The sequence below is a fragment of the Athene noctua genome, chromosome Z, assembly GCF_965140245.1.
Source record: "Athene noctua chromosome Z, bAthNoc1.hap1.1, whole genome shotgun sequence".
Classification (NCBI taxonomy): domain Eukaryota; kingdom Metazoa; phylum Chordata; class Aves; order Strigiformes; family Strigidae; genus Athene; species Athene noctua.
The window spans coordinates 47984316-48272673 of NC_134077.1; the positions used below are offsets into that span (position 1 = coordinate 47984316).

Here is a 288358-nt window from a genome sequence, read left to right on the forward strand (position 1 = left end):
TCAGTTCTGCAGAACACAACCTCTGTGACTAGAGAAAGTCTTAAACCACAACACTCCACAACTCAGCTTCCCCATTTATATAGGGAGGATTTATAAATGAGGCACTTAAAAACCATATACCCACTTTAATAACTGTTCATAACATCATTCTGTTACCAAATACCATCCATTTTCTCAGGCTCATCCACACTATGCAGGATCCTGCCTGCCTATGGGTTGACATCACTTTTAGGGTTACTTTTGTGGGTTTTTTTCTGCTGTTCCCTTTTTTGGAAAGGGACTCAGATTTGCATTTATAAATCGACATCTCTCCTTGAGAAGACAACATGGTTTCTTCTGGGTTTTTTAATCACATTTCAATGGCTGGTGTCCTACATTTGGTTCCTGGCTGAAAAGCGTGGGTTTAATTTTCCCCAGTGGAACCTTTGCAGCATCTGGCAAGTAGCACAACCTATGTTCAAGTGAAAGCTTCTTGCATTTGTGTTGTGATGCCTTAAATTCATTAATCACTGTCTGATGATGGCCAAAATACTTCTGGCTATGTTCTAATGACATTATGTGCAAGAGAGAGGAACTGAGTTCATCTTCTGATTTTTCTTTTAGGAAAATCCCAATGATCTACAGTTCTGGATGGGGGATATTTATACTCCTGGGTATGATACCTTGTTAAAAAAGAAAGAGAGAGAAAAAAAGCATTCCAAATATTGCCGAATCATCCTGCTCATGGTACTAGCTGTTTGCATCCTGATTACCATAGTCACTCTCAGCGTTTTACTTACATAGTACAGCCAAATGATGTTGATGGAATTTTTTCAATAAATACTTTTATTAAGCAATCCCCTTCCCTTGTTTTATTTGAATTCTTTTTTTTTTTTTTTTTTGTCACAGATACAATTTGTTTGACATCATTATTTTACAATGTTCCTGTGCAGCATGATGAATGGATCCTGAAAAGAGACAACTGCTCCGTTGCTACACAATGTCTCCATATGCGTATAATTAAAACAGAAAACTATTAATATGCTACTTTTCTTAGTCCAGCCTTCTTTGGACTAGTGATTTGGGTCAACATGTGTGGTATCATACATATAGTATGTACAGACAACCAGCTGACTAGTTTTTCCAATAAACATCTACCACTCTCTTCATTTTTTTATGATAGCTATTATGGGAATATAGAAAAGTATGAGAGTGGCATTCAAGATATCCCAAAGAATTCTAAAACAAAAATGTACGCATTACTTAGTGACTGAATGCATTGCTGCAGTGATACAGCACTTAGTAAAAAGCTAGCCTAAATGTATAAATGTTTTCTTCTGTTTTTCCAGACAAAAAAAAAGAAAAAAAAAAAAAAAAAAGATTGCTGAGTTTCTATCAAAAGAATTCCCTGAGACAGGGATTCTTCATCCCTGTGTCATGTTCTTTGAACATGTAGCATCTCTGTCACCCCAAAAGATGGAGTGCCAATGATTTTTTAACCTGACATGTCAAAAACTGGTGCAAAATTGGTAGAGTACTAGAGTCTAAACTAGAATTAGAATACACCTTAAAAAGTTTAAAGTTATACAGCCATGCTGTGAAAACAGGTCTTTGTAAATGAAAGGACCAAAATTCAATATTAAAAGCACTCAGGCAATTAAGTTCATACACCTCAGAATAATTCAGGAGAATTAAAACAGGAGATGAAATGACAAAAAGTGAGTGAACAACTGCAAACCCTTTATACCTCTATATTAGGGTAAGGGACTATGACTACTATTGAGATGGGGATCTCCCTCACTCATACAAGAAAACCTCACAGATGCATGAAAGCTGGAAAGTTGGGGTTATACTAGATATACCTCTCTTCACACAAAAAAATGCTTCGGAATAGGTCAGGAATTGGATCAAGGTAGAGCGTGTGTATTGCCCCTTCTGAATTCTAGCAAATGCCCTACTTACAGCAGCTTTGCAGTACTTCAACACAGGTCAATATGAATTCAATTTCAAGTACAGTGTAACAGTAAAAGAAGAGCATTTAATTCCTTCCTTCCTTCCCCATCTGCCCCCTCACCTGTTTGAATCTCATTTGTGCCGTGAACTACTTGGACCCTACTCTAGTTTGTACCTTAGCTGGCTCAGAGACCCAAGCTAAAAGGCCTTATTTTTTTAATCTGGTTTGCCAACAGCAAAAGTGTAGCAGCATTTTAATGCATTGGTATAAAATTAGTAACCCTGTCACAAAATTGAACACTACTGTGAATATACAGTGGAATTTGGTCTTCTGGCTGGCTGCAGTTTCAATACAGATGAGTGTTCTTGTCCGAAAGATCAAGTCCATTCAGCTTATGAAAGTAAGAACTTGGGATCATTTTACAGGACTAATAGCTGACATTATGACATAATTATTCACATTAAAACAACAATACTTAACTGTTTTTTCCAGCCTGAGTACATTTGCTTTAAGTGCATTGCATTCAAAGTAGAGACGTATTTTTCTAAATTATTGAAGCCTGCAGGCGGGAAGCCTAAAAGCAAACGGCTCTGTAATTTCCAGGAAAACAGCCAATAATGTGAGTTTCTTAACTGCATTGCTCTCTTAAGGGTTTAGTAGTAAGGACAAAATCGTTTTGCCCGCAGGTCCATTAAGCCCATGAATCCGGCTGTTTCAATCTGGTCGCGCTGCTGACATCCAGCGGGGAGTCGGAGGACCAAAACGTTACAGGCACGGAGGTGCCGGGTGGGAGTAACTTGCTTCCCCGCCACACACACTTCTTTTTTTTTCGTTTTTTTTTGGGGGTGGGGTGTGATTTTTTTTTCCTTCTTTCTGCTCGCGCCGTTGCGATGCGGGCTCCTTTGCTGACATCTCGTGGCGGAGAGCGGCGGGCGGGCGGGGAGATGTCGCGGCGCACTGCGGCCGTTAGAGGTGCGGTGAGTAGCGGCTGCGTAGTCCCGCTGGGAAACGGGGGGAGGAAAAGGCCGGCTGGTGCCCGGTGGGAGCCTCTGCCTGGCTTTGGGGGGCTGGGGTTCCCACCGCCGCCGCCGCGCACTTGGGAGAACGTTCACGGGACATCCCGCTGTCTGCCGAAGTGCGAGCGGTGTTCTACGGTTTGAGAAAATTAACAGTCGGATACTTTGAGGCAGAGGAAAAAACCCCACCATCCACAACAAACAAACAAAACAAAACCAAGCAAAAAGCCCCAAACAAACAAAAAGAAAAACCACAACAAACCCAAACCAGCAGATTGACAGACGAACACCTCTCTTCAAGGGGGAATGGTGGAGCCTCGGGAACCTTTGTGCGATGTTCTCAGTCTAAGAACAGTTCAGGAGACACCCCTCCTTTAACGACTTGATGCCACATTAGGTTACGTGTGTTGTACAAGAACTGCTCTAAATTTTGGTTGGTAATATTGCTTTAATTTGCCCTTTCTACCGTTTTTTGTTTTTTTTATTTGTTTGTTTGTTTGTTGTGGTTTTTTTGTTGTTTTGTTTTTTTTTTTTTTTTTGGTTTGGTTTGGCTTTTTTTGTAACTCATAAGTGACAGGAACTGAAGAAAGGTCATCGTGTAACGTTTATAAACTAGGATCAGTGTTGGAGTTTGGAGAACTGTATGTTCAGTGTATTCCAAAAGTGCTTTTAAAACTGGAGGAATGAAACTACTGGGTAATAACATTAAAACGGGACATAGGGCATTTTTTATTGGTAAGTAAGCTCTGAGATCTACATTCATTGTTCTCTTCCTGGCCTGAGAGAGTGCTTATGCACACACTTCCTTTGACTTCAGTAGGATTTAAGCAGGTGCTTAAAGATAAGAAAGTCAAATCTGGATCAGAACAGAAACAAATCTTAGCATGGGATTAAATTTTTTATTCCAGTGGTATCAGCTCAAATAGCAGCAAAGTGTCTTACTTAATAGTCAGTAAAAAGCTTAACATACAACACCAAGTTGATAAACCAACCTTTTACCAGCACCTACTCATAGTACAGGGATGTAACTACGGTAGAATATTACCTTTGAGTGGGAAGAGTGGCATTTGCAATGAGATGTAGCAGGAATTAGCTCTTAGAAACTGTACAGCTGCAACCTGGAAGCAAGTAAGAGCACTTTTTCACACAGATTCTGCCAATTTGTAATTGCGTTGACAGTTACTGTATTTCACAAGTGATTTGAGGAAAATTAACTGCCTTCTTTCCAGCAAATCAGGATTAACTTTCAAAACTACCTGAACAACCGTACATTATTTTTTTATTGGCTTTTAGTACAACTGCTTTCCCAAATCACTAGAGCATCTTGGAAAATTCTGATGAGGAAATTCCAAACCTTCCTCCTCCTTTTCCTTTGCTACATTCTTCTCTTCCCAGAAGTGTCCATAAACGTGCAGCTGAGTTCTCACGTTATTTGTCTTCAGCCTGTGAAGCTCCTGCTTGGCTCTGGCGCTTCCACAGGCACTATTCAGGGAAGTTAGGGCTACCACTACAGTAAAGTTCAAGACTGGGGCCTGTGGAGAGGATCTTCCAGGGTTTGTTGCTTTAACAGGGTACATGTTTTCACAGCTTCCAGCCTGATTTTTTTTTTTTTTTTTCTGCCAATGTGCTATTAAACAAGTTCTGAGAGAGGAAAAGGAGATGGAAAGAGGCATTTTTGAGTTTGCCAGGGGTAAAGTTACCTTGGTTACACCAGGGTTTGAGAAATGAAGATGCAGTGTGAGTTGTGAGATATTGTATATTACTAATTTATCTGGACAGGGCAGAAAATACTCCTTCAGTTATGATGTTCTGGTGTATGAGTGCTGAATTAATATTTATTTGAACAATAAAAAACCATAACAGCAGAACCTATGTGGATCCTAAACATCTCTGCTGTCTATCGCTGAAAGATCCAGATGGTCCCTTCAAATTCCCCTACCCAAGAAAAATGTCCCACTGGTTAGTTCAGAGATGTTTTGAAACAGATCAGACTACAGAATCCACCCTAAGGACCTAGCTCTGCATGGTTATGTTCTTGGAATAATTCACTGAAATACAAATTTTTGGGGATACTAGTCACATGAACTAAGCATCAGACAACTTTCCAGTACAACAAATGTGACTATTTTCAACTATTTTCTTATGTGATTTTACTGGCTAAAAAATGCTTCTAGATTTAAAAACCTAGAGCAGCGGTTAGACAAGCAACAGGTGTAACATAAGGCATACATTCATTTTGTTCCACAAAATTTTAAAAGTTTTTAGCACTCAGTGTTTTAGGTGTATTACACTTTTTGGTTTAACAACAGTGCTTTCCTCTTATATAGTATCCTTTATATAGACTGCTTTTTACACTGCTTTTTTTTTGTTTGTTTGTTTTGGGATTTTTTTAGGATTTCCTAGAAAGCTTAACCATGTGGACAAAGAAGGATTCAAAGCCAGAGCACTTCCATGGATTCACTGTTCTGCTGTGACCTTACCTGTACAGCCATAACCTGATTATTTCATTGCGTAGGAATGCATTCATAAATACAGGAGAAAATCTTGTCTGTAAGCTCCTGTTTATATTGAAAGGTTTTCTCAGTTGCAACTCTTACCTCCCATGACATTGGTTCAGATTCAAGCCACTGCTACATGCAGATTCGGGGTACTTGAATTCATGGTTAAGAACATGTGTCATGGTTCAACTCATTTCTCAGCAGCCTGGCAGCACTGCAAAGCCAAGAATTGTAAGTCAAGTTTGACAGGCCTGTGGGCATTTCTAGTCTGTTGGCTGGAAGGACAACAACAGAAAAATGGCTTAGAGAAAAATAAATCTCTTAATGATAAACTTGTCTGTAAGTCTATGAATCTAATTCTACAAAAGGTCTAGCTTTCATGATGCAGGGTTTTGGGGCATTCTTTTCTCTTTTCTTTCTCTTTTCTCTTGCTCTTTCTCTTTCCTCTCCTCTCCTTTCCTCTCCTTTACCAATGAGTTTTATTTGCAATCTTTCATTTAAGTTCCCTAGAACTGGGATTTGTGTTTCTGACAGGAACATGGCCTATGTCATTGAACTAGGCTTAAACCATAATCTTACTAAGCTAAATCTTGAAACTAGTCAGCTGCCTAGGTTTGCAGGTGCTCAGCTCCTCTGGACATATCCAGCTGCGAAGAGCAATAGGTGATGGCTGCAGCTATCCACATAAAATCATTGCAGGACTGCCCCTAGATGGATACTTCCCAAACACAATCCAGGCAGATTTCTAGTGGAGTACAGATGTAGTTCAAGTCTGAACTGAGGTGGAGTCTGAATGCATATGTGGTTCAGGTAAAGAGCTTTTAACCAGATCCCTCAGACTTTGTGACACTGATTTCTCTCTTTTGCATCTGCTTTTCAGTGGACTTCTCCCTGGGAGCAACCACTCTGGTCAGTGGTGGTGGTGCATCGTGACAGGCAGCCCTCTTCCTGGAAGAGTGACTTGTTGGGATTTTCTTCTTGTGGAGACTGACTTTGTGAATCTCTGCAGCTAGACACACTTTGCAACTATCCCAATACAGCTCTAATGCCTATCATAACACACTGAATCCAGGTGTCAGAATATTCAGTTATGAATTACATATTGTTAAAGGGTTTTTTCCCTCACCAGACCCAATATAAGTCACCTGGTTGTGGAAAATAAACACTGGACATTCTGTCCTCTGATATATTACATTCTATTAAGGCAACCTGGCAGCAAGATTCCTGTACACAGTTATATTTTCAATGCTTTACTGAAACAAGCCAGCAGACAGTGTTTGGGTTACACTGAGATCAGGGAGTAGTTAATTCGCAGCAGTATGACATGCTGTATTTTCAGGAGAACATGCAAATCCCGAGTTGGTGTGTGTTATTTTTTCCACCCACATATTTAGCTTCACAGACAACCCCACATACCAACCAGCCTTCCCAAAGAGGGCTTATTTCCCTTTGGGATTTCCTCTGTGCCGTTTGTGCTCTTCTTGGAAATTATCCAAAAGGCCACTTTCAACTCAGAAATCAATTTGCTGCAGCTGCTGCAGTAAATTGAAACACTTGTAGCTGTTAAGTGGGTTCATCTGTGGGGATTTTTGTGTGTGGTAAGATTAGTCTACTTGGAGAAAGTGCTGTGTAGGCAAGGTGGAAGGCAGAGTTTTCTGACAGCACACAGTTGTTGTACTACATAGCACAAACCTGCTGTATATCAGGCCTATTTCATTCACATTTGGTGGACTTCTGTTTTTAAATACCTGTGGGTGTATGGTATATAAAGTAAATGTTCAGCCTTTAAAGCTTCTCTCTAGACACAACTAAGTATTGAAAACAGACATAAAAATGTGCAGGCTGAAGAAGTATTTTGTGTTCAGCTGTTTGGGTCTCTCTCCTAAATAACTTAGTGCTTCCTCAGAAAGAGTAGTGATAAAGATGATCCATAGTGACGATGACAAGGGATGGTTTTGTTGTGAAAATGCTTGCTTTTGTTCCAAGTCTGATTTCTCTTTTTCACAGCATTACCTGCTTTTTTGTTTTCGGAACTGCAAGCTTTTTCGTAACCTTTTGAAAGTGTTTCGAAGACAATCTACAGTTACAGATACGGAAGCTGTAAGTGAATAAGGGCCTGTGTGTGGCTAGCACTGTTAGTTAGTAAATTGCTAAGGAAAAGACTGTGTGCCATATAAAGTAGCTGTTAGGGTAAAATAAGCACAGGGTCTTGAATCTTAAAATTTGCATTAGTTCTCTTTCTCTTTAATGAGCAATTACATAAATGCTGCCTCAGCTCAGTGAGAAATGAGCTGAACCAAGTGCTAGAAAATTGGCATGTGGGTAATCTACATAGTCAGGAGCTAAAAGGGCTGGGCTTTGGTGTTTTTTTTTTTTTTCAGGCTGTTTCTTAAAATTAACTCCACTGAACTTCAGAACCATTTGTGCTGGGTTTGTGGGAAAAATCAAATCAGGAATCTGAAAGCTCTATTTTGTTATGAAATGGTCTGTATTGCTCTGAAGGCCTGACTAGTTATTCACCCCATATTCACCCCATTGCACCTTCACTGCATCCCATAAAAACTTCTGAGATACCTGCAATATCAAGTTACCATATAGCACAGTTTTCAGAACAATATAATGAGAGAGTCCTAATTTGTTAAGATTAAGCTGAGGATAAAGAGACAGCCATGACATTAAATCAGGCTTTGTCCCTGATTGAAATGTGACACAGAAAGTGATCTATACTTAGAACAAGAATAAATCTTGAGCAAGGCATTTAGAATTGAAAGAACTGATACAACAAGCAGCTCTGGCTTTGTACATATGGGTAAAAAACGTTAGAAGTAATTAGGTCTGAAGTACAATATTATGCAAAGCTCAAAGCCACAGAAGAGTGGGCTCTTCTAGAAAAAGGAGTAAAGATACTGTTTGCAGCCTGGATGCCAGTGCATTAAATTGTAAAGCTGTCAAATCCCCAGGCAGTAGAAAATAAATGAGTAAAACCTAGGGTTTATAGCAATAATGTTGTGTGGAAATTAATGTTGCAATGCATAACACACTGCTGAGGTAGAGAAGAATTCGCTAAGGAGCTAAATGCATGTTTGACCCTGAAGTGAGAAATCAACTTCCTTGAGGTTTTCTTGACAAAGAAAAATAAAGTTATGTGATGGTAGGATCTATACATGTGATGCCCATTAAATTTTACCTTACTGACTACATTTAATTGTGTGTGCCTTGGTCAGCTACTTTCCCCTGTTCTGTGTCCGTACCCCTGTGACAAACAAGGGAGAAATCAGTGGCGTTGTTTTCCCAAGGTAACTCTACCACCAAAAAACCTGCTTCCATTCTGAGTGAGATCTCCTTCCATCAGGGTGAATAGTTCCCCTCTCCCCTCAGTTTATACATAGCGATTGTTAGAAGCTGTGAATGTGCCTGGCCTTCCCCTGCATCCTGGCAGTCGGGAGCCACCAGCAACCTTTCCCTTTTTTTAATGCCTGTAACATTTCTCAAAGTCCCAGTCATGTATACCTCTGGCTTAAGGCATGCTGTCCAGTGCATCTCAGCTGCTTTTCTGTTTGGTTTGGTTTTTTTTCCTTTAGGAGTGATCCCACGGACTATTCAGACACATAACCAGTTTGTCCAGCCATGGACGTAGGGACAAGCTTCGTGTTCACTAATACCCAGAACAAGTGTCTGGACTTCCCAGATTACAGTGCATTTTCCAATGAAGTTTGGTGATATATATGTACACATGTATATATACATATAGGTATGTGTATGTATACATATGTATATATGATAGATACTTGTGTGTGTGTGTGTGTATACATGCTTGAAGAAAACTGCAGCTCTGTGAAGCTGTTACCTCCTAAAAGGAACAGGTGATGTGTTTTTCCCAGTATCCAAAGCAGAAAATCTCCAGTGTCAAGACGAATTTATTTAAGAAGATCTGAAGCAATAATTAGGGTATACTAAGATAGACAAGACCCAGAGCATAATACTTGTGAAATAGATAGCAATAGTTCCTTGTTATGCATTGCTAACAACTGCTACTGCTCCTTCTTTGACGAAGGTTGGTGATCAAGCAGCAAGGGAAGGCATTAGGGTACCAGCTGGAGACCATCACATGACTTCAATTTGCTTGTTATGGATCTGTGGTGAACATCCCTTTCCACTGGTAAGCCCATGTGGGAAAGAAGCTGTGAGAAAGTGGCCTTTTGAGATGTTGCGTATTATAACTCATTGGCAGCTGCAAACGAATCTGTGAATTACACAGGGGTCTGTGAAGCTGCATTTCCCACGCAGCTGCGAGTTGGGGCTGTCCAGGGCACATGGGGGTGCAGGCACCCTGCCTGTCAGACAGGCAGCTTGGAGAAGGAGCTGGGCAGCTGGACGCTGCAGCATCTTGGCAGGCTCTACCAGCTGCCTGGGGAGTGGGGCAGCCCCTCAACTGGCAGCCAGGGACTGCTTGATGGGGGGGAACCGGGCAGGCAGCATTGGCCATCTCTGCCTGCTCCCACTTAAACATCCAGTGGGATCAGCTCACTTCAGACAGATGGCATCCTGTCTCTTAAACAATGAAAAAGCCCCCTCAATTTCTCACCTGCAAACGTTTTTACAAGTTATGACTAGATGCTGCATGCCTGCTGAAAAAACAACTTCCTTTTGCTGTTGTTTTCTTTTGCCTTCATTATTTAGCACAGTGATGTGGATGATAAGGGTGAGAGATGGTGTAAACTCACCAAAACGGTATGTAGTTCTGTGAATTATCAGGAGTTATTTAGTGTTCAAAATCAATTTCATATCTCACAATGATAATTCAACATGATATTCATAAACAAGGATTTTGCTCTGCTTTAATTAGATTGGCAGAATATGCCAAAAACCTAGATACTCCATTTTTTTCAGCAAGTGGCAGCAGACTGTTCTGTGTGGTTCTGCCTTCTAAGGCCTCTGGCTTTGGAGTTCAAAGAGAAAAGAAAGGGAAAAATTATCTGAAGAATATAAACGTTCATTTTTTAAAGTAATTGACTGTAACTGCCATGCACTATAATTGCAGGACTGGGTTCTAATTTACATCTGTATTTTTCTTCCAGAAGAATATTAACACACCAAACAAGGCAATAAGATCTGTTATATTGGAAAAGGATTTGTCTGATGATGTAACATAAATATGCTTTCCACTTAGTATAATCTCTCCATCTACAGCTAAAATTCTCAGATGATAGTTTATGTTAAAATGAAAAGTGAAGTCTTAAGTAAACGGCTATTCCCTTGATAAAAATATTGGCAGCAAACCAGGGAACTAGTGTGATTACTATTATATTGTATAGTTTCTTAAAGTTTCTTAAATTCTTAAGCTTTCCTACAAAGCTTAATTTGATGCCTTTTTTGGAGGTAGAAATAAAAGAAGAACAAGGAAGAAGAATGTTAATCTCTAATTTTAGAAGGCTGATCTTTGATTTTATCTTTCCGTTCTTTAGATGAAAAAAGAAAAACTAAACAACCCTTAACAAGATAATTTAACTTTGTTATTGTAAATTAAACTCTTTTTTTGGTATGAAATGCACCCTGACAAAACTTACTGCTAATAAAACCTGGCTATATAAAACCAGTCCTTTTCTCCTAAGACATCATGACATTGCACAACTCAAATAAAAATTTCAAGACCCCAGAACTTATTAATGGCTTTACTTTTGGAGACTGCTGTTAAAATGTATTATTGCGAGCACTGTGTTTGTGATCTAGATAGAGAAATGGCAGGCAAGAAAGATAGCTTTTTGGAAAGAATTCATTACTGTCAATGAAGCAGCAAATGCTTACCACAAAAGAGCACAAGCACGTTTTACTGCACAGGCTCAGAGAGTGGCATGTACAGCATTGACATGGCAGCAAGTCACTTGCTCTGGCAGGGCATTAGGCCCTTCATATAGAAACCTCAACAGAAATCATTGGAATAATTCATCCAAGTTCAGGAGAGTGTATAAGTACCACAGAGGTGCCCAGTGGAACTAGAAGGGGAAACTGAGGTTCCTTGAGCTTAGACAGAGAGCAGATGGAAGCTCCTGAGCAGAACTAAGGTGGAGGGTTTTTAAAGTAAAAACATCAGTGCGAACTCTTAGTTTTCAATGTCAGCCTCAGTAACGGACCTGAAAAATCTGAATGGAGTCACAGAATTGGTGCTAAGTATAATATCTTGAATTCCCCCTGCTCTAATAGGATTTTTGAGTGATTGAACCAGAGACATCTTTGAGAAATGCTAATTTGATTATGTGAAGCACCTCAATGTTCCAGGACATGTTTTTGTTGTTGTCAAGAACAGAGATGGGGCAAGCACAGCCTCCTGTGCTCAGGAAAGCCCCCCGACCAGAAAAGCTTTCCATTCTTAGCTCTTGTTACGTTTTTACATAATAAGAAATTTGTGGGTTTGCTTCAGGTTATTATCTCTAGAAGCCATAGTTAGGCAAATTGATCAGTTTTTAAACACCAAAGTTATATTGGTCCTGTTCCGTTCTCTTTGTGTCCCACCAAACTCACTATTCTGAGATAAATTCTGGCTTTAGAGCTGCTTCCAGTTCTCCAAGCATCCTAAGATGAAGCTTTGCAGTTTCAGTTGACCTTATCAACATCTGACCTCTGTAAGGAGGTAGAACCTCTGGTTCTTCCTTCCCTGTTCTAAACTGAATTCTTATGTCTTTGGTGCTGATAAATTCTGTGTTATCAACCAGTTCACAAATAGCCTCTTCAGTGAAAATTATCAAAAAAGATAAATACAATGGTATTTTAAAGGAAAGAAAGATATAATGAGTGGTCACATGCATGCCCTCTGGCCTGCCCAGCATCATTGCTTTCCTGATACATACTTTTTGTGTGCCTACAGGATAAGTTCTTGTTACCTCTGATACCTTCTGTAATTTTGCATCCTGGATGTTTGCTGACATTTTAATCCTTCTGGTTAGTAATTTTTCACTTTCTGCATGCTCCCATCTTCTATTTGGGGCAATAAAGGATGCACAATTAAGTCAGGCTGGTCTGTTATTGCATGTAACCAGAAATGTACATATCAGGAATTTATTTCTCTAGCTCTGGCACTGTTTCTTCAAGGAACTGCTTCTTAAATCCCTTTGCCTCCCAAGGGATTTTTGCCTGGCAGTGCTCTGAGCTTATTCAAGCCTGCCAATTCTGTAATGTGTCACTCTGCTGAAAACAGGTGTCAGCAGTGGGCTCTCTTCTAATTCAGAAAAAAAATGAACACTCCCCATGCACTGGAAAGGAAGCTCTTTTCCTATGTTGAATCTGTCAGTTAGTGTTTAAGCATAAATTAGCACACTAAGCACTCTTCAGTGTGAAGAGGCTTTCAAATATAACTCTGAAAACAGAAGAGATGAATCACCGAGTGCATTGACAATTATGAGATGACTCTTCCCCCTATCCCTAAGAGTGAAGCTAAATAAATGAAAGAGAATGGTAAATCTTGAATCTTCAACAGAATCTATAATTCCCTGTCTGACATTGCAAGAGAGAGATAAGGAATGCTTTGCCTCCCCTCTGCTTAGGAAATCACACTTCAGGAAAGAAATGGAGTACGCAAAGAGTTGAGGTCAGTACCTTTACATCAGAATAGGGAGGTCAACCGCTAGAAGGTGATCTTCTCCAGCAAATAAACTGTGCAGCCATATGTTGTTTAGGGAATGCTACTCTCAAGGTAGTAGCAGTGATCTTGATGTGTGCTCGACTGGTCTAAAGAAAAATATTTATGAGCTATACTTAATGATTTACGTACCAATTGTTTTCACATGTTAATCACCTTTCTTATTGTGGCAGCAGCTAAATGCTGCAAATGACAGGAAAAGGTTTATTTGATGTGGACTTAGATTGCACTAGCTGCTGAATAGCTGAAATCTGTTTAAAATATTGGTAAGAGGAAAAAGTTGTAGGCTGACAAATATAAACTCTAGCCTTGAAATTCCTAGTAGCGATTGCCTAAATGAAAGAAGCCAGAAATAAGGATTAATGATATAGACACAACAAGGGCAAAGGAATCCTAATTCCTTGTTTTCTTATTTACTATTACTAATGAAATAAAGACAAATATAACTAGTAATAGACTTGAACCAGTAACTTCAGTATAAAAATATCTTTAGGAGATGATATCAAGTGCTGTTTACTGTCCATGTCCCAGGAGTAGGGAGGAAAGTGTTGTCTCCCCTCCTTGAAGATAAACAATTTATCATTGTACTGCACAGCTGTGCCTTCAGGTGTATCTCCAGTCTTACAAAGTTTGGTTTGGATGGTTGTTGGTTTATTTTTATTCTCTCTTACTTTTTAAAAGGTCTGACTGAGGAAAATAACAGAGGGTTAGCCATTGCAGTCAGTCCTATCAGTCCAGCAAAAGTGAGCAGTGCATTTCCTCCCACAGGACTCTGCGTGGCTGTTTCGTTTGGGTGGCCAATGGTACCCCTCCGTATCACTCCCAAAGTGTCCTGGTCCCAGCTATCTGGAAAGAACTCTACATAATGAAAGTCATGGAATAGATTATTTGACAAATGATTTCTAGGTCACTGGTGTGTTAATCAAGGGGAACCAGCAGTTTATCCTTCTTGACCCCAGGAACTTTCCTGTCCTTGTCCACAGAGTACTTAGCAGATCTTCATAGCTCCCTTCTGCCATGGCTGCTGTGTACACTATAGCAGCTCAGATGCTCAAGATACCACATGGCATATGAAGTTGTTTGGGGGGTTTGTTTTTAATAATGGTACAGCGTGGTAAGTAATTCATCACATCAGCGAAAGGCTACAGTTTTGCTTAGGAACAAACAGGAGCCATTTGAATTTTATAGCCTACATAGCTCACAGGAAACACCAGAAAGTATGCTCGCTGTCCTCTTTGTGGACCCTGAATGCTGTCTATTTTGCCTAAAATAATACCCCAGCATTCTGCCTTGAAGCAGGGCAGTTCAAACAGACTGGTTTATGCTGAGCCAAGTTAGTGTCTTGGTTGGAACTGCATGAAGAAATGCTATTTAATGCTGTTTAGCTGGAGCTCTGAAGGATCTGTCACCAAGCAGGACAGAGCAAACCCAAATTCTCTAATGGGGAACAATTCCTTAGAGAACAGTAGACTTCCTAGTAGAAATGAAGTGAAAATTCATCAGGATCAGCCTATTGTCATCAATGTTGCATCCTGCAGCCTGGAAGGAGGGGTTCCCATGCAGGACAGGAGCCTGACTACTACCTGTGAAGTTGAAAGCCTTTTTGCTTTAACCCATTTTGCAAAGCCACCATTCTTGGAGACAGCCATTGTAAAGATAACCCAAAAGAAAATAAGGCACATAGGCTTATTTTATCATCACATGAATTTATTTGTTTGTCTTAGGATCACCTGAAACTTTAAAACCTCGCCCATGTAGAGATACCTTTTGTGGCAGGAGACTGTAAATCTGTACATTTTCTGTGCTTACCCCAAGGCCACAAGTTAAACTGATGAACTATTCTGAGTCCCAGATACTCTCTGCAGTTTGTTATGTGATGATGTTTCAGTGGTGTAAATGGCAGTTTCCCAATAAGCAAACTTTTTCCTCACAAATTTTGCATAAAATATAAGTAGCTATGTAAGCAGTGAGATTTTGCAAAGCAAATTTGCCAGACATCACACTTGAGGACATTGCTCTGAAAATGTTTGTTGCTAAATGCATATGAGTCACAGACTGTGAATTTCATAATTTCTTTCTTCACCATAGCCACTTTGTCCCTCTTAAGTGTAAAGATTCATTCAATTGGTAAACTATAGTTTTGCAGAAGGCAAAGCAGGGACTGGGAGTATAAAGAACTGGCCACTGGAGGAGAAGATCAGGTTTGAGACCATTTAAGGAAGTTAAAGGGGCACATGTCCATGGAACCTGATCAAATACATCCACGGGTCCTGAGGGAACTGGTGGATGAGGTGGCTAAGCCACTATCCTTCAAATTTAAGAAGTTGTATCAGCCTGGCAAAGTTTCCACTGACTGGAAAAAGGGAAACACAACCCCAATTTTTAAAAAGGGAAACAAAGAGGACCTGGGGAACAACAAGCCAATCAGATTCATCTCTGTGCCCACCAAGATCATGGAGTAGATCCTCCTGGGAACTATGCTAGGGCACATGGAAAATCAGGAAATGATGGGTGACAGCCAACATGGCTTCAGTAAGGGCAAATTGTGCCTGACAAATTTGGTGTCCTTCTATGACAGAGTTACATTGTTGGTGGATAAAGGAAGAGCAACTGATGTCATCTACCTCGATTAGTGCAAAACATTTGACACTGTCTCACCCGACATCCTTTTCTGTAAATTGAAGAGACGTGGATTTGACACATGGACCACTTGGTGGATAAGAAATTGGCTATATGGTCACACTCAAAGAGTTGTGGCCAACAGCTCAATGTCCAAGTGGAGATCAGTGATGAGTGGTGTTCTTCAGGTGTCGGTGTTGGGACCGGCACTGTTTAACATTTTTGCTGGTGACATGGACAGTGGGGTTGAGTGCACCCTCAGCGAGTTCACTGATGACACCAAGCTGTGTGGTGCAGTCAACATGCTGGAGGGAAGGGATGTGCCATCCAGAGGGACCCTGACAGGCTTGAGAAGTGGGCCTGTGAAAACCTCATGGAGTTCAACAAGGCCAAGTGCAAGTCCCACACGTGGGTTGAGGCAATACCAAGCACAAATACAGGTTGAGCCATGAGTGGATTGAGAGCAGCACTGCAGAGGACTTGAGGATATTAGGGGGTGGAAAACTGACCATAAGCTAGCAATGTGCACTTGCAGCCCAGAAAGCCAACCGTATCCTGGGGTCCATCAAGATGAGTGTGGCCAGCAGGTCAAGGGAGGTGATTCTCCTCCTCTACTCCACTCTCATGAGACCCCAGGTGGAGTACTGTGTCTGGCTCTGGGGCTCACAGCATAAGAAGGACATGGACCTGCTCAACCCGTTCCAGAGGAGGCCATGAAGATGATCAGGGGGCTGGAGCACCTACCTTACGACGACAGGCAGAAAGAGTTGGGGTTTTTCAGCCTGGAGAAGAGAAGGCTTCCAGCAGACCTTATAGCAGCCTACCAGTACTTAAAGGGGCCTATGGGAAAGGTGGGAAGGGACTCTTTATTGGAGAAGGTAGTGATAGGATAAAGGGTAGAGGTTTTAAACTGAAAGAGGGTAGATTTGTATTAGACGTAAGGAAGAAATTCTTTATTGTGAGGGTGGTGAGACACCGGAACAGCTTGCCCAGAGAAGCTGTGGCTGCCCCCTCCCTGGCAGTGTTCAAGGCCAGGTTGGACGGGGCTTTGAGCAACCTGGTCTAGTGGAAGGTGTCCTTACCCGTGGCAGAGGGATGGGCCTAGATAATCTTTAAAGTCCCTTCCAACCTAAACCATTCTGTGATTCATTCTATGATACTATGATTTTGAGCTACGTTTAAATATGTTTAGGCTTAAGAAAATTTTATTAAAAAAAAAAAAAATTAAAAAGGGACATAATTTCAAACACATGCTTTCCATAATCATGACAAGCTTAATACCCATATTAGTGATTTGAAACTGGTGCTGCTAAATGTAAACTAGTACTTTGTAGCACCTCTAACATTTTCAAATGATAGCCATTATAAGGCAAAATTTTGTGGCATCTTCTGAATTTTATGTACAAAGTGAACTTTCTACATTTTTAGATCTCTAGAATCTAATGTTCTATTAGGATTGCTTGTATGCTAAAAAGAATACATTCTCCTGAATTTGGGCCACTGTGTGCTGGGTAACTGAGTAGCCAAAATATGCCCCAAATTACCTCAGTAATCAAATTAAGGGAGGAAAGGAAATATGGAATAATTCTTTCTTTAACTGTTGTGTTCTCTTCAGCCAAAAGCAGGTTTCAAACATTACTCATCTAATCTCCTATTCCTATTATAGGTAAATGATAGTAAAAGTCATGATGTATTTATTTCATATGATGTACTTTTAAGGTAGAGCAACTTCCCTTGTAGAAGTTTGCTGAACTGATTTAAGGGTTGATATTTCATGCACATACAAAAGTCACACAAACATCATATCTTTTCAACCAAAAAAATTTTTTTCAAGTTGCTTTGAATTTTTTTTTCTTCTTGATTGCAATTATAAAATGAGAAAACACACAATTTAACTTTTCCCTTACAAAATTCTTTATGCCTCTACAATATTTGGTTGGTTGGCTGGCTGGCTGGTTGCTTGGTTTTTCCTCCCAAAATTCTAGACACTTTACATAAATTCGTTTATATTTTGCCAAAGATACAATAATTTTGAAAAAAAAAAAAAAAATCTGCTATCAAAAACTATCTTCTCTTTGCATAACTTATTCCAGCTACGTATGGCAGGAAATCAGCAGGTAAAAGATAATGTTTTCAAAACTTTCTAAATTTTCAGCAGATAATTCAGAAAGCAAGTAGAGAACCAGCTTCTTCTAAAGTATTTTCTAATAAAAGTATAAAATAAAATAAAATAAAATGGGATAATAATAACTTGGTCCTGAAGATATTGCTTGATGGTTTGAATTACAATGAAATGCAGCCAGAAGCCATCAGATTGCAACCACAGTATTGTTTCACAAGGTGGCACAATTACTCTTCAGATTGTGCATGTATATTTTTCCTGAACCACCAATGAGGTGGTTAATATCTAATCAGCCTTCCAGCGTAGCTGTAAAAGAGCTTACCTGTACTCAAAGGCAGAAGCTGTAAGCAAGGTCTTAAGCATAAGCAAGTCTTCAGGCCCAGTCTAAGGCTTGTTGAAATCAGTAAGCAGCTTTCCAGTGTCTTCAATGGGAATGAATAGTTTATTTACAGCGTGTTTAAACTCTCCTGCCAGGCTTTCTAATCCTGTGTGTGATTATCTACAGCAGACAATTTATTAAACTTCTCAGAAAAAATAAGCTCATAATGCTTAGCTCTCGTCTGGCTTTTTAAGAAATCTTAGTGCGATTACTAATAAATTCAGTTAGTATTAAGAACTAGAAGCTGAATTGACACATCATAATCCTATCAAATCCAATGAGACTGCTTCTACATGCTGCAAAAGCGGGTTCTATTTAGAATTCTTGATATTTTGGTCTCTTAATATTTCAGTAAAATTCTTAATATTCTCAATTCAAACTTTCAAAATTCACTTCTAGGATGAGGAGGGAAAAGTGACGTAATATACAAATTAAATTTATTTATGTCTAGATTTAGATAACAACTGCAAAACAATGTTGTTGCAGTATTTAAGGCAAAGAGTGAGTCTTTTAAGTATCATTATTTGTCCTTCATCCAGACATTTCAAGTTGCAGACTAGAAGGACATTACATTAGGTGACTTTTATGCCAAGTTTGAGGAAAAGTGATACTTGAGTAAAATTCTTAGCAAACTTGGGGAAAAAAGTTCACGTTAATATCATCTTGTTAATATCACCTTCAACAATTCTTAAAAAAGGACTGCATAAAAGAAAACACTGTGGGAAACTCACCAAACCAACATACCTAGGATTGAAGAAACATGTTTAAAAGACTTCTGGGCTCACAGTTCTCTCCTAACTAATGCTGAAGGGGTGTGTGTGTATGTGTTTATTGTCACTTTTGTTTTGGCTGATTTATAGTGGAATATACCAAGTTCTTCCTCTGGGAGTACTAGCTGCTCGCCTCTGTATGCATTGTGCTCTTTCCTGGCTGGAGTTTTCTTCTAAGCTGTTGGTTGTGGGGTTTTTTGTTTTTGTTTGGGTTTTGTTTGTTTGTTTGTTTGTGTGTGTGTGTTTGTTTGTTTAATTTAGTTTAAATTTTAATTTCCTCTGCCAGATTTTTCTTTTTAAATGGCTTGAACAACCTTAAGAGTTTTTGGCATCCACTTCTCAAGCAATGCCCTCTGCCTTCACAAAACATCACCACAAAGTATATGCCACACAGCTTCCTCACGTGTGTTGCATCAACCTTCAGATTAACCAGAAAGGTATTTGTGTACAGAAAAAAATATGGCTATTGCTATTAGATTTAATCTTGTATTTTACCTTCTTTCGTTTCCAAGAAAAGAAAAAAAGACTTATTGTGGCCAGGTTGATCAAATGGCAGTGTTACCTTTGATATTACAACAATTAGTAAAAGCTATTACAACAAGAACTTATTTTGCCTTATGAACACATTTTAAAATTTTGGAAGAAAGCACTACACAGGTTCTTTTCCTACTGTAAGTATTGTAGGAAAGTTATGTTAAGAAAAAACTTTTTTTACTTTCAATATTAATCTTTCTCCTTATAGTCTGTTCTCAGAGTACATTGAGAACCAAATGTTTCTGCTGAGGTCTTGAGAGAATTTCTGTTGTGCTCCTTACGACTGTAGCTACTTCTTTACCAGGACTGATGTACATGGCCTTCTGTCTATCCTAGGTGCATATGGATGTGCAGCACATTGCTGACTTTCTTTCAAAGGGCAGAAATTACTCTGCTTATTCCTTGTATCTGCCACTAGAGTACTAGGCAATAATGTGTGACAAAAGTGTTAGTATAGGAAACAACACTGCATTATCTAGTATCAGAAATGTGCAAGAACCTATGAAGAACAGATTTCTTCTGCCAACAATTTCCCCGGGACGAACAGGTCCTCAGTTTCTCTAGAACCTTCTCAGGACTCCCCTGGCTGGAATTCTTTTAGGAACATTATCCCAAGCCACTCATGTAAGGCCAAAGCACACTTCTTGGGACAACAGTTGCAGAACATGGTCCAAATTTAGAAACTTCCAGGCTTTGCAGGATTTTGGAAGAATCTTTCTGCCTACAGTCTCTACCAGTGCATGCTTACTGTAGCTCCAGAGAGTGCTTCCCTGCTTCCAGGTGAGAGTGTCTCTCTTGGCACAGGATTTGCCCATGTACCATCTCATCCTGTGGCTTCAAACAAGAAGATGCTGTGCCTGTGGTCTGGAAGGATGCCACAGTGCTCTCCAGCCATGTGCCTGATCTGGTGTCAGGATCAAAGACTGCGGTGTGTTAAAACATGCCTGCATTATAGGTTAGGTGGCATGACAGTGCAATGAACGTGAAATGTCTGGAAAGATGTACCTTTCCTAACTTACCTGAGTATTTCCTATGTAGGTCAACCCCTGTGGGGAGAAATTATATACAATCTCCCAAACACATTAAAACCACTAGGGACTATACCTTCCCTACGAGTGCAAGGCTACTGCAGCACCTCAGTAGGAAGAGAGTAAACACTGCTGTCCACCACATAGGACTGTTTAATGTATTCTACACAGAGGTGGGAGCTATGTATGGATGTCTTCTGTACATGTGACAGGGTGATTTAGTCTCATTTATTTGTGTTCTAAGATGAAAGAAAAAGTACTACAAAATACAGAAAAAATAAGTAATTTGTAAGAGAAGCAAAATAAACCAGGTTAAATAAAATTTACATATGAATTGCCAATGTCAGATTAAGTGTCATAATAATTCTTTATAAATAAATGTCACAAACGTTAAATCTGAAAGGATTTTCATAAATATGGATTTCACAGCCTAGCCTATCATGCGTATTATTTCAATATAATTTCAATCAAAAAAAAAATGATAGGAGTATGGACGTCATATTAAGGACCTTCAGTGCAATGCTGTTGATGAACAGATGATGGCAGGAGGATCATGCTTTTCAAATGAGTCTATCATGATCTGTTTCAGCTGATCAACCTACACTGTTAAAGCATCCTTTCTTGAGATGACTGACATAGGATATGGGACCAGCAGGATCAAAGTCTGTGCCCAAAGATAGTTTCTCAGCTTACCCTCAGCATCATTTAAAGTGCAGCTATCTTTAGTCAGTGTTTTTCACCTACAGCTGCTGAGAATAGATTGTGAATGGTGTGATCACTATCTTGTTTTAGATGCCCTTTACATGATAGGTACAATCCATGAACTGCAGCTCAAGGGCCAGCATCATATTCAGGTATCTCGGCAAGCTAGTTGAGCGAAAACATCCAAGAATGCGCTTGAGATTTATCTTCTTTTATTTTCTGTCCCGTATGGATTTTGAACACTACCAGTAATTGCTAGGAATTTTTTCACTGATGGCTTTGGACTTGCACCTGAGAAAAAAAGTAGTAAGACTCCTACTAGGGCATAGGAGAAAAAGTTGGGGAAAAAACATCTCTGTTCCTCTCTGACACTGTAGAAGTGTTGACCACCCCTTCAGTCTGGGGCTTTCTGCTTGTTGTAGACAGAATGAGTGGGCTCTGTGTGGCCAGAATGACTTTCAAAAAAGTAAAGTAAGAGTGGGAAGGTGATACCCACACATTTGAACTCTAGCTTCTGCTGTCATCATTGTGTAAGAAAGATTGGCCACTTCTTCGAGAGCTAAAAAATATTATTTTAGTTTAAAAATATTACTAAGGGCAAGGATACACCTATGGTTCCGCCGTTCCTTCATTAAAAGACGTGTGTAAAATTCTATTAGAGATTGCGAAACTATGGAAATGAAATGGGAGATTGAATTTTTCACCTTTTTTTGCAAAAGAAAAATGAAGAGTCTCCACTGAGATTATAAATAGAAACACAGGGTACAGTGGACAGAAGGCAGATTTTCTAATTTCTAATCAAATTTTTTTTACTAAATTACCTTACAAATTTTTGAAGCTTGCCCTTGTCTCTCCCATTCCCTCCAAACACATTCAGTGTGACATTGATGTAATATTCTTGTCAAATGAATTATAACATGTAACAAGCCATGTAGACATGAACTGACAGTACCAAGCTTGACAAGTTATTATAGCAAGTATTTAATTGGAAAGACATTCTGGGTTTCACTCCTTTACTGAATGCAGGTATTAACCACTAGATGCTACCGTTGCTCCTATAAAATAGGTCCAGTCTGTGTCTTGGTCGGTCCATGAAAACCCACAAACCTTCAACAGATTTCCCCATGGTGTATGGAAATATTGATATCGTGTTGAACAAAAAGTATAAATGCAGACAAATCCTTGTACTCAAATCCTTTATAAACTATCTTGATCACACACAACACCTTAAGGTCCATTTCCATCTTGGAAGTACATAAAAGGCTTTACGGTCACCTCTCATGGGTCCACCTGCTCTTTTTGTGACAAAAATAAGTCCTGTCAGACCTGAAGAGCTGGCATAGCTGACACTGACTGGAGGTGTTTCAGTGTATGCATAAGCAATGGAAGGAGCTTAGTGTTGCACATTGTACCTCTGCAACACCAGCAAAAATTTTTCTGAAAATTTAGGGCATGGTGATGGTGGGGTTGCATACGTGTAAATGAGCCCTCACTGCTTGACGTTGTACTGTCCATGACTTTCTGGGACCCAGCAACCCCCAACTGTTTGCAAGGAGCTGGGGGAGAAGGAGTGGGCGATAGCATTCCATGACTCATATGGAAAACTGAGGCACTCATAATACTAATTTTTAGCACCATGGCAAAGGCTTTCTCACAGCCTTCCTGCTTGGCTTGTTGCCTGCTAGTAGCTTGGTGAATACAGACCCATGATCTGCCACCTTGTTTCTCACAGAACATCTCAGGCGGTGTTTATGTGCCTGGACACATTGCCAGGGCTGTTGTTTTTAGTGGTGACAGCTGGAGTGAATACATATGTGTGCCTGGTACCTAGTGCCTTACTGCTTGGCCATTATAAATGCTCCAGCCTGTGTGTGCATAGGGAGGAAATTAACGATGGGCTGCTTTGGAAAGAATGCTCAGCCCTGGGGAAGCTAGAGGGTGTGTTTCCTGAGCCTGATGCTCACACATCTCAAAAACACAAAGAGCAGTCAGCCTGCCTGCTGCATGTGGTGGAGGCACAAGGAAAAACTGAAATTTACGTCAGTAAGTGACCTCTTCATAGCTAAAGACCATACAGAGCAAGCTTTTTCTTTGCATGGGCAAAGTAATTTCTGGGGTTTTTTTTGAAAAAGGCTTGAATTTTATGTCTCACTGTTCCCTTACTTTTGCTAGCATCACACAATACCAGCTTCCACACTCCTCCTGCCTTGACATATATGTCTGACAAGTCATGTAAAGTGATAGACAGTCCCACAGACCTAGCTACAAAATGGGTGGTTTTGCTGCCAAACAATTAAACGTATGCTACTGGATCTTCAGTGACTTGGATGTATTTCAGTGAAATGACAAACGGATGTGAGGAACTATTTATGGCTTTCTCTGGAGATGTGCATCTTGCACAATTAAATTAGGAATGCACGTAAGTGTGGAGGGTATGAGGGAGATCTTAAACTTCAGAATTAAAGCTGTTCCTATAGGCACAGTGTCCTGGACGTTTAAATTCCTCGTCGGTCATCCTTGGCTGTGAACAGTGCACTTACCCTGAGGTCGGTAGGGGAAGGACGCAATGGCCCAGCATCTTGGAGCTCGTGATAGTAGTAATACACTCAAGCTGTGGGAATCCACGCCACAGGAAAAGACATGGTCAGGGAGGGCTACAGGTCTTGGCTGCGAAGTTGTTAGCTGTGCGGGGCCGGGAAGCAGGGTAGAGCAGGGGCCGAGCAGACGGCTTCTCTCCTCCTAGAACTGCACCCCTGACCTGCCTTTCCATGACCACCCTTCGGATGAGAAACCGGGGCAGGATGGTCCCACACGGCGTCCCCTGGCCGCCCTCGGGCGATGTGAGGCTTGCGGCCGCAGTTGAGCCTCCGGTTTCTCCCGACGAGGCGGCGGCAGCGGGGCGCACCGGGGCCAAGCGGCGCGACCAGGGCACCCCCGCCCCACCGCCCGGCGGGCAGGCGGCCCCGGCCCCGGCCCCGGCGGTGGAGCGGGGCGCCGGAGCGTGGCGGGGCCGCGGCGCGGGGGATCCGCGAGCGGCTCCGAAAAAAATCGTTTCCTTCCGGAGCGGCGGCGGCGGCCGCCACTTCCCCGGCGCGGCTCGGGCACCGGCGGCGGCGCCCTCCGGGGTGAGGCGCTCGGAAGCCACGGAGGGAACCGGCTCAGCGGCGAGAGCGGAGCGGGGGCCGCCGCTGCCGTGTGGAGGAGGCAGAGCGGTGGGAGGGGCGGGGAGGGACCAGCCGCCGCGGTGACAAGGTGCCAGCGGAGCGGAGGGGCCGCTGCTAGTGCTCCGCCGCCCTCCCGCCCGGAGAAGTTTGGCTCGGGGGCAGCGCAGCCGCCCGGGCCGCCGCGGCGGGGCACGGAGGCGCGCCGGCAGTCGCCGCTCCCGGGGCCGCCGCGGGACGGGGGTCGCCGCCGGCGGGAGGCCGCGGTGGACGCCGGTGGCGGCGGCGGCAGCAGCGGCGCTCCGGCGGCCGCCCCGCCCGCGCCATGGCAGCGCGGCCCCGAAGACCTTGGCTGAGCGTGGTGCTGGGGCTGGTGTTGGGCTTCACCGCCGCCTCCTGGCTTATCGCCCCCAGAGTGGCCGAGCTGAGCGAGAAGAAGAGGCGCGGCGCGAGCCTCTGTTCCTACTACGGCCGTTCGGCAGGGCCGGGGGCGGCCGGGGACGCGGCGGCTCTGGGCGAGCAGCACGCGGAGGCAGCGGCGGTGCTGGGCGGCACGAGTTTCAGGAGCAACCCCTGGGAGCTGCCGGCGGCGGCGGCGGAGGGCACGGTTTCCAACCCCGCCGCCGGTGGGGACGGGGAGCCGGAGGAAGAGGAGGAAGGCGGCGAGAAGCGGAGCGGCCGGCCCGGCAGCAGCCACAACGGGAGCGGGGACTGGGGGGGGGGCCCGGGCTGCGCCAAGCCCCGCAACTTCCTCTACGTGGGGGTGATGACGGCCCAGAAGTACCTGGGCAGCCGGGCGGTGGCGGCGCAGCGGACGTGGGCGCCCTCGGTGCCGGGCCGCGTGGAGTTCTTTTCCAGCCAGGGCTCCGCCGCGCCCCCCGGGCTGCCCCCGCTGCCCGTCGTCGCCCTGCCCGGCGTGGACGACTCCTACCCGCCGCAGAAGAAGTCCTTCATGATGATCAAGTACATGCATGACCACTACCTGGACAAGTACGAGTGGTTCATGCGGGCGGACGACGACGTCTACATTAAAGGTGACTGGGGAGCTCCCAGCCGCTGGCGGGAGGGAGGGGGGCGGTGGCCGAGGGGCCCGGCGGGCTCCCCCGGAGGTGGGAAGAGTCGGTTCCCGCCCGGGGCGGGGGGCGCGCAGAGGCTGCCTCGATCCATCCCCCGCCCGGACGGCGTTTGCTGCCAGCCCCCGGCGCTGCGGCCCCGGTGAGAGCGCCGATGTGCCCCAGCGGGGCCGGGACGCCTCTGGGCAGGCCGAGGCCCCTTGAGGGACTGGGGCGGCGGGTCGGACCAGGGCGGGAAAGGTGAGCGGCCGCTGCGTGGGCTCCCGGTGCTGCGGCCCTGCGGGGCGGGTTCAGCTGTGCGCTGGCGGAGAGAGCCCGGCCCGGCCCGGCCCGGGGGGCGGTGAGGCTGGGCGTGGGCAGGGGAGCGGCGCGGGGTGCCGGCCCCACGGCCCGCCGCCATCGGCTGCGCAGCGTGAGGGTCTCGGTATCGCCTTGTCCCGCCGCCCGTACGCAGGCGGCCGGCGGCGGCTCGGCCCGGCGGCTTCGGTTCGGTGCTCCTCGGAAATGGTGTTTCCAGCACTAGCGGTTCTGCGCTGGCTCGCCGACGCTCGCGACGCGACGCTGAGGAGACGCGGCCTCCGAAGGCCACTTGGAAGGCTGTTTGTTCTCCTTTGCAGCGTGTGTCCCTGGAAACTCCTCGCCCTATTCCCGTGCGAGTTGTATAGCAATTAGGAAATGATGTTCTGCAGCCCTCTTTCCTTTGGTCCGCGCTTGTTGCAGCCGTCACCCGTGCAGTGTCCTGTTCTTAGGGAAGAAAGAGGCTGAAGATGTAAGGCTGTGAGCGTGGTTGCTCACACTGTTGCTGGCACTTTAAGTGGAGGTAATCCTGGACATCCCTATTTGTCAGTTGATTTTGCTTGAGTTGTTTAATGGGCTGCTTGCTTGTCAGCTGTCTGTGAAATACTCGCACACGCACACACGTATATATATTTATATATATATGTATGTATTCGGCTGCAGACATAAAAGTTGTCAGTGTTTTCTTTGGGCACATTTTCGAGTTGTAATGAACCTGTCTTTGAGTGGCTCCAAGGTTCTGAGCTAAACCTACCCAGAAACTTTTAATTTCAAGTAGAACTGAAATCACAATTTCTTAAATAGGTAGGAAGTTTGAAGAAGTGTGTAGACATTGTAGCACTGGAAGTACTTTGGAAGGAGCCCAAATTTTACCTTGTTCCTACAATGGCTCTGTAATAAAACACATTTGTCTTGATTAATTTAGATTTGCTCAGGTCTTTTCAAAAATTAATCCTGTTAAAATAATATCCCTCCCCTTCCTCCCCAGCCTGGAACTATATTGTCAGATTGTCCTAGCAAGGGAGTGCTTTCCATCACTAAGGGCTGAACAGAACGGGATTCAATGGTAAAATGAAGTTGTTACCATATTCTGGCTTTTGGCTGAATGAAAACGTCCTTGTAATATTAATTAATAAAAAAAAAAAAATCTGATGAAGGTAAACTTGTCTAAGATTATTCTCAATTAGGTATAGGATACTGCTTTGGAAATTATTTCCTGTGATAGTCTCAGCTGCCTGTGTTATATTTAAAAAAAACCCTCGAGGTACAGGAAGAGAGATGTCTGGCAAACTAGCCAGAGAAATAACAGTAATCTTTTCTCTTTTTCAGGTGAAAAATTGGAGGAGTTTCTTCGCTCACTGAACAGCAGTAAACCTCTGTATTTGGGACAAACTGGTCTGGGTAATATTGAAGAACTTGGAAAACTTGGGCTGGAGCCTGGAGAAAATTTCTGCATGGGAGGACCAGGAATGATCTTCAGCCGGGAGGTTCTCAGGAGAATGGTGCCACATATAGGTGAATGCCTTCAAGAAATGTACACCACTCATGAAGACGTGGAGGTGGGTAGGTGTGTCCGGAGGTTTGGAGGAACTCAGTGTGTTTGGTCTTATGAGGTAAGTGACAGTGTAAATTGCAATGTGCTGTTTGTTTACAGAGTTTTACATCTTGCAACCTAAGTAGCTGTATCTGCAGTCTCTTTCCACCATAGTTATGTATTATTGCATGCATCAGAATGTAAACTGCAGAGTGTAAGGAAGGAGAGATGAAAACATTCATGGTGTGTTGCTGCAAGCATATTTATTTCTACTTGTGTCTTTTAATTTTCAACTATGACAGTTACTGCAGCCATGTTGTCAGTACTGCTATGCTAGAAGTTGCTAAAGCATTGCCTTGAGTGTTTCTACATAAAGGATGCTGCTGTGTTTTACATATGCTGTTCAGGCTGGATCTTTTTAAGAACTTGTTTTTGGCTAAGGATGTGGCATATCTGTTTGTTCTGCCTTTCAGGTTCTTAAAATATGTTGTGGTACTTGAAGAAGAATTGCTTGTATTTTCTTAATTACTCACATGTAATATTTTAGTGGAGATCATCACTGACAAAATCAGAAATAGGGGTGGATTATTTTTTCTTGTACAGAAATGAGATTTGCTACACTGCCTGTGTCTATGATACACTTTTAACAGTGGTTTTCTTAGTGTATAACATACAATGTACACATGCAGTCTAACAAATCTTCCTACGCTGAAGTCATTTTAGGAGCAAAGGATTTGCTCATTCAGTGGTAGCATTTTCTAAAGTAATGAAGAAGTTTTGCAATACCCAAAAAGTCTGCTTGCAATGCCATAACTAAAATTCAGGCCTATTTCTCTGGAAGTATTGTGGTTAGTGGCAAAACTATCTTTGTAGATAAAAATAGACTGAGCATGCAACTGCCAGGAAGGGTAAAGGGTGATAGCTAATATGATGAATATAATTTTAGCTATTTTCACTGGTTCTTTAATACTAATATACTCTTGCCCTTGTGGCACTCCCTCATTAAGCAGGAAAAAAACATTTAAATGGGCCACTGAAAGAGGTTATGTGCTATTAACGACAAAAAACCGGGAAAAATAATTAACTTTGTGGATTAGTGTTTTTTCTGAATGGCTTGGGGAAAGGTATCCATTTTAAAAATGGGTTTGGTAGGCTACAGTGCATGTAAACACATGAATGAAAGCAAATACTGAATAGTTGATACTAACTAGAAAACTTAGAGGTGAAAATCTTACCCTTTTCTTCACAATAGAAAGGTACTTTTAGAGACTGTAGAATAATACACCCATTTTAGTGGTAGAGCAGGGAAGGCTTTTATCATGCTGTAATAGGACACTATTTATTAGCGTAGGACTAGTTGTTCTTAATCAGACTTCCAAACTGCACACTACATTAGCAGCTTAATTTTACACTCTGATGGGTTTGGGCTGTGTCTGTACAAGGTCGTTTTCAAATCCTTATGGGTGTGTGATGCCAGCTGAACTGTATCAGGTAGCAGAATTTTGATTCTGCCTTGATGGTCCTATCTTGGAAGGGGTTTTGATTTTGTTTTTCTGGTTTGTCTTCTTGGGAAGAATTCTGGGTAAGGGAAGAAAACTGATAACATTATCGGTATGGTTGTAATTTATTTTGATGTTGAATGTCAGGAAATCCTGGCTCCAGGCACTGAGCATAAGTGGTATAGAGGAAAAAAAAAAAATCTGTTTGCTTTCTTCAGTTTTGGAGAATGAGTTATGTGACTGCCCAGAAGCTCATCTTTTCATGGTAGAATTGGGGCCTGAAAACAAAATTTTTGGAAAAAATGTATGTTTTTATGGGATCTGGAATAAAGTGGCACCAGTCTTGACTGTCAGTTCCTCTTGAAGTCCCTAGGTCTATATAATAAAGAATGGAAAAAAAGAGAAAAATGGTTTAGGCACTGCAAAAGCAGCTGCTGATTTCTGACCAGTATTTCTGTCTGTTAGAAGAATCTTTGACTCTGTTGCCAGTACAGGAGATGCTTCAGAAGATGCAGATGACTGCTAAGATGACAGCTTAGGATGCTACCCCAGCGTTAAATCTGTGTGGAAGGTAAGGAGCAAAATAGGGTGTCCAGATAGAGAAGTTGCATTTGTGCTTTGGCATAGTTTGTGCAGTGTAGCTGGTTGTTTCAAGCAGCCTGATATTGTATCTGAACAGATTGGTATGTTACAGGTTGGTAAATTAGTTGGTGGCAAGAGGGCATTGAAACTGTTACTGTGTGCTTTTTCATTCCTGCCTTAGATCAGCAACGCTCTCTGTGTGCTAGAAGGGGAATCGCTCCCTCGGATAGATGTGTGCAAAACCTAAGACTGGGGCCAGGACCCTATGCATAGCCAGTTTAACTTTTGTCCTGAAGTTCTCTTGTTGTATGTAAGTATTAAACTGAGTCCTGCTGTGCTACAAGGTTTTTATGAACTTTGTCGCTTTGGGGAGGATGCATTACTTGTATTTAATATCTGTTGCTGAAGACTAATACAAACTGGGAACAATTCCATTAAAATTCATGGAAGCAGAAAAGCTCTAGAAGAGTTGAATTACTGCTGTATCATTTTTTACTGGATTTATTTTCTAAGAAGTGTAGCAGAAGGTCTCTTTTTTTTTGGTGAGGATGAAAGAAATCAAAGAACAGAAAACCTGAAATGCTTGATCTTTCAAGCTCATCTTGCGTAGGTGAGACTGGATGCTTGACAGGATTTATTCTGCTGCCATTTAGAGTTAGCTAGTAAGCTGCTCTAGCTTATATGCATAGTATGCTTGCTGGCAAGGAGAAGGTTACAGCTTTGACTTTTTTTGGGGGGGAGGGGGGCAATATTTTGGTGGGGTTTTTGTCAGAATGAATGAGAAAAGAAGAGGTGTACCAGCCTGCAATGAGCCACTCTTATTCTTAGGGCTTTCTAGAGTTTAATTCTGCCAGATTTGAAACCAGGGATAAAGGCTGAGTCTCCCACATACCAAATGACTTAAGACTGAGGTGATGAGTCTCTCTCTGTCTCTGCTGATGGAGCTCCTCCACTTTAAATAAAGAATTAGTTATTGGGTCGCTGAGAGGGTGAATCTAATAACAGTTTTTAGGGCACTTCTGGAGGAGACATGGAGAGAATGGAGGAGACAAAAACCTGTCCTTGGACTGTGATTTGGCAGTTGCCCTAAGCTAACCTAAATAGTGGCTTTCACTGAAGGGTGGTTGCTCCTTTCCGTTGCTGTCCTGTTCTGCAGGACTTGTGCAGCCCGGTGGTGAGCTGGAGCAGGGGTGGAATCCACTTGAAACCTGAACCTGACCAAAAGTGTTTTCTTCAGCTGAATCAGTACTCAACAGCAAAGCTTTGCTGAGCAGGAACATCATAAGGGAGGAGTGATAACATTCAGCCAGGAATGAAGGGGCCGGAAAGTGTCAAACTACCCTTCTTGGCAGCAGCTTACATTCAAATTGTCTGGAAGCAACAGTTGAACCACAGCCTAAATCTAGTCTATTTCTATGTGCTATGTGAAGAAGTATCTGCTAGAAGCATCATATTTTGCTTGGATCATTTTCTTTCTATGGAAGATCCATCCTTGTTCTGATATATTTTTCAACTGTATCTTGATTTATGCTTCAGTTTCAATGGTGCTGTAATGATTAAGGTGTAATAAACCTGATAAATTTGTCTAAAATATCTCTACAAAGCCTTCTTGTTTTTGTTAGGTGTTAGCAACTTCTGTCTCCCCAAATCAATAACAGTAGAGGTTAAAAAGAGCCTTTTGCTTTCAGAAGCCATATTTCAAGCTAGCATTCTATCTTCCACTAATTTTTAAACCTTGAAATGTTTTTCTTTAAATGAATGAAGATATTAGCTTGATTTTAGTGACTCATACTTGTTTTATTCTTTGCAAACAGAAATATAGTTAAACTGAGATGCTATCTTGTTCCTTGCTTTGCTGTTTAGGAGGGACTTGACTATAGAGGACCATTTGAAAAGAAAGACCAATTGTTTTATTCCCTCCCGCTTCCTTTTTTAATTATGTTTCTGGTTTCAGAAGACCATTTTGTAATTTATAACCTGTTTATAACAGCTCAAATAATGTAGTTCCATTTAGACAAAATGCAGTGCATGAATTAAGTGACTATAACAATTCAAGCAGAAATCAGTGTGGGGTTATAAATACTATCAGAGGAGGTTTTTCTTCAGAAAGTGAAAAGTGACAAATGCAGCATAAAAAGATTTAAAGACCATTTATCAGTGTATTTGAGACATTTATTCTAATGTTAAGTTTGTAAAGGTTTTCTTTTGTAGCCTTTTTTTCCCTTTGTGTGGGAGAAAATATTGTAGAATCAGAATATCTCAAGTTAGAAGCGACACATAAGAATCAAGTCCAAAAGCTGCTACATTGATTTTAAACATAGAAACTACATTTAAACGAAAAACTGCATTCATACAAAACACCCCATATACTTTTGATCTTTTGGAAATGCATATGTTGATATTGAGAGAAGATATTGTACCTTGAACATGCAAGCAGTCCACAGTAATGTCTATATCTGTTTTCCCTTGTTTTGTTGTTTGTTTTTTTTTTTTTAATTTTACAAAATTCTGTGACAACCATAGAATACAGTCTCATTACTATAACTTTTAAAAATAATACAGCTCCCTAATAACCTATTTGTTGTTGATTCCCAGTAGTTACAGTAAATATTACAGGAAATATCCTGGGAAAATGTCTGGATCAAACTTCATGCTCAAAGAGGTTTTCTTTGCAGTGCACTGGTATTGTGATTATCTCTGGAGGTGCTGGAACCATGTTCTGTCTTTCTACAAAATTACTTTTCCTTTTTTATGTCAGTTTTCCTTCCTGATGTATTTTAATTTTTCATTTGAGGCTTTGTCTCTCTTTGGTGAAGGTGTTGGTGGATCACAACTGAACTTTGGGCTGAACACTACAGCAAACAAGCATTAGAGGTATATTTGCCTTTGGTGATGCTAAGATGGTAGTTTGTGCATTTAGGTACTGGAATGATCAGTCTTGAAGCAGCGGTATCCACCCCCACTTCAGCTGTTGGTTTTTGGCAGCTTCATTAATTAGTTACATAAATGCAGACATCGTTTTTAAAGAGCATAGAGCAAGCTATCAGTGACTCTAGAATAGAAACACATGGAAGAGTGGATAATTATGTCTGTAGCAGGCATCTCTGAGAGTATAGGGAGAGGAACCAGATGATCACAGAGGTCTCAGAACTGTTTGCATAAATGACCAGTTACTGATACAGGAGTGTATGTGCTCTCTTAACTATTTGTTATTAATAGCTATCTGATTACAGCAATGTTAAAGGTAATTATCAAACTTTTTTGCTTTAATGTGATCTCACCTGGTTAGAAAAGTGAGTTACATTACCATACTATTATAATACAGTGGTCTCTGTATACACGATACCAAATAAAGTGCAAATCTGGAAATGCATATTCTATTGCAGTAACTGTGGTACTAAAATTTGGTCATTACTCTTGCCCTGTGTGGCTCTGTTTGGTCCTTATCTGAGCTGCCTGCCCTGCTGTGCTGTGCAGACTAACTGCTCCCTCTCCGGTTTTTTAAGTAACTTCCTGCCATTCATTTGCTCTTTTACCTGGGGAGTTTGTGCTGACGGCCCAGGGGTGTTGCCTCCCTTGGGATCATCTATCCTGGGAACACATTGTCTTCTTGCTGCTTCTTGATCCAGTTTGACTGGGACTTGAGGAAGTTCATGGTGAGAAAACAGAGTCATCCCTGCTACTTGCATGTTAATGAGGGTTTTAAGCATTTCCCATGTGGCTCAACAGGACTGCAAGAGTTGGATATCTTTCTTGGGGGTCTTTATTGTGAAGGATTGTCCTGGTTTCAACTCGGATAGAGTTGATTTTCTTCATAGTAGCTGGTATACAGTTGTGGCTTGGATTTAGTATGAGAATAATTTTGACAACACACTGATGTTTTTAGCTGTTGCTAAGTAGTTTTTATACTAAGTCAAGGACTTTTCAGCTTCTCATGCTCTGCCAGCAAGAAGGCTGGAGGGGCATCAGAAGTTAGGGGGAGGGCACAGCCAGGACAGCCGACCCAAACTGGTCAAAGGCATGTTCCATACCATATGATGTCATGCTCAGTATATAAACTGGGGCAGAGCTGGCCAGGGACCGCTGCTTGGGAACTGACTGGGCATTGGTCATCAAGTGGCAAGCAATTGCATTGTGCATCACTTGTTTTGTATATTCTTATTCTATTATTATTATTATTATCATCATCATTATTATTTTCTCCTTTTTTCTGTCCTTTAAACTGTCTTTATCTCAACCCACAAGTTTTACTGTTTTTTTCTGATTCTCTGCACCATCCCACTGGGTGGGGGGAGTGAGCTATCCCTATCGGCTGTGTCATGCTTAGTTGCCAGGTGGGGTTATACTACAACAGAAAATTATCCCAGCCGAAACAGGGACAAGAACTCAGATGATAGTACCGTAGCTATCATGAAGGTCTGTGCCAGTTCACACAAGCCCATGGCAGTGGTCTACTCTGTGATATGTTACATTAGCTGTGGAGCCAAGACCTAAGGGGGCTGTTTCTCAGCCTGGTTAAGAATTAGTTTATCTTAGGTTTCTGGCTTGTTTGCCAATTGGGTGTCCTCTCTTTCCTGCTGTGCTCCAAGAGGAAATACTACTGCTTGTGCCTCTTTCGAGTTTGACAGCTGTGTAGTTCTGAGTCCTGGTGCTGAGTTATCAAGGTGCTGGAAGACTCTGGGAGTGTATTTTCATGTCCATGATGTGAAAAAAGCATGTACATACCTTCTTAATGTATTTTATTCAAAGATGCCAGCAGATACTTATGTGCAGGATTATGTGGGCTAGCTAGCAGCTTTCTAGTCTTGTTTTGAATGTTTGTACATTCTTAAAGGAAATATTCCCAAGGTTTTCCTCTAAGAACAAGCTCTTGTTTGAATTACCAAAGCATCCCACAGACAAGCAAAACAAAAACATTAGGCAAAATTCTTAAATGATTAAAAATGTCTTTAGTTCTGCATATCATCTTTCAATCCATATGAAAATCTAACTCTAAACATGTTCAACTTTCTTCTGATGTTTGCTCTCATTTTACTGGAAGCATTTTCTCAAGATTTGTGCAATTGGTATATTGTAGGTGGTATTTTCACAGAAGTCTAGTGCAGAAGCCTTTGCAAGTGTGTTTAAAAGTAACTTTCAACTTAAGATGATGCAGTTGTGGCACAACTCTTGTTAGGAAACCTCTTATTTAAACCCATCACATCATCACTCTTGACAGTGCCTATCACATTATACAAGGAATAAGCTTGATTTTTAAAGAGACTTACAGATGAAGACCTTGTCCGTTTTAGGGTCATCAGTGGATTCGGTGCTTTAAGTAAGTCCATGAAACAAAGCACAATGAAATCCTGATGGTTTTACTAATGAAATCCTGATGGTTTTACTTTTTACACGTTTATCACAACTTTCTGTATCTTACTTTAAAGTTGAGTAAACCAAACCACATGGGAAGCATTAGTTTCTATAGATATTCCCAGAATTATTTTTATTTTTAAAATTTTGTCTTCCCTAGGTGTTCTGAAATAAATTTCCCTTTCACGTGTACAGATTTGATTGTGGTTATTGGACTCACTTTGACAAAGAGTTTTGTTAAACTGTCCTGCTTGAGCCTTTTTGAAGTGTTCATTGCAGATTGCCAGGTAAATCCAGTATCTAGGGTTTCTCAGAGTGTGTAGTCTTCTCAAAGACACTGATATTTCATAGGTTGTCTCCTCCTGCTCCCTCCCAAACACCACAGTTGATGAGTTTTGTTACTTTTCCTGGACTGTTCTTTGTATCTCTTGCCCCGACTTAGAAAATCTCCCAGAGGTAACTTTTTCCTGACTTTCACTTTACAATTTCCCATCTTTTGATGAGATCAAAAGACGTGCTTCTACTGAAATAGAAAATGTTCACAAAGAGGGAAAATGGATGCTGTAAACAAAGAGCATTACAGAACTTATTTGAAATAAGTGCTACTGAGGTATTTCATTAGGTATCAAAACCAGAATACATTTCTATTTTTAGAATAATCGTTCAGGCTACTCTTCCAGTTCTGTATGTTTCTTGGGAGTTTTTTGCAAGTAGATAAATAGGTATAAAGTGTAGCTGGATCATTTTAGGTCTTCAGAGTATTTATTCTGTGGTTCTCATTAGAGAACTGTTTTCCACCTACTTTCAGTTCTTATGTGAGAAGGTAGGTATTAAGTCATTGTCAGTATATGCTGCTGTAACATATTCTCTAAAAAGTGTTTTATTTAGTTATTTGATTTCATTATATAACATGAAATATTCAAAGAATACATACATTATTTCAAATGTGGCAAGAACTGCTACACTTTGAGGAGTTTATTCCATCTGACCAGTGCTGGCTAATGATTTAAGCTCAAGATGAGTGCACAGGTTGATTACTCTTTAGTATGTGTTTGAAACTGGGCAGCAATAAATGTGTTGTTCCACCCTGGCTTCATTTCCACCATCTGCAGTATTTTTGGCTTTCTGGGTATCACACTAAGAAAAGATTTTTTTACCTGCTTTTAATAATTCTTTTAAAACATATATATAGAGAGAGACTTTAGGAAACAACATCTTAAATTAGAGGTATAATTTTAGGAAATTCTCAGGAGGTTAAGCAGCCTGGTAATGATACAGACTTCTTGAATGCTATTTTATGTATCATTTAGTCTTGAAATGAACCTAGGGAAGGGACAGTTACCTTTTCATTTATTTTTTATTTAGAGCTTTCAAGACACGTTTTCCACAGTTATTTTCCACATTGGTTGAAGTGTTACCTTTAGTAAACTAACCTTTGTGGGGAAAAAAAAAAAAAAATAAATAAAAAGCAAGCCTAAAATGACAGTTCTGGGATGTGCTGGTTTAACCAGGTAGTTAAAATACTGAAGATTAAAACCAGAGGTACTGACTGGACAGATTGTTTGTTTGGTTTTGGTTTTGGTTTGTTTGTTTGTTGTTTGTTTGGTTTTTTAATTTTTAGTTTGTGATAAAATGTTTGATTTAGAAACTTGAAAGTATTCCTTTTAATAATTTTCAAATAGGATTGTCATTTTGTGCCTTGTTTGTTTGTGCACTTAATAGTTCGAAGGATTTTATATTTTCAGGATTGCTTTAAAGTGCATTTGAGTACCTAAACTTTTATGCTTTTTTGTTTCTTTATTATTACTCTTTTAATAACCATTCAAGGACAGATTAACATTTGAAGGACAATAATTTCATCACCAGGGACCATGCTCCTTTTGACAGTGTTTGCTTGGTATCAAGGAGGTGTTTGTCCGTGGGGACCTTCCTGGGTGCAGCATTTGTGAACAAGCTCCTTATACGTGGAAGCAGACGCACCAAAGAAATGCAGCATTTGTTTAGTTGTATACATGGCCACAATGCAGTGGAAGTATATGTGACCGTAACTACTACATGAGGCATACACTGTAAGTCTGCGTGCATGGAAATGGGCATTTGTACGTACATATGGATATATTTAAAGCTTGTGCCTGGTTGGTAACCAGGCTCCTAGGGGCATAAGTGAAGGTCCTTCAGAGCACTTAAACTTTTCTTGTAGGTATTTATTGCAGTTTCTCTACTGTAAAGCTTAAGAATTCAGCTTTCAGCTTGTTTTTCATTTCTCTTCATAGCTGTATCTGTGTCTTTCTGTTCTGTATATATGAGTATTTTGATTTCAAGCTTCAATTTAACATAGCTTTTTGGCTTTCCATTTTCCTTGAAAGCTTTTTCTTTCCAGCTACAAACTGTAACACACCTGTTAACATAATAATTTTTCATCACCAAAGGAGACTATGTTACGGACCAGCTCCTATCCTGCCAGAATTGCACAGCTTCCTATTACTGATCATGATAAAACACAGTGACTTTTTCTGTCACTTTCTATCAGTTTTGGGTAAAATTTTCTGAAGTGCATGAGTCTCAGTTCCGTAAGTCAGGGAATTTAACTAGAACAGATGTAGCTGATAATAAAGATTTTAGGAAAGTGCTCAACTCAGCAAATGAAACACTTCTGTTATAAGCTGTTGATATTTTTAATTGTTGTTTAAAATAATTTGTGAGGTATAAATCTGTCCTGCTAGAATGAATGAAAGCAGGTGCTAGTGTTTTGGATTCTCCTTTTCTGCTACTCAAAACTTTTGTGATTGAAGATATTTTTCTTGATGGGGTAGGGGGAAATAATTGCACCTAACTGAGGGTAGTTGACTGTAATAGAAAATACTGTCGACTAGTAGAAAGTATTTTTTCTTAATATGTGGCTGTAGTAAATTTGGGAAATGTAGTATTAGTGTACCTAAGAGGATCCTGTAAGTCTATATACATTACTTTTGTGGCATTTGATGCTTGAGGTTTGCTTAGAGTTGTAGAGTGTGTTACATCTTTGCAAAAATTGATTATTGTTTGTACCTTTAAGAAAGAATTCTGTACCAAAACTGTGTATTGGGCATTCCTCTATCCTGGCTGTGGTAAGTTGGTGCTCACTTCCCTTTTCCAAATCTGTTAGCCTTAGTTCTTACTCTAGTAAATTCCTATCCACACTGTGCTGTGGGCATGTATACTTGAAGGTGAGTCATGGGAGAGAGATGTAAAGAGAGGTATGGTCTTTATGGGGCAGAGAGCCTGGAATGAGTAAGGGCTCATCTCCTTTCTTCAGTATGCTTATCAGCTGTCCCAACCCAGCCTGAGCTTCCTAAGTCATCACTGGAAAAATGTTTTGAACAGCAGTGGCTTTATTATTTTAGCTGCACATAATGCTAGAAACAGGAGAGGGAAATGCTGGAAGAGGGTAGGCTGGAATAACAGACTGACATGCCTTTGTTGAGTTTGGCATGTTAGAACACAGCTACTGCAAATCAGCTGGTCATGACTGGGGGTTGCATCTTCGCAAGTAAGACTTCTTTCGTGAGTTTTTGTCTTGAAGTATAATGTGGTTCTGATGTTCCCTGTGTATGTGTGTGTAGATGTGTATATATGTGTGTGTGTGAAGGGTATATGAATTAATATTTTTGGGATTAATGCAGTTTATTGCCATTTGCCTTTTTGCTCCACTTTGAGCACTGAATATTCATAAAGATCATTAAAAGTATGTCATTTAACTTGTTACCAGCTCTTTCTGGAGAGCGATGATTTTTGTAACAATTCTTGTGCCTAGACCTATCTGGGACTGTAGGAACCTCACCCCCATGTGGGAATCTGGTATCACAGTGTTGTTTTGTGTCTATTAAACATGTCAGTTACCTTCTATAGTGTTCACCTACTGACTGTTTTGCTAGTTCATTGAGGGATATGAAAGCACTTATGCTCCCACACTGATCTGAAGAGAATTTTCATTAGCTGTGTATGCTGTTGGAAAAATGCTGTTAATTCAGAAGGGGAAAAAATCTAACTGAGGGCCTCAGGAAAAAACATGTTAAAATATGTTCCTGAGTATGGGTTAGTTCTTGATTAAATAGGACCTCTTGAATGTTTTATACTTCTGGACATTGTGATATCTACCTCACTACTAGCATCCCTTCAGATAAGTCCAGAGCTGGAGGAGCTTCCCATTCATCTCAGATTGAAAGAACTTTGCTGTTGCTAATTGGAATGTTTAGTTTAGTACTAAACTCATAATTTTAGTAAATTACTTCATTGTTAATTTTCCATGGCTAAATATTATTTGGAGAGCTACTGTTTTCCTTTGAAATGGCCTTTAAAAAGATTTATTTGGAGGTTCGGCTGTAAATCTGTGGAGTGGCCAACAAAGACAAACTAGCTGATGGTTTTACTAGTTTTCATAGCCATATTACCTTCAATGTAGGTATACTGTGTTCTTTCAAACTTGAAAGAAAATAAAATTCAATGCCCTGGGTTAGGGAAGGAAGAGATTTGTGGTTTTCTTGTTGATTTTTATTATAATTGTTTCTCTTTAGCCATAATTACATTAATCAGCTTGATTGAAATAAGGCTGTCTCTGCAGACTATATACTGTTCTGTAAAAATAAAGTAACTTCATTTTTATCACTTCCATTATGATCATGAAGGTAGGTAACAAAATCAGTTGCTGGATTAAGTATTTCAGTTATATGGGAACAGAAGCTTTAATGACTAGTACGAGGATAAAATCATACATTGTTGCTCTGTTGTTTTTTAAACAGTTTCAAATTTATTATGTCTTTTATAGTATAATTATTCTTTATTCACTGGGGATAAATAGTAGTGAGAAATGATCAGTAGAGTTTTTGGCATCTGTTCATCATTACAGATAATAAAACAGCAACAGTATTGTATTTAGCAGGTTGATAATTTCCATTCATTCACACGCTTGAAGGAGATATTTAAGGTACCTTTCACACTTCCCATCATTCTTTTTTCTAAACTTATTGAGCTCCATCTAAAACAATGTTTTCCACTTTACAGTTCTGTGCCACTGGAATACTGTTACAAAGTATAAGTAGCTGCTTTACTTGTGCTTTAAACTTGAGACAAATGTACAGCCATTTGTTCTTTTCTGAGCTGTTAATATTTACTTTAGAAAGCTCCTGTTTTGTTCCTTGTACTTGCATCCATATGGATAAATGCTACAGAGCTTTTATTTGGGGAGGTACAAGAATCCATGCTTTCTGTTCCTCTTGTTCTCTTAATCACCCTTCTTTTTGACTCTTTTTTTTTTTTTTTTTAATGGGTGATTGGGATTAAGTATGGCACCATGTATGGGAACTCATATGTCAATTCTTCAGGCCCTCAAAGTTCAGCTTCACTACTGCAGCTCAGGATTACATTTACCATTTTTAAGGCTTCATCACACTGTAAATTCATCACTGTTTTGCATTTGGTTAGTGCTACTAGGTCAGCGTCATCTTTAGCCATTTTCACTTATTGAGCTTCTGGCTAGAAGAATATTTCACTTGTGTTAAAATTTACTAATACAGTAGTTGTGTGTTTAATCCTGTGGCTATTGGAAAACTGTTGCAATATCAGATAAAAATTGCCTTTTCCTGTGTGAAGGCAATATTCCTTGTAAGCACAGTGACCTCCACAGCAAGGGCAGATGCTGTGGTAGTAGGAAAGGGAATGTGCTGTATTGCATGATCACATCCAATGTGGAATACTAACTGTTGTTCCAAGTCTGTTACCTGTTAGCATGGAAATGATTAGTGAATAAGAAAGATTTCATCTTGCATAAAACTTAATTACACATAATGTTAATTGTTGAGGGCTTTAATTCCAAATAAAGGAAACAATTCAGTGCATCTTAGAGGAGAGCTGTCTTTTGGTCTTTCAATTTTATAGTCTGTGATTTGCCATTTTATTTTTTGATATTCATTATGAAAGTACTGCAAATAAAAATGTAGATTATCAGAAACCCCCAAAAGAGCTCAAAGGACTATCCTTGAGCATGGGACTTTCTTTTTCAAGTCAGTTACTTGAATCCAAAGCTGAACATCTGTGGAAGACAAACTTGCAGTAGTTTCAAGTTTTGCACTACCACCTTTGTAGCCGAGACAAATACTGAATGAATACTGGAGTCTGCTGGTAGAGTTGATGTTTCTGGTTGAAGTATGTTGATCTTGTGGTGCAGCTCTCTTCATGCTATGACTTCATACCTAAGTTGGAAAACAATAAAAATCCTGTGTGTACTGTTTATGAATGCTTTAATTCATGAAGAATTAAAATGGAAGTCTCCCATTAATTGTTTAAGGAACTAAATCTTGAAGAAGCTTGTGTGTATATGTGTACGTACACACACATGTATGTGTATATATGTGTGTGTGTATATACATACAAGAAACTTCTAGGAGAGCATGCACGTGCTTTTTAATGTGACAGCTTGAGCAATTCCCTTGAAATATCTACAATGAAATACAGACTTTTAAAAGAGGTTTTTGGATAGGTTGGAAAATATGTTCCCATGAAAACAAAGTTTGCATAAATGCAAGGATTATTTCCAGCATTAATGCTTCTTCAGAGCTTTTAAACTTCAGCAATAAGAAGTAAATTTATGTGTATTAAATCTTAAGTATATCTTTATTCCTTAGGCAGTTTAGATCACGTCTGTGTCTTGAGGTTGGCACCAGTCCTGCAACTAATATGAAACAAACAGCTCAGTCTTTGCATCATACAAGCAGTCTGCTCCTGGCAGCTCTGGGAGCTTTCTTGGAAGAGAGATGTCAACTCTTACAGAACTCAAGTAAAATTCCTAGGTAAATAAATTAATGCAAGTTGTAGACCTAAAACTGCCTCAGGAGGCTAATTGTAGTGACCTGTGTTACATGCTGCTACATCTTTAGGTATGAAAAAATCTGGGTTTGGTGTCCTTTTGGCATTTAAATGATGAGAAGAGCCATAAAACTTTTTGAGGAAGCTCTGGGGGAACATAGCACACAGGCGTTAAAGCTATTGTCTTTGACAATTGGTGTGAGCTGAGGTGGAATCAGTCTACCTTCTCTATTTGCTTTGATCAGAATCCCTATTTTTTTATATCCTTTTCTTATAGCTGTAACAGGAAACCTGTGGCTTGTAGGAGAGATGCCACCCTTGAGTATAGCATAGTCTGTAGCCGCTTTTTTGTGTTTTCCTTTTGGCAAACACAAAGCCATGTGGTAGCAGGAAACTTCACCAAAGTGTGTGGTTAAGGGCAGTCAGTCTTCACTCAGGGAAAGTTTGTCTCCTCTGTTGTATTAGTCCATTTGCTGTCTTTATACAGGGAGAGAACAATGAGAGAGAGAGAGAACATTCCCACACCTGGTCTCTTTAGCCTGCTTTGTGGGAAGTCTCTTCAATTTCAAGTTCAATTAAATGTATGTCACATACTGAATATAGTGACTTATTTTCTGCCATAAAATTGCCTCCTTGCTCAGTGCTGACTCTCTCCATCCTCTATCCTTTTCTGTGGCTTTGCCCTTCCTGTTCTGTTGCCACCATGTCTCGTTTGCAGTAAAATTTTTTCTTAGGCTCTTGCTTCTGCTTTTGAAGTGACATGAAAGCCTATAGAACCATAAAGAATTGCTCCATGTTACTGTGGGATTGAAACTGTTTCAATAACAGTTACAATTTGTCTATAAAAAGAAAAAAATCTTGTTAATGAAATAGATGTGCAAGGCAAACATTAAAGGAGTGATGTGGGCTGTTAAAGTTTCACTCAGTGGTTTGAACATAACCTGGAAAGGGGAGATGTCATTTTCAGTGCATGAAACATTAATAACTTTTGGAGGTTACTGAGGAGGGAGTACATATTTTCTAATTATTTTTGAACTTTTTTTTTTCCTGAATTCTCAGAAAACTAGCTCTACTTTCTTTTGCTTGATTAAATCAAGAAATACATGCATAGACACTTCTCAACTACATGCTCTTCATCAAATCTTCAGTTGAAAAAGCTTTTCTTTTAATCAATATGCACATTTTCCTAAGATATAGTTTCTATAGTCTTATGCTTCCAGAGAATGTCTTACAATTCCTTTACAGTGTTTTTAGTTTTGCTGTTGTAAGTGGTGGCAACTGGGATGTCATTCTCTGAGGTTGGATGGGGAATATGTTACTGCTGTGTTGATCCGTAGTGCAGTCTATTCTGGAGTGGAAGAGTGTGAATCACCAGCTTTGTGTTCCTCCAACAGTGATGAAGGCATTGAAGATAGTGCTTGTCCTTCTTCCTTCTGTGTTACCCTGTAGTGCTGAGCAGTTGCCTGAAGTGTTGATTTGATACCAGACATATTTTGAGATAAACTCAGTTTTCTTGGGGCTGCCTGTACACCTCTATGTCTTGAGTATTTTTTAATTATTAGTTTATTATTATTTTTAGTACTGGTTTTTATTATTATTATTATTTTACTGTTAGTTTCAGTTCTGTTGCACAAAGTCATATAAACTGCTGGTGAACTCATGAGGCCACATTGTTTATATGCACCCTTTCTGTTCATTCATTATCAAAAGTTCTTCAGCTATTAAATACTTATGATACATAGCATTCTTTGTCACAGATTTTGAAAAACTAAAAAAATGTGATCATCAGAGGGCACGTCTTCGAGGTTTTGCCTAAACTGAGAGAAGGAATAGCTTTTAGAAAGCATTTTTAGTGTTCAATAGCTTCATATGCATTTATACTGTAATGTTCTATAGATTATGAAATCGCCCAGCAATAAAAATACTTTCAACATGGTAATGCGTGTTTTCTTAGAATTTCTCCTTGAATGCCTGCAGCCATGTTCTATGTTCTAAATCTTTCAGATTTAATGAGTTAAATGTAGTTAGTTCTCAACATTATTTGGATGGGAGACTTACAGAAGATTTTAGGTGTTTGGAAGAAATAATTGTGGCAATACTCAGTACAGTTCTTACTTTCCTGAAGCCACACTCAGTGAATGCCTCCAGACTGTAGCGAAGAGTAGAACACTTGGGCTAGTGCTTGTTGAGATTCTGTCTTGATAAAAGATACGAAGTTGTGGTCCTAGCAACTAATGACTCAAAGAGATCCCATGTTAATCTGCTCCACAGCCTCTGTCTAACTTCTGTTGGTTTATGGTCAGAGTATATAAATCTCTTTGCGAAATGTTACAGTATTGCCACATGTTATTAGACAGCTCATTAATGTCAGGTTTTTTTAGCTAGATGAATTCTTGCCCTGTAGAGGAGCTGAAGTCCTTGGACTTCTATCCAATACAATTAATTACAAAATCTTTATTTTTTCATATGGTTTACAACCTTCATGCAGGTGACTTTTCTTTCACTACATGTGTTTTCAGCGAGCGAGTTAAGCAATCAGTGGTATGCAGAGCTGAACAGGTTAGTTGGATTGTCAATTGCTAGGGCATGCCATTGGGTTGTCTGCAGAGTTTCTGTAACAGTATTGTAAAGGAGTCCTGAAATGTAGTTACAGAAGAAAATACATTAAAATGATTATTTTAAAGTTTTAAGAGGATGTACACTCTCAAAAGATGAAGAAAACCAATTAATTGCCTTTGAGTAAACATCATATAAGTAAATATATGTATGTATATTTATATACATACACCATTGTATGTATATCTACATAATAAACTTGTCCTGAGAAAATTAATATTTAAAGTTTTCTGCTAAAACCTATGCAATATGTAATTAAATAACAATCTACTTTACCGAAGTGATGGGTTTAGAAATAGTCACTAAACTGACAGGCACTTGGATGTTTTAGAAGCTTGTAGAGGAATCACAGTCTTCAGAACAAAAACTGTCTTTGCATGTGTAATTTACCAATAGTAGAGGTTATTCTCTATGCTACTGAAATATTGCAGGCAAGGTACAAGGAATGGTGTTGTTCCCACAGAGTTCACAAGACAAGGCTGTGACCCAGCAGGTCACTTAGTGCTAGCAAAGCCCTGTAGCAGTGAAGAGCTGGGAGGGGTGGGAGCATCACATGCTTGATCGGCACCGAAGACAGAAGTCAAGAAGATGGAAGACAAGATTGTGAGATGCTGTTCGTAGGCAGAATGAGGATACCGGTGCAGATGTTCACTTGAAAAGTTTTCTACACGCTCTTGAGAGACAAAAAGGAGAACCCCATGCAAAAGTCTCATCATCTTTTGTGCAGGGGGTGAAGGATGTGAGACCTTGAAAGAGGAAAGTAGAATAAGCAAAAAACTGTAGTTAGTCATCTAGGAAGGGATAAAAGCAAGTATGTCTAGTCTAGGGCAACATATGTATAGCTTTGGGGCAAGAGTTGGAAACAGAGGGAGGCTTTCTGTGACCGTGCAACTCTTGTTTCTAGCAAAGGAGATCCATTTATGGCTCTTGTAAGTAGGTAAAGAAAGGATAAATTGGAAGAACTACTAAATGCTAGTAACATCAAAAGGCAGTCAGTTTAAAACAGTGGTAAAGGGGACAGGATGTTCTGAGTGAAATTAAAATTTCACTAGTTAAGACGGTACATGGTTTGACAGAAGCAGCTAATGTGCTGTCTTGCATTCTTGAAAAGAGACAGTTTATTAAGGATTTATACCTAACATAAATAAAACTTGAATGAAAGGCGTAGTCAATTGTATTTTTAATAACAAAAAACCTCTCCCTGAGTAGCTTTAACAAATTGGAAATTTTTTTACAGCTCTCCAGATTACTATAATTTCTTTTGTTTTTTTCTTTTTACAGCAGAGATGGTAGGCACCCTGTCCTGGTTCAGCTAGGATAGGGTTAAGTTTCCCCAGCAGAGAAGGGGGAAGGGATCTCCAGCGGGGTTATTCATACCATGCTGGCATCAGGTCTGGGCGCGGGAACACGGGAATGTTTTCCTTTGTGGCTTTGGTGACGGGAAGCACACGGCAGGTTTGTTCCATAACCATTGCGGTATTTCTCTGTATATCTTTTGTCTTGTTTACTGTTATTGCTGTTTATTGTTGCTATCATTGCTACTGTTGTTGTTCAGATTGTTTGTTACACTGTTGTATTAAACTTCTTCTTATTTTAACCCGGGGTTTGTGCCTCACTGCCAGCCTGACCGGCTGAGGGGGGGGAGGGGCAACGGCAACGTGGTCTCTGATCCCAGCAGGGCTTAAACCAACACACACCCCAATCAAAGCAAAATGAATAAAGCTCTACAAAAAAAGCAACGATTAGCAAATGAAAGTAAAGTGTGGGAGCAAGTTTAAATATATGAAGGTATGTTTTATAGTGCTTTGCCACAATTGCCATTTTCTTTCTATAGTTCTTTTTCTTTTTTTCCAGTTCAGTGAATTAGTGTTGTCACTCAGGTGTTCTTGGGACTATAAATCCCCAGCCTTTCATTACTACCATCAACAACAAGAAGTCATATCAGAGTCTGTGCAGTAGGCTGATGATGTTGTTCATTTTCTTGCCTTTCGCAATACACATGTGTATCTTGTGTACTTGTCGAGTGCTGGATTGAAACACCCTCTTGTAGCACCTGGTTGCTTCACCAGTTAGGACAGACAGGACTGAGGGTGTACATCCTACTAGGGTTGTCTACAGTTAGGGACCTGATTTTTAGTTCTATAAAATTTCATGCTGTGGGTCCAGTCTAAATAGGAAGCAGGGCAAAAAAACCCAAGTATTATATTGCAGCTTTAGGGATTCCTAAACAATTTATAGCAGCCATTTCTAGTTAGAAGTTCTACTGTGTAGCTCCAATTTAATACCTGATAGGCTCGTGCTTTCCTTCAGTTGTTGCTTTTCAGGCAACAGCAGACCTCTTTTTCCATAGTGCAAATGTACAGTCCAAGTCAAGAGCATCTCTCAGTCCAGAGACTCCAGTTCCTGCCGTTTCAAAAAGGCTTCCCAGGGAACAATATGGGGTTCGAGCCCAGGATTTTGAAATTCATGGGTTTTTTTCTCTCTACTCATTGGATGTTTCACATCTTGTGTGCAGTAATTTTGAGTTTTCAGCCAATTTATTCTGTTCCTGTGAAAAATTACAATAGAAAAAGAACTGGAAAATGTGTTCCTGTGTTTTCTGTCAATTTTACTGTTTTGCCTCATTGGCAGTCTCATTATGAAAATTTCAGTAAATTTTTGACTCGGTGATTTTTTGGGACACTGTTATTTTTAACCCAGTATATATCTTACACTGCATACTGCCCTTTTATTCATATTTTCAGTGGAAAATGTATACTTTGACTTTGCTTCTATCAACAGAAAAGCAGCTCACGTTTTAATATGCTTCAGTGCAGAGCAACTTCTCTAAGTGAGAGCTGATGGTAGAATTCTGTCATCTTGGCAAGTTGTCAGTTTTTGCAGACTGTGACCTGTGTGGTACAGAAGTAGAAAAGCAGACTAACTTTAGAACAGCTTTTATGTAGAAATAAGAACATAGTTGATCCCTATCCTAGCACAGTTTACAGACCTGCAGGATTTTTAGTAGGTTGTCTAAAGACAGTAGCTTTAAACAATATGTAAATTGTGTAGAGGCTTAACCAATTTTTGCAATTCTTCTTTGCTTACAGGTAACAAAATCTGATTTCTTTCATATGTGTGCTAGCCAGATGGTGTTAATTTTCTGTTTTCCCTCCCAGCACATTTCAAGGGAGTTATGCTGAAGGTAGGAATCCAGAATGAAAGCAGATGATCATCTCATCCAAAATGAAAGCAGATGTCCATCAAATGGCCTATAAGCCAAGGGAAGGCAAATGGATTCTGAACATACTGATTTTTCTCTTTTGCTGTAGTCCACAACACTCCATTACTGCTGTAATCTGTCAAAAAAAATCTCTTTGCAAGGAAACGCTGTTAGAAAATTCTCCAACAGTGCATTTGTTACAGTGAGGGAGTGGTGGGAGACAAAGAGAGGGGATGGTGAAATACTGCCATCAGTACTTCTGCTGGCTGAGCAATGCAAAAGAAAAAGCATGAGCCTTCCTTCATTTTGGCAGACAGAGAAGGGCAGGAACGTGTTTTGCCTTTCTGGGTGCAACAAGCTAGGAAGTAGTATATGGGAGGTATGGTTCAAGTAGTCTTTATTCTCTTCAACCCGCTTACCAGCATCCTCTGAGACCCTCTGTATGCATGGGAGGGTCCTCACATTCTGGGTGGCCCTTCACTTGTCATGACATAGGAGGAAAATGATGTGTCTCTGTATGAAAGGAATGGGAAGAATCAGAAATTTGGGCTTTTCTGAAAGCATTTTTTTTAACTTTCTGACATTTGCCACTCCCAAGATTTGTCCCATAAAGGTAAGGCAGGTTTGAGATTATGTGATTTGCCATGTGCAATGCCACCTCTGTAAGAATTAGATTTTTTTTTTTAACTCTAAATTTTAATCTCTGAATATTTCAAAGTAGCTAGGATGTATATGACTCAACATGGCCTTGCTGTCCCTGACTGACTTTCAAGCAAATATTTTTATGGACATTCATTGGGCCTTTTTGTCCCAATGAATTTTAACAAAGTTAAAAAGATGGAGGCTTTTCTTAAATTGCAGAACATGCATATTTCCCTTTCCTGGACTTTTCTTCTGTGCAGATCTGCCTGAGAAATACAGAAGGAAAAAAAAAAAAAAAAAAGGCAATTATTTGATCAATTGTAAATTGTGATGGCACATTTCATACTTTGAGCATTTTTCTGCTTCTTGATTAAATTATCAAGAGTGTTTCATTCAAGGTTTTATTTGCACTTTTTATTTAAAGTTCATACTAATTGTAACCATGTCAGCATCATACGTAGGAGTTCCTCTGACAAGTGAGCCAATGCCATTTACAAGATGCAGGATTTCTATACCAAAGAATGGGAGCTATTTTATTTTGCACAGGTGCAGGAGGGATATATATATATATATATATGTGTGTGTGTGTGTGTATTTACTGTTTATGGAAAAGTGCTGCTGTAACTGCATGTATGAATGCCTATTCTGTAATTTCTTCATCCAACTTTTTGCACCAAAATTCCTTTCCCCATGTTTTGTCTCGAGCAAGTGTCATGAGATTTCAGATTGTTCTTCATAAAAATTTGTAGTCCAGCACTGTCCCTTAGCTAGTGAGATGCATTTAAAAAATAATCTATATGGTTGACAGGCTATATTGAAGAGTTTGTTACCACGTGAGTAGTGTCTTAATTCCAGCAGCATTATTGATAGATGAAACTTTACTATGTAGTTATCTGCTATTTTAGAAAGAGGAATTGTTAAGCCTTTTATTAAAAACTAAACCAATATACTTTGTTCAAAGACAAGTGACATGTGTTAACTGCTGTAACTCATAGCCATAGCATTCATGAGTTGTACTACAGTGATAGGACATTGCTCCTGCTTCATATTTTTTGTTTATTACCTCTAATTGTAATTTTTTTATTACTTTATTATTACCTGATCCTTGGGATAAAGTGTTGCAACTTTCCCTGTCTGCTGTGGTTAGGTGTTCCTTTTAGTTCTTAAATTCTAAATGTTCTCCCACTAAGCTTAATGGTGTTCTTAGTTATCCAACAGCCTCCTAAGACTTTAAAATGTTTGACTTAGAATCTATCAGTATAACAAATTTTTCCAGATGTTGATTTTTTTAACTTGGTCAAAAATGAGGGATAAAATTTATTATTAAAATAAAAATAGAGATTGGTTGACTAAAAGCAATATTTAGGCAATATAGTAATTGAAATATGCATTAATTCACTTTTTTAGCTTTGCTGGAGAGAGAACACATAGTCTTAAGTGTTCACCTTGTTGGTGAATAAACCTAAGCGTTTGGCTAGTATGTAGGGGATGAAGAGATGGATAGACTTTTTCTGTGATAATACATCTTCAGTGATAGTATATCCTGATTTCTAACAGACTTCGTAAATGATCAGATTAATTCACTGGCAGTGTTTTAGCTGTCTAATTAGATAGTTTGTTTCTGGTGCACTCAGTTCATAATTAGTAAGTACCATCTGCCTTTTTTTTCCTCTGCCTTCTCTGAAAAAGTTGATGTTATGATGATCTCTAAAAAGGTTGATAAACAAAAGTATTCTCTTACTATTTCAAATTACACAATCAAATACAGTGGAATAAAAAAAGACCGATTAAAAGTAAAAATCTATTTAAGAAACTTGTATATCATTCTACTCTCAGCTTCTCACCTTCTTGATACTTCACTGTACTCAACGTGTTTCAAGACATGCTGTAGATGCTTCTGTTCTGTTTGCAAGCACTTGTGTTGTATGAGCTCTGCTTCCTCTTATTAGTTATGCTGCAGCTGTGCAAAGAAACTAGCCTTTTAATGAATATTTTTAAAGGAATACTTAAATATATGCACTACTGAAAAAGATGGAAATACTCCATGAGAATTTCAAAAGTGTTGAAAAAATCTGGCAAGATCTCCAATACAGACTGAAAGTGTCCCTTATGTCAGTATTCTCTGTGTTCAGAAAGTAATTACAAGTGCAAATAACTTGCTTTCTCTACATCAGGGAAGGAAAAACAAAAAAAGACCAAATCTGGGGAGATGCCCTCTTTCTTCCCAAAAGTCAATTAATGTTTGAATCGGTACCAAAGCATGTTATTTATAATGCTTTCTTACCTCTCGGCTGTGTCTTTGTTGCATTCATTTGCTTATACAAAGTGAGTCTTATTTTAGTCCATTAGTATAGCACAACAGCAGGATGTACCAGAAAAAACTCCACTTTAAACATTTGGTTTCAGGTGAGACAATTCTGACTTGTTGAAGGAAATACAGTAAAAACACAGGACAAAATCAATAGCAAGGACAATCTGTGTATTGTAAGTTTTCTTCCAGTGGTAAAATAGTTTCAGGCAATCCTAATATAGACTGCAAAAATTGCTCTTCTGCTTTGAGTTCTGTGAAAAAGGCATTTTTAACAAAAAATGGTTCCATGATTCTATTAATTTGTCCATGTTGCAAATTTAGTTTTGTTGACATTTTGGTTTTCTTGATTTCTTTCTTTTTTAATTGCTCATGCCACATTTAAATGGCATCAGTAGCTCAGGTATATGCTAATGAAAATGCCATTGTAATGAGCACACACTCAGAAGTCACCACCATTCTAGTAATAATTTTTAATTTTTGTACTCTGTATCTTATGTGGAAATCATTACTTTTTTGAAAGTGAGACTGAAATATTTTCCCTGGAGGAGTTCTTTTTCCTTTCCCTTTGTCTTAAGTAGTTTTTTGTGGCTTTGGGTATTCTCTTTACTTACATAATAGGTTTAAATGTGCTAAATATAAAAAATACAATAAAAGGGAGATGACTGAATTTACCAAGGTGTGCAGAGCAGGAAGGAGTTCTCCAGTTGTGTTGGGATAAGCAGGTGTTGCACGCTACTCAGACAGCTCAAATCATCACGGATGACTGCAGTATTTTCCATACAACAGGCATATAGCAAGGAAAACATGCAAAGGGAAAGAAGGTAATCAAGAAGAGTTAATGTTACTAAGGCAAGCAGTGCTTGACCAGCCTTATTGCCTCTATGATGAAATGACAGGCTTTGTGGGTAAGGGGAGAGTGGTTGACTGAGTATACTTTGATTTTAGAAGACTTGGATGCTCCCTTGTTATTCTCATTTGTAAGCTGAAGAAATAAAAATTGAACAAACAGGGCACTAGGTAGGCTGAAAAATGCCCAGACTGCTGGACCTAAGGGTGTAAGTGATGGTTCAGTGTCCAGTTAATGACTCATGAAAAGTGGTGTACCCTCAGTGTCGAGTTCTGGGTGCAGTATTGTTCAGAATTTCTATCAAGAGCCTGGTCACTGAGATGGAAAGGAAGACTCTACCCTCAACATTAAACTGGAGGAGTGACACAGGTAGAAGAGGTGAGGTACAGTACAGAGGGACCTTGAGAAATCTGAGGATTTGGCCTTCAGAAGCCTCATCAGTTAAACAAGAAATATTGCAGAGTTCTACAGATGGGGTGAAATAGCCCCATGCTCTCTGCAGTCTGGGAGGGGACTGACTGAGGAGCAAATACGCTGAAGAGGACTTGAGGTTTCCAGTGGATGCCAGGTTCAGTCAAGAGTATGCTCACATTGCAAATAAAGCAAGCCACATATTGGTCTGCATGGTCTGTAGTCTGAGGGAAGATTTGTTACACTCTATTTGTTGCTGGAAGGAATATGTTCAGTTCTAAGGGAAATGGAATAGTGGCCTTTTAAAATACTAGGACAGTTACAAAGATGATAGACCTGAGCTCTTTGCAATAGATCTAGACAGTATAAGAAGGGGAGAGTTGTCACAAGCTGTGGCTTGGGAGGTTCATGTTGCACATTAGGAAGTTTTCCACAAAGAGGGCAGGGTAGTAGTAGAAGAGGTTACCCAGGGGGTTGTGCAGTCTAGATGGAAGAAGGTTTGAAAGCTGCACTTCAAGCCAGAGGCTGGTCTGGGTGATCCCCTAGACCCCTGCAAATCAACATGTCTGTGAAGACAGGGTGCTCTGAAGAATGGGAAAGAGATAGGGTATGTTGGATGTTGGTGAGATCTCAGCAAAGCTCATTTGGGTTACAAGTCTCTAATGCAGCACACTCTTAAGGTAGCTCTGCAGCAGAACATAGTAGTCTTTGAGCCAGTTCTGCTTGTGTAGTATCTAAAGAAGTCAGCCTCTGAGGAGTGACTATGAGATGCATTGAAAATTGCAGTCTTGGTTTTGTATTTGCTGCTTCTAACATAAAAGAATAACAAATTAATTATACATCTGCAAAATCCGAGTAGAACCTAATTCCAATGTATACTAGTCTCAGTACATCAGTACAATGAGATGGTGTCTTTTTCTCTGGAACTGTGTGTATGAGGAAAATGCTAACCTAATTTTTGAATAAAACTGTATCTTAATACTGTGTTTTTCTTGGTATGAAAATACTGTTAAGGTCAGTTTGAAATTAATCTTAACGCTGGAAACTGAAACAGGTTATGATAACTTATCTTTTAGTTTATAAGAAATTTTTGTTTTATTTTTCAAGCTTCTATCAAAGGATACTTTTTTGTCAGTGTATGACAAAATTTACATGCTTGAAGTTTTGAACTGCACAATTAATTGCAAGTATTTTTAGAATATGTGTTTGTGTTAATATGTTGGGCTTGTGCTTCATGAGCTCTCAAGCTACAACAGAGTATATAGTTCACATGATAAATTACAGTTTTCATTCTTTGAATTAGAATTGTAATGCTATATTTGATAAGGATAATGTAATAAAGTTTCTCTGCATTCCCAGGAAAGCAATTTCTTTCTAAAATCTCTGCTAAAAATGGTTTCGATATTATAACAGCAATTTCCAGTCTCTGAGAAATATCTAAAAGAGGATGGATTTATTAGGCCAGTGGATTTCAACATGGTAGTTTAGGTCTGTATGTAGAAGGCAACTTAATACAATACATTGTCCATTAGTTTCCTTGACCACAATATTGCAGTAAAATAATGCTCTGGTTGGTTAAGGGATTGAGACTTCGTGAAGGCTGTGCAGGTCTGGTTGTCTACAGAGGCAAGATGTTGAAAATGGAAAAAAATGTGTTATCGTTATCAGCTTGATTCCTGAGTAATGATATGGCTGCAGGAAGTAAATTAATCTGGTAAGCAGTGATTTTGGCTATATGTGAAAGTAGGCTTGCTGCATGTGCTTGAGGTAAATGGATAGGGAGAACAACAAAATACTATGAAAAAAACTGGAGGATGCTTGTATGGAATACTCTGGGTTAAAGAATATGTAGAAAAAGTGAGCAAAAATATGTTCTTTTTTTTTTCCCGTAATAGAAAATACTGAGTAGATGGAAAAGATCTGTATCTGCTTTGTTACCTCTGCAGTGTGTTCATTTCTTCCCCATTAAATGCTCAATAATACTGTTTTTTAATTTGATGTCATGTCAATCTCCAGTTTTAGAATTTGTAGGATTGTGCTGACTAGACAACAGATTGTGTGTAGGAACTAATTTGATTTGTACCAAAAGGACACTTAAGATGATGACCCTTGACAGTAATTAATCCATGATGCTGTCAGGTGCTAGGGACGTTTGTCCGGGTTATGAATTGTTGGAGGGAACTGTCATCACACCAATTTTATCTTTTGCAAGTTTGGATAACTCTGCTTTACAAACACAGCATACTATACAAATATCTGTGCAGTAACAGGCATGTTTTGTAAAGTACGTTTACCCTTACAAAATTAACTATGGACCAAGACAGGAATTTACTTGAAGAGAAAACTATTGGAAAAATGGATTGTTTTCATAATTTCAAGCACTTTATAACAGTAAAGTTATGGCACTGGAATTTCCCAAGGCATTTAGAAAAAGTTTTTAGCATTCATATGACAAAAGTAGAGAGAAAAAAAATAAATGCGATGTAAGTTTGAAAAAGGCAAAATTATGTAAGTTAATAGTTTAAGTATTGTTTTTAGTCAGAGTGGAACCTTATAGAAAACACAAATGACATAGTTTTGTGGTTGCATTGATTGGCCATTTCATTTTAATTTTCATAAATGGGTCAGGCATAAAGGAGGTTTCTAGTACCTTTCCAATGCTCCTATAGCCCGCTGAGCCTCCTTGTTTCATATTTTCATCTCAAATTTGCTAATTTTCACTAAGGAAAAAGTAGTGGTAGTTGTATAAACTCTTTGGCTTGCACATTTTGATAATACCAAATTGCAGCAATATTCTGTCTTTAATGACAGTCCTTTAACAAGGACTTTCCTTTGTCAGATTGACCTTAAGGCATAGAGACTTGCATTCACTTTTCTGCCCCTTGTCTAGCCTTTTTTTCCTCATAGCGTAGAGAAGAAGCTTATTTAATTTATGAGATTATTAAGGTGGAACATGTTGTGAGATAATGTACATTTAGCAAAACCAATTGTCAATATATGCGGTGAACCCAAATTTATTAAAATATGAAAATGCATTTGTCATCAGAATAAAATTCTTTCTCTAATGACAATTGGTATTAACATGTACTGACAGTTAAGGTTTGTGGACTTGCAGAATCGATGATCACAAATTAGACTAACAGCTGTTGTTTCTTTTTTTAAAGACATGCGAGTTTTCTTTTCTGCAGATTGCAACAGAGTGTTGAGGGTAGTCAGAGAAAGTGGGCCAGAAACTTTTCTTCATTTAAAACAAGAAATTAAACCCAAACTCACCATTTTATAATAGAAATAGTTATCCTGCCTTTCTTTCTTTCCTTTCCTATTATAAGAAGAATAATTCTTAACAGTTCTGTTAAGTATGAAAAGCCCATGGCAAATGTTGCATTACTTTATGATAGAATTTTAATCCATTTCTAAAGCTCATTTCTGCAAGTTTTTCGGTGGTCTGTGTCTGCATCCTCTGTCCCATCCTCATTCTGTCACCTCTCTTCAGCTACATTCTTAAATCCTGTTGACATGATGCCAACTGCACGATTTCCTTAGCTCCTGTCACAAGGGACGTGTGTATACCATGTACCTTTATTAAAATTTTGCACAGTAATACTCAGAGAGAAATAGTAATGTTGGTAATATATATGAAAAATTCAAGAAAGATGCCTGCATATTTGGAATTGTTTCTAGTGCATAATAAGAACAACCAAAAATGTGTGAACCGGACAGTTCAATAGAAAAATAATTTTCTTGTTATAGGAGCAAAATCTCCAAACATTAAATAATGTGTATACTTTGTTTCATATGTATGCAGAAAAACCTCACCTGCCTATTTTGCTTCTCCAAAGGTAGTGGGTTTTCCTCTCTGAAGAGAGGGGAAAAAAACCCTAAACAACCAGAAAACCAATTTTCAGGCATAATTTATAGCAGCAATGTGTAAGTTGAAATCTGTTACAGCTTGATTCCAGACACTTATAAGCCTTGTGAGGGGTGAGTGAGCAAGAAAGCTGACTTTGTGGATGAGTCAGATCACCTCTTTATGGAAATTTCTGTGTTACTTAAGTTTATTTATGCATTTTACAAATTAGTCTGAGGAAGCAAAGATTAAGAAGGGCTTTAAATACAGAAAATAGCAATTTTGCTGAAAATGTGAGTTACGTATATTTAGTATGTTGCTAGAAAATATTAATTAGTTGGAATCAGATTACTGCAGAAGCTTATGCTTGAAGCTCTTTCAAGGAGCACATCAAATCAGGTTTATCTTTTTTAGAACTGAAGTCCTCTTAAACTGTTTGAATCTGCTTATCTGTTACAGACATAAGTACATGCCCCGGGTGGATATTGTAAATTCCAGCTGTTGATTTTTTAAGTATAGATGGCTGATACAGCCTCTTCACCATAGGAAATTTTTCAAAGTTACTGAACGTTCGAGTAATACATTCTCTGTCATAAAATCCTCTGGTTTTTTATAAACCTTCATGTTGTCCTCCTTTATCCTTTGGTGACTGTTTGGCTGTCTGGTACTTGTATGAAAAAAGCTGCTAACCTGTTTGGCCACCATGCAGTGAGATGTTGGTCATCATCAGCTGGTGCCAAGGTCCTGAAGCTCCCTGGGATGGGCCTGATTCAGTGGTCTGGACAGGTTCTACGCAGTGTTAGCACACCATCTTTGTCTTACGTCTTTGTAGAAATTTTGGTCTGGCAAAGCAAGAACAGAACTGAATGCCCTCAGAACAAAAAAGCATGGGAATACTGGCCTGTATTTTAAAAATGAAATAAATGTACATGTATGTATATCTATTATTGATTATAAATTCCTGTATGTATGAAATTTACAGTAAGTAACCTTAAGTGCAAATACACACAGAAGCAGAGATGTGTTTCTTGCACTTAGTGCTGCTATGTATTTAATACTTCAAGAGAAACTTAATGTATTTTTTTAAGCTTCTTGCAAATTGGAAGTTATTTGGAAGTTACTGAAAGTTGTTCTATCCATTCTGATCACTTTCTGATCAGAAATGCAAAAATATGTTAAAATAAAATAGTATTTTAAGTTGTTTCATAAAGAATGTTACAACCACCCTGTTGACTAAATATAGTCTGGTTACTGAGGCTAACTCTCGTTAATACCATTTTTGTTAGATCTGCTATGTGACGGGCATATATGTAATCTCTTGAATTAAGCAGACAGTACAATATCTGTACAAACTACTGTAGCTGTAGTAGTAACCTCTCTCTAGAGAGTGGTGACAGAGGAATGAAATGGAGACTCTGCTGTGAAGCAGCACACTTCTGAGGACAGTAAAAATGTTAATAGATTTTCTCCTTTATTATGGATTGCCTCTCCTGTATATAGATCAATTAAAATAATCCCTCACCATAAATTACATTAAGAAAAAAGACCATTTAATGAAACGTGATCAAGTAATATGACAATAATAAAAGTTGCTTGATATGAAAACATAAAAAGAATGTAAAAATGTTTCAAAACTCTATGTAGTTTATTTTTGCATTTGTATATTAAATTATAAAATCTGGAATCTTTTTAGGAAAGATATATCCTCAAGTATGCTGTTTAAAAAACCTGCCATTTGCCATTAAGCAAGCCAATTATATGTCACTTTATGGGTCTAAAAGAGCAATAGGATGATATGACTTGAAGAGTCATTCATAAGAGGAATTCATAATTAAATTTGTGATAGATCTTACTACCATGATCCAGCTCAGAGCTATATAGTTCTGTCACCTGCTGATAAAAGTCTGTAAAAGATGACTTCCACAATGATGTTTTGCTCTTGAGACAAATCTGTGTGACAAGGCTTGTGTTGTGCTTTGTTGTGTTGTGGGGTTTTTGTGCTGGTTTTTTTTTTTTTTTTTTTAAGCTTTGCACTAGATTCAGTTATCATGGTATAGTTTTTAATTACTGTCAGTAAAATGAAAGGAAACAACTAAGTGTACTTAATTGGACATCCTTCTGAAATTGTTCTGCGAACTTTGATTCTGGAAGCTGCTGAATTGGTTTTCTTTTTAAAATTATTTTCCATTTGGCAGTGAAATAAAAGCCTATCTACAAAGCAAATAAAATCCATCTATTTAAAAGCATTAAGGTTGCTTTGTCAAGCACTTAAAACTTGAATCACCAGGATGCAATTTAAATACATCTTACTTGTGTTAAAATAGAATTTCTAGTTATAGACATGCATGTAGGTGTTCTTTCAGTGGATAAATGTAAAATTTTGCTTTAAAGGATAAATCATAGACAGGTGGAACTGCATTGCTGTGCAGTGGAATATACTGAACTTGGTAAGGTGTCAGATTATGATTTCTCTTGTCTCTAATACATATCTCATCACAAATTATGACAAGCCTGCAAATGGGGTAGTATGATGAATAATGAAATCTTTCTGCTGCATATTCCTAATCCTTACAAATGTGTTTTGTAGCCTATAAAAACAGGCTTTAATAATATAGCTGCATACTGTAGCTTGCATTTTATACACAAGAGAGCAAATAATTGGTAAGGTAGCTTGTACTTTGTTTCAGCATGTGTGTAAAGTCAGAAGTATATCCTGATTTGACAGCACGCTAGACAGTTTCATAGCTTTCTAGTTAAATGATTGGGTGCATTTCTTCCAGCTCCCTGCCATGTTGTGACATTTCTAATAAGATTTATTTTGAAGGTCCTTAAATTATTTCACTGAAACTTTAATAAATGGAATAAAGGAATAGAATGAGAGGCAGAGTGTGGCATGGGGCATTTTAATGAGACTATTAAAAAAAAGTTATGAGTGCAGCATGTGGAGGTGTGTCTGTGCTAACATCACCTAGTTCCCTGTGTAGCTGGCAGTGCGGATGCCAACAGGCATGGAGCCCCATGCTTTTTGTGTGATCTGATATGTTAGATGGCCATGCATGATCTTGTACAAAACAGACCTTGCTCTGATTGATATTAGCGACACACTAATGAATCTGTAGTGAGCTCCTGGGTGTGTTTGAGCAGCTCAGGTTGCCTCTGACTTAATTATCCAGAGGAGAACATTGAGGTAGGTATAGAAAAGCTGTCTGAGGAGTGCTTCTGATCTAGTGTAAACACAATCGAAATTTTGGATGATTATTAGTAGGTAGTGTCTGACAGTACTTCATGCTTGAGGCCTTCTGAATAGGTTTTAGTAACTTAAGAGTCCTTTTGTATAGGAAAATGTGCCTACTTCCCATCTATTTATGATATTTATCCTTTAATGGCATTTAAAATAGGAGAAATTTAGACCTATCAGCCCTGTTTTGTGGACTAGGCAACTGCATCTTTGAGTAAAATAGAGAATTTGTGTAGTATTTCCTAAATATGTCCTGTTAACTGCTTGTTCATTTCATTTGTTGTGTGATGAATCTGCACATTCTGTATTTCTTGACTTTGAGCTTTCAAAAACTTTATAGCTTTGACAGGCTGATATATGCAAAATTACATCTGTAGAAGTAAAACAGGCAATCCTTGCTGACATTGTAAAACTGAAGTGCTGTAGGTCTCTACATCTTAAATATGTCTGACTACACTCTGCTTTGTCATTCCTGTTTACATTCAGTTCTACTGGGCTGCTCTTAAGATAATGCTTTAAAAGTTAGAGGAAAATAAGTATTGATTGTGACAGTGGAATATTCTCAAGTGGCTTGAATCATCACTTCAAAAAACAATACTTTCAGACATGTACAAGTTTATTTCATTTCAGAGTTCTGTCTGTGTCCAGCTTGGAACTATAAAATGATAAACTTTTTGATTGAGGTTATAAGACAAGCATTATTTAGAAGAGTTCAACAAGTTGAAAAAACATTCTACCGTTTCCTTGCACATGAGGTAAATTTAAAGATAATTGGCAAGGCTGGTTTTAATTTTGTCCTACTTTTAGGAGGTACTCTCAGCAGCCTTATAAGCACGCCGTACTAAAGGAGAAGATTGTTGTTATTAACACTCTTCTATGGGAGGACTGTACAATGACTCTTCCAGCCGGCTGATGTGACATGCGTTGCAGTGTTAAAACATGTCAGAACAGATAGCCAGCCATAAGGTACTTTTGAGGAATTAACAATTTCTGTGTTACTGGATGGTAGTTTAAGTATGAATCTTCCATTTAAGTAGGTGTCATCTTCAGTACAGCTGAATCACTTGCGTTGGTTGTCTTTGGGACTGCATTAGTAAAAAGAATTAAGATAGTAGTACAAGCTAACACTACTGCCTTTCAGTGAAAAGGTTTGTGTATTTTTTTCAGCTGTGGTTTTATTGGTTTGAATAGTATTGAATATATAATTTATACTTTTTAAAAAAATATATATCTTTACCCTGAACTGAAATCAATACATTTTAAAGCTGTGCCTTTTAGCAGTACCATATTTAAGACACTCCTGTTTGTGTCTAAGCATGCATGTTTAAGTATTACAGTCCCCTATTTTTTGTTTACTAAACCACTAAGCGGTAATCATCCTGGGAATATTTTCATGTTCTTGTGAGATGGTAGTATATCTATTTTATTACTTGAGATGTTCTTTTAACCTTCATGCCCTCACAGTGATGCAGCTTTTTAAAGGATTATTTTGGCTACAGATAAGAATTGAAATTTTTTTAAGGCTGATGGCACAAAAGCAAGCTACTTGATCATAGAATTGTAGAATAGTTTGAGTTGGAAGGCACCTTCGAAGGTCATCTAGTCGAACACCCCTGCAATGAGGAGGGACATCTTCAACTAGATCAAGTTGCTCAGAGACCTGTCCAACCTGACCTTGAGTGTTTCCAGGGATGGGGCATCTACCACTTGTGTGGGCAACCTGTTCCAGTGTGTCCCCACCCTCATGGTAAAAAATTTATTCCTTACATTTAGTCTAAACGTACACTCTTCTAGTTTAAAACTAATACCCCTTATCCTGTCGCAGCAGACCCCGCTAAAAAGTTTTTCCCCATCTTTCTTATAAGCCCCCTTTAAGTACTGAAAAGCCACAGTAACTTCTCCCCAGAGCCTTCTTTTCTCCAGGCTGAACAACCCCAACTCTCTCAGCATTTCCTCATAAGGGAGGTGCTCCGGCCCCCTGATTGTTTTTGTGGCTCTCATCTGGACCCACTCTTAACAGGTCCATGTCTTTCATGTGCTGAGGACCCCAGAATTGGATACAGTATTCCAGGTGGGGTCTCACCAGTGTAGAACAGGGGGACAGAATCACCTCCCTCAACATGCTGGCCGCACTTCTCTTGATGCAGCCCAGGATATGGTTGGTTTTCTGGGCTGCAAGTGCACATTGCTATCTCATGTCCAGGTTTTCATCCACCACTACCCCTAAGTCCTTTTCTGCAGGGCTGCTCTCAATCTGCTCATTGCCCAGTCTGTATCTGTGCATAGGATTGCCTCGACCCATGTACAGGACCTTGCACTTGGCCTTGTTGAACCTGATGACGTTCACATGGGCCCACTTCTCAAGCTTGTCCAGGTCCCTCTGTATGGCAATCCATCCCTCAGGCTTGTCAACTGTACCACTGAGCTTGGTGTTATCTGCAAACTTGCCTGATTGTGCGCTTGATCCTGCTGTCTATATCACTGATGGAAGATACTAAACAGTACTGGTCCCAGTATGGACACCCATTTGTCACCAATCTCCATCTGGATGTTGAGATGTTGACCACTACCTTCTGGATGCAACCATCCAACCAATTTCTCATCCACCAAACAATCCACTCATCAGATCCTTATCTCTCCAATTTAGAGAGAAGGATGTTATGGGGGGCAATGTCAAAGGCCTTACAGAAGTCCATATAGACAACATCCATAGGTCCATTGTTCACTGGTGTAGTCACTCCATCACAGAAGGCGTCTATGTTGCTCAGGCAGGACTTGCCCTTGATGAAGCCATGCTGGCTGTCTCAAATCACCTCCCTGCCCTCCATGTGCCTTAGCATAGCTTTTAGGAGAATCTGTTCCATGACCTTCCCAGGCACAGAGGTGAAGCTGACAGGTCAGTAGTTCCCTGGGTCCTTTCCTTTCTACCCTTTTTAAAAATGGTGCAGTGTTTCACTTTTTCCAGTCACCAGGGGCTTCACTTGACTGCCATGACTTTTCAAATATCATGGAGAGTGACTTAGAAACTACATCAGCCAATTCCCTCAGGATGCTGGGATGCATCTTGTCAGGCTTCTTAGACTTATGTATGTTGAGGTTCCTCAGGTGGTCACAAACCTGATCTTTTCTTGCTCCCCCAGTCCCTGTCTTGGGGTCCATCCATTCAAGAGGTGTGGGAAGAGAGGTTGCGAGTGAAGACTGAGGCAAAAATGTGAGTACCTCAGCCACCTTCTCATATGTTGTTACCAGTTTGTCAGTCTTGTTCTCATCAGTTTTCTTTCTTTCTTTTTTTTTTTTTTTTTACAGTGACACCTTACTTGCAGCCCAAGTCCTGTGAAACAGTAAAATTTCAGGCATGTCCCTCTCTTAGGTATTTCATTTGGCTGACTTAATCAGCACACTGAGGCAGGTAGAGAGCAGGGATATTTTAGATGTTATAGTTTTTAATTCTTTTTTTTTCTTAAGCTCTATGCCCTTTTGATGAAGGGAACTTCACAGGGTAATTTGATAAAACTTGTACTTTAAGATGGCAGAATCCCAGGAGTTAGGCACTTCTATGCTGAATATCATCATGTGTTAATATTCTGTTTTCTGCATCTGATTCTGAAAAAGTGTATTTCTGGAAACCTTGTGGCTAAAGCCTGATGTGAAAACAATTCCTCCAAGTACATCCCTCGTCCTTCCTGTGTACTTTATTCACTGGCACAGACTGCTGTACAGCTATGGTGACCAAGGGTAAGGAATCACCAAGATCAAAGGTGACAACTTCTGGCATTGGAATGCAAGTCCTAAAGCCCAGAAAAGAGCAGTTAAAAGAGCCAGGAAACGCTGCAACAGCCTTCTGCAAGGTATGAAGCAGAAGACTCCTGGGTAGTTTTTCCAGTAGAGTAAGATGCGGAAGAAGATATTCAAAACGACAAGATGACTAGACAGGTTAAGCATGACATGGACTTTTGAACTTGGCCCTTGGTGCTGCTCGTCAAGTATTGCAGAAGTCACATTTGTTTTGTAACATACTTGGTTTTCCTCCAAAACTTTTATTTTGTTGCTTTTCTAGCAGTGTGTTTTAGTCTGTTGTTTGTTATCTAGATTGTAGTTACTGTTAAACACTTTTTTAATGTGAAACTTTTCTGAAGATTGTGAAACATAGGCTTTTGGTTTTCCACATTTACAGCTACTCCTGTTGGTGCTTCCGCAGTTAGTCTTGCATTTTGTTGGGAAGACTTACATTTCTCATTTGAACCTCTTCCATGATGCATTTTGCGAAGTTCTTAATACCTAGGTGTGTCAACCAGACACAGTCTTTTAGACAAGCAGGCTCTAAAGCATTGACTTTTTAAGTTGCAGTCTTACAGCTATGTCTTGTGACCATTGCAATTACTGATTGCTTGTGTGATGTTAAAAAGTGCTATGTGTATATCAGAAGTATAGGAAGAACTGGCAAAAACCGTTGAAAGACAGAACATTAAAGTTGGTTCATGATACTTGAAGGCAACTATTGAGTAACAGTGAATGATAAGTGTCAAATTTTAGCTGTTCCTAAATTGTTAGTGTAGAAATGCTAACACAGGGGAAAGGAGGATAAATTGAAATGAGTTTCTTCTGTTGGTGGCTACCTCCTGGATGTGATTTTGCCCAGAAATACTAAGAGTTTTTTTATTAAATGAAAAAGTTTTTACTCGAGTTTTGTACTGCTGTGTGATTTTTTTTTTTTCCATTGAAGTCTTGTGCTTGCACAGGATTAATTTCTTGTAACATATGTTTGTGCTCTCACTCTTGGGATGACATTGGATACCCATAAATAGTGCAGGGCTTCTGCCAGAAGGCCATGAAGCTTGGCCAGAAAACATAGATCGAAAGCAGACTATATTTCAAAAATCCATTACATCCTTGGATAAAGGATAGAGGAAATTTGCATAGGTCAAAATTATTTTAATCTCGAAAACTGGAGACTCTTTGAACTAGAAGAGACACTTTAAATTGGAAAAATAAAATATTTTGTCTTTTACTAAGTACCATTTGCCTTGATGTTATAATAGAGTTATTTCCAGTGTGATTTTGAAATCACAGTAGTACAACAGAGTGCATAGCTGGTACTGTTAATTCCATTTATATTTTTTAAAATAAAATTTCATCATGGAAGGAGCTTTAGAAATGTGGATTTTTTGGTGACATTTAATTTTAGTCCATGCTAAATAGTGGGGTATTAGAGCACACAGATTTTAAGTCTAGCTGAAGACTTCGGCAAATTAGATTAGTATACAGTTATGGTAGATGAAAAATGAGTTTTTCATTTAGCTCAAGAAAATAAAAATTCAAACCTTAAATTCTGCTCTGGGTGTATTAACTTAATATTTTTTTTTTTTTAATAAGAGTTACTAAATTAACTTCTGTTTAATTAAAGATAAATATATTTAATGGACGTTGATGATCTCTCTGAGTTTTTGTGTAGGGATGGGATTTTTTATTTTAACAGGAGTAACAGATCACTTTTCTGCTTGGATTATGGTAAATCATATCTGTTGACATAAAGGGACTGCAATTGTGAAGCTCCTGTATCCTTTTTCACAGCATATGATGTAATTTTAATTCAACATGTTGTTCCATCTTGTGATACAGTAACAAATTAGTAATAATTGTCAATTTTTCAGAAAACCGCATGACTTTTAAAATCAAGATTTCATTTCCAAAATACAACTTTTTTCAAGGCTTGACACTTCAAGTGTAGGAAGTAAAACTTACTGACGTCAGTTGGGGTTGGGGTGAGTTGGGATGAAGGCATAGGTCGATGATAGCTTCTGCATCCTTTATTTAGTGCGTTTATCCATGTAAGAAGCACTGCAGTGTCGCTGTTGAGAATATAGAAGAACTTAAAATGATGGGGGTTTTGTTCAAGCATTAAGGCAGAAATTTATGTAATGCTATATTAGAAATATAGTTTATAGATCAGAATATAGATGTGAATTGATTTGCAAAATATGTTTTCTTATTTTAGCTCTCTTGCTAGTTTTCAGCATTTGTAGAGATATGAGTTAACTGTCCCAGATGAAAGGATAGAAGCATGAATAGAAGATCTCTGAATATTTTCTGACAGCAAATTCACACAGAAAGCACGTACTAGGTCTGTCTACCTTTCCTCGATTTGTTAAGCCATTTTCCTTGTCTGTCCCTGAAATACAGGTTTTCTAATTCCCACTTGGTTAAATAGAAAGTTTTGTTTAGATATTAAGAGTAATAATGACTAATACAGGAATTGCTGTTTGGTCTGTTTCAAAATTTTATTGTTTGCTTTCCCTTGAACTTTATTTTGCAATTATAATCTTGCCTGCTTGCTGTTGATGTATAAACAATTATGCTACAGCTATGCCTATGGCATTTCTCTGAGAAGTCTGTCAGTGTCATCTAAGACCAATTGTCCTTACTTCAGTCTTAAAAATACTTCCATAGAAATAAAGAGGTTAATTGTTATTATGCATTTCCTTGCTTGAAATAATTTCCCTTTTATTGTAATTAGTCATTACATTCATTAAGGGATTCCTTTGAATTTTAACAAGCATTAGTAGCATTTGTAGCAAAATTTATTACTAAAACTTGTGTGAATGACTGCAGCATTAATTATGAATGTGAAAAATAACATCATTTTTCAAAAGCATGTTAGTAACAGATTCTGTTATTTGATGTAACTGTTTATTTGACATAAATGTTCATATTAATATCTTTGCAGTGCTGATTTTTTTTTTTTTCTTGTTTTGTTATTACTAGATATAAGACAGTTAGCATTTCTGCATTTGGAGATGAAAAATGGAAGTGTTGTCCAAAAAGCAGATTCATCACCTGATGTGCAGTAGGTCAATAATCACACACTCAGGAGAGACATTGCTTATTTATTTTAGGGTTGCACAAGCCTAGGTGTTCAGTGGTTTCCCACAAATCAAGCACACCAACAGGACATTTTGCACTCTGTTCATACACAAAACTAGCAGAGTTAGTTATTTTCCAAGTCCATCCTCTTTATGATGATTAGTTAGTAATTTACATGCAATTATAATACTGCTGACACCATGCTTCTGCTACTATGCATGCTCAGGGGAAGGGCCTTCATGTGGGCGAGGGTCTTCTTGACCTATAGGTGTGATTTTTAGTAAAATAATGAGGGTAGTTCAGCTAAGGATACCTGGACCTTGAGTTTGTTTGCCAAGTTGGCAATGTACCCTCTTCAAGGTCTAATTGCTCTGGGATGTCTTTGCTCAAAGAAGGCTGTCAGCTTGTTCTTCTGATCAGGGGTGCCTTTGGCTTTAGCATATACAAAGAATATATTTTTTGATCTAAGCATAATATTGCTACATTGTTCTAAAAATTTAACCTTCAACAGTTCTCCCCTTTGAGACTCTACATGAGAATTTATATTAGTCTCATTTTAGAGGTTCCCACATCTAATATCTTCATACAACACTTGAAAACACATTGGATAGCTATGTATATACATACAAAGGCTAATAATACTGCTCCTAAAACTGCTACAGATTTCTTAAGCCATGAGCTCAAATCAGGGAACCAGGAACATTTCCATGTTTCTTCAGACCCAAGAGAGGCATCTTCCTTCTGAACCTTATCTAATATTTTGGTTTTTTTCCAGATTTATTTTCTGTCACCCCCAAGTGACGATTATGATCCTAAGAATCAGATGTGTTTCCTGGTTCCCTTTAATTTTTTCATTCATGTAAATGAGAAATACATACCACCATATTCCTTGCATTATTGGGTTTTAAAAAAGGAGTATACTTATGTAAATAGCATAGAAAGAATACTAATACTATCTCTACTAACCTTTACAAGAGAATTTCTCCTTGTGTACAATTTAAATGTAAGACTGATTCAAAGTTAGTCCAAGTACAGTTCATTTATCTCTGCATATTATTATATTTAAAGGTTGCATTTGTTCAGCTTTCCACCTTTACTCAGGTGTAGTGGATCCAGGAATCAATTCCCTGAAGTTTCACAGCAGTGCTTCTTGTCAGTAGCACAAAGTAAGGTCCCTTCCACTTTTTGGTCAGCATCTCCTCTTTCCAAGTCCATAAGTACAGCTGATCTCCTAGATTAAGTTAATGTACAGGTGAATCCAAAGGCACAGGAGCTCTCAGTTGGACGTACCTGTGGAAAGAAGTGAGAACTCTTTCCAAAGACAAGAGGCAATCATTCAAAAATCTCATCACCCTTAAGATGCATTTGGATTTCCTTCCCTGTTAAATGTGCAGTGTGAGGTTTCCCATACAAAATTTCAAATGGACTCTTAAATCTAGAGATTATTCTCTTTCTTAATAATGCTAGAGTCAGAACTTCTGTCCACTTCATCTGTGTTTTCTGATGCAATTTTCCTCTTTATTTTCTGATTCATCCTCTACTTTTCCACTAGACTGCAGCCTCCATGGGTTATGCAAGTCCCACCTAATTTGTAAAAACTTTGACACTCCCTGAACTATTTCTCCAATATGAGGTCCAGATTATCTGAAGATAATCCTTCTGGTACCCCAAACCTCGGTAGAATTTCTTCTAACATAATTTTTTATCACCTCTCTTGCTTATTGATGCAGTATGGGAAAGCTTCAGGACATTCTGAAAAAGTGTCAACAATTACCAACAAATCTCTGTATCCATGACAGTTAGGTAATTTGGAAAAAATCAATTTGCTAGTATTCCCCAGATGTAAAACCTCTTTTCACTTCTCCAGGAGGGTACCTCCTTTGGATTTTAGGCTTATTTTTGACACGAATTTCACATTGCTGTGTAACACTTTTGGCAGTCAGCATCATATTGATTCCTACAGCATATCTCTTTGCTGTTTCAATTAAAGCTTCAGTTCCCATATGTGTACTTTTATGAGTTTGCTCCATTCACTCATTCATATTTGTGGAGTTAGCACACATTGTCCAGTGGGGGTTACCCACCATCCTTTGGTAGTCTTTATGCATTTTAATAGCTTGGCCAACTTCTTTTCTTTTTCTGTATATTTAAGGGTGTTGATTTTTAAGGACTAAACTACTACAGTTACTGATAAAGCAATTCTTTTTGCAGCCTCGCCTGATTTTCTGTTTCCTATAATCACATCAGTTTGTCCATGTTGATGTGCTCTGCAGTGCATCACTGTGTTGTGGTTTGAACTCGGCTGGCAGCCGAGGGTGGGTGACAGAAGATTCCGGTTACAGTGGCTGAGAGACAGAGTTGGATGTATAGGGAGAGGGAGATTACCACTGGTTCTGCCTCCTTCTCCTGTTCTTGTGATAGTCCTGGTTCATAGTCATCCTTTACAATGAGAGGTGATTTCTTCTTAGGTACAGGAGCAACTGACACTGTCACAGGTTGGCCCTCTGGTTCAGCTGAAGTGCCTGTTGTTGGGGTTGGATTAACTACAGCACCTGTTGCGGGGGTTGGAGTGTCTGCAGTGCTTGTTGTGGGACTGGAGTAGCTTCAGTGTCTGTTGTGGGTGTTAGAGTGGCTTCATTGTCTGTGGTGGACATTGGAGCAGCTGCAGTGCCTGTCATGGGAGTCAGAGTGGCTGCAGTGTCTGTCATTTTGTTACCAGATCCAGAGACCTTCTCTTCCCCTTGAGGGTACTGAATATATTGAACAGGACTTGGTAGGAATGGGCCAGGCCCCAGCACATTGCAGTGATCTTGTGTCTCTGAAATTACCAGGGTGGCAACATACTTTTTCCAAATATTTTACTAGTATTTTGGGATTCTGCATCTGTTCAGGAGTGAAGTTCCAATACACCGGAGGTGCCCACTGTTCTAGGCACTTGCCCATGCTATCCCACAGCCCAGCCACTCATAATTCTCCAACCTTGGGGTAAATCTCCAGGTGATACTCTTAAATAGTTGCTTAACCTTGAAAAAAGCCTGAACCACATGCAGGAACACACTTGCTCATAGCAGTAAGACAACCACATTAGTCTCAACATTCCAAAGGTATTAAGAATTCCTGAAATTCTCAAACCAGATTGTAAGTAGCCTGGAGGAGAAGGGCAAGATGAAGAAAGGTGTCTCCCCTGTGGATTGGCTCTCCAAGGAAAAAAGGTGAAGGGTGTAATGGTTAATCCATTTCACTAGATGACCGCCAAAGTACAGAGGGGATGACCATGCTGAGTACAAATACTGGTCTAATATCAGGACTGACAACTTCATTGTGCCATAAATCAGTGTTACATAGTCCAGCAAAGCACAAATTTTAATCCAGCTCCCATGGGGTATAAGAAGCAGCATGGGGACTATATATTGTAAGTGAGGTGATGCATAGTACAATGGTAAGAATGAAAGCTGTGATTCTAGGAGCCCAGCAATTGACATATTACCAGCAACTGATAAGCCAGTATAACCAATTAGTTATAACACACTGATCAGATCTGTCATTATCTCAACCCTTCGTGTCCCACATTGGGTGCCAAAAAAGGACTGTCATAGTTTGAACTTGGCCATCAGCCAAACACCATGCAGCCACTCACTCACCCTCTCCCTGCCTTGGGAATGGGTGAGAAAATTGTAGGAATAAAGGAAGACTCATGGGTTGAGGTAAAAAAAGTTTAGTAATTGTAATAAAATAAAACAATAACAATAATGGAAGGTACAAACAGGTAATGCAAAATGTGATTGCTGTCTGCCTGATGAATGATATCCGGTCTGTTCCCTGGTAGCAGTCCTGAAATCCCAAGGTCCCACAGTCGTAATCCCAGAAACAAGAGAGAACCCCCATCCTTCCTGCCACCCCTTCTTTATATACTGAGCATGACGTTACATAATATGGAATATTCCATTGGCTAATTTCTATCCGGTGCTCTGACTGTGCCCCCTCCCAGCTTCTTGTACACCTGTGCATGGACAGGACATACGGAGTTGGAGAGTCCATGGTGTCTTAGCAACAACCGTAAACATCAGCGTATTATCAGCATTCTTCTCATACCAAATCCCATACTGAATCCAAACCACAGCACTATTCTACCTACTAAGAAGAAAAATTAGCTCTATCCCAGCCAAAACCAGGACACACTGCTATTTCTTTAGGTTTATTAATGGCATTAAGCAATATCATAAATACTTAATTGTGTTTTATAGGATTCCTCTGTGAAGATAACAGCTGTCTTTCTTTCCAAAGATGCATGCATCGTGAGCATGTATTACTCCAAAAGCACATTTTGAATCAGTATAGACATTAGCCCACTTTTCTTCTGATAATTCCAGAGCTTGAGTTAAAGCAATTAATTCAGCTTTCAGAATGATTGTGTGTACTGGCAGCAGTTGTGACTCTGTTTCTTCTTTTAGGGTGACAATGGTGTATCCAGCCTTCCATTCTCCCTTCACAACAAAGCTGCTTCCATCAGTAAACAGGTCCCAGTCAGGGTTCTGTAAAGGTGTATCCTTCAGTTCTGAATGACTGGAGTATACCTGTTCGATAGTCTGTAACCGATCATGTGCCACTTCTTCTTTCTTGTGCAGAGGTAACAGTGATGATGGATTCAGGCCACTGGACGCTCTCATTGCTATATTCTCTTGTTCAAGCAGTACTGCTTGGCATTGCACCATCTTGCTTGGGGATAACCAATGGTGTCCTTTCTGTTCCAGTACTGCTGCATCAGCATGTGGCACATAAACAGTAATTTTCTGTCCCAAAGTCAATTTTTGTGCCTTTTGTATTAATAGTGCAGCAGCTGCCACTACTCTTAGACATCCTGGTGATCCAGAGCTAACCTTGTCCTGTGGTTTGGAAAAGTAAGCTACTGTTCTCCAATCTCCCAAAATTTGTACAAGCACTCACAGTGCCTGATGTCCTCTCTCATGCATGTAAAGCTTAAAAGGTTTTTGTTAAATTCAGGACACCTAAGGCAGGAGCGCTCATGAGAGCAGTTTTTATTTCCTCAAATCCTTTTCAGCATTCTGGAGTCCATTCCAGTCATACAGAGGGTTGGTCATCAATCCAAAATTAGGTATCCACAGACATCATTCAGCCATCCCTAGAAATGCCAAATTCCTTTTTTGATTTGAGGGGGTGTGTGTGTGTGATTTGACAAATTGTTTCCTTTCTTTCAACTCCCAGTTTTCTTTCTCTTCCTTTGAAATGCTGGGGTTTCAACCCCAAGCCCCAAATTAAGGCTGACATATGGGTGATTCCCACAGCCCTTCACAAAGGGGGGGTGAGTTTGCCTTTAGGCTTCCCTCCAGGGTGGTGCCGGCCTTGCAGACAGAGCCATTGGGTAAATGAGCCCCAGGTGTCTGCATTAAGGAAACAAGGGTCAGGTGTCCCACTTGGGGATAAAAGCTGGAACCACTTGCAGGAAGGGGCAGTGTCTGTCTGTGAGGTGGATGCATTTTGCAGAGTTCCCTGTTGGGGAAAGACCTCCTGTCACCCTGGAACTGGGCTCCAGTCAGGTCTGGCTTTTGTAAACATGGGCTGTGTAGAGGTTCAGTATGTGGCTTCCTTGGTCTTATGTATTTGGTTTGTTGACTTGGTTGTCTCCTGTCCCTTCTATAGGAGATTGTATTTCACCATTTATTCCACCCATTGTTGGTTGTGTGGTGTTGTTGTTGGGGTCAGTGGGATTGATGTCAATTATGTATAATATGACTGACTTGTTTGTACCCCTGGGGCTCACCCATGTACTGACCCTTTTGTATCAGATACAATTTGGTTATTGGTTCATCTTTATGCTGGCTGTGTCCTTTATGCTAGGCCTAATAATTGGCAAAACATCCTTTTTTTTCCTATCTGCTTGGATATTTCAAATCCAAAATGCAGAAAAATATGATTTATAACTTGTGCTTGCATTTGTGACACGCTGTATCCTACTAATCCTAGAAAGTTCAATAGACTGTTGTCTCTTTACATTCTTGTAAATATCTCCCCCAACAAGGTATCATCTACATATTGTAACAAGGTAGTGGTAGTCTTCTTTCAAATATCTGCTTTCTGCTTACAGCTTTGCCGGAACAGTTCTCAAAAATTTTGATATGATCAAACAATGTTTTGTTTAGTTGGCATGACCCTTCTCTTGTCTGGTCTCCCTCCTTCCCCAAAAAACATTTATTCTGAGGTAGGCATTGACGATTTCCATGCTGAAACTTGGTGGTGAAGAGTTTGATAAAGTTATAGTCTAAGGGACGAAGGAGTAGGCAAAACCCCTAATTGCTTATTAGTATTTTATGGTCATACACATCACTGGGAGAGTGGAGTGACAACAGCCAGGTGGATATACTGGGTTTTTATCCACAGCAAAACAGTATCATTCCCTATATGCAATTCACAAATAGATTTCTAAAGTAGCCTTATCCAGGCAAGAGCCACAACATGTATCTTTGTACACTGTTTTTTCCTGCTTTTTCTTTCCAATTAATAGGGTGTTTGAAGCGAAAGTGTTCAGTGTACTGAATGAAATCATATTGATTTGTGTAATTTTTTGATCAGAATTACTTAGTTTTTTAATAACTAAAGAGCAAAGGAAGACAGTATTTCAGCATAAATATTAAAGATGGTAAAAACTAATTGTATCTACAGTGGCTAGTTTATATTTGCTTCTAACCAATGGAGGCAAGTGATGTAATTAGTAATTGCTAAACTGAAATATTCTGCTTCTCACTTAACTTTGGTTTCCTGCACATTGTTATTAATGTGACACTTCTTTACATTTTGGAGAAAGTTTATGTTGAAAAAAATTACAGTAAGAATCTAGCCTCTTTAATAGTTTTGCAATCAAATACTGTGAACATTTAAATGATTATGCTTCCTAATAATCCTATTTTAAAATTTGTATAATTAGCAGCTCTTTTGTCTGGGATTTGAGTGTGTTTGACCTGCCTCTTTCACTGCAGTTCTAAGTTGGGTTGCTTACATGTCTAGGATTGAAACAACCACCATATTAATGGCAAACAGTGTAAAAGCATTTAAGATGCATAACAAAGCCTGCTGTAAGAGGCCTGGCCATTCAGCCTGTTCTCCACCTCACTGTCTGCTTGTGCAGCCCATACTGCCATCACCTTTTCTCCGGGATTCTTATATGATGCAGTGTTGAAAGCCTTACTGATGTCAAGGTAGACAATACCCACTGCTCCTTCTTGCTAAAGCCTGTAACATAACTTCTTTTGGTGTATTTGGAAAATAATCCAAAGTGAAAAATGATAGAGCGTGACAGTCACTGTTGAGAGGACTGGTACGTTATGAGAGAAGGTTTTTTCCTGGGAGATAAAGATTGTAATGTGCAAAGCTCAGGCTGGTGAAAAGGTATACGCAAGAAAAACTTGAAGAATTACTCCTGAGATTATTCATGTGCTCTGTAAGCGACATTTGTTCCACAAGCAGCAACAGAAGAATGAGTAGAACTCAGAATGCCAGAATGATTAAGGTTGGGAGGCCCCTCTGGAGATCTTCTGGTCCAACCACCCTGCTTGAACAGGGTGACCTGGAGCTAGTTGCCCAGGACCATGTTGAGATGACTTTGAAGATCTACAAGAATGCCACCTCCCTGGGCACCCTGTTCAAGTGCTCAGTCACCCTCACAGCGAAGAAGTGTTGGCCAATGTTCATACAGAACCTCTTGTGTTTCAGTTTGTACCCACTGCCTCTGGTCCTGTCACAGCACACCAGTGAAAAGAGCCTGCCTGTTTTATTTCACCTTCCCTTTGGGTAGAGCTTCAAACCCTCTTTTCAGGTAGACGTGTTGATGAGGTCCCACCTGAGCCTTCTTCAGGCTGAACAGTCCCAGCTTGCTCAGTTTTTTTCTCAGAGGAGAGATGCTCCAGTCTCAATCATCTTCATGGCCCTTCACTGGACTCTCTCCAGTAGCTCCATCTTGCTCTTGTACTGAGGAGTCCAAAACTGGGCACAGTACTCCAGTAGTGGTGCATTAACAGTGATGAGGAGGGAAAGGATCACCTCCCTCGATTTACTGACAACACTCATGTTAATGCATCCCTGAACACCACTGGCCTTCTTTGACACAAGGACACAGTGCTGGCCTATGTTCGCTGCTTCCTGGATGGACAGCCCCCAGCATGTACTGGTGGCCTCTAGTTAGCAGCCTCCAATTAGGCTATGTGCTGTGGATCACGACTCTCTGAGCTCTGCTGTGCAGCCAGTTTTCAGTCCACCTCACTGTCTGCTCACTGAGCCCATACTTCCATAAGGTCCTCACAGAGGATCTGTTGGAGACAGTGTCAGAAGCCTTAATGAAGACAAGATAGACCATATCCACTTCTTTACCCTCGCCTACCAAGACAGTCATGGTAGAATGACTTCCCCTTCATGAATACATGCTGAGTACTCCTGATTCCTCTCTTGTCCTTCATGTGCTGGGAAAACAGTTTCCTGCATTAGTTGTTTGAGCACCTTCTCAGGGATCCAGAAGCACCTCTCCCAATTACCATGATTATTCAGAGACTATCAAAATGGGCTTCACAATGATATCAGCAACTCCTGAGTTGGTTTAGGGTCATCCTTAAATGTATGATAAAGTTATTTCTTTAAGTTAAAGAGATTAGGATAATTTTTCCTTAAAAATGCAGGAAAACTGTGTTTCTATTTTTCCACTCGAATTAGATGGAAGCCATTAAAAACAGTCTGTGTTTTATACCATTACAGACATAAGTATGTAGTTGCACATTTGCACAGCTTGAGTTGAATGGTCAACTCCCTGTCACTGTAACAGGAAAGCAGTGCCATCGCCTCCTGATCCAGTTCATGGTCCTCTGAGTCAGAAGCTGCATCTGCTTACTAAAGCAGTGAAGTAATGACCCCAGAAACATAAATATTTTGAAATGGCTTAGTGGAGTTCAGTTGGCTTACCTTCTGCTTGGAAGGATGTCAGAATTAAGCCAAAGTAAATGGTGGGTACAACAGTCAAGAGGTGAGACTGAGTTGTGGAGGGGAAAGGAAAGAAAGAGCCTTTATGTTTGATGGCAGAAAACTGTTAGTTCAGTAGTATGAGTGACAGGATCAAAACAGTTGAGTTTAGGAAGGAAGAAGAATGTGTAATGATTCAGAGAAGACAAGAAAATTTTAAAATCAGTAAGTTAATTACCTTGACAGGTCTTTGAATATCTTTTAAGTTATTTGTGTCTTAATAAAATATAAGGCAAGTATGTGAGTATTTGAGCATAGTAACAGTTTCAGGTACATTTCTGTTAGTTTTGCTCATAAGTCTATATTTAATTTTATTTTGACAGTGTTTAAGCATTGCTAAGATATGTTACAAGCATATAATTTACTATTTAATGAAGATTAAATAAGTTTTTTTGTTTAATATTAAGCCAGTTTTCAGGGTTACTGCTTTAAAAGTAGCTTGTTGTTCACTGTCTACACAGTGCATCATAAATTATTGGCACATTCTGGATATGCAAATCTTTATGGCTGTGCTTGAATTCTCATCAGAATTTGAAGTAGCAGCTCTCACAAGTATTCTGGTTTTGTAATGACATATTGGTTCACTTTGTTGTTCATTTTTACAGAGCATTGCTTTGTTCATTCAGCAGTTTAGTCTCTTGTCTGCCAAGAAGATCCTGATGAGTTCTAGTTTTCCTTTTGAAGAACAAAAACCCTTGAACACTGCAAAACAAACATGCTTTCGAAGTGATTTCCACTGACTGCTGTCAGGGAGTTTGTCTTCCTTTGTTTCACTGCAAAAAAGTGTTTATACAGAAGGTTTTTTATGGTAACTGTGTTAATACCAAAAATGCAGGTAATGTTTAGTAAACGGCTTCTCAATTTTGCAACACCTGTGAACCTCTGTTTTGAAGAGAGGAGTGCTTAGATCTCAGAGCACTGTCACCTCAGATGGTATTTCGGGCAAATTCTACAGCTCATGGAGCACATATATAGTACTAAAGATACTCACTTCTAACAATACAGAATCATTGTACTGGTTGTGAAGTCATGAAGATTTCATACTTTTTGTGTTGTAGTGCTGCTGGAGAGGGTTTTGTACAAACAAGATAAACCTACTGTGAAACTCGAGACTTTGGCAATTGTAAAGTAATGTAGCATTTGTGTTATTGCTTTACCATATAGTGAGCTTAAATGAACCTCTAGGTTATTTGTGCAAGCACATTTACTTCCTTACTTCTGTATTATGCAATAGTATTTGATTTATGAAGGTTTTTAAGGTTTTGATTATATTAGGTACATTGGAATTCTTTGGTGTGTATACTGTCAAAAGGAGCTGGCACTAGATAATAAAATAGAACCAACTAAAATTATAGAAACAATGTTGTTGGGTTTTTTTTCTATTTTTCCAAACTAAAAAACTGTAGGGAGGCCTATAACACCAGGTTATGGTGACTTTCTTGACCAGTGCTTCCAACTGTTACTTTAGGAAAGAGTTCGTGACCACAGTAATCACAAACACAGGGAGCTCATTCTCCATGATATCACAAACAGAAACATGGCTCTGTGCCCAGAGGCAAGACTGTATTTTGAAAACAACAAGATATTTGTGCATTTCCGTGGAGGAGAATGCAGTTGTGTATGAAATAATTATGACGATTATATTGCAGTTCGTTTTCAGCATTGAGTTGCTTGGTAATGCTGTTTCCCATATAATCTGTAGCAGCATATTATTCCTTTAATTTCATCACCATGGGATGTCATGTGCCACAAGAAAAATAAAAAAGGTAAACTTTAGTTTAAGTAATTTCTATTGTGTTTTATTCTTACAAATGGTATTTAAAAATAGACATAGATACAGAATTGTGGTAGTTTTGCAGTTTTATAATTCTGTGATTATAAGTGCCTGCTATGTATTTGAAGTGATAGGCCATTGGATTTAATTGGTAATGCTTTCTCTTTTGAAGCTATGCTTGTATTCTTTTTTGTGTTATGTTTATTTCAGTCTGCTCATTTATTAACATTTCTGTCTGATGGAGGCCAACACTTTTATTTCTATAGCATATGTTCTTTCTTCATCCATTCTGTCGCGTAAACTAAGTGTTTCTCTTACCTAATACTATTTTCTAACCCTTCTATTTTTTGTTTGTGTTCAGCTGTGGTATAATAACTGTCCATGCTGACTTCTGACACTATTCGTCTCTGTTTTAACATATTTGGAGGTCTCTTTAGGTCCTCTATGTATCCTCCTTTACATTCTAGTTCTGCAGGTTGCTTTGGGGCTTTATACCCCTCTTCGTTTTCACTATCACATCAAGTCATACTTCCTGTCCATCTCTAAATGATCCTTATTGTTTACATCATTGTTTTACAATGATGGATTGGTTTTGTCCATTATTGTTTTCTTCTATCTAAAAACATAACTTTATTTTATTTGGAGAAAACAATCCTTTTCCCGGACCTTTTTTTTTTTTGGAAGGTGATTTGTTACTGCAATCACAAGTGCATTTGGTATTGCATTTGTCACACTATACTGTTTTTTTCAGAGACTGATGTCTGGGAAGAGCTGTTCAAAATAATTTTGCAGGTGTTCTTTCTCCAGCCACTTTTGTATTTGTATTAGGCATTACTTTCCCTATTATTCTGTGTTTATTCTTTCACTATTATTTTTTCTATAATTTTGCTTTTCTTATTCTGTCATATTCTGTCAGCCTTTGTTAAAACGCTGTCAGTATACAGTGTCTCCTAATTTCTTCTCTCATCTTTCTTTATGTTGTGTTTTGGTATTTTTTATTTATTTTGAGTTTAAAAAATTGCCATTTCATGTTACAGCACTGTTTCTGGTGGTCTCCATTAGCATACATCCTGTTCAGTTCACATTCTAGAAGGTGTCAGTCTTCTCTGATGGTGTCTATATATACACCTCTAATTCTGAGCTGGGGAAAAAAAATAAGAGCTGTTCCATCTATGATTTTTTTCCTTTTTTTTCCCGTTTCATAAAAGATTTTATGTAACTATTTAATACAATTTTAATTCAGTATACTGATGAGACTACATACATTCTTAGGCTGTTATTCCTTCTGTGTTTTCCTAAATCCTGTGTACTCTCAACAGTCTTCTTTCAGTTCCTTTAATATTATTTGTTAAGATCTATTCTAATTGTGATTATTTTATCCTTCTATCAAGGGTCCTTATTTCTGTCTATGATTCCTGTTATTGATGAAGTCAAAGTCCCTTCTGGAGTCAGGGGCTATCTTGTCTTCCACCTGTTATGTCCTGTGAAGTGTATGCTTCTTTTGACAACTGTTTTTTATTATGTGCTTTTTTGAGTTACTATCTCTACGAAGACATTTTTCTTTTTATTCTTTTTCTTTTTTCCTTTGAGAGAATAACCTTGTCCACTCTAATAATATTCCTTCTGTAAAGTTAATGGGATAGGGAAGTGATTGTAGGTTTTTCACACCTCTCTTGCAAACCTTTAATAATGTATTTATTGTGTAACAATGATTGAATTTAATAACATGTTTAAAACAAATTCTAATCTCTATTTGTTTATTCACGTGCTTTTTCCAACAGGAACTGGAATTTTAGTTAAGGCTCTGTAGTAGGTTGTTGCAGAGCTGCTTCTTTTGGGGGGGGGGTTGTTTTTGTTTTTGTTTTAAGCTGTGCTTCGTACATAATAGTAATTCCCATTGTTGAATGTTTTTAGTTTTGCTGCCTCCTTTGTGGTGCTTATCACTGTTGGTCACAGACACTCTTATCTCTAAAATGTTTTTGCAAAAGTGTAAATTACAATGAAATGGTATTTTTACCCAAAATATAGTTTGATTATTCTTTTAAAAAATCCCTAGAGTTCACACTGTAGCTATTCAGGTGTTTTGGGTTGGTGGGTTGATTTTTTTTTTTTTTTTAATCTTGGCTCTGACTCATTAGAAAAATATCATCTGTCTGGCTGTTTCTTTTAAAATGTAGCTATGAGCCTATTCATGGTGCTGGTCATATGTGAGAGACAGAAAGAGTGATTTAGTTTTTAGGCAGTCCCATTAAGCATTCCATTCCACCCCCTTCTTGAGTTGTCCCTTTAATCAGTTCTGGCAAACTGCTACTTAAGGGAACTGAATCACAAAAATGTTGGCAGTTTTCATTCCAGGGGCTTAATCAGGGTCATGTTCTTCCCAACTAGCTCATGTCAGAGGAACCAGACAAGAAATTTAATAAAGATCAGGCTCAAAGTCGGTTGCACAGATGCTTATCGAACAGGACCAGTCCCGAGAATTTTAAAGGAGCTCTGAAGAAGCTTGTCAGTCTGAACAACACACAACAGGAAAGTCATGGAGTTTTAAGAGTAGTTTCTAAATATTCAAATAAGTTGTAAACAGTCATTCTACAGATTCTTAACAGTCTTCTATCATACATGATCTAGTTTATTACCCTGTGCAAGATAATGTAATTATACAAAAATTCTGGCACTAGACTAGGAAAAATATAAATATGTACATATAAAAATTAAACCCATCGCTAACAATATGTGGTTTATTGAGAACTGTAGGAAATCAAAACTGCTTAAAACTTTGTGGATATGAGCAAAAAGCAAAGTTTCCTACTGTTTCCTATTCTCTCCAAGTTTGGATTGATGAAATATTTTTAGACAATGCACAATATAGTATGATATTGCTCAGGTATTGTTTAAGTAGAAAAAAACCCCAAAATTATAAAGATATACTTGAAATCTCTTTAATTAGAAATGTTTTAAAAATTTGAATGTTCTGAAATGTTTTGAATTTGATTTCATATAATTTAGTGAAAGCTATATTCTAAAAGGCTTTTTAAAGTTTTTTTCTAACTTTTTTCTAATTGCCAGTAGCCTTGAGTTTTAGTAGCAAAGTGCTTTTATACTGAGGCTTTTATTGAATGGGAAAAGAGTCCCACAGATGTATTTCAGGGAGGAAGTTTTTTTTAAAGTTTACTTTGTACATGTGTTTTACACAAATGTAATTTTGAGTGCTCTGTCTAGTGGAAGTCAGATTTTTACTTGATTTTCTTTGCTGGATATTAAGATACAGCTAGATTTGTGTTTTTCTTCCCTTTTTCTTGTATGATTATTATAGAGTAATTTAGTTGGCAGCTGTGAGATGGCAGGCATGAGGGTCAGTGCTAAAACAAGCACCACATTGTTCAGGTAGGTAAACACCATCAAGGGAGACGCCTGCTCAGAATTCTCCTTAAACAGTGTGTAGTTCATTTCATGGAGTTGTGAGAGCAAGCCTCTAAGCTGGGTTGAGGTGCTCCTGAATAGCTGCAGTTAGTCATCTAATATGGTTTTAAATCTTAAGAAATGTTAAGCTTAAGGTAAAATTAAAGAACTCTTAAATTTACCTGAAGAGTCTTCTGAACAGTACATGTCAACGTTTGTATTTGTACCTATTCTAAAATTTGCGGTGACTGAAGATTCTGTGCTTCTATTTTCAGCTATCGGAGCAGAGCAGAAACTGCAGTTACTGTTAGATCATGGCAAACATCTAGTCTTTTGACTTCAATTTTAAGATAGGCTTATACGTGGAACAAATAAATGGTGAGAATATACTAGTCCTGCTTTTTATTTTTATTTTTCCTAAATTTTCGTGGTATCTTTTAAATCATGGGGCAGGAAGAAGAAAGAGAGAAGTAGAAAATGTTTTAGAACAAATGGAGTATCTGTTTGAATCCAGAAGAAATAGTTTTGAATGTTAAGAATGTTCTGCTTAAAAGTGAGAAATTTCTCAAAAGATCTCACTAATTTGTTGGAAATGTTGAAACAGAGGTGGTTATGTTGTTTTGATAGTGTGACAAAATCCTGATGAACTCAAAAATGGATTTGCTGTAAGTTTTCTTATTTTTAATTCCTGAAATATTTTAGTGGGAAATTTTATGGAATTCTACTGAAGGTCAAAGGCTATTCCTTGGTTTAGTTTTCTTGATTTGAAGCTTTGTTGAAAGCACATTTACATCTTTCATAAATGTATTGAAATGTCTTCTAATACTTGTCTTGCTCGTGTGGACTCCAGTATTACTTATCAAATAGTTCTGTTTCGTGAAGATTTTTTTATTTCTCACACTATATTTGACTAATTATTGCAGGATTTTTGAAGGGGCTTTTTTTCAAGGTACTTGTTACTAAAGATTAATTGAATCTTCCCATTTAGCCTGATACGTTCTGAGAACCAGCTTGGCTCTTTACATGGGTTTCAAAATCATGAGGTTGAGGTCTGGGCTCTGTTCTGTACCTCCTTCTGTCTAGTATATTGCTTTAGTCAGATCATGTCATTTCTTCTAATTAAGGCACTTCCTCTCTAGAGAAGTATGTTTCATTGTAAAGGGTTTCACATTGAAGTATGACTAAATTAATTTTTATGGTATTTAATAGTTTGAATTTCCTTTGCATCTTCAGTCAGTATTTTAGTTCCAAAACAGACAGGGCTTGAAAGTGTAGCTTGTCAGAAAGTGTCTATTTTTGGTTCACAGTTCCTGGAATATGTGTGATGTTACCAATAAGAAAATACCAAAACTTGAAACTTAATATGCTATTGCTAATACTTGGTTTTACATACTTACCCCAGTTCTGGACAGAAAATACCAGTTGGGGTAAGTGAGACTTAATCATATGGTTAAATAATAAGCTTTGAATAAGAATATGGTTGTGCAGTTGTGCAGCTGATGTCTTTGATAACAGAGCTATGAAGCCAGAGCCTACAGAGACTATTGTTGCCAGCAGTCAACAATAAGTAGAAGCATTCACTGCACTGTATGCTGGAAAACTGAGTGTGGACTTCATTATTTGGGATAATTACCAATCAGCAAAATGTTTCTAATACTAATAGCACTACTGATATCAATCAGTCGGTATCTAATACTGGACCTTGTTCTGTGCAGTCTTACAAAACTAAAACCAACCAATGCCTAGTTTATATCGATCTATGAAAACAGTGACAAAATCTTGAAATCAAACATGTGATGTAATAAAAGTTATCTCCACAGAGGTTATAGAAGAAGATGCATTTTGCCAAATAATTTATTTCACTGTTCTATGCCAATGTATCCTGCATCGATTTGCCAACAATTTGCATTTCATAGCCTTTCATTGCATGACTTTATTGGTTCATGGTTAGCTACAGAACAAAATTACATACATTTCATTATTTAGAATTAGTTTGGAGAAATTAACTCCTCTTCAGGAAATCAAAAGTTTCATAACAGTTGTATGACTGTGAATGCTATTAAAAAACTGTCTTGTCCTGTATCTGTATTCATTTAATGTATAATAAGCACCTGGTGCTATCATTGTCATTCTCGTGTTCTCTTTAGGGATGCAATGTTAAGTGCATGGGCTCTGGTTAGTTATGACAGGCTGCACAGATATTTAGGATTTCTGCTATTTGACATTTCTATACAGCAAGTATAGATGAGCACATATGCACAGAATCAATTTAAGGACAAAATATTCAGAGGCAGATCCAAAATCTAATAAAGAGTATAAAACACATTCACCTCCTTCTGGTGAGATCCAAATTAAATTAGCAATATTAGAAAAAAAAAACCAAAATACCTTCACAGTACTTTTTTTCATATCATCTATTAGTTTAGCTGGTATGTTAAATAAAAAGCTATGTATAAAGCTTTCAAATCTATGTTATTACTTGGTTCTGGTCTGTTAAAGAATAATAGGCAGAGGTACATGAATTTGATTCAGGACAATTGAAGTCTGTTAAGGGTTGGTTAATGCTTTGAAGAAGTTCTGAAACTTCAGTTTAAATAGACATTTTAGAAAAAAATGAGAAGTTATTTCCTTTTTAAATAATTACTACAATGTTTTTTCAAGGTAATAACTATCCAGATAAAATATTTTCCTATTCTTTCTCCTATAGTTTATTCTTGTTAGTCAATTTCCCTCCACTTTCCACTGTCACTTCTGTTAATTTTAGCATGTGGTGAAATCTGAAACCCTTTCACAGAATCATCTAGGTTGAAAAGGACCCTGGAGATCATCTAGTCCAACCATTTGCCTAGCACAGTTCCCACCTACAACATATCCTTAAGCAATAAATCGACCCTACTCTTGAACGCCTCCAGGGATGGGGACTCGACCACCTCCCTGGGCAGCCCATTCCAACGCCTAACAACCCCTTCTGGAAAGAAATGCTTCCTAATAGCTAGTCTGAACTTTTCCTGCAGCAGCTTGAGGCCATTCCCTCTTGTCCTGTCGCTTTCTACCAGGCTAAAGAGGCTCAAACCCAGCTCTCTGCAGCTTCCTTCCAGGTAGCTGTACAGGGTGATAAGGTCTCCCCTCATTCTCCTCTTCTCCAGACTAAATACCCCCAGTTCCCTCAGATACTCCTCATAGAACATGTGTTCCAGACCCTGCACCAGCTTCGTTGCCCTTCTCTGGACACACTGGAGACATTCAATGTCCTTTTTGTAGTGAGGGGCCCAAAACTGAACACAGGAATCGAGGTGCGGCCTCACCAGTGCCGAGTCCAGGGGTCAGATCCCTTCCCTGTCCCTGCTGGCCACGCTATTGCTGACACAAGCCAGGATGCCATTGGCTGTCTTGGCCACCTGGGCACACTGCTGGCTCCTGTTCAGCCGGCTGTCAATCAGCACCCCCAGGTCCCTCTCTGACTGGCAGCTCTCCAGCCACTCCTCCCCAAGCCTGTAGAGCTGCTGGGGGTTGTTGTGGCCCAAGGGCAGCCCCCGGCATTTGGCCTTATGGAAACTCCTCCAGTTGGCCTCAGCCCATGGCTCCAGCCTGTCCAGGTCTCTCTGCAGAGCCTCCCTACCCTCGAGCACATCAACACTCCCACCCAACCTGGTGTCATCTGCAAACTGACTGAGGGTGCACTCGATCCCCTCATCTAGATCATCAATAAAGATGTTAAACAGGAGTGGCCCCAAAACCCAGCCCTGGGGGACACCACTCATGACTGGCTGCCAACTGGATTTAACTCCGTTCACCACAACTCTTTGGACCCGGTCGTCCAGTTTTTAACCCAGTGAAGTGTGCGATTGTCCAAACCTCAAGCAGCCATTTTTGCCGGGAGAATGCTGTGGGAAATGGTGTCATAAGCCTTGCTAAAGTCAAGGTAAATTACATCTACAGCCTTTCCCTCATTCAGTAAGCAGGGTCACCCTGTCGTAGAAGGAGATCAGGTTTGTCAGGCAGGACCTGCCGTTCATAAACCCATGCTGACTGGGCCTGAGCATCTGGTTGTCCCGCATGTGCTGTGTGATGGTACTCAGGATGAGCTGCTCCATCGGCTTCCCGGGCACCGAAGTCAAGCTGACAGACCTCTAATTTCCCAGATCATCCTTCTGACCCTTCTTATAGATGGGTGTCACATTGGGCAATTTCCAATCTCTCGGGACCTCCCTGGTCAGCCAGGACTGCTGGTAAATGATGGAAAGCGGCTTGGCGAGCACCCAGCCAGCTCCTTCAGCACCCTCAGGTGTATCCCATCTGGTCCCATAGGCTTGTATATGTCTATGTGATGCAGCAGGTACCTGACTGTCTTCTGGATTGCAAGGGGGTCGTTCTCCCAGTCTCTGTCTTCTGGCTGAGGAGGCTGGTTTCCTTCAGTGCAACTAGTCTTGTTATTAAAGGCTGAGGCAAAGAAGTCATTAAGCACCTCAGTCTTCTCCTCATCACTTGTTACCATATTTCCTCCTCCATCTAGCAGGGGATGGAGACTCTCCCTGGAGTTTCTTTTGCTACTGACATACTTATAGAAGCTTTTCTTGTTATCTTTGATTGCAGAGGCCAAATTAATTTCCAGTTGGGCTTTAGCCCTCCTGATTTCCGCCATGCATAGCCTCACAGCCTCTTTCTAATCACTGTGTGTGGCTAGCCCCTTCTTCCAAAGGCTCTAAAAAAGTTCCCTGTTCAGCCATGGTGGTCTTTTCTGCCACTGGCTTCTCTTACAGCACCTGGGCACTGCCTGCTCCTGAGCCATTAACACTTCCTTCTTGAAGAGCGCCCAGCCTTCCTGGACACCTATACCCTTCAGTAGAGTCTTCCAGGGGATCCTTTGAAGCAGGTGTCTAAACAAGACAAAGTCAGCCCTTCTGAAGTTCAGGATGTCAGTCCTGCTTAGCTCTCTCCTGACCTGTCTGAAAATAAGGAACTCTATTATTTCATGATTGCTGTGCCCTAGTCGACCTCCAACCTCCACATCCTCCACCAGCCCTTCTCTGCTCACAAAGAGGAGATCTAGCAGGGCACCTTCTCTGGTCGGTTCACTCACCAGCTGCGTCAGGAAGTTATCTCCCACACATTCTAGGAATCTCCAGGACTAGTCTCGTTCTGCCGTGTTTTATTTCCGGCAGATGTCTGGGAAGTTAAAGTCGCCCACAAGAGCAAGGGCAAGTGATCATGAGATTTCACCTAAGTGCCTATAAAATATCTCATCCATTTCTCTGTCCTGGTTGGGTGGCCTGTAGTAGACTTCTACTACAACATCTGCCCTGTTGGCCTTCCCCCTGATTCTAATGCAAAGACACTCAACCCTGTCTTCACTACACCTGTGCTCGAAGCAATCATAACAGTCCCTAACATACAGCACCACCCCACCACCTCTCCTTCCTTGTCTGTCCCTCCTAAAGAGCTTGTACCCATCAATTGGCACACTCCAGTCATGGGAGACATCCCACCATGTTTCTGTAATAGCAACAATATCGTAATTTTCCTGTTTCATCACAGCTACAAGCTCCTCCTGTTTGTTACCCATGCTGTGTGCATTGGTATACATGCACTGCAGATGGGCTGATGTTTTGCCCCCTTCCCACTTCAAATCTAGTTTAAAGCTCTGTCAATGAACCCAGATAATTCCTGCCCCAAAATCCCCTTCCCTCTATGGGACAGGTGCATCCCATCTAATGTCAAAAGATCAGGTGCCCTGTATACCAACCCATGATTGAAGAATCCAAAGCCCTGATGGTAACACCAGTCTTGGAGCCACCCGTTCATCTGCTGAATTCTCCTGTAATCTTCCTCATCCATCCCCCCAGCCAAAGGGATGGAGGAGAATGCAATTCGTGCCCCCGACCCCTTAAGCAGTTTTCCCAAGGACCAGAAGTCTCTCTTCATTGCTTTAGTCCTTCTCCTGGTGATGTCATCACTACCTACCTGTAAACCCATGGGAGGGTAGTAATCCTTCGGTCTCACTAGGGTAGGGAGTGTTGCTGTGAGGTCCTTGATGCGGGCCCCAGGGAGGCAGCAGACTTCCCTATGAAGCGGGTCTGGTCTGCATATGGGGCCTTCGATACCCCTTAGGGTGGAGTTACCCACTACAGTGACTCTTCTGGGGTTCTTTTCAGAGCTGGTTTTAATGCCTGGTCTGAAGTGACCTGGCCTTGGTCTTCCTTGTTTGTCTCATTTTCTTCCTCCTTCTCTTCTTTGTTCAAAAGCCATTATGTGAAATTAATTTTAAAATTTGTATTTGTATTAGGATTTTTCTCTTCTTCAAATGCAGCCTGTAAGTTTGGTCAAACAATTATTTAAAGCTTGCAAACAGATTCATTGTGACACTGGAAAAACCTTAATGAATAGCAAGTCAGTGATCCTGAGAAGCTTAATGTTAAAACAGGTTAAGCAGGTGTTCTTTCTGTCTTTAATACCCTATTTTTAAGTTATTAAGTTAAAAATAAATGCTTGATTTTGCAGGGGCAAAACATTGAATTTACTGAACAATTCTGTTTAAAAGTCTGGGATGGAGCGAAAAACTGTTAAATTTACACGTCCTCTCTGTCAGTATGGCTGTACTGTTAATGAGAAATGAACTTTATCTTGGAAAAATCCACGTATCATGGATGTCAACAAATAGGAAGTTTCTTTGTGTGAAGCTCTCTAATTATTGTCTTACTCTCCATTAAAAAGTAGTATACATAAAAACCTTTTGACTGTATCTCTTACAACACCAAGTTCCTATTCAGTGATACTTGTAGCTTAATTTTGGTTTGGGTTGTGGTAGCTTAGTCCTTCATGTTAACTGTATGGAAAATACAGTAAAGTAAGAATTTGTATTTTAATTTTCTCAAAAGATAATGTGTAAATTACACAGATCAAAGTTGTAACTCTGGACGCTTGGTGGAAATGGGAAGGGGCATCTGCTAGCTACTATTTGAGCAGGGTGTGTAGCCTCAGGCTTTAGAAGCTGCTTTATCCTGATTGTCTACAAATAATGTGTCAGGAAATGTACACCAGAAGTTTTTAAAGATGTTATAATTCATTTACTTGCCTGGATTTATTTTTTTCCTCTGAAAACTGTAGTTAGCCTCCTGAGCTCTTACCCTGCAGATCATTCCATATCAACTTGGCAGACTTTATACTGGCAGAGCTGCATAAGCTGCACCGTTGAATTTATTGAATTAGATTGTACCTTCCAAATGTTTCTAGGGTTTTTTGGGGAGTGTTTTTGAATTGTTTTGTTTGTTGGGTTTGTTGTTTTTTTTTTTAGTGTGGATAGAATTTCAGAACATTATCTTTGAAATAGTTTCTTTAAGTACCATTAGGAGTTGGACTGCACATTTTACATTTGAATTATGCTTAAACTCTATTCTGCAGAATATTGAGCATGAATTTAAACAGTTCCTATGCATAATACTCTTTGACATTTTGCCAGTTTAATTTGGAAACAAAGATATGATTCCTAGCTGACAGCATTTGTAAAAACCTTAAAGATTATGGAAGATACTGCATCTGCTAATGAAATCTTAGAAAAGCAATGCAGTAAGAAATGAGCATAATCAGAATAAGATGATAAGGACTATACTAGTAGTAGGGTAGGTATATGGAAATATATTTTATATTAGCCCACCTTGAATCACACTAGCTGTTCATACTCTTATCTGCTTCTAGTTGTGGAAAACAATACTGTCTCGTTAAAAAATTAGTTCTGGTTGTTTTAGAATTGGGCATGGCCACACTAATGGAATTATTTTCTACTGAACTTTATATAAATGAAAAGATAAGAAGGAAACTCTGAACAATTATTTTAAATTTACCTTTTATATTTTAGCTTTTCCTTGATACAGTACTAGTTTAGAAGATTAACTGATGTGTATTTAGTGATCCCTCAGGCCAACAGTTAATAAACTTTAAACTTTATAATTCTGACTTGGATTTGGCAGAGTTTCAGATAAATGCAAATCCACAGTTACACTTTTAACAGAAGCAAAGAAGCTCCCCTTCTCTGACTCATACTTCTGAAAATAAACACCAGGTTTTCTCACCTATTTGTGACCTTGTTTGGACTTTCGAACCGTGAGTTAGGTAGTGCTGATTATATCAAGCTGTCTTTGGAAGAAGAATACGGATGTACATTATCCATGTATATGACAACTGTACAGGGTTGCCCTGAAGAGAGGGGGATTTGATGGTGGCGGAAGGTATGTTTGCCCTCTATTGCCCTGACAAGCTCTGTACACCAACCTTTTCTTTTTTTTCTTTTTTTCTTTTTTTTTTTTTTTTTTCCCCTTTTCTTGGTGTGCATGGAGCAACACATTATCACTGAAACTGTTTAAACCTCCTGTACACACCACACCCTCTTGCTGTGGCAAGGGCAAGCACCAGCACAGTGAGCAGAAGGATAGGTCAACGAACCATCAGGAGATGTCTGGACTCCGCTGGGCCCTGGTTTCCTCCCTTGGCCACCTTACAGAAGAGCACAGGGTGTGAGCAGTCCACCACTGTTCTTGAAATCTTAAGGGAGTGTAACTCGTTTTTGGCAAAGAAAAAGTCCAGCAAAAAATCGGCTCTTGCAGTAAGATAACAGAAAGAAATGGGTGAGTCCTTTTAAAGTACACAGTTTCATTTATATGGTCAAGGCTTCCCTCCCAGCATATACACAGCGTCAGACCTGTACATAAAATAACATTAAATTCTTTCTCCCATAGGCCAAATGAGAGTGAAAAAAATGTTCTTTATGTTAAATACTGTCTAGGTGCCCTTGTAGTTGCACAGGGGCCATACAGGTATATTGATTCACAGTTCTTGCTGTGTCTATATTGTGTACTGTGTAAGGGATAAACTGTTTCTTTAACATTGTCATTTTCAGCAGTGAAACTGTCCTCATGTTCCCAACAGGAAACAAAACATTTCCATTCCTACTTGTATTTTAATTAAGGGTGTTTTAATATTAATGCCAGTAATTTTTATTCAAGCCATGGTTTATTTTTAAGAATGGCCTGCATTTTTTTCAGTAATCTGGTCTTGTCACACTTTTCTTTCCCACAGAATGAGAAGTGAATGTGGAGACTGAATGGGATCCTTTTAAAAAATAAAAATTAAAAGAGTTAAAAAATCAAAAAAGAGTTAAAGAATTAAAAAATCAAAAAGAAAGTTTCTAGAAAAGAAAAAGAAAAGGAACCAAAACATTAAGATATTAGAGAAAAAAGGAAAATAAACAACAACAACAAAAAGTCACAAAGCTATACCCAAACCCAGTGTTCAACTGAGGCGAATTAAATTACTTCTTATGATTCATTTAGATGGTAAAAACCAAAATAGTGCTAATGAAAAAAAGAGGAATTTGCAGTATTTTATTCCAAAAGGGGGTAACTATCAGTTTGGATCTTCATAGCAGTTGTCTTATTCAAATGAATAGTAAATAATTTTTTTATAATTACACATATGTAAGCTACAAATATTAAAATCAGACAATTTGTTCATAATAACTTTGATAGTATAGTTTTTCTTAGCTTATTTTAGGAAAAAAATGCTTTTCTTAAATTTTTTTTTTTGTTTCACTTTGACTTGAATAATTTAGCTACTTCGGGATAACTGAAAAAAGTTTGTTCTGTGAAACAACATTCTTTAGGAATAAGCAGGAAGCTGAAGCAAGGCTTTGATTCTGTCAAAAAATCTGGAGGATGTTGTTCAGAACTACTTTGGGGAACAAGTTGGGATCCAGTGTTTGACAGAAAAAAAATTAAAAACTTGACAGCAACCTTCAAATGCTAGTCACCCAGAGAGAGAAATTTTTTGTATTGGATCATGAACTTTCATCTTTTTCAGGAAGTGTGTTTTGCAGTTTCTGCTTCTTAAGTTCTTGGCCAATGTGCACAGAGTCAAACGTTACAGCAGGTTCTTTCTGGTTCCTTCTGTCACTGTACTGTCACAAAGTTCTCACTTCTACAGAACAACAGAGACTTTTAAATATCTGTGTAGGAGTATTTCATAAATAGGATGTTTAAATAGTTTTTACAAATGTGATGGAATAAATTGTTTCAAAAAAAGAGCTTAATTTTCTTGAGTCTTAGCATTGTTGTTTTGTAAAGAGGCTCAGCTATAACAGAATGTATGAAAAAAGAGAGATTCAAAACCTTCATCTTTAGATAGAGAAATCACATTTAGAAAAGCCTTACTTGTTTTACCTCTCCAAGTGCTGATATTCATTACTAGTCCCTGTGTTGAGACCTGCTAGAAAAATGGATTTTTATTTTGAAAACACTTCATTAATGTTTTGTTCTGCCATTTTTAATTGGAAGAACCTTAAAAAACTGAATTATAATATTCAGAAGGGTTTTTCCTAACCATTCCTAACCATTGATTTTTAGACACTTAGCAGCTATTTCTGATTTAGTTCTGGAATGAAAAATCAGATTCTGAGTTTTATTATTGCCAATGACAATTTATCCTGCATAAAAGGTATCATAATATGAAGCAGAGTCATGACAGTAAAAGTATATGCATATTGTTCTGATCAGTGATACCTTGAAACTTTATCTCTCTTCAGAACTTAGATTTGGGCGTTCAGCTAGCATTTGCAGCTTTGACAGATCCCTTCTTTTATTTTGCATCTCAGAAACATTAAAATTTTACTTCCAACTTTATACATATTTGTATTTGAAATGCTTGAAGATGCCAGCTTCTAGGGTTTGTTCAGTTTCTAGGTTACCTTATTCTGTAATACTGTGAATTATTTGGAAGCAAGTTTGTGAAGATTATCAAAATGTACTTAATTTTCATCTGATGACCTGATTACAATAATTAAAAGGTACAAGATTAAATACTGTCTTGTTTTTACATCTACATGATTTTTACTTTTTTTTCCTGGTTTTGAGGAATCCAGATGAATATTTGTCAATAACGGTGTATTTTATTGAAAAGACTTAACAATAACTGTGAAAAAAAGTCATAACTTTAATTGTGTTTGAACAGTGCACAGTTCAGTGGAGTTCCAATCCTGAAGAAGATCTCTATGTGTTACCAAAAATTATGCAGTCACAGGTCTAGTTTCAGAGTGTATGGGGATGCTTCATAGAACTGCTGTCTGCTGCTGAGTTTCAGTGTGGGTGGTAATAAACAGGGAGGAGGGCGGCATCTGTCAGCCTACATACCTTTTTAAAAGTTCAGTGCCTCACTGTAGGGATAAGAAAAAGATACTTTGTAACCTTACACTGGAAATCCTGGTTAGCTGCAAAATTAACTTAACTGCTTAGCAGTCTTAACTGTCAACAGCTAGGCTAAGAAATAGAGCTTTTGATGGCACTCTTTGTTGCCAGATTGCTAAAAGTAAGACAGTAAGGATTTTGGTATGAGGAGAATTATTAGTCAGATGTGGAAGAAATCAAGGGTCTTCTTAAAGTTCAAGAAAAGAAGCCTGTCAGACAATCAGAATAATACAGTTACAGAAACTAACAGTCAGACGTGAAGGTTTTGATTGTGCCATGTCGTGTTCTTAGTGTTCATTCAGTAGACTAGCAATTTCAGTTTTCCAGCATATTGAATCATAAATTGTTTACCATCCTAACTTATTTTCTTGACTGTTCAAACATGTATTATACTGACCTCAGCCATTCATATTATTAGTATGCAAGACAATCTAATTTTTATTATGCTTTTAATTTCTCTAATTTATCCCCAGAAGTTAATATTTTTTCTTTTTATTTTCAGGAATGCTATTGTTAGTTAACATTTTAAAATCTGTATTTTCTGATTTATTATAAAAGTTTTAATTTTATTTTTGGCTCCAAAATGATTCAGTGAACAAATTGTAAGGAATGTATTCATATACATGTTGTGCATATACATATAGGTATATATATGTGTATAAGTGCACTAGTTTACCAGCTTCTAGAATGAGATTGGTCATTAGTGTACCGCACAGATAATTAGGACTGGAAATGGAAAAAACAACTTTCCATTTTAAAAGGAAGGCTGTCTGATACTACAGCGTGTCTTGTTACGACTTGGAGTTGGAACTAGGGTGCTGAGTTAGTTAGATTTAAAAGAGGGATGGTGTGAAAGGAGAGAATCTGCCTTTTTGTTGAATCTTCTGTGTAGTTGAGCTAGACACACTGTAGATATACAGACATACACAATGTAGAAATGGAATATTAGAATTCACCTTGAATGATGCTTACTATTGATACAATTTAGTCAGGCTTTAGTGGCATACTTGAGCCTTAATTCCTGACTTTGACATCTGTTCATAGAAGCTATGTGATTTCATTATTTTTCTGTTGTAGCCAGTTTTTGCTTCACAAGTATTAACTGAAGAAGGCTTGATGGTGAGAAGGAATCCTTACATTGTAGATATATGTATGTCCTTATCCTCTTACTAAAAAATGCTTTGGAGCTTCCTCCAGAAAAAGGGAGATTTTTAGGATTCAGATTCAGGTTCACAGTTAGTAATGCAGTAAGAGAAGCAGCAAAATGGGGTTCTCTTATAGAACTTAATAATATTATGTGTACATCTGTGCATATATATATATATACACACACATTAAAATTAATTAACAATTTTTATAATACATCGAAGCCAATTCCTGCATCTTAAAACTGATTCTTTCATTCCTTGTTGCATACATCCTTATTGTTTAAAAAAAAAAAAATATCAAGTATTCAGTTTTTACCTTTTAATATAATTTATGACTGAAGATGCTTGGGTATGAAATATTTAGCACAGAAATGACAAGCATTTGCTGGTGTGGAAGGAGCATAGGGAACAACTTGATAATAAGCAAGAACCTATATTCAATTAAGCTATTTTTAGCTTCATTTTTAAATTTTCAATTTTTAAAAACTTTCAATTTTTAAAAGAAAAACCTGAAGTAATTCTTTCTCTTTCAAACAAGTACCCGATGTATGTAGATGAGAAAGGATCATTAGCACAGACAATTCGATAGTTAAACTGTTGTTTGTAAGGGTAGATTGAAGATTCTTCCGGGCGTACCTGTTACACAGCCCCACAGAGCTGACTGGGAAACTCACCTTGGAAGTCGGTGAGCAGGATGCCGAGCAATTTCTGTGAAGCTCAAATGCCTCAAGCAACACAATAGTAGCATTCCTTTCCATAGCTTCTGTTGAGCCATTCTGTAGAGATTCATGCAAAGTAGACAGTTTTATGAAATTTGATGAGTGTTTACAGAAATGTATGGAAACGTTTCAGTCTCCTATTAAATTGAATATGAATAGTCTGTAAGGAAAAGCAGTTTGCATAAAATATAGGCTGGAGTTAACTGTGCATTTTAGAGACTCATCTGCAAGATCTTTCCTCTGAGGGCCAGTACACAGGGCTGTGTCTCTGTGAAATCAGCACTGGTTATACGTTAGCTCATGACAAAAATATCTGGCAGTCTGTTTGTAAGATACTAAAGCTTTTGGTGCTTTTCTGGCCTTGGGGTTAGTCTCTGCTGTTTTTCCAGAAAAGCAAGTGCCTGCCTGTGCCCCTTGCTGTAGTTAATGCCCTGTGAGTTGCTCCCTTCGAGATGAAGAGCTGTGTCAGTGCTCATGGTCCTTCAGCAGTGCGAGGGAGTTACAGAAACCCTCTACCACATCAAGTGAGGCTTGCAGACCTAGCAGAAGCCTTCTCTGCCTCTAGCTTCAAGAAGTGATACCCAAGTAAGCACAAAACTACCTCCTTCAGATAAGGGGTAGCATTTGTTCTATGTATCAGTTGGGTCCCATGTTTTTTATTACATAGGACCCATTTCAGCAACCCTGCTGCATAAGTCTGATGATTTGTTGTCTCAGGGTGAGTGCATTGCCCCAGAGATGACTGAGAAAACTGTCTGCTATCCCACGCATCATATAGAAATAGCTGACACAGGAGTACTGCTCATTCTCCAGGTTGTCCTTGAAATGCTGATATTTGGTGTGTCCATGTTTCTAACACAGTGACTGAGGAATTTCAGAGGGAAGTGATAGAAAACTCCTGGGTATTTTCTGTGTAGAGAAGTGTGAAATGGTAGGGTGTGTCTGTGTTTTAAGTCTGAAAAAAACATTACTGAAATCTACGCCAATTTTGGTCAAGAATTGGTTCCGGAGTCTGTGTTAAGCCTGTAAATTGGGATTGAGCTAAAATGAATTGTTAATTTCAGTTGTTCGTTAGTTTTTCAGAATCACTTTTTATGAATGCACTTCATGAGATTGCATGGCTGTAGTTTATGACTTAGGTTTATTTTTATCCTTGGTGTGTCTTGCTTATTCTCAAGCGAGATTAATGTATTTGATGGCATTCCAGGAGAATTAGAATTCATTTCATGGTGACTGTCAAGCATCTGAAGTTCGATTTTGTTCTGCAAATAGAGGTAAATACCTAAAAATGTTTCAGAAAAACAGAATTGTTTGGAAGTTTAACTCTATCTATATTACCTTAAGTAAGCAGTGACTGTTTTGCTGCCCAGTACCTGGCAACTTTTTCCAATAGTGTCTGTAAATGTCTATAGTGTCTAAACTTTCATAGGGGGCATCCCCATCCATGGGCATGTACACAACAGTGTAAGAGAGGAAATATAAGATCCCTGTCAACTGTGGACATTGATTTGAACTAGGCACCACATGAGTTTGTGGTGTTAATTTTGTCTTTGGATTCCTTAGAGAGGCATCTGTCCAATCGTATTGTTAGAGTACCATTATGTTTTAAATATCTGTGGTTAATACATTGTGTGAAATTTGACTGTAGATTGACCAGTAAATTGCCAGTATCTCAGATGTTGGAGTTTTAGTAAATATGTGAATCATAGGATCGTAGAATCACAGAATAGTTTGGGTTGGAAAGGACCTTTAAAGGTCATCTAGTCCAAACCCCTGCAGTGAGCAGGGACATCTTCAACTAGATCAGGTTGGTCAGAAACCTGTCCAACCTGACCTTGAGTGTTTCCAGGGACGGGGCATCTACCACCTCTGTGGGCAACCTGTTCCAGTGTTTCACCACCCTCATGGTAAAAAATTTATTCCTTAAATCTAGTCTAAATGTACCCTCTTCTAGTTTAAAACTATTACCCCTTGTCTTATGCAATAGACCCTGCTAAAAAGTTTTTCCCCATCTTTCTTATAAGCCCCCTTTAAGTACTGAAATTCCACAATAAGGTCTCCCCAGAGCCTTCTCTTCTCCAGGCTGAACAACCCCAACTCTCTTGGCCTTCCTTCAGAGAGGAGGTGTATCTTTTATATAAGTTGCTTTCTAGCTAGCTACCTTGTATAGCTAGTGCGATGCTTCAAACTGGGTCAGGACTGTCTACCCTTCACTAGATTTAGCACCTGGTCTGAACTTTATTTGCAGAAATCTAAGTAACACTTGCTATGGTAAGCTTGTAATAGTTTGTTGTTTTTTAATTTTTTTTTTATTTGTGTAATCATGACATGTTATTTTGTGAAAATTGCCAAGAGAATTCTGAAAATGCCTCCTTCTCCTGTACTTGGTGTCCTGCAGAATCCTACTTAATGCAGGAGATGGCCTGGGTAGTGGAGAGGCACATCTTCATAGCTGAAAATATTTATATTAAAGGGAAGCTGAGCATGGGGAGGTCCTTCCTCATTTCCTGCTTAACGTTATATTAAGACAAGAGGATAGCTTTTGGCTACATTTGAAAAGCATCATATCCATATTTTTCTTTTGACTGCTTTATCAATTTCCAGTTTTTATGAAATTCCTACATGTCCTGGCGAAACTGTCTGCTCATGGTTTGGATGGGCACACGCTTTGCTGGATAAAAAACTGTCTGGACGGCCGGGCCCAAAGAGTTGTGGTGAACGGAGTTAAATCCAGCTGGTGGCCGGTCACGAGTGGTGTCCCCCAGGGCTGGGTTTTGGGGCCACTCCTGTTTAACATCTTTATTGATGATCTGGAAGAGGGGATCGAGTGCACCCTCAGTCAGTTTACAGATGACACCAGGTTGGGTGGGAGTGTTGATGTGCTCGAGGGTAGGGAGGCTCTGCAGAGAGACCTGGACAGGCTGGAGTCATGGGCTGAGGCCGACTGGAGGAGTTTCCATAAGGCCAAATCAAGTTCCAAGTGAAGTCGATTTAAAGAATGAGAGTATCCAGGGGTTTGCTAAATGTTCTTATTTCTCTAGTTTTCTACAAAAATGTTCTTAATGTAAAAGGAATATGGAAATGCTACCTTGCATAAAGCATGGCCAGTAATTGTAAAACTATAAATGAGTTGGTTCATATTCTATTCATTTATTCAGGCTTCTAGAATTCTGAAAGACACAGGCTGAACTGAGAATAAATAAAAGTGATACACTTCTTATATTATTTTTACTTTTCTAATCTGTATCTGAGTTAGTGATATCTGCTCTGCTCAGTTAAAATGCTGCTCTCTAGAATGAATTTTGATGATGCGTAACAGGGTCTTTTTTGGTAACAAACAGAAGAGTTTTTCCTGAAGTATGACTGAAATTCATGCAGAGTGTCTACTATGTTTCATCATCATTTCATTCTCTATTAAAATGATTTGTGAGCTCCATATTCATTCACCTGCTACATTAAAATTATATTTTGAAATCTGGAACTGCAGAACTCTGTAAAACTCTCTAAAGGCTCCATGAGTAGGTGTCTTAATTCAGCACATTTCTGCATGCTATTATAGAACAGATGTAAAAAATTATTGTGAATGTGTGTTTTCTCAAGCCCAATAACATTCCTTCTGAGTTTATTACAAAGACTTGCAATAAATTTAATAGATTTCAGGTTGATTGCTTTTGCAGTTTTCTTTAAATTGCATAGGCTTTTGGTTTCTAAATTTGTAAATGCCAAAAACCAGTCTCACAGATTGTGTTCAGTTTGATTTTTAAGGATCAGATATGAGAAGATGCTTCCTGTAATAATTCTAATTTTCTAAGTTACATTTTCACAATTCTAGGAAAGCAGTAACAGGACATGCATTTTATACTATATACACTTAATTCTGTTTTTAGTGAACTGATTTATGTGGCATTTTAGATTTGTTACCATTTTTTTTTCTTAGGAAAAGCAAGTAATTTATTTTTAATTTTATTTTAACTTTAAAAGACCTAATAGACAATTTTTTGTTTCTCAGAAGTATTCTTTTTACATCTGTAGAATGAAAATTTTCAAAAGTAATTAGGATAAGATAAAGGTAATTTTGCTTGAAGCACATTAGATGAAATGCAAAAATGAATATTGAGACATCCATTTACAAAGCCATTAACTGCACCCACTTAGTATATTGCTGAGTAATGTATGTTTTTATTCGCAATCTAAGTCTATAATCAGGTTTAAATTTTAAATGGTGCTCCTTCTGATGGAGATTACAAGGAACAATACAAGTACAGAAGCTGCTAACAGGATACTTGCAACACTATAATACTTAATGTATTTTGCGAATCTTTTGTAGTATTACAGCAATTATGTAATATTTATTTATTTCTGAGGGAATGTTAGTCTTTTTCAGTAGTTTCCTGTACCAGCATTTAATGATAGATCAAAACTAATCAACTAGTGTTTCTGTGTTTCTCCCTACAGTGATGATTGCAAAGATTTCTCTGATGTTTTCTTGTTGTTGGGTTTGGGGTTTTTTTTGTATTACGTATTGTCCATTAAAAATTTTGTATGCAAAATTGCCCCTAGAATAAGAAAACATGAAACACTGCAATGAGCTTTTGAATGTTTATAACACTTATCCATTTTACTTGTGGAATCTGTCACACCATCTTTATATACGTTACCTAAATAATCTTTATCACAATTCTGTGCAATCCATGGGAGAAAGGGAAGATGAGTTTGGAAACTTTGTGTAAGAAGTATGTTCACAAACATTCAGTATTCATGTAGGAATATTTGCTATTTGAAGCTTTTCTTTTCTAGTTAACTAATAGAGCTCAACATCCTGTATTTCACAGTGGCAAATGCACATCAGCACGAAAAGTTTGAATAACCAGCTTCATGTCATGCTTAAAACTCTGCATTTTTTTAATGTAGAGTGTAAGTTTTTTTTCAATGTAATCAACACATATGCCTAAAATCCTTATCTGGAATTGTAGGAGTGGAATTCTGGTCCAGCTGTGGAGCTGAGAGCAAAACTTCCACTCACTCCCAGGCAGAATTTAATTGTAAATGCCAAAGACGTGCACCCAGCAGGCTTTTTAAATACTCTTATGCATGTCTGCATGAACACTGGTGGCAGGTCTGTTCACATGCTTGAAGTCAGACATTTTAATTATTTAAAGGCTTTGAGGTTTTTAAGAAGGACAGAAAGAAACATTATGGAGCATTAATGTTTTAAATATATTTTGGTGTTAACCACTATTGTGTGTCCAATAATAATCAGTGATATTAAGTAGAATGATATAGATTGCAATTTTCTGTTTTTTTAAGTGTCTGTGAAATTTTTCTTCACTGAAATACACCAAATTATTTTCCAAAAAAACTCAACCATAGTCATATATTTGTGAGACACTATCCCTGTGGTCAGACTAATAATGAAGAGAAACAGGTCTCTTGGCAGGACTTATTGTAAAGCTGGTCTTGCCATATGACTCCATTTCCCACCTCTTCTTATGTGAGAATGAGTCTAAGTGTCAAATATTGCTGAATTAAGCTAAAATTTCTCATAATTAATCTTTACTATTTTATCCAGAAACAAAATATGATCTGATTTATGCTAAGAAATTTTAAGCAGCATGGAAATGCACAAGGCAATGAAATAGAATCAGTGTAATGTAGCTTACACTACACCTTGAATTTGAGTGATGCAGTATAAAACTGTTCCATTTCATTTGTTCACTTGTTCCTTTTCAGCCTAATTAATCAACCTCTGATTAATAGAGGGCACGTGATATTCCATATTCTTCAGTATACTACCTATTATTTAAGTATTTTATTCATGTGTTAATCGATGCATGAAAGGAACTTTGTGCAAGTAGCTTCACATTTTGCATTCCAGAGTATTAGCACCCTGATTTATCCAATCAAAAGCACACTTGGTTTTTCAAGGTTAAGACTGCAACAAGGGGCATTTTATGATGAAGAGGCTATGCTATTTAGATAACTGCCATAGGGAAGCTGTTCCTTTTTTTTATGAGCATCTGCCTATGTCAGCACTGCATCTGAAATGAAGCTACTTTGTTCTCAATGTCTAGAAGAGCCAAACAGTAATTAAGTTCATGGTTATTTTAGGTCAAATGTTGCCATTTGAAAACTTTTCTTCATGCTTTTCAAGAGCTTACTGGACTGTTATCTTTTTCCTGAAAAGTTTTGCTATCTTGAAAATCCTGTGCTTTTGTTTCTTTTCTGGTCACATCCTAGCTTCACTGCATTGAATGCTGTTCATTGACCCAGAAAGCCTTTGGTGGCAGCTACTGGGCACTTGAAACAAACTGCCTGGCTCCACTCCTTAAAGCTGTGCGCCATCAAAGATGAGAGAGGAAAGTCTGACTGGTGTTCCTGAAAAGATAAAGGATAAAAGACTGTGTTGCTTTCTGTGTTAATGGCTTCTTTCCTGCCTCTTTTTTTTTTTTTTTTTTTCCCCACAGCTGTTTTAACTAATGTGCTTGGATTGGGCTAGTAACATGGTAAAAACAGGCACCCTTTAGTATAAGGAATTATTTGGTGCGTGCGGATGTTTCAGTGACAGTCAACGCTGGTGCTTTTAAACCACATGGGCTGAGAGGTATTCATGCTTAATAGCTTACTAGAGTATTTAAATGACTACATAACAGCAAAATAGTAGTATTAATAATCACAGAAAAGCATTTCTGTTGTGTTTTTGCTTGTGGAAATTAATCTTAGCATATCAGTATTAGGAACCTGAGCTCTCCTTTCTTGGAAACACTCTCAGACACCCAGAGCCACATTTTTCTGATTATTTTATTGTATCTTAATTGTGAACTGCTAAATGCTTGATTCCTTTACTCTGTGGAAAAGCATACTCGTCAATAATTTCGGCTGAACCAAGGACAGGTCTGTGGGATACACTTCCACTTTGCACCTTGATTTCAGCTTCTCAGTTTCTACTTCCCTTATTTATAGTACTTCATTTTAAAATAATGAATTAAGTACCCATAATTGTTAAAAGTATAAATAAAAGCTATAGCAGAAACTTTATGCTGCCATACCACAGCTTCAGCCCTTGACTGCATGACAGTGAAGCTTTTGGGGTCCTTGTCCGTGTTTCCTCTGTGCAGCTTCTTTGAGACTGGAATATAGTGGTTTTAAAAGGAAAGTTGAGTGGTTTATAAATATATAGGCTGAAGGCCATTGCTTCCTATTGCCTCTTTCATTCCAGAGAAGGTCACTACTCTCTACAACTGTTGTCCCTGGAATTGCACCCTAACCTGTTTTAATGAAAATAAACTGGCTTAATTTAAACATGAATTTAAGTTAGGTAGCATGAATGGTAAATCAAGGGTCCAGAAGTCTCTGGCAGTGATAAGCATATAGAAATAGTATTACTGTCATGTTAGCTGGAATAGCAACCTCTGAAAGGAATCTGTGGTCCAATCCTAAGCAGGCCATTAGCTTGGTCAGTCACCAAATACTGGACATAAAAAGCACAAGAAATGGATACATTTAATTACACAGTCTTACAGGGTGAAACTGTTTACAACATACTGATTTTCCTTTTGCTAGTGGATAAACTTTAAAAGTTTGTGCTTCCTAGAAGCCAGTGATATTGTAGCTGCTAATTTTTTCAGGTTAGAGCAGATGAGAAGATTTTGACACTCACTTAAAGCACATTTAGCCTATAAACACTTTTGTGGACTGTACCGTTGAAAAATTTTTGTGGAGAGATGTTACATGTAACTTGAGGTCTCTCACTGAGAAACAGGTCTGTAGGAAAGCTGGCCTTTTGGGGCTAACCAGATAAACATCTTAAATGTAAAAGCAACTGTAGTCGTCTTCTTTAGCCAGGAGGTGTAAGACAACTTGAAAAACAAACATGGAAATTTAAAAATAGCAAGCAGAATTCTTAATAAGTTAAGTTCTGACTTGCAGTGAAGCCAGTTTTCTGTGAGTAGTAGGTAGACACATGGTTCTTTTTGCCATGGGTATAGATTAGTATTTATTTGCTAATATTACAAAGGCACTTAAGCATGTCTTTATTTATTTTTCAAATAATTTATTTAAAATCCCATGTAATTTAATCATTAACAACTCTCAGCTTGAATGTAGTCTAATACATTACTTATGACAAAAAATATTGTTGGGAATTACACAATCTCTGTATTTAACAGTTAGTTTGAATGGTAATTCTGATTATGAATGTCTGTGGATTCTGATATATGGATGTAAAATACGCTTCAAGAGCTTGTCTGTAGGGGGGAAATCCTTTAATTAACTCCTGCTGTTTATGTGTGTCTGTATTTATTTTGCACTGGTTTAATCTACTTCCAAAGTATTTCAGTTGGAATTAGGGTATTATTCGTGTGTGTGTGTGTAATTATAGAAAAGTTAAGTTAGAACAACTCTTAGTTTTTCATTTCTATTTGATTCAATAGACTTGTATAGGCAGGCTTCAATATATGACACATTGTTCTGAACCGGGAATTATTTCTTCATTGAAGACGATCTGGTCAGTATCAGCAATGTCCCATTTTTATTAATTATTTGGCTTTATAGTGTGATGTTTGTAAGAAATGCAAAAATATTTTTGCATTTAATGTTATTCCTCTTCTGCTTTGTTTGGAATAACATACATTGCTTTTATCTCCAAAGAGCAGAAACTCTGGAGCAAGTTTTGAATGTGGTTTATAAATTTACAATTATGGAAAAGATAGATCTTAAAAAGACAGTGGTTTCTGTTACTGCCTTCTTCTGTTCTTTTGCAAACAGTGTGCAGATCTTCTCAAGTACATTTTATTTCTGCATTTTAGGTTTTAACAGCAAGCTAATTCAGTAAAAATCCGTGTCTGCTTCAGTACAGACCTCTAGTTTTTCTGGAAGACAGTGCTCTGATGAGATGGTTCTCTTTTAGGAAATGGCTTCACAAGTTGCATTCTTTCCATAAATGTTTTCATAGTTGCCATCAATGCTAAGAGAATTTGAAGAAGCTGAGTTAATTTTAATAAAAGCAATTAGAAAAAGGCTGTGTATGTTTAGCAGTGTTATTATAAAGGCTCTAGAGTTTAAATACAGAAGTTACATAATGAAACAACTTTTAAATTCAAAATGATAAAGCATTTAAAGAAATGACAAAACTAAATTACAACCAGTGTCTTTATGAACCACTCAGTTACTACTGTCTTCTTCAGTATGGTGTCATATATATCCTTGCTGTTTTATTAAACTTGGAATATAACATAATTAACCACAATGCTGGCAGAAATCAGTGTTTGTTATCATCTCTACTGTAACAGATGGTTAGTCATCTTGATTTATAAACTGGACATTTGGAACATAAAGAGGAACAGCTGAGTAGATTGACCTCTCTGGACAAATGAAGAGTGTGATTAATCTTAAAATATTCTTACAACTTCCTAACATAATTAATTTATAGTTTTGATACACAGTTCATCATCATGGTCCTAATAATCTTATAGCATTAAATTAAGGTTGTATTTTTATACTCTTTTGAGAAGAGTAGCTGGATTCAACTACCTTTCCCACAAGGATATATATGCAAATTTGGGATTTTTTTTTTCTACCTAGGACTTCTTGCTCAAAAACTTATAAAATAGTTAACAACAAAGAAAATAAAAATCTGATTTTAATGGTAAAATCTGTATATTTTTTAATTTATTTTTTATTAGGATGTATTAAAAACTAGCACCCTTGCTTCAGTAAGACCTGTCATTTTTTTCCTCAGTTGTTATGAAAATATTCATGATGATGATAAGCTATTGTAAAGATAATACACCTCGTTCTTCCAGCATTATGGAAGGTTCTGAGTTGTTTTTACAATAGAGAGAAAAGGAGAGGGGAAAAGCTGAAGATCAGACACACTGTAGCTTTATTATTTTTTTTTTCTTCTGTAATGTTAGTGTGAGAGAGTGAGAGTACCAGAGCTGCAACTGTTTGCCTCTTTGTTTTAAGATTCTTAAGAGTTAAGTTGAAAAATACCAGTTAAACACTTAGAAAAAATCTTGACTGTCATTCAGAGGGTTTTGATTTTAATTTCATGGTGACTGTTGTATAATGGAAATATACTGAAAATGTGTTTAAGGATGAAATGAATATAAATGCCTGTGCTCTTACCATGTAGACTGGCAAAAGGTTTTGCAACAATAATGGTCGTCTTTTAAGTTTTGCTTTTTTACAGACCTGACAGTCTAAACAACTGTAGGCAGCAGAAGATACTTTATTAGGTGCTGGTATAAACAGGGATGCATATACCTTCCATTTCTCATAAACCAGGGAACATTAGACAGACGTGCTATGCGAGGTTTTTCTTTTATGGATTGATTTTCTTATGACATGTTGTAAATATGACGTGTAACTTTTTTTGGTTAGCACAAATTCAGTATTTGGCTGAAAGCCATATATACACATTCCTCAGGAGAAATGTGTTCTTCCTTGTATAGGTTTTTTGATATTAAACATATTAAAATTAATATTACTTGTTTGTAAACCACAAGCTATTCTGTTATTGGTAAATAACCTAAGAAATGTGTTCAGACTATATCTGCTATCATCTTTATAAAATTATTTTATTTGCAGTCTTGGAATTCTACTTGCAAAGATGAATTGCTAATAGTAAGTGATGCACAAATTGTTCAGGAGGACACCATAATAAATGAAATAAATCATGAAAACAGTGTCAAAATTGGGCAGTGAAAGATGTTGCATGCATCCCTTTTTTTCTCTCACCTTGATATGGATGTAGTTGAAGTTAGTGGAAAAATATTTATTTAAATCCAAAGTGGATTAAGCTTTCCACCTGTTTTCTATGCTGGTCTATATAAAGAAGACTAATTATATCTGTCAGTTGCAGAGACATTCATTCCAATCATTGTTTCCTGAACCATTTAGTCATTAGTCTTAAAACATGATGTATGTGCCTAAACTTTACATCCCAGCCATGCCACATCCCCACACGGGTAATTTTACTTCAGATGTCTTTGATGTCTTTGATCTCTTCAGATGTCTTGATCTACCCTTCACATCACAATTCTTTATTGCTTAGTTACTTTACTTCTTGTTGCAGATTTCATTTTTGTAAGATATGCTTATTTATAAAATGACTAGAAAATAATATCTTATTTACATCACTGTTTAATAAGGGACACTAATATTACTGATGTTGCTATAACTTTCATTGTATTCTTATTTGACTTCTGGAACTGAATGTTGTAAAGTTTTCCCCAAATTTATATGGCAGTATTGTATCAGCTTTGTTTCAATACATATTACTTAATTTTAGCTGGATGATATTTAGGTAATTACAATATTAAAGAAAACACATGAACTTAGGAGAGGGGTTTCAAAAGCTAAGAAACAGCACAGTACACAGAATAAAAGAAATAATTCTGGAATTGCATTCTGACTTGGGTAATGTACTCTCTCTGTTGGATGGTACCTTTAAACTTTAGGGTGCTGTAAAGTACACTTTTTAACATTATGCAGAAACAGATCATTGCACAGAAAAGCTTCCAGCAAGTGTAGCATAAAATGGCCACGTTTTACAGGTAACTTGCCTCTGTGATACACCTTCAGATGAGCTTAATCTTCTCACCCTATATTTAGAGCCGTCCAGTTAATATGTGCCATTATTAAGACATCAGCATACTTTAATTTGGAAAGGGAAACAGCTAACTTAAACAAAAGATAAGATTTAATTAATGGACAACTAGAATAGTCTTGTAAGAACTTGCTTCATTGATTTTTGAGCTAGTTGTTCTTCAGCTGTCTTATACATCTAGGTTATCTGATCTCGTTATATAACCCGACAGAGCAGTTTGGTGTTGCATAAAAGATATTTGCATGTTTTCTGATATATTTTTGTCTGCTTCTTGATGATGTTTTGTATGAGGGGGGGGACTTTTTTGTGATTTCCTCTCTTTCCGCCTTCTCATCAGTCTTAAAGGTCATGAATTATTTACGTTACAGCAGCAGTTCTCAGTTGAGACCTGCAGAGTACTTGTGTTGCTGTGACAGCACTGCTTTTTTTCCTTATAATTTGTGAGCATTGCTACAAGCAACCATATCTTTTATGAAGAATCATGTAGGCTAAGGCAAAACAACATATGGCTAGTAACTTTATCTAAAGTCAAAACAGTGACAGGAGGAGACAGCTGGAAAGAGTAAGGATAAGGTACTACCAAAGCCAACAGCAGATTAGAAACTTCAGAGCCATAAAGCTTCCAATGGTATGATGCAACTAATCCTAGGAAAAAAAGGCCTGCAAGAGAAATTGCAAATATTTGATTTTATTGTTAATGGTGTGTTACAAGTCTGCCAAGTCTTACAGCCCTGTAGAAGTCTTCAGTGGGTGGTGGGAACTGTGAGAAGCATAGGGTCTGGGGTGTTAGAGGGGAAATTTACACAGCAGTCTTTTTCAGAGATTATGAAAGTGGTAAAAAAATATTCAGAACCGTTTTTGCAATTTATATTTAAGAAAGATGGCTTTCAGTTCTTTTGGACTAGTTATTTCTACGGAAATAATTGCCTGCTTTATGGTCAGATTTCTCTGTAGAGGCAAAGCACACCAGCAGCCGTCCCATTTTAGCAGCAAATACAGCCCCTCGTGTCTGTTCTCTTTGCATCTTTGAATGATAACTGTTTCTTGTGGGAAGGGTCTGGGAGCTTCTTGTTCTTAAGAAAGAGATAAAAATAATGACATTGAAAATATCACACAAAGAATACATCAAATTACTGAATAGAAATTTTTCGAGGTTTACTGATACATAGCATAAACTTGTAGCATTTAACACACTACAAATGATCCTTAATGTATTTACATTTGAGAAAAGCATACTTTCTCTAAAGAAAATTATTTTTCTGGTTGGTTTCTGAAATGGAAGCATAGGAAGAATTATTACATAGGTTCTTACTTAGAAGTAATGAAAAATAATGAACAATAGTAACTACTACAAGAAATAAGCTGCATCTTGGTTTAGCAAAACAAGTGTGACATCTTATTGCACATCTGTTACAAGGCAGTGTGATTAAGAGTACAGGGACAGCATATTTGCACATGCACATGCTCTACTTTCAGCTTGGTGGTGATTCAGTGGCTAGAGTGGTAGCCACACACTCAGGAGGTCCAGGTGTTGGGCTCTTAAACACTTCTGTAGAATAGAGAATGGCAGCAAGTCCTGTTGCTGCTTCTTCCATCAATAAGCATCAATTAATCCCTTTTCACTGATGTTTGTTCAATGAGCAAATACAGACATTGAATTAGGAAGATGACTTGAAAATAAATATTTTTATTTAAAAAATAGTCTTTTCCCTAAATATTTTTTTAAGCAGTTTAACACTCTTACTTTGACCAGGAGAAGTTGTTGATTTGAAAATGTAAAAGGGATACCTTTGCCTACCTGGTTCTGCTTAACAATGGACATATGCATGTATAAAGCTTGTTGCTAGCCCTGTGAACTCACCCATAAGCCCTTAAAGAAGTGCATTTGTGAACCCAGCTGCTCTGTGTTAATTTAAAAGAATCCCTTCATTCAAGTCAAGTCATACACCACATATCTTGCCAGCTTTCGCTATCTGCTGTGTTGGGGAAAAAAAATAATTTCATAAAATCACATGCAAGGTTGTACTGCATCAGTTGTTACTTTAAGGATTTATCCATAACTTTTCAGACTTAATGGCAAGAAAATACATGAAATACTGACCATTCCCAATCTTGCCTAGAGAATATTGCCACTTTGCTTTTCTGTGCAAGTTTTTCAACATTTGGTCTTAAAACCACTTGTAGAAGGAAATCAGAGAAGCATGATTCTTTCTATTTTTTGGTGTTATTCATGTCAAATAAAAAGAAAAATGTATCTATAGAATAGTTATTTTGTCTCATTTTGTACTGATTTGAATCGATATGCTTGAAGACATAGAGGGAGATAGTTTCATCCGCATGTGGGCCATTCATGAAAATGTTTAATGCCTAGATTTGTTAACTTTAGAAGTACATTGTGGAAAAAGGATGGCATTTCTTTGCTTTTCATCTTATTATGGGTTAAGAAACCTGAAATGCTCATTTAAAAAGTTCTGTATTGTCTTCTTGGCTGGGTGAAGAGAAAGGACGTAATAGCGTAAGTTCATTTCAGTTTTCACTTGTGAGAAATACCACGTCCATCTTTATTTATCAGTAATTTCAGGGAAACTCTGAAAGTATTAAAATGTTAGGTAATATGTTCAGTGTACCTTTGGTAGCTGGGTTTGAGAGGATTTTTTTAAAGGTTTTTCTGAAAACAACTAGATGAAATTATCCTCAATGCTTTTATATTCCAGATGATTCTGTATTTTTATTGTAAAATGCAAATACACCTAACAGAAGAAAGTTCTTCAGTATATTTCAGAGGACTGTTACAGATCTCAAATAGCTTTCCTTCTCTGCTACACCTGTAAATGAAACACTTGGGATGAGATTGGTTTGGTGTTGGACTATATTGGCAGGATTTTTCATCTATAAGCAATGCAAATGTATAATGTTTTAGAAAGTATAATTGCTTTTCATCCACCTTGGAGCTTTTTGTTTATAAAATCGAGAAATTTATTAACACTCTTTCTGAATGCTGAGCTGTTGTATTGTATTTCTATAATTTTCTTGGCAGTTTCTGAATATTTTTGAGGGGGTTTTAAATTAAAAAAATTTCTATCTGAAAAAAAAAATACTCTGTAAAACACCTATGGGAAGAAATTTTCTGGTTTTAAGGTGGTTATATGTTTCATATTCTGTTAGCAGTCTTGTTTCCTTATTTAAGGAGAATTATTTATTTTGGTGTTACAGGTTTGTATTGAATGAAATCCACCTATAATGAACTGACATCTAAAAAGATGCTGAATAGATGTTAATTCTTATACAGCAATTGACTATCAGGAATTCTAATAGTTAATGTTATTCCTTCTGAATGTGATTGTCCCTATTTGATAGAATTCATCAATGTTTCCAGTCTAATGTCTATATTACATCAGTTCCCAAGCAGTTAAATGTGATTTCCTAAATGTAATACTGTATTAGTGCCAACAGTATATTCTGATCTGTTCTCAAAGTCATCCATTTGTATGCTTTCAGCATTACTGTAGAGACCTCTGCAGTGCATGTTTTAATTGGACCAGATTAGAAGACTGTGGGAATTTTGACAGTGAGAGTTGGGTAGAATAAGAACATAATTCAGGAGAGAAATTCAATAAAATTCTGTGAAATATGTAATACACCTCAATGTGTTGCTGGAATGTTTCAAAAGTTTTTACACTTGTTAGTGTCACCGAAATCCGGGATAAAATAACTTATCGACACCAATTTGATGCAGATAAGCAGACACTTCTTTATTGACGGCCGGACGTGTAGGGGAGTGCTCTCACCAGCAACACGTGCCAGGCACCAGAATCATACACCTTATATAGAACTTACTCATACATATTCATTAAGTATTCATACGTATGCATACAACTTCCAATAAATTATTAACATATTCTCCTCCCATTTCCGATTCTGCACAGTAGAGATTAGAAATGTCTAGAAATGGGTCTGGGGTGTAATGTGAGTAGGTGGTCCATGAGTCGGTGGTCGCGATCTCCCCCTGCCGGCATTACCTTCTGCTTAAGGACACAGTTTTCTTGGCAGGTACCTGCAAGCTGTTACGGTGACTTCCCTCAGTTCCCTTTAATCCTGGAACTTGACAACTACTTGCATTTTTCTAGTCCTATACATGTATTATAAATCAGTTTACAAATCACCTCGTGTTTTGTTACCTAGGTTCTAACCGTTCCTACTAAACAATTATGACCAATCCCTTCAGCCTTGGTACAGGGCTGTACAGGGGAATTTAGAGTAGCAGTCTGTTGCTAGATTCAAAATACAATAAATGTAAAATGATTTTTACTAAAATATCCCTTAATTCTATACTTATATTATAATCAAACACAATTTAATTTCAGTTGATAATAAAATCAATAACATTAGGAGTCCTACTGTGTCTTTGCTAACATGTATTCATAAGATGCATCTCACCTAAAGCTGCTTGAGATGCAGAAATTCGTTTTATGTAAATAGAACAGAGAAAATACTCGTCTTGTTGCAGTCAGAGCTGAAGGGGCTTTCAGGCTTGCCTTTACAGGGACACTGAATTTTAAACTGCCCTATGTGCTTAAGCCCATATGACAGATGGTTTTTGGTAAATCCCTTTTTTGGGTGTTGGGCTTGGCATGCCATTGACTGGACTGTTGGCTTTTCTAAAGTCTCATCTAGCATGTATCTCTGTCCCATCTGATGTTCAAGGAACCACAGCTGTGTAACATTACTTACGTCATGGATCCTACTTCTGGAATCAGTCTTGTAGGTGTCTCCATGTGTCTGGTGTCTTAAGTTCAACTAGAGAGCTTGCTTCAGCATGAAGAATAAATATAAATGTGTTGATAATTTTGGGCGCTTTTATCTGAAATCCTGGGATTTTTGACCACTGAAGTTGAAAAACCATACAACTGGAGACCTGTATATTTACATACACTATGAGAGTCTTTCCTAATCCTTCCAGTGTTATGTGAAAATTGGTTGAAAAGGGGAGATAGAAATGCAGATAAGGAACAAGTTTGCCAAAACATTAAACACAACCAATTATGATAATTAGGATTAGATAACCACCTTTCATGACTTCAGCTGGAGACTATTCACCAGATTTTTTTCAGTGCTACCTCCTAAAATGTTTTATATAGGCTGTTAAGTTACATGTTTGTGGAAACCATGTGTGAAACAGTATGCCTTCTTCTTCTCCTTCAGGGAGAGTCTGTAGCTTCATTTGCCCAAGAAATTTCTTTTGTCTACCAGTTGCCTACAGAAATAGTGAAAGAACTTTATATCAAACATACTGCACCAGAGCAATGTAAGTTCCTGCTTCACAGAATACTTTTCTGTCTTCACGTTGTAAGGAACTAAAGGAAGTAATGCCTCAAACATTCATCGACACAGAAAACCTCAAGGACAAATTGTGGCCTTTGTGATTAGTCTAAGGAATTAATTACCTGCCTAGGGAAGCACAGGCTGTATTGAAGGGTGCATGGCTCTGTTTCCTTGCAGTTGTATACCCAAATTCCTTAGGTAAGTCTTGAAGGGAGGATACATGGACTGTGTAAACCATATGTTTGGGTTAAGGCCTATGCTTTAATTTACCAGTATAGCCTCGAAGAAGAGCTAAAAGAGTGGTAAGAAAGATAAACAACTGACACCAGATGGAGCTAATGACTGGATAACTGCCCAAGAAACAAAAACTGAGGAAAAGGTAAAGGTGGTAGGCGGAGATTGCAACCACCAACTCAATTCGGCAAAAGGGTTAACGTACCCCATTTCCCGCTGCCAGTGCATGCACAGAACCCATGCTCCACCTTTTGTCCATTTCTCATGGAAATGAGTTCATGGAATACTTGCCTCTCTTTGTCTAGTATGCTAATCAGCTGATAAGATGAACTTAAAAGACAATAGAAACCTTTGCTGTGGGTGCAACCACCACCCAAGATTACTGGACCTGAGATAGCCAGGGCTGTTGATCCAGATTGCTTTGACTCTCTCTCTTTTTATTTTCTTTCCTTTCTTTTGTTTTTTTTTTATAGATTTATTATAAGAGACCATACTGCTTATTATCCTTTTCCAAGCTTAAATTGTACCACAAGTAAAACATTTTAACCACTTGTTTGGTGGTGTTTCACCTTCATTTAACCCGAGGGGATCACAGAACTGTAGCGACTCTCTGGGCTTCCAGTCTGGGTCATGACACACGATAAAACTCACCAGACATTGTTTAGTTGTTCCATCATTTGCTGGTTTTATTCTGATACATTTTATTTAACTTTCAAATTGGATAAAGCAAACATTGAGACCTCTACAAAACAGTAGTCTATGAGGTTGAATAAAACTTCGTGGTTTTCCTACTGAAATGGTGGGCTTTTATCAATGTGGAGTTAAGCTTGTCATCCACAGAGAATAAATGTAGTTGGGAAGGTAAGGAAGCCATAATTTCAGTTTTGAAATTGTGATGTTAACCTAGTGATTAATTTCATAAAGTATTAGTTTCTTTAGAATACTATATTCCTTTGAATAAATCTTCTCTTACGTATAACTGCATATCGTCTTTATCAATTTCAGCAAGCTTAATTCTGTATTGTTGACAAATTGAAAATAAAACTTTTCAGTAGATCTTAAGATTGAATGGATGGCTGGGAAAAGCCCACTGTTTTGAGTGTATTCTGTCAGCCTTAAAAAAAACCAAAACCATCTCAGCTTTCATCTGCAAATTGACTGCACAGCCAAGTGATGTTTGTAGTTGCAAATGGACCCTTAGCAAATGTGAAAGGAATCTCAGTTCTAGTGTCCTTGCCATTGCTAGAATAACATTTTAAATTTTCTCCTTCCCTCCATTTCAAATGAATTATTCATAACCAGCCAGTATTATCACCTCAGGAGAACGTGATCTTATGATGCTGCTACTATAGGCTAAAGAATATGCAGAAAAAATAAAAAAGCTGGAGAAGCTGCCCATTCCAAACTTTGCCATTTATCATTGAATATTGTTGTAACTCCTATAATCTTTTATATGAATCCCTCATGCTTTGTAGAAAAGCAGACAAACAAACATATCACTGTGTAAAGCTGCAGAAGCTTTTTCTGCTGAATTCAACAGTAATCATCAGGGTTCAAGTGGAACATGCTTTAGCAAAAAAATTGTTCCCTGTTCTATTTATTTTTTCCTCTTTGAAATATAAAATGGCAAGAAGAGAGGACATTCAGCGGTATTTACCGTATAGTGACATTTTCTTTTCACTGTTGTTCATCCAACATTTTTGCTACAAGCATATCCTACTTCAGATCATGCCAAGAAGTAATATAGAGATACAGTACTATAGATAGACTTGGATATAGAAAGAGTACTGTTTTCTAATGGAAAATATTGGTGCCTTTTTACTTTAAATCTGCACTTAATAGAATGTTTCATTCTCATGAAGAGAGTGAAAAATTAGCAGGAAAATATGAAGGCAACTAGGTTTGTCTTCACTACATTCAATGTTCTGTGGCTTCAAGTGGCAAATACACTTTTATATATGTGCAAGTAATATATATTTATCTACCAATAATAAAGGTAAAATATTGTAAATATGAAGCAGGTAAGAACTGTGAGATCCAGCTAGTAAAGAAAATGAGATTTAGTAGAACTAACTGAAAGAGCAGTTTCCTGGTCCTTAGGTTATTAAACGTAAGTGAAGATGATCTTTTCTAACACATACTGCAAATCAGAAATCTCTGTTAAATTTTTAGTTGCTTATTGGTAGTTGTTCCTGTTGATGCCACAAGGAAAAGGCGTATTGTTTTAGAGGCATGTTCAGATCTTCTTCCAATTCTGTTTGTTGCCAACACAGCAAAGTAAAAATTATTTTGTCCATCAGAAAATATGTTGCTAAGGAAAAACACTGTAGATTGTTCTGAATCTTACTATGTAATAAACCTATTGGAAACAGGATAGCTGGAAGAGAATTGGACTTGCAGAAGTTGGTTATCCAGTAGCTAGAGTATATTGCTACTTTTTAAGCTGGTTAAATCCAGTGTATTTTGTGTGTTACTGAGTATACAGATATATTCTGGATTCTGTATTACTTGTAGTTTTCTTGTTTGTGATTAAGTTGCCATGTGGATAGTGCAGCTGCTCTGCATTTGTGGTAGCAGGCCTGGCTATTAGTCCAGACACTGGAGCAGTGAGGATTACAAGAAATGCAGACTGTGTTTATCAGTGATGACTACCTTCTGCTGAAAGGATGGTGATGAATTCCCATATTCATATGCTCTCTGAATTTGATAATGGGACTAGAGGAATAAAAATTGCTTTTTAATTTTCGACTTCTGCAGCAATATCTATTTTTGCCAGTGGAATGGAGGGGGAGGGGGCAGTTTCTGTGTGTATGTATGTGTATGCTTCAGTCCTACTAATGTGGTATTGCATTGCCAAGTAAATTTCTGAGATATTGGAGAATATATTCTTTGGGTTGTGCAAGAAAAAAATACTTACTGTGTAACAGGCTGACAATCTTCCAGGTAATCTGAGGCTGTCTTGGTGCACATGAGCACACACACGCACCGATGGGCTGACCGTGGCTGGTTGTCAGATCTCACCCAGCTGCTCTTTCACTGCCCCTCCTCAACAGGACAGAGGGAGAAGATAAGACAGAAAAGCTTGTAGGTTGAAATAGACTGGGAGATCACTTACCTGTTAGGGTCATGGGCAAAAGAGACTGAATTTGGGGAAGATTAATTTTGTTTATTGCCCCTTAAAAACACAATAGGATGGGGAGAAGCAAAGACAAAACTAAAACCACCTTCTCCCCAGTCTGCTTTCTTCCCAGGCTTAACTTCATTCCTTTGTTCAAGATTCTTCTGCCTTCCCCCCCACCCCCCACCCCCTCCCACACCCAATAGCAGAAATGTTTGTGTTTTGACTATTGGGGTTATGATGGCTCCAAATTTTCTTTAGATTTCAAAGTAGACTATGTAGCTTCTTTTTGATATTTTATTACTGTGCTGGTCACTATCAGCCTCTACCATCTGCAACAAGTATAGTCACATAGCGTGTAGAATAAATGATACGTATTTTCTCTTCTATTTCCAGTGGGTGTGCTTTGTTATTTTTAAATAACCCTTGCTATTTCTCATCCTGGGAGATTTTCCAGTGGCTGTGAAGTGAGTGATTTATTAAACTTTTGAGGTGTTTATTGATGAACAAATTGTTATATATATTTAATTACTTCTACTGCCAAGTTTTCAACATAATTGTTTCTATGAAATTGTCAAATAACCATCTAAAAATCTATTATGTTTTATTTACTGCCCAAAGCATCAACATAAAACTAAAATCATTCTATCAATCATCTCTGTAATAGAGCTAGTTACGTGGGGCCTAGATTTATTCTAACTGATAATAAAACTTAGATTTGTCTACTAGTTTAAAGAAAATGGCAATGTAATATTTAAATATTTTTCATTCATGTAGTATAAAGCATTCAGGCCATTTGTTTCTTCAGCTGTTTAACGTGTACATCAAATGTCAAAGATGTTTTTTTTTTTTTGTTTGATGGGCAATGCTTCTTTTATGGCTCTAAATTGTGCTTTGATGTTAATTTAGAATTGGTTAGTCCAGGATAGCAATCTTTTCTCAACCAGTATTAGCACATGTAAAAACCACTAAATTGATAAAGTAAAATCTCACAAGTGTATATATATAACTGTGTCTTGCTGCTTTGGTAAAATAAGATTAGTATTGTCCTTTAAAATATTCATACCTGGTTCTTGAGAAGTTGATCATGAGTTTTACTGAGTTGGAAATTTATACTTCAGACTTTAACTGCTGCAAGCAGAATTTTTTTTTAAATGAAATAATTAATTTGACTGTGTAGATACTATATTCAAAACTATGTTGCAGTCACATTTTAAAATGTGACAAAGTGAAGACTGACCATACCAGTTTAATTTGTTCCCTCCATTCATGTGCATTATGATGCAATTTCTAGTTTCATATCCATATACTTTTTTTACCTGGATATGGGAAAAATAATGTTTAGGAAATAAATATGGAGCTCTTGCCAGTGGAACGAAAAATAGTGCATAATGAGTGACATAAGTGATTACAAGCACAGAATAGTTTTATACCCAAAGTTAATATAAACCTTGTAATTAAATATTCTGCCATAGTTCTTCCTTTTTAAAAGAGAAAATTATCAACTTATTCTCAAAAGGCGTATTGAAAAATTGCAGATTTCCCCATTGTACTTGCTGAGAATAATGTGGTGTTGGTTAATAAATGTGGCTTGAAAAAAATAATTTTAATGGTGTACCAAATTAATATATATTATTATAAATATCAAGAGTCCATTTCCATGTTGATAAACAGTAAGAGTTTCTATCTCGTGACTCATCACTTACATCTCAGTCAGCCTGAATCCCCTCAACAGTGGTTTTGCCTTGTCAAGAACCAGATTCCTTACGTATCTTCAGATTTCTCCTTTGTACATAAACAGGCCTATCATCCCCTCTTCTTTCTCCAGCAGCTTCCTTCCCTGTTTTACTAATAGAAAATTACTTGGTAATTCAAGCCATGAGTGGATAGGGTAGGGGGGAAATTTGAGGGCTTGTGCAGGTGGTGAAGGAAGGGAAGGATGCTCCACATAGGAGCTTCAGGGACAGGACAGGGAATAGATTTGGAAGGTAGAGCTGTTGTTGCATGCCCTCAGCCACTTAGGGGAAGAGGAAAATATTTGTCATAGATTTGCTTGCAGGTGAACTGTGGCTTGGGAGTGTCTTTAGAGATACTTTATAACCTACATTGGGACAATAACCTCCACTGTTGTGTTTTTTTTTTTTTTTCTCTGATCTCATTGTTTACTTTTTCTTCAAAAGCTAGCTATCCATTCGTATGTGTGAAACGTGATAAAATGGTCATTTCTGTTGTGTGTACAGTAGCGTAAGTATACCCTGAATGTAGCTGTGTGTACTCCAGCAGTAAGCATGTTCTTCTGTAAGATACCCCTCAGCACATAAAATGCACAAACATTCCTGATGCATTTTAAAGCATGACCACCCTACTTTCCAGATGATCAACATTTGAGTGCAGTTGGCAGTCTTACAATGAAATATTCATAATTGATGTTTTAATGGAAGATAAATTTTAATGAGTTTAGAACATGGCCAAGAAGAGAGTGGTGGGGTTTTAATTTGAGGTTTGGGGATGGGGGGGGCGGGGGAAGGTTTGGGGGGTGTGTGTGTGTGTTGGTTTTGGGGGTTGGGTTTTGTGGTTTTTTCCATGAAAAATTTCTTGTTCTGTTTAATTACATAGTCATTATTTATTTTATCTCACTTTCTCTGATTCCAACTTCTTTTGATAAATAATTATTTTAAGGTTTCTTTTTTGTAGAAATTGTGATAGTTTATTAAAAGAGAAAAATCAGCTGATAGTGCTGCAAAGAGAGAGTTTCAGAAGAACATGTGACTTAATTTTACTTTAGCTGTCCTGTAAGGGTGTCTTGATCATGAGATATTTGTATCAGTAGTTGAAACTGTGAAAATATTTCTTTAAGGTCTGCCTCTTTGTACTAGATGAGAATATTGTTTAAGTCCTCTCCTGTTGTTTGAAGAGGAAAAAATTAATTATATTCCTGAGAAGTTGTATAATTTTGTTCTTCACAAAAGTATTTGAGTTCTGCATTCCAGAAGTCATTCCTACAGAGTTGACATTTATGTGCCTCTAAATGTGGGTTTTAACAGAAAGACAAATTTTGTACATACTGTTCCTAAAGTCTTACAAGCCCTCTTTATTAAGGTATTTTTAGTCTTGGAAATGAGCATAATGCAAATAGTCTCTGATAACTCAAACCTGTCTTTTTTCTCCATCCTTTCCTATCTGGAAATAGTTTTCTTGGGTTTCACTTTTTGATGGCTAGGCTGGAATGTTGTGCTAACATGTTATGTTAGGCTTACACTTTACTGAATTTTCCATAAGATTTTTAAAAGTTGAGGTACAATAGGGAAGGACACAAAGTGGGAAGAAGAAATACAACATGTAGTAGGCATCAGAATTTATGGAGTTCCCAAGTGGTTTGGGGCAAATAATTTTTTTTTATGACATATAAATTACATGAGGAAAATAATAGCTGGTTTCTTCCCAAGAACATTGTTAGACTAAAAAATAATGTGTTTTAAGTGGTTTAAGATCCTCAGATAGAATTAGCATGTTACATGCAAGTAATTAAAAGAGATGTCTGATTTAGTTCTAATGTAATTAACCTAGTAAGATTGTTGGTCAGTGCTGTCTCTGGTGTCAGTAATGGTCAGTGTCTGTCTAAAGTAATGTGTATTTCTCCTAATCATGTAATGAGAATACTCAAGTGCAGATTGAACTGCATTTTGGAAGCTCTGGGTATGTGTTTTCTTTACATTTGGAGCTAGATCATAGAGAACAAGAAGAGAGCTATGCTTTGTTGAAGAGAAGGTGCGTTCTTGGTCTAGAAATTACAGAAATGTGCTCTTCCTTCTTTTATCAAGAAAAAGCAATATTTGCCATTTTCACTCACAGTTGCTAACACCTTTATTTGAAAGGAAGTAGAGTTCATCCCAAGTTAAAAAGAAGTTGAGTTCATGCCAAGCCCTAGCTTGAGTTATAAGTATCTTACAAAAGTAAACCTTCTTATAGTGCAGTTCTGTTAACATACTCAGGTTTTCATTGACAGTGTTTTGTTGCCATTTTGAAATAGTTGTCTAACTATTTTTAAACCCCATTAAATAAAGCCTGTAAATTATTTCTAGAAAACAGCCTTTGGTTTTGGGTGATTTCTTATTTCTGTTTTATGAAGTGCAGGGGTATAATGTAATGTAATAAAAATAGTGTGATATATCCTATTTTGTTACCTTGCAAATGAAACCATCCTATGAGGTGCAGAGCACTGTTTGAGTGCGTATTATCATATATATCATGGTTATGTATGTACTGAGAATAGTGAAAGATCTTGCATGATGAGACCATAATGACATTGCTTTATAGTTTTAAGATATTTATATAAATGAGTGAAATTGACTCGAATGTTAAGTGAAATGAGAAATTCACATACGTAAGCAATTGAAGCCTTATCAAATTCATATTATAGCCAGATATGAGATCTTGCTAACTTGACCAAATAATTCTCTAGGAACAGGCGACCTTCACAATTCTCCCTTCAAGGTTATGTAACTTTCTCAGGATTTTGTGTCACTTTCAGTCTCAGTAATAACTTTGGAAGAAGTCCATCTTTCTGTTTTCATTTCTCTCTCCCTTCACTGTTTCTGTTCCATTTGTTTCCTCTGTTACTGATTTGCTTTTTCTCACTGCCATCTCAACCTCTGTAAATACACTCTTCATAACAGCAGATACTGGTCTTGACCAGCTAACATTTTTTGACACTTATCCAAACTGTTTATCTGTAAACTTACTTTCCCAGCATTCCAGGTGATCAGATTAGCCTCATTCTCCTTCTGCTTTCTATTGATGTTGTGGAATTAATCAAGGAGATTGTTTTATATGGTATTCTGTGTTTCTTAATTACCATAATTTGTAACCTCTCTTGAGTTACTTCCCTTGGGATTCTTTCCTTCACTTTCCTGTCTTCTGATACTGGAGTTGATCTCACATTTTACTACTTATTTTATTAATTACAGTGATTATGTTATTAATTCTGCTATATTCTGTGGGCTATGTTGTCTTGAACATTACATCAGTAAGCATCAGCTGGAGACAGGGAATGATTACAGCTGGGGCTGAAAATTCAGTATTTATCCAGTACCTGATATCTTATCCTACTTTTTTTACAAGTAAGCAGTCTCCCATAAAACTTTCAAATTTACAATACACTTTCAAATTATATATTAATAAATGTCAAATTAAATTAAATGTATACTATTATTGATACATGTTATTCAAATGTTATTTTAATTAAATGGTATATATATGAAATGTCTCCAGTCGAGACTATTTTCTCTGGAGGGGAGTTAGAGGCCACTATGCTGTGCAGATCCTTGCTGACAGATATGAAGGAAGAAACGTGTCATCAAGGATATCCATTAGCTTTTATGTTGACCACACAACTACCAAAGACTCTAGATTTCATTTAATGCATACATTTTTGTGTTCCAATTTTATTGCATAAATTTCATTTCATGTTGTATTTCCCAAATTATTTGAATGCAAGAATGAAGATTTATTGCCATGGCCTCTCCTGAAAGAGGTTTAATTGCTATCAAAGCAGTGTATATTTATGTTTGAACACATGTATTCTGATGGAATTTTTAACATTTATTATGCTAAGTATGTTATTAAAATGAATAAACATGACCAATTTGGTGGGTCAGTCACCACTTGGCAGAATTGTATCACAGGTCCAGTCATAAATGTAAGGAGTGAATATTCAGCTGCACTTATTTAGCTTCACAAGATTTGATTCTTGAGTTTCTCATGACAGCTAATTGTATCACTAATTTAAAATACTACTTGAATTCACCAATATTAAAAAAAGATACTAGCAGTTCTCACTTTTGTTGAAGAACTTTGTGAAAGTCATTTGCTGTCACATGTATATGTGAACATGCCTGAAGAACTGTAGTGTAATAGGAAACTTCTACCATTATAATGCAAACTGATTGCACCTGGTAACAAGTCTTTTTCCAAAGGGTGTAGTAATACCACATCATACTCTTCTAGTGTAGTACATATACATATTTTACAGATTTTTGAACACTTTTAGAAAGCTGTAAGCACTTTTTTGATATGAATTTGTCTTCGTCTCATCTATCCATTCTGAAGAGTTCATTTGGGAACAAATGTCCCTAAACACATGCTTTAAAGTCAAATCTTACTGAAATAGATATTCTCTCTGAATAAAAATTCTTCAGTTTTCAAGATGTGACTTCCTTTTTTTTTTTTTTTTCACTGTGACTGCTTTAAAAAAAGAAACGAGGATTGAAAAAAAAAAAGGTATGCTCTTTCTGTCAACAGGTGTTTCCAGTTAACCTCATCTGGATAATTGGAAAAGTGAAATATATATAATCATAGTGTAAGGTTATTATTTTTATATCAAATTATATGTAAACATGGCATGATTTACTGCAGGCAAATTCCATTAATTCAGTTGTAGGGATAGTGATGCTTCTGCATTCTGCAACCCAAAACTGCACCTGCAAATATGCTTTATGCAATTATATGCATATATAACTTTCTCCTGCTGCAGTCCTATGATATTCCCTTTTTTATTTAATTTTTAGTATAGAGTAATGCTTTCATCAGTTGATAAATTTACTTGAAAAGCTGTCATGCTAGCTGAAATAAAATGGTGGAATTCAGTGAATTTGAAACATAGTGCTATAAGTTCTTGAAGATTTGGTGTATCTATCTACAGCTGCCACATGGATTTAAAAGTCTAATGTAACTAGGATCTCGTTCTACAAGAATTGAACTAAATTGTGTGACCATGGATATTTGAGATTTACAGTAATTTATGATAGCAGAAATATAATTATATCAGAATTCTATACTACACCTTATTTCTGTGGTGTTCAAAATCAGTTATTATAAATTCAAAGTTGCTTTGTTTTCGTTATAACCAAATGTTTAGTTTCTCCCTAATACCTACCTCACCAGCTGATTGCTTGAAATGCTTGTTTTGTTTAAAGCCATGATTGTGCCATTACAGACACTTCTGGCATCTTAATTGTAGTGCAGTGTTGTCTTGCAGTTGTTATATTTCTCAGAATTTTGCTGGAGTAGTCTTTGGAAACCTTGCCTTTATATAATTCAGCATACTAAAGTCATTGAAGTAGACTGAAATAGCTTCTCCAGTTTTACATTAATTTTTAAGGTTTCCAAAACCTTTTCAGAGAATACATTCGCAAGAATATTTTAGATGCTACAATGTAGTGTACAGTAGTAGTATATGGATTGTACAGTCACTATTGAATAAATACAGGCTTTGAAATACCAAGACGAAAAATATTTATTACTGGAGTTGTACCCAGTATCTGTATATATGGGCAGACAGTACACTGAAGGCTTGCTTACTACAGCTCTTAAGGCTGGATTTTTCTGTCTGTTATTGACAAAGGCTTTTATCATTCGCTAGAGATTGAACCTTGTGTATTAGGCCTTCTAAACATAAATGCTTAAAATTAAATAGGAATTAATCTGGACACTGTTCTATTTTTAAGCAAACACAAACCATGATGCTCACGAAAAAATGACGTTTATATTTCAGGATTGTAATCCATACTTAAAACTCCCTCATATGTTCTATAGTTTCCAGTAGTACTGTGCTATTTTACTCTTTGATAAATTTTGCTCACTTGTAACAGTTCTAAGACACCTGTACATTGTGTATCTATTAAAGAAGAAAAAATCTTTCAAGTTCTTAAATCCTATTTGCAATCTAAAACCAAGTTATCTTCAAACTATTATTTTCTTTAGCTTTTATCTTATCTTCTCTGTTTGACTTTCTTCTGCACAAGTTCTGTACAAGGAGACGTGTTCAGTACACCTGTACCAATTTGACACAACATGACAGTGCTCTGTATCATTAGCTTACATTTAACTCATTTTGGACAGTTACTAATCTTTGTATGTTTAGTGATTTCATGCTAGAACAATATGTAAGTTTAAGCAACAAATCTACCAGGCTGAGATAATGTATTCTTCTGATGACAAAATACATGAGAATTTTACTTTTAACACTTGATAGTAGAAGGCTTGGAAAGAACTTATCTTTTTTTTCTCTCTTATACATTGTTAGATGGTTAATTTTTGTTTGCTGAAGTACTGCAGAAAAAATACTGAAGGAACTTATAGGTGGAATCATACCTTCGGGAAATGCAAGTCAGGGGTTGCTAGATTATGTGGGAACAGACATACGACTAACTTTGACTCACCTGGTTACTAAAATATGACAACTAATTAGAAATGCTTTTATACATTTTTATTTAATAAATAAATTAATAAATTATTATCTCTGTGTATTTTAGTTATTTTAGAACTTCAGACAAAACCCAATCCAACCAGCACATAACCCAGCCAAACCTAAATCTAAGTGTTAGTCTTCTTCAATTGCTTTTGAATTGATTGCACTTCTTCTGTGCATCTAGGACAGTCAACAATGTGTTGATTCAGGAAACCTTGCTGCAATGTTTGTATGGGTAAAAAGTTGAACAAATTATTATTAGTATCCAAGAATCAAGAATTTGTCATTATTGCTTCTAATGTAGGTCTAGTTTAGGCAGTGATGCACTTAGGTATGTGTTTAAATAAGACTTCTGAGATTTGCTGCATTCAAAATAACTTTTTTCAATAAACAGTCAGTATGATTTTAGGTAGCTTGATTTATAGGGTCATCTACCAGTAAAGTAGAACATACAGTGAAATAAAGCTTCCAAAACATGAGTTTTAAGTACAGTTTCTTGCTCTGTATAAAATTCTTGTACAATTTCAGGAAGGTAGACATCAGCCAAGTAGAATAACCCTTAATGAATCCTTTTTTACACTTCCATGTTATGTACATGAGTCACAATAGTAATAAGGGGTTTTCTATTTATTACTTCTGAATGCCACTTAAGAAGTCTAATGTGATTATGTTCTGTGTTGAAAACATTTCATGAGAGAAGATTCACTGTAAATAAATCTAACAAATCTTCAAAAATCAATCTCAGTTTGTAGAAATATGGAATTGTTGATTAAAAAATACATGGCAAATATCTCTTGTATGGAATTTAAGAAATATTTTCAGGTGGCAGAAATCCTAAATGTCATATCTGAATAAAGAAATAATTCTAGTTTGGTATTGTGAAAAATGTCATTGGATTAATACAACTGTGTTGATGAATGAAGGTTTATTTTCCATTTCTTTGCAAAAACTAGAAGTTATTAAATTTTAGGGGATTTACAACAGCTGTAGTGATGCTTGAAGCCACTGTGCGGGACAAAACACACACTGGCCCAGCACACCATGAAAGGGGTGAGGATTACAAAATCAACAAATAATTCTGTGGTTTAGGAGAGACTGAAGACAATGCTGCATGCAATAGCTGCATTTGCATATTTTCAGACTTGCAGTGGGAACTGATGTATGATGGTCAATCTTAACATACAATTTCTTCAGTATAACACTGTTCTGTCACAGTTTCATGGCTACAATTCCTTTCAATGCAATATTCTGGACTGTGATTGGTGGGAGGTAGGTGATGACATGACTGGTGTTTTCAGTAACACTTTCAAATTGAAGCACTCTTTTCTTTTTTATCCTTTTTCCCCCTGATATTTCCATTTTAATTATGTCTATCCTGTTAAAAGGAAAGGAAAACATGGAGTCTGCATATAAGAACCAAAAAGGTGAATGAGTAAAAATAAATGGAAGAAAAAATGGTTTATCAGGTACTTGTCCTAACGGAGGAAAATCTGGTAAAATAAGTATCAGAAATGGAATCTCTCCAGGTAGAAATAACAGTGAAAATAATCGATAGTGATCAGAACAAGCACTAATCTGAAACAAGAAATCTGAGAGTAGCCTCAGGATAGGAAAGACCACTGATGAGAATAGAGAGAATCCAATTAAATCAGAACACATCTAATGAATATAACAGGTACTAATGCAGGATGAAGATACAAATAAATACGGAAGTAAATAATCTGAAGAGATTGATTTAAATAGAATTCATATTGGCGAAAGATACAGTTTCATTGCTATATGTAAACATTTGCTTGATAAATATATCTACTGCTGACAGAGATGTTGTCTGTCAAACATATCAGTCCAGTATTTATTATCAAGTAAATAGTTTCCTATTTATACCATTTGTCCTTTCATGTGAGAGGATTTTAAAGCTGTCATACACTGAGTACCGCAATATTTTACTGTTGGTTTAGCTCAGACAAGAGTCAAGCTCTCCAGCATAAGGTGTGGGTTTGGGGCTTTTTTGAAAGATCAGTGTAATCTGTATTTTCTGAAGACAATGAAGTATTTTAATTTATATTATATTAGTTACATCTAGAGCTGCTACTGTTTGATAGCTGAAGGGTTTGTCTGCATTTTTTGACATTCTAGGTGTGATGGTTATAAACTTGTGTTTAGTACCATTTACTTACAGATTGCCCAACATACTCTTACAAACTCTTCAGCTACTTTAAATGAAAGATTTGTTTGACAAATTATAGTTTTAAACGAGCACTTTCAAACTACATCAGCTACAATGACCCTCATAGAGCTGGAGCACATCTATGGATGATTTCAAGGTGAGGACACCTGGGTAAGAGATTACTGGTTTCTAGTAAAAAACTTCTAGGTTTTATGTGGTTACTTTGGCATTAAATTTGATTTGTTCAAAAATGATTGATGTCATGTTTGTTGCAGCCTCACGGGGCACTGGAAGTGCAAGGATCTCACCTTAGGTGAGCCCATGAGGAGCTGAACTTTACACAACTTGCTAAAATAATTCATTTTTATTCTGTTTTAGTGGTGGTGGTGACACACAGTGACAGTACGGTGCAGTGCAGAGTACTACTGCACAAAACAAGAATCATATAAGTTTTTCGACATCCCAAAAATACTACCAAGATGGAAATCCCTGTTATGTGTTTGAGAACAGAAAAATTGATCAATTCTGTGTAAAGCAGCTTGTGGCTGTCTCCTGCACGGCGCTCTCTGCGTTCAGACTGAGCTGACAGAGCCCATCTCTCCAAGCTTGGGATTGACAAAATTCTTACTGAGAACTGCCTGTCAGGTGCAGTGTTGTTTGCTTGTAAACACATCATAGCCTATGGAAAGGACAACCAAGGCTTGTCTGTAGGAACTGTGTTACATAGGTTTTTAGAATTGATTTATCTGGACACCATGCAACACAGAGAAGTCTTGATAATGACCACCCTGTACTGTTCTTCCCTTGGACAGTGGTGTCCTCTTCTACTGCCAGTTTATGCCCATGCACATGGACATGCACCCACACATGAACCAGCTACAAAAATTTGAGCTGAGCATAAACAGCCCCCATGGGATCAAGTTAGCTTCCAGTGCATGGAAACTAAGGCCTGGTTTTTCTCTCAGTATCATCTGAAATTCATTGCAACCAGCAATTCAGGATATTCCCGTGGTTGGCATTTCCTTGAGGGATCTCTTCTGTCTGAAGTGGATGTTCAGTTTTTATACTTCAATGAGCTACACACATGAGAAACTCATTTTAGAGCAATTCCTGATTAATGATTTTCAATAATTGCATATTTTAGCAGGACAAAGTGGGATGATTTTCAGGGAGGCAACTTCAATAGCAGAGTAGTAGAGATTCTGTTGTGTATTTAGCTATGAATGGATTATAGCAATATATTATTAGTTATAATAATAAACAGACAATTTCAGTAATTGTATACAGATCCAATTCCTTTCTTGTCCAGTTGCTGTCCCTTTTAAGAAAAGCAGGCTAATGGGAATTCCCTGGGATGCATTTATTCTGCGTTTGGAGACATTAAAATTAAAATGTTGGGATTTCTTTAATATCTGCAATGGCTATAGGAATAACTGCGATTTAAATACATGGTCTTGTCTGTGGGACCAGCCTGCAAGATCTACATTAAGCCTAAAATTGGTGGGAAAAATCTTCCCGTGGTAACAAATCTTGATTACATGTCTATGATTAATAGCAAAACACTGACTGTTAACATTTAAAAACACACTCCCATTCCCCTCCAGTTTGCGTTTTAATTGTGGGAAGAGTGTGCTTTTAAAGTGAATCTTCTAGTCATGGCCACTTACTGCATCATCACTCTTTGGATGGTATATATTTTCACTTTGGCCTCTAAATCTGTTTATGATTTGTTTTTCACAAAGTATGTGGTTTTATATGAATATTTAGATTCTAAATATCTGACATGTGTAACACAGTTTTGCCCCACTACAAAATGTTCAGATAATTACTGCCTTCACTCATTAGTCACCCTTAACAAAAGTTGCAGGTACAAACTTTTGCCTGTGAATGCTGTCACCCTGAGGTGACAGCCTGAACTTCAGAGCTAGCTCAGCATGAACATACTTTTCTTCTTCTAAAGGCATTTTAATTACCAGGCCAAATCATGGCATATTACTTTTCAGGTCTGACAAGCCTGTAAGTCTAAAATAATATATTGCCCTGTAGCACACAGCCAATACGAGCTTTATATTGAGTAATGTTCAGCTGTTTAGCTTTGTGCCATTGCCACAAGCTTTCCCCCCATTGACTGAAAGCTTGAAAAAAAAAGGAGAGTTAAGTTATGCTTAGTGTTTCCATAGTATGACTTTTCCTGCTAAGACCTGTCTGAGTTTTAGATGGTGTAATGCTGCAGCTGGAAGCAAAGCACAGAGACAGCAGCAAGTGGATATAGTTGTGGTGCAGAACAAGAAATGTGGAAGCAGAGTAGCTTCAGTGGCTTGAGCAAAGCACAAAGCCTGCTCTTGGACACTTCTCAGCTGTGGAAAAGCCAGGTAGCAGCAGACCAGACAAGTGTGACCACCCTCCATGCCTACCCCTGTATCTATAGACACAGGAGTGCGGCTCTTTGAATAATGAGATTGTCCACAGATTAGAAGCTAAAATTGGTTTATTAGAGCACTGTGTGTCATCCTTCTGAATAAATCCTGTTGATCTGTGCAACAAATCGTGCAGTTTTACAGATCTGTAGAATCAAAATATTTAGAATTCATTTTTATTGTGGGGGAAAAAGTGTGTAACATGTCTAGTTAAAATACCAACACAAAACATTAAACTACAACATTGTATTTTCCTGTGAATCTTCATCCACAAAACAGTATTTCTGCTTTTCCAAAAATACTGGTGTCATTTAGAAGGCGATCATATACAGAATGCCTGGGGTCCTTGTATTCTTGACCTAGAAGAATATTTTTTTTTTTTTTTGTAAACTAGGTAATTGCTTTTATTTCTTTTTTTCCCCTCTATAACCCTGTGATACCAAACTGATGAATTCTGGTGACATACCAACCAGAAGATATAGCATGCACTGTTTCAAAGAAGTTGTACATCTTTCAGAAAAAGAAAAAAAGCTAAAACCTCTTTGTCCTCCAGAAGGAAGGCATGAAAAAGTTCTGGAATCAAATGCCAAAGTCTTGGAAGCACTCCACTGCAAGACACCCAGCGGGGGGGGGGGGGGGGGGAAAAAGGGGGGGGGGGGGGAAGCCATATTTCAGCAGAAGAGTAGTACACAAGTTATTTGCCTCCATCTGCTTGTTTTCTCCCTAAAGTGAAGCTTCTCTGCGGTGCAGTCCTCAGCATGTCAGAAAGCAGAAAATGGGTTATGTCTTGTGTGTTCATTGTGTATGTTGGTCTCCTTTGGCAAGTTCTTGCATGACATATTGTTGCAGATAACTGTTTCTGGCTGGATTAGAGAGATTTGAATACTGAACAGAATAAAAAAGACGGAACGATCTCATCAGCCTTCACTGTTAGTGCACATAGAGGAACTGTGTTCACTGAGGTGCAAGAAATTCTGTTGCAGGTAGGAACAGGTTTCTATAACCAGATGGCATATTCAGTTTGGCCAGATCTCACCGCTACCATAGATGAACACCTTTCCTAATTTTTTTCCTGAAGGACCTCTTTTATACATCAGCCTTAATGAGAGCTGTTGGTGCTTAAAATGAGTTCTCTATGTAAATTTAGATAGTGCTGAGACCAGAGTGACGGTCATTGTTTTAATTTTAGCTTTGTTTAATCCTAAATGTGGAAAGCAGGACCTGCTATCTTTACACTCAACAAGTCCCCTTTGCAGCTCATGGTAACATATAAGGGCAGCTGGAGCTAGCAAGTGAAGGTCAGAGGATTTAGGATCGCCTAGAAAAACCGTTTTGCTTATTCCTCTAAAAGTTCAGTTGCTTGCTAAATGATTCTAAGACAGCATAGTCATAATAGCCTTACCTAAATTGCCCCAGGTAAAAGCTACGTTTCAGACAGTGTGTTTGGGTTCAACTCTGAAACATTAACTGCTGGTTTATTAAGATCATCTTTAAGTGATTTGCTAATGGCGGGGGGGGGGGGGGGGGGGGGGCGCGGAAGACAGATGCTGTGAAGAGTCTCAATTGGCTTTAGGAACTATAAATTGTTATAATGTATAGTGCATAGGCTGTTTCTTTTCTTCAACTAATGTACTGGGGTCAGATTGGTTTACAACAGCCTTCCCTTAAAAAACATCTTGCATAATAAAATTTTTAAAAGAAACCTAAGCTTTCATTTTCTGATGCTGTAAACTACATGTTGAAACGCACACAGAAGAGTAAAATTCTTTTATGAGTGATGCAAAGTGGAAGATGGCCAAAAATCACCTTTTAAAGTGCTGTTTATATCATCCCATTCGTTCTTGATGTTATGTCTCTCATTGACATGTTTAATTTTCAGTTTTCTGTATTCCAAAAAACTGTTCTTGGACACACAAAATCCAGTGTCTCAGCAGGTCTTTGCAGTATTTTCTCCTGTACCATCTTCTTAATCTGTCTTGCCAAAGCAGTAAAACTATTCTCTTTTATACTCTTTCATAAAATTTGCTTTGTCTGGGGCACCTACTTAAAACGGATTAATTAGTAAAATATGCTGGTATCATGAAAGGCCTTTTAAAAATTATTATTACTTATATATTAAGTATATAAGTATACTTGATGTGTAAGTACAAATATACAAATAAATAATACTTATCATTTAATTGTTATTGTTTATTTATTAATTACTTTTTAATGAAAGAAAAATAGTTTCCTTCTGAGCCAGAAGGGTGATTAACAGGAATTGCAGCTGCATATTATGCTAGAACAAATAACTTACTGAATTTAGCATTATATATGTATATAACTAGAAATCTGTGTATAACATATTCTCCAATTTTTCTTGCTTGTTAATTAATTCCTTTAGATGCCTTATAGCCGGGCAGAGGCATGCTTTGGCATATAGGTAACACCCTAAAAGTTTACTACAATCAGTGTATTTGCCTGTGAACAGTTCCAGAATAATTTTCAGTGTCCTCACATGTGATCTTGTGAATCTGATCTTCATTAATAGCTTTCCATTCCTACTAATTTTTATATCAATATTTGCTTTCCATATTCGAGGTCTTTGTGGTAGCTTATTTCCTGTCAATATATGACTTTTAAATATAATACCTTTAAATGCTACATGCAAACTACCTCTTATGATCCACATATTTATCTCTTATTTTTATGTGTATCTTACTTAGCTGTGAATTTTAAAAGTGAGTTGATACCGGAGGCCAAATAAATCTGCATGATTAATGGCGCGATGCAAGTTTTAAGTAGTGTGATCATTTAGATGAACACTTTAAAACAACGGCTTGTTTTCCTTTTGTTTTTTAAAAAGTGCAGAAGGATAGGCTTGTTATAAATGATCGCATCCAAATTTAGTCATAAACAAAATTTCCAATTTATTAAATAAATAAAGATAAGCAAAAACAGCACTGGACGGGCCGGGAGCCCCTGCTCTACCTGGCCCGCACCGACCGGTTTCCCTCCTTAGTATTTATTGTCTCTCTTCTCATACATAGTTATACCCTTTAATACATATTCATAGGATTACCGGGAAAAGGGTGGGTTTATGGAGGTCTTTCTCGCGCATGCTCTCTTTGTCTGTTGAGGTCTTTTTCGCCCCTCTCTGGTGGTCGTGGGATGAAGTAAACACTCTTCCTCGGCCTGCCCTTTTGGTGATCCCGAACTTCGAGCATTCGTCTTACAAACAACTTCTTCTTGGGCCCGGATAACTGTAAACAACACTTAACAGAACCAGTTGGACCGGCCCATTAGAACAAGGAGTCCGGATGGCTTTGCAAAAAACCAGAGAGCTATTTATTTACACATTACATTACCCTGCCCCCTCAAACCTGCAGTTATACAAAAGCAGTTCAGTTAAAAATACATATAAAAAGAGCAGTATTTTAAACTTATTTTGCACTGTGCAAAACCATATGCTGAGGTAGGTGAAAATGGACTAAAAAGTCCTAACATTATTTTATAATAGCACGAATCATGTAAACTTATTTCACAAGCTTAATAAGCAAAGAGGTAACACCTTTGAAGATGGGAAGGTATAGATGGTAATTTTTTGGACACATGAGTCTACTTACCACATACCAGCTTCATCAACCCATCTTCTTGGATTCTTTCTTCTACACTGAATGGAAAAAGATACCTCCATTTTTTTGGAGGTGATTCAGGGAGGGAGGCTAAATTAGGTTCTTCATTTAGACAATTGAAATGTTTGTCTTCCAGAGCCAAATACTTTTTCCCTTCCTTACTGTCGAGGTTTGAACTCAGCCGGCAGCCGGCTGTTCACCTCCCCCTCCCCCCTCTGGTGAAATAGAGGAGGGACAAAAATAAGAGAATTTGTAGGTTGAATAAAAAGAAAGGATTTACTAAATATAACAAGAGAACAACAATAGTGAGTAAAAAAAAAAAAAAAAAGAAAAAAAGGGTAGAATGCAGCAGTGGCTTACAGAGTGCGGTGAGTGCCATCCCCCCAACAGTTACCAGACCGCACCAGAAAACCGAAAATGTCCCACGGGGCAGGCCACCTCTGCCTATACACACTGAGCATGACATCAGTGGTGTGAAATCTCCAATGAACATCGCCCTCCAGCTGTGCTCCCTCTCAACCCGAGGAAAGTTAACTCTATCCTGGCCAAAACCAGGACACTTGCGCTCCTGTTCTACCCACTGTATGAATTATAATCTGTCCAGTCAATGATGACAAAGAATTATACGCTGGTGGCATGTCACTGAGTGTGACAGACTCATACTGTCTCTTCTAACTGCTTCTGGGTCTGCCACCTCCTATTCCAGCCTAGGGGCTTGCCAGAGTAGGGGCTTCACACAGACAGGCTTTGCTGTACGGACATCCCATTTCTGTGGGGCCTCTTAAGGCTCTTGTGTTATGTTGTCACATAGATAACTTTATAACAGATTTTTGAAATATCATCTAATTAAGAGGAATCATGGGTTTATGAAAATATTTGCTGAATGCTTACGTAAAGGGTTGTGCCCATAAATGGAATCTAAACAGATTTAGGTAACTTGATCCACAAACTCGCAGTACAAATATGGCAAAATGCTATTTAAGTGTTTCCAAACCATACTGCATTAGACAAATATGGCAATACTGGCAAAATTTATTACTGCTGTTTCACAAATCTTCTCTTAGACCTAAAGAATGGCAAGGTCTGGCATCTTTGTAGTATGTGGCCCTTTCCTGTAGCTGTCATTCTTCCTTGTATGGTGCAGAGCTGAACTGCTGCCAAAGTTCAGTGTTTGTATACATTCATACTGAAATCCTGAGAGGGTAAGAAATCTGAGGCCTATTGGTGTTTGTAGTTAAAGTGATTTAAGTTGGTTAAACCAGTTTAAGTTCATGGAAGTTCCTTTACAAATGTTTAACTTGGTTGTAGTGTAGTTCAGTTTTCATTTAGCCTCTGTTAATAAGGAATTTATTTGGGTAGGCTGAATTCTTGTGAGTATTTTTAGAAATTTAAAGTTCTACTTTTAGCCAAACTGTTAAAATTAACTTTTACATAAACCATCTACTTCTTTAAAAAGTGGAGTGTGTAATGCAGTCTGAATCCATTCCCATGTCAGATGAATGAGCCAGTGAGATGTGCCCTCTGATAGTAACCATGCCAGTGAAAAAAATATTTTAGTTAGGTGTAAATCCAGATTACTTCCAGGGCTGTAGGCTACAGCAGCCATGGAAGTGTGCATTTATAACTATATATGTATATATAGTTAAACTTTAACAAGACAAAGACATTTCTGAGACAGGACCTTTCTTAGCCCACTCAAACAGTAAATCCATATGTTTCAGAATGTCAATATAGTGATATTGCTCCCTGCTGTGCATTTTACCCTGCAGAAGCACCAAGAAACAAGCTTTCCTGCTTGTAGAGTTTGCAGCATGAATGTAAAGCTGTGCATTTAATAATAAATACTGGTTAAAAGGATAGTCAAGAATTTGTGCTCAAAACCAGCTCCACAAACACACATGATAAATGTTCTCCTGACAGACTCTCCCTGCTGCCCATCTGCCGGGCTAGCATGCTGCACACCCACATGCTAGCTGGGTGCCTGCCCTGTGTTTGGATTCAGGCAGCAGGGGCTTTAGATGAGTAGCTCTTCAGATGAGTAGTCAACACAACCACTGTTTTTATTCTCATTTGCAGTTGCTGATGTGATTGAAACTTAATAGCCAAGCCCAGACTGATGAAAAGGATTAACTGAATGGTGCATAAATTTTTATATAAGGGAGAAGCTCTTATATCTTAATCTCTGAACTGACAGATATTCAAGTGGATGATGCTCACTATTTCAACTTCAGCATTGTATTTCTTTCCTTTCCTGCTTTGTTACCTTTCATATGTCGAATATACCTCTGTGTATTTTAAGAAGGGAATAATGGTTTGGATTTAGGAAAAAAGTAGTGAAGCAGCAAGTACAGTTCTGAGCTGAAAGAAAGGTAGAGAGGAAGACAGTGGGAAGAACAGTTTGCAATGAGAAAGAAACAGGAGAGTGACTAAACTTACATTCAAAAAAAGAGAACAGGACTAGTAAGGAGGAATAGTATGAAAGCAGTAACCTCAGCATTGTTTACTCAATTTTATATTAGAGTGAGTAAGTGATCAAAAAGCTTACACAAATACAAGAAATCACGAATAATGTCTTCAGAGTATTTTTAAACAGCTGTCCTCTTTCTATTCCAAAAGACTTAGTCTTCAGTAAATATTCTAGTCATTACATGAGAATAAAGTCACTGAGCAATTTTTTAATGTGTTATATTTTTAAATCATATTTTAAACCTACATTCTTATTTATAGTCATGGAATTTTATTTCGCTTTTCTCATGATCACAGGTTTCGCTTTGCCTACTTGAGTTTTCATAAAGACACTATAATATCCTTGACTTTGTGATCCATCTTCTTCTAGGTACCTTATGCCATACGTATTTTATTTATGAATGGCAGAATCCTCTGCTAGTAATTCCTGTGGTCAGGTTTTGCTTTTCCCTTTTTCCATTTTTTCTTCATTCACAGTCCTTATCACTACTTTGCTCATTCATCTCCTGCCTTCCTACCTGTTGTGTGTTCCCCTTCCCTTCCATTCTGCTATCTTTTTTCCTAAATTATAAATTTATAAATTTATAACTAGAGGAATGCTAGAAGACCCACTGATGAGGATAGTGACAGTTTCTATTTTCTCTATCCTTGTCCTTTTAGTTCTTAAAATTCTGCCTGTTGTGTTTGACCACAACCTACTACTGAAATGAAAGTTTTATTAGAATACCTATTAAAATTCCCAAGGTCTTGTTTGTAGTTGTTGATCATTGATTAACCAAACCACATAAAGTTTTTTTTATGAATGATTTGAACATTGCATGTTCCATGGCGAGAGACAATCGCATTATGACATTGTAACATCACCCTGAAAATATGGATAAAATGGCTGAAACTCTTGTTCATTGACAATCTATTTATAAAAGAGCTGTGTGGAAGAAAGTCAGTGTGTCATTATGAACCCTGAGTTAGAGTGACAGTGGCACTGGAGAAGAGCGGAAAAATTAATGAAACAGTGAGACTGTAGTGCTGATTTCACAGGCGTGATTTCCAGGTATGCATGTTCAAGTGGAGATGTTTTTCCCCATCCAAACTGAATTTTAACAGTACCTCTCTGAGCATGAACTGCAGAGAGCTCTGACAGGGTGTAATCTTAATCCCTGGAAGGTTGCTGCTTGTCTTTGATACTGTATTGGTTCTTTTCAGACCTCTGACGTCTTACCGGCAGAAATATGTTGAAACATATGGCTGCTGCCTACATGCTGGAGAGCTTGAGCTCTTCTAGGCAATGTAGTGCTAATGCCTTTTTGCCAATTGATTATGAATGAGTTGCCACTTGTTGTCTGTCCTTGGGAGCATTTTAAAAGGAAAACTTTGCATTCTCCTTTTTACAAAGTAGTCGGTAAACAGGATTAAAAAATCCATGAGAGTTATGAAATAAACTTTAATGCCTCTGAGCAAGAAGTTTATAGTGTTCTTCAGGAGGACAAATTTAAAAGGATACAGTGTTTTTCCAGATAACGATGGTCCTACTCAGATCTTATACAAATCATTCACAGGTTTGGGGGGGGGGGTTGTTTTGGTTTTAGTTTTTAACTATCGTTGATACTATTTAAAATTCAGAAGTTTTTGTAAAACTATCTGTGTAAAAGTAGATGTTTCTGTATATAAATTATTTCATGATTCCTCAGACATTTTTACAAAAGATCATTTTTTAATTATTTTTTAAGTTCGCTGTTTAAAATACATTTAATTTCTGATTTTTTCCTTCTGATATGGGTACATGTATTTTTAATGACTGAATTCAACATGTGGGTCTAACTTTTTCAGGGATATTTAGACACAGAAATATAACTGCGTGAAGGTTGTCTGACCTCAACTGATTCAGGTCCCTGAGGCCTGCTTAAGTTTACTTATATAAATTTAAGAACATAGAAATATGTTCTTCAGTCTCCCAGGTAGGACGTACCTTGCTTAATGATGTCATACTATCCACTTCATGTGTAGCCGAAAGGTCTGTTTCTTATGTACGAGCAGAATAACATTGCTGCAAATAAAATCCCATTCCTCATATTCTTTCCCTGGAGGCCCAACAGGCATGAGGAGAAGTTCATAACTACATTCTTGATAGTGATTTTTCTGAATACTGGAAGGTTGCTACCTTATTTTTTCTCATTCTCTTTGTAGTTCTTTCTGTTTTCTTCAGCTACATCGTGTTTCCAGAATGAGCTGATTTTGTGCTTTCCCCAACTTCTGTAGATTGCTGATATCTTCATTAACTGAAGATAATATTCCAAGGTAAGCTGTCACCATACCAAATATGTTTCAGAATGTTTTTTTTAGATCCCTTTAGCTTTATTTAGACATGATGGTCAGCATACCACATGAGGTCTGTCTTCTGAAAGCTGTATCTGTAAAAGCAATAGCATCTTAGGCTATGAATAGGCTAAATTAAAAAAATACTTACTTTTCCTTTGTCGTTTTCTTAAATAAGCAACAAGGATTCTGTGTATTATCACCTCCTCCGTGACAGACAATCATCACCTATATTCACTGCTATTGGCCTTGATAGAGGAAGCTCTTAAGTCATGGAAAAATCAGGCTTGTGCAGATCAGACAAAATCACTTAGTTTATGCTTCCAGGATCAATTTCTTTGTTATTCCAGATAAATTTTTGCTTAACTTCTTTTTAGAAACCTTCTGTGAGGGGCATCCCATAGGAAGTCAGTATTAACCAAGGTTCCTTTCACTACCTTTTTTCTCCTTTCCTCTCTCATGCTGCAGTTTAAATATTAATACTTGCTCAGTCCACTATGGAGATAAGAAGCATCTTTTTGCATCAAACAGCATGTTTCTTCTTGGTCTTTTCTGAAGTAGTGAAAAAGTCTTAAAATTAAGGAATGTCTCTCTTAGCTAGGATTTCTGATGGTGTTTTCTGTAGAAATCATTTTCTACTCTTTCACATCTAGGGTTTTGAAAGATTTGTTGGAAAACAGTATTATCAGTATAATGGAAGAAGTAGATGATTTCACCTAGATCTCAAATTGCTTGATGCTTTCTTGTTCCCTTTCCAGTCTGTAAAAAGATTAGACAGTGGCTTTCAGTAGTGATAAAGAGGAATGATGATGCATTGACCTCATGTTTTATATTGGCATTTCTTCTCCTTTTGATACCATATCTGTATAACCTCTTCTGTTTCTCCATCCTCTCCTCTGGTCGATGCATACTACTGTTCTCATTTGCATCCTTTGTTATGACTTTCTGTTTACAACAAATACAAAGAACCTTGTCAACTTTCTTTTCCTACTGGCCTGTGTGATTTTGTTAATACTTTCTGATGTACATTGACTATAGCATCTTGAGAAGAAAGGTGAAACCTGATTTTTGGACCTAGCTACTCTCTGCTTTAGGCTTATATTGAATTTTAAAAAAATATTAAAAATGAAAACGCTGTGTCCCCCTTACTGCTCCCAAACTCTGCATTTCATCTTGGTATCTTCATATGCTCTACGATCAGATTAGGTCCAGGCAATATAAAGCTATCCTGTGTTGGGAAAAAAGAGTAGGGCATGTTTGTAGGGTGGTTTGTTGTTGGTTTGGCAGGGGGGGGTTTAAATCTTTTGATGGCCGTTATGCACCAGTTGTAGAGCACTGAATTCATATAACCATTAGAGGATTTTTCTTTTCTGCTGTTTTGGAGTGTTAAAATACCAATACCGCTGAAGGTTGACTGAGTAAAAAGCTGTTTTCTAGAAGAATTAAGGAACTGTTAGTTTTTTATCTGTCACTTTGTGTCATTGAATTCTGTCTCTGAAGAATGCTCTACAGGTTTGTATATCTTCAAGATGAGAACATCAGCCATCACTCAAAAGGCATATTGAAAAACATATAGACTGAATATATCAGCTACTTTTTTTGCTAATTAGATTAAATTTATTCTTTCATACTAAATTGAGTGTTGCATTATCATTTGTCCACTAAGCCAGGTACTCAGTGAGTGGGTTGTACTTTGTTTTAATAGTTATGTTGGGTGAAATCTAAATCTTTGCTCAGATATAGCTGTTGGACACAGTCTTATGTAGCTTATTAAACCTAGGGTACATCCAGAATGAGTATTGTACTGGTTCAGTCTGGAATTCTGTATTCAAGCTTGCTTTCAGTTTACTGGCTCAGTGTTCTTGTCGATATGTATCCTGGCAGCAATCTCTCGAGAAAATTAGAAAATTAGGTCACGAACAGGCCTTGTGATGAAATATATTGTTATGTCTGGACTGTAGAAATTTTTCATGCCAAAATAGTGTTTGGACACTATTGCTCTGGTAGTTGCTTTTGTAAAACTGGAAGCTGCTTGTTAACCATTTGACCCAGTGTAGTTGGTTAGCCTTGCTAAGGAACCACCGGCTGCTCACTCGCTCCCCTGCCTCTGTGGATTGGGGGAGAAAAGATCAGGAAGGTATGAAGGTATTCTTGATTCTGTGCTTAAAAACTGGGCAATAATAAACTTGGTTTTCCATCAATATACAGGCTATAAATTGATCTAGAGGGTTTCATGTATTCTACTAGCTGTAGGATGGGTAATACTAGGATTTTCTCCACCAGTATCATTACTAATTATCCTATTAAGACTCATTAGTATCTCTAAAGCACTCTTTAAGACTATTTTTTTAAGATTCTTTTACAGTGTTTTTAATAGCTTAAACTAATTGTTGTTAATAAGTGCATCCTGATTTATTGAGCTCTGTTGTTGGACCTCTACTTTGCACTGGAAGGCCTTTGCATCTTATGGAAGGCAGATTGAGACCTCATTTTGTCTCGTTTGTTATTTTAGTTCATTTAAATAATTGAAACTTCCATATCCTGACTGGTTTTTTGGCTGAGAAGCATGTAGAGAGCACACTGAAATAGGCAGTGCTTGCTGCCTATGAATTGTTAGAGCATGTTGTCATTTACTGCCAGGATCTGCAGACACAGCAGCAGTTGGTCATTCCTGCAGAGCTGCCTGCCAAGATGAATTAAATGGTGAGGCGGGAGAGCTGTGAGTGGCAGATGCCTGAAAATGCAGAGTTACAGTAGGATTACCAGAGTTTAACTAAGCAGCCCCTATGCTGTGGCATACAGTTGGCAGATGTATTTAATGTCACAGACACATAGTGTGTAGGGTGGGAGGATGTTACATGCTCTTTAAGCCACTTCATTTATCCATGTGAATATCTGCTTGTTGCTCTGAAATCAACTAATTTGTACCTGGGAGTGGAGAAATGTAAAACACATGGGATAAGCTGCTACTTATCTGTTGCATTAGGAAGTATCTAGGGAAATTGTATATGCCACAAATATTATGTGGTTTCTATGTTTATGAAATTTCTGTTTGCTTAGATCATCTACTTGTGAAATAATCGATTTTTGCATAAGTCATGGGTATCATACTCATCATGTATATTGACAACAAAGCAGATGTGATGGGTTTGACATTGAGCAAAAAAGTCGATCTCATTCCTTTTACAGTGATGCTATGTATTGTAATGTTATGGCTAAAGTACTCCTATATATATTTATACATTTAGGATTCTGGGAGCTCTTGTTTCTGGAAAAGCAGCAAAGTAAAAGAAGGTCATGTGTATTTTTCTCCCCTTTGAGATTTGAATATCTGGTGCCTAATGATGCTACCATAAAATCAGCAGTTATTTCTCTGTGCTTTCTTACCACGCTAGCTGTATTGTTATAGTCATATACTTTTAGTAGACTTGGATTGTGTGGTAAGGTGAAAAGGTTAGGATATAACCTAGTCTTTTAGAATCTGAAATCTAACCAATGCAGAAAAGCATCTGATTATGTAAAGATTAGATTCTCTTGAAACAAATCTGGATGGAACAGTCAAACTAATGACAGTTTTTAGTGGGACTGAGAAGTAATCAGTGCAGAAAAGTAAAACAAGCATCGGGGGGAAAAGAATTATTTGTTGCCACAGTCTCTGAAAAAGCAATAAAATATTTTTAAATGTGTGTTAGAGTATATTTATTCCTTTGTCCTTGTTGGATACTGACACTGCTGGAAGTTAGATCCAGAGATCAATTATCCTGAGTTTTAAACCCAAGGAGATTTATTTATGCATTGTGGCTAGAGAGAACATTTGGTGGTAAATTCAGGCAGATGTTGGCCTACATACTCCTGTTCTATTTATGAATAGTGTAAACCAAGAATGATAGATTTGCCTTAAATCTTGAAAACTCTCTTGGAAATGGAAATAAACTCAATAATACGACAGTGTTTTTGCCCCTTTCCAGAATATATTTTTAGGGAACCTGTTTATTTTGCTGTCTGCATTTTTTGTGAAGACTGTTGCATACAAGCTTAAGACCTTAATATCTTCTTTATTGTAACATGTATAGGTTTGTGTTATTCAGAGATGTTTACATAATGTGCCATAAACATTAATCTGGCTAAGCAGCTGTTGACTTTTTCTTAAATGCTAAGTTCCTTTGCCCTTGACTCCTTTTTCTTTAATGTCCTTACTTGTTCAATTCCTCCAATCTTTTCTCATGAAATTCTCAGAATCTTAAGTGTTCTCCACCTCTATTTTTAAGAGAAAAGTTAAAGGCAAAAAACTGTAAAATATATTTTGTAGATGAATCAGTTGTATACTTCTAAACATACAGACACAAATAGCCCCATATTGGGTTCAGTTTCACGAGTTCAGTCAGTTGTGATCCCTGTGTTATAGCCACTGGTGACAGTTTATGGTATGTTTAATTTTTATGACTTCCAGTCAGTGCTATAGGTAGTGTACTTGTCAACGGAAATGATTCCTCTGATATAACATGAGTTGCACAAACACTAAATATCCTTTTTAGGAGAGAGTGGCTAGTATGTTGAAATCTGTTCTTTTGATCACTTTGTGAGACCCCTGGCAGAGTGCTTGTATGATAAATATAGGTTATCTTTTGAGTCACGCTTTTCTGATATTATCGGATTAATATATTCCATGTGTTTCATGAATATATATTTCTGTTTTGTTGTAAATGCAGTGCAATTTATTTATAAAAACCAGTTGGCTTTTCTGTCTTCTCCCAACCAACATATGCAGCAAGCACTAAGTGTATTTAAACCATTTATAGTGGTTTGTTTCTTTTTTATTTTCCAGGTAGCACATATCTCACTCTAGTACTTCATTATGATTACTTGATTATATTTTACTATTTTATAGTAGTCTGTGAATTTAATGATGAACAGTAAAATTCAGCATACGATTTCTGGACATACTTTAGTTACAGACTTTTCGATAGTATGCTCACAGTAGCAGATTTCGGCCAGGAGTTTCAAGCATTAGCTCAAAAATATGATGTCATCTGGTAACAGGATCTGTAACTGTGAAATTATGTAATTTACTGTAAAAGCATAGTTAGACTATTTGATTATTTTGGCTGCTGGCCTCAGTCAGTTATATTCAGACAGAAGAAACTTTGTTCACTTTGGAGATTTTACTGTTGGAGTCGACAAAATGCGTATTATCTTCTCTCAGGTTGTGGCCATTCTGATTGGTCTTGTCTATAATTCTCTGACTTGGCTATTTTGTGATAGTTCTTCAGCAAAAAGTAAGAGATAACTGTGCTTGAGACAAGCTCAGTGTTCTCAGTATTTCCTGTAACCTTGTAGGTGGATTCTGTACTTAAGGGGGATAAAGAGAGGGAGAAACTTTGGCTGAGATGAAAAAGAGTGATTTTCACTGGAATTTTTTTTATCAGGACTTTCATAGCTCTCTTTTAGGGGAAAAAAAAAAAAAAGAAAAAAAAGAAAAAAAATATTCCATTAGGCATGCAGTTGAAATAGTACTGTGGTAAGACCTTACTTTTTTAATTAATAACTTTATGAAGTATTTTACTGTATTAGATCACATCATGCATGTCACAGACTGGGACAGCTGTTTTGCTCTTGCCGGGTAACTTTCTTATAGGTTGCTGGTGATTTCTTCTCTGCACGTCCCTAGAAAGATTGTCTCTCTTTGTTCTTGTGTTGTGGAATGACACTTGGGAATCATGTACCCTGCAGCCTTTTCAAATCAAATTCATTTCAAATTTTGGTAACATAAAGGAAATGGCTTGAAGGTAGCTTGTTCTGTACTCTTATTTCAGAGGGATTCTGCAAGCCCACACATTGGCAGCTCTAAATCCCTTTTTGCTCCTTCATCATGGATTGTACTTCTTCCATAACTTGTTTCTGTAAACTTGTTTCTGTAAATTCATTCTAGAAACAGTTTAACATCGTGTATATTCAGTAGTCCACTATTAGTTGTAATATCTGGAAGAAAAATAAGTTAGAGTTAAAAATGGAGAATGTAGTTAATGTTCATCAGAACTGTTACATGGAAAATAAAAACTGTCATCCAGAATCAGTTGCATCCCTTGATGAGCTTCAGGTTTGCTTAATAAACTATGTAGAATTAATTATTTTTGTTAGCTGTTTAATACTGCTTAGCATAATTTTTCTTAATAACATATGCTATAAAGATAGTACATGTTAAAGCCTTTAAGATACAATTAACAGTGTATCAGATCTAAAAACATATTTGTCAACTGTGAGAGATCATAAGCAGTTGCTTCTAGAAACTGCATTTTCTACTAGACCTGAGACAGATGGTGAAAGGCATAATTGAAAGATAGGTTAAAAGAGAGGGGAGTGTTGGTAAATTTCTCCAGTGTATACTTTTAACCAAGGCAAGTGAAGAGTGAGTGCTTCAGGAACATGAAAAGCAAACTGTTCTTATAAAATGTGACAGGACGTTTTTTGTCCTTGAAAATGGCTCCATTCAGCATTCAGGGATCAGAACAAAAAACAGTGAACCTGAGCTCACAGTGTGGCCACCAGCGTTAGTGAAATCCTTGAAAATGAGGAAGAATTAAACAGAAAAGAGGTGGGCTTACTTCTAACCCGGAAAACCTGTGAATGTCACCTGAGGGTGTGTGGCATTTGCATTTTGAAAAATGAGAATAATTCAAAAGAGAACCAGAAAACTGAGGAGTTCCCAGAGAATGTCAGTGGGGGCAAACAGAGGAGTTCAGTGGTTTAGCATATAGGAAAGAGATGGAGACATGACTGGATTACTTGAAGACAGAAGTGAAAAAATTACTGGTACTAAATAGTTCTTGAAATAAACAAAACAAAAACAAAGGGCTGAAAGATGCAAGCAGACAAACTCAAACTGAAAATTTTACAGTGTTAAAAGGAACTTGTTTAATTTCTGGATCAACAACTGCAGCAGATGCTCTTTCCTTTGATGCCTTCAGATGAGGGCATGCCTTTTGGAAACCTACTTCTTTGCCAAAGATAATATATAGAATTTAATACAGGACTTAAATAGAATGTATGTAAGGGTCTCTAGTTTGTAAGCTTGACTGTGTACTCTAATGGATATTCTAGTCTATTAGTCTGCTTATTAGCCCATGAAAATGGATGACTGTTCTTGGCTTACTTGTTGCCAGGTTGCTCTTGGAGGTGTTACCTAGTTAAATTGCATTTCTGAAATCTTTCTGCAGTGAAATTAAGAAAATGACAACGGCACAACGCCTCCAAGAATGATGGGAGAGGAGATAGAAGGACAGCATGCATGATAATGTAGAAAATGAGAATACAATACTGGCACTAAAATTGAGTGAATTGTGGGGGAGTGTGGGGCTGAGGAAGTTGGGTGCAGTGGTGGGGAGGCTGGTCTCCTTACAAAGGAAAGAATTTAAGAACTAGACTGAGTTCTCAGAAGAGGTCATTAAAAGAATGCAGAGGCAGCTACTGATTATTTTTACAAATAGAAATAAACAGGATAATAATATTAACAACTGAAGGAGCATATAAAACAATTCAGCTGTGTTACTGTAGCTTCCTGGTGGGCTAAAATAATAACATAAGATAATTAAAATCAAACAAAGGTTTAAAACTGTCAGCACGAAGGAGAAAAAGAACAGACTGGCACTTGAAACACAAGGTAACTATTGTGTGATCAGAATAAAACAAATATGGCATGGAGAGATCTGAGACTTTAGGAATGAGACCCAAATAGATGATGTGACATGTAAGAGAAAATGTAGGGCAAGATCTGTCCTTTGGGTCCTCTGTGTGGCTGTGATCACCCAAGGGCAGCAGCAACACAATTCTTCAGTTGCTGCAGTAAATCCAGTTTTGTACGGTACCTTCTTTAAGTGTGCTGCCCTGGGTTTATGAACAGCAGCTGGCATTTGTGCTATGCTGTTCACTGTTCCTACTCTGAGCTACAAAGAGCATAGAAGAGGGAATGTGAAGGTGCAGTGAGCAACAAGGTTAAAAGGCATTAAAAAAATATAAATAATTTAATAGATACAGCTGAGTTCAGCCTTTCTATTCTAGGTACAGTTAGGAACTGCTCAAAGCTAGTGCACTCACAGGAATATGAGAGGCATCCAGTAAGTAATAAAAGTAGACCCTGATTAGCAATAATGTTTTCAGTCATTAAAAAAACCCAAACAAACCCCAAACCTAAAGAAACAAACCTTTAGTTTTTTAAGAGCACATTGTTCCAAATCAGAATAAGTGCATTTCAGCTGAGATGACCATTTGAATGAATGAGATTGCTTCATTTATTGCAGCATCTTTTTTGGTTGAAAAGCATTTTACCAGACTGAGGTCCAAACAATCTACAGTTCAGAAAATATACAATAGAATGTCTAAGACTAAGAAGTTAGTATATTCATTATGGCACTCCTGTCATTTCTTTTTCAAAACCAGTGCAGAAAATAGAGAAGTCATTCCTCCCTTACTGCCAGATTTACATACTGACTTCATTTAATCTCAGGAGTTCTTCACTGGTTTCCATACCACATGAAGAGAGAAACATGTCAGTTTATATACACCTAAAGGTGAGAATCTCTGGGGTTTGCTTGTCTGTGCAGATAGCAGATCTGCAAGGAAATGTGTGGTCACCATTGTATGTGCATTTTACTTAAGCAGTCTTACTGTTACTTTATGTGATGCTTTGGAGCATTAAGACACTGTGGTTGAGTTTGTAGGGAAGTTCAGATTCCTGTAGGTGTTCTTTCACTAACCATACTAAGAACTTTTATATATTATATATTACATATAAACTATTTTATATATCATATATGCAATTTTCTATAATAAGGCAATAAATCTTTATAAAATACACAAAATACTTTATGTGCAGGAATTATTTAATGTGCTTCTATTGTCCACCCCACAGTATACAAAACCTCTTTTTCCTGTTCTGTGCATTAAAAGTTTGTATTTTCCATAGCTTTTCCTTTAAGGTCAGGGCCCTGTAATTTGTAATCTTTTGAATTAAGGAAAAAACACGTGATGGAGAAAAGGAAACAGGTTTTATTCACAGTGTCTAAAGCTGAATTTTGTTTTAACACCTGATAATCTCAATTACAGTTTAAAAAGATTAAAGGAATAATGTATTTACTAAAAATTCAGAATATCCAAGTGTCTCAGTTAAAGGCAGAAAACACAGAAATGTCTTCCTCTGTCAATCCAATTTCTAAAGACAAAATTCCAAGAAGAGACCGTTTGATTTTCCTGTTATTTCTGTGACTGAGAATCCAGAAAAATCTCTTCCAGAACAATAACACTAACCTTTCTAACTTTTTCTTTATAGAATTGAGGCAACAAGGGGTTATTTTACTGATGAAATATCCAACTATAACCAGGTTCACAGAAGCTGGCAATGCAAATTTTGACACCTTTTTCTGGAGTTATAGATTGTAATGGAAAACTTGATGCTGAAGGTGCTACATGTGAAAAGGGACTAAATTGTATGGACTATTGAAATATCAATGCTAAATTTATGCTAGTTGAGTATTAAAAGTTATTTACTTCTTAGATACCAGTGCAAAATCTTATTACACATTCTTGGAGTGATTTCCAAATTCGGTCACCTTGAGTTTCTTTGGCCTTTAAAAACTAGAAATTCCTAAAGAGACTAATGATCAAAAAATACTAGTTAGATAATATTTTCAGATTGTTTTACTTTTTTCAGTACTGGCTTGGCAAGGAAAATAACCAAACCTGTAGCTATCTTAAAGTTTTCCATATTCTATTTATTTCTCTGTAAATTACATTTTTTTTATTCTGGCTTGTACTGCTTTGTAGTAATATTCAAAGATTGTCTTTTTCCCTGAATCTTAAGATGCTAAGAATGTAGAAGAAAAACTAATTGTTTTCTGTGGAAGAATAAAACAACAGACAATTCATGTTCCTTATACCGGCATCTTAGGGAGAAATAGGAACTTTTTAAAAGGAAGTTATTCTAACAGTTTAAATATACTTACTTCATATATAGAGATTATATTGCTGCTATGTTTAGAATTTCTGTACTGTCTATACACTGAGAAAATCTAAAAATAGGGCACTTTGCTTTTCATATTTGAAAGACAAATGCAAAGTTTCAAAATAAATAGATATCAGGCCCAGCTATATTCTGAAAACGAAAGACCTGTCACCTTATCTAGCAAGACTAAGATTTTGCATTTTTTTACAGTTTACTCTGTTTTCTAGGAGTGGATTAATGTATTCTTCTGAATGTCTTGAAGGATATTTCCAGCTTCACCCATTGCTGTTATCCTACTGCATTTCTTTCCCCTTCTCTGGAGCCCAATTCCTCTGCTTAACTGAGAGTAACAAGCATTTAACTTTTTTTTTTTTTTTTTTTTTTTCCAATTTCTGTTCCAGGTGCCTATCTCCCCCCTTCTCTCTTTCTCTCTACCCCCCACCTTGACATTGTGACATTGCCTTTCCTAACTTCATGTTGCTGCTAGGTACACAGTCTTTCATGTTGCTTGTGAAAACTCAGAAAAATCATTCTAATTTCAGAAGCCAGTGATATAATTCAGTTAATATTCTGTCATTTGGGCACTATTTGTTAACCTAGATTTGAAGTCTGAGGCAGTATTTTGTATAAATATTTGATGTTTAGCAATGTATAGGGTCTGATTTCAGATTTCATGAGATCCAGGAACAGTTTGGGGTTTTTTATAGTGAACAAAATTTATCTTTTTTTCTGGTTTGAAAATGTGGAGGCTTGTTTCCTTATATTGCTTCAGAAGATGGTAAAACACCGAAGACCAAAATACTGCCTGAATCAACCTTGGTCTTTGATAAAACAAAAAAAGTGCTGCATTGCTTCCAAGTAATCCCTTTGCAGGTTTGATTGGTTGTGGGCCCTCTTTAAAGCTGTTTTAGTAAGCTCCTGCAACATTAAAGTCAGGCTGGTTTTCTGCCTTTCGAATCACTGATCTGTATAGTAAAAAAAGCAGACAAAAGGAGCAGTTAAATGGTAAAATAATGTATAGCTGGATCTCCTATAAATACTGTGAATTGTATACTCATAAGAGGGAGAAAAATAGAAATACATAAGCCACAAGTATGAACAATTAAATAGAAAGCTGAACACTTCTGGTATACAGAAGAAATTCTTCTCCTTTACCTATGCACTTGTCCTTCCCACTCTCAGAACATCCAGCATATTCAGTTGTTTTTTATATATATAAATAATTTGCTAAAAGACACATATTTAAGTGATTCTGGGTTGAAGCACTGGAATTCCACAAAACTACCTCCAATTTATATTTTCCAGGCATTCTTAATCCCTTTTCATACTGCAGATGTTGCGTGTGTAGGATGTTTTGGTTTGGTGAACACTTTTCAATCCAAAGGCATTGCAAGCTATGAAGGCAAATGAAAGTTTAAACAAGATAGATTTAGAGAAGAAGCAAGGCACAATGCTTAGTAATTAAGGCAATTAACTTGTAACAATTTATGAATATGTATGTAAGCTTTTTCTCTACAGATCTTTTAAGATTGACAGTCTTTTCAAAAGATGTGACTTAATCAGATTTTATAGGGTTGTTTCAGGAATTTCAGCATAAAATGTTGTGGAATATGTAATACAGAAACTCAAGGTAAATTACCCTAGTGGTGCTTGCTGACCTCAATATCTGTGAACCTACTGGAGGAGGGGATGACGAGGAGCTGCTGAAGACTCTCCTACTAGACTATTCAAGATACCATCTTTACAGGTTTCAGAGAATTGGTTCCTGGCTCCGTTTTCTCAGTTGATCATGGTATATATTCTCATGTCCTTCCTTTGAGGTGCTATGTGGCTGCATTTCGAAGTTCTTCAGCATCTGATCTGAAAACCTGTAGCATTGGCTGGTTCTCACTCCACTCCCAAGATGACTGGCAGTGATTGTGATTACATGATGGTCAGGGAGATTGTTACAGCTGGCCTTGGAGCTGCATATTAAATCACAGGGAGAACTACCTAGAAGGGTGCATAAGAAAATGTCAAATACACTGTTCCAAAAAAAAGGCTGTTTTGTTAAATATTGTCAGACAAACTGACCTAGGGAGAATGTATGAGTTTGGCTTATGCCAACTGCTGAAGATGTACTGTGAAAGCGTGTCCTAGTGTTTGGTACACTTCAAACCATTGGCTTATAGAGACTTCTACCACATTAGAAAAGTCCCATTAGGTTCTGGTGGTAATTGACAGATTTCCCGTGCTTTTAAACAAGTCTTTCTATAATACACTGCAAGAGTAATTATTTATTCTACATATGATAATTATGACAGACTAAATGAGCTCAGAAATTCAATTGTGTCTGTATGATTGTTCCTCTCTATGAAAAATACTGAGCAGTCATACAGGGATTTCAGCTACAGAGACTTGTATCTGTCAAATAATTGCTACTTAAACACTTCATTAAAATACAGAAAGAAGGGAAACAACTAAAGCATTTGAAACACAAAGTTTTATCAAAGTTTGCATTTTTTACAGTCTATTTTGTTTAACTGCAGAGAGCTGTTTTTAGTGAGAGACTGCTTTTAGCATTCTTTTTGAAAGTTTTGGAGGTCGAAGGGAATGGAGCTGTATGTTACTCTTACTTCCATGAATATCCCTTTTGTTCACTTTCAGAGAAGAGACCAGAAAGAAAAATATCCCTCCACAATGGGAAAGAGAAAAACAATGAAAGACAGGGAAGGGATACAATAAAAGAAGTCTCACATTCCTGGAGGTAGTTTGGATTTATCAGAAACACTTTGAGCTCGTCAGATCTTGGGGGTCAGTTCAATGACACCCAAACAATATCATGATGCATCTGGAGATGTATCAATATTTTCAGTTGATGCCTGTTGTTGCTGATGTTATTTAGACACTTTATTGAATACCTTTTTTCAGTCGGCACTGCTCCATAACAAGCACAAGAGGGCTGGGACAAGTACCTGCAATATTGCCTTGGGTATGCAAGCATTAGCATAAGCTTTTAAACTAATTTCAGTGAGACTGGATTTTAATTGCCTAAGTCTCTGTTTAGTGCCTTCTTGCTTGTGTCCTTTAGTTTTTTCATCACAACTCAAAGTGACTTGTCTTAAGTGTCACCAGTAGATTTGTAGTGGCATAAGGAACTGAATAGAAATTGCTCAAACTGCAGTGGTTGAACTGCTATTTCTTTAATTTTTATTTATCCACTCTTACTCCCTTTGCTTAATGAACATCTGAGGTACCTTAATGAAGAGGAAGATCACTATTTTTACAAGTGTTATATCAGGACATTTTTGGGATGGATTCTAGTTTTCAGAATGATGAAGACACTCTTTTTTCCTGTTTATGAAAAAAAAAAAAAAAAAAAAAAAAAAGACAACAAGACAACACTATGCACCCATTAGGCCATCTATTACAATAGATTTTGCAGTAATAATTTTTGAGGACCACAAAGGTTTTGCCGTCAGGTCTGCCGTCTGCTGCCTAAAGCAAATGAAAGACATGACTGACTCTCTTTATGAAAGAAACAGAAGACCAGTAGGGAATATAATAAAATGTGTTAGCATAGCAGCAAGGTTTTATATTTTGGCAAGCATTCTGAAGCTGCAAGGTATTCCCTAATAGAAACTTGAGGTTAGTGATTCTTAAGCAAATTTAGCATGCAAGTCAGATGTGCTGGAGAGTAGCTCCAGAAAAGCTAACCTTAAGTAGATGTATTCTGTTAGAAAGTCAGCAGAGAAAAGCTGAAGTGTTCTCTTTTCAGTGAAAAACTTCTTAGTTTTAAGCTCAATGTGATGGGGAATCACTGAAGCCCTTCTTCTGTATAAGTTTTTGGCATGTCAGTTAGTGTTACACAATTAGTTATTTTTCTGTTTTTTGTGACACCCAGTGTTAGGGTCCTGTGGGATGAAAAAGCAGAAGGTAGATGTTTATAAGCATTTTGGGGGATACAGATTGTTTATATGTCTTTTCCTGCTGGAAGTGTTACTGGAAATAAAGCGTCTTATTTACAGTACAGTAAAACAGTATGTGGTTATCAGTAAGGGAAATAAATTTCCAGGTAAATTCTAAAGGACGTTTGAGAAACTCCGTGCACAAACATTTTATATTCTGCTCTGTGTTGTAAAAGCATGTGTGAACTGTAATAGAATGTGACGGCTAGAACAGATACCCTCATGGTAGGTTTGTTTTTATGTATTCTGCATTTTTAATTGTAAAAGAGCCATCTTCAATCTAGCAGCCATAATGGACAGCCATCACCCCCTTACCTTACCTAAGGATGAGAGTCCATTAAAATGTACTAGCAGCTGGGGAGAGCTAATATTTACAAAGTATTGTTTAACACATTAGGAGGGAAGAGTGATAACAGGAACTGTTCTGAAAAGTATCTCTGCAGTTTGAACACTGCAAATAGATACTGAATTATACTGAAAAATATATTTTCCCATCATTAGGTTATTTTAGTGCCCCATCTTGATGGTATAGGTAGTTGAAAAGCAGTATTACTGCGGCAAACTAACCAGGAAAATTGAAAAAGTTAACTCTCTAACATAAATGTGACTTTGAATTGGCAGTGGACACAAACAGCAATCCTTAGGATTTTTTTCCTGATTCCTATTCTTTTTTCTTTTTTTTTATGGATTCTCTTCAAACTAGCAATGTTTCATTTAGAAATTGGCTTTGTCTTGAAAACTGGAATTTGAGTTTCAAAAGACAAGTCATAAAGCTTTTGATTCTTTCAGTCAATGACATAAGAAGTATTGGAGTAATCCAGAAAAGTAATAAAAGGATTAATCTCCTTCTCTTCCATTCCACCACATATGTGGAGGTGATTCTAATTAAAGTGCAGTGAGTGTGCTGATACTGTTTCATGATGGGCAGGTGGTGAAATAGGAGGTAGAGACGCAGGTTCCTGTATGCCCGTGGTTGCTCACATGTTAACAGGACATTTTTGCTGAAGAACAGGCGCGTAAGTACTCAGAAATTCTGCAGAATCATTTCACTGCATTGCTGCCCAGTGCTTCAAGTGGGCTGTGATTTCATCCCTAATGCTTCTCTGGACAAAGTCCACCTATTTGCCAGAGGAAAATAGTGTTTGTTTGGCCCTGCAGACTAAGACCATCTTATCTTTTTTTTTTTTTTTTTTTTTGGTGGCTCTTAAATGATTTTATGATTTGAGAGAAACAAGCCTCAAGCATGTTTCCTTCTGAGATTTGGTGAGTATCAGTAAGCAGCTGTTCATGGTTAGGCTGTTAAAACCAAATGTTTTTTTTTCAGGCTTGGAGAGTAATTTATCTGTTAGATTTAATACCTCCATTAGGTATATCTGAATATGGAAACAAAGGGTGAAGTACTCTTCTGTACAAGGCTAGAAGTAGTAACCAGGATCTTCAAACCAGAAACTAGCAATTCTCCCTAAATATTCCTTATCCTTTAGTAAAGGTAGAAAACTCTAACACTTAATAGAGATATTGTAATGAGATACTGATTTTTAGCATACTCCTTACATCAGTCTTTCAATATAGCACATGGATTCCAGCCTTGTGTCACCATTACATTTATTTTTTTTATGAATACTGGAAATAGTTGGAAAATGAATGTAACAGCAAATGTGTTTCTGTTTTGCTTTAACATGAAAACAATGATTTTCTGTGGAGCAAAGTATGTGTGAAGCAAAGGACTACTGAGCACAAGGAAAACAGTTTTGTAAAATAAATTGTCTTACTTTGTGCTTGCAGATAAGTGTATTGAAGAACAATTGTGTTGTGAATACAATCAACAAGATTGCTGTATTTCAATTTATATTTGCAATACAGTAATAATGATTGCTATATTGTTATAGCACTATTAGTTGCTATGAACCATCCTTTAGCTGAAAATTCACTTTGCAGAAAACTTTTTTTTTCTTACAAAGTTTTGCATGTGAGAAACCTACAAAACAAGCTTGAAAGGAGCATGAGGAGGTGGAAGAATATGATGATAAAATCATGGTTTGATCACGTTAGGGAAATAACACTGTGTATCAGCTCTCACAAAAGTGTTGCAAAAAAGTTTCATAATAAGCCCTGTTTGTCAGTAACATGGTATCATCATATTTATAACAAGGGGACCACGTGAAATACAGCACAGAGTTTTAACCATAATATATAAAGATATCTGAAGGTGTCTAACTCAAATGGCAGACTTTGTTTTTGTAAGAAAGCGGCTGTTTTCATCAGAGTCTTCTTGTAATTGTAAGTGTATGTGTGTATTTGTGCAACTTAACATGGTCTGTGCATGTAGTAAGCCAATCCCCTTTAAAAGTGAAGGAGTGCTTAGTTTTCTAAGTTTATCCATCCAACTTTATAATAAAAGTAACCAGTACCTTAGGCTTCCTGCAGTGCTTATTTTGAGATATGCCATCAAGGATTCATTAGATTAAGGAGAAATGTATAAACAGCGAAGTTTGTGACCTTGGGTTTAACCATGTGTTACAGCATTGTCGGTTGTTCTTGTATGTTGAACATACAGTTCCAGGAGATTACCAGTTCTGATTTTCTGGCTTGATGTTACCAGAGCCTATATAATAAACCAAAATAGTTCTGATGTTGCACACAACAATGCCCCCTCTTCAATTTTAATGATGTCTTAAATTGCAGTTTTCTCTTTAAGTTTTTTAACAGATGAAAGAAGAAAAGGCTGTGTAAAAGGCAGCTCAGTTACAGTAGCCATTCCAAATCAAGGCAAAGGCAGGGAAGTACTGGTCAAGGAAAGTGACAGCTGGGATGAGATTCATAACTATCTAGTATTTCCAGATGTGATGTTAAAGCTTTATCTTAATCAAATCGCATATTTATCTTCTACTCTGAGTAGAACAGTTTCAGATTCTTTGAATTATTTTATTTCCTGGCATAAAATACTGATCTTGGAGAAAAAGAAACATCAAAACCTTGTTACCATTGATTCCCTCTTCCCTTGTTAGGGTTTCATGTCAGCATTTTAGGCATGCTTACATGCTCCTCCCTCTTTCTAATTTTATCTCTTGAAAGTTTTACCTTTGATCAAGCTACAGTAATTGCAGAATATTCAAGAAACTATTTTAGCTTCTGTAGAGGGAAGTAGGAAAAAAAAAAGAGAGAGAAATGCATGGTTCCATGTAGTAGTCTGTGAAGCTGTCAGATTAGCTAGTCTACTGGACATTATCTTAAAAAAATAGCTGCTGGTATAAACTTAATGCATGTCTTGGTAATACCATTTTAATGTATTCTGCTTTATTTGAAAATCTAGTCCTACATTTAGTTGCAAGTCCAGGTAAGTCTTGGGTTATTCTCTGTGTGGGCTATACAGTGCATATTTGTTTATCTCTTTTGAGAAAAAAGGTGTTAAACATTTGCTTTACCAGGATATCATTATAGAAGCAGTGTTTCTTTGTGACTAGTTACTAAAATCTGAAATAATTGTTCTCAATCACCTTCTGAGACTCCTGTTTTTACAGAACTTGATCTGAGACACCTCACCATTGTACATGTGGTGTGGTTCACCGCATGTCTCTGTGGTGAGACATGCCAAGGATTTATACTGGAACTCTGCAGCAGGGATTATAGGTGATATTGTTTACATCTGGATGTTTCTGAAATCATGGGTCTGAAAACAGGGTGGTCAGCTAACTATTTCAGTTTATTGTTCTGAGAATTAAAAAATTCTTCAGTTACAAATTCTTGAGTTATAAATTCTTTCCTTTGTTTTTTCATTCTGGAATTTACTATATTTCTGTTTGTTTTCAGTGAATCCTGTCTATTGAATGTCTTTATAGGTGTTAGTTTTCTGCAGAGGACTAGACTTTGTAAGGTATTTTTCTTGTCTTACTATTTTCTTGCTTTCTTTTCCTTTTTCACTTTGGTATTGAGGTTTCTAAAGAATTGTGCAGAAAAGGAATCTGGTTTATGTCTGTTTAAATAAGGAGAGCTATGTTATCCTTGCCTAGGGAAAGAAAAAACTTTAGTATTCTTTTACAGTAGTTAACACAGGAAAATCAAGAATATAGTTTTAAACAGCTAAAATACCTAGATAAAATCAAAACATACAGCTTTAAACAACTAAAATAAATACAATACTTGTGTCATTTCAGCCCAGATGGCAACTGAGCACCATGAAGCTCCTCACTCACACACACACACACACCCTCCCAGCACTGGGAAGGAGAAAATTAAGTGAAAGGCTCAGGAATCGAGATGGGGTGGGTGGATGGCACACCCATTAACGGTCATGGGCAAAAGACAGACTCATTATGGGAAGGAAAAGAACATCACTTTAATTCAAATACTAACAAAACCAACACTAAACAGACAGAGTGGGACAATAAGAAGCATTACCACATCTTAAAAACAGCTCCCCCCACCCCTCCCTTCTTCCAGGGTTCAGTTTTGTTCCTACCTCCTCCCCTCAGCAGCACCGGGGCAGAGAATGGCAGGTTTTTGGTCAGTCTGCCAGGCCTTCCTCCTCGGGGGGCAGAGCATTCATCTGCATTCTTACCCTGGTCCATGTGGTTCCCCTCTCACAGGAGACAGTCCTCCATGAACTTTCTCTGTTGTGATTTCTTCCAGTAAGCCACAGATGTTCCCATGCTGCTCCAGTGTGGGTCACCCCATAGCGTTGCAGTCCTCGCAATGCTGAACTACAGCAGCATGGGCTTCTTCCCTCTGAGTCGTGGCTTTCTTCAGGCACAGCCACGTGCTCTGGTGTGGAGTCATCCACAGGCTGCAGGTGGATCTCTGCTCCATTGTGGTCCTCTATTGGCTGACTGGGGGGATGGCCCTGCTGTCTCACCACAGGATGCAGGGAAGCTTTCTGCTCTGTCACACCTTCCCTCTTCTTCATTCCACTGACCTCTGTGTTCACATAGGTGTCCTTCTCATAACTCCTCCTCACAAGTCCCAACCCCCTCTCAGATTGCCCTTCTTAAATATGTTATCGCAGAGGCACGGCCACCTAACTGGCTCAGCCTTGGCCAGAGGCGGGTCTGACTTGAAGCTAGGGGAGCTTTGAGAAGTTTCTCACAGGGAACCACTGCTGTAGCCCCCTCCCCTGCTATGAAAAACACCACCACACAAACCCAGCACAAATACAAATGAGAACTTTTTGGGAAGCAGTATAATTTTAAAAGTTGTGCATGACATAAAACCCAATTTAGCATTATGGTATCCATCTTCTTCTGTTGTATTTTTTGAAACTTATATTGTTTTCTTGTATCAAACACTGTTTACATCTTCCTTGGAGCAGAGGGATGGCACAAAGGTGATCATGCAGTCTTTGAAAGTAATATCTGGTTTTCTCAAAGGTTTAGATAATTTAAAATTCTGTACAGGTTAACAGGAATCTTAATTTCTGCATAAAAACATCATACACAAAGCACTGAGCTCATCAGTTGAGGTACACATAGAAGGAAGGGTTTCATATTGTTATTGATTTTATTATCAACTGAAACTACATTGTGTTTGATTTTAATATAAGTATAGAATTAAGAGATATTTTAGTAAAAATCATTTTACATTCATTGTATTTTGAGTCTAGCAACTGACTGCTACTCTAAAATCCCCTGTACAGCCCCGTACCAAGGCTGAAGGGATTGGTCATAATTGTTTAGTAGGAACAGTTAGAACCTAGGTAACAAAACACGAGGTGATTTGTAAACTGATTTATAATACATGTATAGGACTAGAAGAATGCAAGCAGTTGTCAAGGTCCAGGATTAATGGGAACCGAGGGAAGTAACCGTAACAGCTTGCAGGTACCTGCCAAGAAAACTGTGTCCTTAAGCAGAAGGTAATTCCGGCAGGGGGAGATCGCGACCACCGACTCATGGACCACCTACTCACGTTACACCCCAGACCCATTTCTAGACATTTCTAACCTCTGCTGCGCAGAATCGGAAATAGGAGGAGAATATGTTAATAATTTCTTAGAAGTTGTATGCTTATGTATGAATACTTAATGAATATGTATGAGTAAGTTTTATATAAGGTGTATGATTCTGGTGCCCGGCACGTGGTGTTGGTGAGAGCACTCCCCTACACGTCCGGCCATCAATAAAGAAGTGTCTGCTTATCTGCATCAAATTGGTGTTGATAAGTTCTTATTCTGGATTAACAATATAATACCAATAACCTGATGTTTTTGTTTTGAGGGACAGCTCCCTAGATTGTAGGAATTCATCAGATATTAATGCTGTGAGTATGCAGTCACAAAAAATTAATGTGCTTTTGGCAAAGACGTAGCATAGTGAAACTAGTTGAAAAGCTTGCCTTTGTGAGATAGCATGGACTACAGTGCTTATCATTCTCACTTTCTATACATATGTACACTCCTTTGTAAGTAAAATAAGAAACATTTAAAAGCCATTGGCAAACACTGTGGAAATTGCAGTAGACACAGCTACACATGAGAACATGAGCAATCATCTCTCCAGTTGTCACACCAGAACTATCAGAGCAATCACTTGCACTTTGCAGCTGGTAGATTCTGTCATTTCCATTGCTTCAAGCAGCAGCTAACAAGGAACACACCAACAAGTTTTCATATACACATAAAAACACCTTTGTACTTGGGTTAGTGGTCTGCAGTCCTTCAGAAATCAGATTGAAAATAGTTACTGGGATAAATGGTGCTTCTGCAAGCAACACAACTCGATTGCTGCAGTTCATGGTCTTGTGTGATATAGGTGGTGCAGCTGTCTTGGAGGTCATCTTCTCTGTGCTCCCAGCTCTCTTGCAGGGTTCTCATTTGAATTAATCAAGGCTGGATTATTTGAGCTGCAAATTGAGTGGGACAGAAACCCGTAAACAGAGCTGGTCCTGTGGCAAGCTGGCTCAGGGCATGCAGGATGTATTTGTTCCAGTGCCAGGTTCACAGTTACAGCCCTGTGGCTCCCAGGTGGAGAAGTGGTACAGCTGCTTCAGGGCAGTGCAGTGCTTGGGCTGATAAACCCACAGCAGGCAGGCAGCACATAGGCCCATGCAGAAGCATACCTACACAATGCCACTGGCAGTTCATTCCCATTGCTAATACCACGTGATCTGTTTTATCCCATCATTGCAGCAATCCTCTTTCTCCTTTCTCTCCATTACTCAAGATAACAAAGGTGCACTATCATTGGTCTTGCCTTTTATCCATTTTTTGGACAAAAATCCTTGAGTTAAGTGGTGATTTAAACTAATGGCAGGCAGCCCATGTCACAGTGTGGAAGGGAACCCTAAAACCCACACAATACTGACAACCTAACAGTAATTTAAGGGAGCTATGGAAGCTGGAGTTACAAAAGTGCTTGAGATCTCAATCAATCATGCTGGCTTCAATATTGCTTGGTAGGATGACTGCTTTCACTTGGACTAAATTAAGGAGAGTAACTGAGGTATAATGACTTGAGCATACCTAACTGGTATGAAAGCATTATCTTAATCTAAAAATTAAGACCAAGCTTAACAAACTATGATTTTGATTTTTTAATTTGGTAATAATTACAATGAAATGGATAATTTAGTTAACTCAAACCCTACGTCCTTGGTCAGGGGTGCACATGTGTTAGTTCCTAGCAAAGGATCTTGTCTGTTGATTCTCTTTCTAATAAAATGCTTCAGCTGTCATAAAATGGTTAGCAAGTCCTTGTATTTCACAACAGCTCTGATGCAAAAAAAGCTGCTGTTTATGAAGAATGATAACATAGTTTTTGCTTTCTTCTATCATTATTATATCAGTATGACTATTACTAGGTCAAATGTAAAAGATGCCTTTTTTACAGTACAAATTGATCTCATTTGTATCAGCCTGTTGAAAAGTTACATGCATTCTTAAGACTTTCAGAATTTGGATTGATATACGTATTAGCCTGTGTCAATACTGCTTCTTTTCTGCAGGCTGTACATCATTTTGCTTATACTAGAATGTCACCATTGAAATGTAGTTATTTCTCCGCAGTTACTCTTGGAGATGAAATGATTTATGAGCCATAGTGATAAAAGCTTATGATGTTTTACACTCCATTTGGTTGGAAACTTCTCATGTGTAGAAAAAACAGGATTAATAAAAAAGGTACTGGAAAATATTTAATCTGTTAAAGCAACCATGCTAGTTTTACTAATCCAGGTGATCAGTTTTAAAAAGTTAACTACACCATTGCCCTGGTTTCGACCAGGATGGAGTTAACTTTCCCTGGGCTGAGAGGGAGCACAGCTAGAAGGCCAGTGCCATCAGTCCCTGGAGTGTTTCATCCCATGTGATGCCATGCCCAGGGATACAGGTGGGTGCAGGCTGGCTCCGGCGCGGCCGTTTTCAGGTTCCAATCCGGTCGTGGGTTGCTCGGGGCGATCGCCGCGCTCTGTAAGCCACTGCTGCATTTTAACCGTTTCTTTTGCACTCACTATTATTACTGTTGTTCTCTTGTTATATTTAGTAAATCCTTTATTTTGATTCAACCTACGAATTCTCTTCTTTCTGTCCCTCCCCTATTTTACCAGAGGGGGGAGGGGGAGGTGAAGGGCCGGCCACGTGGCATCTGGCTGCCAGCCGAGTTCAAACCTCAACAACCGTTTCCTTAAATTTTATATATTCACATACGTAACCTCCCAACTGTGAATTGTGAACTGAATCAATCATACTATTTCTTTATTGTTGCTGTATTTCCTTATGATTGCTTAAGCAGCTGTGACGTTTGGACAGGGCTGTGTTCAAATCATGAGAATATTCATAACAAGACCTACATGTTTTATGGCTTTACCAAAAATAGTCACGTTCTCAAGGGGGAGTGCTGCCAGTTTCTCTGTATGTACAGAATTACATCAAAATGAGAATGTGTCTGTCCATGTTTGAACTGGAAATTATACTAATTGTATCTTAGTGTTTACATTAAAAAGGGATAGACTTTTCCATAGACCCTGACATAGAGTTTGTGGATTTGCAGAGACAATTGTAATGCAATTCTGGGCAAGCTTTATGCAATATGAGGTGGAACTGGACATTGAATTAGTATATATGTGATTTTCTCTCATCAACAAAACTGTTTTTTACAATTAGCTGATAAAATATAGGGGCTGGTAAAGAGAACTGCAGTTACAATTCTTCCTCTCTGCAGTTTGTTCAGTCATTTGAGATGTTTGTTTAGTTATTTGTGATGCCATGTCCTATTTGCGCTGCCTTTGACAGATGCATCATCACTTCCATAAGGAAAATGAAGTTGTTTACATTCCTCACTATAGGCAGTAATTAAATATACAGAGATTGATATCGTACTAAAAAGGGAAATAAATCAGTAATTAAACTGCACAGATGGAATAGAGATAATTAAAATATATATATAAAAAATGGCTTTGCAAGCCATAAAAAGAAACCCATCTGTTTTAAAATAAAATATAACCAAGTATAAAATCAGCTTGACTTGTAATTTTTTTTCATAGCTGTTGAACATCTGTGCAAATCACTCTGCTAGTGTCAGTGATGGTGGTTTTGCTTTTATCAGCAAAGATTTCATTCATATGAGTAGAAGGCTATAAATACATTACACACACTGCTGAGCCTGCAAGTGTAAATTGGACTGCTTCCATCTCTCACAGGGGTGCTGCAGTTCTGCTTTGAGATTTTTATTAGTGCAGGCTGCTGTCTCCCTGTATCACATCCCCCTGAAGGGTTGTAGAATCAGTCATCATCTGAATGATCTTGCCTTCTGAAGAAAATAGTATGTAGGAATTCTTTCTGTGAAAGAATTTCTTGCATTACTTTTTCTTCCAAATTTTTGATATATTCACACAACACTATATTGATTATTGCCTTTCTTATTTTTATTTTTTGACCTTTCGGGATTTAAACTTAATCTGGTCTGTAATCCAAAGAGGTTCCCTTCTATTTTTTCTTAATTTAATTGTCAGATTATGGGGGTTTCCTCTAAATTTTCAGCATATTTCAAATCTGTTGTGATACATTGCAAGAAAAATCCCTGAACATCAGTTGTGTATTTAGTGCCTGCCATACCCCATATTCATTATTCTGCAGTACCCAATGCACCTTTGGCTATTAGGAAGTCAGCTGAAACCCACTATGACTCCTCTCAAAAAATGGCTGGCCAAAAATGAGGAGACCTGTAGTTAGCTGCAGTCATGTCCAGAAAAAATAATTATTTGGGAACAAAAAGAATATTGAAGAGCCTTAGGTAAAATACAGTGTTTTCCACAACTGGAAATCTGAAGGAGCAGTTGCAAATATTAAATTTTATATTTTTTTACTAGCCACAAATATAAAAAGTATTAGCTAATCTTATCCAAGCATACAGCAGCAGTTTCCTTCAAAAATAATTAACTTTTCAAACAGAGGGAAATAAATTATGTGTTTTTCTACCAAAACTTTCAAAATCTCTGATGTGAAATGAACATTAGATTGATCTCAATTTTGGTTAGTTCCAGGCCCTATTGCTTGTATTAAGGGGGAAAAAAATCTGCTATGACTGTGGTTAAAAGATGATACAGAAATAATGTAAAAAGAGAGAACCATATATAAGTTAAATGATGAAGAAGAAATGAAAAATTCCAATATTTTATATCTTAAGCAAATTTTTAAACCTTAAGCAAAATATTTAAAATCTTTTCACAATGAAATTAATACTTGGCTGCAAATCTAGTCATAAGCTGTGAGGAGATGAACTCATTTATCAAGCGCGGATACTAGCGTAATAGAAGTGATAGGAAATTTTGGATAAATCAGAATGCACCACATAAACATGCCTGGACTTCTGATCAAAGACATTTATCTTTTGGTTTAGTGAGCAGAAGGAAAGTTTAATTCTGTATAAGCAGCCCAAGGTTGCCCCTATTCTTCTACAGAGTTTATGTTATCATTTAGTGTAACCTGGGCTAATTGTGCTGCTGCTAATTACAGCCTGCATAAATCTTCCTAGAAAAGGGCTTTATTTTCTTTACTTGTAATTTTGCCAGATTTGAACCATTTGATCTGAATTTTTCTATGCCACAAACAGATTTGTTTAAATTTTGTGAAAACTGTTGCTGTCCTTTGAAGAACAAGATTAGGGAAACTATATTGCTAACCTGTATTAAGGAAAGCAGAAATGCCTTCTTACTGATAAATTGCTTCACATTCATACTTGGGAGTGACTACTTGAAAAGTTAACAGGCTGGTGTACTTACCATCACTGTGAATATTTACCTTCAAACTGACTGTAGTTCTGTAGAAAAGATGCAGACTGATACTCTCCAAAGATACCATCTACTGGATGTTTTGCCATCTGATAGTTCCTGCCTGCCAAAAAGACTAGTTACTCATCATCCCGCCAAAGCATGCCAGTGCAATGACTTGAGGCCGTGAAACAGAAACATACTAGTGGGGCAGGACTCAAAATCGCATGGGAATGCAGATAGGAAGGGAACAGTGGAGTGGAGACTGCAGCTGGCGGAGAAACACTGGCCGTGATCAAGGCTTTAAGGAGAAAATAGGGTAGGAGTGATCACAGCTACTGACGGGAACAGAGACAGAAGAACCTGTAGGTTTTAAAGGATGCACCTTTTGGAGCCGACAGCAGGAGTTCTCATTTCTACACTCCTTTTTGTTCAGCAGTAGCTAGAACCAGACTGAAATTTTTTGACTGATTTTTCATTAATTCAGAGGTTGAAGCCTGTACTGAGGGTCTAGAAGACCAAAGTGATTTAATAGTAGCAGCGAGGCATCAAAATGGCCTTACCTGGCTATTTCTGGCCCAGACTCGAGCTTTTGTGCTTTGAACTCTAATCTTCCAGCCCTAGGCTGCCATGTCCCATACCTTTGATCCTGACCTTTCCCATGAAATCCAAAATAGGACACGAGCGATTATTTATGTAGTATGGATGGGATAGCAGATTGCATCCAGAATTTAGTATAGAGGCATTGAAATCTCCTACACTCAGGAACTGGGGAAGGTCAGGCTTAATTCATTGCATCAATGCTTTTGAGAAAAGGTGTGGAGAAAGACATGATACTGTTTATTAGACCTACTTGATATAGTTCAAAAATAGAATTTGGACATAGAAGCCCTCTTCAAGCCTGCAATACAGCATCAATTTCCAATTAAATACAACTTGAATCATTATATAAAATCACTTAGAACATCTGAGGAAGAACTGCAGTGAGTGGAAGGAAGTGTTGACAGGGTTGGAAAGGTAATGAAGTCACTTATTCCAGTGGGATGATATACTATAGGTGATCTTTTTGCTTGAAGAATATGGGAGGTGACTTATGTTTTGATCCTTTTAAAATACAATCAATATTTTTCTAAAGGGCCCTGTGTTTTCTAACTTCTCAGTCTTAATTTGCAAACTTGAAATTATTGTAAATTTGGGTTTGTAATTTGTGCAGTGTTTCTGGGAAATGCATATTTTAGCTACTTATATTTCCAAACACTCTATTTATTCAGGTTTTCATTCTTTGCAGCTTTGTTCACTTGGGGATATCAAGCTTATTGAGTTTATAATCTATCTCTGGAAGGTAAATACATAGGTAGTGGAAAGGTTTGTGATGGTGTTGACACGCTTACTGTAATTCTCAAGTGGCAGCTTTAGAAGAATTAGTGTTGGTATCATGAGATTTAAAGTCAAGTGTTCTGAAAACCTGTTTGTTTGATTATGGTGAACAGCCTTTACTGTGATATCTGAACTGGTAACTTCTGCATCATTTTCACTGATTCTAAATTGGAAAGTTACTCATGCATTTCACTGATACGTTTCAGTTTATAAATGCTATTAAAGATATAGTGCTTGTTTGAAATAAGAACAATAAATGTCTATGTCTTGTATACACCTAGATGTAGTAGAACTGGGAAGCAGATTTGTTGCCTGTACATACAATACAATAAGCATGTAGAAAATGTTTTCAAAGACTAATGACATTACATTAACAATTCAGTATATTACTTCTCATCTTCTGAGTTTAGTTGTAGTCAGGAGTAAAGCTGTCTGGCAGATAGTGTCAGTTAAACTAATGATGTTACTAGCTTATGGCGGAATGGGAGGTGATAAATGGAAAAGGTATCAAGTACAAAACCAGTTCAATTTGTATCTTAAAATACATATCTTCCTTTAGCATACATTCTAGCTTATTTACAGAAAATGAATACCTTAGTGAATCCTGCTTTCTTGGTTTTGGTGGATATGACTGGTGTCCAAGACAAAGGTAGTATTTGTTTCAACTGAGAAATGCTGATCCACTGTTTCTCTGAAGCTATTAAGTAAAAGTTGCCTTATTTTTTGGTGTTTGCTGACTTGTTATACTTTTTAAAACTGAAGGCTTTTCCAAATTCTAAGTGATGACTTTTGATGCCAGCAAAAGCAGGGGCCTGTGGCTCTCCTAAGTTAACAAAAGTGACTTAAAGTAACTTAAAAAAAAACTACTGTGGGTCAGCTTCTTGGGAAGTATTAAATAAGATATTTCAGATCCTTGAAGGCAGAGTTATATGCCTATGTTTGTTTGCATTTGGAGGTATTATACAACTGTTATTCTAGTATCTCCAGAAACAGTCTTTAATAAGAAGTAACAGGTTTGGGTCATTTCGTATTTTAAGTGGTTCTGTTTATATCTTCTCATACTTCTAATTTAAGTCGACTGCATGAAATAAATAGATCAGACTGCACCAAAAATATACCTCCTGTGCCAGAAATTGCCCATGTTAAAGCAGTGATTAGGCATAATTGACTGTGTGTGCTCCTTGCTGTGTGTGCTGCATCCAGCTTTTCCTTTTATCTTCCAAGCCTTGCATGGGAAGGATTTTTGGGAAGGAAATTGATGAAAATTCAATTATTATGATTTATGATTTTTTAAAATACAAAAATATATTTCATGTCATTATGTGTTAATCCTTCTAATGTGGGCATTTTAAAACTAGCAGTTGGTAAGGAATTACTTTGTAGACACCTATGTTAGAAAGAGAAGTGAGGACCTGTTCATATGTCTATAGTTTCTTTAAGCTGAATGAGAGAAAATAGAATTGTAAAATGGGAAAAGAGGTTTTTCAGTTTGATTCAAGTATAGAAATGTGGTGATGCAATTTACATGATTTTTAATTATATAAATATAGAAAGATGCTTTTGTTAGATGGGGTTTTCTTCATTGTGGTGTTGAGCTGTTCTGTTATCAGTGTAATGATAATTCAGACTGGTGATGATTGAAATACATTAACATATTGGCAGGTGTTGCATAGCTAGGCTAAGTAAGTATAAAACAGATAAAATCTGAATTACAGCATTATTTTTCCTTTTACAAATAGATTAAATACAACATGCGTATTTGGTGAAAGAGATAACTGCAATTTCAAATGGTGCCATACCTGTATATTTAGACCACTTTTAAAAATAAACTTGGTGATATCTGTAAGGAAAATATGTTGAAAGATGTTTTAAATGTTAAAGAACCCAGCTGACATAAAGAGAAAAGACCAAAATTAATTTCCAAAGTAAAGATAGCTTTCTGCTTCTTTGCTAAAATCTTTCAGCATATTCACAATAGTAGTAGGAACAATAACGAATTTTGTCTATAATTCCTAATATTAGTGCATTTTAGCTTGTTAGCAGGAAGTTCCAAAACATACATTATTTCTTTCTTTTTGATAAGGTTTGTGAACTCCATATATGAGTGAGCTCATTTGCACCTTATAGTATGTAGTTTTTCTCAGAAGGCAAAGTCTGTCTGGTTTTGAGACAGATACAATGACATTTCAACCCATCCTCCTAAACCCTATCTCAGTGTAACTTGTGTCAATGCACTTTGTGCCTTACTGTTTGCATCCCCACATTCCACTTCTGTCTTAGTCACAATACAGGAAAAATAATTTTGTTGCTGTGTTTTTGAATGAACCTATTATCATCCCTCTCTAAAGTTTTTTTGTTGTTTTCCCCATTTCTTTTAAGTATTTTAAACAAACGTCTGTTTTCACTATTTATATGAATTGGTAGGCACAACTCTAACAGAAATAATAGCTCCCTGTAGGTATACATCGAAGAAAAAAAATATAATAATCCTGTTAGGTGGGTTTCAAACAGCTCTGCAATGTTTTTTCAAACTGATCATAAAAGGAAATTCTGTGAGAAGAGTTTATTTTACTATATGGTGTCTCCATCATTAGAAAACAGAACTATTGGCCACCTTGACAGAGGAGTCATTTTCTTAATATTCATCCTATTAAAAATAAATATAATGTCCTCTGGAAATAGCCACAACTCTCTGTAGTTCTGGTCACATTCCTCCAAGGTATTAGAACATTTTACAGTGAGAGACAAAACGAACTATTGCACTTTTTTTTTTTTTTAATTTTTACTCTCCTTTCCCTACTCTCTTGTACCCTATGTCCTCCATTCAAAACACAATTCAAGCCAACTACAAATTTGATTTTAAAAAGGGACAACTAATTTCTGAATAATTTATGTCAATTGTATTGGTAAAACCTGAAGTCCTTACTTTTTTTTCCTAAACTGTTTTCACCAGGAATTTGCTTCTTTTGAATATTTCTCCAAATATGTCAATCCTAGCCACTTACTCTACCACATTGCACTTCCCCATTTGTCATCCTTTTTGTTTTGTCTTGTTCCAAAATCTTTATGATAAGCATTTCTAGAACTGCTTTCTGTATATTTGATTATGCTATGATAGATTTGGTATAAAACAGAATGACATGATATAATGTTGTAGAACACATGGTGCATGTAGATTATCAATTAATTCCTTAATGATTTAATCGCCAAGCTAGACATGCTTTTGTGATCTGTAAGAAAATTACTAGAGTTTATTACTGAAGAGCCAAAGAATGTGGACGTCTAATACTACCTGAAAAAAAAATTAGTTTTAATTCTATTACTTCAATTTGTAATTCCGAGTAGGAGGGTCGTAACATAAATCTTCAGATGTGTCTTAAAACAGTAATGTTTTCAGCCATAAAGACATAGTAGGCAGTATAAAATGGAGTTTAAATTACCACTCTGTAGCTGAAGACCTTTTCTTTTTACTAATCAGCAGCACTTCCCAATTCAGAAATATGGCAATGACGTATCTTGTTAAGGATATTTTATAATACTAGGAGGCTGAAGTCACTGTTCAATGAAATATCTCCAGTCCCATGAAGCATATAACTCAATAAGCTTGGATTTTGTTTATGTTTAGTGTAAGGCTAATTCTCAGTGATATTGTAAGAATACATTAATGTTAATAAATTTGTATTTTCATCCCATTCAGTCAAAAAATGGAGCTATGCCTGTGGAAAAGTATATTGGTATTATAAAAAGGATTTTTTCTAAGAAAAACATTGTAACAGACATCCTGCCTTGCTTATGTTATTTTTAATTGTATGTTTATCTCACGGGTGGTTCATAAGTTTTAATGGCCCAGAAACAGGCTGTCCCCAGGTGCTGTAAGAGAAGCTGGCAGCAGAGGAGACCACCCTGGCTGAACAGGGAGCTTTGGCTGCAACTCAGGGAGAAAAGGAGAGTTTACAGCCTTTGAAAGAAGGGGCTAGACACTCACAGTGATTACAAAGATTCAAGGTCTTTTCCAACCTAGACAATTCTGTGCTTGTGTGAAAGATGCTGTGAGGCTGTGCAGGGCAGAAATCAGGAGATCTAAAGCCCAGCTGGAAAATAATCTGGCTTCAGCAATCAAGGACAACAAGAAATGTTTCTATAAGTATGTAAGCAGCAAAAGAAAGTCCAGGGAGAGCCTCCATCCCCTGCTAGACACAGGAGAAAACACTGTAACAAGTGATGAGGAAAAGGCTGAGGTGCTTAATGCCTTCTTTGCCTCAGTGTCTAATGACAAGACTAATTGTACTGAGGGAATCCAGCCTCCTCAGCCAGAGGACAGAGACTGGTGCAACGAACCCCCCACAATCCAGGAGGAGACAGTCAGTGACCTGCTGCATCACACAGACACACACAAGTCTGTGGGACCGGATGGGATACACCCGAGGGTGCTGAAGGAGCTGGCTGGGTGCTCACCAAGATGCTTTCCATCATTTACCAGCAGTCCTGGCTGACCAGGGAGGTCCCGAGAGATTGGAAATTGCCCAATGTGACGCCCATCTATAAGAAGGGTCAGAAGGATGATCTGGGAAATTACAGGCCTGTCAGCTTGACTTCGGTGCCCAGGAAGCCGATGGAGCAGCTCATCCTGAGTACCATCACACAGCACATGCGGGACAACCAGATGCTCAGGCCCAGTCAGCATGGGTTTATGAAAGGCAGGTCCTGCCTGACAAACCTGATCTCCTTCTATGACAGGGTGACCTGCTTATTGGATGAGGGAAAGGCTGTGGATGTTGTCTGCCTTGACTTTAGTAAGGCCTTTGACACCGTTTCCCACGGCATTCTCCTGGTGAAACTGGCTGTTCGAGGCTTGGATGGGCACACGCTTTGCTGGGTAAAAAACTGTCTGGATGGCCGGGCCCAAAGAGTTGTGGTGAATGGAGTTAAATCCAGCTGGCGGCCGGTCACGAGTGGTGTCCCCCAGGGCTGGGTTTTGGGGCCACTCCTGTTTAACATCTTTATTGATGATCTAGATGAGGGGATGGAGTGCACCCTCAGTCAGTTTGCAGATGACACCAGGTTGGGTGGGAGTGTTGATGTGCTCGAGGGTAGGGAGGCTCTGCAGAGAGACCTGGACAGGCTGGAGCCATGGGCTGAGGCCAACTGGAGGAGTTTCCATAAGGCCAAATGCCGGGGGCTGCCCTTGGGCCACAACAACCCCCAGCAGCGCTACAGGCTTGGGGAGGAGTGGCTGGAGAGCTGCCAGTCAGAGAGGGACCTGGGGGTGCTGATTGACAGCCGGCTGAACAGGAGCCAGCAGTGTGCCCAGGGGGCCAAGAAGGCCAATGGCATCCTGGCTTGTGTCAGCAATAGCGTGGCCAGCAGGGACAGGGAAGGGATCTGACCCCTGTACTTGGCACTGGGGAGGCCACACCTTGATGACTGTGTTCAATTTTGGGCCCCTCACTACAAAAAGGACATTGAGTGACTCGAGCGTGTCCAGAGAAGGGCAACGGAGCTGGTGCAGGGTCTGGAGCACAGCTCGTACGAGGAGCGGCTGAGGGAACTGGGGGTGTTTAGTCTGGAGAAGAGGAGGCTGAGGGGAGACCTCATTGCCCTCTACAGCTCCCTGAAAGGAGGGTGCAGAGAGCTGGGGATGAGTCTCTTTATCCAAGTAACAAGCGATGAGACAAGAGGGAATGGCCTCAAGTTTTACCAGGGAAGGTTTAGACTAGATATTAGGAAGCATTTCTTTCCAGAACAGCTTGCTAATGACCTCAAGCTGCCCAGGGAGGTAGTGAAGTCCCCATCCTGGGAGGTGTTTTAAGAGTTGTGTTGATGTAGCACTTAGGGTTCTGGTGTAGCTGAGAATGGTCAGTGTTGGGTTAATGGTTGTACTAAATGATCTTTGAGGTCTTTTCCAACCTAGATGGTTCTGAGATTCTATGAGAATTTAACATAAGCTTTAATGTTAATAAAATCAGCTGGAAGGAATCTATACTTAAATCGCCTTAATTACACAATAAGAAGTAAAATCTTAATTTGAACATTCTTTTATTTTTTTAATTTAACTGACAAGCAAGAAGGAAAATCGAGGTTGACAAGGAGATCATGCTGTCTTCTTTCTCAGCTGAATAATGACTCAATGTATTGGAAGTGTAGGAAAATTAAATCAAAAATAGATTAAATCTGGGCTACCATGCAGGCTATCAGTATGCAGAGTACTGAGCAGTTTTTATGTCAAGGAAATGGAGAAGCATGACAGAAAGTCTTACTCTGTGGATTTTACCTGTTTGGGAGAATTTTGACTGTTTGGGTACTCTAGTTTAGTCTTTAATTCTCCAGTGGTAACTTCTGGGAAACCACTTTTAGTTCTACCAGCCACAAGAATCAGGTTTCAATCATTTACAAGTTTGTGGAAGTTGCTATAAATTTTATGTTTACTGTAAGAAGGGAGTATTTATGTAAGAATGGAGTATAATCAACTGAGATATAATAGAGAGCCTTGGTACATACTAGGTAGGTCTGCTGCTGCTTCTGTTTTCTTAACATGAATTGTAAATGGGACTTTGCAATATATTTAAGTGTTCCCAAGATGTGCTTACCAAGTTAAAAAAAGGGAAAACTTCTTTTTTCACCAGTCCACATTTATTGTTTTGTTGTCTAAAGATATTGAAAATCCCATTTTCTGTATGTTAATGTGATATGATAGTGGTCAAATTCTCATTTTTTTGCTAAATACATTTCTCTGGGAAGAGTTATTAATATTGCATTCTTCAGGCTTGATGATTACAGTGATTTCATGCTGACATCTTGCAGTGGGCTGTTACTGAACTACCAAATTGCTTTTGCCCCTGAGAACAAGGATTCTCACTGCTCTTGTCCCTTATAATGTCATCTTGGATGTTCTTATTATCTGTATGTTTAACCATTAGCTTCATGCTAAATTTTGCGTTTTAGTAATGTTAAGAAACCCTGGCTCCCCTAGGTACTTTATCACACACAGACATTTTCAATTTCTCCATTTTACAGCTGCTCAATTTTCTATCTTTTGTCCTAGTAAAAAAGACTTGTCTGATTTCAGTTATCTATTATTTGTAAATTATTCCTGTGTTATTGTAGTTGCATGACAATATGTTTACTCTGTAAAGTTAATATTCCTAGCGTTAGAAAAGTCTGGCTGGAGGCAGGTTTCAATTCCAGTTATCTTCAGGGCTCTGCTTCCAGTGCAAACTCAGTCACCTGCCCCTGCACCCAGGCACCTCTGCTTGATGGAAATACAAAGCCCCACCATTAGTTGAGTGACCAAAGAGGTGAACCTAGACTTACCTCTGCAGAAAAGGTCTCTGTAAATCTCCTTTCTCTTGATGATAAGGTGTTACATCTCACTGAACACGAGTCACACCTGCATACCCAGAGATGAGCCTAAAAGTATAAAAAAGGTCTGGACACAGCAGGCAAACCCTGTAACATGGCCAAACACATGTGGAAGAAGAAAGATTTCCTCCCTCTTACCTCATGCACCCTCAATGAGGCATTGCTCAGTGGCTTGCTGTAATTATAAAATTTATGCCTCTTTTTTCATAAGAAAGGTCAAGATTACTAGTCAGCAGTATTTCCTACTGTGGGCAGCCATTTATCATAGCTCTAAGTCTTCCAAACAACTTCCATATACATGTATATAAATAAATAAAGTCATAGCTGAGTGCTTAAATGCACTTCAGTGTTTTTGTCATCTGTCATTTTTCTGTCAAGCCTAGATATATTGAAATCACATGAAATGGGATGACATTCATGGTCTCATATCCAGACAAAGGTGTGCAGAAAGGGCTGTAGCTTCTGTCAGATTGAAAAATGTTGTTATGGTTTGTAGGGGGTGGGGTTTGCTGGTTTTTTTTTCCCTCTGGATGCTGTCTTTCAGGACTCCTCTGCTCCAGCATGTCCATAACTCAACACCTACTCCACCCAATAGCTTTTGCAAGATGCCAGACTTTGAAGGCAGTTTGAATGAACATGCAGGCTTCAAAGCAAATAAAATAAATTTAATGCCCTTAAGAGTTTTAAACAGAAAATTAGTGCTCTGCTACAAATGCTGATTTTTATGAGATTGCCTGTTTGTCTTAGGTACACCCTAATCCTGATCTGTTTCTGGTTTTAGTTTGCCAATTTCCATCATCCTTTATTCGTTTTCATACATCAGTTGTCAGATTTATTACCAGAAAACAGAAATCCAAACATCATGGCCTGAGCTCAAAGTAAGGAAACTAGTTGGATATCTGAGGTGTCCAAAAAGCTTCCAGGCAGCTTTTTAGGTCTCTTAAAGTTGTCTTCCCCTGGAAGCATGTTTATATTGTCCTTTTATGCTAGTTAGTTTTAAAAACATATATTACCTCTATCTCACATTTTTGCCTCTGTCCTTAGACTAGCACTACATAAAAGATAAGCAATGAGTTTTTATCTGATGCTGCCTGGCTGAATGTAATTTAAAATGGATACTGCAGATTGAATTCTTATTCTCCATCTTTAATGATATAACCAAGTATCAGTGCTAGGCTAGGCTTTTAAGTTTTTCAGTGACATATGACTCTTTCTAATGCTTGGCCTTTATTTTGAGTGGAAAATCTGTCTAAATGAGGCTAACAGACTGGGAAATTGAACTACTTAAACTAATTATTTGTGAAATACTGATAATTGTAAATAAACAAAGGCATTTGATGCAAGGTGTTTTCCTACACTTTTTTTGGGTAGTTGCTTAGGCATTAATGTAAAGAAACGTAATATATTCAGACAGCTGATTTATTTGATTGATTAAATATTTAAACACAGAATCATGGTGTTAATGGAAGTTACAGATGCTGTTCTTCATACATAATTTCAACATTATCTGATCATGCTGGAATAGAAATCTGTACTTAATTGGTTATGCAAGCATTTATTGACTTTTCTTCTGATAATTAAAAGCTTTAATATCTTTAAAGGGTAAAACCAGCAGTTTCCTGAAGTATATTTGCAGTAGAGTGGTAACTTCTTAAAATAAAAGAATAAAGAAAATTGTAGTTGGTGAACAGGAGAGAAGAAGACAAGTTGCATGCCTGTGCTTCAAGAAAAATAAAATTCTAGATGCATAATTATGGATTGTGTTGAAATACAGATAGAATTACTGGATTTTTTTCCACCCAATCTCATTTTTTCCTGAGGACCTCAATGACTTTTTAAACAATTTTTCTCATTTCAGTGCTTGAGTTACTTGTTATTATGAGTTATGAATATTTTCCCATACAAAAACACTTTGTTTCGTATGTGCCCATACTGATGAGAAAATGTCTCTAGAAATAATCAGACAAGCAAAGGCAAATGCAGCATTTTGTTATGTTTCTTCTTTTGCAGATCTGTTCAGAACAGACATCTGAACAAAACCCGTGTTGAGAAACTTGACCAACTCACTTCATGGAGAATAGCAAACTGTAATCTCCTGGTGTTTCAGCCAGGGACCAGCACTGCTCTGACTAGCAGTCACAGGCCCCTTTTGGGGTGATACTCTGTGTAGCAACCCTTCAGTATTGGAAAAGCTGCCTTTTTCATGAACCTGGTGCTTATTTCTCATGATGCCCTGTAGCTGAATCTCCTGATTCCAGCTGTGTGAGCATTCCTGGTACGGCTTAACTTCCCAACGGGAGGAGATGGCTGTGGGCAACACTTACACTGCAGTGGTGTTAGAAGCACACCATTAGTATTCACTTGTTGACATGAAAAATACAGTTTCTGACACAGCAAGCCCCATGTGCAGATCCCTGCCTTGTCTTTGCCCTTCAGAAGCATTTTATTAGCACCAGAGATCTGCTGGTGCACTGCATTCTTCTACATGGTGCAAGATGTTTTCTGATTGAGAAATTCCTTCTGGTGTATCAGACCTTTCCAACTCTTGCTTGATCATTTAAGTGAATTGGTTCTCACCACTCCCAGGTATAGGTTGGCATCCTTGTCCTCTTGTGATGTTTTCTTTTTTGACTTTTTGTTTTGACTTTTTAAAATGTCTCTTTCTTACTACCTTTATTCTCACCTTCATGGGCTTTTCAGAGAACTTTAGCAAACTGGTTTTTATGCTTAGGCAGTACTTTTAACAGCTCTACTTTGACCAAGAAATAAGTATCAAGTATTCAGTACAAAGCTGAGTATCCTCATTTGCCATATATCTGGTAGATGTGCATACAGTCTTGTTAGCAAAAAAGAAGTATCATATTCTTCACAATATGTTATACAGCACCCGTCATGGCATTAACTGCATGCTACTAAAATATCAGCCAGCTTTTTTAAGTTACATGGAAGTTCAGAAGATTAAATTGCTATTGGTGTAATTTTGTTTAACTGGCTCTGTACAGTACTTTTAGTTGAGACTATGTACTTCATCTTCAGGAATTTTGTGGTACTCTTCTCACAGGACTCCTGATATGTAATTCCAGTTCTATATAAACTAGCTTGAGACTTCCTGAGGGAAAAAAAAAAAAGACAAAAAAAAAGAGATTGATACCTGATTCAAAGGGGGTGTGTCAACTAAGTACAGGAGAACGATTATTTTTTGCTGCGTCTAAATACCTTCCAGAAGTCTGCAGAAGATCCTAAGAAGGGAGGCGAAAAAATTAACTGTAAGTTAAAGGGAAGAAACAATAAATGAACATAGGCAGTAGCATCTCATTAAGGCTGAGTTATTCCAAAATGTTTTGAATCATGCTATATGTTTGCCTCTGCATATGTGCCGTATTACACAGATCATGTTAAGAATACCCTGAAATGTCAGGTTTTCCATTCTCCCAAAACTTACATTTTTGTGAAGGACTTTTGGAGGATGCCAGGTACAGATTCCATAATACTGATAGTACAGTAGAAATTTCTACCACATGTTCCTCTTCAAACTATATTTCATAATATCAGAATACCTATTATTTGGAGATATCTGGTTCAGTCCAGAAGCAGGATCAGGCTCAAGGCTGAAGATCAAAGTTGCCTCAGGTTGCACTAGAAAAACACTACCTCACAAGTTCCCAAAACTTTTTGTAGTAAATAAAGTGTTTGGGGGTGACAGAATGATGTGGTAGAATGCCTGTTGCTGTGCAAAGACAGTTAATTAGTTGTTAATAAATAATTGTGATGCTAAGCTTAAAAGGAGGTCTTTTTTGGTACATGGCTTGTGTAGATAAATCCTCTAGTTACAGTTCTTTATTCCTATTCTTTATTTTAACATTTATGGAAAGTGAAGTGCTGTTTTCAAATAACTGTGGACTTCAGGGATCATAGGTCTGTTTGGGTTTGCTGTCTTTTGTATCACAATGGATTCTACAGAACATTAGGTAAAACTAGAGGTAAAAAGCAATTAAAACAGCTTGAAAAAAATTTTTTTCTTTCATTTTAAGCTCAAATTTTAACCTCAAACAGTAATATCCAGTCAAACAAGATGAGTAAAAAGCTTTGGTGTCCCAATAGTTGAGTGCACTGATACATAATACCTCAGAGCATTTATCTTTTGTAGTCTGTAATGATAAATACACTGTGAATATTAAACGCAAATAATTGCTTTCACTTAGAACTTTTCATTTAGCTAGAAATGTGACCAACTAAAGAGACAGAGAAACATTTCTACTTTGAAACAATTTACCTCAGCACTTAGATCTCAGGGTTTATAGCCCTGAAGCTTGATTTTTTAAATATTATTTTTTCAGGTGAATCAGAAATAATAATGGCTTTTTCTCAATGTTTTCTTCAACATTTGAATGGCTGAATTACTTCAAAATTGAGAATACTTATGACTGAATCAGTTAAGGAAGAGCTTTCGAGCTCCTGCAAAACAATGTAAGATGTACATTTTTCTGTAGTGGGTAACAGGTTAAGTAAGGTACATGCCTGCAGATTCTTCAGTTAGATTTATTTTCCAAGGGAAGTAATAAATACCAGGGAACCCTTTGTGTCAGGCTGTTGTAATTTGCAGAGATGCTTATCTTCCAGTAAGGAGGGTTGTGCCCTGTAAAATATCACTACTGCATAAGAATTTTTCATGGGAAAGGAACCTCATACTGTTTATAGCTAGTGTTGTTACTGGGGTAGGGGCATAGGTTTTTTTGCTCTATAAAATTGTTTTCTCCCACTCTATTAAGATTACCCACTCAGAGCACTTGAAACATAAAGGCTCTAAAAACATTAAATTTTCATATTGCACTGTAAAATTCAGGCACAGAAGAAAATCTCCGCATTCTTCATTCAGTAGTAGAGATTTCGTGCACTGCACGTGGCAGGGATGTGAGTGGAGGGAGTTACTTTGACATGTCAGGAGATGTGACAGGAGTGCAGATCATGAGCTGACCCCTCTGTCCTTGTATCAACTTGTATCATAGGAGTGAAGTCATGGAGCAAAGCGCGTCCAGGCAGCATGGCCTCAGGCCTTACAGGATGTTAATTGCCCAGCACCAACCGCTGTTGGTTAGCGTAACATGGGGCTGGGTGAACGAAGGCTCTCAAACACATCATATGAGAAGATTGGTCTCTACAGGCAAAGAACAGAAAGGATGCATTACAGCTGTTTTTTTCAGGAATAGCTCCAGCCAAGTACCTATGAAATACTGTCCCATATACCTTTGTACAATCATAGAACACATTACCCTCTGGTGTAACACTGTGGAGAGCTTCAGCCTTCATACTGTGACGAGTACATCTATGCTAAAATATGTTGAGCATGCTAACTGATGAGATTTGGGGGGTTTCTTTGGAAGCCCTTTTTTTGTTGTTGTTGTTGTGGGAGGGAGGGCTGTTTGGATGAGCTCCATATAAATATATGAGCACTGCTGGGAACATGAAAATGGAAAGGATACTATGCATTCATATGAGATTATTGGCAACAATTATAGGCAAACATGTATCAGTTGCTTAATGCACAAGGGTCCAGAGGACATCCACACCATGTGTCACGAGCCACAAAATGTTCACTAATTCTCTGTAATAAAACACAGGATCAGAAAATCAAAAGCCTGAAATACCCAACTTGTCATGAAAATAATGGACTTGCCCATGACCTTTGTTTGTGTAATGAAAGGGAAACTATTCACTAAAAATACCTTCTGGGGAATCCTGTAAAGTGGGGTACGTTGCTAGTCCATATGTGATATTATCCATACAGCACACAAAAAATCAAGCTCCCAATTTCTATATAGTTTGTATATGTGCAATCAGCTTTTGTGCTATTAATGACCTTACGAGAATAATGACAGTATTCAGATCTTTGATCTGATACACAGCAGCACAACTCCATGTTTTAGTAAATTTTATCATTAAATAAATACACCAGCTCATTTCACAAAATACTGAAATGATTCAGAAATGGTAGTAATCAGATCACCATTACATCTTTTTTATATAATCCAAAGAATAGAATCTGATATTTCTGACTGAATCTGTGACCTTTAAACACTTTTTCTATTTTTTTCTGATGCAAGTATTGGAGGCTAATAATTTAATAGACTTTAATGGTTTTGCCAGCATATGGCCAAATCTGTCACACAGTGAGAAAGGTACAGTTTAAGACCAAGAAGTGAAAATAGTTACACTCTTAAAAATACATGTATTATGTAATAGACTTAACTGTAACTTTCACTTCAATAAATAATTCCATCATCACGATAAAGCTTATTATTATAGGGTAATTTTAAACATTTTGCTATTTTCTTGCATGTATGCTGCTGTGCTTGTGTATCAGTGCCATTTGATTTGTCTATTTATAGGCTAAATTACAAAAGTTGGATTATTTACCATCCTTTTTCTGACATATGCTTATTTTGCCTGTACAGATTTGTTAGATTTTATTACGTTATGTGCTTGGTACCCCTGTAGCAGAAGGATAGTTAGAATCGTACACATAACAGCATGACTTTATACATTCTTCTTGTATTGTCTGTCCTACATTGCAGGAAAACTTTGAGATTTGGAGTGGAGTTTTTTAGTGTAAAACTATAAAGAGATGAGATGTCAAAAAAGTCTACTAATATTAACAGAGCACCACTGTTTGATGAAAACTTTATTTTAGCTTTTCTTAGTATCACTTGGCTTGCAGCATGCTGAGCTGATTTCAGTCCAATGGCCTGACTAATGTGAGAAAGAAGGTGGGGGAAAATGCTCCAAAAGTGTTTGCTATTAACCTTTATTTATTAATCTTATTAAAGTGAGGGCCAGCAGAAGAGTTATAAATAATTAATGCATAGTTCTACTTCTGAAGAGTCTAAAAAAATTAGCTTTTTTATTCTGATCACTACATACCATACCTAGCTAATCTGTAAATAAGAAGTTAGATCTCTCTATTGAGTAAACTTCTCTGATGCCGTGGAAATTAATAACTGAATTTGTGGAAATTAATAACTGAATTTGTGGTGTGTGCTTGTAATTTTTCTGCTTACTAACCCCTACATACCAGAGCTGGAATCAATACATCAGGTTTTGTTCATTTTGGGAAGATGTCAGTAGGAAGACTGTTGATTCTGGTACTTAAGTTTTATTTAATGTGTCTGTTAATGATGTGTGAAACAATAGCTATGCCTGTGGCTATGTTGGCTCAAACTTATTTCTCTAGGAAGAATTAGCAGATATGCATTTATTTCAATGTGCAGTATACTCTTGTATACCTGGCATTTTACTGTCACTCATAGATTATAATTACAGTCGAGTTTTCCCTGTTGTTTCTGGGTTCATCATATGCTAAAGTGATGGCACAATGTAAAGATAGCAGGTTTTAATCCCTTACAATAATTTGAATAGTGAAACATGGATCCTTGATCTGTTTTTGTGGCAAAAAACCTTTACAACTTTGTGACTCTCATTATAAACTGCAGACAAATGGTTGTGTTATAAAGTTATATATCACCATTTTTGCAGTTATAAAGCTGGTTTTTTAGGTGTTACACTAAGTGGAAACATAAGGAACTACTGTTAGCTGAGGACTGTGAATAGAAAGAAGGTATTTTAAATGTAATGTCTGTTTGTACAAACAAAGGTGGAAGGTGGACTGCTGCCAACTAATAATACATAATTAATTCTTACTAAAAAATGAACACTGTATCATTAGGAAAAATGAACAGATCTTTCAAGTCATTGACTCCCCTACTCATAAGCAATCTAGTTTTTTATAACCTGATTGAATTGTATACATTACTTCTATTGAAAATCTGATCTAAACCCTTCTTCTGACACACGGAAATTTTCCTTCAGTTACCTGCCCAGGTAAACCTAAGGCTAGTTTGCTTTCGTTATCTCTGTCTTATTTACTTAGTGTATTTAGAGACAATATGATTCTTATCCTTCATTTTGCAAGGTTAAACAAGCGAAATAACATTAACCTTCTCATAGGATAGTTTCTGGTCCTATCATATCTCTTTTGCATTGATTTAGTCCCACGCATTTGGTAAAGATGCAGGTTCAGAATTATGTGGTCTGCTGTGTCTTTCAGAAATATTCTGACTGATGCAACACAAAATCTTGTTTTTCTTTTCTGTGGAGGAGTCACACTGATGTTTCATAATCTTTCCATGTCACCTTACTGTCTGCTAATATTATTATGATGTTCTTACTTGTCAGTTATTTCCAGTTTAAAAGTCAACTTTCCTAAAATAGTCACCTACCTCTTAAAACCACAGGTGTAGGATTATGTGTGTTGTATTATTATAACAACTGAATTTCTTCAGTATTGCTTCTCCAAATTCTCTGGCTCTTCTTGTGAGGTGTCTTCTCCTCTTGTCTCTTCATGCTGCCCTCAACTTTGTGTTGTGAGTAGTATCCCAGATTTTGTGCCATTGTCACTAGGTATGATACTGTTCCTCAGAAGCTTCTGTAATGACTTCCCTCCAAACTGATAGCTCCCCATTTAAACATAGCTGATTACTGCTTCTCGGTTATCCAGTTCATGCACATTTCTTAATTCCAGTCTTAATCCTTGCCTCACCAGACTGGCAGTTTTTTCTCATGACACCATACCAAATGACTTTCTGAAATCTGTTTTCTTGTCCAGAAACTTATGATCATCCATAACAGTGTTGCAATTTATTATACTACACATTACTGAGGACATCCTAATGTGCCTGTAGTTACCTGAGTTATTTAATTTTTTTTTAACTCTTCCTTTGATTAAGATACTCAGTTTATTGCTCTTCAGCCAAACAGTATCTTCGCGAACATGGTGGATTTTACATGTGTTCTTCATATGGAAGAAATGCCCCTTGAAGTCACTGGAAATAGTGAATACATCTTCATCTTTAGGAGAGCTAAACTCTCAAGAGCAGGATGAAGAAAGACCAGAAATAGTTCCTGTTCATCTTCTAAATTTTTTAAAAGTCCAGTTTAGATAAATTGGTCAACAGTTTAGTACTACTGTGGATTTAGGAAAAGCTAGAGTGGATGGAGGATTAAGTTCTATGTCTTCTCTGTTAAATGGGAGAAATTGTTCTTAAGGCTCAAAGAAAAATTGTGTTAATTTTAAAAGCACCATTTGCATTCAATCTTTTAATATGTGACAGTCTTGCAGTAATAAAGTAGGTTGGTTTGGGCTTTTGTGTATATGTATTAAGAACTTTACTTTTTTATTACATCGGTAAATCACAGAGATTACAATTATTTCAGAGCTTGCAATGCAAATTACATTGTGCTTACGTATTAGCTATTGTATTTCTCTGCCACAATAATAAAGCATTGTCTTTATTCTAATTTGTTTCTTCTCATTTTTTTATTCCTGCTTGCAGTTCAGAGCTTCTCAGTGCACAATTAGAGTATTCACATTTCTTGCCAGCTTCTAGTTTCAGCTGGTGTGAAAAGAAGCAAGAAGTCCTTGCCAAGTCTTGCGTTACTTGTGCTGTAAGAATGGTTCAGAAGACAGCAAACTTCATGAAAGTCACAAAATCGTGCCATATGAAAAAATAAAATGTTGTGCATCCATGTATTATATTGAACTGAAGACATCTTCTCCCACTGACTGCTTTCAATGAATGTAAAATGGTTATATCATGTCAGACTAAATATTACTTTGACAGAATGTCTTCTCTCTGCAGTAACCAGTAGAAGAAGCTGAGGCAGGTATGTAAGACAATAAAGACATACTGTGATAAAGCCTCACTGGTGCTCCAGGTGTCTGTAGTTCAGCAGTGTTGTGGAGAAAGCGTACTTTGCATTTAACATAGCAATGTAAACTGTTGGTTCATTCTTTGAAGCCATGCAAAATTTTACCATCAAAAGCTTTCTGTGCCAGTAAGTTCTATGGTTGAGCTACACAGGTATTTCCTTTTCTGTTTTTGAGAGCTCATTGTATGTGCCATAGTTCTTTATGTGAGAAGAAATGTTGATTATACCTATCCATGTCCCTATGGTGCCACTGACTTCATAGTCGGGGTTGGCCCTCTTTGGATTACTCCTTTTCACCCTCATCATCTATTCATCTAACGATCCACACGTGATCATCTGGTGGTCTTGGTTAGTACCCTTCTACTCAGAAATATATTGATTTCAGATGGTATATCACAATACTGACGAGGTGCCCACAGCCTTCCAGATTCAGGTGCACTATGAACACAACCACATAATGATGTTTCTGATTCACTCAAGACTTGTCCTCATGCTGTTTGCTTTTTCTATCCTCACTACTGAACATCAGCGTGACATTTGCACAGAATTCCCTACTGTGCAACTAGGTTCTCTTTCCAGAGTGCTAACAGCTTGCACACAATCCGACGTTCTTCGGGTATAATTAGGATTGCCTTCTTCACGTGTACTTTGCATTTATCTAGACAGAATTCAACCTGCCATTTTATTACCTAGCCATTCAAAATCATGAGAATTTTTGCAGACAGGTTTACTTTTAACCACACTAAATAATTTTAATTTATATTCAGTAAATCTTGCCACGTCCCAAATCACCTCCTTTTCCAGATCACTTATGACTGCATTGACTGCTTCTGGCCCTTGCACAGATCCATTCTCCAGGAAACTTAATCATCTTTCTTTTGCCTCCTAGGTTTGACCACCTTGCTTAGAAATTTCAAAGAAAAGTTAGGAATCCACTGAATTGCTTTCATCTATATGTTAATGATTTGAGTTATAAAAAGACATTTTTGTCCTTCAATATTGAAAACAAATTTCTGCATGGCACCAAGATTAAAACCTGCTATCTTCAGAAAGAGTTTATGATTTCAGTGTCATATTTGTTCTGAACTGGTTTGTCTGTATTCAGTCTATGAACCGAAAGTAATATAATTTAAAATAGATTAATACAGTTTTGAATATGTGTGATAATACTGCATTACTGAGTTGATTCGAAACTTTTTTTTGATTGCTGCTGTTAATCTGTTGTTGATTATCAAAAACAAAATCATTAGTATAATGGAGTACATCCTCTTGCTATGATTTCAGTGGAGCATATCTAATAAACCAATGCATCTGAAATTGGAATGTAAGAAAAATGTGGTATTTGTGTTAATAGAATATTCCTCTTAAATAAGTACTGCTAATGAATTTGCTGTGAAGATGAGCTTGTAGTCAGTCAAGGGTCACAGAAGAATTTTCACAATAAGAGGGCAGCACTTAGTTTTACAGTGACAGTTTGTCATTTGTTAAAAATCTCTTGGATAAAATACATTATACTACTTTAAATAAAATGTATTTGTGAAAATCCAGGTATCATAAATTAATGTGTAAATGTAGTTAATGGTTGTTTCAGTTATACTCAAATACCATTCTTCATTGTGGATGATGAAAAACTCAAGTGATTCTTTATGGTTAGAGGATTTAGGAAAGAGTGGAGTGTCAGGGTTTATGGGGAATTCTGGCACCATTCAGCAACCAGCCTTCTTTCTTTGTTTTCAATGTTAGACATTTTCTTTTTCCTATGAAGGGATTTTAATGTGAAATTCTAAACATAAAATTCATGGATTCAGGAAAAAGTGGAGAATATAAAACCACAGTCACTTTGCAGAGCACACAGTAGACAGCTTTAAATAAAAGAGGCTAGGAAAGGGGTGTGACTTAAAAGAGATGGAAATACCATCTGAATAGCTGATCTTTTTTCATTATTCAAAGTGTAAACTGTAGAAGAAGGAAAAATTATTCTTCTAAAGAGCAAATATCCTTACCCAGCCCTTTCCCAGGGACTTTTTTCTAACTCAATCCCTAATCTCTAATCTTCCTGTCCTGCCAGTGTCCATCTCTTGTCCTCAAGGAAGCCATATTTCAGTTTTTCCATCACTGCTGGTTAAATGTTGACTCAGTACTGATGGTGTTCATTCCTGTTCTCTGTGATCTGTTTTCCTCTGAGCAAGGAAATTGCCCAAAACCTCCTGTCCCTGGTTCATCTCATCTATGTGACAAGCAAAATACCCACCTCCTGAAACAGAACAAATGTGGTCTGACAGCTTTAGGTAGGAGTTCTATGAATAAGGAGTATTTGAGTCATTTTGTAACTATGTATGTTTTTTCACAATCACTCTCACTTTGATATAGCAGACTTACCTGTTTTGTTAAAGGCAAATTTAAGATATCTTAAGGTAGTTATCAGAATTGGGCTGTTGCTTTTCTGTTTTATGACTCTAGCCTCAAAAATGCTGCCATGACTAATAGTAGCAATGTTTGCTCAAATAGAGTCATTTGGGATCTGAATGAGGTGGGAGGGGGATTCCAGAAATTTTGTGTTAAATTTCTGTTTTTCATACATGCTAATGTGTTTTGAGTAATTGTCATGGCTCTTATTAGGAGTTATTTTACATTTATAGCCCTATGCTTAATATTACTTCTAGTAGCAAAGCCTCTGTTCTAGAAAGAATTGCTGTAAAATAAGCTATATGTTTTGAGTCTGAGACACTGAGCCATGAGACCTCACCTCTTGATTTCCTGTGTATAAAAGACAAACTTCAATACCCATCTCAAAATCTGATTATAGCTCAAGCTTACAACACCTTCCTGAACAATGTTTTCTATCTAATTAACACATACTCCTTATGTATTAATTATAGTCCAGTCTGTTTGCAGATGAAAAAGAGCAGCTTCTTGTATTGTACTTTATCTGCTACTCATGGGAAATAATTCTGTTTCTCTGGAGTTAGTAGATGTTAGCTTAGCAAAGAGAAGTGGGTCTTATATGTATTTATGATGTTAATATTTTACTCCTCCATATCACATCCTATTTAAGAATAAATAGGCATCACATTAAATGAGCTAAGTTTTCTTTTAGGGAGGAAACTAAGTCAGAGAAAGTTTTATGATTTGCTCATAGTTTAGCTGTTAGCACAGAAAGGTGTAAAGGACAAATACTTTAAATCCTAGACCTGCACTTCAGGTGTATCTGTATTTACCATAAAATGTATCTACTGTTTAGAATATATTACAATTACAAAATTGACAGAAGTAGAATTTCTTTTCTTGCCACAGAAATACATTGAAAATTACTCAGGATGAGTTATACTAACATGATCTATAGTTTAATTGACATACTGGATTGTATGTATCCCTCAAACACACATATTCCAATGGTTATATTTCAGTCATTGAATTCTTTGTTGGCATGGGAAAAAAAAAAAGTTTTGTTGAAATTAAGTGCATTCAGTTTTTGAATGTTAAGTAGGACTATCCATTTGCATTTGTCTGTAGGAAATACAAGCAGTTTTGTGCTCCTGTCATGGTTTGGGCCCAGAAGGCAACTGAGCACTACACAGCCCTTCCCCCCAGTCCTGGGAAGGAGAAAATGAAGCAAAAGGCTCAGGAATTGAGACAAAGACAAGGAGGGGTATCTCATTCATTACACTTACAGGCATAAGACAGACTCATTAGGGGAAGAAAATTTAATTAAATTAATTAAAACTTTAATTCAAAACACAAAGAACAACTCTACGTAACAGACAGAGTGGGACAGTGAGAAGCATTACCACAACTTAAAACCTTCTCCCCCCACCCCTCCCTTCTTAAATACTTTATTCCAGAGGCACAGTCACCATTGCTAGTTGGCTTAGCCTTGGCCAGAGGCAGGTGCAACTTGGAGCCAGGGGAGCTTTGTGAAGCTTCTCACAGGGGACCACTGCTATAGCCCTCTCCCCTGCTACCAAAAACCCCTGCCTCAGAAACCTGGCACAACTCCATAGACATAAATCCAAGGTCCTCTTAAAAAACATCATCAGTGTTGCAAACATTTTAGTAAAGATCTGTGCTAATAAGCATTTAGATGTAGGTGTTGACTTAAGTGTTTTGTGCATAGCAGCATTCAGCCTTGACCTAGGAACTCAGAAATACTGCCTACAGACCTTTGGTTAAGTGTTTTTCATATAGTTTTGAAGCTAGATGAAGTAAAGATAAATCCAAGATCTGCCCTTCTGTTTAGTTAGAGAACAATATTTGCTTACTGTGGACAGTACTGAAACTGAGACCAAAAGAGTATAAATAATTCCTACTGAATACTTTGAAGTTCTGTGCCTAAAAATAGCCATGATCTATAATAAATAGTAATGATCAACAGTACCAATGTATGTTCTTTTGTCCATAGAAGCACTTCCACTTAATGTCCTTTTTTTTTTTTTTCCCTCTCTTTCTCTTCCTAGATGCAGCAGTTGTTCCATGAAAACTATGAACACAACCGCAAGGGTTACATTCAAGATCTTCACAACAGCAAGATTCACACAGCTATAACACTTCATCCAAACAAAAGACCGGCCTACCAATACAGGCTGCACAATTACATACTGAGTCGCAAAATTTCTGAACTGCGCTATCGAACCATCCAGCTCCACAGAGAAAGTGCCCTGATGAGCAAGCTCAGTAACAGTGAAGTAAATAAGGAAGATCAGCAGCTGGGAGTGATGCCATCTTTCAGTCATTTACAGCCCCGTGAAAGGGATGAAGTCATCGAGTGGGAGTTCCTGACAGGAAAATTTCTTTTCTCCATGATGGAGAACCAGCCACCCCGTCAGAGCCTGAGCAGTGTCCTGCGGGCTGCACTGGATGACACCGTGATGCAAGTCATGGAAATGATAAATGAGAACTCTAGATCTAGAGGAAGGCTCATTGATTTCAAGGAAATACAGTATGGCTACCGCAGGGTGGATCCTCTGCATGGAGTGGAGTACATCCTGGATTTACTGCTTTTGTACAAGAGGCACAAAGGAAGAAAAGTTACAGTTCCGGTGAGACGTCACGCTTACCTTCAACAGTTGTTTAGCAAACCTTTCTTCAAAGAAGCAGAGGAGCTGGATATAAGAAGTCTGTTGGAGAATACCCACACTGATGCTCAATCTTTCTCTTTTGTTTCAAATACTTTAAAGATTTTTTCTTCTTCGTTCCAAGGCACCAAAGACATAGGGGGACTCAGTGACAAGAAAATACATATTCTTGTCCCTCTCACAGGAAGATTTGACATTTTCTCAAGATTTATGGATAACTTTGAGAAGACTTGTCTGATTCCCAAGCAGAATGTAAAGTTGGCAATAATTCTTTTCAGTTCTGAGTTGGGCCAAGATGCCAGCAAACACATAGAACTGATGAAAGAATACAGCATTAAGTATCCTAAGGCAGATATGGCCCTGATTCCAATGGCAGGAAAGTTTTCTAGAGGCTTAGGTCTTGAAATGGCCTCATCTCGATTTGACAATGGCACTTTGCTGCTGTTTTGTGATGTTGATCTGGTATTCACATCAGACTTCCTTCAGCGGTGCAGAGATAACACTATTCAGGGAGAACAGGTTTACTACCCTATCATCTTTAGCCAGTATGATCCAAAAATAATATATGGAGGCGACCCTCCAGCTAACAGTAGTTTTGTTTTCACAAAAAGAACCGGCTTTTGGAGGGAATATGGATTTGGAATTACCTGTATTTACAAAAGTGATCTACTTACTGCTGGTGGATTTGATACCTCAATTCAAGGCTGGGGACTTGAGGATGTAGATCTTTTTACTAAAGTGATAACATCTGGCTTGAAGGCTTTCAGAAGTCAAGAAGTAGGAGTTGTCCATATTTTTCATCCAGTTCAGTGTGACCCCAGTTTAGATCCGAAACAATATAAAATGTGCTTAGGGTCCAAAGCAAGTACGTTTGCCTCTACCATGCAGCTCGCTGAACTCTGGCTACAGAAACATTTGGGTGTTAGGTACAATCGAACTCTCTCCTGACATCTCAGCCTATTTGGCCTTGTTAGAGGAGTTTACCTCATTATTGTTATTATTATTTGATTTTGCTGTCATAGTTTTAAACTCCCTCCACATTGTCTTCCAAAGACTGTTGACCTCAAATGGGATGAGTCTGCTGTTCACTGATGTTTCTTATACCTACTGAACTGGTAAGGTGAATTCCTTCATATTGCATTTATTTGAAATTCAGTCAAGTCATGGCAATTATATGATCCCATGGAGCACATCGATCACAAGAGACTGCATCAGAAGAATGTTCTCTTTCAGCTCTGGGATGCAGTGTCATCTTTATTGAATTTCTCAGATTTGATGTGATACAAATATTTACTGGTGAAGGTACCACAAAAGTGCTTTATGCTTCTTCTGGGGATGGAACTCTATAAGATAAACTTGAGTTTTATAATTTATATGAGAACTTATATGTATAAATGCTACTTTTCTTCATCTTTAGAATTTTTAAAGTAAATGAATAACTATGATTGTACCTTTATTTTTAAAAAAAAAAAAAAAAGAAAAGCTGAGGAGCTACTTGCAAATACAACTGGTACTGGCTACCAAGGTCCTTAAATGTCTTATTATAACTAACTCTTCATTACTGTTCACTCTAAGTGTAAATAAACTTTATTTTCACTAGGAACAGGATTTAATCCAATGCTCATGTATGCTTTAGAAGATTGGTGAACCAACGTCCTTCATTTGCAGGCAAGAAGAAACTATGACTTAACATGGTCATTTATGATAAAGTGCAGGCATACAGTATTCTTTTTTTGAAACACATAGTATAAGTTGCTGTTTCTCTTTTTAGAATGAGATTCTAATACATAACTTTATTTTACATTCCTTTCATAAAGCTGCACTTGATACAAAGTGTTAGAAGTTAAAGCTGTATTTTTATTTTTATTTTTATTTTTTACATTTTCCATTAATATTGGTACTTAGTAGCTGTTCATTGTTAAAATAATTATAGAATAATTATTTAAATTTCAAAATTTACTCTTGCTGGTCAAAGTTCCTTGCCATATTTATATTAATGGAGGTTGTAAGACTGAGTTAAGATTTATCTCTGGACAAACTAAAGTTGTCATATCGTGGGTTCATGGAGTAAAGTATTTAAAATCATACCAACATAAGAAATAATAAAATAAATTTTTGTACTTTAGAGAAATGGTTTTACAGGGATATATGAGTGCATGTGTGTGTACGTATATCCCTATATATAGCCAGATATATAGAGAGAGTAATTTCAAAATATGTTCCTCTTTTCCATTCAGGCAGGACTTTGTTACAATTGTTGTTATTTTTGCCACATGCTTGGAACGTTTCATGTTACACTGTGGTAAGAGCCCAAAGGCATCCAATAAATCATCAGAATTCGGCCAAACTTAAATTAATTCAGTGGTACATCGGTAAACTCAGTACCCTAGTTTTCAAACTATATTTCAAATAGAGCTGGACAAGAGAAAGTAAGCAGTTATTGAATTTAAGTTTGCAAGTTTTTCAGCTGTAACTGACTCCTGTGTTTCCTTTCAAAAAACAACTAAGAGATTGTTTATCTATTTGTATGAAGATATCCTGATAAATTTCCTAAGGCAGTGGAGGGTGTGTAGGTCAGTTAATGTATTTTATCTGCAGTTCTCTGTTCTGGATGTACCATACAGGAAAAAAGCATCCCTGAAAAGGAGTAAAGTCATAATTAAAGGGCTGGCCATAGCTTTTCATATGCTTTGAAAAAGGCCATCCCCATTACCTTGAGTAAGATAGTAATTGTGGCAGATGAGACTGGAAAGAAGATAACTCACACCCTCCCCAGGAAGAGCTCCTGGCTTGCTATTTTCCTGGAGGCTCTTGCCTTCCTAGCCCGGTATTGTTAGCTCAAATGTCTGGAGACAGTAAAATTTAGTATTAATTATTAAATAAGTCTTTGAAACCTTTCTTTAAATTGGGTGCAAAGGTCACGCTTTGTTCAATAAGAGAGCCAAGAACAAGGAACATACAATTTATTTGGTTGGTCTCTACTAACTGATGCATCTCAGATAGCAGAAACTGAATGCCTGTTGATAAATGTTTGTGATGATTTCATAAACATGGAAAAAAGAATTATTTACAAAGACATCTAAGGAAATAATTGTCTGTTGAAATGTATTCCAGTGCTTATTTAAATTACTTAACTTTAGTGGCCAGGAAGTATTTGCTCAGCTCAAAGTAAAATAGTAGATTAGAACAAGAAATGGAACCAATCATTCAGTGGGGATAAAGATGTATACAGAGGGCTTGCAGGATCAGGTCCTACATGATACAAGCAAAATGCTAGTATTTACCAGTACAGATATTTATTTAGTGTCTGATTCATTTGTTTATATGATGAATTACTTTGTTAAAAACCTGATTATAAATGTTTATTATGAAATATTGCATTGTCTTTTGAAATAACTATCCTGAGATAACTTGAGAACTTGTGTTAGTTTGTTTAAGGAATAATATGCCTTCTAAGGGATCATATTAAAAGAAAGAAAAGCACAAAAGTGTTGGAGTAATGTTATGGATGTATAGCTTAAGATGGGAATGTCTGTGCTTTTGTCTAGTTTGAATAATAATCTTAATTGTAAAATGAAATTTCTATGTATATGATGACCCTTTGTAAATGCATAACTAGTGAAGTCGTGACATAACAACCAATTTTTCCCAAAACCCCCTTACCCTGGGAATGGGTTCCCTGGTTTCATTCTGGGAAGTGTGTTGCAAACTGCTCACACTTTGGCTTTTCAGACGCTGCCTTTTTTAAAAAAAACATCTCAGCAGTTCACACACAGAAACCTCAGAAATCCCCACACACACACCCATCCTGACATGTCTTCCCATTCACAGTATTTAATTTAACAGAGCATTTGCATCTTCTGGATGTAACAAAACCATCAGGTTGGGCTACCTAAGACTTGCTGAGTATACTCTGCATCAGGGTGCCAGTTCTTAAGCTGGCTAAAGGTAGAGGGTCAGGGGGAGATGTGAGGCTCAGCCATGGAAGTTGGTGCCTTCTGCCCAACTCACCTCCTTGCTGCCACCAGCACTGCCAAATGCCTCTCCATGGAGCTGCAAAGCGGCAGTGCCAGCCAGTGCAGAAGAGCTCCTCTTGCTGCCACTAGCTGTTTTGGGGAAGCAAAGGGGCCGTTTGAATCAGGACTTGGGAGGAGTGAAAGGAGGATGTCGAGCTGATGCTTCATTGGGTTGGGGCAGCGGGGTATCTTGTGCAGATCCTGTGTCTCCCTGTCTCTGGGTGGAAGAGGAGTCTGGTCCCACAGCTTTTCCCGGTTTTCTCTCAAGGGACGTTGTGAAGTAAGGAGCAAAACTAGCAGTCCTTCCACTCAGTGAGGCTCATGGGCCTGGACCATGTACTTGAAGTCCCACCATATCATGGGACATGAGGGGAAAAAGGTACCACATGGTCTTCCCAAAAAGCAGTACAGAGAGGCACTCACCAGAGACTAGAGAGATGTGAGCAAAAGTGCCTTTTGGAGCCTTTGTACCAGTGTGTGCTCAACAACGCCTCAAGACTCTCGCAGAAATTGTCATGCTGTTAAAATGGCTCATAAGAGTGTACTGTGGATCTTGAGGAACTGTGGAGGCTTCCAAGGACCATGACTTAACAACCGCTTTCTTTAAACAGAGCAAATAAGAAATTTAAATTCTTTTGGTTTCTTAAGAAGTCATTCTAATGTTACGGCTAGTTTGACACTCAGAAGATTTTGCTCCAAAGAACAATGTTTGCTTTAAGATAGAAACAAAATACATGGGCAGTCTACATCTGATTTTCCTGCAACTTGAAATTGGGTAGGATTTTTAGAAAAAAGTATGGACTAAGAATGTCCGCTGACTGGACAAAAGTTTTGTGTTTCTGCTCTATTTTTAAAAGAGAAACAGATGAGAAGAAAACAAAAAAAGCCTATAGTAGATACACACAAAAATCAGCCATGATGTGAGGGTAGCACTGATGATTATGGTCCTAAACTGTAGCACAGTGAGATGTTTCACAAAAGACTATTTACAATAACTGAATATCACTGAAGCTATACTCTGTCATAAGTCTGTACTCAACGTAAAGTCGAATCAGTCCATTTTTAATTCTTTCATTTCTTAGAATAATTTTCTTTATGTCTTATTGTCAGCATGTATTCACTTGATTAATGAGCTGTTTTTTCATGACTCACTCTTTCCTTCCCATTTTTCTTTTCCTTGGGTCTTCCCATTTGCAGTATATATTATTACAGTATTTGAAACTCTTTGAGCTAGCAGGATACTTCTGCTATGGTTTTATGATGTCACTGCCATATAGAACTGCTGAACTAGAGTATTTTGATGAGTGAGTTTCCAGTCCTGCTTCAAATTGTTTCATTTTGCCTGTCACTGTAAGTTAAAAGTTTCTAAATATTAGTACTTCAGCCCTTCCTCTGGTCTCCTTTGTACTGGAATCCTACTGAGACAAGTAAATGCAAAAACTTTCCAATCCTTCAGTCTAGGAAAATGAACAGAGTCTGTGAATTTTCTTATATCTTTTGTTTGTTTGTGGATTTTTTTGCCTTCAAATCTAGAATTCCAGAAGCATATTTATCAGTTCCATAATTTTCGTAAATTCATAATTAAGATGTAAGACAACACATATATGGACTACAGGATACAAACTGTAATTTTACATCCTTATTTTCTAGGCATCTAATTATTCAACAGATGATTACCATTTATAGGAACTTAGAAAATAAATTGGAAGCATCCTTACTGATTTATGGTTTATTTAGAATTAGTGGAAAGCTTAACCATGTAGGCAGAGATCAAAAGATGTGCTATATACTGTAGGCTGCTGGGTTTTGCTTCTTTTGTAGTGCTGGTGGGAAGATCTCCTCTACTCTGCATAGGATGCCTGCAGTGTGGTAGTATTCTTCACAAACCAGTCATGTCTAGCAATGATTTTAAGTGACTGCAAGGCTGTGGGCACAGCATTCAGCTTCATGCAGCAGTCAAGACTTACTGGACTTACCTAAACATGTGAGAGACTGTTCCTTAGATTCAGAGGGACTCTGGTGTGGCAGAATCAAATGGTAGGTACATAGGTTAAATAGGTCTGCTGCCACAAATTCTGGGCACAGCCTCTGAAGGCATCCCTTTAAAAAGGAGACCCCAGCAATGCCATAGGCTTTGTAAAAATATTCCTAAAAGATATTCCTAGCTAATGTAGGTGCCAAATACTTTTACTGAGACCAAGTAAATTGCCTTTAGGTGATTTCATTAAAAAAAAAAAAAAATAGAATAAAACTAATGATGAAAAAAAATGCTTGTGCTTGAGATCAAGAAGAAGAGATAAGCTGCCTAAATGCATTGAAGGTGGAACCATGAGTGACCAGAGACAGAACTGCTGAGCATAGTTCAACCTCAAAACCAAAACTCAGATCTGCTCCAAGGACAATTCTCCTACCAGCTGCCTTGGGCAGATGTAAGTAGTAGAAGCCTGATTTTGTACAAAGCATCATGGTATCCAAGGATGCTTCATGCTTCTTGCATGCATTGCTGGGAGAAGGCACAAAGTCCAAACACAATGTTACCAGCAGTTGAAGAAAAGAACAAGGAATGCAGTTAAGTGAGGAATGCAGTAGAAATGATTTCATGGGTGACAGGATGGATAGGAATGATGTAAATCCAGAAAGGTGTGTGTGTCTTTATTATATTAAAAGAGTGGAAGACAAAACTTGTTTTAAAGTAGAACCTAGCTTTCCTTTCTTCTTGAAAGCTTTTCACCTTACTTTACATTCCACTTGTACATGAAGTGACAAATGCTGAAACCATCTGGACCAATACCAAAACTATAGACATTTCACACCTGGTTTATTCTGACCAGCAAGCCCAGGTTCACTGAAGTGATAGTTAAACTGGCAATTACGACTTTTTCATGTTCTCTTTTTAGACATGACACCCTTTATTATTATTTAACTGGGAGTGAGATCTTTGACAACTTTGTTCTATTTGTGCCTAAGATGCTCTAGTCTTTCTATTGTAACTTCAAATATTGCACTATTATGTGGCATATCACTGTTTTAAATAAGAAAGGGTTTCTTTAAACAAAGGCTTCTGGACAGTAGTATATAGCTGCTGTAACCTTGCAGCCACAGTAACATGGTTGAAATAAAGTATGTTCACCTGTGTTCTTTTATTTACTGCGTTGATACAATAGTTTTACTAATGAGAAATCTAGAATGAATATGAGTTATGACTGAATATTTTCTGTTGGAAAAGCTGATCAAATTTTTTGAAATAACTGGGACCAAGTAACAAGCCAAACACCAAACATGCGCTGATACTGGAGGATATACAGAGACTATAGGTACTTTTAAGAAAACAAGTTACAGGAAGATGACTCTGGTAAAGGTGAATGAGAAATGCTGTTTTCATCACCAGTACTGCAGGTAGCAGATTTGTGTTGCTACTAGAGTCATATCTTCTGGCATGACCAAGAGGTGTTAAAAGAGAAGGACACAAAGGCATATCCCTGGATATGGAGAAGACCACTCTGGCTAAACAGGGAGCTTTGGCTGCAACTCGGGGAGAAAAGGAGAGTTTACAGATTTGGGAGAAGGGGCTAGTGACTCACAATGATTACAAAGATACTGTGAGGCTATGCAGGGCAGAAATCAGGAGATCTAAAGCCCAGCTGGAAAATAATCTGGCTTCAGCAATCAAGGACAACAAGAAATGTTTCTATAAGTATGTGAGCAGCAAAAGAAAGACCAGGGAGAGCCTCCATCCCCTGCTAGATGCAGGAGAAAACATGGTAACTAGTGATGAGGGAAAGGCTGAGGTGCTTAATGCCTTCTTTGCCTCAGTCTTTAATGACAAGACTAGTTGTACTGAGGGAATCCAGCCTCCTCAGCAAGAAGACAGAGACTGGGAGAACGACCCCCCCACAATCCAGGAGGAGACAGTCAGTGACCTGCTGCATCACACAGACACACACAAGTCTATGGGACCAGACGGGATACACCCGAGGGTGCTGAAGGAGCTGGCTGGGTGCTCCCCAAGCTGCTTTCCATCATCTACCAGCAGTCCTGGCTGACTGGGGACATCCCGACTGATTGGAAATTGGCTAATGTGATGCCAACATGTAAGAAGGGTTGGAAGGATGATCTGGGAAATTAGAGGCCTGTCAGCTTGACTTCGGTGCCCGGGAAGCTGATGGAGCAGCTCATCCTGAGCGCACCATCATGCAACACATGGGGGACAACCAGATGCTCAGGCCCAGTCAGCATGGGTTTATGAAAGGCAGGTCCTGCCTGACAAACTTGATCTCCTTCTGTGACAGCGCGACCTGCTTATTGGATGAGGGAAAGGCTGTGGATGTTGTCTACCTTGACTTCAGTAAGGCCTTTGACACCGTTTCCCACAGCATTCTCCTGGTGAAACTGGCTGCTCGTGGCTTGGATGGGCACACGCTTTGCTGGATAAAAAACTGTCTGGATGGCCGGGCCCAGAGAGTTGTGGTGAACGGAGTTAAATCCAGCTGGCGGCCGGTCACGAGTGGTGTCCCTCAGGGCTGGGTTTTGGGGCCACTCCTGTTTAACATCTTTATTGATGATCTAGATGAGGGGATCGAGTGCACCCTCAGTCAGTTTGCAGATGACACCAGGTTGGGTGGGAGTGTTGATGTGCTCGAGGGTAGGGAGGCTCTGCAGAGAGACCTGGACAGGCTGGAGCCATGGGTTGAGGCCAACTGGAGGAGTTTCCATAAGGGCAAATGCCGGGGGCTGCCCTTGGGCCACAACAACCCCCAGCAGCGCTACAGGCTTGGGGAGGAGTGGCTGGAGAGCTGCCAGTCAGAGAGGGACCTGGGGGTGCTGACTGACAGTTGGCTGAACAGGAGCCAGCAGTGTGCCCAGGTGGCCAAGAAGGCCAATGGCATCCTGGCTTGTGTCAGCAATAGCATGGCCAGCAGGGACAGGGAAGGGATCTGACCCCTGTACTCGGCACTGGTGAGGCTGCACCTCGATTCCTGTGTTCAGTTTTGGGCCCCTCACTACAAAAAGGACATTGAATGACTCGAGCGTGTCCAGAGAAGGGCAACGGAGCTGGTGCAGGGTCTGGAGCACAGGTCGTACGAGGAGCGGTTGAGGGAACTGGGGGTGTTTAGTCTGGAGAAGAGGAGGCTGAGGGGAGACCTCATCGCCCTCTACAGCTACCTGACAGGAGGGTGCAGAGAGCTGGGGATGAGTCTCTTTATCCAAGTAGTAAGTGACAGAACAGGAGGTAGTGGCCTCAAGCTGCACCGGGGAAGGTTTAGACTAGATATTAGGAAGCATTTCTTTCCAGAATGGGTTGTTGGGCGTTGGAATGGGCTGCCCAGGGAGGTGATGGAGTCCCCACCCCTGGAGGTGTTTAAGAGTTGGGTCAACATAGCACTGGGGGATATGGTGTAGTTGAGGGTCGGACTGGATGATCTTCAAGGTCTTTTCCAACCTAGATAATTCTGTGATTCTGTGATTGCCTTCATGTACCAGAGTCTAGAGAGATCAAGTTTTAGCCTAAAACACCTTAGAAGAGAGCCCAGAGAGAAACATGGGACTGGGCAAAGAAGGGAGCATAAGAGAAACCAAAGAGTAAATTCCTTTTCTTCTTTTTCTTTATGCGTGACATGTTGCTGTACTCCGCAGGGAGCTACCAGGTCTGTGTGGATTCAGTTTGACACCAAGTGGGGAAGCCCTTTCATTAAACTTTGTGGAAAAAAAGCATAAATGTGGTGCTGTGGGAGGATATCGTACCCGCACAATTCTATGAGAGTTATAACAAGCAAAGCTGTTTATTTTTCCAGTAGTACAAACTTATGCTCTCGCCAAAGCTCTTACTTCATAATTAGCAAATCAGCAATTAGACAGCTATCAACCTTTTCTCCTATCAACCTAAGACCACTCTAACACGTGCTGTGCAGACCAATCACTTTCTTGTTCACATGCTGTTCACACGGCGGTAACTTCTCACAGTTCAGGACTTTTCCACAGTTCAGTGTTGCAGCTGTCCGTTGTTTTTCCCTGCCACACTGGCACAAGCCAGCAGTTTCTTACCTTTCTCCCAAGGCCCGTTTCTCATCAAAGCCTTGCTGCTTCTCAGGGGCTCTGTGAAGCTGATGTCTCCCACAATGCGGTGTATGTGACCGGAGCAGATACTGGTGGGCAATGAGAAAGAAAGAAAGAAAGTGCATGGGAAATTATATAAGAACCCAATAAAATGGGATTTTTTTTTTTTTTCTTGGAAGTAGAAATTCAGTCTGTGGGTAAGCAATTTTACTAGCCTTGATATGTAAGGGTAAGAGCCAGTAATAGAGAGAGAAATCAGAGCACATAAATTTGAAAGGAAGGAGAGATACAGACACAGTGATCAAGTACCTATGTAAACACAAAATGTCATTAAAGTAAATGGGAAAAAGTAACAGAAGAAATAGAAGAAAAAAACTGCAGGAAGAAAAGAAGAAGAATTTAGACAGATGTAATAAAAAATAACTGAAGGACTAGTGTAATTCTAACCATTAAGCATTGGGCAGAGAATGCTTTGCAGTACTGTTTGAGAAACATGGGAAACATGTTATGGGAAACATTTCTGCAGCAGTGCACCCCACTGCTTTACCTAGCTGTGGCTTAAGGAGAAATTGCCAAGCTAATACAAAAAAATTCCTACTTTTGCTTGCTTTTTATCAAAGCCTAAAATACCTGCCTTTGTTTTCGTGTTGGTTTGCTTCCACCGTCTGTGGTATCTATTTCAATGCTGTGTTACTGGGATTTTCTGAACAGAGTAAATAAGATGGGAAAGCTGTCTTCAATACTAACAGTTGAAGCTTAGTGGTAGAGAAATGTCAATACCAACACTATGGCACATCTGAAAAAAAAAAAATTTCTTTATATCATAATCCTCTAATTACAGAAAGCTGGCAGTCAGAGTGAGCTTCTGCAGTTTTTCCCATCTTCCTTTCCCTTCCTATTTCACCTTCAGTTTCTGGCTTCTGCTGTACTTAGGTAGTAATAACAAACTTAGATGCCTAAGAAAATCTAAGAAGTCTAGTATCACCATAGCGAGGAGTTAGATTTTTGGCACAAGTGTGATTATGAGCTTAGACATTTAACCCTAAACTGTATATTCCACATAAAATTATTTTCCAACACCTTGGTAGTTTATTCATCCAGATATGATTAAGTTAGACACTGTAATGATGTCACTGCTGTGTAAAATTGCTGAACTACAGCACTTTGTGGAATTAGTTCCTAGCTCTGTTGCAAGCCATTTCCATTTGCCTGTCACTTCTCTTTAAACTATCTTGAATTTTATTACCACTTTCCTCAGTCTCTTCTCCTGACACCTTGAGTTTCTTGCCAGGAACAGGAACACAAAACCTTTCCAGACTTTAAAATGCCATCTCAAAAATTAGGGCTGAAGCATAAAAAAGTCACTGATTCAGCAGATGTTAAAGGGCTTAGTGACACGGAGAAGTGAACCCTTGAAAATGGAGAAACAACATGTTGAAGAAGCAGGATGCGCTTAGCTCCTGAGACATGTATCAGACTTTGTGAGGTCACATTTTTATAATACTCTATTTGCTGCTAACACTCATGACAGCTGTGTTGCTTTATTACGGACTTAACTGCTAAGATTTGTCTGACAGTAGTATTTGTGAAGTAAATTAAAATGTCAGGAATGGTGTTTGGGAGAGAAACAAGAAGGAAAAATGCATCCATACTGATCTACTGCAAGTCTGGTTCTGTTAGTGCTCCCAGAGTGGTGGAGTCAGCAAGATCTCTGGAGGGCACTCTTCCTTCCATAGTGGAATTGAGTTGCCTGAAGTTGAATAAGCATCTTACTAAAAACTCTTATACTTGTGTACTACACATTTTTTACAGAATCACACACAATCACAGAGTGGCTGAGATGGAAAGGGACGTCTGGAAATCATCTAGTCCAAACCCCTGCTCAAAGCAGAATCACCTAGTGCAGGTTGAACATGAGTGTGTCCAGTTGAGTTTTGAGCATCTCCACAGGTGGAGAAGCTACAGCCTCAAAGGGCAACCTGGGTCTATTTAACCAGACCCAGTGGGCACTACCAAGAGGAGTCTGTCACTGGACACCACTGGAAAGAGCCTGGCGCCATCCTCTTTGCAACCTCCATTCAGGTAATCATATATATTAATAGGATATCCCCCAAGCTGCCTCTAGGCTAAGCAGTCCCAGCTCTCTCAGCTTTTCCTCACAGGAGAATTGCTCCACTCCATCATCTTTGTGACCCTTTATTGGACTCTCACCAGTAGCTCCATATGTCGCTTGTACTGGAAAGTCCAAAAGTGGACACAGTACTGCAAGTACCAGCACCAGTGCTGAGGAAAGGGAAAGGATCACCTCCTGACCTGCTGCAGCTTCCTAATGCAGACCAGGATACCATAAGCCTTCTTTGCCCCAAAGGCACAGTGCTGGCCTATGTTCAATTTTATGTCCATCAGGACCTTCAGAGCCTTTTCTGCAGAGTTGATTTCCAGCTGAGTGGCCCCCAACATACATTAGAGCCTGGGGTTAATCCTTTCCAGAGACAGAAATTTGCACTGCTCCACATTGAACTTCATGAGGGTCCCATCAGCCCATTTCTTCAGCTTGTTAAGTTCCTGAAGGCAAATGTTAACATTGAGATGTAGGCAAAGAAGTCATTGAGTAACTCGACCTTTTCATGTCTTTTGTCATAATGTCTCTTGCCCAGTGCAGCAATGGACCTGCATTTTCCCTTCTATTCCATTTGCTGATGATATACCTTTTACAGCCCTTTTTGTTACCTTGTGCCTCTTGCCAGGGTCAACTGGTGGCTTTGGCTTTCCTGACCCACAGCTGTGTGTTTCTTGCAGGTTACTTGTCTCTGCTTTCACCTCCTGTATGCTTTATGTTGTTTTGTTCATCCATGCAGGCCTGTTTTTCAAAAAATGGTATTTAGGTGGCCTTCCAGTAGAAACCACTGATTTCTCTCTGAGTTAGTACCCTGGATAAGTTTTCAGGTGTAATTTGTACTGCTAAAAACTGTGCTGGATTGCTAATTGAAAAACATGTGTAGAGTGAATATATAGGTGCAGAACTGTTACTACAAGCTTCTATCCAGGACCCACCTTGTCCTGCAGCTAGGATACTCAATGATACAAAGACTGTTACTACAAGCTTCTATCCAGGACCCACCTTGTCCTGCAGCTGTAGGTAGGATACTCAATTATACAAAGATGTCAGAGGGAAAAGACCTAGGACTGAGCAGGCAGTAGAGATATGAAGCATCTCTGGGAAGTTTTCTATTGATATTTCTAAGATAAGCTGCAGTGCTGTTGTTATTAAGAAGGCAATTACCTGATGAGGACTGAACTGAGAGTAAGTTGACCAATTTGACTACCATTATGGCCAGAGATATTTGTTAAGTGCTGTGATACTGTATTGAGAAAATAAGCCATTGCATATTTGGGATTTGAAAACCTGGGACTGTGAACCAACTACTATTAAATGGTGATTTGTCTCTTTCATGTTATTTTATAAAAGTTTGGCTTAATTTTTATTCATGCAAAGCTAGTTTAAAGCACAAAAGAGTAATACTAGTATCCTGATTAAAAAAGAAAATATACTAAGCTGAGTGTCTGACACTTATAGGAAATGTTCTGTCTGTATTGCTGTCTGTTAGGATTATCAAAATAAGAGAATCTGTGTTTTGTCAGTTCTGGAGGGGTTTTTAGGCAGTGACATTTCCTCCCATGTAAGGTGACAAATGGCTCCTTCGGTTACTGCCCTATATAATCTTTCTTTTTTGTCTAACTCTTGGTTGCTTAAACTTGCTAAATGTGGTGATCATTAATAGTGGCAACAAATATACACCAAACTGGTCTCTTCATAACAGATTCATCCACAGACCAATAAAGGTAAAATCTCTTGAGAGTAACATGCAACCAATTAAATTATTGCTGGTGGCATTTAACAGTTAGGAGGAAGAAATTACTCTTTTGTGACACTATTAAGAAATACCTCCAATACTGAAGCATCTGTTAGAACTCAATATAGAAGTGCTCTAAGGTTTCTTCTAACTGAAAAGCAACTGAACCTTTAACAGCAAGCTGTACACTCCAGATTACTGTAGCAATTTCAGAATGTACGGAGCAATACCAGTAACACAGACTGTGTGTTCTACATGTCTCTGGAATTAGAGGGGTTTTACCTGCAAAGATACTCAGTGGCATATTCACACCATCTTTTTTGGCTAGTTCACTTATCTAATTTTGGCATGAGTCACACCACATAAAGCTGTAACCTAACTTCCAAACAGTCTTTGAGAGCATGCCAACACTGAAAGGGGAGCATAAAGCTAATATGATTCCTGCCCAGCATGCAGCATTAGAGAGTGTAGCACACAGTTTCTGCTACTTGACATGCAGCTCAAAGTGGTACCACAGTAGTCTTCAGTTTGCTCAGAAAATAAGCAGAATGGATGGGTTGGGAATGGCTTGACACTTGTAGAGAGTGTCAAGACAGCCACTCACCAAGATCACATTTGGACAGCACTCAAGGTCTGGTTCTCTATCTACCTTCTAATGAAATAAAAGTTTGCTTAGGAAACAAGTCTTTCAACACAGCCAACAAAATATGTTTAGGTCTTCTACCTGTCTTATTCTTGCAAAATCTTTATTTTCTTTATTTAAAAATATTTTTAAACATTAACTCGTGATTATTTAGCGTTTTGCTGCCATCTTGGCGTCCAACAAAACTTAATGTGAACCAGTTTCTTGTTCTTTCTGACCCACATTGAATGGATGAGATTGGAGGGGGGCAGGGGGGTGACACATAAGGGGGCTTAACTACTTGCCTTTTCTAAAGGCTTCTTCAGTTCCTGAGAAACTGAAAATAAGTCCTTCAGAGCAGGCTATATTTTCCTATTTTGATACAAAAGTGAGCTTCTGTATCAAAGAAGGACTGTATTAAAGTGAAGTGATTCAGAAAGTGCTTTTGCAGCCAGATAGGAATAATAAATCAGACTATAAAACAGATTGCAGTAGGCCATAATCCACATAAACCATATTTTTGTGATGTAGTGCATAATTTTTTTAATAAATTAATTTTCAGAAAGGATTTTTGAAATCTGTACCACTTTCATTCAGCTGTATGAGTGAATCATATGGCCTCTTCATTTGCCCTCACTTTGAGAGTAAGACAGATGGAATTTCTGTTATTTGATAGGCTGTTCATAAAAGAAGCCATCTTTACAGAAGGTTTTGATGGAGGATTTTAAACATTTTCTGCAGTGAGTTTTTTTATTAAAATTGAATTCTGCAGGGAAGAGGAATAGAGTGAAGTAAGAATGTAATTTGCGTGATTAAACCTACACTAGACATAATTTGAAACTCCTAAATTGTCTCAGAAGATTTGCAGTGTCTTTGCTGTTGTAGTGAGTGTTAGATTGGCTTTTGGAAAAGTGGTGTAAAAAACATCTAGGAGAAAGCAGATAATGACAAATGCAAAGGTTTGGGATTACTGGACAAAGTTATACTGGAAGCTGAAATAAGTTTAAAACCAATTTTCTTATGAGCTATATCACTCTTTATAAAGCTTCAGCTCTGGTAAGGGGGTGGTGATTGCTGAGGTTACAAAAGGCCGTACCCAGTTTCGGGAAGAGGGGAGACAGGTTGGTTGAACTGGACAGGTTTGGAGGCAGCCGAAATCCTGCAGCTGTTGGAAGAGAAGGGTTGTGAACTATCCACTCAGGTAAGCTTCATTACTGGGACTACACCCACACCTTAAAACCTTAAAAGTTTTAAAAAGGAGAAAGCATGATTGGCAGTGCAAGTGTCTGTAGAGTGAGAGAACAGGAATGATGGCTGTCAGCAGCCCACAGTTGGGCTGTGAGAGGTTGTTAGGGCCTATCTTCATTTTTTCCTGAATGGGATGGTGTTAGCAAAACCCTATGAAGACACTGATAAAGGATTGCTATGCTAGTCTCACACAGCTGGTGAGCACACACTGCAGCAACCCTACTCCTGCTCTAATTTATGCTAGGACAGGTTGGGTCACATGAGATTATCCTATAGTGACTACTTGCACTGTTGATACCCCACAGGCAAGTATGGTAATACATTTGCAAATAGGCATCTAGTGCTTTCAGGCCTAGAAAGAAATACAGGACTTCTTGAAGGAGCACAGGGTGACAGAGAGAAATAACTGATGTGGAGGTATTGTGCTACCTCTTCCTTTACCTAGAGAAGAAAAGGATTATTTGATATGGCCAAATGTCACACAAAGAAAAGGTCTGTCTTGCAGGCTTGCACATGAGGGGATGCAAGAACCAAAAAAGGAGAGTGGAAAAGATGCTGGAAGTGTTTTGAGATTACATTCCCGGTGGCTGGAGAAGAGTAATGATAGGGTGCACATAGTTCCTACCTCTGTGAGGTCCATGCCCAGCCCACCTGCAGGCCGTGGTTACTCTGGAAAATAGGAGTTTAACTTGTTCACATGGAAGGTGAGGATCCAAACGTCACTGAAGCTAAGGAACTGTTTGACAAAGCCTATGCTGTCAGAGTTGAAATGGATCACAGGACCTTGCCAGCAGAAGGAGGTGGAAAACTTCTCCACTCATAGGTGTTGTTCTTGAACTAATGCCAAGGGAATCAAAACATGACTCGTGTTGTCAACTAGAATATTTTTGATCATGGGAACAATTGGTTTGCAGCTCAAAGTTTAATCAAAGCAATGCAATTTTACAACCTGCTAAAACCTATGAGTTTAAGATGCCTTTCCTAGAAATAGGATGCCATTAAATATCATCACCACTGACCCTTTAGAAATCCTCCCAGTTTCAGCACTATCAATTTCAATTAACAGTAATGGTTTGTGGAGGGTAGCTGTCCAACTTGAGTAAACTTTGACTGATTGTCAACACATGCTCCATTTTGCATAATGCAGTTTCCTGAAGTTTTATTAAAGAGATTGTAACTCAGATAAAATGTACATTTTTGACAAGTGCAAATATATTTATTGTGTGAGGAAACATTTGGCAATGTCCTTATTTTTTTCTTGACAAGCTTAATAAATTCAGTGGAAGCCATGCTAGAACTCGAAGCTAGGATGAGAACCTTTAGAAGCTCAGGCAAATCCAAAATAGAGAATGCAATATTATTTTTTTCATTATGTACTTTGAGTAAATATAAGTTAGGAACTCAGCACCATGTCAGCCAACCATCTTCTGTATTCCCTAAAACAAATGCTCCTTTCCTGCACCTCTGGAGCTGAGCTCACCTCCATAAACACCAGCTCTCTTTCATCATCAGGATACCACTGCCAAAGTTTGTTGTTATGTTTTTAAACAAGCATCTTATATAGGTATCTGGAATGGATTCTGCTTGTCATAACTGACTAATATATAATTTTGGTCCCTTCCTCTCTTAAATGACACATGGCTAGTAGGCCTCTGAGGTCTATTCTGCTTCTTGGCCTGTGCTTGTACTGTGTACAATAGGCCACCAAGTCTGTTTGTGGGTTTCAGTGTGTCTCAGTAACAAAAAAGCCTCATGTGATTTTTGCCTTATATCGTATTTGTGCTTCATCCTTTAATAAAATTATATACTAATTTAGGGTCTTGTGAGACCAGCTTTGCAGAGATAATGCTTTATCTATAACATGATAACATACAATCTATTACAAGGTATGGAAACAATTGTAGAAATATGAACTTGAACATTACAGACATTACTGTTACAGTAACTTCCAATCTCTTCATGTATAAACGCTTCAGTAGGTAGAAATACTAAATACCAAAAATGACTGAACAACTATACATAGCTTTCAAAGAAACGCATGGTTTCTAGCCACACAATCTGCATCAAGATTAATGAGTTCTACAGCTAAGTCCCCTTACAACTCGTAGTTCAAATGAATGGTTCTGGATTTAGAAGTTTATAGCTAGAGCATGCAATGGCAAAAAATGTATATTCCAGAAAACTGTTCTGTGTCTCTGCTTACAGAGCTACCTCTACCACTGTGTTGATGTTCCACTAAGTGCCCCTCTGTCAGGCTAAAGAGTGCAAATAATTTGGTCATATAAAATCTTCACACACTTTTGGTTTTGATGTTTCTTGCCTGAAAAAGAAAGGAGAGAAACAGTGCCAGTAAGAGGGTGTGCAGGTTTAATTCCTGCCGGGACCGGAGAGCACGTTGCTGTTGCCCCTACCCCACCCACAGCCGGTCGGGCTGGAAGTGAGGCACAAACCCGGGTTAAAATAACAAGAAGCTTAATACAACAGAGTGATAGAACAATCTGGACAACAACAGTAGCAATGATAACAACAATAAACAGCAATAACAGTGAACAAGACAAACGATATACAGAGAAATACCGCTAGCTGGTTACGAAAAAAAAGGTTCTGGCCACCAAGCCCGCCAAAGAGCCCGGTAGAAAAGGTTCCGCCACTGGACCTGATGCCAGCATGGTATGAATAACCCGGCTGGAGATCCCTTCCCCCTCTCTCTGCTGGGGAAACCTAACCCTATCCTAGCTGAACCAGGACAGAGGGAATTTGTCTTCATGGATCAATAAAAAAAACCCAGAAAACCCAAACCCACCATCATCTTGTAAAGGTTGTCTTTGATAGGGTCACCCTACCTTTGAACATACTTGAAGTTATCCTTAGAACAATATTTGTTTGTAACTCTGTTCAGCATTTTGCTTTTGTCAGCAGGGAGTGAGTGAAGTTATCACCCCCAGTCCATCCCTATAAATGTTATACAGCTAAAGACTATTCCTGCCAGTCCCATCCTTGTCTTGTCTCCCACACATTTTCCATGCTTTGTAAAGTGAAGAAATGACACAGATAATGCAACATAGCACATCACCATTGTGTTGCAGTTCTGAGCACTGTAAGCAACCAGAAATTCTGATGGACTTTCATTATGAAAACTGGTGGACTGGTGTTCATCTTTATTTTCATGGACTAGTAACTTTCCTCCAGCTTTCTTACTGCTCTTTCAGTGGTATTTGAAGCCAGTAAAAATGTTGCGGTTGACTGCTGGTTAATTTTAGAAGAACAAAGACATAAAATCCCTCACCATTTTACCACTGAAGTTCGCTGAGCAGTATCTGCCTACATAAAAATAGGGAGCTCTTTTCTTGTCAGTCATGTTCATCTTTTTTTGTCAAAAATTCTCTGTCTCTGTCAAGAGATATGTATACTTTGGCCCTACTAAGAGACATTAAAGTATGGGAATAGTATGTCTGAAAGCTAACCATACGGTATTGAGACTTGAATCAGGTACCTAGAACAGGTGAAGCAAAGCTAATCTCTATTGAAGTCAGTGGTCTTCAACATTTATTTTAGGTTTGATTCCGACCCAGCTTACACTCTGGGCCTTTGGAACATCTCCTAGCTCTGGAAGGACATACAAGCCCTTTCCCAGAACCTAGTGCCAACAAGATTTTTACACCCAGTGGTTCCACTTCCTCCTCCACCTGCCAGTGGGTGGGGTGAGCTGAGGGACAGTCTGAGAGGGTCCCTCCAGGGACCAGCTCAGGCTGTGATGTGTGCAGGAAAAAGCAAACACTGAGTGCGGGGCTTCCCTTTCCTCTGGTCACCTTACCACCTCTGTGAACACAGCAGTTACAGCAGCACTGGTGCTCTCTGCTCTACTCTGCATGCCTTGATGCTTTATCAGTCTTCATTTCAGCATTCATTTAAAGCAGTGGGGAAGGCAATCCAAAAGTGGCTAGCAATGAAAATATGTAAGGTTTTCTAATTCTATTATTTTTATATCCTTTCTTAGCTATTAGGGTTTTAGTTTAAGCCATGACAGCTTCAGCTGACATTTTGAGATCAAGGTGGGAATCTCAGTGTACGTTCTTCCATTTGATTTTACATTTTTATTCCACACATGTTCAGCATACTTTTTGTTTGACCACTCTAGTGGTAAACTAGTCTTGGACTTATTTATGCTTGTGTGTTCATATGCTAGTCCTAAGTGATGGTACTGTGTCATATTTTGCTCACAAAATGAATAAGAATTACCATACTGATTCAGACAAGTAACACTTCCAGTACAGTCCCTTGACTGACCTCCTTGAGGGGAGGCTTCAGAGCTCCTTGTAATAGAAACGGGAAAAAATACAGACGTAATTGTCTCTTTAAAATTCAGAATGTCCTGACAAGTCCTTATAACTGACAAATATAAAGTTACCTTTTTCCATTTTAGGAATCTAACTGTAATTATATTCAAGACATTGATATGTAATTTTCTAGTTAATAAGAACATAGGAAAAATGTGTTGAGAGCGTTCATTTGCAGACTAGATTGATATATCCCTGCTCTCTTTGACAAGAATGCGGTGAAGAAGCCCATGCGATTTTTCCATCGTGGAGCAATGCATTTAGCAGTCAGCGCATACTAGAAGGTCTGGAAAAAAAATGCAATATTCTCACATGTTTTTACATGTAGCTTGAAATGAGAAGTATAAAGGATGACAGAAACACATGCTTACAGAGTTGGCCTTGTTGCTAGAGTCCAGAGTCCCTCTTCATTTTAAGAACCACGGCTTGAGGACTGTTAGCACTCCATGTACTCATCACCAGACTTTGTATGACTAGAGTAACACTCATGGCTCAGCTTTCATGCTTTTCACTATATTGCACTGTCAGAATGCAGTGAATAGTCTTACTGAATAGAGTGATGTCACATTTCTAAACTCTGGGTTCATTTTTAGGCCTCAAAAGAAGTAGATAACGTGACTCAAAACTCATACTCATCCTTTTAAACCCCAGGATTTAATTTGTAATGAAAAACTTAATAAAATTCAATAATAAGGTTAAGTAATTAAACAGACTTAGAATTAAGATAAATCATCATAATACAAGCTATATTTATTTGCAATTCCATTGACACACACACAAAAAATAAATAAACCAACAAACCTTACAGCTGCTGACTTGAGTTCAAGTAAGAAAGTAGGCAAATAGATAAGGAGGTTGCTCAGAACTGGTTTTGAGGGTTCAGCAATCTTTATGCCTTTTTCTTGGAGGCAATGGCTCTATGAAAGAGCTAAAGGGAACTAAATCACCTGTCTTCTTGTAAGAAAAAAGAGAAACTAAAGGGAGAATTTCTGATCAAGCCAGCAGGAGCTTGTGCCGTGGGCTTAAACTCTAAGTACTAACAAACAGAGGCTTCTGAATTGAAGTCAGGGACTTCATATGTTAATTTCACTTTTGCCACATTAGGAACATTTGAGAAAATCTAACATATTATGAAAGAATTTGAGATTAATCTCCTATTGTTTAATTATTATGAATTATTGCATACTATGAAACAGAGAGTACCTGTGGAAGGAGTAATGTTGCTTTCCTTTTTTTGTGTTGCCTTCACAATATTTTATCTTGCTTTCATATTTCTATTTTCCTAACTGTGTACTCTGCCTTGATTGTACTGAAAAAGTGACTTTGTACTAAGATGTTGTGTATACATATTAGAGCAGCTCAACATACAGTCTAAGAATTGCTGGGTTACTCCTGCTCTCCCATCAGGTTTTACTTGCCTCAGGCTGTATATTGAGGGTGCACATGTTTGGGCCATGGAGAGCACAACACTGTGCAGAGCAGGAAAAGCTGAATTTCCAAATTAAGTGGAAGAAAATCACAAAAGAGAAGATTAGAAGAAAATATCAACACATGTATAGCTTCTTCAAACCATAGACCCTGACGCCAATAGGACATTATTTCTACTGTACGTAGCTGAAAGCCAAGGGATTAACCCCCTTGCTCTAAAATGGTTGATAGGAAGTTGATAAACCAAAAGTAATACAGTCTAATGACCTAATTACTGTCAATTAATTTGGTCTCTTCAGTTTCTCAAGTTCAACATAACCTACAGAATTACAGCCCATGTGAGAAGTCTCACTAATCTTGCAGGCATACCAGACATCTTCAGTGTCATGTCACTCCTTAGAAAACTGCTGAAATTTTATAGACCCTCATCCTTCCTTGAGTCAGGTAATTTTTTAGTTAGCTAGATCTGCTTAAACTGCTCCATCACAGCATCATTACTTGCAAAGATTAATGAAATACAGGACCTCAAAAGGCTTGCTATCTCAGGTGAAATGCCTTGAAGTTTAGATACTTATCAAAGCTCTTTGATTGGGAAATTGGTCAGAAAATCTCCCAAAGAACAGACTTTATCCTGGAAGACTTACAATTTCTGGGTAGGAAATGTTATGGCATAAAGTTGTCTTGCTATATTTCATTACCTTAACTTCTCTAAAATCAGGTATATGAAAATAGACAAAATTTACAGAGATTAAAAGAAATTATTTAGAATCACCAGTAGAAAACAAAGATAATAGTTCATTGAAAAAACCAAGTGCAACCAGAACATCACAGAATCACAGAATCATCTAGGATGGAAAAGACGTTGAAGATCATCCAGTCCAACCATTAAACTTAAACTGACAGTTCCCAACTACACCAGATCCCTCAGTGCTATGTTGACCCGACTCTTAAACCCCTCCAGGGATGGGGACTCCACCACCTCCTTGGGCAGCCCATTCCAACACCTAACAGCACGTTCTGTAAAGAAATGCTTCCTAATATCCAGTCTAAACCTTCCCTGGTGCAACTTGAGCCCATTCCCCCTTGTCCTATTGCTTTCTACAAGGCTAAAGAGACTCATCCCCAGCTCTCTGCACCCTCCTTTCAGGTAGCTGTAGAGGGCGATGATGTCTCCGCTCAGCCTCCTCTTCTCCAGACTAAACACCCCCAGTTCCCTCAGCTGCTCCCCATACGACCTGTGCTCCAGACCCTGCACCAGCTCCGTTGCCCTTCTCTGGACACGCTCGAGTCATTCAATGTCCTTTTTGTAGTGAGGCGCCCAAAACTGAACACAGTCATCGAGGTGGAGCCTCCCCAGTGCCGAGTACAGGGGTCAGATCCCTTCCCTGTCCCTGCTGGCCACGCTATTGCTGACACAAGCCAGGATGCCATTGGCCTTCTTGGCCACCTGGGCACACTGCTGGCTCCTGTTCAGCCGGCTGTCAATCAGCACCCCCAGGTCCCTCTCTGACTGGCAGCTCTCCAGCCACTCCTCCCCAAGCCTGTAGCGCTGCTGGGGGTTGTTGTGGCCCAAGGGCAGCCCCCGGCATTTGCCCTTATGGAAACTCCTCCAGTTGGCCTCAGCCCATGGCTCCAGCCTGTCCAGGTCTCTCTGCAGAGCCTCCCTACCCTCGAGCACATCAACACTCCCACCCAACCTGGTTGTCATCTGCAAACTGACTGAGGGTGCACTCGATCCCCTCGTCTGGATCATCAATAAAGATGTTAAACAGGAGTGGCCCCAAAACCCAGCCCTGGGGGACACCGCTTGTGACCAGCCGCCAACTGGATTTAACTCCGTTCACCACAATTCTTTGGGCCCGGCCATCCAGACAGTTTTTTACCCAGCAAAGTGTGTGCCCATCCAAGCCACGAGCAGCCGGTTTCACCAGGAGAATGCTGTGGAAAACGATGTCAAAGGCCTTGCTAAAGTCAAGGTAGACAACATCCACAACCTTTTCCTCATCCAATAAGCAGGTCGCCCTGTCACAGAAGGAGACCAAGTTTGTCAGGCAGGACCTGCCTTTCATAAACCCATGCTGACTGGGCCTGAGCATCTGGTTGTCCCTCATGTGCTGTGTGATGGTACTCAGGATGAGCTGCTCCATCAGCTTCCCGGGCACCGAAGTCAAGCTGACAGGCCTGTAATTTCCCAGATCATCCTTCCAACCCTTCTTATATGTTGGTGTCACATTGGCCAATTTCCAATCAGTCGGGATGTCCCCAGTCAGCCAGGACCGCTGGTAAATGATGGAAAGCAGCTTGGGGAGCACCCAGCCAGCTCCTTCAGCACCCTCGGGTGTATCCCATCTGGTCCCACAGACTTGTGTGTGTCTGTGTGATGCAGCAGGTCACCGACCATCTCCCCCTTGATTGTGCGGGGGTCATTTTCTCAGTCTCTGTCCTCTGGCTGAGGAGGCTGGATTCCCTCAGTACAACTAGTCTTGTCATTAAAGACTGAGGCAAAGAAGGCATTAAGCACCTCAGCCTTTTCTTCATCACTCGTTGCCATGTTTCCTCCTGTGTTTGGCAGGGGATGGAGGCTCTCCCTGGCCTTTCTTTTGCTGCTTACATACTTATAGAAACATTTCTTGTTATCCTTGATTGCTGAAGCCAGATTATTTTCCAGCTGGGCTTTAGATCTCCTGATTTCTGCCCTGCATAGCCTCACAGCCTCTCTGTAATCACTGTGTTGCTAGCCCCTTCTTCCAAAGGCTGTAAACTCTCCTTTTCTCCCTGAGTTGCAGCTAAATCTCCCTGTTCAGCCAGGGTGGTCTGCTCTGGCTCTGGCTTCTCTTACAGCACCTGGGCACCGCCTGCTCCTGAGCCATTAAAACTTCCTTCTTAAAGAGCACCCAGCCTTCCTGGGCCCCTGTACCCTTCAGGATCATCTCCCAAGGGACCCCATTCAAGCAGTTGCCTAAACAAGATAAAGTTAGCATTTTGGAAGTCCAGGATGTCAATTCTGCTGCCCCCTCTCCTGACCCCTCCAAGAATAGAGAACTCTAGTATTTCATGTTCACTGTGCCCTAGTCATCCTCCAACTGTCACATCAGCCACCAGTCCTCTGTTCACAAGGAGGAGATCCAGCAGGGCACCTTCTCTGGTCCTTTAACTACATACTAGATCACCATCTGAGAAGATCCTAAATTAGTTTCAGCATTAATGCTCAGAAGTAGACAATAAATAAAGTGACTAACAGAAGGATACAAATTGACAGGCATGTTTGTATTGCTTGAAACTAATTATGTTTCTATCGTTGATTCATGGAAAATTGAGTATGATGGGAGAAACAACAGAGGAGCACCCATTTCTTTATCTTATCAGTGAACTCATTTTGCTAATGAGGAATGAATGTTCATTCTTTTGCATTGAGAAAAAGTATGTGATCCTTCTTCTCATATGTCACATCAGTTACATCAAATGGAACATTTGTAAAACCCTAAGGCTCTGAGGAGCAAGTTCATACTTATGCTATAAAATAACATCTAGATAATGTTTCAAATAGGACAATACCAGAAGTATTGTCTGGCAAAGAACAGATCCTGATTTCCCTCAAGGTGTAGATATTACAAAGGAAAGCACTTAACTTTCATTGCTCTGGGTCAGACAGTAAAGACCTGTGCTTATGATATTTAAATTTTAGGACTAAATTTTCATGGTAGATTTTCATGCACAAACTCTCACCAGCTACAAATGAAATATGGGATACTCCAGATTTGGTTTCCTCAACACCAGAACTAGCTGGGAACACAAAACCAAGGTGATACTAGCATGTGTTTCCCCTTGTATCAAAACTCTACAACAGTCTTTTGTTGAAATGAGGTTTACTGTCCTTTCTCTTGTACACTTTTAGTCCTTTTTATCAGTTAATTGCTAATTACTTTCTGTGTAAGGCAACACTGTAAAATGTGAAAGAGTTAGAGGTGTGTGACAGACATGAAGATTTTTCTTTGGCGGCTGGTGATCTCATGTTTATAAGATCTCCTAAGCTCACAGTGAAGTCTGACTGCTGCACTTCTTTTTATGTATAAGATCATTTTCATAAGGCTCTCCAGGTAGCACATTTCTGAGCCATTTGACTTATGTACCCCTGCCTTTCAGTGCTACTGCAGGCTTGTTACATTTGTTCAGAAATGTGTTGCCTGATTACTGATTTATTTATCTTTAAGATGTGACACATATTGGTTTTCCTTGCATGCAGATTTTCTTGTGCTTTAAACAAAATTAAAATTAAGAGTAATGGAAATGGGAACCAAGAAGAGAGTGTTTGCCAATGTGTGCTCTCAGTTTACAGAAGAGCTGGACCTGAAGTGATGCTTCCTCTGTTTTTCCTTTGTAGTCATTATGGGCTGTTGAGTAATGACCAAATCTCATTTCAAAATACTAGGATGTACTATATTATAAATAAAGTTTTAAAGCCATCTTTTGGAAAATTGAATAATGAAATATAGCCTCAGATAAAAGATGTGCCACTTAAAAATAATATGACCATATTGTGATGACAATGATTTTAAAACTGTATGTTGCCATTGTTTGAGTTCTTTATACCAGTATAAGGTCATGTGTAAAACTCCACCCACACAATATTATGTAAAAGCTATGACTCAGCTGCTGGCTATATTTGTACAATAAGGAAACATAATCAGAATCCTAAAGAAGAATATTATCAGAAAACAATGTATTTCTATCATGTATTAGTAATTTGTAGTTAATTTCAGTCCTCAAAGATTGCGTATCTTCCCTTGATTAAATTGTGTGCTGCTTTATTAATATTTGTCAGCTTTGAAAGACTGCTTGTGAAAGAGCAACTTGAGTATTTAAAACCATTGAAGGGAAAACCTTTCTATTTTAACTACACAGAGAGTAAAAAGTTTTATGCTGTTTCTAGGCAAGTGCTTATCTGCTCCAATAATTTTTGTTGAAAGAGGGAGATGTCACCCATTCATCCTAACCATTTGTGCTAGAGGATCAATCATTCGAATATTACAACAAAAATGTCTACTTTTAAAGGCATTTTTTGGTGGGGAAGTCTGTTAGCATGCTGACAAATGCAGCCTATCAATACTTTTCCTTCAATAATTCATCACCACATGTAATTTTTTAAGTAAACACAGCAGGAAAAAGATGTTTGTTCAGAGGCCTCATATGTCAGAAGTACTTTCTAGAGCTTTCAGCAGTGCCCTGCTCTGCAATATGTAAAGAATTTTTAATACAAAATCTCATATGCACATTTGTTAGCCCTGCCAATTTGTTAAGAAAAGTCTGAAACAGACAGATGAGTGTGAGGTGCTCTATAGTTCAAGAACTCTGAAATGACCACTGTGAATGTGAGGAGGAGGACTAACATTAATTCAGAATTCCATGAGAATCTTCATAATGAAATATTTAGGCTTAAAGGATGACAAGTGACTTAGTTCAGATGCTGTATCTTCTTTGATTCATGCAAAACATATGTGAGTTCATGTGGCTTTTTCCTTAAAGACTGTCTTATGTTTTAAAGCATATTTCTGTCTTAGTGTAAAAGATTCAATTAAATGGCAAAGGAATTGAATAATTTATTCAGTTATGAAGACAAGCTTATTAAAGGTTTATAAAGACAAGATTATTAAAATCACTGAATAAATATCAAATAAAATGATAAAATATCTGTAATAGCCCTTAGTTTTAGCACCTCAGTGTAAGAAGAAATGTACCAGAAAAGTAATGATTCACGTATCTGCCAGACCTTTGCAAAGTGGTGCTTCCAGATGCTTTCCAGGTATATTTTTTGGAAGTATAAGTAGCTTAAGACCTTATGCTTCCAATGCTCTGTAGAGTTTGTATTATTCAAACTGAACAGTTCCATGAGAAAGAGCAGTAAATACTGGATGAGAATTATTCTGTATTTTTGAATGCAGCATCTTAGTAGATTCAATCCTCATTAAAGAGCTACCACATGTTTCTGGGTACACATCAGAGGCTGTTTGTATGTATCACTGATGATATTTCACAAGCTCTCCAAATCTGTTAAAATTTATTCCAATCTGAGATAACTAAAACAAATCAGTCCTAATGTTGGGGGATTCACACCAATCAGTGCTAAATCCAGCACATCCTCATTACCCCTATAGCTTCAGATTCTAGCCATTAACAGTTTAAGGACTCTGGAACTGCAAGGGAGCTAAAATCCTATTGAACTTGGAATGTGAACTGTGGGATTCACAGGCCTGACTACTAAATCATGAATTGTTCTCAATGGAGGGCAATGATGACTCAGGGGAACATTCCAGAAAAATTAATATAAAAGGAATGCGTTTACAAAAAAACCCCTTACTGTTAAGATAAAGTAGAGCAGAGAAAAGATACTACAGATGCTCATTAAGTGTAGAAGGACAAAATACTAGTTATTCACAGTATTCATTCACCCAATATTTTAAAAAGCAGTACAATGTGATGAACAATCTTCAGAAGAAATACAGAAACTAACTATCCCGTATTTGTCCATCTTCACATCATTGTTCAAAGTTCTAGGAAACTGTGCAAAGTTTAGCACAGAATGAAACCCCCATGAGTGAGGAAAGTGTCACTGTGTAGTCCTCACTTAAACAACATCATTCCTCTAATCAGGGGACAATCCCCACAAGGGAATGCATGTTAACCTCTACATTATTACTGAATTTGTCAGTACACTGAATTTCATAACTGAGGTAGGCTCTAGGCTATGCTTCTATGGTTTCCATTGCAGATCTGATGTCCATGGCTGAATAAATGACTTGAGACCACTTAAAGGGGATCTGAAAGATCATAGCCAGGGACTGGATGGGCTCTCTTGGGGTTGTTATGCACAGAAATGAATGCCTGATCTTTTACAAGTTAAATGTATGACAAAGAACTGTTAATGAAAAAACTGACGTTGTACTAATATTTTGATAGCACAAATGTATTGGGTATCTTGCCCTTCAATCTTTATATGCTGTAATAAAATAGTCTGTAAAGGAAACTGAACTCAGCTGCTAGACATTTTAGTGCAGCTGGATCACTCCCCTGAGAATTACTTTAAGGAAAGTTACCCTCTTTAAAATGTTTCCCTTTGAAAAGATTTAAAAGGAAAACTTGCAAAGAATAAATGGCAACGGGTCTGCTAGCTAAAATTTCTCTATAATGATAATAATTCATTTACCAGAAAAAAAGCCATTAAAATTAATGTGTTTCTCTATCTCCTTTTTGCCCCATTCCCCATCCCCCCACCTTTGTACATTTGCAGTGATGTCAGAAGGCAATAATAACCTGTTTTTCTTCTCTTTACAACCCTGGAATGCACACAACTGCAGTGTGCTTGAAGAAGAGACATTGTCGGATGCTCTTGCTGCTGTTACCCACAGCAGTGCCTTTGGACATCACTCATGTTAATCAGGGCCAATACCACCGGTTTATTTTTCTGGCTGTTTTCTTGAAGCAGAATTTTTTAAGACTCCAAAACCACTCCAGGAAAAGCTCTAATATTAATTCACAATGTGGAACAGATGGTTAAGAACAAATTTTGCTAACTGAAACACAGACTGATCCTGCATTCATCTCACAGCCAAAATTCAACTTCTACAGAAGTTTTTCTAGGTTGTAATTTATCACCAGATTTCATCTGCATTCACACCTTCTAGTTTGAAAGCTTTATGATAATAGGCCTTCTCTAAAGGGAGATCAAAACTCAAAACATCCAAAGATCCTAACTGATATATATTCAAGCTTCTCTTAACCTTTTCATATATGCTTGTTTTTGAAGATACATATTTTATTTTTCTGCCTTTTTCCTAATCAACTATTTTGGCAAGTATATGCTAGTTTTCTACTTCCCATTGCTTTGATTTCCTTTCTTCTTTCCCTCCTCCTGTTGTCTTTTCTCCAGACAGTTATTTGGCCTCCAATCACTGACTTTCTGCTTTGTTGCAAGAAATGTATTCATATTCTACATGTAACGGAAAGACCTCACTCTTCCCTTTTTTCCTCCTGCAAAGTGCTGGAACAAGAGTACTTGAGCAACCATCCAGAGTTAAATTCAATTTGCATGTCCTGCTTGCTGGAGCATAGAGGGAAAAATTGGGAATATAGTGAGTTTCTATATTCTCTTGCACTATAGCCTTTTGTTCACAAACTCAAGCAGCTACACCTTTCTGCCTTTTCCCTTCTTATAGCAATATTCTTCTCAAAAGGCAGGCAGTCAGTGACCAGCTTGTGCTATGTTCATATGTGATGTGATGTGCCAGGAAGTGATATTGAGCTGTAGATCAGTGTTTCATAAAATAACTGCTGTATGTCACTTTAGACTACCTCAGGATATATATTATACTATTAAATATGCTACATGCTGTCTGAAAAGAAGAAACTGCACTTAGGCTGCTAGAGAGGTGCAGCCTGTATGGCTGGGAGAATGGTTTGGAAGTGGGTTAAATATGTAGCTTCATAGTATATTATTGGATCTTAAACAGAGCCTCAAACGGTACTAGGATTACCATAGATTCATCTAAAGGCCACCTGTGGGAAGCGTGGGAAAAGCAAAACTGAAAAATCTGCAAAACACACATTTCCTTAACACATGGTGCCCAGAACAAACACAGGACGTCATGGAGATCCAGTGATTTGTGTTGCCATGACACCAAGGAGGAATGTGAAGTGGGTTGGAGGCTGCGTGGTCCTGTTCTTCCACTTTTCTCAGGGAACATTTGACGTGACTATGCAGATTTATCTCCAGCTCTTTCCCTTCTCTCAGGGACTGTTTTGCAGTACTCTTGGACCTTATCTCTCATTCTTCCTCTTTTCCCACAAAAACAGTGCACACCCTGCACCAAGGAATGTGCTGTGTCATTACTCAAGAAGCAATGGCTTGACCACAGTCCCACCCAGTCACACATACATGCTATGATAAATACTACCCCGAGTTTGTACTTAACTCGGAGGGATGATAATCCAATACCAAACTGGAGGGACAGATTGATGGGTTTGTGCTCCTCACCCCCACCCCACCCCCTCCCCCCAGAAAGAACGTCTATTGGTAAGATCTGGGCCTTCAACTATGCTGAGTCATTACCCAAGAATTAAGTTTGTGTGATTGCAATCGGGTTTTTGTGTGTGTAAGTGCTATATAGCCAACCTGCAGTCTGTGCATTTATCACAGGCAATCTCAAAGAATCTGTAGATGTTGCATAAGACTAAACCATACTATTTGTGAACCTGACTGCTTCTCTTGAATGCAACCAGACCTACAGCATGCAGGCTGTTCGTGCATCTCATATCAGTCAGACCTATAGTTATGGCCATAATTGGCATATCTATTACAAGTCCAACTGCCCCTAGTCCCTCTAGAATGCTAGAATGCAAGGGGATACATCTCTTACAAATTAATATATTACCTTAAATGCAACACCACCCAAATGCCTTGTCTCTTTATCCTTCCTTTAAAAATGTATTTCTCTTTCAGTTTGGCTGATGCAGTTGGCATCCCTTAATTTCAGTTGCATGTCTAGAATCTGTCTAAAATGCTCCTGTGATTATTTGAGAAGATTTTGGGATGGATTTTCAAAGAAGAGTCAAATGCAGCTGCCCTGACTTTGGACTGTGAGACACTGGGATACCCATTTGCTGAGTAGAGACCAATGCTAAAAACCAGTATAAAAAGCTAACACCTGTCACATTGTGCTCTGTCTCTGACTAATGACATGCTTCTGTAAGTGATTTACTGTCTGCTCAGAGCATTTCACTTGGGTAGTGGAGGTGGAGTGTCTCTATCCATCTTGGCCTTACTGGACACTGCTATTGTTTGCTCTTTGAAGTTTGGAGGATGGGGCAAGAGGAGGAGCTACTGGTCTCCTCTATCATTACTTGTTGTCACGTCCAGCTCAGATGAGGGAGACATTCATAAATCCCCAACAGAGTGGACAACAGTGAGACAGATCTCAAAGTCCAAACATTTATTAACTTCCCACAATGTACTAAGTGGACACACGATAATTGGCTAACTATATAATGAGTTGTGGCAAGCAATACAGTATGCTTTGCATTTCTTAATGGTGGTGAACGAAAAGGAGAAAAAGGAAAGAAGAGAGATGGAAGGAATAGAAGAATACAGATCACTGGTCTGGGTTCCTGCGTTGATCCCACCAGCAAGGTTTCAAGGAGGCATCCATCTTCTTCACTTCACTTCACTTCACTTCACTTCACTTCACTTCACTTCACTTCACTTCACTTCACTTCACTTCACTTCACTTCACTTCACTTCACTCTCTCGGAACACCCCCACCCCCCTTTCCTCCCCCTCGATTTATACTCACTTTCCTTGGGTCTGTCCCCTAGGTTGACCCACACAGCTACATATCCCATGTATGGGGGGAGGGGTAAGTTGTTCCAGGATGATGTAATTAGCATGATCTTGTTACTCTTTGTTAGCATATTCAGGGGTGTTTAATATGCATTTTGTGGATAATGAGGCAAAGGACAGATGGCCCTTGAAATTTGACCAGGTGCATTAGAGCAGAACCGTCCTGTCTCCACAGGGTACCTGCAACCAGCTGCATCCTGTGTTATTGGGGCAGCCTTATCAACTTCAATGTCCACACTATGCACCCCATGACGATAGTTTCGTCTTGCGAGTGTTTGAGACATTCTTTAGCTCAGAGGGCCTCCACACCCCCCTGCTAACTTTTATCTCTTTCTCAGGCTGTTTTTCTTAGTCTGTGTTTCTCGCAGGCCTGTTTTTACAAGTCGTCACTCACACCTGTCTCCCAAGACAATGAAGCTGCTGATAAGGTAGTTTAGCTTGCAAAACTGGGAGAGGCTGGGCATACAACATATTTCTAGAAAAATTTAAAGAAAATTTTTGGAAATGTAAATGACTTTGACGTTTTTTTCTTTTCCCAGTTACACATGCACTGTGATGAATAGATGATGCGGCAGTCAGTGAGCTGATTAGCTTTAACAAATCATAGTAGACGTTCAGGAAGAGAAAGGATGCGAAATGTAGCACAGATGTTGGGAGTTTGGTTACATATTTATTGGCTAGTCTCTAAGCTTTTGTTGTCACTGACATACCTCTGGGTAAGCATCACATCAGGAAAAAGGAATTATGAATTGGAAAACTAAGGTTTTGTTCAGGTGAAAAACAGATGATCTCCTGGGTTAGACAATTTTCTGTAGCCTGTACTATTCCTTCATGTGATCATGCTTTTTTTCAAAACTGCATGTTGAACTCAAAAATGAAAATCATCCTGCAGTTTCTTTATTTAGTGAGAGAATAAATTAACTATGCCATCATGGGCACAAGTCTTCAGTACCTTTAATCTCATATTTTTAATAATTTCTTTCCACACTCTCAGCTGGAATTTTTTTTAAAGAGGAAAAAAGTGACATTACTAATTGCTACAATTAGAGCTACTGCTGCTAAAGCAATTATCCCTATAAATTGAAAAAACAAAAAACAAAAAACAAAAACACACCAAAAAAAACCCCCAAACAAACCCCAGATGTCATTAACATTTCAGTTTCAGCAAGCCAAGAAATAAAATTCACACAAAGGCTGCTACTCTATCCTAAAACTGCACCTTTGTATGTTCCACAAAGATTCTTGGGGTCTGACATTATTCACTGTCACTGTCCACATCTTATCCTTATTGAAATGAAAAGCCAAACTCCTATTCACTTCATGAAGAAAAGTCTATTCTCTGCCTTAATTCCTTACATCTTTTATCACAGCTTATTTCAGATTTTTGTCATCACATAAGAATAACTTGCATTATTAAGGATCCAAGATCTCCTATTTATTGTGTTTTATAATGGTAGTTAATGATATTGAATGTGGCTAAGTTGGTGGATGAAGCTCATGTGAATTGTATAAACTGTCAGTCCTACACTTACAGTCTTATACTTTCAATTTCACAGCATCACGTAGCAGTTGATGCTGGGAGGAACCTTTGGATATTGTCTAGCCTACCTCCACTGTGCTCAAAGCAGGGTTGCCTTGAGCAGGTAGCTCAGGGCCCTGTCCAGTTGGGTTTTGAATATTTCCAAAGAGAGTCCACAAATTCCATGGACAACCCGTTCAACATTTCACCACCCTCACAATAAAAAAAGTATTTTCTTGTGGTTGGAATGAACTTTATGGTTTGGTTGGGTTTTTTTTCTTTTTGCCCATTGCCTCCTGTCCTCTCAGTGGGCACCACTGAGAAGAGTCTGCCTCTGTCTTCTTTATTCCCCTTCATCAGCTATTTATACACATGGATAAGAACCCCATGAGCCGCCTTCTCCAGGCTGAATGCTCCCAACTCTCTCAGCCTCTTGTTGTATCTCTAGTCCCTTAGTCATCTTTGTGGCCCTTCACTGGGCTCAGTCCAGTGTAACCATGTCTCCCTGTTCTGGGGAACCCAGAACTGGACCCAGAGGTGTCTCACCAGTGCTGAGTAGAGGGGAAGAATCACCTTCCTCCTACTAGTGACATTAGTCTTCTTAATGCAGTGTAGAAGGCTGTTGGCCTGCTTTGCTGCATGAGCACATTTTGCTGGCTCACAGTCAGCTGAGGTCCTCCTCTGTAAAGTTGCTTACCAGTCCTGGTCAGCTCTTAGTGCGCATTGTTGCCTGGCATTATCCCTGCCCTTGAGCAGAACTTTGCATTTCCCTTTTTTGAGCTTCATGAAGTTCTTGTATGTGTGTTTCTCCAGCTGCGAATGTCCCTCTGAATGGTAACAATTTTCTATTAACTATTAACAGTGTTGATACCACTAGTAACCCCTGAAGTACACCACTAGTGCACCACAGGCTGGACTTTGTGCACTGATCACCACACTTGAGGCCCAGGTGTTTAGCCAATTTTCAATTCACCTCACTGTCATTTATCTAACCCATATTTTCTCATGGTGTCTATGAGGCTGTCATGAGAGACTGAAAAAATCTTACTAAAGACAAGGTAAACAGTAACCAAGCTGGTCACCTCATTGTAAAAGGCTATTTCAATAAGAATAATTTCCTCCTTGTAAATCCCTGCTGACTACTCACAATCACATTCTCACCCTTTCTTGTGCCTGGAAATGATCTCCAGGATTAGCTGTTCCATCAGCCTGTAATCCCCTGTGTCTTTCTTCTTGCCCTTTTTGAGTGATAATGGCTTTCTTCCAGTCCTCAAACACCTACACCAGTTGCCATGATTATTTAAAGATTATCACGAGTCGCCTTGCAGTGAAATCAGACGGCTCCCCCAGCACCTATGTGTGCATCCCATCAGGCCCATGAACTTACCTATGTCCAGGTTTTTTTTAAGTGCTCCCCAGCATGGTGTTCCTCTATGAAAGCTAAGTTTTGTTTTCCTTGTTGCAGACTTCCCCTGTGGTCCCAGGGATTTGGGATTCCTGCAGGCCATTTTTACTGATAAAGACTGAGTAAAAGAAGATGTTGAGTAGCTTTGACCTTTTTCCTGTCCTTTGTAACCAGCTCCCCTGACCCATTCAGCAGAAGGCCTGTATTTTGCCTAGTTTTGCTTTTGGTGTTTATGTATTTGCAGAAGCCTTTCTTGTTTTCCTTCACAACCCCTGCTCCCTGAGGCAACTCCAGGTCTGTCTTGGGTTTCCTAACCCCATTCCTGCAAATGGGACAGCAACTCCATAATCCTTCTGGGCCACCTGCTGCTGCTTCCACCTCTTCTACACTTCCTTTTTATGTCCCAAGTTCAACCAAGAGCTTCTTGCTCATCCCTGCAAGTCTTCTACCACATTTGCTCGATTTCCTACTTGATGGGATGGATCATTTTAAATCCTTAAATATCAACTTCTGAAAGGCTAGCAGGATCTCAGCAAGAACTGTGTCCATATGAAAAACCAAATCAGATGAGAAAACTTTTGGAGAGATGGTGAAACTGAATTGGGCTTACAAAGGACATGTTTAAAATTGTTCTTTGTTATTGTAGTTCACAGGCCAGTCCTCAGCACCGAGTGGGAAAATGTTGTTTTTCATGCAGTGCTGTAGTGGTTTTTGATATTTTAAAAAAGCTATTTCCATGACTTTTTAACTTTTTTAGTATGATCCTTTGGTAACTTATCCTGAAATAGCTGTCACAGAATCATCTGATTCAAGGCATAATCATTTACTAGGCACATGCTGAGAATGTCTGTATAAAAAAAAAAAGTTTCCATTGAAGCTAGAGTGGGCAGGAAACCCTTGTAAGATCACACATTGCTCACTTTTCTCTCTTGTCACAACAGCAGTAACACTCTGACGTCCCTGTCCCCAAACCATTATTTTTTGCTCCTTCCAAATACCCACTCTATTCTTTCCCTGCCAGGTAACCCTATTCTTTTTTATTCCATCAGATGTAAGCTTATTCAAAACTGTTCAGCTTTCAAAGGCATGACTTTTCTTGCCAGAATAATTTTTCTCAAATTTACTGACTGTATAGTGCATAAATAAGCATAGATTGAAATAAAGGTTTTCTAATATAAGATTTTCCATTAAATATTCCCCTTATGTCCCCAGTGCAGTCCATCTTTCCCCAAACCTGTGTTCCCCACCATTTGCTCCATTTCCCTACTATTCCTTCCCCAAATATTTGAAAATAAAGACAACAAAACACTGTGTGATGAAATAAGAGTCTGGAATCCATACAGACAGGATTTATTGCAAGTTGCCCCTGAATGAAGAAGGCAAGATGGCCAAAAAATGTGAAGGGAAAAGAAAGAAAGAAGAAAGAAAGAAAGAAAGAAAGAAAGAAAGAAAGAAAGAAAGAAAGAAAGAAAGAAAGAAAGAAAGAAAGAAAGAAAGAAAGAAAGAAAGAAAGAAAGAAAAATTCACCTTCCAACCTGCTCAAGACTTGGGAACAGCAGAAATGACCAGAATGAAAATACAGGGTGGAGCTGGAATTGGTATTGTTATGTTTAGAGTATGCTTGGTTCCCAGTAAAGGAAACTTCCATTTTATTTCAGTTTTTATTTAGCCTTCCCTGTTATAAATCCATGCATGGGGTTGAGATGTGGGAGACATCAGGAGAAGAACACTAATAAGATATCTCTAATGCTACTAGACAACTTCATAATAAATGTACTTGATATTTATTTTCTCACTGTCAGAATTATAAATTACAATTATTGCATTGAGGACATACTCTGGGAATAACACAGCTCAGAAAATCTGCAAAAGGCATCACTAAAGTTATGTACCCAGATACTTCATTATTCCACCAGGTTGACAAGGAAATTTTTTCTTGTCACTCTTTTTGAATTGCCTTGCCTGTTGTCTACACAGACCTCAGAGGTTTCTAGTGCTGCAGCACAGCTGGAAAGAATCCTTTTCCAGACTTTCTCACACTTCTCCATGTGAAAAAGCACACTTCTTTAATGTGTTCACTTCACCAGATCGTAACAGCTGGTTTACAAGAGGTGGCTGTATTCAGTAGCTCTGAAATAGCTTTAATTTGCTAGCAGGCTGAAAATGTCCTCTCGAGGTCTAGACATGGTCTTGTTTGTGAAGGGAAGACTTGAGAACTTTGGCCCGGCTCAGGATCAAGTGAGTTGGAAAAGTGTTCACGCAGCTCTAGCCCTGCCCCATGGTCTTCCTCCTGTCTCCATCAAACCCAGAGAAGGACAGTGGAGACATCTCTGGGGAAATATGTTGAATTAGTTAAATTGGCTTAATGTCTTCCTTTGAAGTAAATGAACAAAATTAGTTTGCACTGTAAGAAGATTAATTGAGGCTGGCAGATTAACATGAAAATAAACCAGATCATTTTCCCCCAGGAATGAGAAGTATCCTGTCAGGTTGGCTGAGCAGCTCTTGAAGAAAGGAAAAAGAGAGAGGGAATTAATTGATAATTCAAGGTGTCAGTCTCTCTGACAGCTCAGGAGCCTGAAGCTACATGGTTAACCTTGGAAGAGAAACACAGCTGGGCACAGCCATGCAGTGGGTAGTTTGACAGTCAACCAGTAATGCCCAGGGAGCATTTTGCCTCCTGTGCAATGATCCTGAGGGCAGCACTGGAAATGTAACATCGAGTCATTATGTTTCAAAATACTGTAAAGATTGCTAAATCAATCTCTTGGAAATTAAGAACTATGAGAATTAAAGCTGGCAATATAATTGATTCAGAGACTCTGCCTTACTTTGAAGTGCTATCTTCCTGATATGGCTACATGTTAATTTTATTTTTTTTTTCACTGAAGCCCTTTCCACATTTCTCTATGCATTTTTTTTTCAATTTTTAAAGTGTTTCCTTTTGCCTTTTCTACTAAAAAAAAAATAATAATAAAAAAACATAAAGTGGCAGGAGAAATTTGCATGTGCAAAAATAGAAAGAGGTAAAAAGTTGTAAATAAATACAGTCAGACAATCTAAGAAAAACATTTGTAAAGTTTGAATTAAAGAGTGAGTTAACTATTTCCCTTCTAGCAACCTGTCTCCCCCACTTGGTGGGATCATCTGCTCTGAAAAGCAAACTCAGTACTTATTTCTAAGTCTGCAATTCCAGTACTTAGACATATGGGCACTCTGAGTCTTAGAAGTTTCATTGTTGTGTTGCCATTATTTTCTCATAAGCAAATCCAGTGTTGCTAGGGTGTGAGATAACTGATTTCAGTGAAGGTTTCAGCACTCAACCTGGTTTGTACCATCTGGTTTAGGCACTGAGGTCAACCAGTACCAGCTCAGTTAAGAGAGCAGAGTCTATGTTGAGCTGGCTGCTTATCAGATGAGCTGACCCCTTTAAAGCTGCTGCTAGAATGTGGAGATAAGAATAATATAGTGAAGCATTCACGATATATTAAATTATTATCTTGCCATTTTATTTTTTATTTCATTTTGTCTGGTTTTCTGGTAAAAGTTTCAGTTTTGTTGTATTGTACTATGGTTCTTAGAAATTATTGACATATTCTGCAGTTCATTTTGTATATGAAGCAAAATAAATCAGTGGTTTTCCCACCTCTTATAAAAGAGGACCGTTTTTAAATTACTTTAAATTTCATATTAACTAAAAAGAAAAAAAGAACAAAAATTTTAAAAAGTCTTTAATGGCTAATTGCTTTCCAGCAAGTACTGGAAAAATTAATGTGAATCTGTCAGCAACACTGTGGTTTTGGTAACATTTAATTTTCCATTAAGTTAAAGATAATGAAGGTCCTTCTTGCTTACAAAAGGGCTTTTAAAATCTGTTAGATGTGTGCCTGGTACTGTGTGCTTTTTACATGTTGATTGATTCACTTTAGTGTCAGATCAATCTGTCTGTTTTATAAGTGGCAAGAACTTCCTTTCTTTGTGAAGTGTGATTAGGTTGTTTGGATGATTATTATTAATTAGGCAATGGTAATGATGTAAAGTCTTCTTTTCTCCTTGAAATCTAAAGAACTAGTGTGGTGTTGAGTGGCACTAGCAAAGAGCAGGACAGACTTTGGCCACATAATGTGTTAAACATTACAGTAGGCAGAAATGGCTTTTTAGGAGTAAGGCAGAATAATATGGAATAACATATATTTCAGCAGTCCTATTAAAAATTAGTAAGAGAAAGAAGGCTCTGTACTTCTTGTTCATAGCCAGAGCTATCCAGAGATGAGGTTATGGTTCTTTCTTCTTTTAACTTTCGCATACTGAAATCTTAAGTGTTCTGCCCTGTTCTTATAATGCTGAGTGATAAAGGTGATAAAGTCCAGGATATAATCCCCTCAGGCCAACACTGTTTTTGACAGAGTAGGGTGATTTGGGAGACATGCCACAGAATCACCTTTTCTGGAGGTTAACAATTATTTCCTCACCAGGGAGCTGCAGCATCCTTCACCACTGCTAGATGGCCTAGGAACAAACAACGCGGTTTTAAAGTCCTTGTGTTTTAATTGTTTTAAGAGTAGCCACAGAAAGGATGCAAGTGTAGGAGAATGCAAGAACAGAAAGGAAAGGAAGAAAAGCAAGGGGGCTATTTAGTTGTCTATTTCTTTATTTTGGCTGAATCTTTTTAGGCTTGTCTTATATCAGCATTTATGCCGCCCTATTAGATCTGTGTCTGCTTTCAGAGATGTGCTCATTGTGACATATGAAATGCCTTTAGAGTCTGAGTACTTTTTACCTTCACTATCTATTTCTGTATAAATTACAAGTAACTGAGTGGGGAGCTAGCCAAGCTGCTGGGAAGTTCACACCACCTCCCTGCGCAGAAGCCTGTTAAATGGTGTCCACCGCAGTTCAAACGAGCTCCTTGCAGACCTGAATCCAAAGGGAGCTTCCCTCCCTGAGATGAATATGTTATGGTGGCATTAATACTGCATTGCCAGTCTTCTAGTTGTCCTGTCTTTTAAACAAACTGAGCACTGCCAGGACAGCACAAGTGCTGGGGAGGCATGTCTTGAGCAGACCATTTTTGGGGGCTTAGGTTGTATCTGAGTTTGCTGCTAAACAGTTGGTGCAGACCAAGAAAGGGGGGAAGGAGAGAACCATGGTAACATAGACATTCCTGAGATGGCAGGTTGACCGCCAAATTTGCACTTGATCACACATAATTGCAAAGATCCTCATGGTGGAAAACAGTCCTTTATTTTTCCTGGGCTCTTGTTGCATCAACATTCAGCTAACTTGTTACGATTTACCTTGCCACTTAGGAGTTAATTAAGCAGCGCAAGGGAGCACTGATTATACTGGTAACAGATGTGCCAGGTGGAAGTAAATGGAAGAAGAACACTTCTACTTGTTATGTAATTATGGCAGTGATGATAGATTTTGGCAGGTTATTAAAGTCAAAGAAATGTCTGGGTACGTGAAAGATAGCCTTCATTTGTACATATTTGTTTTCATTACCAACTTCTACTGAGGCAGTAAGAAAAAGGAAATTTCCTCAAATATATGAAAAGGAATACAGAGACTCAGTTCAGATCATAATGATCAGTTTGTCAACCTCTGAGAACCCCATGGAGAAAAAAACCAATAACGCAGGGACTGAGAGCCCCTGGAGAGCCATTTTGCTTATATTGTTCATTTAATACTAGATGAAATCTGGTTTTTGATATTCACTAAATCCTTTTGACAGAAAAGTAGAAGAAAGAAAACAGAGGAATTCTACCGAAAGAAAATTTATTAAACTGATCCTGAGCATACTCAGATGCACTGAAAAGGGGAAACGCAATAAATACAGAGAGCCAATTACATGTGCCTTTAATTTACTATGTTTAATTTCACTGAGTGGCCCAGCTGCCTTAGTGACTCAGCTTTAACTGAGAAAATTGCCCCAAGGTCTGCACACTAACATATTTGTTTCCAGCATGGCTCTGTTTGGCTTACCACCTTGCAGTATTCTGGAATATGTAAATTAAAACACGAATGACTTACATTTTCCCAACCTCATTTCAACAAGTTTACTGCAGAGGTCTGAAAACAGGAAACTGAACACTGCATAGCAATTGAACGCCCATGTTTGCTTTGGACAATGTCTTAAAGCATCTTGGTAATTTTCTTGGCTAACTTTTCATTGCAACTTTCTTCTCTTTGTTGTCAGCCTTTATTTCTTGGGTCTGTGACAATGAGTTAAACCAAATGTGCTGAAAATATCTGCTCCAAAAGCGAACACCCTCTTTTGCTGAAAATTGAGTGTAGCTCCCCTTGTTCTCGTTGCTTGTCAGATTTCGTGTAAATAGCTGTGGTGACATTTAATTCATAGGGTGATATAATTATTCCTTTGAATTGCTCTCAGCCAGCTTTTGCAGTCCTTCATCAAACAAGAGAGGCCGGCTGGTGCACCATTAATGCAAAGAGCCAAGGACTATGCAGTCTGTTCTTCATCAAATTCCTGTCTAAAATGTCTGAAAAACATCTCTATTTCTATTTTTCATAGAACCTTTTTAGAAATTCCACTGGATCATCTAAGACTCGGTAAGATGGCATAATATTTTTTTTTTTGTTTTGCCTGGTTTTCTTTTATAACCAGTCATTTCCTTCTCTTGATGTCACATTGGATTTTGATATAAACAAAGCTGATAAGAAAGAAATCTAAACTTTCACAGTGTGATCCCTAATTCTGCATGACAGATAATTACAGAGGTTTCCCAAATGAGTGTCAGAAAGTATATCTGAGAACATCTCATGCAGCTGAGAGGTATGAACTCAGTTGGTAACGATAAACTAAAAGTCAGGCCAAGCAAAAAAGTGGGAGCATTAAAAAAACATAAATCACATTTTGACATTTCCTCAGAACATCCTTGTACATTCACCAGACATTATCATAGGGGGTAATCCTTCCCCATCTGAAAGTCTTTTATGAACACTTACAACACAAGAAAGGAGTAAAATATCCCTTTCTTTCTTGCAGTTCAGGACTTTAAACAATTTCAAATTGTAGGATAAAGCCTTCTCAGTAAATTATGATCTTCAGATTTCTTCCTCTGTGGTTGTTGCACCTTAACTCTGAGGCTATAGTAAGCCATCTACAAGCTACTGGTCTGACTGCTGCTTCCCTAAATTTTATTAAATTGATTGAGGTTTGGGTTTTGGCATTTTTCTTTTCATACAACACTTCTGAAGTCAAATATCTGATCTGGCAGTAATTAATTTGGTTTACCTACATCATTGTCATTTGTCCAAAGCAAATTTCCTGAAAACTGGTGGAAGTCTATACTGGGTACTTGACATTGCAGCAGAGTAACAATATACAAATTCTTCCTTGGCTCTACATCTCTGAGGTTTTTAAAATTTATGGGAGGAGATGGGGGGAATAAAAAGAAAATGAGAGGAAATTATTTCACTATGATTTGTTTTGAAATCTATTTGTTTGTGGTTTTTTAAATAATCCTCTTGCTTGCTGAAGGCTCTTTAATCTCATAGATCTACTGGCAGAAGAAAAAAAAAAAAAAAGATGGAGACTCTAGGTCATTGACAGACTTAAAACTTTCCACCTCCCATAAAACTGTGGTCTTTCACATGAATTTTGTTAGGTTGTGTTTGCTCCATGAAGCTCAACACCTTCTGCTTCTCCAACCAGTGAGCACCAAGAACAATAAATAAATATTTTTCATTTATGCATAGAAGAACTAGTCTTCATCAGGCTATTGTATGTCAATGCATTTCATCGCATAACAAAGAATAATAACTGTTTCTGTCACAGAATCATAGATATTGTAACAGAAGAACAAGATATGTGATTATGGTTTTTATCACTATGTGACTATAGGGTTTTCACCTTCAGTAAACAGAAACTGGAACAGCATCAGTCTCTCAGGTATGACGTGCATTGTGATTAACTTAAAATGAAGAAAACTTCATATGATGATCTGTTTCTTTTCTTTTCAGATTATGTTTAATATTACATAAAGTTATGTGGTGTAAAGTGTGTTATGAGACTATAATGCATTCTGACAAGTGTATTTTCTTCTGTCAAAGTGCTGCTGTGTGCATTGTCTGTCTTTATTAGAATTTCGTATGTGCTGCTCTTAAGGAATAGCTCTTTACACTGTTCTTGTTCAGAATATTAAAATGAGGTGAAAATTCTGGTTTAAAAGTGCATAGACTGCTTGAAAACAAGAATTACAGAAACATAGTGTGTTTGAGCTTGGAAAGAACCTCTGGAGATCATGTATTCAACTGCCTGCTTAAAGCAGGGTCAACCACAATGGGTTGCCCAGGGCTGTGTTCTGTCAGGTTTTTAATATCTCTCTGCAAAATTCATGACCTCTCTGGGAAACCTGTTCAACCACACTCACAGTAAAAAGTGTTTTCTCATGTTTAAAGAGCTTTTCCTGTATTTGTTTGTGTGCCCATTGCTTGTTTTCCCGTCAGTGTGTACTACAGAGAAGAGTCTGTCTCCCTCACTTTCATTCCTCCCATCAGGTATTTATACACACATATAAGACCCTTCTGAGCTTTCTTGTCTCTAAGCTGAAGGGTTTGGGCCCTTTCAGCCTCTCGTATGGAAGATGCTCCAGACCCTTAATCATATTCCTGGCCCTTCACTAGACTCTTAGCAGTTCAGCTCCCTGTTTAGTTTGTGCTTCACAAGTTGATCTATGAGGATGTTATGGGAGACACTATCAAAAGCCTTACTAAAGTCCAGATAAAGAACATCCACTGCTCTCCTGTGATCCACCAAGCTAGTTATCCCATTGTAGAAGGCTGTCAGGTTGGTCAGGGATGATTTCTCTTTTTTAAAATGCATGTTGACTACTCCAAATCACCTGTTTTCCTTCATGTGTTTGGAAACAGCTTACACGATTTTGTCCCAACAGCTTCCCAGGGACCAAGGTTCCCTGGATCCTTCTTGCTCCTTTTGAAAATAGGAGTAACACTTGCTTTCTTGCAAGCTTTTAACACTGTCCCACATGACATCCTTGTGTCTAAATTAGAGAGACATGGATTTAACGAATGGACCACTCTGTGGATAAGGGACTGGCTGAATGTTCATACTCAGAGAGTTGTGGTCAGTGGCTCAATGTCCAGGTGGAGACCAGTGATGAGTGCTGTTTCTCAGGGGTTGACATCTGGATTGGTGCTGTTTAACACCTTTGTCAGTGACATGAACAGTGGGGTTGAGTGCACCCTCAGCAGTTTTGCTGATGACACCAAGCTGTGTGGTGAGGTCGACACGCTGGAGGGAAGGGATGTGCCATCCACAGAGACCTGGACAGGCTGGAGAGGTGGGACTGTGCAAACCTCATGAAGTTCAACAAGGCCAAGTGCAAGGTCCTGCATGTGGGTTGAGGCAATGCCAAGCACAAATACAGGCTGGATGAGTGGACAGAGAGCAGCCCTGCAGAGAAGGACTTGAGGGTATTAGTGGATGGAAAACTGAATATGAGCCATCAATGTGTGCTTGCAGCCCAGAAAGCCAACTGTGTCCTGGGCTGCATCAAGAAAATTGTGGCTGGCATGTTGAGGGAGGTGATGCTCCCCCTCTACTCCACTGTCATGAGACCCCACCAGGACTACCGTGTTCAGGTCTGGGGTCTCCAATATAAGAAGGATATGGACCTGCTCGAGTGGGTCCAGAGGGGACCTTATGAGGACAGGCTGAGAGAGTTAGGGTTGTTCAGCCTGAAGAAGAGAAGGCTCCAGGTGACACTGTATAGTGGCCTTCCAGTACTTAAAGGTGGCCTAAAGGAAAGGTGGGGAGGGACTCTCTACCAGGGAGTTTAGTGAGAGTATGAGGGGTAACCATTTTAAACTGAAAGAGAGAAGATTTATATTAGATAAAAGGAATAAATTCTTTACTGTAAGGGTTGTGAGGCACGGGAACAGGTTACCCATAGAAGTTGTAGCTGCCCCCTCCCTGGAATTGTTCACAGCCAGGTTGGACAGGGCTTTGAGCAACCTGATGTAGTGGAATATACCTCCACCCAGGACAGGGTGGTGGCATCTAGATGATCGTTAAGGTGACTTCCAACCCAAACCATTCTATGATTCTATGATTTTGAACCCTCTGAGCCTTCATGGCCATCTTCCATGTGATTCTTCCAAGCAGGTTGCTGAACAGGCCGAAGATTTTTCTCTTGAAGTCCAGGATTGTGATCCTGCTATTTGCCTTTTTCCGTCTTCTCAGGTTCCTGAACTCCAGCCACCATTAGTTTCTGCCGTCCATGCTGCCCTTGCATCCCTGACAGGTTCTCCTTGTTTGTAAGTATCAGGTCCAACAGAGCACCTTCCCTCATTGACTCCTCAGCCACTTGTCTTGGGAATTTATTAATCAATTCACTTCAGATTCCTCTAGGACCACTTGTGTTCTGCTGTGTTGTCCCTGCAACAGATTATCTGGGTACCCCATGAGGACCAAGGTCTCCAAATGTGAGCCTTCTTCCAGCTGGCTGACAAAGCCTTTACTTCTTTCCCTGATCTGCTGGTCTGTAGCAGACACCCACCACAATGTTACCCACACTGGTTTGTCCTCTAATCCTGATTAATAAACTCCCAGCTGTCTAACCACTCGTCCCAGGCAGAGCTCTGTGTGTTCCTGCTGCTCTCCACATTCAGGGCAACTTCCCCATCTTGCAGTCCCAGTCTGTCCTTTACAAAGCGCTTGTACCCATTCATTGCAGAACTCCAGCCATGTGGGTTTTTTCCACTGTGCTTCTGTGATCCCAGTGAGACTGTAGCCCTGCAGTGGAACATTCCTCTTGTTTGTTTCCCATCCTGCCTGCATTAGTGTGCAGGCACTGCAGAGAGGGACCTGGTCCTGATGGTTTCTCAGATTAACTGTGAAAACTTCACTTACAATGCTCTGTAATTACTGTAAAAATAGTGAAACAAATAAAAAACTTATTTGTTTTTCACTTAGTCTAGAGGATCACTCTTGAATTTTACTTATTGGTATGTATTTTAAATGTTGCTTTGAAAGTTATACAAGTTACTTTATGAAAATTAATAAAGCCATTTCTTTGTCCAGAGAAAAGATATTCAATAAATCATAAGAGAAGTAACTGTGCGTGCTTGATAATCTTCAGGGAAAAATAATTTTGGTAATTATCTATATGTATAAGTGTATATTTTTGTCCGTAACACACACTACATCACAGAGTCACAGAATGGTTGAAGCTGAAAGGAACCTCTGGAGGTCAGCTGCTCCAATCCTCTGTTCGAGCATGGGAACCTAGAGCTATATGCACATAAAAGTGTTTATATATCTTTGTTCTGGCTTCTGATGAAGCTACTTACATGGTTATTGCATTTAAATTGTAGAAATGAGAGATTAGAAATGAAAGCTTGAGCAGATTATGACTAAAATTCTTATTCTACAGCAAATCTGCTAGAACATCAGGGAAGCAAATCATTAGGATAGTGATAGAAACAGGAATAGTGTCTTGGTATAAAGTGATTTACACAAAACATTACCCAGACTGCTGATGGATTTAACCTGTGTATCTGTTTTTTCCTGAGTAATATCCTTCCTTATTATGGGAATGGAATATACATCATGACACCACGAAGAATAAGAAAGACAGTAAAGAGTGTAGATAATAAATAATTGAGACAAAGAATGATTTTCCAGTGACTTCTGTAGAGATTTTCTCAGATTCATGAAAATCCTTCATCTGTTGGGTTCAGGACCTTCATATCCCGGAGATCCAGGAGCTATAGCAAATTCAAATACAAATACAAAATATAGATTTGATAACAAGTGTTTATATAACATGTATATAACTGGACTGACAGAAACATAGAGATTTTTTTTTTGTCTAGAGTTTAGTATTGTTCTGTTGATTAAGGATACCAATTAAACTCAGACACCAGAGTGAAAAGAGTAGGCATATTTTACTGGTGATAACCAAATAATGTAACAGAGTAATACAGAAAACATGCAGTAAGAAAAGACAGAGTAATGCACCCAAAGCAACAAATAGGAAAATACAAGCTAATGCATCAAATCATTACTACGCGAGAGAGAGAGTAGTGATGAAGAAAGATCCCTCACCCCTTGCACACGTTCCCATCACCCAGACCCGCAGTGGCTGGGCAGCCCCGGTTACAGCGAGGGTTTGCAGAGCCTGTCCCGGCAAGGGGGAAATCCTACGGGGTGCGTCCACCCGTGGATGAGGCTGCCAAAGTCGCTGTGAGCGGGTCCAGCCTTATATACCAGAGACTGACAAGCCAGAAGAGCTGGCACCCTTGTTTTGAGCGGAAAATTTCTGGTTTCACTCTCCTGTTGGATTCCACCCAAAGTCTGGCCAGGGCTCAGGAGGGGAAACTAAGGGAGTCTTAGACCCACCAGATACGTGGGTTCTCAGCCTTGAACAAGGCTGAACAAGGGAAGCTGGATACATTCTCTCCTCACTACTGATTATATTTTGTCTAAGCTGCGTCTCTCACTAGCGAGCTTACATACTTTGTTAATGATTACATAACAAGTTAGCAGTTTCGGCTTGGGGCCTGTTGTTCAGGCTTCAGTACTTCAAAGCTTTAGCACTTTCTACATCAGCACAAGTGGGTTGTTACAACTTAGTACAATACCTACTAGCACAATGGTTTCAGTTATAAAATATACAGGATTCATCTACAGGTCAACTCTGGCTTTGGCCGGTTGTCCAAGCCTTAGCACTTCAAGTATAAATCAAATTTTAAAGAAAATGGAAAATAAGAGAGCAAACTGTATGATACAAAAAGCACACTATATGCCTTTGAAATAAAAATCTGAAGTCAAAGACAAAATCACTGTCATTTCAGCACAGTTAGGAACAGAACAGATCTAGATTTACAAATTCCTCAGAGATCTCTTTCAGGGCTTACATTCCCTTATAATAAGCTTTCTCAACTGAGTTCAATGTCTACCAGGGTCTAGGCTTAGGTAGAGAAACCTGGGATGCTGGGAAAACAACTAGATACCTTCTGCACTAGTTCTTTGAAAGTGGTACTGATTATCCAAAGTAGTTGCATTGAAAGCTCCATGGAAGAGCTACAGAAAGTTCCTTTAATCCTCCACGACTGCAAATAGGAGGGCAAATGTCACTCAGTGTTAGTAAGTTCAAAGCACTACATGCAGGAAATACTAACTCTTCACTTCATAAGGTGCTCTAATTACTTGTTACCTTTAAGAAAGGAACCATGTGTCTAATATGGACATCTTTCTAGGGACTAGCTGCAGGGATGGTTGAAAGGACGAAGAAAGCATAGGGCTTTCTTGGGAAAGAAGAAGAGTACAATTAAGTGAAGAATACTGTGACACTGTATATAACTGCAGGTCCTACAAACCTCTGTCAAAATTTTAAGTCATCAGGCCATGGAGGGAAAGAGTACAGAAGAGTTTGGAATAGCATTCAGGCAAAGTATTGGAGGAGGAAGTATGTTAAGTATTAATGTGTCTGGATGTATCTGTAATTTCCCAACTGTTAGAGCCTTGGAAAAAACATTTTATGCCTCTCCATTTAAGCCACACATTTTTAGACTTTTTCCAAAAAGTCATTGTGTTCAGAGGCAGGGCATGGTAGAACAGTTCATGTGTTCCTATTCACAATACCTCCAGAACTTTTTGGCCTCACATACTGAAGAGGGAAATTCAGTATTATCTTCTCACTCAAGAGAATGCCAAGTACCACAATATCAGCCCGCTTTTTCCCCTCTTCCAAAATACAGTTCTGTACATTGTCCTGCAGGGGCAGATACATTTACCCTCTTCGTTATGTCAAAAAGTAAGTGAGGGACTAGAAGTATACCTGTGAATAACTCCTCTTTTCTGCAGGAAAGAAAGGAAGGACCGTTAGTTTAGAAAGCACTGTAAAACAAAAACCAGTACATCAACCATATATAATGAAGAATATATGAGGAAAATGTCTATTATCATTTAGTAGGTTCTTGTGATGACAAAAAAATGAGATTTCAAGCATTTTTATTTAGCATATTTATTTTTTCCATGGCTTCCAAGTTAGTTTACAAATTCCTTCCCTAAAATGACCCATTTGTTTCTGAAATGGCTTTAATGTGGAACGTTGTCCGGTTGGGTATTTTTCTGTATTATGGTAGAGTACTTCATTTAAGGTAATTGCATCTTTTGATGTACTGTTATTTTGCATAATTTTATTAGCCACAGAGGAAAACCATGGAATTAAAAAAAAAAAAAAAAAAAAAAAAGACTAAAAAACCCCTTTGTGAGTGCATCGGATTGCTAATGTTATATATGGATGTTATCGGTATTTTGAATATAATACTATGCCTGCAATGTTCTGAAATACAGATTTGTATAAAAATGTTATGGATTGAGCATCAGACAGCAAATGAAGACTTGATCCACTTCAATGCAGATTTTAAAATGGTAATGAAAGAAAATTATTTTCTGACCTGCTCATCAGAAAAACAAAAAAAAAATGTCTTGGGGCATTAGTTAAATTAATTCAATACAACAACTAAGTGATTGTTCTGTAAAGGAAATGGCTAAACACTATTCAAACGAGCAGACCTTGCAGACGAAATAATTTTAAAAATTCTTTGAAGTGTAGTTCTGGGTAAGTAATGTCCAGAAGGATTAGTGAATGCTTAGTAATTTAGAGTGTAGGGAAAATAAGTAAAACAATTGCAGTTCCCCATGTCTGTGGTGTCCTTGATAGCATTTTGATACTTCATTCCTATTTTGCACTAAACAATCCTAAGAAATGGAAAAATAAGTTCTATAATATAGAGCCTCTACAATACAGAAAGGACAGAAAAATCTCCAAACTCCTACCAAACCCCTTAACACACTGAAATTCTTTTAAAATGTATTTTCCTAGCAAAACACTCAATTTGTGTTTCATTGTTGTCCTTTTCACCCCAAAGTCACACATTTCATATAAATACCTCTTAGAGCAAAATTATGTCCAGAGGAGACTGGAATTCTTCTCTGCGAAGGAAAGTTTCGCTTAGTTACCATATATATTACTCCTTCACACCATCTCTGTGTTTGGGGCATCTGGGAAATCCTGCAGGAGTACATCCTGAGCATTTTAAAGGCAATGCCTACTGAAAACAAAAGATTCAATACACATTTTTAGTCTTTTACCTTTCATAAATCCAGTTTATATCTTATGCTATGTCCTGTGATGAGCAGCATCCCATACATAACAACTTTGTGCACATTTGGCAGTAAGACTGAAACAAGTGACTCTGGCCCTCCATGAGTTTGCAGCAGGATGCTAAGCCATCCAGGCAGATTGCACTCGCTTTCAAGAATCTTAGCATCTAGAGTAAGCAGCATGGTTTCACACCATTAGAAAAGATTGGTTTCTGCACATGAAATCAGGTCATTTTCTACACCTGCCGTTACACCTGGCTGTTACCTACAGCAATAGCCTGATTACAGAGATACTGAAATGTATCAAAGTGGAAATAAAGCAAAACTCCCTGAAGTGCTGTGGTTAGTGTTACATATGAGTAAATAAAATAAAACTGATAAATTTTAAGAAGGTACCATCTCTTCAGCTGAAAAAGGTTTTAGTTGTAAGAAAGGAACAGATCCTGGACATCTAGCCTTAACATTGATTCAGAAGACAAATTTATACAGATTTGTTATGTGCAGCTTCATAAATATTTAAGTGTTCAAGTTCAGTAGCAGTTCCTGTCTATAATTTTGCCAAATAAATTCATATAAAAGATATACAAATGCATTGTATAGCCCTTGGCTGGCATCCTAGTGAAAATCTTGGACATTTCAAGTACTGTAAATTCTTATACCTGGGAAAAAGCTATTGTTCTGACACACTTACAGGAATGCCAACTTGGGCCAATTTATTGCAAGTTTCACCTGATTTGGTGGACTTTCTTCCTTCATTTGCCATTCATGGATTCATGAATATGGGAGGCTTGGCAACGAATTAATAAGAAATTAGGTTTGCAGCCAACAAAAATAACCACAAATATATACGGAATGCTGAGCTGGACAGTCCTGCCTTCTAATGCTGGATCAGACCTTTGCTGTATCAGTCATCAGTTCTCACTGAAATCTTTGTGAAATTATTCCCACTCCTGGTGAAATGGAGAAAGTGAATGTATGTGAGAAGTTGGGTTTCCCTTTTCGACTTCATTAGTGCAGTATGTTGTTCAACTTTTTCTTCTGCTCTGCTCTAAGTTGTATGTTCAATGTTCCATAAGAAACAGATCTTACTGTAATATTCAGATCACATTTGGTAAACAGAGAGTAGTTTACACAGTTGCCTGTTCATATGAAAAATAGTAGTTAATTATCACCATATATTTCATTGGTGCTTAATGGTGTGAAACACCTATTTCTAGTTTTCACAGAAAACAAAGCAGAGGCTGGAGCATGAGGATTTAACAAGGCTAGCACGAGTGTTGAAAGGTCTGAAATTTGTGCTGCACTGATGCAGTCATCATTATCTAGCAAATACCATTTATAACTTCACCCTTCCTTTCTTATTCTAACTTTTTCCTCATAAAGCTTTGCAAATTATAGCTTCCATACCATAATATAAGAAAACAAATTCTCTCCTCACTCAGTGGAGCCACTCAAAACCTGAGACCAAGTATTTTGTTGTATGTAAGGAAGGAACTTTATCACAGTTTGGTTTCTATATGAAGTAAAATAAGAGCTGCAGTGTATTACAGTACTGATGTCTTCACCAGTTAAGTGTTTAATCTAAAGTAATACAATATTGATTTTCTTCTTACTACTGTATTGAATTTTTCCTTATTTGTATATGCTTATAGCAAATCGAGTCAAAAAAGTAATTGCTAGAGATTTCTTATCATCCCATTCACACATCTCAAAGCAGCTAGGTTAAATTGCTATTTATGTGTCAAGGATAATCTATACTGTTTGAAAGCACGTTGCAGATAATTTCCCCAAGCTCCAAGTAATATTCAAAAGCAAAGTGTCCAGGTATGTTCTTGTTAACACATTATAGATTGCCAGCTAGAGGAACTGCTGTGAAAAATCCCTGTATTATCAAAATCCAGATCAGAATGATTTTATAATTGCAAAAGGAATAGCACACTGACCTAATTCTAACAGTTTAGTAACAACATAATATCCTGAATGATTAAGACGCATTGGATTTTTGGGAGAATCAGGGCCTTTCTAACAATCCTAAGTATTTTCCAATTTCAAACTGGTAGATCAAACAATTTGTTTTCCAATGGAAGAGCAAGAGTACATGCAGTAAATAAGGACAAGAACTGGAAGAAGACCTTTTGTCTCAACAGTCTGACCAGTACCAGATAGGAAAATGAGATAATCTGTTTTTACTAAAATCAGAGGGCTCCATTTGCAGTGAAGAAATTATTAAATGGAATAATCAATGGCGGTGCTTCAGGCACCCTTGTTACTCTTTGAAAGAGAGAGTGTTAGATCTGAGAATGATGTAAAATCTTCACATGGCTAGCTCAGGACATCTAGAAAATATTATAATAAATTACATCCGTGGGGTTTTTTGCCCAGCTTGGGCAAAATCAGACCATTCTGTTGCAGTAATTTAGGATCACAGCAAGGAACAAGTTTCCTTTTCTCTTTCACCACACAAAATGCCCAAACCCAAAACATGGTATGTGCTTATTTTGCACTTGTGGCCACTGGTGAAGAAGGTGGGCAAAGCAACCTGCATCATAAAGGATTTGTGACCAGTAACCCCACTTATAGTCTCTGCTCCTCTTTCCTACTGCACAGTGAGTGAACAACAAAACAGAGACCACACTACTCATTTTGGAGGACTGGTGGGGACTGATGATGTAGGGGTTGCACTCTGCTATGCTGTGACCCTGCTGTCCTTCTGCATGGGCATCTGCCCTTCTGGTCACCTGTGGCTGTTCTCTTCTGTTATTTTATCTGGTCTAAGGAGGTTGTATGTTGTTGTAATATACAGTTAACAGGTGCAATAAGGGCAGAAACCATTAAGATTTGAAGCATCAGATTTTTTATTTGAAAGACTGTTAGAGAATTCAAAATGGCGAGAATGTTAGCAAAGATTTCACTTTTGCATCCTTTGTTGTAAAATAAGTCATGTGGGGAAGAAGTTTATTTAGGGCTACTTAGGGTTAACTCCAAACAATTTAATTTAAAGTTGAAGCAAATACTTCAGCAGCTGTTTGAAGATTAATCTTTCTATAATGCTTACCTGAATGTGTGTGTACACATTTCATGCTCTTCTATAAGCAGCAGAATAACAAAAGCAGGGGAGTTTTTAAAATTTCTTTACCACCCAATATCACCTAAACAAAAATTTGATTAATCTCTGTACTTATTAGATATGCAAAATAAGAGATCAGATAGTTTAATGATTGCAGTCATAGATATAAAAGGTATTCTAATGCTGTCCCTGAACTATCCTAAAAGACAAAAGACGAAGGCTTGATTTTCATTTCCAGATGGTTAATTTTATGCAAAACATTAATTTTTTATCATCTGATCTGTTTAATGTGGGGTCCCTAGGTAACATATTTAAAATTATCCCTTGGACATTTACGTAACAAACCAATACAATTTGATAGAAAGTAAACCTTGGAAAGAAAATAATTCCGGTTTCGGCCAATTATGCCAAATATAATGCAAGATATATAGATTTGACATTTTCTTATGAAAAGGGAAAAGAAATAGATGTTTTCCTTAAAGTAGAACAAAATAAGCTGTATATCAGAGTCTTGAGCCATCTCCAGTGACAGTAAGATTTCTGTCAGCATTCAGAACAATATGGTAAAATAAGGAATTTGCCTTCTTCCTCTTCATTTTATTTTCTGAGATAGACATTTATTTAATGTGAAATACTAGTCCAGGCCATGTTACAACTCAACATGTAACCAGCCACTGGAACACCATTCAAGTTCTGAAACTCTTCTAGGAAGAAGTGTTGGATTTAATATCAAGAATCAACTGTCTTCTGCAACGTCACATAACCATTCAAAATTTAGTCAAAGCTTTGCACTGACTGATCTTTAATTTTGGGTCATTTGCATCACAGAATCACAGAATCATCTCGTTTGGAAAAGACCTTGAAGATCATCCAGTCCAATCATGAACCTAACACTGACAGTTCCCAACTACACCAGATCCCTCAGCACTATATCGACCCAACTCTTAAACACCTCCAGGGATGAGGACTCCACCACCTCCCCGGGCAGCCCATTCCAACACCCAACAACCTGTTCTGGAAAGAAATGCTTCCTAATATCCAGTCTAAACCTTCCCTGGAGCAGCTTGAGGCCATTCCCTCTTGTCCCGTCGCTTGTTACTTGGTTAAAAAGACTCATCCCCAGCTCTCTGCACCCTCCTTTCAGGCAGCTGTAGAGGGCGATGAGGTCTCCTCCAGACTAAACACCCCCAATTCCCTCAGCAAGGCAGAATTCTCTGGTGTGCGGTCGGATCACTGCTGGGAATGTGCTCCGTATTGGTCTCTTCTTGGTGAGCCAGTTCTGCGTTTTACCCACATTGGACTACTACTTTTACCTGGGTTTTGTGTTAGCATTACTAAATATTTTTTTTTATTCAACCTACAAATTTCTTCTTTTGTCCCTCCCCTATTTCACTGGGGGGGGGGGGGGGGGGGGGGGGGAATAAGTAAACAGCTGGCCACGTGGTGATTTGCTACCAGATGAGTTCAAACCACAATGATATGTCAATGTATATATGTAAAAAATATATGAAGATAATTGCACTGATTCTTAATAGTTTTCTTGGCACAAACTGCAGTAAAAATGTTACTGGTTGCTTTGTGTATATTTCTGTTATTAGATGCTGCCTTTGGATTTAAGAAATATTTCCTATAATTTTTAACTACATTTTTTATTTCTTTGGGTTTTTAAAATACTAGATATGTTGAACAATGATTCTCCATATATAAAAGCATTATCTGTGTATGGCAACTAGGGACAAATGCTCTTAATCTGTGCAATCTTGATATTAAATCCAACACTTCTTCCTAGAAGAGTTTCAGAACTTGAATGGTGTTCCAGTGGCTGGTTGTGTGGGTTGCAGCATATTGGTCTGAGAGGTTATCTGGCCTAGGGGAAGTAGGATTGGGTTGGAGAGTGTGGGTTAGGAGAAGTGGCATGAAGTGTCTTTCATACCTCTGTGAACTAGTGCTTGAGTAAACCAAGCCTGTAGCTTGCATCAAAAGCCGTAAAATGTGCGACATATGTTTTTGGAAACCAGGTAAAGGTGAAGATATACCGGAAGAAAAAACACAAATAGAAGTAAAATACAACTTCTGCTTTTCCCAGGTTTGGTAAAATTGCTTTTCCTCTCCCTAATTCTTCCTTCTGATAAGAGGTTGTGCCATGGGTGGGCACTTGCAAAGCACAGGGCACTTGAAAACCACAGGGCAGTTTAGTGGCTGAGATGAGTCCTGTCCTGATTTATTTTCCTGTGTGAACAGGGTATATGATTATATATTCAGAATTGTCTTGAGTAAGGGGATGAGGAGAGTTGTTTGACAAAGGATGATCTTAATAAAATATCAGTAGGCATACTAGAGCTCATCAAAAAAGTAGTTAAATCTTATAGCCAAAAACTTCAGAAGAAAAACTGGTTTAACTGTCTCACATGCTCTTCACAAAGAGTATGACACACATTTAGAAAAGCGCATGGGTGGGAGAGAGAAGTCAGACTGTTCCCATAGCAAAATCTAACCAGATGATTAGCATTTACTTAGGTGAGGAGTAATAACATTTAAATATTTTAAATGACATTATAATTGCTACTGGTACTCAATTCTTAAACTGATGACAGCTATGTTACACTTAACAAACAGCATTTATAAATACAATGTGGTTTTAGTGTGGAATGTTTTTAATTTTGTTTTTTATTATTATTATTTTGAATCAATGGGCCTTGTTTATTATATCCAATTAAGACAAAGAACACCATCTTCGAAAATAAATTTTATCTAATTTTTTTTGATGGCTGAAGGGTAAGCTAAAGAAGTGCTTGTGATGGTAGTAACAGATCATAGATTTGTAACAGCTGAATAAAGCACATCATGACTTTTACCTAACGGTGAAAGAAAGGATGGGTCAAAACAGTATGTTATGGAGAATGGATTATTCTTTACAGTCTGATTTTGGAGTGAGTTTTCTGTATTTCTTCCAGAATGTCATGTCTCTTACAGTCTTCCTAGGCATGTCAGTCACAAAAAATCACCTACAGACGTCACAGGCTGACTGTATTAACTACATTTACAGCAGGAAGTTCAGTTACTATCAGACTGTGGAAAAGTTAAGGCATATCCTTGTTTTGTCCCTTGATGATACACTGAACGTTTACAAACATGGAAAAGAAGATTTCTAGAAGACTCATAAACACCTCACAGGAAATACGTTGTGGAATATGACACATCCCAGACATCCTGCTTGCTTGGGACGTGCATTTCTTAGGGAATCTTTAAAATTTTTTGTGAAATTATTGCTTAGTCCATAGTATTAAATACTCTTTAATCAACTATCGCAATTTATTCTTGTGTTGTTGGATATTATGATTTCAAGATGGTAGGTCTATATTTATATACACAGACAGATATATGGATATATTAAAGGGATAAATATTTCATATAAATGAGACATAATCAAATCTACAATTTAGAAAATATCTGTGAATATGTTTAGACCCTTTCTTTACATGTTTTTAGTGCCTGACTTTACAAAAATAGCAACTGCTTTACAAATAGAATCATAAATTTTGGTCCAGATCTGGAAATTTTCATTTTAAAATGTGAGCTTGAGTCAGTGTTCTTTTATGTAGAAAGATGGGCAAACTGCAGTCCTACCTAAGCATTAATAATTCCTTTCTGTTTTTCCAAGGAGTTAGTAGACAAATATGCCCCTCTGCAGATTGGTTTATGTTAATAATATGGGAGGGTTTGGCTTAAGCAAATATGACCTAATGCATTAGCAGTTTTGTGACTTGATCTGAAATTCTATTATTTCATGGGGTTTTAAATTAAAAAATCACTATGATTTTATAATTTAAAATATCATATCTGATATAACTCTGGAAAAAATAAAAATACATTTTAGTTAGTAAGGAAGTTAAATTTTTATCTTGGTCAAATTATCAAAATATCTTTGTGCAATGCCCATTTGAATGCATAATCCCCATTGCACATTGCTTTGTGTTGTTCAGTGGCTCTTAAAATCAGAATAGTATAGCTCTAAAGGCAAAACTTTTTATTTTAGGTTGAAGCCACACTCATAATAAAGTGCTATTATGGCAGAATCTTCTGTACAGAGACATTTGACATCACTTTGGGAAAATAATTTGTGTGCTTGCCTGGGTGATGTCTTTGGCAGTGATTTAGAAAGCTTTTCTGTTACTCTATGCTGTGTTTCTGCTCGAGCTGGGGATTCCCAGCTCAACTTGTTCAGGTGATACCACCTACAACCGCAATGGCTCTAGGTCCTTTTCTCCATTAGACAAGCACTGCTGAAAATGTAGGTTATCAGGTGAATGAGATGATGTCTTAGAAAGTTTAGCACTCCAGAGAACTTTGGATCCAGATGACAGATGACTGATGGACAGAAAACGCAGGCTCCAACAGGCTATTTTTAGGATCTTTATGAAAGAGGAGAAGACCAGCCTACCTGTAGTTTTGTCCTCACTCTCCATTTTACACCCTATAGGAACTGCTGGGGATCCCACAAAACAAGAAACATCAGCAGGTATTGGTACAGGACTTAAACCTCATGTGACATCTGCGATCAGATATAACATGTTATTTTTTTAAGAAAACATTATCAATTAATTCAACTGTCTTTTAAAGATACTTACAAATTGTTCAGGCACTGACACTCTGATACCTACACATAATCATCTACCAACACTGGAAACACGAAGAGATATGTCTCAGTGAAAAACCTCTTCACCTAGTAATAATCATGATCTGGTCCCCACTATTTTCATGTTTGTCTTTCATTCTATAAATGCCTTTCTGCTGGTTTTGTCTCCTTCTGCTAGAGCCCTAAGCAAGCCAGGTGTATCTTTTCAGATCCCTCTTTATCTTCTCAGAAATAGACACACATATTTGGAAGAATACAAAGTTCTGCTTCAATAGTGTGCATTTGTCAATATTTCATGGGGTGTTTTGGTTGTGAGTTGTTTTCTTTTCCATTTCCTTAAGGAGTGGTAGAGTTAGAAATCAATCTGAGGATTTTTCTTCTTTTTTGAGTTATAGATAGGCTCCTATTTTTGAAAGCTTTTCAGTTGAGATTTGACAACAGTGACTAGATGACTAATAATTCAGGATATTTGTTTGCTAAGCACGTCTATATTCAGGAGCTTTCCTCTCACAACCATTCTAGACTGCATTTCTACTAATCCTCAAACTGTCCTGCTATAGTAGAAAAAAACCTTGGCCTTCCAGACTTGCCAAAATTGCTTTTGCATGTAGGGACCCAAAGGGATTATCTGCAGCACTGCAAAGATCCCAGCAATACTTAGTATATTTGGCTGATTTCAGATTAAGCTAATTTCTTATTTTAAAAGCTGCTATGTATCTAGGCAAAAGAGAGGGTTAAATTCTTGGGTATAAATTTGGAAAATCTTTCATATAAAAAAAAATAGTAAAGTCCTTCACAGTGAGATCCCCCTTTAGCTGGAATAGGGCAGAAGCTGCCTGGCATGGTGTGGGGGCAGAAAATGTGATGAAAAACTACTTTTTCTTATCCTTCTTCTATTTGTGGTGGAAACTCTTACCCCTCTCTCTCTCTCATGCCTCCTTCCACAGAGCTCTCCCTGGTTTTACTGATGGGCAAAGTGAATGTAGCAGGAGGCAGACCCACTTTCTGTCTGTTCTAGGAGTTCATTCTCATTCTACTCCTAGAATCACTCAGCAAGTTCCTCCTAGCTTAAAGATCCTTTATGCTGTCAACAGTATTTTCAAGATTTTTCCAATACTATAAACCATGAGAGAGATTCACCATATTTCTATCTTATTAAATCGACAATCTCTACCTTGCCATTCTTCCATTGTGTAGTTCATTTGTGACATAGTTATCATAAAAATGCAATATATGTAATTTGATTTAATTTTCTAAAGATACCTACTCTTTTCCTACCCCTCCTGGTCAGGAAGCTGTAATGTTATATTTTGTAATCTTGGTCTCAAGTTATTAACTGAAAATAATATGAACTATTATCACAATTTAAAACAGAATTTTTGCTTTAACATGAAAAAGCAAAAAACATAGAACATGCAGAGTGGACTTACTCAAAGTATCTTCTATAAATCCCTGCATTTCCAGCTTTATTATTAGAGATGAAGTTAGTTTAGACTGTTATTGACTTCAACTTTTTGTCATTGAATTAACTGAACTTGTAAATAGATAGCTTAACTTCAGTGCATGCCTAACATTTCTGGACTTAAGAGCTAAGCAGAGTGTATCATTATATGTTTCCATAGTTTCTAGCAGAAAGATGCTCACCAACAGGTCTGGCAGATGGGTCAGTTTCCACCTGTGATGTTTATCTGTTACCCATAATAACTCTTAACATTCTGTTCTGAGTTATTTGGGTGTTTGGGGGGTTTTGGGGAGTGGAACAGGACAGTGTTTAATGCTAACAGTGCAAATTCAGTTCACAAATTAGTTATTGTATTTTCAAGACCCTAAAAGTACTGGGAATAAATAAACTTCAGATCCTGGAAAACATAAGTTTGGGTAAGAAATATCAATTTATTTTTTTTTTTAATACCAGCTAGGATATTTTGGTTCTTTTTATTACTTCATTTTAAACCCATGCTCTCAGGCATAACTGTCAAAGCTGATAAAGCATTCTGTTTATTGATGCTACCAAAACCAGTACAAACATTAACAAAATGAAGCCCTTGGTCACATGAACAGGGACAATTAAATTTCAATGACAGTCTTATCACTGAGAGGTTCATTCTTCAGCTGTTTTTAAACTCACTGCTGGAAGGTCAGCATGACTGAATTAAAAGTGATTGTAATCTGACAGTGATGCATGCTGTCTCTCCTGATCTGGTCATACTATACTCACTAGAGTGCTTCAAGGAATTTAGCAGATTAACATTTAAAATTGATGTATCACCCAGCAAACCTGTAATAACCACTCTATTTGGATACTGTAGGGAATCATAGTTGCAGGCGAGGTGATAATTCTTCCATTATAAAACCATCAGCTTACTAGTGTTAATTTACTTTTGTGTTACAGTGGGTTATAACGAAAGGCATAGTCTCTAAAGAGAAATGCTCAGGCATTTCTCAGTTTTGTCCCATTGGGGATAAAGTTATTCAGCTCTCATGTCTCTTTTTTGTGTTTGCTTCTTGTAGGAATTGGACAAGTGTCATGGTGAAGGTCCCCCTCATGTAAGATTATTAAATTTATACATCTTCTTGATGTTTCAAAAAGTATTCATAGATAGCTTTCTAATAGCTCAAATCTCCGTGCAAATGAGATGCCAAATTTTAACATGAAATTTCTGTGATTTTTCAGGCTGCAGCCTGACAGAAACACGACATCTGCCTGTGGTGAGGGTTGCATGGTGGTGTGATGTTCTCCCAGGAGCTATTTTATGACCCTGGTGGTATGTGTGTGTCACCAGAATTAGGGATAGGCTAATGCACTTTCTAGGGCATGTGACTTCTACAAATATCTATAGTGGTGGTATTTGCTCTCCTGGAGACACCCCCTTAGTGCATCTCTGCCTTTACAGGTAAACTGTACCTCTTCCCTTACAAAATTTTTCTGTGCAATCTTTTGGTAGGGTCTGATATAAGTATTGAGGAGGAATAAGGCAGATATCAGTAGGAGTCTTGCCTGCTTATGTAAGATGCAGCTGGACAGCTTTGAGGAGAAACTGTCTTACAAACAGATTATGCATCAGCCCTCTGAAAGAACCAGGCATATGCCTCCTTCTGCTGCTTACACAGGAACAGGAGATTATGTAAAGAAGGCAAAGGTATAGTTGGGGAAAGATCTTTGCTTCCCTGCTCCTGAAGATATTCTTTTGTTTGACACAACCAATACATGAAATATTCAAGAATAATTAATCTTCTAGAAATATTACCCATGTAATGCAATCAATGATATTATATTTTTTTAACCACTGTCATTCTGAATTGATGATAGTCAAAAAGAACTTGATGTCAGCAAAATTCTCCTTCTGTATTTGGATATTGTGTAAGAGAAAAAACTATTCAGTGACTACAGAGAGATTATGCTAAATTCGTACATTTGTATTTGAGAGCTAAAATATTATAATTTATAAAAATTACTAATACAGACTTATTAATCCCTATTTGCCTTAATTAAAGCATTTATTAGCATTAATCCATCTTTTCCTTAAGGACACAATAAACACAAATTACACTGTCAGTGTATGAAGCTTATTGTTTTCTCTACAGAGTACACCTTGAAATAACATTGCTGAGACAAAGATTAGAGCATGTACTGAACAAAACCACATGATCTTTTGCCTAGATGCCATGGATGGGGGATGCTGAGTGTGTGGGGTTGGGGTTTTTTTCCCTCCTTCTGGTCTCACAGAAAACCAGTTTTTATTAGCTCAAATGGACTTTCAACAAGATGACTGTGGATTTATACTGCACATACCAGCTGTTCAACCATTGGGTACTTCTGAATGAATCATTCACTTTACAGTATATCTACTCGGGATTTAAGCACCAGTCTTTTTTTTTTTTTTTTTTGTGAGAGCTATGTGAGGTTATTTATCAGCATTGCATGTTTATACAGTGTAAAGCAAAATCAAATAATTGTTTTGGGGTTAAGACCTGAGGAAATATGAGGCATAGCAAAAAGGGTTTTGGGAAAATGAAGTCTGTGGTAGGTGTGTTCTTCAACTTGCCAGGATGAATCAACATGAAAGAGAAAACACAGCTAAAATTTGTATCTGAACAAATGTAATCACTTACACTCAGACACAAAATACTTCATGCTTCCATAGCCAAGTAGAAGAAAAGTGATCGTTTAATTTTAAGTGACCTATCAGACTAGATAGAGTTCAGTGGGCTTCTTGGCATTGGCCATCATGTTTTCTTCACTGCAGAGTCCAAGGGCAGCGTTATGCTGTGTCTGCTTCAGATAAAAGGTATCTAATTATGCAGTGCACAGGCATATTCTAGCCTCTCTAGTCTGCACCAGCCACTTGATGAACAGAAGACAATACATCTTTTCATATACAAACCGAAGAAATAAAACAAATTCAGTTACTTTACCCACATCTGTTTCTGTAACATATGCCATGCAGCATATAAAGTTGACTGACAAAATAAATTTTGCAACCAGAAATTATGTCATCTTGATGCAGTTGTAGGGAAATTACTGTCTACATCCTTTTGAGTCCATAGTCTGCAACTGGGCTACTCAGGTATAAACTGTGAAAAATAGAAGCAATTACCAGTGTTAAAGGCTTAAAGAAAACCAGTAGATGGTTATAGTGGCAGCATCTTACAGGTAAGTCTTGTCAAGTCAGGCTATTTTAGTACAATCCGTTCTATCTAGCATCTCTTAACCACCTCTGCTTCATCAGACTAATGGGAAATAGGATTTAACGGTCTTTGTTCTGGTATATACTGTAAATCTCTGTTAGCCTCACTTTTGCAATTAAAATAGGTAAGTCTTGACTGAATCTTGTGGTTAATATTTTTACTGACTTTAAGTTTTTAATATACACTTTTTAAAGCTGAATGGAGAAGAACACTGGTTAAATCTATTGTGTAATCTCAGTTAATAGCAATATTTTATTCCTAGCAAAGGGTTTTAGACCAAAAATCGGCTTAGATTTGGCAATTTTTAAAAAAAGGTACTGGTTATTTCTGCCTTTTTGTTTTATTTTCTTCTTAGGGTTTGTTAATATGAAAAGTTTATTTTTAGTGTATAATAAGGTTTATCATTTTATGGAGTAATATATCATGACCAGGAGACACTAGGATTCTTTTCCTTGCTGTAGCTTTTACTATGTAAGTCGCTAGTAAGAGCTTCCCTAAAGCCACAGAACCCCCTTTGCCTTCAACATATGTAAGTCTTTCATTCTTTTGACACTTCAGCTTTAAAACTTGGGAAGTGCATGCAAAAGGATGAGTTACCTGCTTGCTGATTTCAAGACAATTTATAATCTGTTTAGTTTTAAACCACAGAAACAACAAACTACATTGTAGCCTGAATCTACTAGGCTCGTGCGGGAGATGCTGGCACAAATCACAACCTTGACAGGGTTTTATGTTTGTTTGTTTGTTTCTAATTATGTGGATGGTAAATCAAACCAAATTGACATTCTCCTCTGACACTTAAATGCTTAAACCATCCATAGATTGCTTTTGTAACCATCAGGGATATGGATAAGCAAACTGTGTCAGATACATGGTCTCAGTGCCTGAGCCGGTCAGTCCTGCCGGAGGGCAGCAGGGACAGCACCTGTGTGTGCTGCCATCAGCGGGGTGACCTGCTCAGCCTGGTGGCGGGACTCGGAGAAGAGGCTGAAAGATTAAGAAGTATTAGGGAGTGCAAAAGGGAAATTGATTGGTGGAGTAGCACCTTGGCACCCCCAAAACAACAGGAGCAAATGGAGACTCCAGAAGAAGCAGGTGATCCCTCACTCTCTTGCCACCAGGCAGGAGGGGACCTAAGAGATGGGGGAGACTGGAAACAAGCCCCTGCTCACAGAGGAAGGAAAAATCCTCCCCTGACCTCCCTCACCCTCCATGGTGTCCCTTCACAATAGATACAGGACCCTGGAACTTTTACATGAAATAGAGAAGGAGGAAGAAAATGAGACAAACAAGGAGGAAGACCAAGGTCCACCAAGGCTGGGTCGTTACAGGCCAGGTATTAAAACCAGTTCTCAAAAGAACCCCAGAAGAGTCACTTTAGTGGGTGACTCCATTCTGAGGGGTGTCGAAGGCCCAATATGCAGACCAGACCCGCTTCATAGGGAAGTCTGCTGCCTCCCTGGGGTCCAGGTCAAGGACCTCATGGTAAAACTCCCCGCTCTAGTGAGACCCAAGGGCTACTACGCTCTCTTGGTTTTTCAGGTAGGTAGCAATGACATTACCAGGAGAAGTCCTGAACTAATGAGGAGGGATTTCAGGGTTTTGGGGATATTGATAAAGGGGTTGGGGGCACAAATTGTGTTCTTCTCCATCCCTTCTGTTGCAGGGATGGATGAAGAAGAATACAGGAGAACTCAACAGATGAACTTGTGGCTCCAAGACTGGTGTTACTGTCAAGGCTTTGGATTTTTCAGTCATGGGTTGGTAGACATTTTGCATCAGGTGGGATGCACCTGTCCCGGAGAGGGAAGGGGATCTTGGGGCAGGAGTTATCTGGGCTCATTGACAGAGCTTTAAACTAGATTTGAAGTGGGAAGGGGGCAAAACATCAGCCCATCTGCAGTGCATGTATACCAATGCACACAGCATGGGTAACAAACAGGAGGAACTTAAAGCCATGATGAAACAGGAAAATTATGATGTCGTGGCTGTTTACAGAAACATGGTGGGATGTCTCCCATGACTGGAGTGCACCAGTTGATGGTTCCCTCTTTAGGAGGGATAGACACGGAAGGAGAGGTGGTGGGGTTGTGCTGTATATTAGGGACTGTTATGATTGCTTTGAGCACAAGTGTAGTGAAGACAGGGTGGAGTGTCTGTGTTAGAATTGGGGGGAAGGCAAACAGGGCTGATGTTGTAGTAGGAGTCTACTGTAGGCCACTCACCCAGGAGAGAGAGGTGGATGAAATATTCCATAGGCAGTTAGGATAGATCTCACAATCGCTTGCCCTTGTTCTTGTGGGAGACTTTAACTTCCCAGACATCTGCTGGAAATACAACACAGCAGAGCAGGACCAGTCCTGGAGATTCCTAGAATGTGTGGAAGATAACTTCTTGATGCAGCTGGTGAGTAGAGTGGCCAGAGAAGGTGCCCTGCTGGATCTCCTCTTTGTGAACAGAGGAGGGCTGGTGGAGGATGTGGAGGTTGGAGGCTGACTAGGGCACAGCGATCCTGAAATAATAGAATTCTCTATTCTTAGAGAGGTCAGGAGAGGGGGCAGCAGAACTGACATCCTGGACTTCCAAAGGCCTGGCTTTGAATTGTATAGGCATGTGCTTCACAGGATCCCTTGGGAGACAATTCTGAAGGGTATAGGGGCCCAGGAAGGCTGGGCACTCTTTAAGAAGAAACTGTTAATGGCTCAGGAGCAGACGGTGCCCAGGTGCTGTAAGAGAAGCCATACTTCTATAAGTATGTGACTGGCTGCTTGTGGCTTGGAAGGGCACACACTTCACTGGGTAAAAAAAATGTCTGGATGGCCGGGCCCAAAGAGTTGTGTGAACGGAGTTAAATCCAGTTGGCGGCCGGTCACAAGTGGTGTCCCCCAGGGCTGGGTTTTGGGGCCACTCCTGTTTAACATCTTTATTGATGATCTAGACGAGGGGATCGAGTGCACCCTCAGTCAGTTTGCAGATGACACCAGGTTGGGTGGGAGTGTTGATGTGCTCGAGGGTAGGGAGGCTCTGCAGAGAGACCTGGACAGGCTGGAGCCATGGGCTGAGGCCAACTGGAGGAGTTCCCATAAGGCCAAATGCCGGGGGCTGCTCTTGGGCCACAACAACCCCCAGCAGCGCTACAGGCTTGGGGAGGAGTGGCTGGAGAGCTGCCAGTCAGAGAGGGACCTGGGGGTGCTGATTGACAGCCGGCTGAACAGGAGCCAGCAGTGTGCCCAGGGGGCCAAGAAGGCCAATGGCATCCTGGCTTGTGTCAGCAATAGCGTGGCCAGCAGGGACAGGGAAGGGATCTGACCCCTGTACTCGGCACTGGTGAGGCTCCACCTCGATGACTGTGTTCAGTTTTGGGCCCCTCACTACAAAAAGGACACTGAATGACTCGAGTGTGTCCAGAGAAGGGCAACAGAGCTGGTGCAGGGTCTGGAGCACAGGTCGTACGGGGAGCAGCTGAGGGAACTGGGGGTGTTTAGTCTGGAGAAGAGGAGGCTGAGGGGAGACCTCATCGCCCTCTACAGCTCCCTGAAAGAAGGGTGCAGAGAGCTGGGGATGAGTCTCTTTATCCAAGTAATAAGTAACAGAACAAGAGAGAGTGGCCTTAAGCTGCACCAGGGAAGGTTTAGACTGGATATTAGGAAGGATTTCTTTCCAGAATGGGTTGTTGGGTGTTGCAATGGGCTGCCCAGGGAGGTGGTGTAGTCCCCATCCCTGGAGGTGTTTAAGAGTTGGGTTGACATAGTGCTGAGGGATATGATGTAGTTGGGACCTGTCAATGTTAGGTTAATTGTTGGACTAGATGTTCTTAAAGGTCTTTTCCAACCCTGATGATTCTGTGATTCTGTGATTCATGGTAAATGTTAAAAGAAGTAGCTTAGTGGATTCCCCCCCATATCTTTTCATCGAAAGTTATGTGTGAAAATTGTGTTCCAAAGAGAAATGTGTGTACATCAAGAGATAAAGATGTTAAATAGGAAGTGACAGGATGAAGAAAATGCAGAGGACATCTCTAAGGTGCGATGGAGAAATTTGCTAAGGAGACCCTTTGAGGTAATGTTTAAAATAATTGATTTACTGATAGAGTAAGCATTCTGCAACTGGATGTGCAGCAGAGGAGTAAGGGTCATAAATCACATTAAGTGGGGTTTACAAGAAAAATCATTAGACTAAACAGTACAAAATCACTAAAAATAATTCAGTCTGTAAGCAATGAGGAACAGAAAGCACGCAGCAGAAATACTTCTACTTGTTAAATTAAACTCCACATAATGGAGTTTCAGATCGCCCTGCTTGGCCTCTTTGTGAGAAATGTTGAAAGAATTTCAGATCATGTCCTTTATAGCAAGTTATTATAGTGTGAAGGTGCTAGGCCTTTTGTAGGGTACCTGCAGTGCTGACAGGAATTGTGTTATATTGAAGGGGAATATATTTTTCCTATGTTTTATGTATAGACAACTAAAGAAACACTGCTAGCAAAGCCATTCTGTCATGGCCCTAATACAGCACCAGCACAGACATAACAAAGCCTCTGAGTATCAACTGTTCTCTATCTAGTTCAGCATGTTGTGCTTTCATTTTGATGAGGGATTGCAGAATCAGGTCACTGCAGCTCCACTGGATTTTCCATTATGAGGAGAAAATGCTGCTGCTCTGGGTTCTTGAGAGGCTCTGAGGCTGCACGTGCACTGCTGGCTCAATGTCGGGTGCAAAGCTCTGGGATTCACACCCCATGACAGTGATCTGGTAGCTGGAGGAGGAAATCAGGAATCAAAGCTGAGGTCAACAAGGACTGGGAAGGCCTCTGGGGGTGTCAAGTGGGTGGGCAGTACTTTAAAATTATTGACTCTGAAACATTTACCTTTCCCATAGTATCTTGCATGTTTTAATGTTCTGGGGCTTATGCATTTTTCTTTCCCCAGTTTTTCTATGACTAAGACATAATTGCTTAATCAATACAATGCAATAATATTATAGAAACCCATTCTGTGTAATACAGAAAAAAATTTTCCCCATGAAAATTTTCATCCAATAGTAGCTGTTAAAAATGAAAAAGAAATTAAAATTATATTGAGTATGAAATATAACGGGGGAGTATATATAACAAGATTGATAGGAAGGGAAAAAATATTTTCGTAAAAGTAACAGGAATTCCATTACTGTAAAATAGATGGAGAAATTTTCTTGACAGTGTTCAATTCATTCTGTGTTAGATATTTTGCATGTACCCTGTTAGCAGTTGTCATGACTAAAGAGCTCAATAAAGCTTTGTAGGGAATTTCCAAAGGCACTTGTGGGAAATAGCACCCCAAATCAGCAAATCCCAGGAAAATGTGGATATCCCATGTTCTTGTGTTGTGAAAATTCCAGGTGTCAGATCTGTTTCTTTCATGGACACAGGTCCTTTTGGAAATGGAGCTAGGGGCTACAGTACCTAGGGTCTCCTCTGTTTAGGTTTGAGTATCACAACTCCACTGCCCAAACCAGCAGCCTGGTATTCAACAACTGGTTTTCATAGGTAGGAACACAGTCCTGAAAGAAGTTGTTTGAGCTCTGTGGAGGTGCAAGGCATTCAATACTTGTTGGCTAACAGTTTTGCAGAATTTTCTAGAAAAGAAAGGATTTGGTGCAAAATGTGACAAATGCATATAAAAACTGATGTGATTAACATAGCCACTGATTACTTCCAGTTGAGCTGAATCTTTACTTCTCAGTAGCACTTAAAAATGCTGTGCTTCTCATCTAGTAGTTAAGAGCCACTTCCTCCAGAGGTGGTTATATGCAGTTTTAAATATAAACATAATATCTTCCACCAAGAGGAGTGGAAGTTACTTTTCATTGTCCCTGCTAGGTTATAAGTTTTGTCTAGATTGTAAAGAAAACATTAATAAAGATAATAAAAATAATAATAATAAAAAATGTCTGATGGAGGCTGGCTTTTCCTGAGCAGTATCTAAGACAGCTGAATACATGAAGGAAATACGTGGGTCACTGTTCACAGCAGAAAGATGAAAATATCATCCTTTGTGAAGGCTTTTTATGAAAACACATTTGAGCTTGAAGATGGACACCAGATCCAAAGCTTATTACTGATCAACATGAAGATTTAGGAAGTGGTAAAGATTACATGAGGGTAAAATTTCTCTCTCACCCTTATGGACTACCTATTTAATTTCCTTAATCTTTCTCCAAAGTGTTGGCTGAGCAATTTCACAGGAACCACAATTAAGGTTCATCGTTAAATGATATAGAAAGGGATAGTATTTCAGTTTAAAAAGGTGATGAATTTAGGAGAGGCCCAGGGGGTTAATGGTTCTTTCTCTTACTAGGTTTTTGTGTTGATTAGGTCTTTAATGGGGCATTACATTTGAAAAGTGACAGGACTTGCATGTAGCAGGCAGAAAGGTTCTTTGCTGAGGCTTCTGGACATAAGCAGGATTTTGTGACTCCTTCTGACTTGTAGTTTCTCAGATTAATGCTTGGGTAACTTCATGGCAAAGACTGTCCCTAAATTCACATGCAGTCGTAAAGCTGGGTGTGGACTATGTTTCCAGGCTCATGATATTACTTGCTATTTTGAAATGACCAGTAGAAAGCAGAGGACAGCTAAGTACTGTGCGGGAGATATGGACACGCACACGACCAGTATGATCAAGCAATGCCAATTTATTGAAGGTAAGCAAGCCCTTTTATAGGTTTCTCCTGTGCACGCAAACGGTACATGGTGCAATCCTTATGACTGGACAGTTAGCTTTGTCCACGCGCTTCAAGCCTTCTCATGATTGGATAATAAGTGCCACACTCAAATGTCTTTCTCCGCCCAACCCATCTCCTGGAGTTGGTTGCTGATTTCTTTGTTCTATGTCCTTGCTGAGACGTGCACATGTGTAGGATTGCTCACATGTCCATTATCTGCCAACATATCCCTCTTTTTGTTTTTGAGCAATCCACATTCCGTGTGGGCTTTTTGCAACGATTTTTAATACAACAAACTAAGCATGGCAAAATAATAACAAACATAACAATTCCAACAATTCCAACTTGTAACAACTTCTTCAACTATCCTGTGAACATAGTTAACTTTCCTATGCAACTTGGGCCCCTACTGGTTTGGAAGGGATTTCAATAAACACATTCAGAACGTATGAGCATTAATCACTTAGAACCATTGCAAGGCTTAGGATTGTGAGCTTGACCTTCTTTCCAAGGCCACACCCAGCGAGATGGAACCCACCGTAAGCCATGATCTGTAAGCAAACACATATAACCTCTGCTTGTTAATTGTACTTTAACAGGTCCTTCCCATTGCCCAGTATTTAAGTTTTTAAACATAACAGTTGCTGTGTGCCCATAGAATGTTCAGCATCACCCTTTATTGCTAAACTGTGAATCATCATTGGTGGTTCCTGACGTTCTCCTGTAAGCCTCAAAAAATTCAAAACATATAAAACTATATTTAATCGTTCAGCTGGCATCATACCTGACATTCCCCCTTTTAGTTTTTGAAGCATTTGCTTCAGAGTTTGATGAGCTCGTTCGATGACTGCTTGTCCAGTGGGAGAGTGTGGAATTCCTGTGCAGTGTTTGATGCCCCCTAAGATACAGAAGTGTTGGAAGCGTCCAGAAATATATGCTGGACCATTGTCTGTTTTGATCTGTCTTGGCACTCCAAGTACAGCAAAAGAACTATATAAGTGTTTTTCAACATGTTTAGCTGTCTCTCCAGCTTGAGCTGTAGCCCAAATAGTCATGGAGAAGGTATCAATAACAACGTGTACATATTTTAACCTGCTAAATTCTGCTATGTGAGTAACATCCATTTGCCATAATTGCAAAGGTGATGGGCCCCGTGGGTTAACTCCTGTTCCCAGGCCAAACCCTATTTTTTGACAGGATGGGCAAAAGGCAACAATGCCCTTCGCATCTGCAAGAGGAATTTTAAATTGTTTATGCAACATTTTTGCTGACTGATGCAAAAAATTGTGAGATTCTCTAGCTTGTGCAAACAAATTTGGAGAGGGCCCAGACCAGGCTGGAGCAACCAATTGATCAGCTAGTTCATTACCATACCCTAATCCTTCTTTGGATTGGTGACTTCTGATGTGAATAATAAAGTAGACAACGCTTCTCTGATCAAGAGTGTGAACTAGTTGTTGCAACAGTTTCCCATCTGTATCAGGCACAGACATTAGGGCTTGACAAGCTATTGACTGCGATAGTCGCAACACTTCATTAGAGAAACTGACTTGTAGAGCTACTGTTGCAAAGGGTCCTGTACCTAACAACATTTGCACTTGAGTGAGATAAAGCGGATCACCTTGTGGTCGCGGCTGAGCTTGCTCATTATCAGCTAATTTAGTCCATGCACTTTTAAACAACATTTTTTGAGATGGAGTTAATATAACTGTTGCTATTTGATCAATATCTTTTGGAATTAACAGTGATGATGAAAAAAATATAATTAATAATTTGTTTTGTTAATTGATGATGAAGACCATTTTGCATTACTGAAGCTCTAGCCTTTTCAAGTAATTTCCAATCTAAAGGATCCCATTCATTAGTACCACTAACACTGTTAATAGAAACAGGAAACGCTTGTACACTTTCAGGAATAAAAGACCCCTCCACTACAGCATCTCTAATAATGCCTTTCCATCGGCGTGTGGCCACAGAGGCACTCTGCACCTGTGAAGAAAAAAGATGTGAAGTTGTAGGGTGAGACGAAGGAAGCGCAGCCTCTGCCTGTGATGATGGCAAGGATGGATTAGAAGCAGGTACTGGAACTGAATACTCAGGTGGCGGGTCAGGAGCAGATGGTTGCGGTTGCTTGCCAGATGAAAAGGTACGATCTGTGCTCCATCTTCTCCTCCCATGTTGCAGCCAGTTTTTCAAGCTTGTCTATAAGTTGCAAGAGTGGAGTTTCTGTGTTTGAAACGCCGACTCGTGGGGCGGGGGGTTTCTCTCCGTGCGCGGCAGGCGCGGGCGGCGATACGTCGGTCCCGACCACGTGCCCGTCTGCGCCCCGCCCCCCGCCGGGCTCCGGGGCCGCCCCCACTCTGCCCTCGCTCTCCTCTGGCGCGGCGCCAGGCGCGCTTCCGGCACCGCCCGCTCCCGCCCGTGCGGCTCCCGCTCCAAGCCCCGCTGCTCGCCGTGGCCCCGCCAGCGCCACCGATGAGCCAAATGGGTTTTTTGGCTGACATAACGCGATGGGATCTGCCAGAGGTGCAGGCACCGGAGGCGGCGTATCAGAGCCAGAAGCTGCTTCTACCGCTGCAAAGGCAGAATTACCAGCCACGTGGTCGCAAGCCATGCGGTTGCCAGTCACGTGGTCCCCAGCCATGCGGTCGCCAGCCGCACGGTCATCGTTCAGCTCCTCTACTGTCTCGCGAATCAGCTTCCAGAGCACGGGATAGTCACTCACTTCTTCTGCCGACCTTCCCCCCTCACTGATCGCGTCCCAAAGCTTTTTTCCTATGGATTCCCAGGTAGATATCTCAAATATGAGACCTGCACTAGAGATAAGTCCTCTTTCCCAGCTCCATTTCACCAAGCCTTTCAGGGTGGACATCGAATTTTATGCCTCTCATGGAGAGGATATCTTGGAGGACTTTCACTGCTTGCTCGTCCCTGCCGAGAACAGACCCCATTCCTCCCTGGCCGCCGCTTCTTTTCGTGGATCTTTAACCCAAATTACAGCGCGCTGCTTCTCACCTTCAGACCCCGAGGCAGAGTCTGGATCAGTTTCGACTGGCTTTCCACCCTCGATTGCACCTCCATCGAGTCCTCAGCGAAGCCTTGTGCCAATCTTGAGGGTCCCTGTTCGGGCGCCAGTTGTGGGAGATACAGACACGCACACGGCCAGTATGACCAAGCAATGCCAATTTATTGAAGGTAAGCAAGCCCTTTTATAGGTTTCTCCTGTGCACGTGAACGGTACGTGGTACAATTCTTATGACTGGGCAGTTAACTTTGTCCACACGCTTCAAGCCTTCTCATGATTGGATAATAAGCGCCACACTCAATGTCTTTCTCTGCCCAGCCCATCTCTTGGAGTTGGTTGCTGATTTCTTTGTTCTATGTCCTTGCCGAGGCGTGCACATGTGTAGGATTGCTCACATGTCCATTATCTCCCAACAGTCTACCGTATCCCCTACCATGCACCAGCCTCTGGGAAGATCGAGCGCTACAATGGACGGTTAAAAACCACATTGAAAGCACTGGGAGGTGGGACCTTCAAAGACTGGGACATGCATCTAGCAAAGGCCACCTGGCTAGTCAACACAAGAGGATCTGCCAGTTGAGCTGGCCCGGCTCAGTCAAAACCTCCACATGCTGTAGATGGGGATAAAGTCCCTGTGGTGCGCATGAGGAATATTTTGGGAAAAATGGTCTGGTTTAGTCCTGCACCAGGCAGAGGTAAAGGCAAACCCATCCAAGGGATTGCTTTTGCCCAAGGACCTGGGTGCACCTGGTGGGTGATGCAGGACAGTGGAGAGGTCCGATGTGTGCCACAGGGGGACATGATTCTGGGTGAGAACATGCCATGAATTATGCTGTGCCTTTGTAAATGATTGTTTTGTTATTGTTAACTGCTACATGGCAGCTGGACATATGCAAATGGTATAGAATAAAGGGGTGGATTATGTCCCGGTTTAATTAGGATAGGGTTAAGTTTCCCCAACAGAGAGAGGGAGGGAAGGCATCTCCAGCTGGGTTATTCATACCATGCTGACGTCAGGTCCAGGGGCGGAACCTTTCTTCTATCTCTTTGTCTTTTTGGTGGCGGGACCCCACGCATCGGCTTTGTTCCATGACCATTCTGCGGTGTTTCTCTGTATATCGTTTGTCTTGTTCACTGTTATTGCTGTTTATTGTTGTTATCATTGCCACTGTTTTTGTTCAGATTGTTTTATCACACTGTTGTATTAAATTTCTTCTTATTTTAATCCGGGTTTGTGCTTCACTTCCAGCCCGACCGGCTGCGGGTGGGAGAGGGGCAACAGCAACGTGCTCTCCAGTCTTGGCAGGGCTTAAACCAGCACAACTATGTTTAGGGCTTCGACTGTAAAGCTGAAGAATTTCATAGACATTCAGCAGAAACTACACTAGGAACAGATTAAAGCAGTTTTGTCAAAAAAAGAAAAATAAATTAGAATATTCTTAAGAAAAAAAATTCTTAAGTTTAAATGCATGCCAAAACTGAATTCATTTATTTGGAAATAAAACTACACTAACTGCAAAAAGATGTTATTTTAGAAATGGCCATGTGTGTTCTTTGTAGCAAAACTGGCTATGCATGTAAAAGGAGGAAAAAAGGATAATTCCCATTTTTTGAGAAAAGATTGATTGAATGAGTTGGTGAGGGAGAACAGTCACCAACAGTTTGATATTCACTAGAAACTTTTTTCTTCCCAAGAAAAAATGTTCAGCCTGTGATCTTTGTTTTTGTGCTTCCTTTCCCACAAATCCTACTCTAAGTTTCTCTTAGTACTGTCAATCCCAGACAAAACTTTACAGAAGGTCTTCATTGGCAGTTTAGCTGAGAAGACACTGCAGTTAGAAATTACTTAGGTGAGGGAAAGGCAAAACTCTAAGCTAATTATTCCTTGTCCTTAATCAGCGTGTCCCACCTGCAGGATACCTGCCATGATGATCTCGGCATTAGCAGCATATTGAACAAATGCTGAGAAAATAAAAGGGTACATCTTCTTTTATCAACATCCTTAGGAGCTGGCAATCAGCTCAGTGCACTTGGAGCAAGGCCCTATCATCTCTTCGAGTATTCAGTGAAATTTCTAGGACCTCTGCAGGATTCGATGTAGCATGGTTGATGGAGTGCAAAGTTACATCTTCTGGTGATGTGCGAAATGGATTTTGCCCTGGTTCTCCAATTAGTAAGAGTCTATCAGCTCCAGGGTTGTCACTGTTGGAGGCTCCAGTACTGAAATCTGAATGGGTGCAAAGGCTGAAATGTAGTTCTGCCTCTACGGGGCAATTGCAGCTGCATAATTTAGAGAAGCCACAACAAGCGCGTGGTGCCTGCTTATAAGAGCAATAAAGGAGGTCCAGCTCAATCTGTCTCACGTTACCAAATAGTCCATCTTTGTGTGTGTACAGATCCTACAGCGAACCCTTTGGAATAACACCTAGTATTAGTATTAGTTGTTAGTGTAGAAATTATCTCAAAAATTTAAGTATACTGTTATTTTGCCATGCTTTCTTCTCCCTCACAAAAATCACTTGATCTAATTTTTACCCCAGGATATTTTATATAAAAACCCTGTTAAACTGAAACTCCTAGCAGAGAAATGTAGCAGACAGTGCATGACTTGCGATTTCAGCAGCACTGCCATGATCATGACGAGCATTTCTCCTTTGAGATTAAATAACCACATTAGAATTTTAAAAAACATAAGTGAAGGTGGAGGTCTGTTTTTATTTTTAGCATGAAGTGTACTTTGTTCTGAAATCTTCTGACAGCCATGTTTCATGCAACCTTCCAATGTGATAAACAGTTCAATTAACTGCTGTCCTGAAAGTCATTCAATGCAAGAACAGAGCATTCATCTCTATCTCACCTCATTTCCATAATCCTTTTTAGCACCTAATGCATAATAGAAAAAAAATTAGTATTTCAAACAATTTATCTAGTCATATAGCACTCACCCCCTCCTTTCTCCTTCTGCTCTCATTTTGCTATTTTGCAGCAATGATTTATCCTCTAGATGAATGCCTTACTCTTTAATTACTTTAGGGGGATCTGTCGCGGATGAAAGTATTGACATGGAAAAGATTTAGAAAAATAATCTAGATTTATTAATAACTAACAACTATTTGCCAATACAAAATAACTCAGAAAGAAAAGCGACTTATTCAGGTTCTAAAATGACAATATTCACTCTAACTTACTTAACGGTACCTTAATTTATACACATATGTACATGCGCATGCACAAACCAGACATATACAGAAACAAAGGGGTTTGGATTCGGTAAAATGAACACAAAAGGGACAAGCACACAGGAACAAGGGTAAGGGTACGTACCCACACACACGCACACCCACCAATAAACAGGTGAAATAGAAGCTAGCTCAAAGAAAATTTCCCTCTCGAGTTTAGAGCAAATACTCACAATGCCTTGGCATTCCTCAACGGGTGATAATTGAGACTCGAGCGGGGGGACTTCGCCCTGGCCTTCCGTCTGGAGCAGATGACACCTTAAGGGTTTTTGGTACCTGAGAGGCTCCCAGCTCAGGGCAGATGCTGGTCACAGGCCGCTGCGATCCAGGAGAGCTCAAAGGGTCTCTCTGGTGGCCGCAGTTTATAGGATCCAAGATAAGTGACTTTTGTCAAATGCTATCTGGTGCCTTCCGGCAGTTGCACAAGAATTTGAATAATATGCAACCCTGTTATTGTTCCATCTGACCACATCCCAGGCACAGGTGTGCCAGGCCATCAGGAAATGATGGGCTGTTATAACCTTTTCCAAGGAATTAGGAGGGGCAGGAGCCAGGCTCCTCAAGGTTATCAGTCCTTATCTCCATAGACTGGTGTATGGCTTGGGGGAATGTGGATGGAATCACACCTGGCACCAAGCAGCCCAACAAGGAGGGCAGGGAGGGGTAAGAATTGCACCACCACAGGATCTTAACAGAGATATGAATAATCCAGCAAAAAGATGGTTCCATTCCTACAGCTACATCTTCTGTGGTCAGCATCTGATTTTCTAACACTGCCAGATGCTTGCTGATGAGTATATGAATAACTAGTTCTTACTGATGTTAGAAGATATTTAAGGAAGCAATAATCCCACGGTGTAACTTCTCTGTCTCTATAAGCACCAATTTACTACAGCTTTTAAAATGAAAACTTACATGCTTCCTCACTAAATACATTACATGACACCAAACAAGACATTTCATATTTACTTTGATATGAAAAGTTTCCAGGAAATGTGTTTTTATGTTAGTAAGCAGAAATCTTCCACTTAGAATCATAGAATATCCTGAGTTGAAAGGGACTCATGAGGATCAGTGATTCCAACTCCTGATTCCATACAGAATGACCTAAAATTTAAACTTTATATCTAAGAACATTGTCCAAATGCTTCTTGAACACAGACATGCTTGGGAACATTACCATTTCCCAGGGCACCTTGTTCCAGTGGTTGACCACCCTCACAGTTAAGAACTTTTTCCTAATATTCAATCCAAATTTCCCATGATGTGGCTTTAGAGCTTTTTCCTTGTGTCCTATCACCTGACACCAGAAAGACATCAGCACCTCCCTCTCCACTACCTGTCCTAAGGAAGTTGTAGGCAGCAGCGAGATCACCTCTCAGGCTCCTCTACGCTGAACAAATCTCATATCCTTACTCATTCTTTTTAAATCATGCCCTCTAGTCATTTCATCATCTTTGTTGCTCTCCTCCTCCACTAAACACTGTATACGCTAGAAGAGTCAATGCTTCTGTAGCCTGAGGGGTTTTGTTCAGTTTGGTTTGGGTTGAGTTTTTTACTTGCCCATCAGGATGACTGAAATGCAAAACTTGTACTAGCAATGGTCATTTTGCCTTTGATGCCCTTCAAATAACGTGAAATGCCTGAAATACGTTGCTGTGTGCAAAAAGAGTATTCTGAAGGTAATCTGTGTGTTTAATTATACAACTCTATAGTACAATTGTATATATATTAATCCAAATAAATAAGAATATGGTCTAGAATTTCCTTTCTAGAAGGAAATAGAAGTCTATTTCCTTCCTTTTTTTTTTTTTTTTACTTCTGAACTTTTCCAAACCAAGATATTGTTAAAGAATATTTATCAGCAAGTACTTTGCTGTAGAAAGATTTACATTTTCAAGTATGTTTTAAAAAATAAAATCGAAGAAACATTCCTAGAAGTCATGATACTTTTATGATTGGTTATTTTATTTCAAACCCATAGATCTCAGAGTCAAGAGGGTTGACAGACTTGAAGAAATTTACATTTATTCTATTTTTGTTAAATCCCATTCCTACATAAGGCCATGTGTAAGACAATGAATATTAACAAGCATCTTAAAACACCAGTTCACACAGTATTTTAATGCATTGCTTAACTTCCATCATACTGCTTACTGTTTGTATCCTGGTCTCATTCTTAAGAAAACCGATAACACAACAAACTTCCAGGGTTTTTGAATAACTTGTGAGCATCACTAAATTTTGGTCACATCTCTGTATCCTGGGCTTACACTACAGCTTACCCAGGTGAACTAAATATTGTATACTAGTTTTATAGTTCTATAGTACTTCTATACTAGTTTTAAACAGGGATAAATAATTAAACATCTAGGGAAATCTTAAATCTTTCACTGGATGTCTTTATTATAAACTATAGTAACTGTTTATATGCTGAAAGAAACACCAGGCATTTGATATCTTCCTCACATTAAGAAGTGCAAAATGCTGTATTGTGTACATAGGTAAAGGAATCAAAGTTTTATTTTGTAAAAACTAACAAGTAAGTTGGTTCTATAATGGAAAAATTGTAGTAAGGCAAAAACTTCTTTCATTCTTCAGCTTACATTTCCCAGGATTTAACTTTCTTACATTTGCTACTCTGAAAAGTCTATTCTTTGCTTTCTAAATTACAGTGTCTCTGATATGCCTCTTGAATATTGGTCCAAGATCATCCTGGTAGATCATCACTCTTGATTTTCCCTCCAACTTGTCTACATTTGCCATCATTCTAGAAATACCACCATTTTGTGTCACCACTGCACACTGAATATCACACTCATTTATCTCTCTTTATTCATCATCTCATATGCACTATATCTGAATCTTCTATTTTATTCAGAACATTTTAAAGTGTGACTTTTTCCTAGGCATTACATAACTAACAAGACCTCTCAGCTCACAACTTCGTGTTTACTATGTCTTCTTATCTTGCCTTAATGAAGGCAGCCAGGGTAGTACTGGGAAGGAAGCACTATATGAATTTAATAAAACTAATTTATTTAATTGCTCAGTTCAACTTTGGTAAATTCTGATTATTGCTACAACTCAGCAAATGACCAAGAAAACTGCAGGGATGTCATTATTTTTTGACATCCAATTAAAATTTAATCTTTTCTGCCCTGTGTTAGCCTATGCAGGTGTTTTTCTTCTTTATACCTCCCACCAAAACAGATTTCTTGGCTGTAGAGCATCCAGCATAAAGATCCTATGAAATGTGAGGGCACATATGGACACTAGTGCTTAGCCAAGGGCACAACAGTAGTATTTCTTGCTATCTGTTTCCACAAAGGTGGACCTTCAGTCATTTTCTTGTCTGCTACTGTATGAAGCACTAGAAGTGGTGAAAGCTGGTGCAATTTGTTAAAGGATTTTACCAGACTGTGGGTATCTCTAGGCTTGCTTTATTAACAACTCAGAGTCGGGCCATCAGTGAGTGGCAACAGCTGACAAAAAGTGTCTTATATTTATACAATTCTACAGAACATGAAATAGAATACCAATCATCATCAATTTCAAAACTCCATTATATTCCAGAGTTCCAACTAGTTCTCATTCCGCTCCGGTTCCTCTTCTGGACATTGCCGCTCACTGATGCAGTCTTCGGTCATCACAATTACTTATCTTCAGTATTGTTCCTAGACCACCTGTGCTGTATAAACCAATATCTATTTATTAATATTCCTGCTATTAATAATATCCTAAGAGAAAAAAGATTTCTAAAGCATATTCCTTTTACACAATTTACAGCTGCACTTTTTTTTTCCACTCTGAGAATCATTACGGCATATAAGCAATTGGCAAAAACCTACATGCTACAACCAAACATGTGACACCCCAGAGAGCTGAATGGTGTTTCAGCTGTGCTTAGTTCATGTATCACTTCAGCTCACTTGAGTTCAGGTTTCAGGTGCTGGCAAGGGAATTGCCTGGTCCTGATAATGCTCTTGTCAACAGGCTGACTACAACAGTGATCATCAGAAGCAGGATCTAATAACGTGTCATCTAGCCACTCTAATGGGATGAAAGAGATGTAGCAGTGAGCTCTGTACTGCTGTTGCTAATTCTGCCCTTTTAAGTAAAATAAAAAAGGTGCCTCCTCCCTTTTGACTGGTGGTGCTAACACCACTCCTAATTTAACAGGACAGTAAATTCTCCCAAGAACTTTCAAAGTGACAAGTTAAAATTCTCAAAGCAAGTCACTACCATTCCACAGGAATGTTACACATAACATCTTGCAGATGTGACATGCCAAGCATTCTGTATTGCAGCTGCAATTTATAAACTAGGGAATCAAAAGATGTGAGCTGATAAACAAATTGGTATTACATCACTATAAACCTAAAAATGATATGATACTTGAAAGAAAAATGTATTTTTTTTTGTTGTCTTCTTTCTGTTAAATCATCATTCTCATTCTCAAACTGGTCTTAACAGCACCATCAATCCAGTAAACAAAGCACTCAATTTAAGTACCTAACTATACGTGCACGGAGAGAAAAAAAAGGCTTGTAAACAGATGCCACATTACATAGGTTCAACTAAATAGAGGTTTTCAGCAAGAAAATCTGTGCCCTTGAAGCAAGCCCTTTGTACATAATGTCTACCATATTTATCACATATGCTTTTATTCGCAACATATTACCTTTCTGCCACACTTAGCCCCTAGATTATGTCTTAAGAAAATACCTATAATAAGTGAAAGTTTCCTGAAGGGTTTATACCCTTGTGGAGCTATATTTTTTATGGGTTTGTTTGTTTGTTTGTTTTTAATTGCTAAGTTCAGCTTAACTCTTTAAACTTTCCCTTTCGTGCCTCTTAGTTCTGCATATTTTTTTTCTCTTCAGAGAAGAGCTGAAAATCTGAAAGCAGTCCAAGGATCTAACCTGCTAAACACAGATTTAATGACATATGGATTGAAGTTTCATGTTCCATTCTATTTGACTTATAAATCTTGGATTTAGTATCTGGAGTACTTTTACCAAAGGAATCCAGCTTGTTACTTTCTATGTACTTGGAACATGCTTTGTTGCAGTGGACCCATCTTGTCCTGTGCACTGATGGCTCTATCAGTTTTTCCATTCCAAGTATTTTAGTTTAAGGGTTTTAAGCGCAGCTACAAATCATAGTTTGAGAATACAGCCTCCTCTCATTGGAGAGTGATTTAGATTGCTTTTATTTTTTATTTTTTTTTTAAAGTATATTCCAGGATTCTCTTTTATTTTTTTAAGCAACTTAATTTCTTTAAATTATGTTTTGGACAAAGGTAGAAATTGTTCTGGTCTTAACATCATTTGATGAAGTATGACATAAAACAGTGGAGAACCTGACTGCTGAGTATTTTATAGACACAGATGGGTCTAGTCACAACAATAAAACAAGACAGAAGTCTTACTCCATTCTCTTATGGGATAAATCAATTCTCTGAAGGAATTCCTAATGTATGTATATGGAATTATTATTCTGTAATAATGGAGTGAATGAATAGTGCATGTTGACCTTGTTAATTGTATTAGTATGTATAGTTATCTTCACAAAAGCATTGTCAGGAGGAAAATAAAAAGCAAAAGGGTAAGCAGTGACCCAAAGTAAGTCTGGATCAAAAAATGAATTGTAAAACATATACTTAACTCTTAGCCATCAAAAAATTTTGTGTCAGTGGTATGTGAATATTACGTATTTGCAGGAGATGCAGTTCCACAGACAGCTAAACAAAATTAACAGCTTGTTGCTTCCAAAGTGGTGAACTCTGTACCCCAAACAAAGCTTCACAGTCTCATTCTTTCTCTTTTACTGGCTCTTGTGCTCAACAGCAGTCAATGGCAAATCTACACCAATTGGAATAAAAATGATATTATCCCCAAATTTGTAAGATATATTAAAGACTGTAACTGATATGTTAAAATAATTAATTAATTTTCAGTGAGTTTATTAAAGTTTAATCTCATGTGAAGAAGCCTAGTGGCTCAGTTGGAATTAATGTTTAATTTTATTTCAGCTTTACTACCTACATGTATGCACTCAAAAATTCTTTCTAACTTGAATGATTATTGGTATTTCAACTAAACCCTGAAGAATCAGATATTTCAGTGTAAAAGCATGATCACTTTTTGACAGACTGCAATTCACTCAGTTATCTCTATGTGGAATGGACCCTTGTGCATTTTCATTCTCCGCTGCTGCACTACTGTCGCATACAAAGGAGTAAAATCACTCTCAGAATTCTGAATTTGGTTTTGGTGGTACTGTCAAGGTTTCCATTTTAAACCTACCTCTTTTACAATTATGCAAAACTTTCTTCTTCAAATATTGATCTGGGAGCTCCAGCCAGCTTTTAACATGCACTTCCATGGGGCAGTTCTCTCCAAATATGATGTGAAAGAAACATTCTAGTTTCCTCTCCAAACATCATAATCAGTTAACATTACTGTAATATCTACGTATTAATCTCTTCTCTCTGAAATAGCAGGAAATACGGATGCACAGGAAAATGATCTTAAATTCTCCTGAATCAAGGAGGTTATCCACCTGGGAAACACCGTTTACAGTTTCTTTCACTTTTCTTCTCACAGTTATTGTGCTTCTCGTAGAATGGGCAAGATTTTACCATTCGTTTCCATAATCACAGTAGACAAGAAAGCATAACCTATACTCACCACTAACACAATCCATTCCTTATTGGGACATTATATTTAATTTTATGAGGTTCAGCAAGTCCTAAATGGTGCATTAGCTATCCTGTCTGAAGGGCAAACCCTAAGCAGGATGAAAGTGATTTTTTTTTTTTTTTTTCTGTGTATGCTAGAAGTTAGGTTTGTTTTGCAAAATTACACTGTTTCCTGAGCACACTTGCTACCGGTAAGTATCCATAATATACTGCACATCAGTAAGAAGGTAGTCTGTCTTAGCCTTTAGCCTTTATAGAGCAATCAGGGAAACATTATGAATACCACTCATACTGCATAAGCAGCAGAGGATGACATTTACTATTTCAAATAATCAGACAACCATATGTATTGATAGGAGGCATTGTAATTTTACATATGTGGTAGTAATTTGCATGAGAACCTCCTCTTGCTCATTAAATTACTGGCAGAGGTCATTGCTGTGGTCATTTTTGAAGAGGAAGGAATTAAGAAAAACAGGCAGTACAAATTACATTAATCATAAAACCATTCAATCTCCAAATGGTCACCATTAACTTTGAGATAATGATAACAGCTAGGGTTGGTTAGCTTTTTGATTTACATTATGTTTGTCCAACCGTTTTACAAATAGTAACCAGGTTCTGTGTTTCCTGATTTACTTATTGAATTTATACATAAAATATATGGGCTTTAAACAATTTATGAGCTTATTGAAATGTCAAGTTTATATTTCAATAGGAATCTATCTATCCACCCATCTGAACATGGCTTTAAAAATTTAAAACAGCTACAACATATATGATAAAGTATAGAATAACAGTGAAACAGTGAGCAGTTCAGAACTTACTTTTATTGCCTAATCATTGATGTGTATACCTAACAAATGCTTACTCTGAGCTTGTCAAATGGTTGGACCTATTTGGGATCAGAATAACGATTTCTCCTGCCTTTGGATATGTAACCCATATATTTAAATATTTTTTGATATATCTTTTTAAAGATAAGTATAATACATTCAAAAGAATGTTTTCATCTCCTATGTACATTGATGAAATATTCTTTCTTACGTTGTATTTAAAAATTATGATGAACAAATGCTCAAACGCTATCAAGACCAACATAAGTTAACTGTCAGTAGTGAAATAAAGACCAACACAGGAAAAAATAATAAATGGTGCAGAGATTGCTATCATTTCATCTGGAACATGCATATAATAACATGGGTAAGCTGAAGTTCTAGGCAACAGAATAAAAGAGAGTTGTTCTGAACTTCTCCTTTCTCAGAATACCCATATTTTAATGTGCTGAAACAAAATGTAGAGGCTTATGCAGGATGGTCTATGGTGTTACAGATAGAGGTGAATTCACGGTCTAGATTGAATAGCAAAATTTTAAAACTTTCTTTTTTGTGTGTAGTTTCAGCAGTCAGAGGAGGAAGAGCGAGCAGTTGAAAGGATAAATCTTTCTCAAGTTCCTTGTAGAAGCCAAAGCCCATAGGAAGTGATTGCAACATGTCTGCTGTTGATTGCTCTGCCAAGGTGTGTAAAAACCACTTTCCACTGAAATAAACAGAAAACAAAACTGTTTAAATTACTCTTCATTTCAAATGAACTTGCCCATCAGTCAAGATGCATGAGAGCTCTGTCTACAGATCTGTGAAAATGTTCACTCTTTATTCTGAATTGTCAATGTCTGGTCCAAAGATCAGAAACTGCAATCAGCTCTGAAAGCCTTCCATTTGCTACACTTAACCTGTTATCTTGGTCATTAAATTTGTCTTGTTGTTGTCTTTTCAAGGAAAGGAGAAAAGACCTGCATCCTGGATTTCTAGATCCTTGTCTGGTCATATATGGGGAAAAAAGAAACACATACTAATGGGGGTTCTATTTTCATTTCAGCTTACCATCAAGGTATCCATTTGCCAGCTATTGCCCATTCTTAGACAAAACAGTCCTAAGAAGATGCCAAAGTGGCAGTATATTCAGAAAACGTAGTCAACTCACATTATCTACATCTTCAAATCTATAAACCACAAACTTGGTATATCCCTGAAGCACTTCAGGACAATTCAGCTACATCCATTACAGCTTATTTCACATGTTTGGATGAAACTAATATCTGTCCTTAGGTAAGCTGCAGGACAAAGCAGATTTCCTCAAGATGATCAGCAGATGTTTAGCAAATTTAAAATCTTGAGTCTTTTTATCTAATAAAATACATTGAATACAGCACAGTAAATTACCTCATTGCTGTTACTTGTTATCATCTTTTAAGTACTCACATACCACAGTCTAAATAATAGAAAATGCTGAGAATTAAGGTTTCCAGCCAAAATCCTTAATGAATCGGACATTAGAGAGTTGCTAAAATGTCCTTTCAGCCTTACCACTTCTTTCTTGTTGTATGAGTTTTCACATCCTAAGAAAGCTTAAAAACTTGTATTGCTGTTCTTGAAACCAAGACACATAAAGAAAGTCAGAATATGATGTGATGCTGAAGATCATTTTGTTCAAGTGGTTGTGATGGACTGTGTCTGACCTAGGCAAGTTAGGGTGGGAGAGCTGATACATGTTTTATCTGCCAGAAGTCAGTACCCATGAAGTTCATGGATTTCTCTGCTGGATGTTGCCATAAAGTCTCACTTCCCTGGATCACATCATTAAGACATTTATCCCAAATGGTAAGATCTAAACTGTCACAGGATTTTATCTTTTTTAAAGAGTGAAATTCCAAATTACAATTGCTAGAGAGACTAAAAAGTGTTCAGGCAGAGAGGCACAGCACAGAAATTAGTTATGCCACCAAATGATGCATAATATCAGCACCTTTGGAGTGGGTTTTGAATTGTGCATACACTTTCTCTAAAAGGTCTTTGATATAGTGAGGAATAAGCAGGTTATTTTTGCTGAAAGTAGTGTGATCAGGCTGGCTGATCTTCCCTTTTCAGAAAACATCCAGCTCTGGAAAGGACTCACTTTAACACCTAGAGGTGTTCCATGTTTTCACTTTATCAGAAGTTTGGTATAACAGTTCCCACAGCTTTTGTAGAAGGACTGTAGAGGCTTCAAACAGAAGACTGGAATAATTAATCAAAACTTTCTGTAAGATCTTGAGAGGATTTTCAGAATGAGGAAAACATAGCAGTCAAAGCAGCTTTCTTGGCCAAGCACCTTTGGAAGTCATACTGCTGAGGAATTCAGTGAGTTATTAATATGAGTTTAAATGTAACATCCAAAACCAGCCTTAAGCCATCAGCAATTATTTTTCTTTCTCTTCCCATCTTAAACAGCAATATTTTTAAAGACAAGACAGCAGATATTGTTCTGTTGCACCAGTGACACTGTCACCCCTCTCCTTCATGTGAATTACAATAAGGATTTTTTTTCATTATCCTTGTGTAAATGCTCAAAACCTCTTGAAAGGCAAGGCCTCTAGAAGTGATACTTCTTCCTCTTTGACATAAGAAGGGGGATCATTATACTTGTTTAAAATTCTACTGCAAAACTCACCTCTGATACCCAACTAATTATAATCTGTTTTCAATGCACAATGCTTCATGTGTGACAAGTGGCTGACAAGCACAATCTTCAAAAATCCTTGAAGCCTAAAGCTGTAATAAAATGGGATGATTTTCAAAAGAAATCAGTCTCTTATTGGCAGCTCCCAAATGCAGCAAAGTAATAATCAGCATGTTGTTAAGGCATTCACTCATTTGCTTCTCTAACTTTCAAATTATTTTTATGTTATATTTTTAACATAATTAAAAAAAAACACAAACAAACAAACAAAAAAACAGTGGAATATGTGATTTATAGACCCAATTCCTGCTTGCTATAAAAATAGTTCAGAGTTTTAGTTCTAAAAAATACCATTAAATAATTGTCACTTGGGCACATACATTTCTCAAATCTAGGAGTTTTAACTATTTGTACAACTAACTTTCTTTCCAATTTGAGTTTTTTCATGCTCCCTCTGCAGTGCTGAAGCTGATTCAGTGATACTTCTGAGTTTGAACAAGAGGATATTGAATGGAAAGATGTATTGTGAAAGGAATTAAAAGAGACAAAGCTCTGCAGTTACTGGGTATTAGTGATCATCACAATAAATTTTATTGTTACCCTGCTCTAAGATTTTTTTTAAATGTACTTTTTCCTAGTAAGAGTAGTGTTTTACAGGGTCCCAAAGTGTAGTATGAGCTTTGCACAGATACTTAGAGGTTTTAGAGTTAGGGACTGTAGACTTCTATCTGATTTCAAGTAATAGCACACAGAGGGGTGATGGTCAAGATGAATCTGGGGGAACTCAAGAAGGCTGAGGAGGGTGGAAGTGGGGAACCCAGCAGAACTAGAGACAAGATTTTTCCATAGGTAAGGACAGGGCAGACAGATCTGCCTTATAGTTTATTTCCTTTGTGTGCATTGCTTGTGAATTTGTATTTGTGTTTCTGCTGGCCAGACTTCTAAAATTTTATTTTCACTTCCAATGGCACCTGCAGTTTTCACAGAAATAACTCTTCTAAAACCGTGCTTTTTATTCTGATTTTTAGATGACATCAAAATAAAGGAAATCTTAAAAGTTCCTGCATATTGCTTATTACCCAGTCTACCTATCCTTATGTAAGGGTATAATTTAAGAACTGCCAGTTTTTTGCCTGATCTTCCTGTGAATCAGAGAGCTCAGATAGCTATAATTATCTAAGTACTTTATGACCCGTTATTAATTTCCAGGATGAAGTCAGTTTGTTAATGGGAAGTTTAGTCTCTCAAAGGGTTGAAGCAATCAGTGAAAAAAGAATCTACCAATCTCATCTGACAGGTCATTTGTCACCGAAGAATGCCTTTACAGAAGGAAAAAAAGATCAGAAGAGTCTTTATATTTTCTTCTCTCTACACTTTTGGATAACAACAATAAGATGAGAAAGATTCTTCACAAAAGAATCTAATTTTAAGTGCTGGTTTCTACAATGAGATAAAATAACATCTTTCAGTCTCCTAGCTAAATGATTTTGTAGGCTAACTCTCCAGATTAATATGATGCTTTTTCAAATGATTTAAGAACCTATCTACATTTCTAGTATACAATTGGCAGCTAATTTCTTGTAACTTTCCCCTAATCATATTTTAATGCTTTGTTTTAAAATCTCTTCCATCTGCTGCCAAACATATCTGTAGTTTTAAAAGTTCCAGTCCTTATGACACCAGTATTGATATGAGTGACCTGAAAAACAGTCTTCTGACTCCAGCATGATACTGGATCTCTCACCCTTGTCGATGTTGTGAGTAGCACCTGAGATTCCAGTTGGGCCCCATAACAGGTTTTGACTGCTCATGAAGACATTACACTGGAAGTTTAATTTTAAATTTTTCTTGAATTTTGGGTAACCAGTCATAAACTGACAATATTTCGTTTCCAGATAATTTTTTTAATTGGTGACCAGGAATAGACATAATGTTTCTTTCTCTGGGACTCGAGTGTTTCTATTGAAGTTGCTACAAGTATACTTGAAATCTTGAAATTGCTAATGTACAGGGACCTGTAATATAAGACGTTTAGTTTTAATGTTAGACATCACTGGTATTTTACTGGCTTCTTTTTTTTTCTGTATTTTTCCTGTATTTTACTGTAATGTATATAATTTCATTTATACTTTTTCCTAACTACCGTCTGTACTAATTACCCACTTGTAAAATGTTTTGAAACCTGTAACACCTTGCCTAGTAAAGATAAGACAGACCTTGGACAGTCTGAGAAACTCCCTGAGTACATCCCTAATAGCAGGAAGCTAAAACAAACAAGGGCCTAAGAAGACACCAGTGTCAAGATAAGTGCTGAGAGCTGGAACAAACAGGAGCTGAAGGAGAGATGAGGTAACTCTATGACCATGTATGGACACTAGAGACCTAAAGTTCACTAACGGACAGTGTGAGGAAAGCTCTGTGGAACACTAAGGAGGGGAGAAGACCTTCACTCTATTTTAAGTATGTATGCTCAGAATATGTAAATAAATTCTAAGAATACATTAGCATAAGACTGCCTTTTCTAAGAAATTTAATGCATATGTATGCTTTTTGTGTATATTAGTCAGAGAGTTTTGTTAGTAAGTGTGGCAACTGTGGTGGAGCAATCCCTGATACTGCCCAGGGCTGTGAATAAAGAATACCTGCTTAAGAGTTATACTCAATTCTGACTGTTGAGTGAACCTTTTTGTTTCACTGTGTTCTTTCCTTCCACTGAGTGGTCAAAATCTAGTAATTTCATTTCCTTCAGCTTGGTTTCACTAAAAAAAAAAAAAAAAAAAAAAAAAAGAAAGAAAAAAATTGTTTAGGACACTTATTAAGTGATTTAAGAAATGCTGAACAAAACCTACCATCTAACATAAGATGATCCCATATTTTTATTATAAATACATGGCATAGCAACCTGTATTTTGTACAGTGTTATTTGGCATCATCAATAATGATTTCCTAATTCCAGCCAAGCATGTTGAATTCACATTGCTCTTCAAATAAAGTCATGTTTGATATTTGTCTTGAAATCCTAAAGAAAAACAACCAACAAATTTCTTAATGATTCAAGTGACACTGAACTTGTTGTAAGAGATACTTTTTCAGGTATCATCCTCTTTAGATGCCTCTGCCAGGTCACATTTTTCCCAATGGAAACTAACTTTCTGCTCAAAGGGAAAAGTAGATTTATCAAAGAAATCCGTGTGTGGGCTCACTACAAAAGCCAAATTAAAAAAGACTATGTGAGGTCAATCCACAGGAGCATCAGTACCTGAACTCTCTCCTTCTCATTGGTCACAGAGGAAAAACTGTAAAATAAGAGCCAACACAGTACTTCCAGAGTAAAATTCTAGTTTCCATCACTCTTCATTTGAGCACTCTCTGAGATGGGAATTGTAGCCACATGCAATCAGTTTAATACCTTTGTGCTTTTCCACCATTCACTAACCAAACTGATGATTAGCCTACTTACATTCTGAAACCCTAAGCACACTGCAGCAGTGAATTTCACATGGTAACCATATGCTTTCTGAAAAAGAACTTCAATCATTCTTGCTTCTCTCTTTCAGGAAGCTTTAGACTTCTGTCGTAATCTTCCCGAACCGCCTTTTCTTCAGGATAAGAAGTCTTTGTTTAGCTGAACTTTATATGGAAATTTTCCCAAAACTCTAATAATTCTGGTTGTTCTCCTTTGTAGCTTTTCGTTTCTAATGTATGCTTTGACATTAAACAACCAGATCTGCATGCAGAATTTAAGATGCAGATGTAACTGGAATGTATATGGTAGTATAATTTTTTTGCTGCCTGGTCTTTTCCTCTTAATTCTAAATATTTCAGTTGTGTTTGATTGCTATAAAGAAATGAGTTGATATTTTCAGAACTCTCTAGATCCAGGTTGGGTTTTTTTATTTTCTTAGAGTGATGTTATCCAGCTTAGAAGCAATTGTTACATTTTTATGGCTGGAATTTCTTACTTGAAAGGGAAGCTAATAAATCAAAGACGATGAATGCAATGGAAGCATCTACAAACCTCACAATATCTTCAGCAAATCACCTTAGATGCTTTCACCTTATTTTCCGTGTGTTCCATTCCACATACATAACTAGGTATTATATCACTAACTACATGAAAACACAATTGTACACCGCCTAGCCACTTCCTCAAGTAAGGATTCACACAAATTTCCCAATATTACAACTTATACTGATCAAAAATAGGATTGGTGAACAACATGGATGACACAAGTGTGTGTTGCTTGCCCGTTGCTGGAAGTGTGAGAAAAGCAAAACAGGGAGAAATTTGTGAAACACACATTTCCTTGGCACAGGGTGTCCAGAGCAAGCACAGGATGGGATGGAGGTCCAGTGGTTTGTGTTTGTCGTGGCGCCAAGGAGGAATGCGAAGCTAGGTGGAGGCTGCGTGGTCCCATTCTTTCACTTATCTCAAGGATAGATTTATCTCCTGATCTACTCCCTTCTCTCAAGGGACGGTTTTTGCAGTAGCCTGCTGACTTTGTCCCTCTTTTCCCACAGAAACCAGTGCACCCCTCGCACCAAGGAATGTACTCCGTGTTACTCAGAAGATAATCCTTGACCACAGTCCCACCCACTCACACACACAGACATAGGTAAATACTACCCTGAGTTTGTATCTGACTCAGAGGGATGATAATCCGACACCGAATCGGAGGAACAGATCGACGGGTTTGTGCTCCCCCCCGCCTCCAAAGGGACACCTTTTGGTAAGATTTGAGCCCTTGGCTTACACCAAGTGATTACCTGAGAGTTAAGTGTGTGATTGCAATCATTTTTCTTTTGGTGTATAGTGCCATATATCCAACCTGCAGTTTGTGCATTTATTGTAGGCAATCTTAAAGAATCTGTAGATGTTGCATAAGAATAAACTGTACTGTTTGTGAACCTGACTGCTTCCGTTGAATGCAATCAGACCTACAGCATGCAGGCAGTTCGGGCACCTGGTGTCAGGCCTATAGTCACGGCCCCAGCTGGCATAGATATTAAGAGATAAGTCCAGCCACCCCTAGCCCCGCTAATCTCTGAGGATCAGCTAGAACGCAAGGGGATTCATCTCTTACCAAATCCATTCATCACCTTAAATCATATAAAATATTTGAGGTAAACTCTCAAATATTCCAGAAAATAAGTTCAGAAATCCAAACCTGTCCTTTTAAGAATGTATAATATTAAAAACAGTCTCCTTAAACAATCTCCTTATATTAAAGAATTAAAAGGTAACTTCACTCTTAAATCAAAAAGAGGGTGTAATGTCAAAAATATATTTCATGCAGAAAAATGCAGGTTTCAGAACATATGTGCAATACCTTTTATAAGCAGCTGTTTCTCCCTCAGTGGGCAATTCTGTAGTGTGTCAAAATGCAAGTTGGTAGAATAGACAGACATGCACGTGTCTCTGTGTGTGTGTGTGTGTGTGTGTGTAGTTCTCTTTTTAAAGGAGCTGTTTTTCATTCCCAGGGTTAGGTCACTAGATGCTGCTAAATCATCCTACTACTGGCATTATAGGGCTGTAAACTTCCATCTCCCACTTAACGGTGCTTTCTTTTCACAGACCTTGTAGCAATTGCCTCAGTTTGCAGGACTGGGAAAACTCTCATCTATGGGAGAACAAATGGTGCCATCTTGGAGGGAGAATATTGATACAGGAAGATTTGCAACTGACTGGTGATATCAACTGTGAAACCGGGGGAGACTGCGTTGCTTTAACTTTGTCATAGCTAAAATTAAAGAATAAGAAAGAAATGGGAAGCTAATGCAGAAAAAACCCCCCACGTTTTCTTAGTACTTTGCGGTGATGTTTCAGCAAGCAGACAGCACTAAGAGGAAAGCAAACACAATGAAAATTAAACAACACGATTGAGTAACGACTCTGGTACCCACCCAGAATCTCTAGTTGGAGCAGCAGTCCATAGCTAACTTTTCCCTTGAATAACGAGTAGCAGTTTTGAACATCTGAGTACATCTTCAAACTAAGTTTCTACTTCTTACATGCAAACCTCTTCACAAATATTAAAAGGATTCCTTGACAACCCCCAAATTTGCTACCTGTTTATATTATTCAATGAAACATTTTAGACAGGTGTTGGAATCTGATTTATAAGACAAGAAAATTTAGGGTTTGGGAATATACGCTGCGCATGACTGAAGACATGCTTTAGAGATACGGTGAACGAAAGCATCCGAGATAGTCTTACAGGTCAGAGAAAAGAATGGATTCTTGACTTGTGTAAATTCCCCTGTTGTCTTTAAAGTTAGTGATAAGAATGGCAACAATTTATACACCTTGAAAGGCTGATCTCACTGAATTAAATGTATCTGTCATACCTCTCAGAAAGAAAGTCTGGAATGAAATGCAGTCAGCAAAGTTTTTTGTAGTTGCAATTTTTCCCAGGAGAGAGGGTTTAAAAGAAGTTGTAATCTGGTGTTCAAATAGCAAGTTTACTATGAGCATTTAGCTTAATCTCCACTATTTACCTGTGTGTATCCAGTCGTTTACGCAAATTTTACAGCACTCTAGAGCCTCATTGCTTATCTCATTGATTTACCACTAGTCTACATTCTCCTTTGCTATGTATGTGAATTGAGACTACGTTTCTCAAGAAATTCTAGCAGCAAAGTATTTAACGAAACTGGTTAATACTAAATCCAGAGTGATACTTGCTATAGAACACTTCTGGAGTATATGAATTAATATTAAATATCGAATTTAAAAACCAGAATGTGGCTCTTGTTTTAAAGCTGATGACACATTAAATTAGCACAGTGCAGGATTGTTTTTTGACTAGCATTCACACATCAGTCTTACATTAAACACGAGCCAAAACAATTCTTCTGCTGCACTTTCTCTCTAGGGTAAAGATTTGTCAGAACTAATAATTTGGGGTGAATAGCCCTCATAAGGAACCACTCATTAAAATACACTGCACCTTACGCTGGTACATCTTGCACTTGAACACAGGAAATTAAGCACGGATCAAAGATGAACTTTTGGTTACTTCTGAAATAAAGGCAGTATCTGAGCTCTCTTAAAATTTTCTCTGTGAAGACTGGTGTAATATAATAATAATAATATACTATTATATTAATATATAATTAATTAATATAATATTAAATATAATAATAATATACTATACAATAAGTTACAGAATTCTAATTCAAGGAAAATATTGACATTAGCTCTTAGGAATACTTAGGTATGTTTTATGGGTTGTAGTGTGCAAAATAGAGGATGGTATATATGATAATGTAATGCATTCCTTTAAAAACAAGAATTTGTGTAAAATAAACACAGCTACATTTGAAAGGATTAATAACACCAATTTACTTGTTGGCTGCAGAAAACAAGTAGTGTATGGAATGTTTTTACAAACTGCTTTGCACTCAGCAGCTTAATCAGCCCAAATTAGTGAATGCTCTGTAAACTAATCAAATGATTTATTTCTGTATAGTAGCAAGGCAATTCACACTATTTAAAGGCTATTAGCACAGCGTAAAATTCTGTGTAATGTTACCATACGAAGTTATATTATTCCACGACTTGCGTATGCTATTTTTAATACATCTCACTCCCTACAGGTTTGTCATTTCTGAAAAACAAGTTTTCTGTCTTTTTCAGTTCTTAATCTGGGGGCTGATTTATCAATGACTGGAAGAACGTAGAGCAAAAAAACCAAAGCAGTGATTCTTCATGTGATTTAGATCCCTCGGTCTACCTGAAATTATCATCTAAGTGGTAGCTTGTACCATGCTCCACATGGTACAAACTTTTCCCTCAGTACTTTCCCCTAATTCTATACCGAACAACTAGAGTAAAAATTTTGGAGGTTCTGTGATGAATTTGTGCTGCTGCCCTAGAAATGGAAAAGTGTCTTTTCTTCTATGAGGAGCCTTTAAATCCGACCCTGGTGCTGGGAGTGCCTATTTCTGCATGTTATAAACAACGATGGATCAGCTAAATAGAGAGTTCTACAGAATGGAGATAAGACATTACTTTTTCAACCACACATTCATTTTCAGAGGTTTTTCCCATCAGTAGATTTTCTTGTTTGCAAGCGTTACTTTATTTATGTCTGGCCCATGAGTCTAAGGATCTACAGTCAGACATATTTTTAATGCAGTTGCCAGTAACCCGGAGGCACCATGACTGGTGCGCTTTAGTCTGGGTCTGGGTTTGCTCTGCTGCTGGGGAATGAAGAAACGACTCATTCTGGATCCAGATCACTTTTCTGCAGCTCCCATGAACTGCTCACTATCACGGTCTCTGACAGTGACTCAAACATTTTTGGTTTCTGAAATACTTGTACTAAAAAAGACCATTTAAAATATATAGCCATAGCTTAGTCCAGTGTATTTTCTTGCTTGTTCACTCCCTGCTAGAAAATCTGGTCGGCATGCTGAGAATTCTCAGCAAAGAGCTGGCATGGGTTGTCTTCCGTTTCTCAGGATTTTTATAACCTTATTCACTGTTTCCAATCAAAGTGCCTGAGGAGCATCCGTTCCCACAGATCACGCAATACTTGCTTTCCCATAACCATATGAAGAATTAATCCATGTTACTGAGATTTAACTAGTTTATCTCTTTGAAGTCAATGGGAGTCTCACTTCACTGAGACCATACTTTCTGTCCCCCAAAGTCAGATCAAGAAGTTACGTGTGGGCCTGAGGAAGCTCTAGCACCTTCTAATGAGTGTGGCCAGCTGCCCTGGAGTCAGGGTGTCTGGAGCCTTTGTGGCAGGAGCCCCCCATTTAGGGAGGGTCAAGCACCTTTTAGCCGGTGCTCAGCAGAAGCACACAAGAGCCAGGCCTAGAGCACAGCTCATGAAGACAGCCAACAGATGCAGCAGTTTGTGCAGAAAAGCGTAAAGAAGGAGGCCTCAGCTGAACTTGGATCAGTGTAAACTCTGTCAGGTACAGTGGTTACATGCCACAGGGCGGTTTCCCCAGCCAGTTTTGGAGCAGCTGTTCCTGTCAGGGCAGACGCTTTGGCACAGGCAGAGCTTCAGATGGCTGAAGCATCCTTCCAAGCCCCAGGCTTTAGGGAGTGCCTGGGGCCGCTCTCTGGCACCGTAAGGGATGCCTTCTACCCTGCAGGAGGTATACCGCCTTGCAGGAGCCATGCCTCCAAGTAGAGGAGCTATGGGAAGAAGTGAGCAGTCTGCACAGCACCAGAGAAGATGAAAAGGAGATAGACAAGGATCTTCTCTGAGCCGCAACAGCTTGAAAAGCCCTGGAACCCAACCACTATTGAAGTGCAGGCAGTGTCCATCTGTAGTATAAGTGCAACCTCTGGAGAAGGTGAAGGATGGAAGTTGGTGACTACGGGCACAAAAAGGAAGGTCCTGCCCTACCTAAGGGCTTACAACTCCAGAAGAGGTTCACTGCCCTCAGAGTTGAAGAGGATCCACATGTGCTCAAGTTCAAGCGAACGAACTACCTGACACTAAGCCCGTCGATATGACCACCATGAAAAAGCAGCAAGTGATTGCAATTTGTGACTCCCGCTACACGGGACAGAGGCACCAACCTGCCAACCTGAGCTACCATCTACAGGTCTGCTGCCTGCTGGGGCCCAGACCCAGGGCGTTATGGAGGGACTGCCAAAACCTGTCTGACCCCCTGTTTTTTCCTATGTGTGTGCCAATGATACTGCCAGGGGCAACCTGGACACTGTGAAAAGTTACTTCAGAGCTGAGGGAGAGGGCAAGAAGTCAAGGGCATGGGGGCCCAGGCAGTGTTCTCCTCCATCCTACCAGTGAGGGGAAAGGGTGTGAAGAGGATGGCACTGATAATGCAGGCCAATAATTGGCTGTGGAGCTGGTGCTAGTGACAGTGTTAGGGGTTCTGTGATGACTGGACCCTTTTTGCAGAGCAGCACCTGCTTGGAAGGGAAGGTCACCACCTCATTTAAGAGGGTAGAGGCATCTTTGCCACTAGTATGTCTGAGCTGGTAAGGAGGGCTCAAGACTATGAAGGGAGTTACTAGCAGCCCTGGGAAGGGATGATAAACAGGCTTTACAAGCAACCAGCATGGAGTGATGGAACAAGAATGGATCACAAAATCAGTAAAATGAGGCTTAGGCAGGGTCACCTCCACCATTTGCCTGTAAGTAAGAAAACACCTACAAGGCACTATTATGGAGAAATCTCCAAAACCTGTCTGGAAAATCAGTATGCTGGGGTGCCTCTCTGAAGTACCTGTACACTAAAGGATGCAGCAAGGGGAATAAACTGATGTGTTTGATATCTGTAGGCAGTTGCAGAGCTATGATCTTGTTGGGAGCAGAGAGACATGGTGGGATGGCTCCCATGAGTGAAGTGTTGCAATGGAGGGATACAGGCTCTTTAGGAAAGACAAATAGGAAGGTGGGCAATGGAAGTCACCTTAGTGTGAGAGATCAGCTGAATTGCAAGGAGCTCTGCCTGGGGGTGGACAGAGAGTCCACAGAGACAGAGAGAGAGAGCCTATAGATGAAGATTAAAGAGAAGGCAGGTAGACAGGTAAGGCTGACATTGTAGTGGGTGTCTGCTATAGGACCCCGATGAGGAAGAAAAAACAGATGAGGCCCTATACAGACAGAGCAGCCTCACATACACAGGACCTGGTCCTTGTGGGGAACTTCAGCTACCCGGATGTCTACTTGAAAGAAAAAACAGCACAACATAAGCAATCCAGGAAGATTGCCCATGGAGGGCTCTAGTGACAATTTCCTGATCCAAATGATAGGGAAACCAACAAGGAGAGGTGCACTGCTGGATGTCATACCCAAAAAGGAGAGGGTCATTGGGCATGTGAAGGTTGAAGGCAATCTTGGTGGCAGTGACCATGAGATGGTGGAGTTCAGAACCCAGAGAGGAGGGAGTGAGCAGGGCAAAAAGCAAGATCACAACCCAGGACTGCAGGAGAGCAGATTATTTCCTTCTCAAAGATGTGCTTAGAAGAGTGCCATGGGATGAAACCCTGAAGAGAAGAGGGGCCCAGGAAAGCTGGTTAATACTCAGGGATCATCTCCTCTAAGCTCAAGAGCAGTTCATCCCGCTGAACAGGTAGTCAGGCAAAAACATCAGGATGCCCTTGTGGATGAACAAAAAGCTCCTGGCCAAACTTGTTCACAAAAAGGAAGCCTGCAGAATGTGGAAGTCGGGGCAGGTAAGATGGCAGAAATGCAGCGACAGTGTCTGAGCATGCAGGGATGAGGTTAGGAAAGCCAAAGCCCAACTGGAAATGGATCTGATGAGGGGTGTAAAAGGCAACAAGAAAGGCTTCTCTAAATCTGTAGGTGACTAAAGGAAGGCTAGGGAATGTATGGGCCAACTGCTGAAAAGGGCAGAGGATCTGGTGACACAGGACATGGAAAGGGCTAAGGTACTGAATGCAAGATTGGCCTTCCTGAATCCCAAGTCTCAGAGAGCAGGGGGGAAGCCTGGAGCAAGAAAGACTTACCCTTGGTGGAAGAGAATCAGATCAGAGAACGTTTGAGCAAACGGGGCAGACGCAAGTGCATGGGCCTTGATGGCATGAACGCACAAGTGCTGAGGAAGCTGCCTGGTGTCATTGCAAGGCCTCTCCTGATGTTTGAACAACTGCGGTTGATGGAAAAACTGCCCGAGGACTGGAGGAAAGCAAATGCCTCTCCTCTCTTCAAGAACAGCAAGAAGGAGGATCCAGGAAACTCCAGGACAGTCAGCCTCACCTCGATTCCTGGAGAAGTGATGGAGCAGCTAATCCTGGGAACCACTTCCAGGTACATGAAGGAAGAGAAGGTGACCAGGAGTAGTCAGCATGGATTCACCAAGGGGAAGTATTACTCAACCAGCCTGATAACCTTCTGTGATGAAATGACTGGCTTGGGGTAGAGGTGGGAGGAGCAGTGGATGTTGTCTCTGCTGACTTCAGTGAGGTTTTTGAAACTGCCTCCCCACAGAGAGATGACATCCCTGTGGAGAGGCTGATGAAGTATGGGCTGGATGGGCAGACAGTGGGGGAAATGGAAAACTGGTTGAATGGCCAGGCCCAGAGGCTGGTGACCACCAGTGCAGTCTCGTTGGAGGTCAATAATGAGCACTGTACCCCAGGGGTACGATCCTTTTCAACACCTACATTAAGGATCTGGATGATGGAGCAGATGTCCATTGATAGTTTTCCCAAGTAAGCACCTCCGTGTATTGCTGATTTCCAGGGGAACTGTGTTCCTGCATAGTAGCAGGAGGGGTTTGCTGGCCATCCCCATGGTCAAGGGTGGGTATCTGGCAATATGGGCTGATCACAAAGTGGTTGTGCAGGAGGTGGGAACTTCAGGAAACAGTTTTACTGCAAGTGTGACCAAGCACTGGCACTTTCAGAAATAAGTCAGATTGAAAATGGTGACATCCCTACAAATATTTTTGAATTGGATTCTATTTAGCAGTGAGTAAATCAGAAAGACTGAGATAATAAATAAAGAAATGAAGCAGGCAAGAAAAACCAGGAAGCAATAAAAGCTTTTAAAACTTCAGGTGACTGGAAGTATAACCTAAAACCTTTCAGCTGATGGTTTACAGCTGCAATATAGTAAGCACAAGTATTTTCTGCTTTCATCACAATTTCTCTTTATAGACAAAACAACAGAAGCTGTGTTAGACTTTCTCTGATGATGTAGGAGATTGACCATCATGCAGGCAACAGGGTATGCTTTTGCTGAGTTTCACCATGCTAGTGAAAAATACTTTTACCTATCGCCAGAAATAAAGTGACTCCAGCACAGTAAGAGAGTAGAAATGGGTCTTTTTGTCCTTCTGTGGAAATAGATTCTCTTATGTGACCTCATTTCTTAGAAATATTGCAGGTGTTATGGCTGGAATGACACATAGTGCTCCTAAAGTCTGGCAGAAACAATAATTCAGAGTAGTAGATGGGCTGCTTTAAATCTTTTAAGCCTTGCTTATAATACTGCTTTCATAAGCTTCCTAAAATTATGATCTGTGGTTTTGTTTCCTATTATTTTTTAAGGCTATGATATAGGGTGTCAAAGCTAGCCCTGCCACTGTCCATATGTCTGCTCTGACCAAATTTTATCTTTCTGTACCATCAAACTGACTCACGGAAATAACTGAATCACAGAATACCAGGTTGGAAGGGACCTCAAAGATCATCCGGTCCAAACTTTCTTGACAAAAGCACGATATAGACAGGATGGCTCAGCACCCTACCCAGCTGTATCTTAAATCTGTCTAATGTCAGGAAATCCACCACTTCCCTGGGGAGATTATTCCAATGGCTGATTGTTCTCATTGTGAAAAATTATCTCTTGTGTCCAATCAGAATCTCTCCAGAAGTAACTTTTACCCATTACCCTTCATCTCTTTCATGTGACCCCTTGGTCAGGGAGTCTCCATTTCTTTGCAGTCGCCCTTTAAATACTGGAACATGGTGATAAGGTCTCCTCTAAGCCTTCTTTTCTCAAAGCTGAACAAACACAATTCTCTCAGCCTTTCTTCATGTGGCAGGCTTCCCAGTCCCTTGATCATATTTGTGGCCCTCCTCTGGACGCTCTCCAGACCATCTAAATCTTTTTTCTATAGTGGGGACCAAAGCGGAACACAGTATTTCATGGGTGGCCTGACAGGTGCTGAGTAAAGTGGCATAATGACTTCTTTGTCTCTGCGGGTGATGCTCTTGTTGATGCAACCCAGCATTCTGTTGACTTTCTTTGCCGCTGCAGCACACTGTTCACTCATACTGAGCCTGTTGTCCACCAGGACCCCCAGGTCCCTTTTGACAGAGCTGCTCCCCAGCCGGGTAGATCCCAGTCTGTGCTGCACTCAAGGAATATGTTTTCCCACGTGCAAGACCTTATGGTTGTCCTCGTTGAACTTCATAAGGGGTCTTGCTAGCCCATTTTTCCAGCCTATACAGGTTTTTCTGAAGGGTGGCTCTCCTTTCTGAAATGTCTACTTCCCCACTCAGCTTGGTATCACCACCAGGCTTCATCGGGCAACGCGTGATCGCATCATCCAGGTCATTTATGAAGATACAAAACAGCACTGGGCCCAAGATCAATCTCCGGGGGACGCCACTCGTGACAGGTTGCCACTTTGGAAAAAAGCTATTTCCCACCACCCTCTGGGTGCGGCCCGTCAGCCAGTTCCCCACGCACTGCACAGACCACTTGTCCGGACCGTAATGCATGAGTTCCTCTGGGAGGAGGCTGTGGGGACCTGTATCGAAGGCCTTGGAGAAACGTAGGCAGATAACGTCCACCGCTCGCCCCACATCAACTGAGCAGGTGACTTTCTTGTGGAAGGCAAACGGGTTTGTCAAGCACCATTTGCCCATGGTGAATCCGTGCTGGCTTTTCCCAGTCACGTGCCTCGTTTGACTTGGGATAGCCCCCAGGAGGCTTTGTGCCGTAACTTTCCCAGGGATTAAAGTAAGACTGGTGGGCCTAGAAATTCCTGGTTCCTCCTGTAGGTCCTTCTTGTAGAGGGGGGTGACATTAGCCTTCTTCTAGACTTGTGGGACATCCCCCGATCTCCACGACTTCTCAAAGATTATGGAGAGAGGCCTCACAATGACGTCAGTCAGTTCTCATAATTTTAACCATGTGAAAAAACACGGTCATGATCAGTGCTATAGTGTTTTGTAAAATCAGACTACAATAGGACAATCTTCCACACACTGCTGTCTTTTCCCTTATCCTGTTAACTGAGTTGGGGAAAAAATGTATATTTCCTAGGAGAGCAAATTCAGTGTATTATACAAAGAACATATAGTCCAAATAACAGTTATTGAAGTGAAGAACTGCAATAAGACATAAAAGTACTGAGGTATTTGGTTTTATAAATAGAACTGTTGAATTTTCCAGGATGAAGAGCAAGATTCCTAACCACAAACAAATACTTTCTACCAAGAAAATAACTACACCTGTTGGGAAGAAGACTGTCCTTAGTGTTCCAGGCCCACTCTCTGATAAATGTAATTTTTCAATGTAGACACAATATTCTCATATGTCTTCTAATTGTCACTTCTGCCTCTTTTCTGTGCTTTAATATGAAGTGACAAGGGTATGTTAATGCAGGAAAACAAACACTCCTGAAGCTATGTCTCTGTCATTCATTTTGCAGAGCCTTTTTTTTTTTTTTTCTTTTAAAAGGCGGAATTTTTGAAGGGAATTTTGTGTTTTCAACTCTTCTTTCCTCAGATAAGCATTCAAAATACAGGAATGGAGTACTGTTTTAGCAGTGCCATACACTGTTTTTGAGTATTGTCAGTTCTGCACTTGTGCAGAAATGGCCAGGAATACTTCAAAGAGTTAATGCTATCATTATAGATACTGCTGAGCAGAAACAGGACTATAAGTGGAGACACACAGACAGGGAGCAGGTCTTTTTGACTAGTTAAAGAATTGATTTGCCATACTAGTTCTCCTTTAGCAATATGAAATGTTTAAATTTGGCCTCTGTTTAGAAGATGAGTAAGGAGAGAGGAGGAAAACCATAGGAACAACCTTTGAATTTCAGTTATTAAGTTCCTCAAAATTCAAATTCAAGTCCAGCATTTGGACTAAGTCTAATATTGGTTTTGTTACAAGGGAAATAAAATGGATGTAAGTTGTGATCTTGACCTAGAATTTGAATATTTGAAATTTTGTTTGGATTTGGTGAACTAAACCTGTCAAACTCATTTTCTCCATTTGATATTAACAAATGAACATGTGGCATCATATAAGTTGGCTTTCATTTATATTTAAGAAATAATTAAATGTCTTTAAAGTTTTCGGTCTGTATGTATTCATACTGTTCAGTGCATTAACAATTTGCACATTTTACCTATTAGAATTTGAGCTTATCTTGTTTTCTTAGTTTGTACCAGTACACTGTCATCTCTAGTAATGGACACCGCACACAATTAAGATATTTATGATCTGTAGTTTGGGAGTTTTGTAAGGATATTGCAGGTTGTGTATACTCTTATTACAAACTACTTCAGTCTTTAGCTTTTCATACTTTCTCATTATTACATCAAGTAGAATGAACATATTACAGATGTACAGACAGACAAGCTGTAGTTAAAGGCTGTTTCACCTGTTCAGAATTTGTCATATTGTAAGCATTCTGGCTGATGTATTCCATAAGGCTAATATTCTGAGCATTATTTTATTGTCAAACTTTATAAATTGGAAGTGCCACCTTTGTTATGGTTGCAAAATTTTCTTTTAGAAGTTTGAGTATAGAGACATTATATGTTACAGGAATGTTTTCCACATATTAGTGGTGTGCATTTTGCTAAGTGCATTAACAAAATATAACTAAATTAAAAACTATGTTTCAAAAAAATAATTCAGGAGAAACTTCATAAAATTTGAATGTCATGTTAAAGATAAGTTCTAGACATTTTGGGAAGCAGGTGTATCAGAACTGGACACAGTCTGGACACAGAAATGGGCCTCACTTCTTCAGTTTATCATTCTCCTATTTATATGTAGCTTTTTGAGCTCCTTTAACTATAAAAACAAGGTCACAGTACAAGCTATTAAATTAATTTTCTTTTCCTAAAGAATTCTGTCTGGAAAAGTGACTTCCATCTCTGTTTGAGGTGTACAGTCTCAGTTATGCTGTATGACACATTGTTCAAATTAGATTGGGCTACCCAAGAAATCTAGAACCTCTTTTAAAATAACCTGGTTTAATCATTGCTTCACTATTTCTTTGTAAGCTGCACATCTGACCAAGTCAAACCAACAATTTAAATTTTGGATGAAACATACCTAGAAGAAACTTTTAATGAGCAGTTTGCAAAACAAGATCCATCTATAGAGGTTTTTCAGTTAATAGTTCTAAATAACGATAGACATTATAAACAAACCCTGGGTAATTTGTAAATAGAAAGAGAGGCTGAATCTCATAGCATAATTACTTACTGGAAGTATGTGATACTCAGTAAGCACAATGTAACTGCCAGATTAGTATTAACTATGTGCTTAGCAGCTGTCACCAATACTGCATTTGGAGACATGTACTCCTAATCAAGAACTGAACGCTGCTAGTTTGAAACAGCTGGCAAAATCCTTTTCCTTCCATTCCTTTTGAACTATAACACTTGACCGGTAAAGGTTTTGCTGAACAACTTGTGGAGCTCACAGAGTGAGTCCTTATAATTAGAATGATTTTATGACACTGCTGACAGCACCATACCTGCACTTTGTCAAACTAATTCCACTCATCTCTGAAATAGATTAAATGAAGCTGTTAAAATCAAGTGCATGTCAGAAAAATTATTCATCTGTATGAAAGGCACAACTATGTGTTCTAGAAAAAAGACTGAAAAATTTAGTTCCATGGCCCCATTAATTTTACTGCAGCTAATTATATATTGTACCTCATGGAGGTGGTTGCTTCAGATGTCACTTATTACCCATAATGGAGTAACTCTTCACTGACAGTTAATTTCCAGAAGTAAATCAATCCAGAAAAACAGCTTAAGTCCTTTCTGGCTGTAATGGGAGAAAAGCAGTCACATAGCATAGGCTTTAGCCTAAATTATTTAGGGATAGAAGACAATCAAAGTTGGTTTACTTGTTTTTTCAGATGAATTATTTCAAAGGAATGACTGAGTTCTGTATTTCTGACTTAACTGATACAACAGCCAGTAAGTGGTCTAGCAATTAATAATGGGCAATTAATTTTTTTAACACATCTTTTCAATTACAGAGATCTCATTTAGTAGGTCATGGATTACTAAGAATGAACTTTAAAGGTATTGCCATTAGTCTTACTGTGAAAGCTCTGAAGGACTGTGCACCTACAGATCAGAATCACAGAATCATCTAGGCTGGAAAAGACCTTGAAGACCATCCAGTCCAGCCATTATCACAACACTGACAGTTTCCAACTGCACCGTGTTAGTAAGTGCTACGTCAACCCGATAACTATGATTTCACACTTTTCCATTCACATGCGCTAGTTTGGTATACCAAAGGTCCTTAGAAAGAGATGTGAAACTATTTCATAGTCATGTACAGGAACTAAAATTTAGGAATAACTCAACTCAGGTCATACCTATTATGTTGAATTCAAAACTGCAGAAGTAATTAGACTTTCTTACAATCAATTCAGGTGAATTCCTTTGCAACTTTTAAGATAATGTATCCACATTTCAGTATATATGTAAATGACAGGCCTATGAACCAATGAGGCAAGCAAGTAAGACCCAAGTGATAGCAATTCTGATAAATTTCAATCAGTTCTTGATCTGTCTACCTCTGTCATCGTGATTGTTACAGTATTTTTTATAACATAGCATTCAAGTATTTTCTAAAGTACAAAGTGTCATCATATTTTCTTACTCCTATAAGAAGAAATATTATAATGTCTTGTAAAATCTTGAGATTTTATTCTACTCTAATTGAATTTAAGTAGGTGTATTTGAGATAAGCGATAGTACTTTTGGAGAGCTGCAGACATGATGGCTTGGATCCAGCTTCCACTGAAGTAAATGGAAACATTTCAATTAATTTAATAGATTTTGGATTTGATCCAAGGTGCACTTTGTCTTAACTGGACTGTTCCTGGGAGGAAGTGCAGTAACTACTTGAGCACTCATATGCAATGAGTGTTTGTAAGATCTAATCCTTAGAAGTGAGCATGAGACACACTCTTATCATATGACTAGTTAAAAATAATGAGAAATAAGAACCATAAAAAATTTGCAAAAGTAAGAATATTTTTACATGTAATATTTTTAATGAAATGGAACAACTCATCAGGAATTAACCTTACATATTTCTATGAAACACCAGTACAAACCAGACCTTTTACACATGCTACTACAAGCTAAACTCCTAGGGGACTGAAAAAAATAGATGCAGAACTGGATTTTATAAATCTGGTCTTGTAGCTAACTATAGTAATTTCTTGGTAGTTATTTAATGATACAGAATAATCACTATATACTCTCTTTCCCTCCTGTGAGATCTGTTTCCCTCTTTACCATCTGTGATAAGATCATCAGTATAGATAAAATATTGAAAATATGGCTTAATATAATCTCAACAATGTGATAGACTGTATTAATCTGAAATTGTTTCGACAAAACACAATGCCTTTCCCATTCCCTGTCCACTGCAAATGTGAAATACCTTCAAAGTGATTCATTATAAGTCACCTCCATTTGGTCTTTAAACAAAAGATTTTTAAAGAGTTTGGCAATCTCTGTGTTAATTTCCAATATATATTAATTTTTTTTTTCTTTTAAAACAGTGGTATTCTGCCCTCAAATCTTAACTTTGTTTCACAAAAACATTAAGCAAGACTGAAAGGTATTTCCTAGTTACTAAGATAATCAGAGCTTTCTGATCTTTTCTTTCAAGATATCACAGATCTCCAGTGCTCCGAAAAGTTCTGAAAATGCCACATTTTCTGCTGTGGCACAAGAAAACTCAGTCACCAGCTTGAGCTGCAGTTGTGGAAAGATAGTACTGAACATTGATGCCACTGCATTTCTAAATAACATATCTGCCTGAGTCACAGGGGAGTTCATGCTTCATCACAATAAGAAACCATCCAGCTAGAAGCACCACTGGTTGTTAAACTGGGGTAAAAACCTGCCTGCTGCCAGGCAACTCTGTTCCATGATGTTTGGCCCTCATGTACAGCCATGCACCATCTGATCATTTTGCCACTAGCTCTGCCCAAGTGCCTTTGTCACGTGCTTATTCA

General features: G+C 38.5%; 2 protein-coding genes across 3 annotated transcripts in view; both read left to right on the forward strand.

Annotated features, from left to right (window-relative positions):
• MINAR2 (membrane integral NOTCH2 associated receptor 2) overlaps positions 1–783 on the forward strand; it is an 8942-nt gene extending 8159 nt beyond the window's left edge. The window contains exon 3 of the mRNA XM_074932810.1: positions 604–783. Within this exon, the coding sequence (XP_074788911.1) occupies positions 604–783 (180 nt within the window). The remainder of the gene's footprint in view (positions 1–603) is intronic.
• A 23916-nt stretch (positions 784–24699) lies between these two features.
• On the forward strand, positions 24700–184873 carry CHSY3 (chondroitin sulfate synthase 3). Of its 2 annotated transcripts, none has more exons than XM_074931961.1 (3): positions 24700–25429; positions 27095–27378; positions 182430–184873. In XM_074931961.1, the coding sequence occupies exons 1-3, from the start codon at positions 24721–24723 to the stop codon at positions 183993–183995; spliced, it is 2559 nt and encodes an 852-aa protein (XP_074788062.1). In that variant the 5' UTR covers positions 24700–24720; the 3' UTR covers positions 183996–184873. The 2 variants fall into 2 exon arrangements, with proteins under 2 accessions (XP_074788062.1, XP_074788063.1); XM_074931962.1 differs by having other exon boundaries at positions 25109–25429; positions 27095–27324.
• Positions 184874–288358: the final 103485 nt, after the last annotated feature.

Excerpts from the sequence above, each read along its gene's own strand:
- CHSY3 (XM_074931961.1), top strand. The coding sequence starts at position 24,721 with ATGGCAGCGCGGCCCCGAAGACCTTGGCTGAGCGTGGTGCTGGGGCTG. Across the intron at positions 25,430-27,094 it reads CGACGACGTCTACATTAAAG|GTGAAAAATTGGAGGAGTTT; the intron begins GTGACTGGGGAG and ends TCTCTTTTTCAG. Across the intron at positions 27,379-182,429 it reads AGTGTGTTTGGTCTTATGAG|ATGCAGCAGTTGTTCCATGA; the intron begins GTAAGTGACAGT and ends TTCTCTTCCTAG.